The following is a 209,188-nucleotide window of genomic DNA, read 5'->3' on the forward strand; positions in this document are numbered from 1 at the left end:
TTTCTTTCTTTTGCTTTGTTCTCTCTCTTCTTTTTTCCTGCGCTTCTTCTAACAGCCAAGTTACCTCTACGGCAGTATCATTAGCACATACGCAAGCAAGCACTTTTTGGTCGGCATATCTTTGACGCACCTCTGATTGTGTGTCACTTGTTTACTTGCTTGCCGTCTCCAACTTTTTGTTTACATACTTCCCACATCTCCTTAAAGGCTAGGCTCACTCATCTCACTCACCGTGCGTCACCTCACCCTGCGTCACCTAAACCTCACCTCGTTCCGTCTCATCTCAACAACCACACGATTCCGGAACCTCACACTTGGATGATTGGCGTGTTGAGGCATGACTAATTAGCCGGCCCGGCCGTTTGTTGTTTCATCTGATTACCCGAACTCGTTTTGTGAGACCTCAAGATTGGCCCCCTTCGTCACCAAGGCCAGAAGAAGGAGAGAAGCAGAGGAGGAACACCAGGAAGAGGAGGAGAAGGAAGACCAACGAGGAGAGACCTGCTTGTCATAGGATCCCAGGACGAACCCCCCATCGGTCATCGGATCACAACAAGTGTCTCGGTCGCACTCTGTCCCCGCCCCCGTCCGGCAGGCTGGTCCTCCTTTTCCCACGGGGCCCCGTCGCCTTGCTTTCCATCTTTCTGCGACCTCCCACCAACTGTTCCGAACCAACCCATCCATAATGGCTACCGTCTCGCAGTCCACCACGTCTCTCAGTAGCAGTGGCAAGTCAAGCCATCACAACCGCCCGGGAGACGAATCTAGGGGCGCTGGTAGCATGGCAGAACCAAACGATGTCGAAAAGCTCTCTCCCACTCCGCCGCCTACGGGCCCACCGCAGCCAACCGAGAATGATCTGTACAAGCCAAAGAGCCTAATGTTCTGGTTGACCCTGTTGTGCAACTTTATGGCGCTGTTTCTCGTCGCTCTTGACAGGACAATTATCGCGACCGCCGTTCCGCGCATCTCGGACGAGTTCAATGCTTTGGGCGATATTGGATGGTATGGCTCCGCTTACATGTTGACCACGTCATGTGCTCAACTTGTCTATGGGCGTGTCTACAAGTTTTATGATATGAAATGGTCAGTGTCTTCGTCCGGCTCTGCTTGAACAATAAAGCGGAGATAGGTACTAACAACTCTTCATCTATAGGGTCTTTCTAGTCAGCGTTGTCGTCTTCGAAATTGGCTCTGCCATCTGCGGTGCGGCACCGAGCTCAACCGTCTTTATTGTCGGCCGTGCCATTGCTGGCATGGCTTCTGCCGGTATCTTCTCAGGCTGCATGTTGATCATGATCCCTATGATCCCCTTACACCGCAGGCCTGCCTTCCAAGGTCTCTTCGGCATGGTGTTCGGTATCGCGTCGGTTATGGGCCCCTTGATCGGCGGAGGCTTCACGAGCGGTGCCACTTGGCGTTGGTGTTTTTACATCAACTTGCCCATCGGTGCTGTTAGCTTTATCTTCATGGTCTTTTTCTGGAACCCACCGAAAGCGAAGCGCGAACCTGCTAGCCTTGGCGCACATATCAAAAGACTGGACCCCATCGGCATGATCTTCTTCCTTCCTGGAACCGTGTGTCTTTTGCTTGCTTTACAGTGGGCTGGTTCGACTTATGCGTGGAATTCGTGGCGCATCATTCTCCTCTTCGCGCTCTTTGGGGCATGTACCGCGGCTTTCATTGTTGTCCAGATTTTGAAACCCAAGACGGCTATGGTGCCGCCAAAGGTCATAACACAGAGGAGCGTGGCTTTTGGTACCTCCTTTACCTTCTTCTTGGCAGGGTCTATGCTTATGATGGTGTATTACGTACCAATATGGTGTAAGCTTTCATCCAACATCAGCCCCCTTTTATCCGAGTTGTAGCTGACCAATCATGTCATTATAAGTCCAAACCGTCAAGCAGGTCGATCCCATCAAGTCGGGTATCTACACACTCCCGCTCGTTCTCAGCCTGGTCGTTTCGAGTATCATTGCCGGTATCATTACCCAGAAGATCGGATACTATGTACCATCTATGCTCGTTGCTCCCTCACTCATGTCAGTCGGCGAGGGTCTCATGAGCACACTTAACCCAGGCAGTCCGTCTTCGCACTGGGTCGCCTTCCAATTCCTGACAGGGTTCGGTCTCGGTTTTGGAATGCAGACTTCAGGTTTGGCCATCCAGACAGTTTTGCCGAAAGAAGATGTCAGCACAGGCATTGCCATTAACTTCTTTGTTCAACAATTGGGCGGTGCTGTTTTCACATCGGTTGGCCAGACCATCCTCAGTAACCTTCTCGTCAAGAAACTGTCCGGAATCCCTGGTATCGGAGGCCATGTCATCGTCAACGAAGGCGCCACACAACTCACCAACGAAGTACCGCCGGAATACAAAGACCGCGTACTCGACGCATATAACTATGCCTGTCAGCGCATTTTCCTAGCGGCCATGGGCCTAGCATTCGCCTCACTCCTCTGCGCATGCGGAATGGAATGGAAGAGCGTCAAGAAGGGAAGACAAGGACCACCACCGTCGCAACCTCCCGCAACTGGACCTCAAGGACCCAACGAAGGTCTTCTCCGTCCGTCGTCATCTTTCCTTCCAAACGGTCCCTCAGAAGGATCAACAACAAATGGACTGATCATGGCCAAGAAGGAAGCGCCAGCGGAAGGTCTCCCGCGACAACATCTCAGAAGCCGAAACTCGAGGAGAGAGTCACTCGCATCTGAGGGTAGGGCCTCGGGAGTGTTGACAAAGCCACCGCCGGCATATATGACCCCTGGGTCTCCGGGCTCAGCTAAGGGCAGTCCTAGATCCAGTGATCAAAGGGTGGAGCAAGAGATGCGGTCGAGTTACCACTCGGCGCCGAGGAATACGGCGAGTCAGGAGATGAAGGAGCTTCCTAGTCCTGCTGCTTGATTTTTCTTGAAAATAGTTAACGTAAGTTGGAAGTCCGGGGAAATGAGGTCTTGGTGTTGGACAAGATGATGTAGTTCAGGAAAACAACTTTGTATTCAATTCGGGATCGGACGGAGTCAATGGCGTTTCTCACATACCTTATGATGGAATTCGGTAACGGTTAAGGATAGAAGGCGAGTATGACGAATTGGAGTACCTATTTGGACACCTGTATTATCAATAACGAACACCACTATGTTACTGGGTTGGTTGATGAATGGGGACGGGTTCAAACAGGGTTTGGTACGAAAGCGATGTCAGGATACTGTAGGTAGATAGGAGGAAGTAGAGAACTGGAGTGTAATGGAAAAAGGAAAAAAAAAAAGACAAAACTACCCCAAAAGTGTTGATAGGAACTCGTGTTCGTTCACTGACATCTCTCATGCCGCGCCGATGCTACATATTACTAGTGTACTGAGGCGGCTTGGTCGGTACGATTCGGTCAATTTCTCGGGCGCACTTGGAGTACAGTTCAGCCCTGGTTTGTTTGTTAGCGCGGTTCTTGCGATAGGGGTCTGCAAAAATACACAGAAAAACAATAGAACAACTATATTGAAGACGGAAAATTGGATAGAGTATATGAAGTACTCAAAATGTATCTAGTTGGTACCAGTTTCTTGCATGAAATTTGGTGGAATGGTGGTTGAGTTGCGAAGAGTGCGTAGTGAAGTCCCGCGCTAACGAGCTTTTAAGGGGTGAACTGTATATCACCTCGACAGCTCGACTTTGGCTACTTGAGGAGGAGGAGGCGAGTAAAGAAGCCGATGGGACACTTCCGTTCCGTTCCTCGGCCTTGGGGAGAATTTGGGGTAGTAACTAATCAACCGCCACATATGTACATGCTGAGGAGAGCTTCAAAATACTGGGCTCACCTGACGTCCGGTTATAGACAGGGGAGGGGTTCAAGAGGCACGAGACGGTAGGTGGTATATGGATATTCCAGCTTCCAGCTGGAAATATTAGAATATTGTGATATTAGGCGCCAACCTCCTAGTAATACCAGTAATACTAATAGTACCAGCCCAGCCCAGCCCAGCCCAACCGCCGCTACCTATCCTAAAATAGTAACTATATATCGATATAGGGGTTTACTACCCTTCAATCGAAAGGTAGAAACGAACCCTTATCGATTGGAGTAGGAATAGCTTTATTAGGAAGGTGGATGCGCTCATATGCGAATACAAGCCACGTACAAGGGGGTCGATACCTGCCAAGCTCGACGTACAGCCAGATTCACGGACAAAACTTGGATTATACCAGCATCTCACACCAGTTGGTAAATACAGGGATTATTTATATGGCGCCATCAAACTACATCACTCGAACTAAATACGCCCTTACAGTATCAACCCCTGAAAGTGCAAACAATTAGGGTCGCTAGATTTCTTTATACTTTGTGGGTGTTTGCACTTAGGGGATCTGGTGCACAGACCATAAAGCACCTTCTGGTCATTAAAAAGCGCCCAGCTGCACCAAAAAAGGGGGCCTTCAGAACCCCAGTAACCGGGTATAAGTGTTCTCTCCCACCAAAATCAGACCCCTGTAAGTGCAAATCCTAGCCAAAGTCTTTGCACTTTGCAGTTTGCAGGTTTTATATGGGAAAACAATTCCGGCCGCCCAATTCTTTTGCATTTTGGGGGGTATTTGCACTTTGGGAGGTATTTGCACTTTGGGGGGTATTTGCACTTTGGGGGGTATTTGCACTTTGGGGGGGTTGCACTTTCAGGGGTTAATACTGTACTCAGTCGTAAGAGATTTACTGAACCTAGCAGTTTTGGTGAGAAAGAAGCATATGCACGGCGGGATTAGCTGCATATGAGGAATCAGTCCAATGGGATTCCTTCATCTTCCTAGCTAGCGCCTTTGGTAAATCTCTTACGAACGAGTATTAGCGGTACTATGTAGGCCACCGTTCGGGTTTTTGAAGTTCTTAGATCCCTAGTGTGGACCCCCCCATAGATTTTGCACAGTCTATTGTTGGAGAGAGGGGGAATAGGGTAACATTGAGAAGAGATATTGGTCTTTTCCCCGCGGTAAGTCTGTGGTTCTAGACTTGCCTTATTCGTTAATGGCAGCATATGCGGCTGGAGAAGAAAATCCGGGGGTGGTACGGTCTGGGGAATGAGGAGATCAGAGCTTTGATGGAGATGTCTACTTTGGATAGTATGTCGTTGAAGACCGTGATCTGTTCGTCAATCTTAACCATCGGCAGGGGTTTCCGATCATGGCATGGAGTCAAGGCAAAAAGTATATATGTATCGCGTTCACCTTGTCCTACACGGTGACCCCTTCTGCCCTCCTGACGATCTTCACCAGTCCCTCCTCCTCAAACTCACTGGCTCCGGGTTTATCTTCGAGTTCCCAAGATGGTTCATCTCACGCAAGTTGTCTTTGTTGGACTGGCGTGGCCGACTAGCGTCACTGCTGCTGCCACGGGCGACAAGAAACCATGGCCTCAGGGTGTCTCGTTGAAGTCCTTCATTGGCACTGGTAAGAACCCTTTCTTCTGAACGTCTTCAACATAGGTAGGATCACACTGACATCCGACTCCTCCCCAAAAGAACAAAAGATCGCATTACTTAGCCCTCTGCTTTTTGGCTTTTTTGGTAGCCCGCTCTTTTTTGTACTTTCTACCCTTTGCCAGCCTTGCCTCACGATCCTCCGGACTTTCATTCTCCCTCCGCTCCCGCTGCCACTTTCTCACCTTTGCCAGCCTTGCCTCACGATCCTCCGGACTTTCATTCTCCAGCCGCTTCCCCTGCTGCGCTTTCCTCCTCTGACGTCTGATCTTTTCAACGTCACCTGGCGATAGGCCCGAATAAAACCACTCTGGCCTCCTAGTACCCTCATTCCAAGCTTCGTGGGAGCACAAGCCCCCGTAGGGGACAGAGTCGCCCCATTTACCATTGGTGAATGCCGGATGGATGGTTTTGCGATCTTGGTATGCATATAGCTTGTATGTCAAGGCCGTCTCGAGGACCAGGAACAATGACCGCGCAGATAGAACTAGCAGCGAGTCTGACGGCACTGGTGCCGATACCAGTATCTTTTTATGTGTGATTCTGTATCCTTCCTGGTAGGCGATCTCTGTGAATTGCGACAACTTTTTGCGGTTGTCGTAATCTGCGAACCTCTGATGTGTGCCCTTGGTCTTGTCCGTCCCGGTGCCGATGTAAACGAGGGGCGTATCGTCTGCTTCTTCAAGGATCAGGAGGTAAGAGGAGAAAGCAGGTTGGTCCTGACGGGAAAATTCAAGCAAATCCATGAGGGTATCAAGGCTGGGCGAATAAGGGCTTGTATGATGTCTTGAAGCCCATTGGAGAACCTTAACCCCGTGGCTTCGACCGTTTCCCATAGCGATAGCTTGGTTGGGATGTATTGTCCGATCTCATTTTTTTTGCCAGCAAATGCGACGTTGTATGCATCATATGCCTCGTTTATCAGGGTTGCCTCGAACTCCAAGGTGGCCTCGAAGATCGCTTGTTCGTCCTCCTCGTCATCTTCCCCTTCCTCCTCCTTCGAATCTCCCTCCTGGTCACCGCTGCCTTCGTCGCTTGAAGTTGGTTGGTCGTACTCGTTGTTGAACGGGGTCGTGGCTGCTATAGCAGCTGCCCTTGATCTGGTGGTCACCATGGCGATTGATGCGTAGGACACTACAACCATCGAGAGAAGAGGAACAAAATCAGAGAGAACAAGGAGGGTAAGGAAAATATCCAGTAGCGGCAGCAGCAGAGTTTTCCATCCTTCCTAAGGAAGGAACACTCGACAGCATGTCATACCCGAGGAAGGAGCACTTTGTCTTGAACGGTTTTCAATTAGCTCCTTCCTCCGCTCCTGCTAAAGGCTGGAAAGCTCCTTCAGCTCGTCGATTATGTAACGGCGAGCAGACATATTGAGGTTCGTGGATTCTTTTCTGGTTTTGAAAAGAAGGCTGGGCCGCGGTGTTGGTTAAACGACGAGTAGGCAAAGTAGCCTCACAACCAAATGTTGATGTTTGTTTGGGTGGCTCGGGATGACGGATCGATCCAAGCTCAGCGATGGGCTGCGCCGATCTGAGAATGAAGGCATGGGGTTGCTCATATCGTCAATGAGACTTTGCTAAGGGGTGAGTAATCAGGCTTTCGTTCGCTCAGCTGCTGGTGATTGTGATGGCGCCAAACCAGCCTCGGGTTCTTCAAAACCATCTACCCGCTTGCGAAAGCGGGCACCTCCTTCTTCACCACGCAATCCCAATACCGCTCTCTGGTGTCCGGCTCCGCCCTCGCCTCCTCTCTCGGCAACCTCTCCTGCGACGCCCGTGCTTCCCAAGCCCCGCAGATCCTCTGCTTCCTCAACTCGGCCGCCTTCTTCGACTCCAAAAAGGGGCAACTCCTCGGCAACATCAACATCCCCGGCTTTTCTCGTAGTGGAATAGACGCCAACACCCTCCTCGGCCCTTTGGCCTCCTTCGACGTCAACGCGGCATGCGACTCACCAACCTTGCAACCGTGTCATCCAAAGGTTTTGAGCACCTTCCAGGTGCTGGTCGACACCTTCCGCAATGCGAGCCTCTACCCCATCAACGCCGGAATCTCGAAAAACAAGGGCGTGGCGCTGGGGAGGTATCCCGAGGATGTGTATTACGCTGGAAACCCGTGGTATCTGATCACTTTGGGCGCGGCGGAGTTGCTGTACGATGCGGTGGCGCAGTGGGAGAGGCCGGGGTTTGTGGCTGTTGATAGCACCTCGCTGCCGTTTTTCAAGACTATCTACCCGCTTGCTCGCGCCGGGACGACCTATCGCGCTTGGCCGGGGGTTTTGAACGGGTTATCACCCTTTTCTACCATTCTGGCGGCCGTAACCGACTACGCTGATAGTTTCGTCTCGGTCGTGCAGCGTTATACACCCGAGTCCGGCTCGCTAGCAGAGCAATTCCTCAAAACTCCCCCCTTCTCGCCAACATCCGCCGACAATCTAACCTGGTCCTTCGCCTCTTTCCTGTCAATGACCCACCGCCGTAATCGCCAATTCCCAACATCCTGGGTCCCTTCCACCCTTTCTGTTGTTCCTTCCATCTGCGAGGCAACTTCTTACAAAGGCAGCTACGCCCCCGCCACATCCGCCGGCGCCCCCAACCTCACAGTCACTTGCCAATCCACCATCCTGTTCCAAGTCAACGCCAGCACTTATTACGGGGAAAACATTTACTTGACCGGCAACTCTTCCGACCTCGGAAACTGGGACTTGGGGCAGGCGATTCCGATGCAGAGTAGTAACTATACCAGTGAGAGACCGTTGTGGTTTGCCAAGGTGCCGTTGACGGCGGGGGAAAGTGTTGGGTATGCGTTTGTTAGGGAGCAGGATTGTGGGCAGGGGTGGATTTGGGAGACCGAGAGTGTGACTGAAAAGAATAGGACGGTGGAAGTGCCGGGGTGTGTGGAGGGTGAGGAGGAGACGGTTAGGGGAGTGACGGATGATGCTTTTAGGGGGAAGGGGGGAAGTTCGGGGGGTTGTTAGTAAGATTTGATGAGGAGGATAATGGAGGTGAGGTGGAGGGATGGAAGGGGGTAAAGTCTTGAAATGTTTTTGAGTTCATTTGACGGTCTTGAAAATATGAAGTGTTTTATACAAACTGTTGGATCCAAAAAAAATCGTTCTCGGTATCTAGAGTAGTGTGTGTAATGTGCATGCCCCATTTTTCATCGTCGGGTAAAACTTACAGCAACATCACCATCCCCCCCCCGTCTTATATCTTGGTAGTATACAATTCTCTTTCCCTTCCCCCATGCCCTCTCTCAGTCTCGTCGTCTTAATGATTTATGCCGCCGCCGCCGCCGCCGCCCATCGCAAAAAAACACCGCCCATGCAAAACAAATGTCCGCCCCGCGGTGTGGCCGCCCAATCTCCTTCTTTTGAGGTAGCCGATGTATAAAGACGTCCGTCTGATTATTGAGTGTGCGTTTCAAGGAAAACAGATAGATAACCCAACTGGCAATGATTACCACTGCAGTCCGTTATCATCCTCCTCCACCCACCAACGCCGATATGGGATGATGCAATTTTCCTTCTTTCGAGTTTTTTTCGGAACGGGAGGCACGTTTACTCCTTCTTGGTATCGTCCTTCTTTTTCTCGCCATCTTCCTTCTTAGTCTCCGTCGACGCCCCTTCCGGCCCATCCTTCTGCTGATGGGCAGGATGGTTGGTCAGGTTATGCCACAGTGACTTGAGGAAGCCTTCATTCTTGTGGTCCTCAGGATCGGTGGAAGAAGAAGTCTCAGACCTGTTAGGCGTGCGTCGAAAAGTTAGCTGGATGTTATGGTAAACAAAAGAACCGTAAGACTCTCTTATCCAAGAATAGTAATCCAAAAGGGGCCGGGGTGTCTCACGTCGACGACGACTTGTGGAGGTTCATGACGCGCTTGGCCGTCTTGTCGCCCATCTCGTCCGCCAGCATCTCGACTATCGTGCGCTGGTTGGGGCTCAGGTACTTGGGCATATTGACGCGGAACTCGACACGCAGGTCACCCCTGGCTCCACGGCGGCCCTTGAGCTTGGGCATACCCTTGCCCGCCATCGTCATCTTGTCGCCTGTGTTGGTGCCGGTGGCGACACGGACCTTGGCGTCGCCCTCGAGAGTGGGGATCGTGACCTCGCCGCCGAGGATGGCCGTGGTGAGCGGTATCGTCGCCGTGTAGAGGATGTCGGATCCGTGGCGCTGGAACTTGGGGTCGGGCGCAACCCGGACATGGACAAACAGGTCGCCCTTGGTGCCCTGGGCGTTGGGGTTCGATTGTCTGCCTAATGGGGGCGCGTCGCCCTCGCCGCTGATCCGTAGCTTCATGCCGTCCTCGATACCGCCGGGGATGTCGACCACCAATGTCTTGCGCTCTCTCACCACACCGTCGCCCGAGCAGGTCGGGCACTCGGATCCCTTGGGCGTCACCATGCCGCTGCCGCTGCAGGCGTTGCAGACGGTGCCCATCTGGAAGCCGCCCATCACTGTGACGACCTTTTGACCGGTACCGCCGCAAGACTTGCAGGTCGACCTCTGAGTGCCCTTCTTCAAACCGCTGCCGGCACATGTGCCGCATTCCGTCAGTGGCAGGATTGTGATGGTCTTTTTTGTTCCCTTGGCCGCCTCCATGAACGACACCTGCACCTGCACCTCGATATCGTCACCCTCGAAAATCTCCTGCTGGAACGGACTCCGACCTCCGCCCCCAAAGGGACCACGGCCACCACCGGTAAATGCTGAGAAGAGGTCATCAAGGTTGATGTTTGCGCCGAATCCGCCGCGTCCGCCGAAGCCGCCGAAGGGGTGCGCGCCGCCAAACGGATCACCGCCGGGGCCGGGGTGGCCGGCTGAAGGGTCGTAGCCAGCAGCGCCGAACTGGTCGAACTGCTTCCTCTTCTCGGGATCGGATAGGATTTCGTAGGCGGACTGGATCTCGGCGAACTTGTCCTTGGCGTCGGCATCCTTGTTCGTATCGGGGTGGTACTTCTTGGCTAGGCCGTAGTAGGCCTTCTTGATGTCGGATTGCGAGGCGCTCTTGTCAACACCCAGTATCCCGTAGGGGTCGCGAGGTGTAGCAAGCAGTCGGTTGGTGGTGTGGAAGGTCTATGATCAAGCAAGGAGCTGGTCAGCATGTGGCTGAAACGCACGGAGCCAAAAGTGAACAAGACGTCATCAGGACCTACCCTTGGCTTCGAAACAGGACTTGTCGGAGAAGTGGGTGTCGTTGAGCGGCTGGCGCGAGGCCTAGAAACTACAGTAAAGCCAGCAGCGGAAGCCCTCCTTCCGGCGCAGTTTCTAAACCTCTGGCGACGACATATTTGCGCGGGGGAGAAGTGGCGAGCCGGGAGGGCTGCCTTGGGAAGAACGGATGAGTTCATCTCGATCTAGATATGGATGGGTATACGTAGTGAAGAGAGGAGAGGGTTCGGGTTTCGTCGGTAGATAGTGCGGGCCAGTAGCTATAGGAATTACCACGACATCTAAACTCAGACAAACAAAGGAGTGTGAGTGTACAGAAACTCGAGCGGTATGGCGGGGGACAGCCTGAACCGAACACCGTGTTTTTCGATGGAGAGGAGAGAAAGTTCGCAAAGGGTTACGAAAGAAGGTCGTCGTGACAAGACGGAAGCACTTGGGACAACCATGCAGTCAACTTTTTGGCTGCCGGCCGATTCGCCGAATCACAGATGCCATTGGGCCGTTGGGGGAGATGGGGGGTTCGGTCTTGGCATTCAGAGCACTTAAGCTGCTCAAAAGTGGGGAATCCGGGAACCTCGCTGGTCTCCAAAGTCTAGAAATCACCACCGCCTTCTTTCTGCCCCACCACGTCTTCCAAACCGCGAATCGCCATTTGCGCTGCGGCAAAACACTAATAAGAAAGGCCGAACTAGACTCAATGCACCATGCTGCTGATGGCCCGGGATCCCACCGGACTATGAGGTCCAGGGGGGAGACGGGATGGGTTTGTCTGTCCGTGGTGGTAACCACAATCATCAATTCCTATATAAATTCCCATATGTGCCATGCCATTGTGCGTTGTGTACCTGCCGTGGAAAAATTCCCCAAATAACCATCATGAGTCCATTGCGCCAAGTCGGTTCCAGTCGATCGAAGCAGAAAAATTCAAGGATATCCGAATAGCGCCCATACAGTTCCCAGTCCACACCAAAGCAGGCATCGTCAATAACCACAAGAAAAAGAAACTGGATCGTGAGGACTCTTTCACAGCACCGTCAACCGATAGCTGTGGTGGAAGAAGGGTGGTTCCGTAACCCCCTGAGTCAGCTTCCCGCACCATGCCGTCACCTCTCATTCCTCCGGAGGCAAGGTGATGTATTCCCTCGGCTTGATAACCTTCTTCTTGGGTACCCCATGGGAGGTGCGAATCTTGTGCAAAAAATCGACAATGATGTCGTTCTCCTGGACGCCAAGACCGTTGAAGTGCTTGCGCACCGTGCTGGTCAACTGGTCCTTGCCTTGCCTCCGATATTCCTTGCGTCGCGCAATCGTGGGCGAGTATAGACCAACGCTGCCGGGTTGGGTGAGGACCCATTGGTGGACAGGATTCGCGTATGCGGTCGGTGTCTGGAGACGGTAGGCTCGTCGGTAGGCATGGAGGACGTCTCTTTCGAAGGCGGGCCATTGGAGCTGTGAAGAGTCAAGAGAAAAGTTAGCTTGGGCACATTCAATGGGCGGAAGCCAATTACGATAAGGAAAATGGGATTGCGACTAGGACTGGGTTGGGGAATGAGAAGCCAACGTACACCTGGGTTGCTTGCCTCCGACTGTGTTGTCGTCGCCGTCGTCGCAGGATGCGAAGTAGGACCGGCCGCAAGAACGGCGGCGGCGTTGGTCACTTCACGCAGGCTCGAGCCCGTCGAACTTCCGCCTCGCCGCATCTTGGTGCCTCCGGTATGGCCATTCTTCTTTCCCCCTCCTCCTCCCTCGTGGGGAGTGTCTGACTTGTCGTCGTGGTTTTGGTTCTTCCTTGGTGGTGCCATGGCGAACAGTTCCTAGTGTAGGTAGATTTCGGACGAGAAGCGAAGCGGAAGAGTGGAATTGGTTGGAGGAGCGTTTGTTGTCGCGTAGATTCAGATCAGACGGTGGTTATGGTGTCGAGCAGAGGAGAGCTTCAGGTTGAGTATGGTGTGTATTCGTGGCTTTTGGATCACATCGTAAGGTCCAAAGTGGTGGGCTCTGAGGCAGTCGTGTTGCGGTGACCCAAAGTGGCATTGGAGTGTGTCGGGTGAGAGGGGAAGGAGAAAGACGGGCTGGGATGGGCAATCGTGGGAAGAGATTGCAATAACGACCGGCCGGCACACGCCCAGGGCAGTCAGGGCAGTCAGGGCAGTCAGGGCAACGCGCAGCGATTGACATTCGTCCAGGCTGCAGTGCCGCAAGCTGCAGTGTGTCCTGCAAAAAGGGCCATCCACTGTGAGCAGGATCCCTGAAGGACAAAAGCTCTGACGACACTGGACCCAGCCTTTCTCTCTCTCTCCTTGGACTTAACGGTATCCGACGATAGCGTGTGGCTGGGCGCGTTATCGGCCTATCTGAGTGGTCGATATCGCTCCTTTGGTGCCACACCTAGGTTTCCCCTCGAAACCTCAATGGAGATTTGATCTGAACTATTGTGGGCCCAGCTTTCCCACATGCCGTTAAAGTGCAACGCCTGCCGCGAACGCGAACGCGCGAGACAGCCACGGTCAAGCTTCAGAAGTGGAACCCTGAGATTCAGATGAAAGACGCACATGCTGCTTTCACTTTTGCATTGCGTCCGGCAGAAAGAGATTCCCGCAGCGGAAATAAAAACTTTAAAACTTTAAAATGCGGTTGGGAATTTCATGTGAAGGTACAGCAATCAACCATTGAAAATGTTGAAACAATGCGGTTGTTGGCATACCTTTTTACTTGAGCATGACCTTACTCATATATTACTTGGAGAGCGGCATCACCACGACCCCTTGACTGAATCTGGTGACTCTCGGAGGTCCAACCGCCCAACCGACCGAGTTGGATATGTCAACGCACCATCTCAGTTCCCAAAGCGACAAGCCCGGAGGTATAAGTAGTTGTCCATGGTTCATCCCAGGTCCACAGCTCACTGCCATGGTCAGGAGAGTCAGGGTAGCTCGTGGGACCTGGCGAGCTTGACAGGGCTGAGAGCTGATAACATGTGGAACTTCCAGAACGTCTAGCCAAAGCTCACAGAGCCCGATCTAGGCTCATGGCATCACCTGACAGTTGACGTATTCGACAAATACCATAACCATCGGTTTGGGAGACGTTGCTAAAGCGAAGCAGTCACCGTGGTAAAGTTGGGTTCGGCATAAGCACACTCCATTCCCTTTTCTGATGAGACAATTTCGAACCGCTCAGCTCCTCGTCCCCTTTCCGTCGACATGCATGATGGCTGTACATGGGAGACGAAAGTGGCGCTTCTGAGATGGTGTTGCGCCGCGACATTTCTGGAGGCATATCTCTGGCCCTTGGGGTTCAATGGGTGTGTCCCCTTCGATCTCCCTAGATGGGACCTTCCTTCTGTTGAAGAAGGTCGTGAGGCTTCTCCGTACTCGAACTTGTTTTACAACCTTCTGGAACGGGTTGCCCGACTGAAGGTGTAGCCATTTTCTGGTTCGTGTTACCAGCACATGACAATGACGCAGTCTGCAGTAGTTGAATCGAAGTTGACTCTCAACGCCAATTTTATCCAAAAGTGTATATCTCGCGGCGTCGTTCCGCGGCGGTAGTGTCTTTACGACCTTCCCGGATTGGGTGTCGGAGTGAGTCCGCTACCTCCAGATCACATTTCAGGATAGTGCTCAAGTCACTCTCCAATTTCCAGACCACGGAGGTGGTATTGCTGGACGCCTCCAAAATCTTGCCTCGTTGTCCACACCCATCCTTTGGATAGACTTTGAATTTGGCCAAAAAGTGGCGTCGACAGATGCCTCCACGGGGGTTGCACCATGACCATGTCCTCGGTCTTCCGAGACAGGTGCTGGTTGGTCAGTTGGGGAATGGTGGTTAGGATGGGCCACTTATACCTACCTACACCAGCAGGTTGGGTCAGGCCGGGCTCCGGGGTATAGACACTCGATCGAACAAAGCGTGGAGTGGATGGGCGAGATGGGCAATCGTGGGGATATCCATGGCATCCCACGTTCCCGTCTCATCATTCATTAGTGTAAGGGTTCTCGAACTGTTCGCCTAAACCTGAGGAACAGGTTTGGGGTTCACCCGTTCGGGTTGGGGGTCGCTCCGCGGGATTGGGTCTTGGGGTTGTCTGGTCGCCGCGGGTATATGTTATAGAGTGTCGAAAGTGGTGGCGCGTAGGAACAATGTGATGATTCCCGGGTTGATTCGATACCAAGGCACCGTCCGTCACGGGCTGCGAACTATTGACTGGTTCTGTTCTGACGGGGGTTCTCCGTGATTCTTGGTACGCGCTGGCGGGTAGAAATGGAACTGACAGCGGCATGAATCCGGGACTGTCTGACAAGACCCTTGATTGTTCTGGGTCTTTAGCTCAGGACTCAATGAATTCCGGAACACAGTTCCTGGGACTTTGGACCGTTCATTCCTGGATCACTCATCACTGATGATGGTGAAGATGACTGAATGTTGCCACCTGCACACTACTGCTGCTGCAGAACGCGCCATTGAAGCAGCCAAGGATTGAGGAATTGGGCTCCAATCACAGTAAGGCGTTCACGACGCCGAGTAGCATCGAAAGGAAGGGCGTGGCAGGGTGTCATGCTGGGCGAGCTGGGGTCGACGGAGGCTCGGGAGGGTTGCGGGGCCGTAGTGTAGAGTATGTGCTGTTCCTGATGGGCGAAATTGTCGAGATAGTGAAGAGTCTAAGACATTGTTTTGTTGGTCAAAGGCCAACAGGCTCATCTTGAGAAAGAGGTAGACTCGGTGCTGGAGATGTGAAATTGATATGGATGGTGGAGTGGGTGGAAGAGGTTCACGGAAAGATCCAGACCAATCAAATAACAGGGAATTAGGCTCCTCACTGCGGCAGGGTACCCTCGAGTACCTTCCTGACATCTCTCTGATGCTCCTTTGCGGTCTTTCTCTCGGTAACTTTCACCAACTTGACATGATACACACTTTTCAGTGCTGCGTTGGGCGACTGTCATCACATCGGTTGACTATGCACTAGGCTTCAACTATATTGCAAGTTAAATCACGCAAAACCCTGGGTTTGTAGTGTTGGTAAGCAGGCAGCCGCTCATCACATTGTTTCCATCGTTTACTATGCTCCCCAAACGGCTATTCTAGATGCGCACCTTTGAAGAGCATGACCTGTGTCGTCTGTAGTTAAAACAGTCCGGCATCTTCGGTCTTATTATACTTGGAGGTAAGCCATCTCGGACCGGTCTCCTGTCGTCAGCATCAGTGGATATCATCGACGTCAAACTTTTTCCCGATCTCCTAACAGGAGCATATGCCCCTGAGACCCATAGGGATCGTCACGATATGGCTTTAAGCTTGCAGGTCCCTTCGCGTGGGGAGTGGATCGCTCAGGCCAGGCGAGGCCAGGCACCAGGGCACCTCAATTCCGCCGAAACGGGGAACCTGCAAGATGGATCATCTTTCATTCAATGCATCAAGAACATGAAGACGGCTATCGAAATTCTAACCCCAGATACTACAGTAGCGTGACGTTCACTCTGAAAGACAAGGTCAGCGGATACTGTAATCCTGTAATACGATACGATACGGGTAACCCGACCCCGGAAGGTTCGACCCCAATCGCACGCTAGGGTCGGACCAAGAACGGCCCTCTTAGCGTCGTGGCCCCGCGCGGCGTGCTACCCCGTCCAGGAGCCAGGCTAGAGGCAGGCGCTCTCACTGGCGCTGATGGTGTTCGGTTGAATCTCCATAAGTTCCCAGAGAGACCCCCACACGCGGCCGCTCCAACTCCTCTCCTCCCTCCCGCGCACTTCCCCAGACATTCTCTTGGGTCGACAGCCCACGTTCAACCCGCGCCGGCAGACAAAGACAAGCAGCCCCAGGTCTATGTTGGACAGGACACTTCCTGGTTGACAGCGGCAATATTCACACGGATTACACCTGTTCAGCCCTCGGCTTCCTACACCCAGACTGCTTAGCACAGCATCGTCAACAAGCCTTGTGCTACAGTCTACACCGTCAATCACGGTCACGGTCTACGGTACCTTTTACGCCAAACATCCGTGTCAGCCGTGTGTGTGTTCTCACAAAGTATGTTATATCTCCATCATCCAGCAATCTCTTGATAATATGCCCTATCTGTCCCAGCATTCTGGATCCCTCCGGCGTCGGCAGACTGCAGTCTCATCAACAAGTGTTCGAGAAGCCCTCATATTGGTCCCGTGGATATCATGGGTAACCCCGGGCACATACATGTCTCTCCTCCCATCTGGCTTGTCCGCCTGTCACCACTCACCAGTGCCAGCGCATTCTTCACGAGACACGAGCCACCTGACATCCCGAATTCTTTGCCTTTCTCCCTTTGGCACGTCATTGTGTTACAGCTTATAAGAGTCTACTTCGGATCAGAGAGCACTCAAGGGCATCAGACAATTATCCAGTGGCCGCGACTATCGGAGCAACTGCGTGATCCTTCATGCTGGTACTGGCACTTACAAGTGCTTTGACCAAGTTCAGTTTCTAACTCTGTCACTTCTCACTGCCGTTCTGGTGTCGTACAAGGTGGCTTTCCAACAATGTGCTTGTCTGGATCACCTCCCCCCGTTTCCCTCCCGTCCAATGTCTTTCCTGTCTTCCATCCTTTCCGCTCTCTTCAAGACACAACCTATCTATGGATACCCTTGACACTTTCTTCCATCTCTTCCAGCACTTATACCTACCCCTGTCCCCTTTCTGAAGCTATTCGCTATGCCCCAAAAGTACACGGACTTAGTGTACCCTCAACTACACGCACCCGACCCTACCTCCCTTCCAAACCCCTGCTCATCCCATTCCCCTTCCCTCCTCTGACCCTGTTCGTCTGCTGTTACCTTGAGCCACACCCAAGGGCTTGGTGCACCGACTGGCTTGCCTCGGTGAGGTGAGCTCCTGGCTGGGCTGCTTGCGTGCAGCTCTAGGTCTTACAGACGGGAGGTAGACCCATGCCACAGGCAGCAGCACCAACGAGGCAAAGGGACCTGGGCACTGGCAAAAGGCTAGGCCGGGCTGTTCTTGTTGGATGGACGAACAGTGTTCCCAAGGAGCCGTGTCCCGTTCGCTTGAACCACGCCTCCTGAAGTGATCCGGCCTCTAGAAATAATCCTCTGGCTGATGACTACCCCTCCCGTTTCGTCCACCCCGGTCGCTTGCTCGACTGGTTCCTTCCGGCGTTCAGGCGCCTTTTCCCAATGCGCCCAAGCTGGCGTCCATCGCCGTCCTCCACTTTCCCGTCGCGGGCGGTAGTTTCATGGGTCCGTTCCCATCGAGCTTGTTACTGATTATTCCCACTCAGTAGGTCCTCTAGGTCTCGGAGTATTTCTCCTCTATCCTAGTCTTGACAGGAACAAAGGACGGGAAACAACAATCGCCTTCTCCAAGCCATCCACCGCGCTACGAGCTTCACGATCCCCGCTCTTACTTCCCCAAAGCTTCTCTTGGTGCGGGGCTTGGCCAGTCCGGCGCCGACGATCCCTTCGTCCTCCACCACCGACCTCTGACCCGAAACCAAGCATACCAGTCATGATATCCTGAGCCTCGAATCAGCTTGTCTCGGCGAGGAAGAGATCTTGTCCCAACACCACCAAGCTCCCGTTGGCGCGCAGTGGCCAGTATCGGGCCTTCCACCTGTCTTCTCCCGTTCTGCTCCTGACTTCCGTTACACACTTCGGTTCTTTACCGGAACAAACACCATCACCGGGCGAGCTTGCTGTTCATCTGGATCTTGTACCACCGCCCTTCAAGACTGGCGACCCTGATTTGCTCTTGTTCGTGGCCCAGGCAGTTCAACCGCCGTTGCGCCACCCCTCGATCCTCTAGCCCCTCCTATCCCGGCGCGTGTCACCTTGACCGACACCAAGTGCGACGTGACCCTACCGAGGCCGGAGTCCCCGTTCGCAAACCGGTCCATCATGACTTCGGTGCTCCCATCACAGTCTACCGATATTAAACCCTCCCTTTCAGACTGTCGCCCAGACGGAGCCATGCCTCAGTTTCAGGAGCCGACGCCTCCGCACAATATCAAGCAGGAAGATGAGCATGAGCGCGGCCGTCGTCGTAGTCGATCTGATGATAAAGATGTCGAAGGGCTTGATCTAGAGGATATGGAAGACGGTGATGGAAATGGGAACGATGCCCACTCATCCAATGAGGAAGGGCCCGCAAGGAAACGACGCAGAAGCCGTAAAGGTCTGGACAAGAAGTTTGAGTGCCCTGAGAAAGGTTGCGGGAAAAGTTACTCCAGGGCAGAGCATCTGTACGTCGGCCCTTGTTTATACGCAAAACTTAACGCTAACTCTTGCTTTGATAGTTACCGACATCAGCTGAACCACAATCCGAAACAAGTATATAAGTGCGGAATTGGTGATTGTCAACGCACTTTCGTGAGGCTTGACCTTTGCAACCGTCATAAGGAGCGCCACACAGCTAAAGGATCAGCATTGAGCAGAAAAGACTCCTTGATGTCCCAAGCCTCTCCCACGACAGACGGCCGTCCTCCTTTTATGGCTCAGGGTTCCGCATCCCCAGAGATAAACCGTCCGGGTAATGGATACCCCAAAGGCAGGCCGCTTACCATGCAATTCAACTCACCCAAAGATGCTATGGGAAGCCCATATACGCCTATGGCCGCCAGCGCACCCACAAATGGTTACTCGAACGGCGTTGACTACATGCAGCATGATGCTCACTATCAGCACATGACAGGACAAAGACCCCTTCAACACTCGCCGCCTGGACCTCAGCGGCCATCGGTGCAGACGAATGTTGGCCCTTACGGGGTGTTGTCTCCTGTTTCTACGCAGCCGGGGTATCATAGTCATCCCGTGAACACACCTCAGTCTGCGGTTCCATATGTCACGCCGCAGAATTTTCCTCCTTTTAGTCTACCTCCATCAGACTTTGCTACGTCGTCTCCCGCAGCCGTTGCCCAACAGCAAGCTTATGCGCCCTTAACAACTGCAGAGTCTTTCGATCACCACCCGCAAGATACTGGGGAGGTTGTGCGGCTGGATCAGATGAGTATGCAGCAGACAATGCCAGTCTTCGGCACTGACAGCATCCTCAACAAGTCACCATATGTCGGAATGCCCGAAGATTTTATGGCCTACCTGTTCAACACACATGGTGAAGGATCACCCACCGTAGTTCCTGTTCAGGGGCTAAAGTAAGTATTATCTGAAAACACTCTTCGTGCACTTTGCTAACTTGAGGCTAGTTATGGAGAGTTCTCTACCAACCAGTATCCGTTCTACAATGACCCCAGTCAGATGGGCTACTTCCCACAAATGGCCCCTCAACAAATTATGTCCGTTGAGAACCTTTTGGACCAAAATCTCCCCGAATCAGTAATTTCCGATCTGAAGAGCGCCGAAATATTCGAACTTATCAAGGAAAGGTTCCACGAAAACGGCCATGCCCCGATTGAGAGGCAGCGCGACGAAATTCTCGAGGGCGACCGCAACGACGAGAACCACATGTTGAGTCGGAAGATGATGCAAGCCTATATCGTGTCTTACTGGCTTCACTTCAGCGACCAGATTCCCATTCTTCACAAACCTACCTTCTCTCCCGACAAAACACCAAATCTGCTCCTGATCGCTATGATGACCATTGGCGCCGCTTGTCTGGATAAGGCATACGGTCAGAAAGTTACCAAGGCGGGCGCCGAGCTGTCCAACTTTTTAGCCTGGCATCTAAGATGGGAGATGTTCCAGGACCCCAACTGCCGGCCGCCAGCCAAGCTTTGGGTGTTCCAGACGCTCCTGCTTCTCGAGCTATATGAGAAGATGTACTCGACAAGAGAACTGCACGAGAGAGCCCATATTCATCACGCAACGACTATCACGTTGATGCGTCGTGGTCGAGCTTTGATCGGCAAGTCAGCTTTGGACTCTCCCCCGAACCCAAGATATGACAAGACCAACGGTTCGAGACATTCGTCAACATCCGGTATGGCTCACACACCAGACGAGTGGTGGAACCATTGGATCACAAATGAAGCGACTCGACGTGCAGCATTTGCAGCCTTTGTCATTGACTCCATCCATGCTACCATGTTTGGCCACTCGACCGTCATGGTTGCCCATGAGATGCGTTTACCACTACCGTGCGACGACAAGCTCTGGAAGGCGAAAAGTAGCGCAGAAGTGGGAAAGATCGAGGCGGAGCTAATGTCGCAAGGCAAGCCGATAGGATTCCTCGACGGGCTCAAGCGAACATTGAACGGTCAGACAGTGCAAACCAACTCATTCGGCCGCACCATCCTCATGGCGGGTCTGCTTAGTGTTAGCTGGCACATGAACCAGAGAGACCTCCAGGTTAATTCCCTTGGGGCTACCACGGCTCTTGGAGGTCGCGACAAGTGGCGGACCACGCTTACCCGCGCGTTCGATTCCTGGAAGAAGGAATTCGACAGGGCTCTGGAGGAAAGGCGAGGCGACATGGCTGACCCTTATTTCTTCGGAGTCAGGGGTAATGAGACCGATGTGGTATTTGAAAGCCGTGTAGTCCTGCACCACTTGGCTCACATGGCCATGCACATCGACATTGTAGACTGTCAGATCTTTGCCCGAGCCAAGCGCCTTCTGGGCAGAGCAATCGGCGCGCAAGATCTCAGCAGCGCTACACGTCGCATGAAAGACCAGTGGGCTCCCTCAGCCAAAGCCCGCGACGCAACCTTTTACGCCCTGCAATTCTTGCAATCCGTCTTGCTCCCCACCGGCTCCGGCTCTCCCCAATCAAACGGCTACAGCAGCCATATGGATGAAGAATACTCGGCCCGCGACGACGTTCTCCTCAACCGGCCCTGGGTCCTGTACTTCGCCGCTCTTGTGGTGTGGTGCTACGGCTATGCTTTGGAGGGTGCCTGTCCCGGGCTGCCCATGCCGGCTACCCACCAGGATGCCGTCCGCCAGATGCGCGAGTACCTTATTAAGTACGGCAGTATCCAGTCACCGGAGGACCTCAAGTCGATGAGGGGCATCAACCAGACCACGGCGCTATTGGTCGTGTTGAAGGATACGTTCCGGGTGACGAGGTGGGAGTTGCTTCATGAGGGCGCGACACTGTTGAATAATTGCATACATTTGAATGCTGGCGCGAATGTGGCTTAATAGCAGTCTTCGGGGCTCTTACATGTCGAGTTTTGTGCGGTTGGCATTGCATTGGCGGAATCAGTGCGCAAATGTGTCGGCGAAGGAGCGATTTTGGCGGTGGAAGGCGATGATGATGTATTTCCCCTATACATGTTGATGAAGGCACGAGCTGAGATGATGACATGGCGGTACATGAAAAGGGACTGAGCAGTATACGAGGGGACGTTCGTTGCGTTTTTCTTGAAGGGTTGTTATTCTTTCACCACACATCCTTCACTTCATCTATACCCCAGCTATATGTTTTGTGGTTTCATTTCGCGGTCTTATTTCTCATTTTCTCTCAAATGGGTGGCTAGCGCTGCGTTTCCATCTGATTATATAATAAAGCACCTCCTCACTGCACTTGTCCTCGGCTTTTATTCCAAGTGTTATCTCCGATTTGCGGCACTGTTCTCATGACGAAAGCGTTTGCGTGGTACAATGACGGATATGATCATTCCATCCCCTCCGATTCCCGAGGGGCACATTGATAACCTATCCGGGAAGTCAGTTGGGGAAACCCCTCCTCAGTCTATCTTTCCGCAACCGCGACGAGACACCTTTTTTTGACCTGATGCGTTTCTATTTGCTGCATTCTATCGTCCCTTCGGTCATAACATTGCTCGGGCCGCGGTTGCATTGCGGTCTGCAGAACGCACCTACCTAAATGTATGCCTCGCGTGCATTTACGATCGATCGTCTGTTCCTACTTTCTCCAAGGCAACCCGTGGATTCTGCCAATCATCCAAGCAAGTGAAGCTCACCTGAGGAAGGTGGTAATTATCACCTCACAGTGATCGAAGCTCGAATTCTCATAAAAAGTTTAATATCAGAACATCATTCTTCTTCCTTCAAAACATTCGATCACCTTGCCAGAGACCTCGGTCGAGGGATTGCCAAACGACCCTCCTCCTCGCCTAACATCTCATCATTGTTGGTCCAGCATCACCAACGTATCTTCTCCTGCAAGCATCTTTACACTTATTATACCTCGCGGTTACTTATCTAATCTCACATTACATTACTCCTTCATTCTTTCCGTCTTCCGTTTCTTGCCGACCTCACTACCTCTAGAAATTCTTACCGGCCTACCTACTTGGCTCCTATACTCGCTCCTTTCTTGACCTCTCACAACTAGTACTTGAAGATACTACCCCTTTCCGACGTCGACTAAGATCAGTCACTTGAAGCGAAACAAGTAATCGCAAGTCAACATGGTGCTCCTCACTCAGCTTCCCTCGGAGATCATCAACAACATCTTTGGCTATGTAGCGCCCGACGATTTACCCAGTATCCGAAGCATCTGCCGACGGTTACGGGGACATGTCAAAGGAAATGCAGTTCTACATCGTGACATTTATTATCGGTACTTGGTATGTACTACCAATTTGCCGACTTCTTCATCCTCTCCTCAGACCTGATGCTGGCTGACACTACACAGGACGAACCACCAGAGGATGTGGACTGGGAGCAGAGCCTCAATGATCTGGTGAAGTTGCGCAGACTGTGTGGACGGGAGTATTCGGTAAGGTCTCACAACGACGATAGCATGCTGTGAAGGGTTTAATCATCAAGACATGCTTCTTTTCCATGATGATTTGCGTTGCCAGCTTGCTAACATCCCAAACAGAACTTGGAAATCTCATGTCCCAACATACACATGCCCAAAATGGCCTTCGTCCACCACGCCGTAACCAAACTACTCAAAGCCATTCCTCCATCCTCTTCCCTGTCAACCCGCGGCGGCGGCAGCGAGCACAGCACCCAACAGCCAGTCTCCTCCTCCTATCCCCCCTCGCGAAACGCCGCCATACTCTCGCACCTCTTCTCCAAAGAATCCGTCCGCAACGCCTTCCTCCAGGGCTCCCAGCTCTACGAGCGCGCCCACTGCTTCGACTACCTCCCCATCCCCATGCGCACCATCATCGACCTCGAGCGCTCGCGCTACATCCGCATCCCCGTCTACATCGAGTACCAGCAACAGTCCGCCAAGATGCACTGTCTCTTCGGCGTCGGCGTCCAGGCTCCTGCTACTTTAACACTGCCCAACAACCCTGCGCTTTCATCCTCGCTCAACCTGAACCCCTATCCTCCTCCCACGCCGGGTACCAACGTACACGCCACCCCGCCGAGCCCGCCGCTGCCTACCCGCGACGGCCAGATAAGGTCGGCCTTCTTTGGGAGAACCTCGCTTGTTCCTCGTCTTTACCCGTACGCGGTGTCGAAGGTGTACGACCTCCGCGAGTACACCATCAGAACAAAATGGGGACCGTTCCGCGCGGACGGGAGCGGGAAGGTGGATTGGGAGAAGATGGAAGCGATTTTGCTCGTGTTGAGGACGAATATCAAGCTGAAGGAGCTGGACAGGATCCCGATGGTGGGGAATGTCTGGAACACGCCGTTTGCGGGGTGTTGGGAGGGGAGTTTGTGTGAACTGCCGAGAACGGGGAGCAACTCGAGAGATGGGGACGGACAAGGAGGGCAAGGTCCGATGGGGGTGGGGAGTGGGTATGGCGGTTGGTTTCTGTGGGGGAATACGCATGAGGATTGGGATTCGGATATTGCAAATGATGGGGCTGTGGATGACATGGAGGAGGAGGACGGGGATAGTGAGGATGGGGATTTGGAAGAGGAGGAGGATGATAGGGATGTCCACTTGGAGATGGCGGATCCGTATGGGGTCTCGGGCGTTTGGTTGAGGGTGGTTTGTTTTCTGGGTGAGTCGTGCCTTCACTCTGGCTTATGTTGTGATCGAAGATATGATGATGGAACTTGCTAATGCATCATGCAAAAGATTACACCGACTTCTTTTCATTCAACTTCCCCGACGATAGCATGCCCTGTCCCGAGAGCATGCCGAGACCGCCCTTGGACGTGGGCGAGGCAACCAAGTTGCTCATGATGAAGATCAATGTCACCAGAATCATCTACCCCGAGCCAGGCACGGGACATCCTGAGATCAACGGAAAGATCTGGCCCATCGTACACTGGAAGGGTTATGCTCGGTCGTTCGACGGGTCTCCCGGAGAGGCGCGTCTCACTTGGGGCCTGAGAGGTGAGTTCATGACCCAGATAATTTGGACCACATAGATATCGTATGCTGACAGCGGCAGTCGCAGGGGTCGTTCAAATGACACCCGAGGGCGAGGTCCGGTGGACGACGTCTTCCCTGTATGACGGCGAGGAAAGATGGCGGAGCGAGGGGATCCAGATCGGGGGTATCAAGTCCGCTCGCGGGGTGATTGGGAACTGGTTTGACAAGTATGATATCATGTTCCCCCTTTCTCGGCTTTTCTGGATACTGACCACGTTTTTGGCAGGGATTACAATCCTCATGGGCCTTGCGGACCTACGGCGTTTTGGAAGATCTCGGACCTGGAGGCTGCGCGGCCGCGGGGCGGTCACGGCGGTCAGCAAGGGCCATAGCAGGACTTGCTACCTCTTTGTATGTCTTTCTTGGAACTGTGAAGCATGAGATGGATGGTCTAAGATGGCTAACCGTTAACATCAGTATGGCATCAAGTGAGCTTCGTGGGAACGGGATCATATTGAACACACACCTGCCTTGCCTTGCATTTCATCATTTCCCCTGCATATTTGTGTTTTGTGTCTGTAACTACTACCATATCTGCCTGCAAATACTACAACAACACTCTCATCTCATCCTCTCATCTCAAATCTTGCTAACCTCCGGATCAGTATTAACCTTGCCATGCTCACAAGTAGCCACCAACGCCCCATCAGTAGCCCTCCTCATCTTCCCGCTCAAGCTCGCCATCCTCTTACCGATAGCCACAACCTCGCACTCGATAAAGATCTCGGTCCCCACGGGAATGGGCCGCAAATACGTCGTGTTCAAGGTCCTGCTCACCCCCAAGTAATACCAGAACCCGGGCTTGGAGACAAGGGCTAAAGGCATGGTGGTGCAGTAGTCAAACAGTGTCGCGATGCACCCGCCGTGCAGGTTGCCTAGGCGGTTGCAGTGTTGCGGTTGGACCGTGTACCGGAAATAGGTCTTGGGGTGGGGGAGGGAGGGGTCGGAGGAGATTAACTTGAGGAAGGGGATGAGGGAGGTTGTCCAGTCCTGCTGATTATGTTAGAAGGTTTGTTTGGAATTTGGAACTTGGGATGTGTATGTGGTGATGTGGTGATGTGGTGATGTGGTGGTGGTGATAAGTCAAGATGGTGGTGGTGCTGAATGGCAAGTGAAGTGAAGTGAAGTTGGTAGGTGAATGACGCACATGATCGCCGCTATCACCGCTAGAAGCTTTCTCGAGTTCTCGTCGGTTCAGTTCGAGTATTCGTTGTTCGCCCGTGTATTTTAGTAGACTTGGGTCGACGGTACTGCTTGGTCCTGCACTTCTTGAGGGTTGTTGCTGTTGTCGTTGTTGTTGACTTTGCTGTTGTTGTTGATGTTGATGTTGATGTTGATGTTGATGTTGATGTTGTTGACCACCACCGCTCTTTGGCGGTGCCGCCGACCCCTTTCCTTGTTGTCCTCCTTGACCGACTGCCATCTTTTGTTGGTCTGGCGATAACGAAACAACGACGACTTCAGATGTCTTTACTGGGCGATGATAGGTACGGATTGTCATTTTTGGACGGGACGGGAAGGGAAGGAATAAATGTATGTATATTGAAATTGTGGCTTGCAGCTGAGTAGTGTTACTGCGCGGGCGGTTGTAGATTTCCGTTGTCGCCGCGGTGTTAGTACCCGACCACCGGGCAACGAACACCAAAACAGGGAAGTGTAATGTATGGATGGGTGTATGTACCGGTACAGTGGGATTGTGAGAGCGGGAAACAAAACACTGAATGACAAAGTGACAATTGAAAGCTGAAAGAAAGGTTGAAAACCAAAAGAGGGGATATGCCTGCCGTGACTGTCACAGGGGCTAACCGCCCAGCCGCCCAGCCGCCCAGGTATCCATTACAATTCTTGGGGTACATGAACAGCCTCGGCTACCTATCAAGGTCCACGATAAGATGGCGGGCAAGTAAGCATGCGCCTGAGTTCAGCTGAATTGACCCTGGAGGGAAGAGGGGGTCAAATAACAGGGCATTCAACAGCTTGCCGAAAGTCACGTTAAGCGACTAACGGGAACTTAGAAAATATACGCCTGTACATGTACTGTTAACGCAATAGCAGATTTCATCAACGGCCTTTTAGGAAAAAGTTCCGTTGTAGTTCCGTTGTAGAGGTCTTTGAGAGGAAAAAAAAAGAATTCTTCTCCAAGGTCCTTATCCAAGGTCCCATCTTCTCCAAAGTCCCATCTTCTCCAAAGTCCCATCTTCTCTAAGGTCCACAGTCACGATGTATCATCTTAGACAGCACTTTTAGGAAGAGAAGAATAGAAAGAAATAACATAGTCACGATTCGAATTGGAGGTCTACGAAATATCTACGGCTATTACTACTACTACGGTATATGAACATTCACGCGCGTACGTGTATACGCGAGTAGTAGGAAAGTAGGGCTTATATAGTGGCTTTGAAGGTTGAGGAGGAAGGAGCGAGGACGAAATTGGAAAGAGGGAGAGCGAACATTGAAAAGAACAACGACTAGAACGGGGAGCAGAACAGGACATTCCATTACAACGGGATAATCAAATAGAAACTTCTAACGAAACGAACTTGATTTTTCCGCTTCGTGGGAATTCGTAGCCGAAGTTAATGTACAATATCGTTCTAGAAAGGAGCCGCTGTTAACAGCCTAACGCTCTACGAGTGCCCCGTTATTTGACCCCCTTCTTCCTCCAGGGGAAATGTCCACTCACAGTGCTAGGAAGTGCCACTTTTGATGCGTTGCGACAGGCATCCACTCCTCCCCCCCCTTGTTCAACTTCCAGGAGGTCCAGGTCCCATCGCCCCGTTCCCGAACCGCGGCCCCGTCTTCAATTCATCCCGATTGCATCCCGTCCCCGTGAAACTTGACAACGACAACCAACAATTCATTGACGGATCATCCGACGACGACATCGCGCCGACGGCATACATCGAGAAAAGGCAAACTCCGTAATTGCGCAACGACACCGGAACCCGAATCTCGAACCCAACCTCCCCCTACAAACCGGCGGGGAGCCCATCCCATCCCATCCCATCACATCCCGCCCCCCAAGCATAATAACCAACCACAACCACAACCGCCACCACAATGGAATTCGTCACCGCCCTCCGCGGCACCTTCGACGACGGCAAGCCCTCCCTCTTCGAGCTTCTCTCCGAACAACAGCTCGCCTCTCTCCTCCCGCCTACGCTCCGCTACCTCCTAACCGTGCTCACGCACCGCTACCCGCGCCACCTCCTGCGCATCCTCAACTCGTTCGACGAGCTCTACGCCCTCGCCGGCCTGTTGGTGGAGCGACACTACCTCAAAACGCGCGGCGGCTCCTTCACCGAGCACTTCTACGGCCTGAAGCGCGAAAAGGCGCTTGCCGCCGAGATCCCTCGCGCCGCTTCTTCGGCGCCCAACGTGGTGCGTGACGCACTGAAACTAAGCGATGCGGACATCTGGAAGAACCTGGCGGTCATGGTCGGGATCCCTTACTTAAAAAGGAAGCTGGATGAGGCGTACGAAGTCGACGCGCCGCGCGCCATGCTGGGAGGCCAGTACACGCGGCCGCCGGCGAAAGGAGCCAAGATGAAGGAACGGTTCCTGTATTACTACCGGTGGTTTCTACGGAACGTGTACCCGAGCCTGAACGCGGCGTATTACTTTGCCATGTTGGCGTTTAACTTGGGGTATTTGTTTGATAACACAAAGTACCATAACCCGTTCCTGTGGCTGATCGGGACGAGGGTGCGGAGGATGAATGGAGCGGATTATCAGGCTATTGAGGCTTTGGAGAAGGCGGTTGCTAAGGGTGGTGCACCCAGGTCAGGGGGGTCGATGCTAAGCCCGAGGAATATGGGCCGACGACTAGTGGGTGGCTTGTCGCTGGTGCTGCCGACGAGTATTTTCGCGCTCAAGTTCCTCGAGTGGTGGTACGCGTCGGACTTTGCGAAGCAGCTGAGTCGCAAGGCGGCCGAGAGTCTGGACCTGCCGCCGCCGACGGTGACGGGCTTGGTGGAGGCGCAGGCGAGGAATAAGCCCAACAAGCCGAAGATCACGAGGACGTCGGAGGATGGGGTGGAGGAGAAGGCGGACGATGAGGCGGAGGAAGGTGGTGCAGAAAGCAGCGATAGCAAGGAGCCGACGCCGGAGACGGCGCCCATAGCGGCTTCGACCCTGTTGCCGATTTTCACGGTGCCACCGCCCAAGAGTTCCGATCTCTGCCCCATTTGCGAGGACGAGATCCAGACGCCGGCGGCGTGCCAGACGGGTGTGGTCTACTGCTTTTCGTGCATACACAAGTGGATGAGTGGGACGCATGCCAGGCAGGAGAAGTTCATGACCAAGGAAAGGGAGGGCAAGTGGGAGAGCGGAGAGGGGAGGTGTGCGGTTACAGGAAGGAAAGTGTTGGGAGGGACGGAGGGGTTGAGGAGGATCATGGTCTAGTTGATGAGCTGACTCGGCTCTGGGGAAAGTTTAATGGATAGCATCGGATCGGGCATGAATTGTAAAAGTGAACGTTAGACATATTTAATGGCATATATAATTTTGCAGTTGGGTAACAAGTCACACACAGACTAATATCCTAGATCAGTATGAAGCATCGGATCTCGATCGACCATTACAACAGTTTCCTTGTCGTGCAAAAAGGGGGGGAATTGGGGATTTGAGGAAATTTACATGGATCGATCACTCACAAACATGACGACGACCTGAAGGAAAAGAGAAAAAGAAAGACGACCGACACCACTTCAGTGAAACAACGATCCGAAACTCGCAAAAAGCAAAAGAAGATGCGGTTTGTGTGGATCGAACACACGACCTTCAGATTTATGAGTGAAGTGGACTTCAGTCTGACGCTCTCCCAACTGAGCTAAACCCGCTTATTGTTGGATAGACAGTGGAGAAGCTTCGCTTATAAGGTTGCATGCACTTCGAGAGTACGTACCATGCTTCTGAACTTTGCAATTTCCTATCTCCTTCAGTTCCTATCTTCTGCCTGTGTCTTTCTTTCGTGAAGACGATCTGAGGTAACTAGCTAGATTGTAGACAACTACGCATGCGCAGTGCTTCCTCGTGGTAAATTGCATGATCGTTAGGTAAACCTCCTGCGAGACGTCACGGTATTGGACTCCCACTGTACTGTGACCATAACATTGCCTAGCCAGATAATCCTACCGACGGCCGCCAGCAATTGTTCCCCTTATCTGCATACAGAAATCCCATACCTTGACCGTGTGTATGTATATATGATGGGATAGCCGCAAGGAGTATTAAGGGGTATAACCATGCATGGCATAAGTGTAAGAATAACAAAGCTCAGAAACCCATATATATAGAAAGAGAAGAGTGATATGGATGAGTAAAAGTGGAAGCAACTCATCAAGATGCGCAAGAGTATCCGTATAAACTCGCAAGATCTAGAATCCAGGACAGTCCGGCAACGTAGGATTGGAAGAGTCCGCCATTGACGTCAAATCCTGCGTTACCGGACTGTCCTGGATTCCGGATTCCGCGAGTTTACCGTACTGTAGCACATAATCCTCCCAAGTTTCCGTTGCCCTTCCTTCTCTAGATAAGCTGACTGCAAGACCACCACCCTGATTATCATCCTGTCTTGACCCGAGTAAGCGGGAGAAAAACAACCCAAGCAAAGCGGAGAAGAGAAGTCGACGTCCATAGCCCGTCTACATGTTATAATCTAGCCGAGCCTGTTGTAATATGTTCCCATCGCGCCTTATAGGTAACGCCATGCCATAGTATTGACCCAGCCCGGACGCAAAACTCCTCTTGCAAAACCCGCGCATGATCCGATCCGTCTATCCCGTCTTTGAAGTGGAAAAAAAAATGATAATAACGAAGCGACCACCCATCCATCCATCCCTCCATAAACCGCATCGAGGCAAGTCAAATAGATTCACTTGAAAAGACTCCTCAAATCCATCAACCTCTGCTTCGCCGCATCCGTGCGATCCATCACCTGTCCCTTATCCCTACCATCCATGCTCAAGCTCGCCAGCTTCTTCTTCTTCTCCTGCAGCCTGAGCATCTTCTCCTCAAAGCTGTTCGCCATGATATACCTGACCGTCCGTACGGGCCGCTTCTGACCGAGGCGGTGCACGCGGTCGACAGCCTGCGCCTCCGCCGCCGGGTTGAACTGCGGCTCCATCACGTACACGCTGCTGGCGGTGGTCAGGTTCAGGCCGAGACCGCCGGCCATGATGCTAACGAGAATAACCTGTACCGAAGGGTCCTCGCGGAACTTGTCCATAGCTGCGGTGCGGGCTGTGCGCGTCATCTTGCCGTCGAGGCGGGTGAAGGTGATGCCGGCGTCATTGAGGGCGAGTTCGATGAGATCGAGATGCGAAGTCCAACCGGAGAAGACGACGGATTTGTACGTCGGCTCGTGGGGCGCCGCCTCGCTCTTCTGCTTGTCGGCCAGTAGCTCGGCAACGAGTGCGCGAGTCTTGGTGTGTGGTCCTGAGTAAGCGGTGAGGTCTTTGTTTGCGTCTCCGTTCTCGACCTTGGCGGTTCTCGATTCATGTTCGGCCATAGCACGGGCACGGTGGAGTTCTATGCAACCAGGCCTGGTTATGCCCGAACATGTAGAGCACGCTTCGTTTTTGATGTGGTCGACGCATTTGTTGCAGTAGACGTGGTAACAGTTAGCCTTGACCATGTATCCGACGATATCCTCCTGACGCTCAGATTCGAGGTCGACCACCTCGTTGGAACCCAGCTTAGTGTTGCACCTAGCACAGTTGTCGCTGTTTCCTTCCTGCATCAGGTAGAGCATCTCGTAGGCCTTGCTTTCAGATAGGACAAGCTGGGCTTGATCATCGTCACTATCGAGATCAATAGCCGTGTCTGCCGTCATTCCCTGGAGCTCTTTGAGGTCATCTTCGTTCAGAAGATCTTTGCCGTGAGCACAAATAAGGCGAAGCTGCAAGATGGAACGCAAGATGTGGATCATTGTCTTGCCTCCAATAATGCGTTCCTGACCGATGGCTTGACCGGTCAAAGTCGCCACTCGCTCCTTTGCGGTTTGTGCAAACCAGTCATACACCCGTTTCTCCTCGGGCGTGAAGTCAAGCCTAATGATCTCGTCAGTTCGTGGCGGAAGGTTGATCTTGTCCTTCAAGCGACGCAACGTTATTGTGTCGATGAGAACGCGAAGCTTCGGCACGATTTCGGGATCGGCGTTCTTGAACGGAGCAATGATGTATTGCAAGAATTTGATCTTCTCATCAAAGGGCTTGACGCGCAGGAACGCTAGAAGCGAGGCCAGATCCTCGAGCTTGTTCTGGATCGGCGTACCAGTGACAGCCCAGCGGCGGCTTGCTTGAAGCCGGCAGATTGACTTGAACGCCAACGTGTTTTGCTCTCGGATCATATGTGCCTCATCTAGCACGATGCGGAACCAAGCCATCTCCTCCAAGGGGTATATGCCTGCCTTGTTTTTGGCGCGGGCGTTGAGTTCGCTTGAGATCGATCCGTAGGTCGTGATGACGAGGTCGTACTGGGCCAGTTTCTGCACATCCTTCACACGGTTAGGACCATGGTAAATGTGGTAAGACAAGGTGTCGGGTTTGATATGCTGCTTGATCTGCTCCTCCCAGTTCGTAACCGTGCTCAATGGGCAAACCAAGAGCGTTGCCTTTCCATTCAATCGCACCGGCGTTAGGCCCATAGCTTGAGGTTTGGGCACCTCAAAGTACCTAGCTGCATTGGGCTGCTTCTTCTCGGGCGGCTTCGGCGGTTGAACAGGAGCTTCAAGGCTCCAAGCCGCAGCCTGATCCATGGTCTTTGTAAGGAGTGACAAAATACTCAACGTCTTGCCGAGACCTAGTTGAAAGAGTCAGTTTCAAAATCGGGAAAATTCATATCTTGGATGAACTTACCCATCATATCCGCCAGAATACCTCCCAAGGCTGGCGGCGGACGCTCTCTCTGGCTTTGCATAGTGACGACGTTGTAATAAAAATCTACTCCGCGCGCATCCTTTCTGCGCTGCCAAGTGGACCGTGTGAGTTTATCACCATAATCCTGAATCTGGTCTTTCTCACGTTCAGTCATGAAGTAAAGGGCTTGCTTTTGGTGCTTAAGAAGCTCAGTGGTAATACGCGGGTCGGGCTCCATCTGCTCCAAGCTCTCGGATTTCGGGAGTGAGTCAAAGACACTCATCACTTCGCTGCGAATCTCCTCAACAGTACGGGCGGTTGCCGAATGGTGCAGAGAATAGGAATTTGTTCCACCCAAGCTGTTAGCTCGGACCGGAGGGGCCGGCCTATTCTCCTTCGCATGAGGGTTGAAGACCTTGATGCCAGGCTCGACGCGTGGCGGGCTGAGAAGGGCAAGATGATGTCTAGCCAAGTGGTTTCCGATCTGGATCGCAAGCTTGCGAGGGCCGTAAAGCATGAGCTCGAAAGGGACTGCCGCCGAGATTGCCTCGCCAGTTTTCTCGTTGGGGTTGCTCTTACGTCTTGGCGGGATCCTACAATCAGTACGTATTCCCATAGCAGATGTCAGGAGGTTTCCCAGACAATACGACGTCTTAGCGTCAAGATACCCAAAGATGACGCGAGTGCAATCGTAAGCAGGAATTCTATTCGTGTCGGTGTCATCCACTCGCTTCCTCAGTAGGATTTTGATCTGCGGCCAGTAACCCTCGCCAAGAAGAGAAACCATACCAGGCTTCGGAGCAGGGACCCGGTGGCAGTTGATAGTAGTTCCCTCGATCATACCGTAGCAAACTTCTTCATCTTTGGTCAGGTCGAGCTGCTGTCGGGGTTGAGCAGTTTCTGAGTCGCCATCCGTCAAGTCGACTGTCTCAGTTTGCCTCGTCATCATGGCCACTGGCGTCGAAGCACCTGATGTGCCATTCTGTCTGACCTCTTCCGCAAGCAATCCGCTGCTGGCCCCTCCAAACGTGTTTGTACGCAAATGGTCATTTTCGTTGTACGTCTTTCTGCGCTTCGGCTGGGGCACAGAGATGCGGTCTTGGACATTGTGGAGTCGTTCAACCTGAGGACCGAAGCCGTTTTGGAAAATGGGAAAGGTTGGCGTGTTGCGCACATGACCATGCAGGGTGGCGCCATAAGGCAGGCCGGAGAAGTCGATATTCAGCGGCTGGTCATTAGGACTTGTGAACTGAAAGGTCGGGCTTGAAGGCACACTCTGAATCTGATGTGCAAATGATGGTTGCTGAAATGAAGGGGATGCCCCAGACTGCGAGGTTAAGTCTGAGGTTGAGGAGGCAGCAGATGAAGCTTTGGGGTTCAGGAGCGCTTCCGGGTTCCACGACATGCTGTCGAGCTGCCGCGATACTGTAGCGAGCGATGTGTGTATTTTGCCTGATTGTTGTTGTCAGCACTGGATAACGTTGACAATCGCGTGAGGCAACCCAAAAGGTAAAGCCAGCGGAAAAGGAAGAAAAAAACAGCCTGGCAAATATTGAAAGATCCTTGTTTGCAAGAGGAAACGAGGGGGCCTGATTTGTGAGATGAAAAGTGAAAGTTGGAAAATAAAAGAGGCGGGGAGGAAGAGAGAAATCAACAGGTTCGCGGTTATCAAAGTACCCGCACCGCACCGCAGGGTAAGTAGCGCACTCGCAGCGGCGTTAACACCGGGGATCTAGATGGGTGAATGGGTCAAACTTACTGGCGGTTTAGTAGTGGTTCACCGTCGGTTCAGTCGTTTCAGACTTTCAGATGCCAAGACCGAGACGTCTATCTGAAAGTGGAATTTGATATTGCGTTGAGTTGTTCATGTAAGTTGTTGTCCAATATCCGGTGTTCAGGGTCCAGTGATTCCACTGAACGGGGCGAAAATATGCCGGCGACGTGCAGCCTGTGGTTAACCGTTCCCGCTGAGAGATGATGCAACGGCCACCGTCATCACAAGCACAAGAAGATCTTTTTCGCAGCGGCGTAACTCTAGCGGCGGCGGGAGGCTGAGGGACGATCCGGAATGTTGTGTTGTCTGAAGGTGGTGGTTGGTAGCAGTGGGGAGCTTGGAGAGGAGGCACAACAGGCGGATGAAGTTAATCTGGGTACCCGGTACCTCTATCTCTGCACCTCTGCGGCTGCCGCGCATGTATCAAACCGGTGTCGTGCAATCAAGTACCTGCCTGTGGCTTTTTGGTGGATGAAAGTAAGGCAGGATCAATCCCTTATGTGAGGGAGTGGCACGCGCAAAGTGAAGCTTTTCTGAAAGCACCGAAATATGTATCGTCAACAGTCCGCGCGCAGTGTGTCTGGGTCGTATTGATATAGCGATCGGATGCGAGATGCAGACAGGGTCTTGGTGAAGTCGGGTCTGTGCCAGCGGTCCAGGTCCAGTCAAGGTCCAGGCTGCTATTTTGAGTGGTGGAAGGCGGGTTCGTCTGCCGTTCGGTTCGGGTGTATGGAGGGGCAACTTCACCGCGCTTGTGAATTTGGCAAAGTGGAAGGAAACGAGAGGAGACTTGGAAAGGGAGTGCAGGTGTGAGTCGAAAAGGCAAGAATGAGAAATCTTGCCACTCCCAAATATGAGCAAAAACCGTTCAAAACAAGAAGGCCGGGGTATCTTAAAGAAACTTGCAACCAAGGCAAACGAAATATCAACAGACGAACTTTTGGAAAATTGTGGAAGCTGTATCTGACGGAAGCTTCCTTTATTCTGGACTTGTTATCGCGGCCCCCCGTTGGATGCGATAGGCGCGTGACCCTCACAGACTGGAGTAGATACGGCAGCACGTGCCACTAGACACTTTGTGCCCTGTAAGAACCGTATGCACTGCAAGTCACGGGGCATTTTAGCGCGACCTGTGCCTGGTGGTGGGCAACTCGTGGGGAGCAGCATTTACCGGTATTTACACTTCCGTCTCACCTGGGAGATTCGAGGCAGATGACTCTCATCCGTACCTTTAGCTTGAGATGACGAATTCGAGGCAAGGGGGCTCAAAGAGAAGCAGGTCAGGCAAAAAGAAAGTGCAGTACTAACTAACCTCTTCAAAATCAGTCATGACTGATTGCGGCGAATATCAAAGTTCACATGGTACTCAAGCGCAGACCAGCGTAGTTGATTCTTCCAATACCGTATATCACTTACACAACCCCTCGCAACTCAGCTGAGCTCAGCTCCAAGAAAGACTCCAACCCCACCATCCATGAGATAACCGGATAACATCATCAACTCAACTCCGATCCAAGACAACATGCCTTGTTTGAAGCAGACAACACTCTTTAGCTTGCCATGATTCCTCGCTTGGCGCGGGTATTTATGGAGGGTAATGTTCGTGTGAGATATCTCTGCGATCCCATTTTGGTATGATTATGGTGTGTCTCCCTGAAACAAATCGAGTACTACCCCAACATCGGACGTTAACTCGCACCGACACTCCTGAATCTTTTGAGATGAACCAGCCGTGCCACAGAACGCCGCGTATTATTTCCGCTTGCCTTGTGTTTCCCCAACTTGCGAATTTTGTTTTTCGGCAACCATACCCGAGAGGTAACATTGCGCGATTGGAGCCTTTGCAATTAGATTTCTTATTCCAGCTGAGGCCTCACCGCATTTTGAACCGCTTGGTTATCTAGTTGGTGGCCAAGGCAAAAGTCCTGAAAATGTTTACGTTATGGAATGCGCAGTCAAGGGTTCCTTGGCATTCGGGATTGCTGGCTAAGTTGTTTGATGACAGGTTGGATAGGATGAAAAACGTTGTGAACAATAACCCTCACCGATATGATTCATTGGGACGACAGGGACTTGTGGAACGTAATAGCCTGACCGGTGAGGTTCAGACTGCAAGACAAGAGATTATCAAATCGTCCCAAGACGCTCGGAGCTCCTGTCTGTGATGCAATACCTACGTCTCGAAGGAAAGAGTCGGCTAGATGTCAACTAGGTCGGGAAGTGTTTGGAAACTCGCCACACCATGGGGAGAGAAACCCTTTGGAATAGCATCACCGCAATGTTGCGATTTTCGCATGAGATGGATGACTTGGGTCGGCGGTGAGCGAGTGTTCGGTCAAGTAGCGAAAATGTTCTGTTCCTAATACCGTCTGGTTGGGACATGGTATTTTGCCATAACGTCTAGATGGACATGAACAGCCGTATGCGAATGCGCCTTTTCCGCCTAGCATCCCAGAGAGTGGACGCTTTTTCCTCAATGCGAGTCCGGTAGCCGCTGTTGCCAGCAGGTGTTGTTTTTCTCCAACACTAAATCGTAATATCATCCATCATACCTCCATCGCATGGTGTTTTTGCTCTATCCTTAGCCATCCGCCGCTCGCCTTTACTGGTTGTTGTACAGAGATGTAATATTAATACACTGAATCGAATTGGTATCGTGGGTTGTCAAGTTCCATGTATAAAGAGGGAGTCGAGTCGAACCGAGTTTCCGTAAAGCCGCATTGAGCCGGGAATGATTCTTCAATATCGTCCACCGCAGTCCATTCAGGCCTTGGTGCCCATAACCTCCTTGACGATCCTGGCAACAGTGGTCTTCTCGACATCCTTGCCATCGAGACGTCCGCCAGGACCCAGAAGCTTCTTCATAACCTCGCCCATCTTAGCATCAACACCCTCGGCCGCCAGCTCCGACTGAACCGCCAGGACCACATCCTTGAGCTCCGCCTCGTCAACAGACTGGACGCCGCTACCGGCAACGTATTCCTCGAGGACACGGATCTGCGACTCCTCCTTCTCGACAAGGTCACCACGGCCGGCGGCGCGGAACTGGTCAGCAGCCTCCTGGTAACCGCGGGCAGTCTTGCGGAGGAGGGCAACGAGCTGGGCGTCGGTCTCGATCGGCTGGGAGGTCTTGCTGGCGTTGAGGACAGCGGCAAGAACGGCGCGCAAAACGGCCAGGCGAGGGGCATCCTTGGCGCGCATGGCGGTCTTGAGGTCACCCTTCAGCTTAGCATAGAGAGGAGCGGGCGCCGGGGCTGCCTCGGAGGAGTAGGCCCTGATGGACTTGCTGGGGAGCTGCTGGGACCATCTTGTGGTGGTGACGGCGCTGCGGGTGAAGCGGCAGGTCTGGCGGGGAGTAGAGCGAGCGAGGAAGCTTCCGATGAAGCTGGCGGGGAGACGGGCGGCCATGATGGGTATGTGCGACTGAAGAGTGACGGGATACTCGTTCGAGGATGGCTGAAAGAGGGATGGGTCCGGCGGATGCAAGGAGGAGGGCAGTCGGTCGCCGAGGTGAAAGTGTCGAGGTTACAGCGGGGAGTTGAGCTGATAGCTTCCTGTAACAGACCTAATCGTCTAGTAAAATCCGAGATCTCAAATTCGATGATAGATGTGCTGTTGATTGGTTGCCCCAGAAATAAACTGGACCCTGTTGGGGGACGTAGTGATGGTCATTTTCTGAAAAAAATAACCAAATTCCCGAAATTATCGAAATTCAGAAAATATCGAAATTCCAAACCGAAAAATACGGCCCGTGCACCTCGCCACCAAACTGCCCTCACTCGAAGTGGTATCAACTGTCACAGGGCAAAGGTGCCTAGCTGTGACATGTGTTGTCTGCCTATATATCCATTGGGGAGTAGAGGTTAGGTTCCTATCTATTTCCCCAACTTTGCTCCCCAACGGGTAGTGCGTGTATTCGAGTTCTGTTTAGCGAACAGAACATCGATCCATCTTTTGGTGTTCTGGCGCAGGCATTGCACGCCTGCTCCGTGATATTAACTTCATCGACCTTATTGGCTACCCAAGATGAAGAGGTGTAATGATGTTTAACGAGTTATTTGGGAGACGAATCTTTGAAATCGTTTGAACTAAGGAGCCAAAAAACCTGGACCTGTTTAGCCGATGTTTGCACATCTCTTAAGCACTTACACCCTCACGTACGGAAAGCTTAGCGGAAATCATCATATCTTTTTCCTTACCTTTCCTTACTTTTCCGTTCCTTACCCTTGCCGTGAAATTCCCCCCCATTACTAGGGGGACGTACCCGGACTAGCCCGAAGCTGTTGATCGAGCTAACGACGATGCTACCGCCAAGGTGGGGGTCGCCCGGGTTAGGGTTGGCTTTTTGTAGGGTCTCTTCCTGAAGACGTAAATGTCAAGGGGGGATTATGATCGATGTAAGGCCTGTCGGTTTAACGGAAATCACCAAAATGGTGGTATCTTTTTTGTGAGAGACTGTGTTGCTGTCGGAAATGAGGCGGTCGATTGGATTGCCCTTGCTGTTGGTGTTGTGTTCTTACCTTGGTAGCCCGCAGCTGCATCCCGTCTTCGGACTTCCGATATGATGCACGGGCACTTCCTCACGGCAGAAACCTCCCGCAAGCAGATCCCGGACCGAACTTCTTCTCTGGCTGATGGGAAATTGCAAACCTGATATGGCGGTACACTTGGGAGAATCAAGGTTCCACCACATTGTAACCTTCAACATCCCGAGCGGCATCCCGAGTAACGCCGGAGACTTCAAAGCTAGGTATTCAGGGTCGGGTATTGCAAGGGTCGGAGCTCTTCCGGAGTGCCGGTCCCGCCAGTGGACTCCAATAGCCCCGTCACTTCACCTCTAGCGCTCGGCGATAACACACTCGTTTGACGTACCGGAATCGATTATTGCCCGGGCAGTCGAAGATTGTCATCCATATCCATGGGTGTCCCAGGTTATCGCAAGTCCCAGGCCGAGATGGCTTCCAGTCATGATGATGTATTGTCCGGAACCAGCCCAATGTGGATGTCGCTACTTCGACGTTAGATGCCGAGCGGGAGGCCTGTTGGTGATGATGACGCCAATGAAGGTGCAGGATGGGAGTACTAGTTTATGGAGCATTCGCTGCAGAACATTCATAAAGGGTACATTCTTGCCATGATTGAGTTCTCTCTGCACTGCAGCGGGGCTGGCACGGCTGGTATAATTTTTCGCTGTTTCGGACGTTAACCTCAACGAGCTTATCCCAACCGCTCGCTTTGTTGTAGTGACTCGTTCGGGCAAATCATCTCAGTTTCCGGGTCAAGTTCTTATGCTACCGACGGACGGAAAATATCTCGTTGAAACAATGGGACGAAGTGGAAGCCATCGATGGGAACTGGAGCGTAGACCGGCTGAATTGGTCTTTCCTCGTCGGCTCCCGTTGTTTGAAACCAGTTTGAAACCAAGGTAGCTCAATCTCACCACGTCCCGATCACTGGAATTGTTAACGCGCGTAATTTTCAGAATTCACGGAAGGAATCGATGATGAGTTCGACCTTTCAGCTACTTTGATTCGGTAATTGCCACAGGGTTTCTCCTTCCCTTAACCGATTCTGGCTATCTGAACTGGACAAGTCACCGGGGGAAGGAACGATGGGCAGACTTTTCGCCCGCTAGATGCTCTCTTGTCAAGGCAACAGCGCCCAAGCACTTCACCATTCCATCGGTCGACTCAGTTCCGCGCGTTGAGGTTTTCTTGGTTCTTTACTCCAATTCGCTTCCGATCCACTTCAACTTCCAACTCTTGCCTGCGACAGCGAGTGTCTCCCCATCCACGAACTCCACCGTCTTTGCCGCTGAGTTCTCGGGTATGATTTCCCCGAAATATATACGCCTAGGACTATTGATGAAATTTAGCGTGGGACGTGGGACGTTGGGGAAATAAAGGTGAGGGTTATGAGGTGCACCCTCGCACTTTCCCGGGCTCGCGGATTCAAATGTTCCGTTAGCATGAGTGCCGGGATGACATGGTGTAACTGGAAGGTGTGGTAGCATTGATTTTCGCGGAAGACCGCCCATCAACCTCTGGTCCGTATCATTCTCACCCATCTTTTCGGCACCGGGTCGCGTTTGTGCTTTTCCACTTAGTGTCAATTCCAGACGCGTTGGACATGGCCATGCTGCTGTTGTTCATCGCCATGCAAAACCCCTCGCCATGCAGAACCCCCGGAGGTGATCCTTTCATTTCGAAGCCCGGCTAAGCAGAAATAGAATGCAGGTGTCGGATCCTCTGACCAGGAGTTGATGACAGACTTCGGAGTGAGCAAGACAGGAGACTCAAGGTACCCATCTCGAGACAGGCTTCAATGCCGAGCCCGCTTCCTCGCATCGCCATGCTTCCTGTCCTTTGGCGGAACATAAGCGGTGTAGCTCGGCTGCCTGCTACCACCTGGTTTGCGACCTATACAGACATAGCTGCAGAGAAAGAGTCAGTCTCCCAATTTCGGCCATCATCAAATCCATCGGTTGTATTGGGGCGTCCACTTACACCGGAAAGTAAGCCTGATGCAATCGGTCAAGCTACAATCAGCACCTCTCCATTGACCCTTTGAACCCGAACTAGGGGAGGGGGGATCAGTTTACATACCTTGAAAGCTGGATTATCAGCTTCACTTCGAGCTTGCGCTACCAGGAGCTGAACGTCGGTTTGTGACATCCTTTGAGAGATCAGTAAGTCAAAGAGCCGTTGCCATCTCCATGACACTTGGGATATATGCTTACCCTAGAACCTGCGTGAAAGGATAGGCACAAAGAGAAGATAGCATTCGGTGGACGATGGGCCGGCTTGCTTCTCCGATGTTGTGGTCTCGCGGGTCTACAAAGTGCGTTAGACAGGGCGTTATACAACCACTGAGCAACTACCGGACTCACCATTCGACCACCCGCACAGGGGCAATGTCACAAGTCTTGTTTCCACTTCGACAAACCCAACCTCAGTCAACATTTGTTGCAATCGGAGAGGCGCTCTGGGGTCCTTATATGGCTGGACACTCTGCATGTAACTCTGAGACCACACCTGCAGAGCATGATCTTGAGCTTTGGGTCAGAACTGTTCAAAAAGCGCCTTGTTGGACGAGTCGACTCACTCGGTGTCAATGTCCCATTATCCGATTGGGCGTTGAAGTATATCTCAACCATTTGACACCAGCCTCCAGGGCGCAAAATCCTGAATACGTCGGTCAGGTAATTGATCCATCGATTGGCATGAATGCCGCCGGACATCAACCGACTGTGCACCAGGTCGAAGTGGTTCGAGGGGAATGTTGAGCTGTTGGCGTGTCAGTCTTATGGTTGTCGGACATCTCAGGCTCTCGGGCTGTCTCACGGACTGTTCAAGTCGTCGATCTGTAACTCCAGGTTGGCGGGCAAGTCCTCCGGCATTGGATACGGATATATATCGAGTCCGATCACCTATGTCTCCAAAGTCAGCAATGGGATAACGCGACCTATTGGCCCAAAAGAAGGCCTCCGGCTTTAACAGTCACCACATCTTTTCAGTCTGGGCTCAACGAACCTCGCATTCCGGATATTGCTCTGCAGCGTCAATGGCCCACGAAGCAGAGCCAGAGCCACAGTCTAGGATCCTCCGGGGGTGTGGGATAGGTGGGAAGATCAGTCTGTTCTCAAACATCAAGTTGAACAGCCCATGGATATACTGAAAGTACTCGATTTCGTCCTGAGCCAGTCATGGTTAGGTTGAAGCAATGGCAGGCGGGTGGACAACTCTCACATCGTCAACAGGGGAGAAATACACGCCATGTTCCACGGCATATCGTTGATATTCCCTGTTGTGGTGCAATATGACATCGCGGTATGTCTCGTCGACAGGAACTGTCTGGAAGTCACTATGTCTCGGTCAGTGACTAGAAGTGGGCTCTCAGTTGGGCAGAGGAGAGGTACCCTTCATCCATTGGACGGCAATTGGAGAAAAGGACGAATATGGTGAAAAATCACGGGGTGGAGGGGATCGGGGAGAAGGGAAGAAAGATCAACGAGAGAGGAGGGAGAAGGAAGAAGGAAGATGCGAATCACATGGCCAAGCTTATGCAGAGACGGTGTCGGATGAAACGGTCGCTAGCGAAATGGATTCGAAACCTTAGGGCTCAGCAAGATCGCTGCCTCTATCGCGCTTTGGTGGGCTCCCCAAGGTGGACAAATTCCTCTTCATGGACCCTCACCTTAGAGCGTTGCTCCGCGAACAGGCACCTGGAAAGCGCCTGTACAACCACTTCTTTGCACGTGCGGCAAACATACGGCACACTTTAAATTGGGCGAAGTTTGCTTTGTGGATCCTGACTCGGGCCAGTTCGCTCACATTGGCCGACCCGAGGCTTTTGCACCCCACGATGTTGCTGTCGATCGTGTACGTCTGCTGGTACATCGTTTCCATGGGTTGTGGGAGAACAGATCCTCTACGGGCCCGGCCGCTCGCTCACTTGGCAAAATACCTGGGAAGCGGGTAGGAGGTCCGTCTACACATCCTGGTAGCAGCGGTCCCGAATGCCATGTCTCATGACGGGCAGACAGGCTGCCGCAATCTATCGAGGCTCGGACCTAAATTTGGCGACCACCATCATGATTCCATGGGGTTGGAGCCACCGTCTTTTTCTACCCGAGCCCTTCATATGAAAAGCCCTCGTCTGGCCGTCAACCATCCCTGGTACATGATACGACCGTACAGTCCACCGCTAGCCTCGGCTGAAGGGTACTTGTTGTCGCCCTGATTGGAGAGAACACGCCCAGGTCGACGTGTTCTTGGTTAACCATGCACCTCGGAGACCAGGATGTCCTGATTCCAAAAGTAGCAGGTGTACTTTGTACAGCTCCTACAAGGGATGCAATGTGTTTCGTACCCTGGTCCAATGTACCTGCTCCTCATTGCGGGTATTGCAAGTTGGCGAGAGTCTACCTGACCTGGACACTGGCAGGATGGATCGGGCATCTCCCAGGAAGCACGGGAAAGCGATGGGGCTTCTGAAATATGGTGTTTGCAAGGCCCGCGATACTGCTCTGCCATATTTGATAAGCTCGTTCGCTTGCTGACCTGTCAGACCAGGCCTTGACAATCGGATACCCCTTCGACCTTTCTGTCCATGAACGGGTCCCCCTCATGGTGTACAGACAGCAGTCAACAAGTCGTTTCTGTCTCAGATGTGGCGCCTTGCTCTTCGCATGAGAGCAAAAGGATGATACGTGAACCAATCCCAAGGACACGGATTTGGGATTCCTAGAACGTAGGAACCCGCCGCCCCGCCGGAAAAGTTCCGCTCACTGTCACCTTTGTCACCAGACATTTTAGTGCTCCAAGAACGTGTCAGATTTCTTTAGACTTTCAAAGCGATAAAACGAAAGAAGCTTCATCCAAGATTGCCCAAGTCACTGCTAGACCCCGCTTCAAACATCAGCAATTCTTACTGTATGGTACAGGCCTCAGCATCCACTGAGGTTCTTAGCCGTCTCTCCACCGATGTTGAAAGACCAGGATCCTAGACGGTGACGGTATCCGGCAGGCAGGCCCATCAAGTCGAACAAGAAAGTTTTGAGAAAGCCAACATGATCCAGGCGCCAGTCATTGACTTACTTGGCGGACTGCTCCAGGCGAGGGACTCGCTTGTATACAGGCCGGAGAGCCTGTCATTGGGGGTCAGGACGGGGCAAATGCGCGTCTAGAAGACTCGCCACTTTGTGGAGGAGTTTATCCCTATGCTTGCTGTTTTCGTTGGGCGGAAAATCTGTAATGGGTTCGAAAGGTTGGCGAATTAGCTCGTACCTTCTGAGACAAAAATCACCACCGTGGTGACCACCGAGCCACGCAAGTGGAGCGTTAACGACAAGCTCACTTGGCTGACCGGCCTGATTAGCCCATGGAAATACAGCTCATGGTGCGATGATCTGTCGGGGTTAGCCTCTTGGCCACGAATCGAGCTTCATCTCCCGTGGTATGAGCAATCCATACTCCGGTGCTGCTGTCTTCATCCTAATTCGCAGAGGCAGGCCCTATCCAGTTTTCCTGCTTACGTTGCACAGCCCGAGAAAAACCGGTGATGGCCCCATGAGTCTGGGTGCAGAAGCCACATTCTCCATGCTTGGGATGTTGGGATGCCCTTCTGGGATGACAGAACCCAGAGATGCGGCTCATGACCCAGGGCTTTGGCATTTCATTCCGCCGTTCCACAGTACCCGAGACACGGACCGGGATGTTTCATGAGATTTACATAGGGGCGGGACCCCAGCGGACACCGCTTGACAGGACCCCACAGCAAAGGAGAACTCTGGGTTGTCACAGAAAGGGAACTGGACGAACATGGAAGAGTCGATGGAACCGCAGTTCTGTAAAGGATTTGGGACTTTTACAGAACTGTATCAGATTTACTTGGTGGTCGACTTCTGTCCACTCAAAATCCTGCGATAAAAGAATCGATCATCAGGGCAGTGCTTGGGGTTGTCCGCGCAGACGGCCCTGCACGTCAAGCACCGGCATTGGTCCCACAAATTACCAGCAGACAGGAAAGACCCCAAAGTAAACAAGCCCCTTGTCCCGAGCTGACGACCGATTGCCAGATCTGATTGGCTAACGAGGCGGAGGGGGCGGGGGAGCAGGGTTCCAGTTTACGTGCTCAACGGGATTGTCGTGATTGACCGGGGCTTTCCATGGTTCAACCACTTCCTCGGGACAGCAGCGCACACCATCGCGATGTCGGTGTCCACCCACTGCCTTCTCGCAGACTACTCTTCCTCCACTCTTCTGACATCCCACACGCATTTCCGGTCATTTGCCAACCATTTTGCGCATCCTCCCGGGCCATGGATATCATCACCACCAAGTTACATCCGAGACTTCACTTCCGGCTTTAACCTGCATCATTTCATTTAGCGGTCAATTATCAACCGGCGGAGAGTCGGCTGAAGCTACCCTATTAGAGCCAGCATCTTTACACATCGCGTTCCTCTGCCTGGGCTAGCATTGATGACTGCCGAATATCCCTCGATGTCTCGATAACGGAGAAAGCTCCGACCCTCAACTCGTCCATACCCTGTCCCTGACGTCTGAGAATTCAGATGGAGAACGCTTAAGAAACGCTGCGAGCGCCAATCACCCTCCAAAATTCTCTTTTCAAAATGCCAGATCATCCTGTGCGATCTGCCAACTCATCAACCGGCGCCTCTCCTCCATTGCTGTCCGGTTTTGAGAAGTCTGCTATCGACACCAATTGCTCTGGTACGACTAATCATGGCATAAGAGCCATATCTACGATATCGGTGAATCTTTTTGGTTCGGCTCGGTATCGTCGGGTCGTGTGCCAGGTCTGGGATCATAACCCTTCGGAGAAGGGAAAATGCCATGGAGACTCAACAAATTGGTCGTCTTTTACCGAGGGGTTGGTAGCGATTCCCGCTGAAAGCAGCCACAACCTTGCGAGACGAAAAGACGGTGGACAGGTCATAAAGTACACACAGTGTACTTAGCTGCCAAGCAGGTACATCAGTGTGCAACTCGAATACCTTCTGAAGGAAGCTCTGGGTTGAGCCCAGCATGGTACAGCCTGCGACCATATCTTTGTGTGGATTTATTATGAGGACGGTCATTAAGAGGTGCAGCTTGATAACCGAGTTTTCTTGCTCTGAGTTTTGGACAAGCAGTCGAGATAGTCAGCCACCACTTGCACCGCCTAAAATACCTGCCCTTTTTGGTATTTAAATCGTTGTCTGGTTCGCTGGGTTGTCGGTTTTTTATGGCGAACCAAGTTCAGCAAACACACAGTTACGCTTCGACACATCACTCATGGGAACGGTGCCTTTCCCTGAATCGTCTTGCGATTAATTTCTTCTGGTAATCCGGCCACTCGTGGCCTAGGACCATATGCTTCTTCTCGTTCATTGCTTTGTTCTCGTCGTCTTTTGGAAACATGCATGGAGTGTTGCGTGGACCCGTGCCAAAAACTTTTCTCATCATGCTGCCACGCGATCTGCCATCTCATCCCAACATCTCGATTTTGTCACCTTCCGAACTGTTTGCCTGTTGATGTACAAATGTGCTTCGCTCTCTACAGGCTGGTGAGGGTGAGAATCGGTTGACCCACCCCTTCATGATCACATGGCAACCCCTACACCACTACTCGTCTGGGCTAGAAACGCCAAGAATCGCGGCTCCTCAGTCCCATGGCTTCTTGGATACTTGGTACGTTTCTCCTTACCATCGATATCTCGACACAGTCCTTATATAAAGCGTGTATCAAGGCCCTGGTACCTTCAAAGTGAAGCAAAGATGCGGCATTGAGTGGTTCCGCACCCCGTATAGATTTGCTTTAGTACGAGTACCTTTTGTTCTTAACTGTCGTTACACCCGTCCACTCAGGTTTCTCATCCCACTTCCCCTTTACTCACTGTCTGTGCGAGCATTGGGATGACCACATCAGAAACATCACCTGGACTAGTTCGAAGTTGCTTCCGAAATGGCACTCAGCTACCCCTTGGCGATCTCTACCCCCACTGGCAGTAGGCCATGTTATACATACGTTGTGTGCGCGATGATGCAGCGAGGTGGATTTTTTCGAAGAAAACGGAGAGACAGGCTCGTTCAGAGCACGATGAAAAAGCCAACGACGGTCCTTACAAGATTCGCTAACCTTGTTGGAAACCGAGCGTTTTGTGTTTCGACTTCAATCATGCTGCATGCTGTCTTACAGCGGTCTGTGTTTGTAGTGTCCTGCACAGCTAACTTACCTTTCACATTCGGTAACCCCAATGCTACGCCATACACCTCTGTACAGTAGAGATGGCACTAAACTGCAACTGCATTAGCAACTGACGTGGATCAGTCTAGGGGAATTTTCAGTGCCAATGCGGAGGGTAAAGGTCCGCTGCCGGCCCCACGGATATTAGCCTGGGACGATCTGCCGGAGATGAAACCAAATGAAACATGAAGCTCACCTTCACCACCACGACTGCCGTTCGATAGCTGGCAAATACCGAGGCTTTGGACAACCGGCGAGGGATTCTGTGGGGATGCTCCATGTCTTGCGGAATTGTATCCGCGCGGGCCCAAGTCATGCACTTTGTGTAGACGGTAAAGACTGCAGTGACTACCAATCCTCTGATTTCCGCTCCTCTAATTCATCCAAAGGAGGAATATAGCGCCTCAGGAAGTGGAGGGACATAAGACCACAAGAAAGGAGGTAGGAGCATAATGGCAGATGGGCTTCCTGGAAGAGAGGAAAACTAAGTGTAGGTGACGGGGGGCAGGGTACCCGGTCCCCTTAGATGTATTCTTCAAGTACCCATTGCTTCTTTTCTGCTGAGTTCAGTTGGCTCCGGGTTACCAAAAAGAGGAAGTAATCTCTTCACAACTTATCCGAGGAACAGGATCCCTACACGCCAACGAGGCGTCACAAGCATGCATCACAGTCCGCCGGGTGTGATAGCATGGTAGCAAGGCACTTGACCACATAACTTTCCTTTCTCGATATATAGGTGATTCTTGATGCGGCATGTACAATCCAGACCTGGTTTGTTTGTTAGTCTGGTACAAAAAAGCCAAAGCTTTATTGGATATAAGAAAGCGTTCGGCTTTCTATCGGGTAAACGCCGTAAAACTGATATCTTCCAGTCTTAAAGGCTTTGAGGGAGACGAAGAGAGATATAATAGGACACCCATAAGAGGCTTCTGTAGTGTCCTAAGCCCTTGCCATTGTCCTATGTCGCTTCAAACGGAGGACAGTTCCTCTCTTCAAAGGCCAATGAGAGCTCCAAAACCCCCCCATTCAACCCATGGTCGAAGAACCAAACTAACAAACAAACCAGTATTGAATTGTAGGGTACTTATTAAGTACTGGGCCTCGCTACAGAAGACACTGAGGTTGTCCGCTCACTCGACAAATTTCCATGCGCCCGACGCGGTGGGCTAATGACTGGTTCAGGTGAAGAAGTACTTCCTCAGATCTCCTATTAGAGACGCTAGTAGAGCGATGAAAATTCCCATACTTAAGCTCGGCGCTCACTAACAGATCTCTGTTGAGGTACTTACATCATCAGAGTCTGAACCTGAGTTCTTCTGTTTGCAACGAATGCAAGAGCTGCCCAGAGAGAACTGAACTTGGAAAGTGCAACCATCGATACTAACGGAACTTACGTGATGGTGACTGCCCAAAGAAGTGCTGCTTCCGAGTGAAGACTTCGAATTTGACTTGCAGTGCCAGTAAACTGAACGACAGGCGCTTACTTCTCGTCATAACAGTGAGGAACGCTACTTCTCCTACTTACCACACCCATCCACCTGCCCTTTACCTCCTGTCTCGCTTGCTTAGAGGTAGGTGCCAGCTAGCGAGTAGTAGCGCCAACTACACTTCTTGATTTCCGAATACTGACATTTTGCGCAGTGTTGGTTGTTATTAGTTGCACTTATCTGCCTGCCATGGCTGCTGTGCTAAATTTCGAAGTTGTTTGACATGCCGTGGCCGCATGTTGGAAACTGAAGCCCATTTCCTTTAGTGGCCTCTTGCTTTGCTTCTCTGTAAGACGTCTCCAGATACTCGAAGGTCATGATCTGCTAAGCAGGCGAGGCAGGCCTAAAAGCTCGCTTACTTAGTGAGACCTGTCAAACCTTCTTATTTCTTCTTAGTTTCCGTCTTGGTGGTTGGAACTTTTCTTTTTTCCTCTGTGACATCCTTCCTTTTCCCTGCCTGGAGGTGATATTCTTCATTGCAACTTTCTGTTTGTTCTCTACCTTCCTTCTTTATGCGCTTCGAGGTTTCCTCTTGTGCAGTGCAAATGATTCATCTCCACACATTTGGGTGGTTATATGGCAAAAGCAACGGGATCACAGCTAGTCCGGCGGCTCTGGTCTTAGCACATACCCTACAATTCAATACTGGTTTGTTTGTTAGTTTGGTTCTTTGATCATGGGTTGAACAGGGGAGTTTTGGAGCTCTCATTGACCTTTGAAGAGAGGAACTGTCCCCGGCCCTTCAAACACTGGCTTGCCTGCTCTTTACACTTCTTCACTGCAGTCCCGTCCCTCTTTGGTCTACGTACGTGACAAATGATATCTTTTGGGAGCTGAGTCTACTAATCGATGATTCTTCAATGTTCTGCTTGCTTTGGAGTACTTACTTTACTAAAATGCTTCACGTTCGGTCTGCGGTGAGGGTACCATCCTTTCTGAGGCCGAGCGGGATAGAAGTATCCACCCGTCGAACACTTAACAGTGAAGTTGCGAAAGTGAAGTGCTGCACTGCTTGTGATCTTCGAACTTGTATCTTCAACTAAACTCCACATGGGACCCCCCTTTCCCTCGCGCAGTCGCATCGGATCCTCCTTTTCTTCTATGTTAGTTTGTTCCTGCAGTGCCCTCCTCTAAGTATTTTCTTCAATTCTTGCACATTCTGCGGCGGTTGGAAAAGTGAATAAATAGCTGCGTTTTCAAAACAACGGTCTCCGTCCTTATTATATGACGGCCGGAGTCTCATGTTCCATGTTCGGTTTATTTGACAGTAGGTTAATTCGCCGTTACCTGTACGTGTAAATCGCTACTACTACTTAGTACCACATCCGTCAATGAAGCAAGTCGAACGGTTTTTGCGACCATATTGCTTCAAGCGACAGCGTTGGACACTTGGTTTCATTGCAGTTTCAAATCCAGTTCTTCTGAAGGCATATCCTCCAAGTTCACGCGAAGCTTCAAGGTTCAGATTCTCTAGGTTGATCATCTTATCTCTCCTCGAGTAATCATCACGGAGGCAGAATCTCAAACCCATCTCAATACCAAAAAAAGCATACATAGAAAGAGCTATGTAAATGATATGCTGCAATTAATTTCATTTATCCCACTGATGCCTGCTCTGGTGCCAGGTCATTCACATTTCCCTTTACGCCATTTATTGCCTTCCTTGCCTGTCCGTTTTACTAACCCTCAATCCATGACTGAGATGACCACCTAACATTTCATCTCTCTATGAGGGATTCCGTCACCCAGATATCCATGTTAATCGACGCAATGCATCCATCCTTCCATGTCATTGAAACCCGTCCCAGAAGCAATACAGACCCCAAGAATGAAACCAGACCACGGAAATCAGAGCCAATCCGCCTCCATGTCGTCATGTTGTTGGCTCGCCTCGGGCAACGGATTCTTTCTAGGTCTGCCGCGTTTCTTCGGCGGCCCCTGCGGCCCCTTGGAATTGCTTCTTGGTGGCCTTCCTCTCCTCTTCGGGGCGGGTGATCCGTTGGGACCTGTGGCGCTTGCTTTCCTCTTCCTTCCCCTCCCGGGACCGGCGGCTGGGCCTGCCTCATCATAGTCATCCTCTTCACCCCCGCTCGGCGGCGTCAAGGGGTCCATCATGTCCTCATCCTCGTCCTCATCCTGAACGAGGAACTCCTTGTCAACATTCATGAGCTCTACAAATGCTTTGCACGTCTGCATCATGCGCTCGCGGGAAATGAGACCGGTCATAATAGTTCCGATCTCCTCCCAAACCTTGTCGCCGGCGACGCCCTGGATTTTGACCGGTGGACGAGAGAGGTCTTTGCCCTGGATCTTGGCTTTCTGCTCGCGGCGGTTGGTGCCCATGTTGTAAAGACGGCGGAGGTAGGTGCGGACTTCCCAAAGGGCGAGGAGGATCATGGACCCTGCTGTCAACTGGCGGAGGCGCTGAATGTCAATATCGGGCAGTGCTGGTTGGACAGGCTGAACAGGCGCCATCGGTTGTTCATGGGGCTGCTCTCCAGGTGTGGGCGCCAGTGCTGGTGTCGGCTCAGGCTCAGGCGCGGGCCCGTCAATAGCGTCCATTCGGACCTGGAAAACCTCCGATTCAATGATTTGAGCTATGGTTGATCCGGTTGATGTGACTAACTTCTCCATCGTGTAAACGGTAGACTGAAGCTCGCCCACCGTCATATACTCGAAAAAGGCCATGTTCTCGATGATGAAACGGGCATACTGAACGTGAGGAGGGATTTCCTCGCCTGTCAGTTCGAGTTTCGACACATCAAAGTCCACCTGAGTGCAGAGCTTCTCCAGGAACTTTTGACGATTCTTCGACTTGCTGATCTTGAGCACCTCCATCATGAGATGAAGCTTAGGGGTGAATGGATTGACTGTCGCGCCACGCGGATCTTTGACAATATCGCGCTGATACGCGAAAGCCGACTGTATCGCCTTGACGTATTCGCGTTCAACAACAGTTTCATGCTTTCCATGAAGTGACTTGTGCTCCAGAAAGGCGAGCTCAGAGATACGGGGATTAGACGAAGTCTCTAGAGTAATGAAGGTCACGCCCGTTTCCTTGGGATGGACCAGACCTTGACGGTTAATGCTGGCAAGGACCTCAACTGCCAAGAAAGCATGCTCGTCCTGAGTCGCGGTGGCAATACGGATGATCTCCTTGAGGAACCGGTGAGTCGTCGCACTGGCCACATCATCGTGGTTTGTGCCTCCGATCACAGTCAGCTCGCGTTTCTTCTTGCCTTTGCCATCGCCAGCCGCAGTTTCCGGGGCCTGTTCGGATCTCTTCTCCTCCGTAAAGAGGAATTCCTTGAAAGAACGCAAGACCATCGATTCCAGCACCGGATTCTGGTCGTCAAAGACTTGCTGGAATGTTGTATAGACGTTGGCTGCCACGTAGTTCCTTGGGGAAGACTGGCACACCAGGCCGACCGAGTCGAGTGCCGCTTTCCTCACATCCAAAGGTTGGATAGGGGACGCAAATGGTACCACGATGTCAACCATAAGCTTTGATATGGCGGACCCTGTCATCCTAGGGCCGATTTTGCTCTGCTTGAAAAGCTGGAAATGGCTATCAAGATTGCAATGTTTGCCGATCATACCCACGATCAGCGAGTAGCGTTCGAACTGCTTTCTCGGCATCCCCTCCAGGGGCTTGTTCGGATTACTGACGCGCATATGGTTCATGGCCACCAAACTGGAGCACACGAGTCTCGCGAGATTGTCCGAGTTGTCTAAACGTTCGCTAATGATCCAGAGGCATGCCACGATATCATCAAGCAAGACTCTCGTGACCTTCGGAACAGCAGGCAAGAGTTTGTTACGAACATCCGTAAGGAATTCGTTATGCACGCTTGAGACCTCTGGGAGAACTAGTTTGTAGATGACAACGACTGCCCTCGACACAACTAGGTCTTCGCTGCTGTTCATGCTGTCGATATGAGGCTTGAGAAGTCGAAGCTGCTCAAACGTGAAAAGGCTAGGATCAGCTTTCGCAAAAATCTGAAGGACTGTCAGGGCATCGCGACCCGAAGGAACAGACGAATCTCCCGACTCAGGGTTGTCCACCAGTTCGAACATGCTTGCAACCAGCTTTCTGCAGACTTCCAACGACACCGCCGCAGATTTGAAATCCGGTGCCAAGAGAGTCTGCAAGACTTTGTCCAAGACGTTGGTCACGTTTCCTTGCTTTACGGTCTGAACCATCAAAGCAACATGGTCCGAGAGGGAGATCTGAGATGATGCAGAGTTCTCGCCCTCCTGGAAGGGAATAAACCATATCTCTTCGATAACCTGGCGAGCCAGGTCCCTTACGCTCTCTTCCGGGTCCTGCACACGGTGAAGCAGACCGTTTGCAATGGCGCTGCGGATCGCCTTGCTTTTGTTTCGAAGATAGATATCCTTAGCGAGTTTCATAGCCCGCTTCCTGACTCCTGGTCCGGCATCAATGAAGCGATCAACCACAGTTCCGATCATCTTAGTCTCCAACTCTGGTCTCATACTGATACACTTGCCGATAAGGCCGAGTGCCGAATCTCGAACTTGGGTCGACGAGTCGTTTGAGCAGCGCAGAATGAGCTGGACCACCACAGAATCGCCATCGAGAATAGACGGGTCCGTCTCCAGGACCTGATTGATACTCTTCAAACTCTTGCTCCTGACTGTCGGCTGGTCGCTAGCCATCGAACCGAGCAAGATGTTGAGAATTGCGCTGAAGGATTCGCATAACTGCGACCGCAACAGTGTGATGGAATAGGAAAGTTTGGCCTGGTTAGGTGACACTTTCTTGAAAGAGTACTCGTTGGAGAGCCATCGACGGTCTTGGATCATCTGTCGCAGTCTGTAGGCCAGTCTTCCAAACTCCTGATCGCGCTCGCGGTCGTCATCGTCGCAAGAATCATACCCAGCACAAACTTTTGTGCCCCAATCTGAAATTATGAAGCTGATGGCGCTTGCGAGATGCGGGTCCTCGGTGAAACGGCTCTCGAGCCATTCCAGGGTCGCCCGGTATGGACCAACCCAAGCAACCATCGTTTCCGAGCGTGATCGCAGTTCCAGTGCTGAGGCGGCAAGATCCGACAGGAAAAGTCCCAGTTCATCCGCATCCCTGGCGTCCAAAGCATTCGCCGTCTTCCTGACATGACTGCGAAGCTTGGAGATCGCAGCGCCCATGGTGCCCATCAGTTCAAGCGCCATATTCTTGGCGGTGACGCTTGTCTTATCACCCTCCACCAGCTTAACCATCATGAAGTTTAGCAGACGAAGCAGAAGTTCTGCTGCCGGCCAATCTGGGTTGTCCATGCAGGTTGTAAAGTCCTCCACGAAAAGATCGAGAAGGTTGCGGTACGGAGTATCGCCGGATTTTGTGGACGTCAGCGCACGGTTCACAATGAAGTTGACGACATAAGAAGCATTTCGCTTAGCCGTGTCCATCAAGGGCGTTGCAAGAGCGGTAAGCTCCTGGATTGCAGTTGAATGCTGGATTGCGCCGTGGTCCTCATCACGAATAACAAACGACAGCTGCTTCCCACCGGTAACTGCGCCTGCCAGCTCATCCTCTTCCTCGTCGCCATCTGAGCGAAGAGCTTTGCCTCCGTGTGTCTTTGTCTCATCAACTTGTCCTGCGCTGGTTTGGACCAATCGCATGATCAGTGCAGAAACTGGCTGTATGCTGTTTCCATCAACCAGCTTAAACGTCCTGGCACGCTTTCCCAGTGGCAGTTTTTCTAGTGAGGTCAGAATCTCGTCAAAGATGCCTTGTCGTTGGGCAGGATTCAAATGGAAGATCTGCGATAGCATATCCATAGCCACCAGACGGAAGCCATCGAACTTCTGAGTATCGAGAACCGACTCCCTTTCCGTATGAGCGGTTTCGAGGAAAATCAGTTGTGAAGCCGTGAACTCCAGGGTGTTGGTGACCGTATCCGACGTGTCAATCTTGGCCAAAAGTACTGACATCTGCGAGAACAGCTTTTGGCTATCGTTGAAGAGTGATGCGATCCTCTTCTTGTGGGAAGATAGTAACTTGAAGAGCTCTGCGGTGTTATCGGAACTCCTCAACTCAGCGACCGGAATCACGATACCGTCCATTACCCTTTTGAACAAATTGAGTGACTGGTCGATTGTATCCTCCGAGTATAGCTGCTTATCCTCACGCCCTCCGCACATCATACGTAACGCTGTCCTGGCAGCTTTGAGAGCTGTTTCCAACGCAGGAAGCTGCTGGATCCACGAATCAACATCCGCGGGGACCCATGACTCCTCAACCTTGATCTCCAAAGAGTCGGCTTGCTTCAAGGCATTTTCGCAGAAACGGAGTAAGCGAAGAAGATCTTGGAGTGGAACTTTGTGAAAACAGTTCAATTGGATGACCTTTGCCAGCAGCGTTTGGGCCTTGGTCTGGCACACTGGAGATAGCGTGCTTTCTCCGTCAACGGTTAGCAGCACCCATTCGTTCGATGTACGATTATGAACAGCATGATTTTCTGCCTCGAAAACTTGTTGTAAAAAAACCTTCAACTCATGAAGGGCAGCGTTGCTTCGCTGCTGGAAACCCAAACTCTCCCCATATAGCTCCTCGTCTAGGTCTTCTCGTTTCCGTTTCCGCTCCGAAAGGTTGACCGGCTCGTCAGGCTCATCGGGAATAGCCATATACTCACTCTTGTTAAAAATAGGCGCATGAGGCAGCTCGATAGCAATAGCGACAGCTGGTTGTTGGGAGTTGGAGGGAGCCTGAGAGGTCGACTTTGTCGGACTACCTCTAACAACAAGAGCCGGCGACGGAAGAGCAGCAACCTCTTCACTAGGCCGTTTTGGAGCCACGGGTGGAGCTAACTCGGGAGGCGCCGAGAGTGTAGGCTGCTGTGGTGCTGGTTGGGGAGGTGCCGGCTGTATGAGTACCGGCTGTATGGGTGCAAACTGAGGCGGAGGCTGAGAAATGGGTGGCCGGGTTGAGACTGGCGGCTCACTTGACGCAATGCCCTGGCTCGAGCTGGCTTGAAGAGCCGCCTGGGCCCTTTCGAGTTCGGCCCTGGTTGGTAACACTATTTCAAACCGGGCCCGGTTCTGCGAATGCGCTTGACGGTTCTTCGGGGCGTTGGTAGGAGTCTGTCTCTCAGCCCTATGTTCGACTTTCGGTGGGGGAACCGGTGACTCTTGTTTGATGGGGACGGGCGTAGTCCGCTCGACTTTCGGTTGTTGGCCGTTTGCGGATGTCATGCCGGGAGTATCTGGCGTTGGGTACCTGAACGGTATTGACGTTTGCTCGTAAAACATCTTTGAGAATGGAGAGAGGGTAGATGCCAACGAGGCTATTGGGGCAACAGCAGAAGAACTACCACTGGTTGGTGCTTTCGGACCCGTCTTAAACTTGCTGTAGAGGTGGTCAGTCCCGACTCTTCCTCACTTCCTCGTCAAAACGTACAATTCTGTGATATTCGCCCTCTCTATCAAGTGTTGGACCTGACTGAGAGTTTGCTGAACGCGTTTGCTCGGACCTGTGTTGCGAACTTCTTGATTGAGGCCATCAAATTCCTGAGTGCTGAGGAGGTCGAGTACGCTGGGGGCGGGCGACGCAGCTCCGATCGAAGGTGTAGGTAAGATGCCTAGAGGTGAATACATAGATGGTTAGAACTAGAGCATAAAAGTAAAAGATATTGGAGCGAAGAGGAGAGGGGTGTGTATGACGATATTGGGGAAGGGCAGCAAACATGAAGTGTCGCAGAGTTGGGATGGTTTGATCTTACTTGGGTCAAAAGGTACGATCGAGGTGAAAGGCGTATATGGCAGAGCTTCGTAGAGTGCGAAAGGTCTCATGAATCCACCAGCTTGTTGCGGCGACGAGGACGCCGGCGCGCCTTGTGAGCCATGGTAGTCTTGGGCGTTGGGATCCATATTGTGGTGGTGTCTATTGTTGCTTTTGCTGCTTGATCACTTTGACAGCAGCATTAGCGCATGGTGATTTTGATGGGTGTATCCGGCGCAAGTGTCGTCCCAGCCGGAGGGTATCGGCAGCAGCGGCAGCAGCAGACGCAGCAGCACGTAAGGACTCGAGGCCCAAAGTTCAGACGAGAGCGGAAGTTGTTGCCATGCGAACCGACGCTTTCGGCGGAATCGTGTAGTCGCGGAGGGCCTTTGTCTCGGGGATTGGCCTGGGCGCGTCGGACTTGGGAGACGAGATGGATGGTTCAAGGAAAGGAAATCAAGTTGCAGGCACAGGTATGTCCATGTCGCATCGATGTGTTGCAACCACGACCTGGGAGACTGCCTGATGGAGATAGAAATAATAAAGATACGTGTAATCGATGTTGAACAAGTTCAAGGAAGGTGAAGTTCAGGTACCCAATCTCAAGGAAAGTCCAATGGACCCAAATGTTTCCCCAGATCCGCAAAGCAGGCGCAATCCAATGGAACCAACCAACAAACGCCAGGGGCAACACGGGAAACAGCCCTGTGAGCTTGGTAGGTACGGCGCGCGGTAACGCTAATTCGAGTCCCCGAACCCCGGTCGGTAGCACCTGCCATGCCGTGCCGTGGCCGCCCCGTGCTTGCCCAGCTTGCCCTGGATTTGCGTGTTGGCGCGCTCGTGCTTGCCGCGTCCGGCTTGCAATTCAGCGCCCAGATGGTCCCACCTGCCGTGATCAGCGTGGGTGATTGTGACGGTTGTGCCTTCCGTCGTCACTCGTCATCACCCGTGCTAGCCTGCCCCGGCTTTCATTGTCGTTGCGTTTCCGCTGCCAAGCTTTGCCTGCCAGGAAGCAGACCAGGAGGGTCCCAAATTTTCCAGCGCCCTATCAATTGCTAATCGATCGTCTGCAGGCCCGTTGTAAATCTTGAAGTCCCGAATTGTTTACTGCGAAAACAACAGAAACCCCAACCGACGACATTGAATCAGACAACCACCATCCCGGCACACAAGACAAGCGACAAAGAGCAACAATGGCTGCCATCGGATCCCTCATTTTCTGCACAGACTGCGGCAACCTGTTGCCCGTCTCCAAGGGCAGCGAGAAGAACATTCTTCACTGCGAGTGCTGCGGTGCGGAAAACAGAGGTGCGCATACGATTTCACCTCGTTTACCCGGTGGTCGTTGTCGTTTGGAAGCGTTCAAGAAGCTTTCATCCAGAAAAAAGTTTGTAGGTCAAACAGCTGACCATTCGTCTTGTTTCAGATCGTCCCTCCAGAACCGTCGTGACCAAGTCGAAGCCGTCCGATTTCCCCTCGCTTTTGCGCCAGAAGCTCGATATCGTCCAGACCGTCGTAAGACACGAGCTCAACACCGAGAGAATCGACTCCAACACGGAATGCCCCAAGTGCGGCAAGCGCGGTATCCGTTACTCCGAAGTTCAGCAGAGAAGTGCAGACGAAGGCTCAACAATTCTTTACAACTGCGACTGCGGAGAGAGGTATGCGACACCGGACGGTTATCGCTGTGGGTTGCTTTGTCCTTGTGCTAACTCGAGGTACACAGATGGTCGGTCAACAACTGAGTGCAAAGACTTTCATCGAATCACGAAATTGGGATGCTATTTGGGTCGCATCGTTTTGGATCAAACGATATTTGGGACAGCTAGCACCAGCATTGGCAAGCCGAGACTTAGTAATGATGGCTTTGCCTTGTTACAACTACAACAACGATACCCCTTCTTTTTGTCAGGACCGACGACCAGTCGCATTGGTATTATCCTGAGAGAGAAACAGAAACTTTTTGAAATACCCATCCATCCATGATTCGCCCCGAAAAGAAACAAGCAACCAACGAAACAACAAGAGAAACTCCATCTTTACGACGCCTTGCTAGCAACCTCGGGTATCAACGCGTACTCAGCCTGGCCGCTCTGCTCAAACTCGGCCATATCCAGCGCAACAATAACACTCTCGCGAACGACCTTCTCCTTGTCGTGGAGGAACTTCAGCAACGTCTCCTCGACACCCTCCTCATCACCAAGACTGCCAAGAGCCTCGGCCGCCTCGTGGCGGACCATGCTGACCTCGTCGAGGTTGCCGAGGGCCTCGGTCAGGGCAGGGATGGAAGCGGGATGCGAAAGCTGTCCGAACACAAAGGCGATCTCGTGGCGGAACAGGGCGGACTTATCCTTGAGACCCTTGGCAAGGGCCAGGACGGCGGGAACGGCAGTGGGCAGGTCGGGAGGAGAGGCCAGGTCGCGGAGGGCGAACATGGCGCGGTATCTCTTGAAGAGGGGGAGCGATGTGTCTAGTAGTTTCTTCTCGAGCGTCTCGACCGTTTGCTTCTCGTCGTCTTCGGGCATGGGAGGGGCGGGATCAACGGAGGCAAAGTCACTAGAAAGGTAGTTTCTGCGGTTAGCATAGGCCGCGCGCAATCTTACGCCAATGGAGAGTGCCAGAAAAAAGATGATCAATGACTGTGATGGGATGAAGTGTAGGTGTTGATGAAGGGGTGTGCATCGTGGTCGCAATTAATTGTATGTACCTTTGGCGCAGCTTCTCCTGCCTCCTCTGCTCCGAGTTCTCCCACTCTATCCTGTCAATAGCGATCTCGCACGTCTCCTTGACGGAAACGTCCTCTCCCTCGCGGTTGAGGTACTTCTGGAGCACGCTCAAGCTCTCGGCGTTGCCCAGCGCGCCCAGCGCCTCGGCGGCCTCGTGTCTGCACATGGCGTCCTCCTGCAGGTCCTCGAGCACCTGCGTGAGGTGGGGGATGGCCGCATCGTTGCCAGTCTGTCCGAGGCAGTAGGCCAGCTCGTGCTTGAGGAGGGCCGAGGGGGAAGAAAAGGCGGCGGCGATGGCCTCGATGGCCGAAAGCGACTCGTCCGTGCCCTTGTTCTGCACGGCAAGGTGCTTGAGCGAGAAGAGGGCGCGGAACCGGATGGGCAGTGGGGTCGTCTCGGAGCAGAGGCTCTCGCGCAGGCTGGCGATAGTGGCAGACATTGTGGGTGGGTTGGTGGAATTTGTCAAACTTGCTCGGAATTGGTTTTGGGGATTATACAATGGGAGGGAGGTATTGCGAATCAATCGCAACTTGAACCAAGAGTGAATGAGCAAGGGGCGTGGATCAAGAGGTCAGTGGAATGGATGTGAATTAGGAAACAGGACGGGAGCACTTTGGAGGACGACGACGGCGGCGATGTGTGGACTCGTGTAAGATCTGATAAGAAAACAGCCATCTTGAAATCACCTGCTGCGAGGGGCACCAGGCGCCTACGACGGGCGGGAATTGCCATGCCCCCAGACACTTTGGCGGGGTGGTAAAATTTTTAGAGGGGCATTTGCTGGGCGCGATAACGATAAGAGCCTTTTTGGTGGAGCCTCTTGGCCAGCAGGGTTCCATCGCAGCCAGGGGCACATTGGTTTGCTTGGCAAGGGTACATCTGAAAGACCATTCATCACAGTGACAGCAACCTATAGGATGGGAAATTGGGTATAACAGATGCATATATCAACCGTGATATCGAGTGTGACCTTCAACTGACACATAGCAAGCCTGACACTGTGGTCACGCAGAAGCAGTCATAGGAAGAAGTGAAGATGGTGTTGCGGTTGGTCTCGCTCAAGCATGTTTTGGGTACAGTAATTACCCCTGTTCGTGCATGTAATCCGGGCCAGCACTTGACATGTATTTAGAGGGCTCATACATTTACAGTCCCGTGCCAAGACTTCCGGGCTCCCCTAGCAGGGACATTTTGGGGGAGTTTTAAGCTATTAACCTACCTATAAAGGCCCAAAAAGGGTAACCATTAAATGCATATAGACCAATTTCGCGGCCCGCCAGACATGCATTTAAGCTTTTATGCAGTTACCCATACTAAATAATTGCGGACGGCCATCTGTAAGCATTTAGAGGGTTTTATGCACTTTCAGGTACATGCACGAGCAGGGGTAATTACTGTACACATCACCCCTGGAAAGTTCGTTAGCGCGGGACTTCACTACGCACTCTTCGCAACTCAACCACCATTCTACCACATTTCATACAAGAAATTAGTATCAACTAAATACGTTTTGGAAGCTTTATACACTTTATCCAAGTTTCCGTTTTAAATATAGTTATTCCGTTATTTTTCTATAAAGTTTTACAGACCCCTGTCACAAGAACCACGCTAACAAACTTTTAAGGGTTGATATGTATTGGTCGTATCGTTTGCTCCAGGTGGAGAGGTCTGGCCATTATCTCCTTACATCTCAGCACTCGGCGTCCAAAAGCGCGAATGGGTTGTTAGAGCGCGGCCTTGCTTCAGGTTCTTGCGAGTTCTTCCGCTTGTTCGACTTTTGTTGTTTCTTGGGTTGCATGATGGCCTCCAGCTGTGGCACCATATCGTCCTGGTCGGCACATATCTTCGTCAAGCAGGATAGTCCCTTTTTGTCGATAATCAGTTGCACCATCTCTGGGAAGTTGAATATGGTCGGGAAATCCGGGAGAGAAGGGAGCTTGGATAAGCAATCTTGCAGTTCCTTCAGGGCGGGCGATAGTCCCTTGCCTTGAGAAGCCGCGTGCTGCATTATTTGCTCTAGCATTCTGAGCGAGTAGTAGGTCGCCTGGCACTGGGCAAGGAAGTGGACACACTCCCAAGACGTTATGTCGAGCTTCTCGTCGACTGCTTGCTGGAGCAACTTCAGGCTGAGTGGTTGGACCTTCCCTTGGCTGGTTGTCATGACAACGTCCTGATAGACTGAGAGGGTCATCCAAACTGCCTTGGAGTTTCTCACGTCTTTAATGATCGATGACAAGACATCCTCAAGCACAGCTGCGTCCATATCAACCTCGGAGATAGGCGGTACCTTGATAGGTGTCCCCGCTGATGGCTGATCAAGCCTCCTGAATTCGGCAACCGTCGGTATTGGTGATCCAGTGACTGTCTGTAGGATAGCGTATGCCAGCTGCCTGATGTCTTTGCTTGATTCCCACGCACTAGTTCGAGTCGGAGAGTCCAAGAGGAAAGGGAGGTACATGGCCGGTTTCTTATCCCGACACCGAAGAACAAGTTCTGATATCCGGGGGTCCAACACGACGGATGCTTCGACCGGGATCTGAGACCCCGTTTCAGGAGAGAGATACTGCTCAGTAAACTCCTTGTGCGCGCCGGGATACGCCGCGACTGAGTACTTGCTCTTGGCTTTCGAGACTGCTTGCTCAAGAGTGATGTGTGGGTCCATCACGAGCTCGAATGCCAGACACGAAAGGCCATCCTCAGGCTGGAGTGAGAGACGCTCACAAATGTCGGCACTTTTGAATTGCAAGCCCATAAGCTCTGTGCCGGCCGGGTTGGATTCAATATCCGAGAAGAAGACAACGCTGCCGTTGGGTCCAAGGTTGTGTACGAGCAGGTCCGAATCAGATGTCAGAACTGTTCCGCCATGTTCCCGGACATACTGGGCGCAGAACACGTCGGCCTCTCCGGGCACAACCTTCGTTTGTGAGGCGTAATACTCGGACTGTCTCAGAGTGTCGACGATGGACGGAACGAAGAACGCCGGTGGCGGTGGGCTCACTCCGCTGTGACTTGGTTGAGCCTCGGGGAACAAGGCGACTTTCCTGTTGGAATTCCAGCCAGGACGGCCCTGCGTCACTCCATTTACGTATTTTCGGTGAAATCCCTGCAAGTCCTTGGAGGTTCTCATGAGCCTCTTGGTCCGCTCATCCGTCTTGGACGTAGGAAGATAACCATCGAAAAATATCCTCGAACTTTGAAAGCCATGGCGAACATTAGTATGCTGGAGGGAGGGTCTGGGTCATGGAGAACGAATTACATGGTGAGGCCGCACACTCTGATCCTGTCGAGCCATTCGAGGGTAGTCCGACTTAGCAGCTCATAGGTTGGTTGCTCAAAGGGACTGTTCTTGATGGTTTTTATTCGGCAGAGATTCAAGATGTGATATGCAAGTGCAGGCCCGTCGATGACCAGATTGCTTGGCTGGATTGCGCCTCGCTGCGCATAAGGCTCCAGGTGTTTCCTGAGGTGTGGAATGCCCATATTCGTTTGACGATTTTGATATCCTCGTTTGCCGCTTGGCTTTTTGTGGGCGCGGTCCCCGCCGTGTGATGAGTTCAGGTCCTTCTCGAATGGCCGCGAGTCTTCCGTAGGCGGCGGTGCTGGGTGGGAATTTGTCCTGTGAACGGGATGGGGTATTGGGATGTCAAGGGTCTCTTGCCAAACGACTGTTTGAAGTGTAGTTGAAACGTCCAAACATCAGAATCATGACTGGCTTCATTTGAAGTATTGGTGTGTTTTGATGTGAAGTTAAACAGTGCGAATTGGAATTTGGTGTTCTCTTTCGTTGATCGTGACGGAGAGTCCATGGTGTTGGCATCCTTTCTCGAGAACGTATTTACCTCTAGTTGAGTTTGTTGTTTTGAACCTGGGGGTCAGGGCCGTGGCTTCACGATGTCATTGTCCCGTCTACAAGCATTGGCTTGGACCTGCCGGAAGTACCTCTACGATGGAAACGACGACGCTCTTCATGTACCTCGATGCCGCCTTCATCAATGGAACGCGGTAGGCATCGTTGCCGCCTTGAGTCACTGCCCTTTCACAGCCATTTTCCCAAGAGAATCTGCTTCAGGTAAGATCATATATGGCCATTGATAATTTTAAAAGTTTACTATGATTTTACGAAATGTTATACTCTTCAAACGCTGTAGGTAAGTTACAGTAGTTGTTATCATGACTTCACATGAAGATGGATAGCATCGCCTTTCCTGCACACTGTATGCTTATCTTCCAGGTTGTCAGGGCTGTCAGGGCGACCCTGCAGCTGCGGCAACTGCACATAAAAATGGCAGGCCCCGAAACGACATCGGCGGCGAGATCCTTCCTTTCAACCATTTGACCCACTTTTACGTGAATCGCTGCGGGGCACGAGGACAAGATTGAAAAAAAACTAAATTTCCTCCCCTCAAATCCCGCTCCCGAACTTCTCTTCCCCGAACTCACCAACACTCTTTTTTTCACAATGCGCGGCACCCTCATCTTTTCGGGCAGCTCGTGCCCGGCCCTCACCGGCAAAGTATGCGAAAACCTGGGTATGACGCCAGCTGATGCTGAGCTCACCCAGTTCTCCAACGGAGAGACGAGCGTCCGGATCCTCACCAGCGTCCGCGAGAAGGATGTCTTCGTCGTTCAGTCCGGCAGCCCCAAGATCAACGACACCATCATGGAGCTGCTCATCATGATTTCTGCTTGCAAGGGAGGCTCTGCCAGCAAGATCACTGGTATGTCTGCCGCTCAACAGCAATCCATCCAGTGTGAAGGCTGACCAGGCCCTCTCTAGCCGTCCTGCCATACTTCCCCTACAGTCGCCAGTCCAAGAAGAAGTCGCACCGCGGTGCCATCACTGCGAGAATGCTTGCCAATCTTCTCGGCGTTGCTGGTGTTAAGCACATCATCACGGTCGATTTGCACGCTTCTCAGATGCAGGGCTTCTTCAAGTGCCCTGTCGACAACCTCCACGCCGAGCCTCTCATTGCCCGCTGGATCAGGCAGAACGTCCCCGACTGGAAAGAGGCCGTCGTCGTGTCCAAGAACGCCGGTGGTACCAAGCGCGTTACGTCGCTTGCCGACGCTCTCAAGTTGAACTTCGGCATGGTCACCACCGACAAGAAGAGAGGCCATGGCAACATGACTAGCAGCATGATTCTCAACCCCATTGACGCTGTCTTGGACCCCATCGGCGAGCAGGTCAGCGAGGCAGTTGAGCCTGAGGAGACCTCAGCCAGCAACATCACCCAGCCTATCGCAGGTACTGCAAGCCCCGCGCGCCGTCCCAATGGATCGTCTTTGCACAGCGCCAAGTCTCTGCCATCTCGCCTGCGTTCTTCGACCTCGGCTTTGGACGGTGTCGACGAGGAAGGCGAGGACGGCCTCGAGTACAATGACCAGCGTGCTCATGAGGTCACCCAGGCTCGTCTTGTCCACGGCCACATCGTTCCTGATGACTTCGAGTCGCCAGACATCTCTGCAGCCACCAGTGTCGCTGGAGACGACCCGATGACCATGTCGCACGCTTCGTCGTTCTTCGCTCCTCAGCACCACGCTGCCCTCGGTGGCTCGGGTGATGCAGCTGAAAGTTCGGATGAGGATGAGGTGATCCTGAAGGACCCCAAGGTGGAGCACATGGTCACCCTTGTCGGAGACGTCAAGAACCGCACCGTCTTCATTGTTGACGACATGATCGACAAGCCTGGTTCTTGGATCGCTGCTGCCGAGACGGTTGTCAAACGCGGTTTGGCCAAGAAGGTCTATTGCATTGCCACCCATGCCGTCTTTGGCGCTGACTGCCTTGAGCAGTTGCAGGATTGCGACTGCATTGATCACATCCTCGTGACAAACAGCTACCCCATCCCAGAGGAAAAGGCTCGCAACGCCAGCAAGCTGCACGTACTTGACTTGTCCTATCTCCTTGCGGAAGCAATTCGTCGGAACCACTATGGCGAGTCGATCTCGCCTTTGTTCCAGCACATAGTGGAGTAATATCGCACGGTTCTGTTTTTTGGTTTTTCATGACGCATCACAGAGGCTTCATAGGGCATTTACTTGCACCTTCTTTACGAAAGCACATCATCATCAGGTATGTTGGGAGACTCGGATTACAAGCGTGGCGTTGGTGATTTCAGACTGTCGTTTTGACATTCGGAGCGGAGAAAAGCGTCCTTAGACCTTTTGGAACGAGCAGTCAGATATCCAATTGACATTATACGCTCGGTTGTGTGGTTCGCCGCGCAGCTTGTTCTTTCCCTCTCTCCCTCTTTTCTTTTTGTTTGCTTATTCCACCTCCTCGCCTTGCTTGACGTCAGTCAGCAAACGAGTCATTCCCTCCTTCCCTTGCCCTCAAACAAAATCCAGCGATGCTTTCACTCGAGAAAGCCGGAGTCGATTTCCATCCCAGGAACGGTTCTGAACGGAGCGTTGGTAGATCGAATTTCCATTATAGAAGGCTCGTTGTCCCGACTCTTTATGAGTTGACTTCCGCAAGGTTGGTGGGCAATGATGCAAGAGAACCCTTGGGAACATTTCATGTAAACGTACTTGCCTCAGCAAGTGAAGTAAGTGTGATGGTACTTCCCATCACGCTCAGTGGTCCGCGTAAAAGCTTCCGTGGGCGGTTATTTGACCGCGAAGCCTGGCGCTGATGTTGTTTCACACATCGTAGGACATTATCGTCTGAGAACTCGATATCGAGCTTTCGAACTAGCAAAAAATACAAAACATATTTCAACTCATCGTTCATTCATTGAAGCTTCTGCAAGTGACTTCTCGCACATGTCAAATGCACAGATTCGCGTCTCGATATACGATTTGATAGCGGGCTGCAACCGTTGTTTGTCTTCTTCACATCCCTTCAACATTAACTTTTCCATCCATGCAGTAGGTAGTTCCCCTCAATGAATCCAAACAAACAACCTCAAATCCACCCCTCCTTCCCACTAGTCCTCTGAAACAACCTCCTCAAACTCCCACTACTTCGACGTTTCCGACTTCCATAACCCTGATTCCCCTTCCGCGTCGGCATCGTCTTACTCGAATACTGCCCCACCACCGGCGGTGACGCCGCCGCCTGTGCCTCAAGTGCCTCCGCCGGCGTAGCACTGATCTTGATCACGACCGGTGACGACGGCGCGGTGGGCACTTTGTTTGAGTCACTTTGACCAAGCGGTGGCGGTGGTGTCAAAGGTCGTCCAGGTCGCTGGGCAGCTGATGCCGGCGGCGGCGGTGCCGGTCGGGGAGGGAGGGTTGAGATGGATGGGTAAGAGCCTTTGGGGTGGAGGGGGATGGGAGGGGAAGGGGAGGGGCGAGGCGGGGAGACGGCTTCGCTGGTGTCCTTGTTTTCAGGGCTGGTTGAGTGGTGGCCGTGGCCGTGGACCGGAAAGTTGAGGCAGGACCAGGAGAGGGTGCGGAGGGAGGTGAGGGAGCTCCTTTTGCTGCCCGTGCTTTGTCCGTGTCCGTGTCCGGTAGTGGTGGGATTCCTGGGATTGGGACGACGGGGAGTGGGAGCGGGAGCGGAAGCGGGGACGTTGCTGGGGCTGGTTTCGAGACTGAAACTGCTGGTGGCGGCCGCGGCGCTGCTTACGATTCCCATGCCACTAGAGGTACCACTCCCACTCCCACTCCCGCCGGCACTACTACTTTTCGTCTGGTATTCGTTCTGTTGCCCCTGCTGTTGTTGCTGCTGCTGCTGCTGTTGCTGCTGCTGCTGCTGTTGCTGCTGCTGCTGCTGCTGCTGTTGCTGCTGCTGCTGCTGTTGCTGCCGCTGCTGCTGTTGCTCCACCACTCGCTTCCCACTCGCAACAGTCCCAGTAGGAAAGGTCATCCTTGTAGGCGTAACCATAATGATCGGTATCTCGGGGTTCTTCGGTCCCCCTCTTAGGGCTGGATGGATCCCTCCCTCGCTTATCACTCGCCTAGCCGCTCCTTCTTTAATGATTGCCTTTGTGTTCATGTTCCTCATAGCCGTTGGTGGCGGTCCGGTTGTTGTCGTTGTTGTTGTCGTTGTTGTCCCTCTCGTGGCCGCCACGGTCGTTGTTCTTGGAGTTGAAGTTGGAGTTGCCATTGCAGATGAAGAAGCCCGCAAGTCATTCCTCTCAAAGAGTTCCTGTTGGAGTGTATACTGCGCATGATGTTGACGTTGTTCTTTCGTCGGTTTTGGTCTGCGTCTGTGTCTGTCTCCGTGTCTCTGCCGGCTGTGGTTGCGGTGGCGGGTTCGAGAGTGACTCCGGCTTTGGCTTCGGGATTTTGATTGCCCACGGGATGAAGAAGACGTCCTAGATCCGGAGTGGGAGAGAAGGGATGGTCGTCGGTCTTCCGTAGGTGGATGCGCAGCGAGGGAAGGATTTGTAAGTAGTTCTGAGGCGCTCAGGTCTTCGGAGGTATCGTGGTGGTAGGTCCCTCCTCCGTAGTAACTCTCGGAAGAAAGTTCCTCGGCGTAGTATTCGTCTTCGTCTTCGTCATCTTCAGAATCGTCGAAGTCATTGGAATTGGAATAATTGCGCTCTTCATCCCCGTTGACAACAACATACCACTTAATCTCCTCTCCACGCTGGAGTTCATCTCTGAGCTGCTCGATCCAGGTCTGTTCTTTCTCCTGCTTCGCGTTTTGTTCTTCAAGGTGCTCAAGAGCATCATGATACTCCTCATCCCCTCTACCTCCACTCCCGCCACTTCCGCCACTATCGCGATTAGCCTTATTATCACGTCCCCCCTTCTTTTCCCCTCTTCTCTTCTCCACCCCCTTCCGCGCCCCGCCTACCACTACCTCCTCCTCCTCCTCCTCCCTCTTCTGCCTCTGCCTCTGCTGCACCCGCTCTTCATACCGCCTCACTTCCGCCAGGATATCCACCGCCCCGTCGACGCGGACTACGTGATCGGCTACGTAGGCGTAAGGCCGCGAGACTTCGTCGAGGTTGTTTGGGTCGTACTCCTCGAGGACTTTGACTGCTGACCAGCGTTGGGCGCTCAGCTCGTCTTTTTTGCAATTGGGACTGTGAGACCCACTCCTGCTTCCCGTTTTCTTGCTCTTTCGTCCTCCTGAAGAAGAAATTCCCAAGGTGCTGGCAGTTCTTGATGCTGGAGCGGATGTGGTGGTAGTAGTAGGAGTAGCTGCGGCGGCAGTTTGGCGCGTCTTGGACGAGGTTCGTGAGCCTTGCAACGGAAGTTTCAGACTTGGACTGCGGCTGGTGGTACGACTTGTTGAATCGTTGCCGACATGGATGGCGGTGATCGCTGAGCTGGCATCTTCTCCCTTCCTTTTGACACCGCCCCCAAGTATACCAAGACTCTCCAACCTTTCCGGCCACTGATTCCTCCCCTCATCCCTTTTCTCCCCACCATTCCCTCCTATCCCTTCCCCATTCTCCTCATCACTTGCCCCGTCCTCATCCTCCTCACTCTCCTCACTATCCCAACTCCCACTTCCATACGGAGAGCAATAAGGCAAAAACTCAAACAAATTGTAAAAACTCTGCAGGAGACAGCGCGAGCTGGTGGGTCGGATCAGCCACTCGGGCGAGACGTCGTCGAGGTCTTGCACGACGGTGTAGACGCGGATGGAGCGGCGCTGCCAGCGGAAGCCGTGGCAGAGGTAGGTTGGCATTTTGGTTGTTGGTTGCTTTTGTGTGTGCTTTTGGTTGTGGTTGGTTTGGTTTTGAGGTCCGGTGTGGTTGGTGGTTGCTGTTGAATTGCTGGTTGGTGAAGTGAGTGTAAGGCGTGCGAAGTTGGCCTGGTGAGAGGAATGCGAATTGTGATGCGGATAGCTGGTAGGTTTCCGTTAAGCCAGATGGATGCTGTGGAATGGGTTGTAAGGAGTGTGTACGGCAGTGGTGCTCGGGGGTTGATGTCGTGATACCGGGTGGGGGGTGTTGAACGTCGAGTGTTGACTCTCCTATTCTATCGACGGGATTCCCGAAGCTTTCCTCCCTTGCTCTAGGTTCGCATGTGAAAGTTGAGTGTTTCTCGGCGTGGACCGTCAATGAACGTGGAGGGGTAAGCAAACAACGAAAACAAAACACGTCTCGATAATCGTCGGCTCAAGCTTGCCTCTTTCTCAACTCCAAGTCCTCATGAGCCTATGAGAAGACTACTTTTCAATAAAGGTCTTGTCAAAGTCCTCGGGAACACATGGAAAAGTCCCGTCGGGTCGGGAGGGACGTGTTAAAGGTAAGAGTCTTTGTGATCAGTCCCAAAAGACAGGCATGGTTGCAAAGAACCCATGTGGAAGAAGTGACGAAGGAAAGGAAGCAATTAAACCTCCACAAAGTTACTGCACAAATGGCAGTTGATTGGGTTACATCGTCATCATCCCCCCCTAGGAAGCCCCCTAGTGTAGGAAATAGCGACTAGCACGTGCTAGCCCCCGGGCCTTGATTAACAGTGCCGGGTTTTGCAGATCGTATAGTGTTAATAGTACGAATCACAGGCCTTCTGAATCTCGTTGACGATTTTTTCTGATGATGTTGGGTAAGGTTGCGAAATGAGGGTATCCGGGGTTCGGCTCAGCTTGTTGACCGCTTTTTGAGGAGGTTGAATTACTTCATGTCACCGCGGATGGATGGTGTTCATGTGAAGATGTCCTCACTTTTTGTGATTGCCCGTCGTCGAGGTTGTTGTCCTGGATTGGTGCTAGGCGAGCTCTAGGATCGGGATATGGGGAAGTTTGTCATCACCATTCAGTGATATGAAGCGATCCTGATTTTCTATCAATCATCGCCAATCTCGAAAAAGAGATTTATGATACGATATCATCCACGTGTTGATCTTGTGCACTGTTGGTTCGGTCCCTCCATGTTCGACATCAAGACGGGAGATTACTCTACGCAGGGGATCCCTACCATCAAAACCCATTGTGAGCGTAGGGCGGATGATCCCCTTGCCCCTGCGGGCTCCAGCTTGACCGTTCGATGTCTTACCATAGTACACTATTTCCTTGGTCCCGCTCGGCAGGTCAAGAGCCCGAGCCTTATTTGCGGACCACGACGACTTGAGAAGATGACGGCGGCTAGAAATATTACCCTTCTGAAGAGCCGCGTGAGTGGGGGAAGTGTTGTTCCACCCGGAGATTCCGGTATCCTAAAAGTCTATACCTACGTTTGTGGCATTGAGTAGCTGTCCTTTGAAGGTGCTGTCAAAAATGAGCTCTCCATGGGAAGAAACATGTATCTGGTTGGACTTCCGTGTGGCGTACACTTCGAGGGTGCCTATCATGAACTTCAAGCGAAGCGGTTGTCGCAAACGAGGTTTGGTCACCAAATATTCCTAGAATGGTTGATGATTACACCATCAGCTTGAGAAGCTTACCATTGCACTGGGAGATCAAGTCGATACAGTCTCCAATCGGCATTGCTAGAGGGACAAACTGGATTTGCCTTTCAGAAGCTTGTGTTCCCATGAAAGAGTATTTATGCTCGTGCAACCCTCCTCGCCTAACAGCTGAAACTGGATTGGAGCGGGCTACTTTTATAGCCCAGCTGTGGCACATGAACCTCACCCCTGGTTTCCTAGACGGTTCTGGACGGCACCCTCTTCAGCCCAGGCTCGCTTTCTGCCCCAATCGCGCATAACCATCATCAGCGGATCAGTGGATCTCGGGCGCAATTCTCGTGTCTCCTTTACTTCAGCCTTCCCTGAAGAGTGTGTCCTTTTGCTGGAATTTTGGTTCTTTTCTCAACACCCTCAAAGCTCTGTAAGAGATCCGAATGAGGTCGTGGCCTCGTTCCGGCTACACCGTCATGGCGTCGGTAAGATCACCGGGTACTCAGCTCCAAGTATGTGACTGTTTTATCGCTGACCGTTCATGTCACCAAGCAGCGATACGACGACGGGCTCGAACCGGCCCCTCAAAACTTTCCCGAAGTTGCTCCCCCACATACTCATGATTATTATGCCCAGCAACACCATCAGTATCCGGAGGCTTATCACGACTCACCGCCAATACCGAAACCTGCACCATCGCCATACTCGCCTCCTCCGCCCTCGTCAGGTTATGGCGGCGCAACCACGATAGCGGGCTCGACGGTTGGATCGCACGCACATGTGGGAGATGCTCACACAACACCAACAAGTGACGGGAAAGGGAGAATGATATGCGGTTGCAGTCTGTTGACCTTTGTTCTGTCGTGTATCATTGCGCTGTTATCCGCTGCGGTGATCGGATTGGCGGCCGGAACGGGGATCGAAGCGAGTAGGGCGAACGATGCTGTCACTAAGTTGGCAGCCTATACCTCGGCGAACCCGGTGATGTCAGCGACCTCATCGACGACCGCGACCGCGACCGCGACATCGACGGGTGGTATCGGCAGTGCCACTTCATTATCAGGGGTCGAAATCGATAGCGGCTGTGGCAGTCGGAAAGACAAGGTGAATGGGACGATTTACACGTCGCTTAAACGTATGTCATCTCTTCCGTGCCACTTGGTTCTGACAATGTAGCTAATATGAGTGAACGGTTAGCACTGGGCCAGCTCAGGTACAGGATCTACTGCTCCAGTGACTATAAGCGGGACACGACCAAGAAGAGCGACTTGGCTGCCATCTTCACGGCCGACTTTGAGGGATGTATGGATGCCTGCGCGTCGTGGACCAAGTACGTGGTCCCGAAAACTGACAGCAAAGACCCGAACTGGAACTGCGAGGCCGTTTCATTCATTCCGGCTTGGACGAACAGATCGACTGCCGAGGCGGGCGGCGCCTCTGGAAATTGTTACCTGAAAGCTGGTCCAGTATCGATAGACAAGCTTCGGAACAACACCATCAATGTTGACGTTCATGCTGCCCTTTGGCAGAACGGTTGATGGGAAGACACGCGTTTGGGGGAGGAAGCGAATAGGCAACCTGTCGAAATTCGGGCGATGGATTGTGTGCAACTGTGGTTATGTTGGATGGCTTCTTTGGTGTGGTAAAGGAGCGTGGCGTTCAAGCCAGTACTGGTATGGAATAAAATCGGATTATCGCCATGGCGTTTTCTCAAGTTGCGGGCAAAATGTGACTGGTAAGCGGGGTGACTTCCTTCCACTTTTCAATCAGATTTGAGATTGGCTTCAGTCGAGGTTGGTGATTGCCTAAAAATTCGTGAGATGGTCTGCAACAGAAAGAGGCAGGGGCACATCGCTCGATACAATATGATCGGCGCTCTGCCGATTCCGGTGGTTGAGAGTTCCTGGCAGCTCTATCACTGTTAGCAACTGTTACCTAGAGTATGATGATATGGCCAAATATGTAACAGAGTTTATCAGAGAGGATTCGAGACTTGTTCGGCGGACAACCCATTAGTTTATGGTATGGATGAAAAACCGTAAGACGGTTATACATAAAATGATCTTTTCTACCTCCCCTGAAGTACACACTCCGCGCCATTCACGCAAGAGTAGTCTCCTCTTTTATCTTGGATGTTGGTGAAGTTGTCGTGAAAAAAGAGTGAAAGGGTCCGATTGCGGGGAAGGGCTGGGCTGACTGCAGGAGCTTGGCAGTGTGGGTCCTTGTCAAGTTGTGGTGCAGCATGTCAATCGAAAGGCGCGCTCCCCACCTTTTCGGATGACTGGATTCCTCTTTGAGCAACAACACCATGTTCTCGGCCCGTCAATGCCCTTTCAGACCATCCAGTGGTTGTGTGACCAACCGTCACCGTCCTGGATGGGAAAGGCAGGTTGGCAGCTTGGAATCGGGTGCGAGGCTACGATACCCCTGATAACATGTCCTGGATAAGTCGAGTCAATTGAGTTTTTCTCTTCATCTTCTCTCCTTTTTTACTCATCATTCTCCCTTTCAGCGTGTGTTTCGTCGAGATATTCTCTTCCACTTGTCTTGTGTTGGAAGATATCAGATATTGGGCATATGGTTTATATGTGGCCAAGTTGACTTCTCACAACATCTTTATATCCCGTCAAGAAAAAAAGTCCGAGCCCGTGGCCTGTACCACATCGTTATCATCTGCTCTCTTCGACGCCCTTTGAACTACAACACATCCTCCTCCTCCCAACCAGCATCAGCCAGCTATTCGACTTCCCCAGAGACAGACCATACTAGTGCTCGTCAGCTGCGCCCTTTGAGGTCTTTGACACCTGCGCCATGCCGACTATCTACGAAATGGAAGCATTCATCAACTGGGACGGCGTCGATCCAGCGGCCATGCCAGGTGCTCGCCATCCCAACGACCTGGATCTGGCCCTGGAGAATGTCGACGATGATGACTTTGCCAGCTGGGCCCTGCAGCACTACGAACACAGCAACTCACTTGGCATTGGAGAAACAGCAACTGCCAATCCCGGCTTGATCCTGCATTCTGGGGATCCCATCGTGGCCTTTGAAGATTCGTTTGAGATGCCATCCTCCCCTTGCAATCACTGCCAGGCCAATGGATATCAGTGCAAGCGCATCCGTGAGGGTAGCTACAATGGATATTGCACAGGCTGTGTTGCCCTGAACCGTGTCTGTAGCTTCGGACTGGTTGATCAGCCTACACTTCCTCGGAACCCAGGGTCGACCACCTCTATCGAAGAGCAAGAAACTGCTGCTCCTGTTGCACCCGCTACCAAGGTCAATGGCCGGTTCTCGCGGGAGTCCATCAAGATCCTCAAGAACTGGCTCTCCACCCACCACAAACACCCATACCCCAACGATGAAGAGAAGGAAATGCTACAAAAGCAGACAGGCCTGAACAAGACTCAGATTACTGGCTGGCTTGCCAATGCCCGTCGCAGAAGAGGCAAGGCTATGGGAGCCCCTCGATCCATCTCACCCGGTGTGCGGAGCTTGTCCAACAATGTCGATATACCACAGAGACGCCCCCAACTAGAGCTCATGAACCCGCTCCAACGTTGGCAAGTCTCTCCCCCAGAACACGAACCCGCCTCGGTGACTGCCATTGCCCGTGCCGTTACTGCCTCCGCAACTACCCTTTCATCCGGTAGTCCACACAGCAACAACTTCAACTTCACCGACGATGGCTCCAACAGATCTTTGTGTGCCGCCTCCTCGGCTAGCAGTTTCAACACGTCCATCTCCAGTTCCGCATACTCTTACGGAACTCATGACTCCCTTGGCTCTTATGGGTCGTCTATGAACCGTGGCCGGAGGCGGAGAAGGAGGAAGGCAGCACCAGTGCCGTCAGAGAAAAGGAACTCTCTCTCCGCGCCTCTCAAGACTTTCCAGTGTACGTTCTGTACAGAGACCTTCAGAACCAAGCACGACTGGCAAAGACATGAAAAGTCCCTACACCTGTCTCTCGAGAGATGGGTATGCGCCCTTGAAGGCCCTCGAGCATCCAACCCTGAGAATGGCCAAGTGTCTTGTGTCTTCTGCGGAGAGGCGAACCCGGATGAAGGTCATATCGAGAATCACAACTACTCTATCTGCCAGGAGAAAACCAAAGAAGAGCGAACTTTCTACCGCAAGGACCATCTCCGTCAGCACCTGAAGCTGGTTCACGGCGTCAAGTTTGTGGACTGGTCCATGGAGCAGTGGAAAGCAACTACGCCCGAGATCTGGTCCCGATGTGGTTTCTGTGGCATCGTCATGGACACTTGGAGCATTCGTGTCGACCACTTGGCGGAGCACTTCAAAGCTGGTCAGACAATGGCCGATTGGAAGGGTGACTGGGGTTTTGACACTCCAATTCTTGAGGTGGTCGAGAACGCCATCCCGCCATGTATGATGTTCCTTCCCCTTCGACATATGTAAAATAACCTGCTGACATGATCCCATCAGACCTGATCCACGACGACAGAAACTCGCCATGCCCATACACAGCGACCCAAGCACCTCCTGAAACAGCTCGCAACGCCTACGAGCTGATCAAGAGCGAACTGATGTATTATCTCACCAATGAGCGCGACATCAGGGGCAGGGTGCCTACGGATGAAGAAATTCACGTCGAGGCATGCAGAATCATCTATGCAGCCGAGGTCCAGTCGAATCAGAGCATATCCGCCATCCCATCCTGGCTACGAGACTTGCTTCTTTCTTCCGAACCGTTGGCCCTGCAGGCCAGGATGGCACCTATCAGGTCGGCAAACGAGAGCCGTCAAGCAGTTCTGCGTATCAACGGCAAGGGCAACATCTTTGAGGATGACCCGATGGAGCACGAACTCCACGAGTATGTCAGGGCTCGTCGGTTACTCGGCTTAACCGCCATGGATAGCGAGTTACAGTATGAAGCCTGCAACATTATTGGTCGCATGGAAGAGTCGTCTAGCCATCCTTCTGAAGGTATCGCCAACTTCCTGCTGCGTCTCATTCACGGATCTACAAGCTGGCTCGCCGAATTCCGGCAACGAGCTGTCTTGCCACGATCTGAAGATGTTGGGGATGAGGCAAGGCGCTCCACAGATCCCTCCAAGGTTGATTCGACCATCTACAACTACAGTCGACTGGAGAGGGAACTCGCCGAGTTCTTGCACATGCAACGCTCGATGGGCGTAGAGCCCGCAGACGTAGACCTGCAAAACAAAGCTCGTATCATTATCTACGAATGCGACGACAGCTGGAACCAGACAGCTGCGGACAACAGTGAATGGCTCGCAGCGTTCAAGCAGCGACATGTGTCTCCAGAAGCCAGTGCAGTGGCTTTGGCCACATACGAACCGTTGACCATCTCATCAGTGTCCCGGTACCGCTTCACCCCGTCGATGGACATGGCAACATGGATGGGCAGCAGCTGCTTTGGCGGTCCCCAGAATACCTCCCTGGGAAGCATAGGTGCTCCAGCCTTTGATACCGCAGCAGGCGTAGATGGACACATAGGCAAAACCAACAACGCCGTCAAGATCGGACCGTACTTCTTCAACGACGCCAACTGCTACCGCAGGCTGGCTCGCGAGTTGGGCGCATACGTGGCATCGGTTATGTCACCAAACTCCCCAGACTGTCATATCCCCAATGATAAGGAACTCCAACTCCAAGCGCGTTGGATCTTGTATCAAGAGTGAGTCCCCCTTACCTTCCCATCTTCCCGTCTCTTTTGCACCTGTCTGGCCCATCACCCCTCACGTTCTCTCCGTCCCCAGCTAATCTTTTCTCTCCCCACCATCCAGTGACGACCCCTGGAACCAAACCGCCGCCGACAACGCGGAGTGGCTTCGCCGCTTCAAGCGCGATGTCGGCATCCTCACCGACTCTTCCCTGCCGGGCTTGCCCGAATGCACCCAATGGAGCGCCACCCAAGGCGGTTCCGGGTTCGAGCCGCCTTACTTGTTCCCCAACCCCAACGCCCAAGTCACAACAGTGGAAATGGACATCCCTATCAAGATGAAAGAAGCCAAGCGCACGTTTGTGGCGGAGAGAGAGACGGCTAATAAGTATGTGAGGGGATTCAGGACCAGGTGGCAGAGGCCTGCGGTGGTGTTCTGCTCGAGAGAGTTGGAGAAGGGGTTGGTGGAGTTTGTTACGAGTTGTGTGATGGGTACTAGTGATGGTAGCGGAGGAGGCGGCGGAGGAGCAAGGGGGATGTTCCCGAGTGATGAAGCCATTCGCGCCAAGGCGAGGGAGATCCAGAAGATGAGTACCACGTCGGCGGATGATGTGGTGCTACTGGAGAAGTTCAAGAACATGATGAGGGAGAGGTTAGGGCTGGTGTCAGCATTTACGTCTTTGGGGTCTACGCCGGGCTTCTCGGAGGTGGGGGGTAGTATGGGACTGATGCAGTCTTCGTCGGTTGACACTTCGGCGGTGCCGTCGCCGGTAACGGCTGCTGGATTTACCACTCGAACTACTACCAGTCCTGATATGGGCATGAGTATGGATTTCAGCATGGATTTGGGCCTGAATTTGGGCGATATGAGCAGCTCCATGAGCAACATTGGTGCCATGGGCATGGCGAACCTGACGGACTGGTCATCCACAGGTTTGAGTATGGGAATGGGAACGAGTATGGCTGGTTCTTGTACCGGAATGGGCATGACCCTCGACATGACGAACACGAACATGAGTACGAGCATGCCCACCACGCATATGGGTCTGCTAGGAGCAGCAGGCGGGGCAGCATCAGCAGGAGGAGGAGGAGGACAAGATGACCACAACATGATTATGATGTTTACGGAAAACGAGATGGACGATCTTCTACAGGAGTCAAGCTTTGGGTTTTCTTCCAATGATGACGATTTGGCAGTTATGGGAGGAATCGGCCAACTATAATCTGGTTTAGGAACAATAATGGAGGAGGATGAGGAGTTTGACTGGTGGTGATTTTGTACTTTAGGCGTTAGGGAGAAGGGAGAAAAGTTCACTCTTGATATCGTCAATGAAGCGAATACAGTCCGTTCGTCATGGCATTTGTCTTTTCCAATGAACAGTGACATGTCATCTTCACCACCTCATATCTGCCTCATTCAAAGTCGGATCGAATCATCCAAAACCAACATTTTTCGTTCCCCTTCAAGATATCCACAAACAAACAAACAAACAAACCTACACACAGAGTGAGCCAAACAGTCAAGTAAACAAAACGAATGACTCACACCTCCCAACGAGTATGAAGGCATTACACAAGAGACGAGGACTACTCCTATGATGTACCTAGGTATAGACGGGAGTGAGTGACTGTCCTTTTTTCCTTTCCTATATTTACTTATTGACGGTCATCCACATTCCACCCGGTAAAGTGAGATAAAACAGGGTGTAAGAAGACCATGAAGATGCATCTAACCTACCTGGATCTACAAGCATTTGATGAACTGTTGGATTGTTGTTGGACTAACTATTGGAAAAACCAGCAAACGGAGTACGTACTTCGGAACTTCTCAAGATAGATATAGCCTGTACTTCGTGTTCTCCGTGCTCTCCTTCGTTTCCCCCAAACCAGGTGACCATTCCTGTTTACCAGGATGCTCTCCTCTGACTTCTGACTGACTGACGACACAAATGACGAGTTAACAAAAGTTGTGTACATATGTAGCTAGCTACGTCTTGGTCTATAAAGGTAGGTACAGAGGTAAGAAAATAAGATACTGTAAGTACAACTCTGTGTACGGTCAGCGTGTCAAACACGTATATATGTATGTATGCCCGGGAGTCAAGTCAGGTTTAGATGTGCATGAGATAAGTTGTGTTGGAAACATGGAACAGCCTAGGTAGATCTAGATCCCGTACATGTAAAACGTTGAGAAGACCGCGCGAATGAAGACGTTAATAAGGGCGTCGGTGTTCGTTCCGTCCAGCAGTACGTAGTACAGTAAACTCGTGAGCTCCAACTCCAAGTGTCACTTTCTGCGATATGTAGTAACATGTTACCACGCAGTAGATTCAACCTACCGTACGTTTACAGCAGACTCTAGGCACCACAACAAGCACATACGACCACAGATGGTCAGAAAACTCGGGATCCCGTCCGCTCTCCCATACATAGATAAGCTAAGCTACCAATCGCCTCGCCACACTAGTAGTTGGGTCGGTGACGACCAACGAATCCCTGGTGTTGTATGTTTTTTGCAACTTTTTTCTCCTCAGCCATCAAGCAAGCAACATCCTAACGGGAGCCTTTTTCGTGTGGCAGAAAAGAGCCTTTGGGTTAGGGTTAGGGTTAGAAAGAGCTTCTTCCCTTACTGCACTACTGAACACGGCCTAAAATACAAGGACGTAGAATAAGTGTTAAACAGACATCATAAAAATGATGGTGAAAAGAGCGATGAAAAAGGCGTTGACAATATAACGATGAAAAGACGTTGGGGAAAGGTGTATATGCGTATATTTTTTTTCGAGCAAGATGTTGAGTAGGGCAGATCCTGGAGAGTAAGTAGCGATGTTGAGTGTTGGGATAGGTACTACTCTACCTCGGTTGAAGACTGACGACATGACTGAAGACTGATGCTTGGATGATTGACGACTGAAAGTTTCAACAAGAAATCTTTTCACGTTTCATGATGCTTGTAAAGACTGAACGTCCCGCCGTATAACTGGATTACCTTGATAACATCCACGTGGTGTGGACCAAGTCATTTCTCCTCCATAACTTCATCACCGCGGATTCCATAAAGAGGCTGATGATGGATAAAGCGGTTGGAGAGAATCACAACGTTAGCTGCCCCGCTCATGGAAAGGGGCGTAATCGAACTCCCGAGTTGGAGTCCCACCACGGTAAGCGATCGTGTGGATTCTCGGGTTCAGCGGAGATGCATCATGAAAAGGAGCATTTCGTTATCAGAGCACTTGAAATCAGCATCAGAATGAACCAGCATTTTTATATGGTTTGAATATTTTCGAATGTCTAGCATAACGATTGTATGATGCTATTGCCATAATAGCCAGCCCACACAAAGTCGCAATCTAATCTGTTGGTATCTCCGTCACCTGTTAACCCTAAAGTATCCGCCTTTTCAACCCATACCATGTTGTCATCATACGCGTCCAAAAAGCGTGCTATTTTCCATGCAGACCAAAATCCCAAATCTCCCCAAAACGCCGAGGACCGAAGTCGGGAAGTGTATGTACAGCGAAAGGAACGTAGGTGCAGATGTATATCGCAATTCCGTCTTGCTTCTCTCTCACTGTACAAACCTGTGGTCATTGCGCGCTATCTACGGCTAGAACCACAGCTTCCCATGCAAATTTTCATCCCCTTTGAAGTCTTCCATGAACAGAAGACTTCGTAAAGCCTCATCATTCTAACTCCACTCATGCCGCATCAGCCGTGGTAACGGGCGGAGTGACACGAGTAGGCTGAAGGCCAGCTCTAACGATCTTCTTGCCGGAAGAGTCGGTAACAGTGGCGATGTCCTTGTTCTCAGCCTGAGCACGCTTCCAGATCTCAACCTCGCAGCCGCCGCGGATGACACCGACGCGCATGGTGGAGAGAAGGTTGTGGGCAGCGTTGGAGTGGTTGTAGACACCACCGTTGAAGATGGCGGTAGCGTCCTTGCCAATAGCGGAGTTGATGAGGGCCTTGCCACCGGGGTGGTCCTGGATGAACTTGGTGACATCGTGGATGACACCAGCGACAGCGATCCAGGCCTTGCCGTTCTTGGACTCCTGGACGAAGTCGTCCCAGCTGACAACGGGGAGGTTCTCGAGGGGAATACCCCAGTCAAGGGTGGCACGCTTCTGGTCGAGCTTCTTCTGCTGCTGCTGGAGACGGCCCTTCTCAATCTCGTTGTGGGGGAACTTCTTGAGGTCGTAGGCAAGACCGAGCTGCTTCCACGCCCAGATGCACCACTTCGTGGGGTCATACTGCCACCACTCAATAGCGTTGCGGAAATCGCTGGGGAACTCGTGGTGGAAGTTGTGGTAACCCTCACCAAGGGTGACGAGGGCAGTGATGACGTGATCTCTCGGTGAGTTGCGGTCGTCGAAGGGCTGGTCGCCGAGCCAGTGGGCAAGAGAGTTGACGCAGAAGGTAGCCTGCTGGATGAAGAAGATACGGAGGATACCGCCGTAGATGAAGCCACCAGCATAGTCACCCCAGCCGAGACCGCAAATAAGGGTAGGGACGATGAGAGCCATGATGAGGACGCACTTGATGTAGTGCTTGTGCTGCCAAACGACGACGGGATCCTCGTTGAGATCGGTGATGTCGGTACGGCCGATTCTCTTGGGGTTCTGCTTCATGACCATCCAGCCGATGTGGGAGTAGAGGAGACCCTTGCGGACCGAGTAGGGATCCTTGTCGGTATCGGTGTATCTGTGGTGAGCACGGTGATCCCTGGACCACCAGCGGGCGGAACCCTCAACGGCGGCAGCACCACCAGCGGCGAGCCAGATCTTGAGAGGGAGGGTGGCCTTGTAAGAGGTGTGAGCCCAAAGTCTGTGGTAACCGGCAGCTAGAGGAGAGTGAGTTAGTCATTGACCCGTTTCTGATATTCTTGGACGCGGAGGATGCTTACTGATACCGAGACCGGCGAAGTAGTAGTAGACGATGGAGAAGATGATGGTCTTGGTCTGAGGGGGAACCCAGTAGGCGGAGATGAGACCGGCGAGGGGCACGAAGATGATGAAGGTGGTGTTCAGCCAGTTGACGTGCTTGTCTGTGAGGGAGATATTGTCAGCGTCTTGTTTGTTGTTTTCCTCAAGAGAAGGACATGTACTTACACCAGTTGCCCCAGGTGATGGGTATCTCGGTAATGTGAGGCTTCTTGAGGTCGTACTTCTTGCCTCTGAGAGGGACGAAGTCGGTGGTGCCATCGGGGATGTTCACAGCCTGGACCTCAGGCGGGATATCCGTGGCGGAAGTCGACGCCATGGTGTCGATGTTGTTGTCGAGGGATGAAGTCGACGACAAACTGAATGGGTTGTGGTGTTGAAAAGGTGTGGCCCGCTCTGTCGTTGCTGAGAACAACGAGTTGGGAAGAGTCGGGAGGGAGATGACCTAGGTCAAGTGGGCTGGAGGAAAGGGAAGGGAAAAAGTAGGAGTCGGGGCAGAGGTTATAAAGTAGCAAAAGAAAGCAGGTGGGAAGCTTGGCCCAAGGGTTCTCAGATCAAAGTCAAGCTTTGCCCGTGAAGTGGGTTCTCGGTTGGGAGGAGAGGACCCTTTGGTACTTGCAGATTGGAGTCCACCCACTCACTCCTGCTTGCTTCAGTGCTGCACACGTACTTTGTAGTGCGTGAATGCCCGCTAACCTGATTTTTACACCAACAAAGCGGATACAACAGGGCAGTGTCTATATTTATTAAGGTTCTGGGTATCCCCCAAAGGGAAGGTTCGGCGAACTGCTGTGATAACTCCCGTCAGGGCCTTCAAACTTTTTCGCCTCCCGTTCGCCCTAGGGCCGCAAATCACAAGCAAATTTCGAGACACCAAACCTTAGACTGGCCAGACCCCGGCGAAGGCAGTGGAAACTGGTTGGGGTTTTCAGGGTATCGATTTCACAAGGCATGTGCTTCTCACCAAGCAAGTGCTTTTGGGGCTTTGTTTTGGGGCTGTTTTGGCCCATGTTGGCGCTCTGTTGGCGCTCAGCCGGGCGAGCCATGCGTTGATCGCTCGTTTGTGTCGTCCTGAATTTGCCGTTGATAAGTTTTGTTGAGCAGAATGTTGGGGACATGTTCCCGTTGGTGCATTCAGGTCCAATCCAGGGCAGGTGGGGCCGTATAAGTCGGGAACAAACTGCGATTGGCTGGATATACTCGTTTGGGAAAGTATGGTCCGCGTACCTTGTACATTGTGGCGGCATGCCGCTCTACCCTGCTCGCTGCCTGTTTGTCACCCACTGTCTACCGTCCCACACTTGTTTGACTGGTACATGTGACATTGATAGCAATCAACCTGTGACTTCACACAACCCTTTCCCTCTTTCGCACAAAAGGTGTGGCAAGGTGAGGTCCATCTTTCGACTGGCTTTCTCCAGATGCTTCAGATCATCGACTTCAACGAAACTTGGGAATCGAACGACGAACCCGGCCTGTCCCGACTGACTCGACTTTGAGAATCTCAAAACTTGACAATGGAACATGCGGACAGCTGACGTGCGCCTCGGCTGTCTCGGAGGCCCAACGCACTGCACACTCTCGCTTCAACAACTTGACAGGCTGCTGCGACTCGATACGAAACCCCAAGGACAACAAGGAAGTCGGGGAAGAGCGCTTCAGGAATGCCGCCATGATAAGGCAAGATAGCAACTGAAGCAGGAGCTTCCAGGTTCCTTCCACCGACACTGGAGAACTTGGTATCAAAGGGACCACGACCTGATTCGAAACCGCGGGTGTGAACTGCGCCTTCCCCGGATTTGCAACTAATCTTGCAGCTGAGGTTATGGAGCCCGCAATCATCAGTTCGCGCCTTCATCCGCCATGTCCCTCTTTCCTTGGTTCATCATCCTGGTGGCTGTCGACGCGCCATCAATTCGACATGACGGTTCATCCCATCATGAATTCACGCTTTGACACCACCCCCACGTAGCACCAACCAGGGGCAGCATCACAAAGCTTGCCCGAGCTCCGATTTCCCAACATTCCTTCCCGCACGCCCAGACGCTACCTCTGTATCCCGGTAGCCAATCAGCTTATTCGCATTCTGGCCGGCCAAGATTTCAACGCCTGCCACCGCCTGCTTAGCTAAGGTTTCAACGATGGCCATAGTCTCTGCGTAAGCCAAGAAGAGGAGGCTTCCAGAAAGACCGAGATGCCAATCGTGCATGTGACGCCACACCCGTTCTGCAATTTATCAAATCAAAAACTCGATCTTGGTCCGCCTTCTTCTGGTCCCTGTGGGGGGGCGACATGCCGTGGGGAGTTGCGTCGGAGATGGAGCCGCGACGGAGCCGGAGGCGGAGATAAGCATCGGGAGCATCACCGTTCAAGTCCTGGTGGGGTTCGGGCGTCAACCCCAAACCCGATCCGGCCTGCGAGCATCTCCTCCTCTACGGTTCAGGTCCGTCGGCCCTACCCGCCATCAAGGGGCCATCCAAAGCATGAAATGTCGTTTAGCTTCGCGGGAACGTTGTGCCAAGAGAGTTAAAAGTGATCAGGCCATCCAGACCAAGCGGCTGAGAGCTCAGGCCATGTTTTCCGTTTCGTTGGGAACGGTCGCTTAATCGTACGTTGGCTTTCTCTCCTCCATCAGTCTTCTGTTTAGTATCCGGGCCAGAGGAGGAAAGGCTGAGGTGTGTCAAATATCTACAAAACTAGACCAAATCGGTACGCAAATCTCTCCATCCACCCAGTTCTCGTTCTCTGGACAGCCGCCCAACCCTCGGTCGTATCGCCTCGAGATAGTTCCAAGTACGCGTGATGATGGGGCCTTCGTGTCTTATCCTCAGGTTACAGCTCTTAGCTCAGTCGAGGCTGAGAAACCTATGTGAGAGATTGAGAGTCAACGACGATCCATACATCGAACAAGACAGGGAATTAATGTCAACTCACCAAAACAAAGTCTTCAACCAGAGAATGCTGTACGAAGAGACGAACGACGGCGACCACTTCACTCTCAGATGCTACAGGTAACCAGGCAGGCTGTTCTGAGGGTGCATACAGATAGATCAGTCTGAAGCTCTCGTCACATACATGTCAGGCTTCATCGGGATGGTAGGTAGGCAACGAAACAGCCCATGACGTCGACAGATGAAAGACACTGGACTGGATCCGTGATGGGCGACCGACTTCTAATCATCACTCCTCCCTCCGTATGTGACTCTATACTTATGGTGACCGAGGATTGATTGCCTGTCCATGACTTGTCATTCGCTCGCTCGATCGTTTCAAAAGACTCTTCGGCACTCCCTCCCGTCTTGAAGTCTCCTAACGAAAGGTTGTCGTTCAGAGAGAGAGCAACAAAACAAAAAAAAAACCCCTGTTCTCTTTAAGCAACCATGACTCCATGAGTGGCCTTTAACTAATCACTCAAAAATCAGAGCACGTCGCGTCGGGACGCAAGTCTAGCTTGATACCACTCATCGGCGGCCATCTTAACTATCCCTGCGACAGACACACAGGGAAGGGACTCTAGCTAGCTATGAATGTGGTCCCAAAGCAGCCAGCCAGCGCACAAATTGTGGTATTGTTGAGCTGATAGTTTCCGGTAGGTAGATTAGGTAGATGAGCAAGAACTCCATCCTCGACTGTCCAGCCCATGCAAGTCTCTTAAGGGCTGGCTGGGGAGATGCGTATTTGCGATATACCTACAAGATTTTGCTAGCTTTTCATCAAGCGAGTAGTCTAGTCGAGCTAATCTGAATCGTCTTATTACATACCTACCTACCTTCCAGTCACACACACGAGAAACAGTCAGTTGATCACATTCTTACAACGAGTGAACATGCAGTCGTGTGTAGTGGATTGATTCATTCAACTAACTGTCATTCATCATGCGTTCGTTCTACCCAAGTCCGATAACTGGTAGACAGCTAGCTATAACATTCATTGCCCGGGCATCCCACACGTGTATATATAAACAAACAAACACCCCAACAAGCAACATAATGAGTGTATGGGGCTATACAAAAACAAAAACAAAAACAGAAAAAGCAGAATGCCACCCCAGGCCAGAGACAGACAGGTACCTATCGAACGAACCAAGAGAATATGAAAATAAAATATCCGTCATAAATATCCCATGCAAATATGCCCTTCCCATCACGTTATTCCTCGTGACTAACGTGAGTACCAAGTTTGTACCTTTATATCACTGCATTCATGCTTGCTTTCTTGCTTTCTCGCTTGCGTTCTCGCTTTGTGAGGTTAAGTTATGGGAGACCACCACTTGGTCTTTAGCTTGGGTGCGTGTGTTGTGTATGTGTATGTGTGTGTGGTGTGGGCATTGATTGGAGGCCTCCCATAACTGGCAACACTTCCGCTGACTTGTTCGAGCCTCAGAGCTCTTGCTGCGAAGAAAAAAAACAAAATTGTCGTGCCGCGAAGAGCGCATATAAGCAGATAGAAAGAATCAATTCTGTTTGTCGTCCATATCGTTTTCGTGTGGTTTTGTTAGGTTGTTGTTGTTGTTGTTGTTGTTGTTGTTTGGCAGCTGCTGCCATCTATTCGTTCGTCCATTCATTCGTTTACAGCCTCGCTAATTGTCGTCGCCGTTCGTAATCGCAGCCGTGATCAGGTTCTCGTCGTCTCGTAATTATGCATGTTGATGTTGACGTTGTTGAGGGGCGAACAAATCCATGTCGATTTCATCCTCGTCATCATCATCATCATCAAAATGCTTCTTCCCCTTCTTCTCCCTGGAGCTGGAACCCCTCGTAGAAATAGGCAAATCATAAGCACAACCCGAGGCACCACCCCCAATCCCCTTCAAAACATCCGGCACCTTTGCACCACCATACCGCTCATATTCCCTCTCCCGATCCCTTTCCAATTGTGTGTTGTTGTGCGTATTATTCCGATCTCCACCACGATCCTGATGTGCGCGGTGATCATCATCTTGATGACCATGCCCATGCCCATGCTGCCCATGATACCTTCCAGCCATCATAGCCTCCGCCACCTCCATCCTAAACTGCTGCTCCAGCCTGTCTCTATCTCGAGCATCGTTGATGGCTGCGTAGGCTAGATCTGGCCCGGGCTTCAGGTTGGTGGGCTCGGTGAAGTACTTGCCCGAGTCGGCGCGGGAGAGGGGTTTGTTTTTGTTGTTGTCTTCCTCTTCTGCGTCCGAGTCTTGGGGTTCGTAGTGGTGGTTAGTACGGCTGGGGCGGGTTTGGTGGTGGGATTGGGTCGTGTTGAATTGGTTTTCCGCTGGTCTGCTGCTGCTGGGGCCTTCCGAGTCGTATTGTTCGCGGAGTGTGAGTTCGTGCGGTTTGGCGGCTGTGGGGGCGCTGGAAGGTGCGGTTTCGGGTCGCCACTTGAGGGCTTCCCGGAGGAGCGAGTCTTTGAGCGGTGTTGAGGCGGTGTCAGTGTCGCCGGAGGGGGCGGTGGAGATGAAGGAGGTGGAGGAGATCCTTGGGTCGTGTTGTTGGAGAGCCTTTTTGGATCCTTCTGTGTCGTGCTGTCGCCCAGACTCGCCAAAAGACGGAACGGTCAAGTTGCTTGGCTCCTGGTAAGTACTGCTGTTTCCCCAAGGACGCAGGTGATGTCGGAATCTCGCCGGGTCATCGTACCCGCCATCACTCGGGAGAGGAGAAGGTGGTGATCTACCCCGTGGCGGGTACCAGTGTTGGTCTTCCGACGGTGCAGGAGAAATCGCAGATTGACGACCTCTTCCGATACCGCTTGCTCCAGGAGCATTACTGCTGAAATAATCCCACCCACGATCCGACGGCGACTCAACCGTCTTGATAATCTTCGGTACCCCGTTCGTCGGCTCCGTGCCAACCAGATACTCCTGGCGTGAGTAGCCATCATCAACCGACACCGACTCCGGGTTATGATAGCTATACTGACTGTGCTCCACAGGCTCCGGCTCCGGGAACATATCCAGCAGATCAAGCGCCTGTCTCCTCTTGCGGGGGTTGGGGTCCAGACAGATATTCACAATCTCGACGTACCAATCCGGGACATCCGTAACCTCGGGCCCAATCCTCAACGGCCGGCCATGAGCCTCAGGCTCATCCTCTTGCGTTGCAAGAGCCCACAGGACCATGCCCAGCTGGTACAGATCCGACTTGACGCCGATGTACATGGATATCCGCTGACTGCTTTCAATCAACGGCGTCGCCTCAGGCGGCTCCCACCCCACTGGACAACCGCGGCGGTTGATGTCGATAATCTTGGCGTTCCACTCATTGTTGATGACGATGTTTGACAGCGTGAAATCGCCCTGAACGAACCCCGCTTCGTGAATATCCGCCAGACCACCAACGATCTGGCGCGCCCAGCGCTCGCGCGTCGACCAGGGAAGGCCGCCCTGGAGTTGGTAGTCGTAGATGATATCTATCAGGGCACCGTGCTCGGCAAAACTGATCAACAGACCCTTGACGTGCTCGCCCGATTCGTCGACGATGACGCCATAGAACTCGATGACATTTTCGGCGGCGCGTAAGCGGTTGAGCGCGTTGATCTCGTAGAGGAATTCATCGACGGTGTCGGGGCCGGGAATTTCTTTCTTGATCAGAGTCTCGCCGTTGACGCGGACTTTGTAGACGAAGCCGGAGAGGTGGGAGTCGAATTCGACTTCGGATTCTTTGATGCGGCGGCAGCGCATGTGTTGGATCATGCGCACGGTTGGGTAGCTGATGATTTCCTGGGGAGGGGGGTTGGTGTTAGTATGGTGAGTTGGTGCTTACCGAGGGTAGCAGGACTCACATTGACGTCTTCCACCACGTGGACATGTAACCTCTTTTCCGTGGTTTGGAGCTTCAAATTTGTAACGGTAGGGTAGAACTGGATGTCACCCAGGCTGTCTCGAATCGCCTCGTATATCCTCGAACTCTTGTCGCGCTGGAACTTGATATCGACTAGCTCCTCCTCCAATGAACCCTCCTGGGCATCACGGTAGTCCAACGATATCGTCACTCTACGCCATAGCGAGTCATTCTGTCGGTATGTCACAAAGAACTTCTCCCTCTTGGACTTGTCGCGGAAGTGCATCGACAGATTGAGGATCCATATTTTCTCCAGCTCGTCGTGTATCATGTTGTGGTACTGGGAGGATGTTATCGAGTGCGCATCGCAATCCGAGACGGCAGCATCCGACCCATGAACATGAGCAAGACCAGGAGCTCGCAACAGACGGTTGTGGTCGAGGTAGTTCTTGTCGAGTTCTTGCTCTAGCTCATGTCCGTTTAGGCCACGGATACTGCTGTTCACTGTCGCATGTTCTTGAGGGATCGCTGGCAACGAAGGAACAGAAGAGTCGGCCTGGGAGATATAGGAAGAGCGGCCGAAGTGGTGATGATGATGGAAGTTTGGCGCGCTACTCCTGGGAAGCGAGGCGGCGGCTCCTACACCCAATCCAACCAGCGATGTCGATGCACTGTTTGTCGCGTGCATGCGTCTATCGACTGAAGCAACTCTGCGCTCGGCAGGGGTGGGTTGTACAGGTTGGAGATGATCGCGCTGTTCGGATTGCTGTCTCTTGAATGTCTGAGCTCGAGGCAGGCCGGGAACCACCTTTCGAATGTTTCGGCGAATGGTGCCTTGTTTGTTTGAGCCTCCGTCATCGTGCTGCTGCTGCTGTGTTTGTGAACCCGGACTCGTGGTAATGTTTCCCTCTCCTCCCTGTCCTCCTCCTGTTCCCGATCCCGGTTCCGTTGCTGTTCCTGCTGATCCCAATCCTAATCCCGGCCCGGCATCATGGGCACCTTGACCATCACCACTGCCGTCCTTATGATCCCGCCAGAGATGCATTTTTTGCCACCAGTTATTGTGGTGTGGGGGCCAATCGCCATCTGCAGGTAAAACCGATGCTGGATTCCGTAAAGCTAGGGGAAGCTGCGGTTGCACTTGAGCCATAAAGACCTTTGGAGGTTAAGAGGTTTGAAAGTTTACCCAGGGGGCTGTAAGGGAGGACTAAACAGAATTATATGGTCAGCACCGTGAGTCAAGAGAAAGTGAAGAGACTTGGAAAACGTCAGGCATATTGTGCAACCCCGAAATTACTTGGTGGCGAGAAAACAGCTTCTGGACTGGCGCATAACCAGCCTCAATCTCCTCCAACCTCCTAACGGCCTATCGGCTAGACCTTCTCAGGCCAGTCCTATAGACCATCGGGATAGGCAAGAAAAGGAGTTGTATCACCACTTGGCTCAGGGGCAATAATGACTTGGAAGATGCAAGCAAGCAAGATGGCGCAACCTTACATCAAAGACAAGCAATCATGCAGACTGCCGGCGCAAAGACCATTAGGCGCCGTATATCCAGCAGCAATGGCAGCGCTTGGTGAAGTGGTCGATGTTCAAAGACGCCATACAAAGAAACCCAGTTGAAACCAGCAGATGCGTTATGTTTTTGCTTTCTCAGTTGTCGAGGGGAAAGTCTTGTGGTTGGTGATAATTCCCCGCCTCTCCTCCCCAGTCAAGTTGATTAGTCCAGGGCTGTGTCGAAGGTGTTGCGGGTCGGATAGCTACTTTGCTGTGTTTGTGGTTGTGAATCGGGACACGAGGATGCCTTGATGATAACGTGAGCTCGTGAGCTGTTGGAGGGGTTGTGTCTTTTACCGAGCTAACCGTGATGAATGTTGATAGACGCCGTGCTTCGTGCGCCTCTTTCACGTTCACACAATAAGATCGGGGATATTTGGCAAGGTATAAGGTATAAAAGGTGGGATATAAGATTTTGTGATCTGGGAAAGCATGGAGGTTCCAAGGATTTGGTCTGCGGGGGTGTTGGGTGATGTGGAGGATGGAGTGATGATACCTTTTGAAGCTCCGTCTACCTTTCAGCTGTCATCATGAGACCCTCCATCAGATCGTCCCAACCGCCGTGACTTGGTTTTAGTTGCAACCCTCAAGGTGCCTGGCCTGACTAGTGTATCGGATCTTGCCATTGGCCATATTGGGGTCTTTGGACAGCAATCCCTCGTGATTTGTAAAACGGCCGTACAACAAATAGACGCCAGTAAACAACCTACAGCCACCTGAGGCTGCCTGAGATGGATCCCTCCCTAGGCTTCTTTTACCCCTGGCCGGCTGTCTTGGCTCTCTGCCCCGGAGTGCCTGAGTGCCTGGTCCGGGGGCCCTTTTTTGAGGCCAACTTCAGGTCCCGCGTTCTCTACCGTCCCCAGGAACGTCAACTGCCCGCTCTGTTATGCACATTATGCACACTCGAAGGCGTACATGACATCCTTTGGTTCTCGTTTGTCTTCCACCCTTCTCCGGGTCTCGTGTCCTGAGGCCTTCTTCCTTTCGGGTCTCCTGCAGACCTGAAGCTCTGGAAAAAGGAAGGGTGGCAGTGGGATGACAGGCCAATTCGATTGAAGGAGGCTGTGTAGGGTGTCTCGAAAAGGTGTGAGCACGCACGGGGGCTGGGTGCATTTCCCAGTGGAGTTTAAGACCGTGACGTGTAACCAAGGGTAAAAGTATGGGCAGCCAGTGAGAGGTCGGCGCATGCCTGGAACACTCCCAATTAACACATGCATGCCATCCATCTCATGGACTCCATTCCAGGCATTGGGTGTTGGATGCCATGCCATGCGTGGGTCTTTGGGTTACGACCTTTCCTTTTCCCTCCAGGGCAGGGCAGAGACGTTGGCGGGTAGCTTTGCCAGACAGAGGGGAGATAGGTTTCAAGCTTGTCGTTCTCAGTGCCTGATTTACTGGCCGATCCTCGTATGCCATCAAGACCCAAAGTGGATGACATCTCGATCTGAGGAGAGAACTGACCTCATGTTGGATACAGCGCTTATCCAGACTTGAGAGTAAACAAAAAACAGACCCCGTGGCCCATGATCATCATCTGAGGGGTAGTTTAACCACTAACGCGCGAAGCGAGCCTGAAGAGAAAATGAGGGGTTCATCTTTTTGACAAGAGAATCCGAGAAAAGAAGATCACCCTCAGCTCCAGCTTCAAGAAAAAATGGGGAAGAAGCAAGGGTGTTGTTAGTGTGTGTGTGGATACAGTTCCCAGCCCTATAAAGGCACTGTTTCCCTTCTGGGCAACGGGTCGACAGGGGCTCTGGCGATCCGCTTCAGGCGCTTTTCTGGAGGAAGACACTTCAGAGACACTTCACTTCCTCCACTTGTTCCTGTGGCCGTCGATATTCTGATCCCGAGACTTGGGTTGACACGCCCACTCGAGATTGTCGAGATGAATCAGACCGCCGGGTAGAAGACGCATATTATCCTGATTCCTCATGGATCATTTTTACTTACGCCCCCAAGGCGGTCAAAGTTTCAGTCAGACAGACAGACCGACGCAGTTGCTTAGTTCTGTCCGAACGCTTCGGGGTTACCGGCATCAAGCAAGTCGTGAGCCTCAATACACCATGTACTCAGACGGCGACATCCGCGCCCACGCCCGGTCATCATCGTCATCATCGTCATCATCATTTTCGGCAACCAAATCCGTATCCGAACCATGCGCCCCCAAGATCGGGTTTGTTCGTCCGTGCCTGTGGGCCTCAAGAGCAGAGCAAGGGCAAGGGCAGGCTGCTGAGCCGCACAATAAGCTTGGGGTAGCTCCCCGAGAGTAGAGGTAGGTAGACGAGGCTCAAGTCTGCAACAGGAATTTGCCCAGCCGGACGGATACCGAACGCTCTCTTTGGTCTGGGGCTGACCAAGGGTATATCCCCCATCCCCCACACTCCATGTTTTGTTCTCGTGATAAGGCTCCGAAAGTGAAGAGTGAAGCCATCAGTAAACGTTGGGATACTGAGGACATCCGATCCTGGCCACGAATTCCGGCAGTTTGAGAATATTCGCTCACTCCCAGCCCAGAGCCGCCTTATCCTTTCTTCGTGAGACATGACAGGTCACATCTGGAGGCAGTCGAGGGGGATCTCGAACGGCAACCCAAGGCCTCAGGCAGATAGATAGCTGGGTCTGTGTTCTTGATATGAGTACATCACTGTCTGGCTTTCTCGTTTATTCTCAAAATCGAGTAAGGTGTCGCTGGGAAATATCCCTTTCCTACAACGTCGTGGTGATTGTCGACATAAAATCCAGGTAGGGATATCTCCGGTGTTTTCAGCCCTTTCTTTCTGCAGTTTCTAGATCCCATCATCTCAAGCATCCATAAAACCGCCTCCCCCGCTCCCGTCACGGCACGCCCGCTCAACGGGAGGGAGGGACTGAATGGATGGACTCGCCTCTCACCATCCATCCATCGGATAGAGTCCACATTGGCCAGTTTAATCCTCTGCGGGCACATTATGAAAGCGGGCGGGCGTCAAGGCCGAGCTGTCGAATAACATTCAACACAATCGTAGCCGCAAACCTCAACTCCCGCTCAGAGCCAGTGGCAACAAAATGCTCTTTCGGCTGCAGCCCCGTTTTTCCTCTCTCTCCTTTTGATCTGTATGGATGGGTATCGATCCCGGTGCTTTTGCTTTTTTTTTTTTTTACTTCTGCTTCTGCTTCTGCTTCTGATTCCTCTGGATAACGGGACGGGAAGTATGGCATGGTAACATACCTACCTACCCTACAGTCACTACCGGTACAACCAAGCCATTCATATGCCATGTATGCCATGCCATGGTCCATTCATGGGGCACATATGCAGTACAGTACATCATATTTGAACGACGAAAAGTACTACAACGGCGGCCGGCCGATTAGTCGACGATGATGATGACTGAAGTTGACAGGTATCTAGATACCACTGTGTAATGGAAGCGCCTGACTGCTGTCAGTGGATGGACAGATATACAGATGTCCAACTGCGCAACAACAACAATTCCAAACAACGACCAGTAAGAGCAACAGGAACATCTCCGTAACCTACTGGCATTGGTGGTAGATATATGTATTCGGGCATCAACAACACCCTTTGACCAGTGATGATATTGATGGGGGAGTATTGGTGATATGTGACGTCCATTTGTTGCTTCACGGACTTTGAACGATGCTTGTGATTATTGTGAGAAGCTACGCTGCTCGGTTGGAAGTATGAAATGAACGTCAGAGTTTAGGTAGGTATGGTTAAAGCAGTTTTCTTTGGGGGGTTTCTTCCGGAAGAAATCAAGCAGAAATGGTTTTTAGCAAATCGGACTTACCATGTCATCACCACCATCACCACCATCACCACCATCACCATCATCGTCAGCATCACTACTGTTACCGTCAACATCCTTGGCCTGCACGTCAGTCCGTCAGTCCGACAGTCTGTCACTTTTTCATCCCGCACCCATCAGCAGCAGCAGAAGCACCAGCAAGCAGCATCACCTCACTCACGCCCAGGATGCCCTACATACATACAGTTCGCTTAACCCATGCCTCGTTACTCGTACCGTCTTCCGTGTACGTAGTCAGTAGTATGTAGGAGCACATCGAGGCCGCCCACATGCGAACCAGATCCCGTTACCAAGCTTTGCATATTTTCGGGACCGAACGATCCGCAACAACCTCTTCGCTTTGCCGGCGCTGCATCTTTGGCTTGTATGTATGGCTAGATGGGATACTATATGTAGTTGGAAGGATATGTGACTCGTGCTGGAAGGGGATACATAACCGAGATATGTGAGAGAGTAGCAACAGCGGCAACGGTATTGTTGTAAGTGGATTGGGGGGTTGTTCAGCAATGTTCGATGAGCGCATCATCTGCCGGTTGTTGCTCGCTTGTGTCTGTGGACTTGTGGTTCCAAGATCTCTTTCTTGTCCTTGACTCCTTGAGCGACGTTGTGTCGTGGTCAAGAGTTGTCTGACGGGATGTGGGTAGACTGGTAGCATTAGGCATCCTGGGCATCGTTCTGTGCTTGCCTGAAGTTGGATCTCAAGCTTTCCAAGGACATCTGAAGGTAGGTAGGTAAATGTGGTAAACGTATCTGGTAGAAGTAATAAACGTACGCATACCAACCAGCAACCATGAAGACTTTTCCATACCACCAGTGGTAATATTATACAAGAAAGAAGTTGAAACACACCAGAACCAAGAACGCAACAATGCCGCCGCTGATATTCGAAAGGTCATGATAGAGTGAAGATGTATGTATGTATGTAAAACCCCCCTTGAAAGATGTGTGTGCAAAGTGTGTATGTTCCCAAAACCAAAAACGACGCTCTGCGTTTCCGTTTAACAAGACGGTTATTAGTTTCTCTATTAACCGCCGCCCGTCCGCACTCCATTCCTTTCCTTGAACGCCAACGATGATGCCATTCTCCACTATCTTTCGCTTGATATCCTCGGCTCCTATGCCAATCCCCATTCTCTTACATGCCGTACAGCTGTTTAATCGTCGTCATCGTTCTTCTTGGACTTCTCCTTCTCAGACTTGTCGTCCTCGATGATCCGGCTCTTGTTGGCCTTCTCCCGGTCGAGGTTGGGGAAGATCAGGTCGAAGACTTCAGAGTACCAGCGCACAGGCCGGCCCTCGATACCTTCCTTGACGTTCTAGAGAGGAAAACGTTAGCGATTTGTATAACATCTTATAAGGGTTGGACAGGATGTAATCTTACCTCAGGAAGCTCAAGCCAGTCAGACAGGTTGTCCTCAGGGAACAGGACCATCTTGCAGCCAGCTCTCCTAGCGGCCACAGTCTTCTCCCTCAACCCACCGATACGGAGCACCTTGCCAGTCAGAGTAAGCTCGCCGGTCATGGCGATCTGAGGATCAATAGGAGTATCGAGGGCAAGCGACAGCAGAGAGGTCGTCATGGTGATACCGGCCGAAGGACCATCCTTTTGCACAGCGCCCTCAGGAACGTGCACGTGAATCTTGGCCTTGTCGAAGAAGCGGTTGTTGGGGAAGTCCTTGGCCATGACCGCCTTGGCGTACGAGTAGGCGATAGCGGAAGACTCCTTCATGACCGTCTTAAGGTTACCGGTAATCTCGAGAGATGGCGAGCTCTTGGAGGTGAGCGCGCTCTGGAGGATAGACTCGACATACATGGCAGCGCCACCCATGGAGGTCCAGGCCAGACCCATGGTAACACCAGGGGGTGTCACATCATAGAGCCTGTCAGAAGTGAAGATCGCGGGTCCAACGTAGTCCTTGAGGTTGTCCTTGTTAATAACGACATGGACGTCCTCAGGAATCTTCATGGCGACCCGAGGCTTCTCCGTGGTCTCCTTCTCAGAAGCTTCGGTGGCGGCCTTCGGGCTGCTGGTCTCGCCGGACTCAGCCTCCTCGCTCTTCTTCTTCTCCGTCTCCTTCTGGGCAGCTTTACCCTCCTCGGTAAGAGCTTCAGATTCGGGCAGGGCCTGCTCACCGAGGTCCTGAACGATCTTCAGGGCAGACTTGCGGTAAACCTGCTCAATCTTCTTCTTGAGGTTACGGACACCTGACTCACGGCAGTAGGACTTGTTGAGCTCCTCAATCGCGTCTTTTGTTAGCTGCACATCAACACCCTTAAGACCAGCCATCTCCTGAGCCTGAGGAGCAAGGTACTTCTCGGCAATGGCCATCTTCTCATCGGCGACGTATCCGGAAAGTCTGATGACCTCCATACGGTCGAGAAGGGGCCGTGGGATGGTGTCAGTCAGGTTAGCCGTGCAGACGAAAAGCACCTTGGACAAATCAACAGGGACATCCAGGTAGTGGTCCAGGAAAGAGCCATTCTGCTCGGGGTCCAAGAGCTCGAGAAGCGCAGACGAGGGATCTCCCTGGTAGCCACGACCAATCTTGTCGATTTCGTCGATCAAGATCAAGGGGTTCTCGGTCTTGCACTTCTTGAGGGCCTGGATGACACGGCCGGGAAGGGCACCAACGTACGTCCTGCGGTGGCCCTTGATTTCGGCAACATCGGTAAGACCTCCAACACTGAAGCGATAGTACTGGCGGCCAAGTGCGCGAGCAATCGACTTGCCAATGGAAGTCTTACCGACACCCGGAGGACCGACGAAGCAGAGAATCTTGCCCTCGACGGTGCCGCGGAGCTTGCCGACGGCAATGAACTCGAGAATACGATCCTTGACATCCTTGAGACCATAGTGATCCTCATCCAGAACCTTCATAGCGTTCAGGATATCGAAGTTCTCGGCACTGCTCTGGCCCCAAGGAATGTTGGTGAGCCAGTCCAAGTAGTTGCGCGTAACATTGAACTCGGAAGCGGCAGGTTCAAGATGGGCGAGCTTGTTCAGCTCGTCATCAAACACCTTGCGCACGGCCTCGGGCATAGCCAGCTTGTCGGCGAGCTCTTTGAACTTTTCGACAAGCTTGTCTTTGCCGTCAGACTCGATACCGAGCTCGCGCCTGATACCCTTCATCTGCTCCATAAGCCAGTATTCACGCTGGCGTTTGGTGATCTTCTGCTCTACATCCTTGGTAATCTTGGACTGAAGCTGAGCGTTAACGTGCTCCTTCTTCAGGACAAGAAGAGCCTTGTGCATTCTTTCTTCCACGTTCAGGCTAGAAAGAACCTCTTGAAGCTCAGCAGGCTCACCGGCGCTGACAGCAGCGGCAAAATCAGCAAGCTTGGCTGGCTCAGCCATGACATTACCGGTCGATTGGCTCATGCTAAAGGTGGAAATCTGATCCCGGAAGAGACTGTTCATGCTAGCGACCTCCTTGAAGACGTTTACGATCTCGTTCGTAACGGCTCGTATAACCTGGCTCTTGGGGTCGTAGGGTTCTTCCGTCAAGTTCTCTACATTAACAAGACTAACAGGATACTTCTTGAGGAACGATGTCGGCTCGTAGGGCTTCTGGCTTGGTTCAGGCCTAGGTGTCACAGCGCTTTCCTCAAAGCTCGCCACCACGTCACCCTTTTGCTCGGACTCGTCGGTCACCTTGGGAATCGGCTCGGGTGCCGGCTCAGGGGCAGCACCCTCCTTCGCACCATCGATTGAAGCAGCCTCAGGCGAGCCAGGAGGAATAAGCTCCGACAGCTTGATTCTCCGGTGGGGGTAAAGGATCGCGGTAAGACTAGTACCCTCGCCGTTCTGGTTGTTCATGGGGAAAGCGCTGGTAATCTGCGCAAAAACACCGACGTCATAGACATCATCGCGGTTCCGGATAACATCGTCGTCGGCGTTCTCGTCCTTGAACAAGAAAGCTCCCACGTATGGCTGTCCGCGCTTGATCATTTCTGTAATAGCAGCAGCGACATTGGGGTCCTTGATAGTGATGGCCTTGTAGAAGCCGGGGAACAGCGGTCGCTTCGCTATAGGGATCGCCATGACCTGGGGGTAGATCTCTGGTACAACGGGCTTCGCCAATGCCTTATCACCGGGCTTGCGGCCTCGCTTGCCACCATCTCCGGAACCACCGTCTGCGCCCGAGCCCGAGCCGGCAGATGAACCGCCAGCAGCGCCAGCCTTTCCATCTTCTGGCGCCGCCGGGGCATCCGAGGTCGAGGACTTGGACTTGGCCTGTTTCGATTCGGCCTCCTTTACTTCGGCCTCCTTTGCTTCAGCCTCCTTTGCTTCGGCCTCGGCGTGCTCAACGTTTGCTTTGCGCTCCTCCTCTGATAGCGGCTCGATCGAGTTGTCGAAAAAGCCCTTGGCGTTCTTCTTCCCCAAAGCAGTGTAAGTCGAGAAACTCGAGAGGGTCGTCGGTCTTTCGTGTCGGGGCCGGGTCACGGCATGTTGCCCAGCCGCGGCGAGAGGGCGTATCGAAGAAGTGGTCAAGCTGGAAGACCTAATCGAATGCGCGAGCGAGGTCCTCGACGCGAGGATGCGCGGAATGCGCTGTCGGGACAGCATCTTGAATACAGGCAATGTCGAGCGGGCCTGGATAAGTAAAAGGATATCGTAGAGGTCGAGCTTCGTGAGGAGGAGTGTCGTCTTATTTGGGAGCGCGGACCCAAAATCGGACCAAAGGCGACGGTGGACGGGAGTTGCGGTCGGAGGGGCGGATGGATGTGGTTGAGAGTGGGATGGCGGGAGAGGTCGCGGCGCGGGGAGATGGAGATGCGGCGATGCGGCGGGATTTGGGAAAAAAAAGTTTACAGTTGTAAAATAGTATACAGTCAAAGATAAGAAGATGAAGGGGCTTTTCAGTGTGTGTAGAGGTAGCGAGGTAGGACGACGACTCCGAGGAACCCAAGGCCCATGACTCTCTGTCTCTGTCTCTGGCAGAATGTATGAATAATCAACTTGACGGGAAGGCGAACAGCGACCGGGAAGCTCCCTCGGTCTTCGGCCGGCGGTAGAAGATGGAGGAATTACATTACTGTCTTCTAGGTACCGTCCCGGTTGCGTCACGGTACAAAAGGTACGTACCTGCCCGCTAACAGCTCGTCCGCCTCCAGACCGGACAGGACGGGCTTCAGTTCCATCACTGTTGGTTTAGCGCCCGGTCGCCAAGCCGCTTGACCAGTTCTGGTCTAGATCGTCAACTCATAACCGTCAAGTCGCACCTGTAGCACTGCTGCCGGAGAGGTTACGGCGAGCATAGCAGCACCGATCCGGAGCGGGGCATCGGCAGGCACGTTCGCTGACAGCTCTCCGTAGGGGCAGCAGCCCGCATATCAGAACGCCCAAGTCGAAGGTAATGTCCTCTTTCAACTTTCACAACACTTATACCACAGGCTCCGACTATCAGCTATATAGAACACCAATTGATCAGACAATATCCTTTCGACTGGAGACCTGATCACAGGAGCATCCACTTCAACATCCTCTCACATACATCTCGACGACACCTCCAAGATGTCACTCAAGAACACTGCCAAAGCCAAGGCGAACAAGTCAGAGCCTGTCGCCGACAGTTGGGAAGACGAAGATGTCAGTTCGGAGTCCGAGCCCGAGGCCAAGACTGAAAAGAAGTCTGAGCGTGAGCGTGACTTTGACGCGGAGCCGGAATCGTGGGAGGACGACAACAACAGTGATGAAGAAAGAGCCCCATCTCCTCCATCTTCACGCAGCAGAAACCCAGAACCATCAGCTACCACTTCGATTCCACCATACCTCGACTACAGTGGGCCAGGCAGCGCCAGCAATGCTGCCTCCTCAGAGTACAAGAGGCCGGAGAAGACGGACGCAGTAGCCCGCCGCATGATCGCCGGTGCTCTTGGGCTGAAAGCACCCAAACTGACCGAGGAGCAAAAGGCCTACGACCGGGCCTTGCGCGAGAAGGAGCGCAAGAGAAAGGAGGAGGAGAGAGAGCGGAAGAAGAAGGCAGAGGAGGAGGCCTTAAAAGCCAAGCAGGCGATTTGGGAAGACTAAGAGCATTCCACCCAGCTCAGAGAAAGTCCAGCCGCCTACTCGGCAGGTCTTGAAATGACAAAAAGCCCAACAGCACTGGACTATAAACATTTCAAGACCTGCCGAGTATCCCAGCCGGGGCATGGAAATACATTTTACACAGCATATCTCTCACATCCTCAAATGTGTCATCAACATCAGGCGGAACCATCTTTTCTATCTATACTTTCCGAAGCTTCACCTTGCTCAGCACCGCTCGACTCCGGCAAGCCTCCTTCCACTTTGATCAACGGAAGATGCTTTCCTTTGTGCGTCAACACCAACTGCTCCCCGCCCTCCGGAGAATGTCGCTTCGCAACCCCCAACCCCTGCAGCCCCTCCTGCTCGGCGCGGTGATTCCACAAGAGCTGTTCAACCTTCCCCTCCCTCGAGCATCCGATGAACACCAAAGGCCACCGACTCCTCGCCAGCGCGTCTCGGACTCCCTTTGTGGCTATTTTCGAGGCCACCAAGACGCCAAATACTTCCGACCCTCTCCATCCAACTGGCGCTCCCACGAATGCGCCCTCCAACTCCCGGATCAGATGAGGACGAGTGCTTTGAATGGCCTTGCACTGCACGATGACTCGTAGCGGACGTTCGGCCGTCGGTACGGACCAGGTGCCGAGGAGATCGATTCCGAAATCGTGTTGCCCGCCTACCCGGTTGAGAGAGAAGCCGTACGCGGTTAAGAGGGAGGCTATTGTGTATTCGTAGTGTGTTCCAACAAAGATGGTGGTTTCTTGACCGAGACCGGTTCGCTTGGCATACTGGAGGAATGAGGCAAGGTTGTGGTGGTTGGAGGACTTGGAAAGTGGAATGTTGGGATCAGTACGTCCTCGATCATCTGAGGCGTTGGTGATGCTGCTGGGGGTAGTGGTGACCGGCGAAGGGTCTGCGGAGGACTCGGCGGTAGTATCTTTTGGACTTGGCGCATGGTCGGAGGAGAAGCGCCGGAGCGGTTGAGAGCCCGGGCTGCAGTATAATCGGCGCGCTCCGAGTGTGAGCCGGGAAAGTTGTGCAGCCATGGGCCTCATGGTGATTTTCAGCCTATGCGCTCAAGTATTTGATATCTGCTGTTTCTTTCTGTTGTAGATCTTCCATACAACCAATTGGCTGGATAATTGGCTCTTCAAGTTGATCGTATGATTTCCATGTCGATTTGACAAAGAGTCAGTGTTAATTTTGTGTTGTTTTCAACTTGCACCAAGTATGAAATGCCATGTCGAATTTGATAAAGTTGATGATGGATGCATGGTGGATCGGGCCGCAGCCAAACCTCTTTCGCTCATTGGATAAAGCTTTCATTTCTCAGTGGGTCGCATTGTGTCAATAGTGGATCCATCCCGTCTGGATCCTGCATGCACTATGATGCACATCCCCCGCGGTCGTCGCGGTCGTCGCGGTTCAAGCATTCATTCAGTTCCTGGCAGTGACAGCTCCCGTCTTCGGTCTTCACAGGCGGCCACCATCGCGTTGATCCTCTACCCGACTGCGCAAACCGAGCCTCTTCGCAGCTTCGAATCTACCAAATATCCAAACACCAACACCACCATAATGAGCGACCGTCTCTCCCAGCTCCAGGAGGCTGTTGACCAGGTGAGTCCTCCTCCCCAACCCGGCGACTCCCCTCAACGTTTCCCTTTTACTATCCAACCACCTGCTAACACCCCCACCCCCTCCAGCTAATGGAGCAATTCATAGCCACCTACTTCTACATCGACCGGCACCACGACCTCAAAACCTTCGGCCCAAAAGACACCATCGCGCCCTCCAAAACCGACCAGCCGCCCGAAGTCGACACCCTCCCGCCCGACGTGTTCCAAGCGGGGCAGCTCGAGCTCGCGCGCGATCTGATCACGCGAGAGCAGCAGATCGAGTACCTGATTTCTAGTCTGCCGGGCCTCGATAATAGCGAGCACGACCAGATGCAGAGCATCAAGGAGCTGGAGGAGGAGCTGACGGTTGCCGAAAAACAAAGGCAGGAGGCGGTCAAGGAGAAGGATGAGGTGTTGGTTAAGTTGGATCAGACTTTGAGGAGTATTAGGAGGTATTGATTGGGTGAAACAAACTGTTGAGGAATGGGTTTAAAGCATGCATGGGTACGGTGCTGGCAAACGGTTGGGACATTTGGTTTAAGCGACTAAGTACGGGATATGCTCTTCCTTAGGGGATTGGGAATAACGGCGTTTTTAGGGGAATTAGTACAAGAAGGAAAGAATACTTGGCTTTCGCGTCACAATACACATGCACCTTCGAAGGAAGGGGACAAAGAGAGTCCGAAGGGAAACAAAACTGAACGATTTCCAGCCACATATGCAAGATCCAACTCCCTGATCTATCATTGCTGAGCCGTACATACTCCTCCCCATCATACCACCAAACCCTCATTGCTCGTCCTTCTTGAAGAGCTCTGGGAATACCGTCCGCAACTCCTCCAGCGTGGTTATTTGGTACTTGGACGCTGGCGTCTTCGGTGGCTTCACGCCCTCTTCCACCAAGTGCGCCGTCGTCCACCCCAGCTCCTGCGCCTTCTTGCAATTTAAGTAGGAATCATCTATTCATGATGTTAGCTTAACGCTCTTATCACCAGCACTTCAGACAGTTGAAACACCAGAGAGGATATGTACTCACCAACAAAATAACAATCCTCCGACCTCTCCACCCCCGCCTCCCCCATCGCCTTCCTAAACATATCCTCATGCGGCTTACAAACCAGCGGCGTCTGGCTATAATCGCAGAACGTGATGCCCTCAAAGAACTCCTCAATCTCCAGCAACTTGACCACCCGTCTCGCGTGGTTGATGTACGCGTTCGTAAACAGCCACAGCTTGACCTTGCTCTTGTCGATATCCGCCAGCAGCTTCTTGAGCGAATCGCTGGGCTTGATGATGTTGTCCAGCGGCAGCGCGTCGTCCACCTTGGCGTTGTACTCAAGCGGGTCGATCTGGTGGTGTCGGACGAGCCCTTCGATGGCCAGGCCGTAGTTTTGGTAGTACTCCTTGTGCAGCCGGACGGCGTCCTCCTTGGGGAGGTTGAGGTGGCGTTGGAAGTATTGGTCGATTAGGTCGGCCATTAGGTCGTGGACTTTGGCGCCTGTTTTTTGGTGGGGGGTGTGTGAGTTTTTGCTATCACTGTGAATGGTGTATATGGCTGGTTTAGTTCAGATGGCTCGTATCACTCACTCTTGGGATAGAGGCAGTTGTCAATGTCACTGTGGACCGGGTTAGTTGTTATTCGGCTCTCACACAGACTCTTCAGATGGCTTATCACTTACAAGAAGAAGACGACGCGGTTGTCTGGTTGGCCATTGCCGTTGGTGGTGTTTGTTTCTTGGGCCGCCATCGTCTCTGTGGTTCTGGGCTCCAGTCTGGTCTTTGCGTTGTTCAAGATTCACTGCGAATTTGCTGGAGATGGGGATTTGTTTGTCCTCCTCAAGTTTTGTAGTTGTTGGACGGTTCAGGTGTTGGTGTTGCAATGTTGGCTCCCGTCTGGTTTATATGGTGTTGGTGTTGGTAAAGTGAAAGTGAAAGTGCCAACTCAACTGTTGTGGTTTGTCTCCTTGTGTAAGTGCGTGCCTGTCAAAAAGATGCCGTGGGTTTGTGTCCTTGAATCTTAAAAAGATGATTGTCTTCTCGGTTGGTAGGTTAGCTACAGATATGATTGTTCGGTTTCCTTCTTTCCCATCAAGTTCAACCAACTTTCTTCCTCTTTATATACTTCTTCTTATGACATCAAGCATGACTTCTATCCGGTTCCTCCGTCTCCTCCCAAGACGACTCGTTGGACATCCTTCAGTTGACTCAGGCCGATGTGCTCCTTCTATCCGACAGCCGGTGTCATGGTAGCTGCCAAGAACCACCAAGGTTCACTCAGGATGGCCCGTGCGCCATTGTCGCTAGCGGGCTTGGCGACTTGGGCCAGCGCCGATCAAAAGTGACGGGACGCCAAATTGTGCTCGGAGCTCCTTGTCTGCTTTTCCACTTCATCACCAACACTTTGCTCTTCTTCCACTTCGTCCAACTCTGCACTTCCATCTTCCGGTGGTCTGCAGACGAGATTCGTATTGTATTGTTCACCACCGCTGCTAATCAACACGGTATAGGGACTGGAATAGCGCATCGATTGGTTCTTCTTTTCTTCTTCTTTTCTCTTTCGACTGTACCATCTATATAAACACCTGCACCAAGATTGTTAGGATTACATATCGGTGGCATCCGGTCAATTGCTCGGTGTACTGAGCTGGGCTTCTTCTACGACCAAGAGAAAACAACAGATGGCGGGAGGACCGGCAGTGGCTGCAATGCCCGCAAGAGGAGGTCCGCTTGGAGGGACAGTGGGACGATCGGCTTCCGCGAATGCATCACTGATGGCAACGCTCAGACCTGAAGAGCGTCATGAACTCGAGCAGTACGAAAAGATCCTGCGCTTCCGCGATGAGGTGGTCAGCGGTACACATCCGCGCATTAAGCCAACACACGTTGGAAAACCGACCCCTGGCCCTGGCCCTGTCCCGCCAGCCAATGCCTCCGCCGCTTCAGCAGGCCAGGCGCCTGGAGGAGCAAAGCCGGCTGTGAATGGGAACCGCGCAATGACTGATAACTTCCAGGCTTACCAGGCAAACCTCAAGAAGCCGGCGGTGAATCTGGGTGGGCATGTGCCTGGCTTGGGGACCTTGTCCAACACTTCTAGCGAGCAGTCCAAGCCCAAAGTTGAAATCAACCCGATATTGCTGGAGAAATCGGATGATTTGATCAAGGCCGAGATTCAGCTGCAGAGACAGCGGATCGAGCGTTCTCTCCGCGAGGACGTCGAACAGCGGCGGGTGTCCCAGAAAGGCGCCCTGCAACCGTCCGAGCAGCCTGCTGACTTCGACATTGCCAATGTGTTGGCGAAAGCCTTGGTCTTGGTTCAAGCAAATGCTGCTCAAACTACTGATGACACTGTTGCTAACGCTTCAGCTTCGGGCGACTCATTCGATGACAACACCTTTTACTCGAGCCAGCACGGCACGCCCGACTCTCACCACCAGTTAGCTCGCGTTCCTACCGAGTCCGAAGACGAGCAGATGCGCGACGGATCACCGTACGAACCCGAGCTAGACCTCGAGCCCGTTGCCGTCCCAGCCGAGCAACCCAAGCCTGCTCTCCCGAGCGCGCCGGCAGCACCTACAAACCTCCCGATCGCAAATGCTCAACAGCAGCAAGTACACAGCGCCTCAAGCAGCGCCACCAGTGTCCCCCAACCGTTCAACGTAAACGTGCCGGGCACGTCGAGCGCAGCTACAAGTGTCAGCCGGGCTGCTCGCCAATTTCCTCCGTCCGAAGCTGTCAGTTCTCGTGATAGTGGCCCGGCAAGTCGCTCCGAAGAGTCGACCCATACAGGAAAGGAACGGGGTGGTGGCTCGCGAGACTTGTCGAGAGTTAACGAGCAGCTATTGAGACAGGCGTTAGGGCCTGAGGGGTCACCGGTTGTTCGTGCTCATAATCTTTCCCCTTTCGCACCACAGCCATCCCGTGTCTCGCCCTTGCCTACTGCTGCTCTTGAACAGCCGATTGCTCTATCGGAGACCGGTGGTCGTCGGGCCACTCCGGCTCCGGCCCAGGGGGTCGCTGCTCTCAGGAAGCAGCCCTCAGCTGTCTCTAGTCCGGAAAGCTCACCCCACGGAGGAGAAAGGCCTGGGGACAGGAAGAAGAACAAGAAAAAGAAGAGAAAGGCAGATCGACTTGCGGAGGCCGCTGCCGCATCGCCGTACATTAAGCCTGAACCGCGATCCCCCTCTCCCATGTCAGCTCCGCAGTACACGCGTCCTACTAAGCGTCAAAAACAGGGGCACCCACAACACCCACCGCCTGACTATGATGATGCAAGGTATGGACAGCCAGGTTCCGTAGAGGGTGCCTACCAAGAGCGCCTGCAGCCAAGAGTACAGAGGGAGGAGCGGGTTGTGGGATATGAGCGGGAAATCGACCCTCGTCCTCGTCTCGAGGGCGAGCCTCTGCTCGCTACCCCCAGGTATGAAAGGGTCTACTACGATGATCCCAGAGCACCACTCAGCGGTGGTCGGTTGCCCGGATCGCCAGGCGTGCATCCTTCCCCTTACGCCCCCCGCGAGGTGCGCGCTGCTCCGAGGAACGTGATCTACGATGTCCCTCCGGCAGATGATGGTTACTATCGCGATGTTCGTGCTGCTTCAAGGATGAGCATGCGCCCAGCAGCGTATCGTGAGCGCTCTTCACGATCACCAGTTGCGTACGAGCGTGTTGCACAGCCAATGGCCCCTCCTCCCAGGGTGCCCGCCACTCGCATCGTTGTTGATGCTTTCGGCCGGGAGTACATCGAGCCGCCTCGGCCCCAAAGTGTGGTTGCGGAAAGACCTGAGATCGTGTATGCTCGTCCGCCACCACCGCGCGCTGTTACCCGGAGACCAGAAGGCTACGATGACGAGGTAATGGTTTACGAACCCACTTCGCCAGGCTATGTTCCTCAGCGTCGTGTGATTGCTCAGCCAGAGTACGTTACCCCTGAACATAGAGTGTACAGGGAGCGTGCTTATTCCACTCACCCCATGGGCCCGCCGTCCGGCGACTATGTGCCGTCGAGACTCAGGGTCGAGGGCCGGCCTGTTGTCGAGATGCCTCAGGAGTACATCGCGAGACCGGGAAGCGTTCGTCCCCCGATGGAGCCCACACGCTACGAGAGTGTCGCGGCTTACGATCTGCGGGCGGTTGACGAGCGTCCCCGCGAATACTATGGCGGCAGAGCAGCTAGCGTCAGGCCAGTGGCAGAGGCAGTCCGCTACGAGGCGCCTCCTCCTCTTGGCTACGAGAGACGCATGGGAGCAGAACCGAGCCTGAGGGAGTATACCACGATTCGGTCAGCAAGCGTTAGGCCCCCTCTTGATGCGGCCAGGTATGAGATTAGAGGCGACTACGGAGCAAGGCTAGGAAGCGTGCAGCCGGAGATGGCCGGCCGTGAATATCAGGGCCGTCCGGAGATGAGGAGAGAGGTCATGCAGCCGCCTCCGCCGCCGGTGGGAGGTCGCGCTTATAGTGTGTTTCCACCTGAGCAGCCTCCTACACAGGTGATGCGTGGAGATGGTGGTGCGTATGGGGATGAGAGGTACTACGCGCGGCCGCCGCCTGTTCAGCAGGAGGATGATGAGGTTGTTTACTTGGACCGGCCTCCCATGCGGGATGCTTATCGGCAATATATGATGAGGAAGGAACCAAAAGGGGCGGACTAGAACCTGGACGTTTTGGCCTTGTCCAGCGACTTCAAGACAGGGACGGACTTGAAGGGAGATGTTCAGTTTCTGGTTTTTTGGAAAACATGTGATAGACCAGACGTTCTATCCTTAACGTTACTGATGGACATCTTTTATCGCCATGGTTACACTCATGGAGGAAAGCGAGTTCAGAGCATTGACTGGCAGGATAGCATGTACGAGGAGACGGTATATATAGCGGATGAGGAAAGCATGTCATATTACCAGTGTCCAAAAAAGGCCAACGTGGCAGTCTGCTGACTACGGGCTGCAGAGTATGAGTATATAGATGTCACGAAAGTTAAATCAAGCGAAGGAAGCCGGGCGAAGTCTCAGAAATAAACAGGCGTAAAGTCCCTTTGCCCACAGGAAGTGAAGGTACCTAAACAGGTCGATCCATCGTGAATCTTGCACGGAGTTACAGCATAAAAGTGCTGCAACCTCAATGCAAGCTTCCAGTTTCTTTATGCCTCTCGAGTCTCGAGATTCCTTGGTCGTCAGCGTCGGCAATGTCCGTCTGTCCGAGTTCACGCTCCAGCTTCCCCAGCAACAACGTCATCACTCACTCACCTCGGAGACTCCAACGACTCCACTGTAGACAACATCCCATCATCCTATCCGGTTCTTACGGGCATACGGGCATAAGTACCTACTATTGCACATCCACATACATGGAGTTTAGTCCGCTGCAGTGTACTTGCTGGATGGAACTTGTAAGCCTCATTTCCACTCAGCTAGCAGGAGTGGCAGGCAGACAAGGCAAGGCAAGGCAGTGTACGTAGGTTCTGTGGAGTTTGTACGGACTTGTCTGAAGCACTGACTGCATGGGCAAGTTATTTTGGGGGACTTGCATAGCATAAGTAATGAATGCGTGAAGTGGCAGTAGTCCTGGCAGTGAAACGGGTACATGGTATGAAGATCTTGGGGTCGGCTGGAGGTCGACAGACGGGATCTCCGCGAGGCATCGACGAGGGCTGGCTACTTAAAGGTTGGCAGTTTGACGGGACAGTAGACTATTGTAGACAAGATGTGTGGTGTGAGATTCTGTAGATCGATCAGGAACAGGGACGATGATCTTCCGTCTAAAGGGTAGTGTAAGTCATTCAGATAAGGAGGCAAGAGGGGTTGAAGGTTGTGCTTTCTAGGATAAAAAAATATAGCTCTCTCGAGATATTCCTTCCTGTCTTGTTTTACAACTACAATCGAACACTTATTCAGCAGCTTTTCAGCCCTCCACGGCGAAAATGCAAGATGAGTGAAGATTGAAGTTAAAAAGGGTCCAAATTTCAAACATTTGAACTTGACTCTCCATGCCCGAAAGATGTCAGGCAGTTTTCAGGGTGTCTTTTCAGGCAAGGCAAGGCTACGTAGCCAGAGCTACTGCAGCTCATACAGGTAAAGCAGAAATGGTTGACGATCCATCCATCTTTGGGGTAAGCTTGGGGGACCGCTGCAGGTGTTTGGTGATTGCAAGTCGTTGTGTTGAATAGATATGGATGAGGTGGTCAGCATTGGATAGGAAGTTTTATCTTGGATCAGGCCTGGTTGGTAGGTCAGATGGCCGAACGACGGGAGTTGAACACTTGCACACACCCACACTTTACAACACGTATCCACTTTCGAGGATACGTTGAGGGAAAGGAAAAGCCAGTGAGAAGTTGAGAACTGAAGGAGGGCCAGGTTGAAGTTTCAAATGTATGATGTACAGATGCAAGTATCTCGAGACTATTTTAGTGAGATGTACGTTGTTGGGCTTGACTGGCCTGGATATGGAATGGAGCTGTCCATTCCGCTGGATGTCTTACACCTGATGCTGGAAATTCATCCTAGCTTCAAGCTAGAAGATGTCTCTTGAAGATACCAGAACTGTGTGGTAACTGTGGTCGACAAAAATCTTCATGCCCATGCCTGACTGACTGACCATTTTTGATGCTGACAGTGATACGACCATGGGATTAGAGATGGGTGATGTGTGAAAGCACACACTGCAACGGCACTGCACCGCCCACTCAGGTGCTGCTGCCCACTTTTGCCCGCTGGTTGAGCCAGTCACGATGGAGCAAACCTTGGAAGCGCACAAACCAGGCTAAACTGCCAAGAACGACTCTCCCAAGTCTCCATTCAATCTGAGCTGTCCAATGGCTCATGCGGCACCGGGGGATCCACAACGCTGGGCGTCTCCCGGTGTCTCCACTCCCTCCACAACCTACCGTGAAATGGTCCGTGCTCCCGCGGGTCAGTCGCTCAGCTTCGTGTCCATCTCCCACGCTCCCCCCAGACTCTCTTGACTGTGTGCCATTGAGCAGCCAGGCCACTCTCGAGCCACTTTGAGCACCCCGACCACCGACTGGATTCCGCATCCTACAGCACTACCTTACCACCTCCAAGCAGTTCCTCCTCCTCCTCCGCGTCCGTTCCTCCACCTTTTCCCCTCCCCCAACTCCGAACACCACTGCTTCTGCATACATCAACCGAAGGAAAAGAGCATCCCATTTGCTTCTTTTCCGCTCTCTTTTCCTTTTACCGATTGTCAAGTTCTTTGAGATACCCCCTTTTTTTTCTCGTTTTATTTCTGCGATTCCCGGCACGAGCCTTGCCGCCCTCTCCGAAGCGCCCCCCCAGTCGTGTCCAGTCATCATCACAAGCAGCAGCAGCACCAGCAGCAGAGCAGGAGGAAAACAACAACAACACAGCATACATCATACGCCTTTGCCCCGTTACGCTGCCCCTCGTTGTGGTCTCCCTTCCCACCCCCGCCATTATCTCCGAACGCACCAGCACCACCACGACATCCGACGAAAGGCAGTGTGCAATAGGGCCAGGTACCTTTGCCTACATATACAACACAACAGACACCGGCACCGCGCTTCGGTCTCTCTCTTTTTACAGTACACACGGCAAGCAGTGGCCTCATTTCCGGGCATACTGCTGACTTGGCCTCCCTGCCGCCCTTGTCATTCAGCCTGCTTCTCAGCCGTGCACCTCCAGTCGCTCGACCACGATGAATAAACTAGCAAACATGCGTCACTGGCCCGAGAGGATGAGCCCTAACTTTGGCATGTCCCGGTCATCAATGGGCATGCCTCAAATAATGCACCAGCCCAAGATCGCTCCCCAGGGTCCTCCACCAATCTCGAATCCCCAGCCTCCCGATGCCATGATTCACTACACGTTTAACGTCCACTTCGCCTCCGATCTCGCCGGCCCCGACACCGAGGACATCCTCCACTCGACCACGGATGCCGTTCTGAGATGGACACATCCCGAGGATGCCCCCGATGACGTTCCTGTGTGGCAGCTTCCCGTGCACACCCAGAATGTCGAGAACCTGCGCCGCCGTTGCGAGGACTTCACCAATAACCCCATGCCCATCGAGGCCCACGTCAACGCGACCACTCCCAAGAATGGCCGCAACCAGGTCGTCACCGTGACTCTGTCAGGCACTGCCGATTGTGTTTACAAGACTCGGGAAACCATCTTGAACGAGACGCCCTCTCTGATGGTGGGTTATCCACGTGTCCCATATGTCTCTTTGTGACCCATTTCGCTAAATTTGTATGTCCAACAGCGCTGCACCCACGTTGATGTTGACGGCCACTTGGTTGCCGATCTCACAGAGGGTCGCCTGAAACCGTCCGTAACCGCCTTCCTGGATGAGGTCTCCAAGTTCTGTGGTGTTGATATCTTTCTTCTGGGCCCCAAGCTCACTCCCCTTGAGGACGGACTGAATGGAGGCTTGTCCATGCGCAGAGACCAGCGTTGGAGGGTGGCCATCTACGGTGACACCATCTCTGCTGAGCACGCCAAGTCCCGGGTGCTCATAAAGATCGACCAACTTGTAGGCACTTCCAGAAACTGTCTCGTGACATCGAATGCTTGCTAACAATATGGCAGCTTGGGAGAATCGTTGATGCTGTCCAGATCGATCTGAGCGTGCAACCGCTGCTGTGTGGCCGAAACCGGAAGAACATCAAGCACATCGAGTCTGCCACCAACACTGCTATCTACTTCCCTCCGTGCTTCTCCCACGCCTATGGATACTGCCCGCCTGGTGCCCTGCGCCGTAACCCTGACGAGGTTTTTATCACTGGCGAGACCCCCGAGGCCATTTCGCAGGCCAAAACTCGGATCCATCAAATCCTGACCACTATCAGACTCTTTGTCAAGGATGTTACGATCGCTATGCCCAAGATTGACAGCATTCTGCTGGGTCGGATGGACAAGGTGCGCAAGATTATGGAGACCAACAGTGTCTTCATCATGCTCCCTCCACTTGCCTCCAGACAAGGCACGATTCGTTTTCAGGGCCCCGAGAACCTCCATGTCGAGCGAGCCATCCGCGAGCTCATGTCATTGGTAAGCTTTTGCTCACTTTAAACGTATTTCTGGATTAGCATCGAAACTAACCCCTTTTTCTAGGCTGGCCAATTTTACCATGCATCCTGGTGGATCAACCAGCCGGATCCTCGCCTGCTTCCCAGCGCTCAGGAGATCCGGGCCTTGCTCAGCGATGTTTGCGCCAACTCCGATGCCGATATCGCCTTCGATAAGGTCGCCTTTACGCTTACCGGCTCTGATGAGGCCGTCAAGGAGGCTCTCCAGGTCCTGTCGGACATCAAGTTCGTGACCACAGTCCAGCATCAGATTCGTGTCAAGATTGAACTCGCCAATGAGCACAAGGAATTTGTGAGCGGCAAGAAGAACGGCAAAATTAACAAGATCATGAGCCATTGCAACGTCCAGATCGTGTTCGACAACTTCGGCGAGTACAACTTCAACATTGACGTCCTGGCACACAACTACACCTCGATGAAGGAGGGTTTGACTTTGGTGGAGCAAGAGATGCCCGCGTCCATTTCTTTCCACGTCCCGGACCAGTACCATAAGCGTATTATTGGTATCGGTGGCCAGCACATCCAGCGCATCATGAAGAAGCACTCCGTGTTTGTCAAGTTCTCGAATGCCATGGATCGTGGTAAGTCTGCTTCATTTTTGTTAAAGTTTGATGAATTCTGCTAACGCTCAATCCAGGAGGAATGGGCCGCGATGATGATGACAGCCGTGTTGACAATGTGATTTGCCGGACTCCGGCCCGCAACGCCCAGAATCTCGAGCTCGTAAAGACCGAGATTCTAGAGATGGTCGACCGTGAGGTACGTGTCTACAACTCTTTATGGCATACCAATTCAGTAACTGACTCCCAAACAGGACTCCGAGATCACTACCCAAACCGTCAATGTTGATCGTCTGTATCACCGTCAGCTTTTGGCCCGCCTGCCCGAAATCGAAGTGCTGGAAAAGAAGTACAACTGCAAGATCAGTTTCCCCAGCACTGAACAGGCTAGTGATGAGGTGACTGTTCAGGGACCTCAGTGGCAGGTCCCCATGTGCGCTGACGAGTTCTTGGTAAGTTTAAATCCCCTAGTCATCTCGGAAAACCCATCGAATTGTGACTAACGGTACTGTTATAGGGCATGGTTCCGGATAAGCATGAGGTGGTTCTGGAGCACTCTGAACCTTTGGTCAAGTTCCTCCAGTCCCCTGAATTCCTTCAGGATATTGTTCCGAAGCTGAAGTCTCAGCATGAGGTCCAAGTCTCTGTGCACGAGAACACCGAGGACCGCGCAGCCGATGCCGCTCCCACGGTCACTTTGCTGTGGGCCTTTACCCGCAACAATGCTGGCGGCCTGCGCGACGCTATGGACTTCCTCCATAGCCAATTTGCTACGGCCGGTATTGAACCGGTTGTCATCAAGGGTGCCATCCCCCGCCCCAGATCTGATACGTTCGAAGAGGCGCTTCAGTATTTCGACTCCAAGATTCTTCAGCATGTGGCTGCCCCTGTTGCTACGGATGCGCCTGCGACGCCTACGTTCGGCGAAGACCTTGTCCGTGAGCGCAGCAACATTTTTGACCGCCTCCGCAAGCCCGGAAGCATGTCTCTTTCCTTCTTGGACCGCAGAAAGAACAGCTCTCACTCTGCGACCAACTCGTTCTTCAAGGGTTCCGCCAATGTCTCCAAGACTTCGTTGATTTCGATCGAATCATCCCGGAGCTTCAACGCTGATCGTAACCCCTGGAACGACAGCGGTGTTAACCTCCCGGATGACGACAACAACCCTTGGGGCACTTCGCGTGTTTTCGAACCCAATGGCCTTATTCACAAGCTGGCCATCCCGATGGCTGGAGATTCTACTCCACGCCACGGCACCCGCCATTCTGGCGATAGCGGGCGCCCTTCTACGTCTCATTCTACCAATTCAGGATACCCCGGCCCTCTTTCTGGGCCATTTCGTTAAGTTCATTCCGCTATCGAGATTTTAGACTTACGGATCGTTTCGTCACTTGCGAGGAAAAAAAGAAATACCCCTACGGCTGGATATACCCAACGGCGTACAATACCCCGGTAGTTGCTCTTCTGCATTTGGTCGGCTGCGTTCTTGTCATTTTTCCTCTTGTCTCTTGTTGCATTTCTTTTCCGATCCTGGCTCTCGGGGGCAATGAAGGATGGGGGTTTTCACTGGCTTCGTTTGCCTTTTGCGAAACGAGATGATGGCGCGCTGTTTTTACCGGGGTGGGTAAAATCACGAGACCGTCTCGCCTTTGCGGGAGCCCGGGCCTCCACAAATTGATGGGGAAAATGGGATTTGCAAAAAAAGTAATCTCTTGCATCTTATTTCACGTCAGATGAGAGAGGACTAAAAAGGCCATCATGTGGGATGATGGTTTTGTGACAGGATGGCGGCCGCGCATACGGGAAAGATACCACCTATAAAGATACCACTTTGAGTTTTTGCACGCGCGATAAGTTTGTTCCGACTTTTTTTTTGTTGTTCCTGTTTTAGTATTACTATATCCTTGCGTCTCTGGGTTTATCTATCTATCTGTCCGTGTCCTTTCTGTTTTATCTCTATCGTATATCAAATACCACCTAGCGTTTTGGCTTTTCAAGCTGGCGGTCGAGGAGCGACCTGAATGATCTCTCACGTTCGCGTTTTGACACAGACTAAATATTGGGTTTCACTCTTAGTTGTGCTATGGATGTCATGAGTCCGACAGAGCGAAAGTTGGTAGGAGGGCTTATGAGGGTAAGAGAAGGAATCGGTGCGAAGTTTTGATGTCGTTGGGTGGATGAAAGAAGACATCTTGGTAAACGTTTTGGTTGGGATGAGATGTGAAGAAAGAGTAGGCGGCAAAGAAGGGAAAACGGAAAACAAAAGGAAATCCTTTGATACCCAGCGGAAAGAAATATATCAGCGTTGCAATATGAACGATCCAGATTTTACATCTATGTCCAAACTATACTCATGTGTGAAGATGTGGTTGTGTTATTTTCTGTCCCCCAGCCATCATCAGGGGCAGAGATGGAAGGGAGCTCAGGGAAGCCAAACAGTAATATACGGAGTCTCTCGATCAGATTAGAAAAGGGGTCAACGATAAGATCAACCGGCAAACAAAACAAACAACACGCTGCCCTGCCCTGCCCTGTCAGGCAAAATTCTAGATCTTCCATCCTTCCATCCCCCTGACTGTCTGCCCTATGGCGATGAATCCCCGGCCATCCCCGTCAATCTTGGATTGTCAATGGCTCCAGTCGGGGAGTCGGCGGTACCTTGACCTGTGGGGAGCTGTTAAGGCACCCGATGTGGTCGCGGGGCACAGGCGCTAAAACGCGTCAAGGCACCCAATGAATGGCGGGGGCGTCCCCTGACGCGGCGGGAATCATCACTGGCGAATTGACTCAGATATCGGCCTGTAGGGTGGTGGGGAGGCCGTCAAGTTAGCACTGGGAATGCCCGTGAAGCGAGCCGCAACACTTTTTCCTCCACCCACAGACAACCTGGAACCAACCGTCCTGACGGCAACTCCATTTCTTATCGTTTATCGACAACCGCGTTCCCCTTCCACCGTGATCGAACGATACTGCAGACACCTTGACGGAAAACCGCAACTCTGGCCGAAACAAGCACCAACACCACCGCCGGTCTCTCGGTCATCCGTCGTCCTCGCTCGTTTTGAGCTCGTCCGAAGTCCGAGAGCCTTCAGTGGCCTGCTCCGTTGCTCCCCTGCCGTATCACGTCACCGATGTCTACCATTGCTGATGGGGATTGCCGCTACCGATTTCTCAACCCTTAGCATATCCACCAGTGCATGCCACTGCTCTGGCAACTTATAATATTCATACCATTGATTATTCTCTCTATCATCGCCCAGTATGGATCGCCAAAGACGGCGTGAGTTGCAGTCCTCCCGGTCCTCGCTTTGTTTACCTTGTCTGTTGGCTCTTCGGCCTGGGGCTAACACTTTGTAGGTGAGCTGCGGGCGCTGAACTCGAGGGCTTGGAACGGCGAGAAAGGTACGAAACGATCCTCTCCAATACGAAATCCTGTTTCGCCCGATATCCAGTCGACCAATGCTCACACTCTTCACCTTCCAGATCTCTTTCCTGTTAGCAAGTCCCTCGACTCTACTCTAAAGAAAAACACTGCTTTTATCAAGCGTCTCCGAACCACCATCTCCGCCGCCACCCAGAGCACCTTCCTCCAGGAGATCCGCACCGTCAGCCTCTCCAAGTACCTTTCCGAAATCATCTCAGCATGCTACGAGGGCCTCTGCAAGCTCAAGTCTCCCGGGGACATCGAAGCCGGCGTCGAGATCGTCAGCGCATTGCACCAGCGATTCGGACCCGCCGACTTTACCGAACACTTGGGATGGCTTCTGGGCAAGGGCATGGCCACTCCCGATAAGAGTTTCCTCAAGACGCTTACCCCCGAGGCGAGAGAGAAGGAAGAAAAAGACCGCTTGGTTCGGCAGCGCGTTCTTCTCCGAGTCGTGACCGAGCTCTGGCTTGTCGATGTCCTGCGAACCCTTGACGATATTGCTCGCCCCGACGACGCTACGAGACCGACCACGGGAACCAGAGCCGAGCCGAAGCCCCGTTCGCCGGGCAAGGGAGGCGGTGCTGAGCCCTTTCCGCTCGAAGTTCTGAAGGACCTCTTGAATCACGATCGAGACCACGCCAACCTCCCCCTGCTCGTTATTTTCGTCAAGGCTTTCAGTTGGGATGTCTTGGGTATCAAGGCTGCGGGACAAGATGGCCGTAAAACCGTGGAAGAGGATGGCGCTACCAAGGGCGCCGAGGAAACTGAAAATGACGGATCCGAAGACAAGGAAGAAGGTGCTGTTACGGATCAGGATGGCCCCTTTGCGTCCCCTGAGTTGCAGGAGCGCTTCAAGAATATCCTCAAGCGCTACTTCGAGGACGTCAAGGGCCACCTTGTTCGGGACCAAAAGGCCATCTTCAACCAGTCGCGCAAGAATGCGGAGGCCTATGTGAAGTCGGGAGAGGTCTTCGAGGATCGCCAGTCAAACTTCGAGAAGCAGGTTAAGGCACAGGAACGTCTCGTGGCCAACGCGCAGGTTATTGCCGACATCATTGGCGCCGAGATGCCCGAGTTGAAGGATACTGATGAGGGCAACTCTGCGAACGGCACGATTGGCCTGGTCAAGGCTGGTGAATACCTCCGTGGACAGGGCGAAGGGCCTGGAATATGGGAGGACGAAGAAGAGCGTCGCTTCTACGAAAACTTGGTCGATCTGAAGGGCAAGGTCCCTGGAATTCTGCTTGAAGAGGTCAAGAAGAAGAAGGCAGACGATGAACAGGTTGGCAGAAAGATTGACCCTGCTGAAGCGGCGGAAGCTGCCAAGGCCGCCGAGGCTGCTGCCGATGACCAGTCCATTGCCATTGCCAACAAGACAATTGGCGCCCAGGTTGACGCCTTGCTTGTGCGTCTGCCTGAGCTCATCAGCAAGGACGCCATTGACCAGATGGCTATTGACTTCTGCTTCCTCAATTCGAAGGCGTCCCGAAACCGTCTCATCAAGGCTTTGACCGATGTTCCCAAGGGGCGTACCGATCTCCTCCCGAACTGGGCTAGGCTTGTTGCCACGCTTGGTCAATACATGCCTGATATTCCCAAGGGTCTTGTTGACTACCTTGACAATGAGTTCCGTAGTCTTCAGCGGCGCAAGGAGAAAGAGTTCCTTGGGCAGGTCAGACTGAGCAACATCCGCTACCTGGCCGAGTTGACCAAGTTTGGCATCGTTCCGGAGCACGTTGTGTTCCACTGTCTCAAGGTCAGCTTGGATGACTTTTCGCGGATGAACATTGAGATCATTTGCAATCTGCTTGAGAACTGCGGCCGGTACCTGCTTCGCAATCCTGAGACTTCTCCGCGCATGGCTTCTTTCTTGGAGACGCTGCAGCGCAAGAAGTCCGTCCAGCACATTGGGCAGGCCGAGAGAATGCTCATTGAGAACGCTGTCTACTATGTTGATCCGCCGCAGCGCCCTGCCATCGAGGTGAAGGAGAGAACGCCTATGGAGCTCTTCATCCGCAAGTTGATCTATGGCGATCTCACCAAGAGAAACTACAGCAAGATCTTGAGACATATCCGCAGGCTGCACTGGGAAGAGAAGGAGGTCGTCGCGATCCTGCACAAGGTCTTCTCCAAGCCCGGAAAAGTCAAGTATGGTAACATCCATCTCTTGGCCATCCTGTTGAGCGCTCTCTACAAGTATCATGGCGAGTTTGTCGTTGGAGTCATCGATCAAGTGACCGAGTCTATCTGCCTCGGCCTTGAGTTGAACGACTTCAAGTTCAACCAGCGCCGCATCGCCGAGGTTAAGTACCTTGGAGAGCTCTATAACTACAGAATGCTGGAGCATCCCGTCATCTTCGACACCATGTACAAGATGATGACTTTTGGTCACGGCGGCCCGCCCGTTCCAGGCCGCATCAACCCCTTTGATTTGCCCGATGACTTCTTCCGCATTCGCCTCATCTCCACCATCCTCGAGACCTGCGGCATGTTCTTCAACAAGGGTGCTGCTGGCAAGAAGCTGGATTTCTTCCTTTCCTTCTTCCAGTACTACATCTACACGAAGAACCCGCTGCCCATGGACGTCGAGTTCCTCGTCCAGGATATCTTCTCCCTCACCCGGCCGCAGTGGAAGCTCGCCTCGAACCTCGAGGAGGCGTCCAAGGTGTTCCAGCTGGCCATGGCCCAGGACCAGAAGACATCTGGAGCTGAGAGGGTCGTCGAGCCGGAGGACAACGATAGTGACGTGTCCGACGACGAAGACGGCATGGTCCCAGATGAGGACGAGGACGACGAGTCGGACGATGATGATGGTGGCGAGGCTGAGGATAACGAGCAGCAGGATAACACTTCGAGGTACAACAGCGAATCTGAAGAGGAGGAGATTGTCGTTACCAGACAGAAGGAGGAGGTTGATCCCGAGGAGGAGGCCGAGTTTGAGCGCGAGTTCGCCAAGATGATGGCTGAGAGCCTTGACTCGAGGAAGTTCGAGCGCAAGCAGCAGTTTGATCTGCCTTTGCCCATTAAGCTCAAGCCTCGCGAGAGTACGGCTGTGGGCGAGTCCTCTGCCGCTAACGAGGCCGGACCCTCCTCTGACGCTCCTCCCTCCGGGGAGAAGATGGCCTTCTCTCTTTTGACGAAGAAGGGTAATCGCCAGCAGGTATGTGGCAGTAACACAACCCTTACATCATTGTTTATCATACTAACTTGTGTTTTAGACCCGCACCGTTGAGCTGCCTTCGGACTCGCACTTTGCTATTGCTATGAAGAAGAAGCAACAGGCGGAGAAGGAAGAGCAGCAGCGCATCAAGAACCTTGTCCTGAACTATGATCTCCGGGAAAACGATGAGTATGAGGGTCATGAGAAACTCAATGCCCATCACCATAACCGCTCCGATCCTAGGTTGAATAAGGAGCGGGGTGGACAAAGGGTGCGGAAGTTACAGCTTAGTGATGTTGATTGGTAAGACATTCGTGATCGAAATCGTAGTTCAAGCGACAAGAAAAGCTAATGGAAGTTGTAGGACTTGATCACGGACTTTGAGCGAGAATACGTACTATTCTTCCAACTACACCATCGTGGACAAAGAACGCGTCGCGTTCGCCATAGTTCGACGATTCTCTTGCAAGCAACAAGCTCACACAGCAACAGCAAGCAAACAAACCACGTGTAGCTTTTTCAAGCAGTTCACAACAGATCAGTCAGCCAGCATTCGCTGGACTCCACTCCTCATTCCCTTGGAGAGCAAACAAGCACAAGCACAGGCGTAAGCCAGCAGCACCATGCCCGGCTGACCCCGAGCGAGTTATACAAGCTACCGTATACTCGATGACAAGGGGCTAGGTAGGCAATGGTCGTTGGCGGTTAGCATGGGGGTGAGTAGGTGTTGGGAGGTGGAAGGGGAAGTGGAAGGGGTGATGGGAAAGAAGGGTGACGCGGACAACCAACCCCTTTAAGCGAGCGGTACCGGCTATTTACACTAGCGATGGAACTGTTATTCAGACTGGCACTGGATCCGGGTTATAATATGCTTCCAGCTTTTCTGGGATGCATATTGGCATCGCGCATGGGATTGGCAGGGTAGTAGGGGTCGGTTTTTTGCTGCTCACATCGAACGGTCAGTCCAACCGAATCGCTCGACGCCCATGAGGAAGTACAAAAGACCACCTACCTTCTTTCGAGTAAATCTTGATTGCTTCACTTGGGCAAGGGGTAAGTTAGTTTGGAGAACGAAGGGGAGTGAAAAGAGATGCGGTAGAGGAAGAAAATAATAAGGGGGATGTTTGACGTTGATAAGAAAAAGCGAAAATTCTAAAGAAAATACGACATAGATTTTTGATCTTCCCTGGTATCTAATCTGTCTTGAATGCCTGCCTGGTGAGAAGCCCTCAGGCCACGCTTTCCATAAAGTTCGTAGGTAGGTAAGGTAACCAAGGTTAGCGACCAGGATGGAGTTACAGTTCAAAGTTAAAGTTGAAAGTTACTCAAAAGTTTGGTACGGGTATTTCCCTTTCCCTGCTACACTACCTCACTGCCTCAGTACCAAAGGGGGTGGTAAACAAGCTTTTGCCTAGGCTCCCGTCAGTCCCTTTCCAAACTCGGGGCGTCTCGAGTCTTTTTCTTCTAGAATGTCGTCGACCTTGTGGGTTTCGAGAACTTCACCATTCACTTCTTCATGCTCTGACGATTCGTTATGCTTGTGTATCAATCGGATACACACAACAGTCGACGCCGCCCCCGCGACGAACGGTTACGGTCACACAACTGAACCATCGGGCATCATGTTTGTGCACTACACGACACTACACTACACAACTTCTCATGTCCGCCCGTGGTCGCGGGCGTGGTCGGTCGTGGTCGTGGTCGTGGATACGAGCATATGCTGTCTGTCGTGTTTCCTACGCTAGTGTTCATTGTCGAGTTTGATTCGATTTATGTGCTGCTTTCTGGGATTTTGGTGTTTCCGGGATTCGGAGCCTGGTTAGGTAAGTTGTTCCTGCAGATTGAGTTCATGAGGAAAGTCGAAGGGAGAGCCTATGGTTGGGGAAGTGTACCTTCCATTCTTGGAGCATGGGGATGCGGCGCGGGACGCGGGAAGGCACGATCTTGTTTATGGAGAAGAAGGTGAAAAATCTAGGTACTCAGGTGAAGAAATTGCTACACGGCCGGCGGGGGAAATGAAATTACCGTTGGATATCGACGAATCCATGAGCTGATATTGTTCACACCGGGAACTTAATCCAACCGTTAGGTATGTCTAGACGCCTTTACCTATTGGAATACTTTTCTCAAAGCACAATTTCCATCCCCATTCGGTTTCCCCAGAAGAATTTGTGTCCCGCCTCGTGGCCTCGAATGTGTGGGTTTGGCCTGTTATGTCGCCATCGACATGGACACGGGAAGCGGGTGGTGACGCCGGCTAAAAAGCCTCTTTTCATTTGTCTCGATATTGAACGTCCCGTTGCCGTCGGGCCAGAACCGCACTTTTTCTCTCTGTTTTTCACTTTCTCACTCTTTTCACCCAGTTCAACTCGTCAGCTTCCATTTATTCAGCTTTCGGTTCCGTGTTGCCCCCTTTGCTGGGCCGGCAGTCGGAAGATGAGGAGATGGGAAGATGGGAGACAAACGATGTCGCGATTCTCACAGTCGTCTGTCTCCATCTTCCTCTTACTCCGTTTCCCGAAGCCAGATGCGCAGACGCTGAATGCATTTTTCTTTTCCCTGGTTCGTCGCCTTTTAACCCCTTGCCAGGCCATGCACGATATCTAATTTTCTAACCCTTGCCCACTTAACTAGGTCAAGTCTCCGGAAGTACACACTATGTCGAGAGGAGTACAACATGAATTCGGTGCAGGTGTAGATGCAGGTTGTTAATTTAGGCGGGACTGAGAAGAACCATTCAGTCATTTAGCGTGGTTGACGAAGCACATAACCCATGGCGTGCCCATATGTTTCTTCTCGTTGAAACCTTCTCCTTGCTTTTGTCTTTTTTTCTCTCTCGGATAGTGTGCGCAATCCTTTCCCAGCCGGCAACCAGCCCCCCACGAAAGAGAGACATTCCCCTTCCTACCCGGCCGCTGGATCTACAGACGTCGTGTCTAAAGCGTGCGTCGTATCGTATCGTCTTGTCTCGCCCTGCAACCACCCGCCGAGACAAGCGGGCCTTGACGACTCAGGCGGAGTCAGGCAGACTGTGAAAGTCTGTGAAAGAGAGTGACGGATTTCTAAGAAAAGGAAGGTCTCTCTCTCGTTTGCTGCATCTTTCCGTTCGTCTCCGCCTTTGGGACGGACACCGCTTGTTGGGAATCCGTTATTTCCAGCGACGACGCCATTTCCAGCTTCCATGCCGGTCAGAAACAGGAGAAGAGGAGTATAGAAGGCGAAACACCCCCGGGCTTCTCTGCAGGCTGTCTGTCACGGTTCACCACTTTCTTCGTTTTTGGATTTTGAGCTGGCCGACGATATATACAACTGGACACTGGACGATATATTCGTCTGCTCTTGGCTGCTGTTTGCAGCCTTACAGAGTTTGGAGTGCGATTTTGAGGAGGAAAAAGAAAGAAAGAGAAAGCAAAGAGATATGACGATCAACTATTTGGGGGAGGACGAATGGCCGGTGGAAGAGGTAACGAATCACTGTCTTGTGTTGCAGTAGGAAGAGGGAGGGAACTTTTGGATATTTTGGCTAACCTACGCGCTTCTTTCCAGATTGTCTATACGGCCATCGTGGGCCTGGTCATGCTCGCGGCATGTCTCGAGTGGTTTCTCTGGATTGCCGCGTTCATGTACTGTCTCTGGAAAGTATTTGTGAAGGCAGAGCACTGGACGGTTAGAGTGTTGTCGGTGATAATAGGGATTGCGTTCATGTTGCTGAGGTATGTATGTGTTCAAGCCCTTACGGCCATCAATGTCTGAATGGCTAACTTGCCCCCTCCCTCCAGATGTATCTTCCTACCCATCATGATCGTCACCCTCCCACTTCCCAGCCAAGTCGTCAAAGTCTGGCCAACAGCCATGGTCAGCTTCCTACAATGGTTCGCCTTCTACAGCTTCGCCGGCCTGCTCACCATCCCCTGGCTCTTCTGCGTCTACCAAATCGTCACCCACCAGCTCGGCCGGACCAAACGCATCAAGCAAGTCCTCGACGAAGTGTCCGCGCCCAAAGTCGTCATCGTCATGCCCTGCTACAAAGAAGACCCCGAAGTGCTCGTGACGGCCATCGACTCGGTCGTCGACTGCGACTACCCACCCTCGTGCATCCACGTCTTCCTCTCCTTCGACGGCGACCAAGAAGACGAGCTATACCTCAACACGATCGAGAAACTGGGCGTCCCCTTAACCTTGGAATCCTACCCCAAATCGATCGACGTCGCCTACAAGAACGCGCGCATCACCGTCTCCCGTTTTCCGCACGGCGGGAAAAGGCACTGCCAAAAGATGACCTTCAAGCTGATCGACCGCGTGTACCGCGAGTACCTGAAGCGCAACGACAACCTGTTCATTTTGTTTATCGACTCGGACTGCATCCTCGACAAGGTGTGCCTGCAGAATTTCGTCTACGACATGGAGCTCAGCCCGGGCAACCGGCGCGACATGCTGGCCATGACGGGGGTGATCACCTCGACCACGCAGAAACACAGCTTGATCACCCTGCTGCAGGACATGGAGTACATCCACGGGCAGCTGTTCGAGCGCACCGTCGAGTCCGGGTGCGGCGCCGTCACTTGCTTGCCGGGCGCCCTGACCATGCTCCGGTTTTCTGCCTTCAGGAGAATGGCAAAGTACTACTTCGCCGACAAGGCCGAGAACTGCGAAGATCTGTTCGACTACGCCAAATCGCACTTGGGCGAGGACCGCTGGCTGACGCACCTGTTCATGATCGGAGCCAAGAAGCGGCACCAGATCCAGATGTGCACGTCCGCCTTCTGCAAGACCGAAGCCGTCCAGACGATGGGATCGCTGATCAAACAGCGGCGCCGGTGGTTCCTGGGCTTCATCACCAACGAAGTCTGCATGCTGACGGACTGGCGGCTGTGGAAGCGGTACCCGATCCTGATCCTGGTGCGCTTCATGCAAAACACCATCCGCACCACGGCTTTGCTCTTCTTCATCATGGTCCTTGCCCTGATCACCACGACCAAGAAGATCGACGACCTCCCCGTCGGCTTCATTGCCATTTCGTTGGGACTCAACTGGCTGATGATGATCTACTTCGGCGCCAAGCTCCGCCGCTTCAAGATCTGGCTCTACCCCATGATGTTCGTCCTCAACCCCTTTTTCAACTGGTACTACATGATCTACGGCATCTTCACCGCCGGCCAGCGCACATGGGGCGGCCCGCGCGCCGACGCCGCAGCAGCCGACTCGACCACCACCGCGCAGGAAGCCATCGAGATCGCCGAGAAAACGGGTGACGACCTCAACATCGTGCCCGAATCCTTCATCCCCGCTGCCCAAGAGCGCAAGGGCATCTTCGCCGGCTCGGCGGAAGACAAGGGCTTCACCACCGGCACTAGCACCGGCGGCCTCGGCCGCTCCAAGAGCATCCTCCAACCGCCTGACAAACTGGTCGGCAAGTTCGCTGCGCCCGAGCGCTCTGCGAATGGGTTGTATCAGCACTTTGACGATTCAATGGCTTCCGTCAGCTTGTTTGCCCACGCTGGCGGATCCTCGTTGATGCTTCCCACCGTAGCCGGCTCCGCTACCACTAGCAAGCGACACCACCAGCAGTATCAACATCAGTATCAACACCAACATCAGCTCCAATACCGTGACTCCTTCGATAGTACCTTCTCCGCTCACACCACCGGGGGAAACAGCATGTCAGTGTACATGCCCCGTCGCGTAGAGAGTATCATGGGCGAAGAAGACCGGAGGAAGTACGAGCTTGCGCAGGCTAGCTCTGGACACCTGGTCGGCAACCCTACCCGTGTCCTGGGGCAACAACAACAACCGCCTCCTGGTCAGGTTTATGAGTTTTCGGAGTCTGAACTAAGAAGAGCTGGGTTTTATACCGACTCCGCGCCGGAGTATGGACGACCGGCACTCCCCTCGCCGTCACCACCGCATCGCAGGCTGGCGAGCAGTGACAGCTTTGACTCCGTTGGGCGGCCTGCTGCTTCTCCTACCCCCTATCAGGATTATGGGTACGGGCAAGAAGGATACGGACAAAGGCAACAAGGAGGAGGGTCGTTGTCTGTGCCTATGCCACCTACTCCGAGCGGAACAGGCCATCAGCAACAGCGAACGGGTAGGAGTCCCCTGGGCAGAGCGAGTTGGGTGAGGACGTCGACTATGGATCAGGTGGAGAGTGAGATTGAGGCGTCACATGGCGGGACAGGTGGGTTTTCTGATGCTCCTGGCCATGGAAGGAGAGGGGGGTAGAGTTCGAGGGGGTCAAATCAGAGGTAGTTTTGGTGAGGTTTGGGGGTGCTGAGAAGGTAAAATGATGAGATGGTGAAGGCAGTAATGAGGAAACTGGGGGAGGGAGAAGAGAGAAGTGGTGGAGCTGGGTACTACCCCTTTTCTGGGCTGTGTCTGGATATGGAGATATCAACAATGGGATGGTTACTGGGACAACGGATGACACTTGTACTTGCGTATCATGAATTGACGAGGATGTTTTTGGATCGTTGGTATATGTATTCTAGACGGGTGTCAGTGAAGACATGTGAATAGTAAAGGTGTATCCAGAATTCGTGAGTATTACACAGATTCAGATCTCAGCAAAAACACAAAATGAACTCGTGAACTGATTTGAAAGTTTCTGGAGTATTGGTAAGCCCAATCTTGATGTATCAGCACAGAACTTGTGTGAAGAATTGCAGATGATAACCTGAGCCTAGACTAGAACCCGCTTGTCCTACACGATAGAAACACGGTGTGAATAAATCAGTTGGATATTGAGGAAGCGTCTGGCAGGAAGAAGAAAGACGTGGTTGAGGCTCGACATGCAACTCCCATCTTGTGCTTGGCAAGTAGGTATCGAGAAGCACTTGGGGGTTGTAGCTTCATGACAGGAGTCGGTGATGTAAGTGCGGTGATGTAAGTGCGGTGAGCTATGCTCTCAAATCTTCCAGAGGCCGTTTGCTTCCCTTCGAAACATCACGGACTCAGTTGCCAACTCGGTCGGCCAAAAGTGCTGATGCGAGTATCCTCGTAAACAGCAGTCACGAATCTCCGTCCTGTATTGCCAAGCCGATGCAAAAGAGATCTGGAACTCCCACGAAACTTCGTGAGCACGGGATGAAGCCCACACCAAACTGGTTGAAGACTTGCAAAAATGTGAATCTTCATATGATGCATAAAAGTGTTCGTATAACCGGCCCACCAGAAGGGGACCAGAAGATGTATGAACCTCGAGTCACCAACTTTGTGACTTTGTGACTGGTCATAGGTAGGAGCCCAACTCAATTCCATTTCAAAGGCTGGGACAGCCAAGAAACCCAAGAATTGCGCCTGGGTTAGGATTGGGCAAGTGTTATGTACAAAGTACCACAGCTACTCCAGCAGTGTCCAGCAGCGTGTGTCAGTGTACCTGCTTGGAGGCTACCTATGTATGTGTCAACATGTCAAGAAGTCGGACTTGGGACATCTTGGCCTTATGAATGCCTTTTGGGATCGTTCATTCAATTGGCGAGTGGAAGCTGTTCCGGGGATGGCCCCGCTGGTTGACGTGGGAGGCGAATTTGTTCCGCGAAAAGTGAGGCTATCATGAAGTGTTGAGGCTTTGGGATGGGCCAAACAGTGGGCGGCGAAAGGGCGGTAGAGGCGGGAGGATTGGGGATCACTAGTTGTTAGTCAATTGCCGCTTGACAGAAATCGTGAAAGATAGGCGATAGAACAAGACAATCGTTGAAGAAGATGTCCTGAAGATCATCGTTGTCGTCCACTCGTCCGTAGCCGTAAAAGTGCAAGTGCCTGCCTAGCAATCCGTGACTGCCTGGACCAAGACAGTTCTGGTCCAAAGGCAACCACACGTTTGATAGGCGGTGAGATGGGGCACAAGACGTGAAAACCCAGACTTTGAAGAGGAGTGGGGTGATAGACACCCTCCCTGGGGTGAACAGAGTGATAAGATGAAATGGGAAAGCTTCCCTTCCTATCGCCGCCATCCCATTGACCCCTCCGTGTGTCATCCAGTCACTGCCTGCTGCTGCTTGTCCGGAGTGACGTGCCTTCCTGTAACATCATCAGCGCCTGCCATAGAAAAGAAGTGTCACCGGCAAGGGCAACCTATCTTCTATACCAGCAATGTCCTACACTACTACGCAGTTGAATTCGAGATGACAGCTCGACACTCGATCTCTTTCTTCAACCTAATACAAGCCCGAGTCAATCAGGTCGGGATGATGACACCGCCAATGAGCGAACCAATCGAGAAGCTTCTCTCAGCTTCTGGGATGGCTTGGCCCGGACACGACCCCCCCAGGGGCGGGGTTAGAGGGGCACCTTTCCTCTTGGCAAGATTGGGGTCCTCAAGGTCCCTGTAGCCCGACGGATACTTCTTGCCTGCTCCCAGAGTCCAGTGGTCGGGCAACATTTTTCGCTGATTTTTCCAGTTTGCTTGGTCTGAAAGTCGGGTCCACCTGTCCCGCTGCTGAGAGGGAATCCACTTTTGCGATAAACTTCACACTGCCATTCAGTCTCACTTCTGTGACTTCAACGTTGAACATCTCCATATCTTGTCTGTCAACGTCTCCTTGTTGTCCCTAAACCTCCATATACCCCCAACGCAGACCTTCTTTGTTGTGGTGAGCAAACCAACGACCCCTCCATATCTCCAACATTATTTCGACATTTACACACATACAACCTTCGACTACCCCTCCCCTCCACCTTACTCGATACACCACCACCACACGAGATACCCCGAGAAAGACCAGTTTTATTTACACATAGTCTTTGCTTTAGCAGTTCTTCATATCCAACCGCCACCATGTCTGTCGTCGGTATGTTGCCATTCTTCCTCTCTCCCTAACCAAACTGTCGCCGGTCCCGGTCCAGGACAAGAGAGCATGCGCTAACAGTGGGCATTGCAGGTGTCGATTTCGGCGCTCTTAATACCGTCATTGCCGTTGCCAGAAACCGCGGTGTCGATGTCGTACGTACCCTTCTCGATCTAGACCTCCCTCTGGCCATCGTCCCCAGCTCATCGCATAGACTCTGTCTCGAAGGGAAGGGGAGGATGCTTTGCGCTGGGGCGATAGCGCCTTCACACACGCAGTGGATGACCAAGTACTGACGAACCTCTCTCTGTCTGGCAGATTACAAACGAAGTCTCCAACCGGGCTACTCCTTCGCTCGTTGGATTTGGCCCCAAGAGCCGGTATCTCGGTGAGCCCGCCAAGACCCAGGAGATCTCCAACCTGAAGAACACCGTCGGCTGCCTCAAGCGCCTCGCCGGCCGTTCTCTCAACGACCCCGATGTCGCCATTGAGCAGCAGTTCATCTCGGCCCCCTTGGTCGACATCAATGGCGAGGTCGGTGCCGAGGTTACCTACCTCGGCGAGAAGCGCCAGTTCACCTCCACAGAGCTCATCGCCATGTTCTTGAGCAAGATCAAGCAGACCACCCAGGCTGAGGTCAAGGTCGCCGTCCAGGAGCTCGTCATGAGCGTCCCCGCCTGGTTCACCGACAAGCAGCGCAGGAGTATCTTGGATGCCGCCGAGATCGCCGGCCTCCGTCCCCTCCGCCTCATTAACGACACCACCGCTGCCGCTCTCGGCTGGGGTATCACAAAACTCGACCTTCCCGGCCCCGAGGAGAAGCCCAGGAGAGTCGCCTTCGTCGATGTCGGCTACTCCAACTACACCTGCTCCATTGTCGAGTTCAAGAAGGGTGAGCTTTCCGTCAAGGCCACCGCCTGCGATCGTCACTTCGGTGGCCGCAACTTCGACAAGGCCCTCCTCGACCATCTTCACAAGGAGTTCCTTGGCAAGTACAAGATCGACATCTTCACCAACCCCAAGGCCGTCTGCCGTGTCCTTGCCGCTGCTGAGAAGCTCAAGAAGATCCTTTCTGCCAACCAGCAGGCTCCTCTCAACATCGAGTCCCTTATGAACGACATCGATGTTCGCGCCATGATCACCCGCCAGGAGTTCGAGGCCATGGTTGAGCCCCTCCTCGCCAAGGTCCACGGTCCCCTCGAGCAGGCTCTCGCCGACGCCAAGCTCACCAAGGACGATATTGACATCATCGAGGTCGTCGGTGGTGGCTCCCGTGTCCCCTCCGTTAAGGAGCGCATCCAGGACTTCTTCGGCAAGCAGCTTTCTTTCACCATGAACGCGGATGAGGCCATCGCCCGTGGCTGCGCTTTCAGCTGCGCTATCCTCTCCCCTGTCTTCAAGGTCCGTGACTTCCAGGTCCAGGATATCATCAACTACCCCATCGAGTTCACCTGGGAGAAGGATGCCGATATTCCCGATGAGGACACCAGCCTTGTTGTCTTCAATAAGGGCAACGTCCTCCCCTCCACCAAGATCCTTACCTTCTACCGCAAGCAGCCTTTCGACCTCGAGGCCAGGTACACTAACCCCGATGAGCTCCCCGGCAAGATCTCTCCTTTCATTGGCCGCTTCTCGGTCAAGGGTGTTCATGCCACCGAGGGTGCTGAGGACTTCATGATCTGCAAGCTCAAGGCTCGCGTCAACATTCACGGTATCCTTAACGTCGAGAGCGCCTACTACGTTGAGGACCAGGAGGTCGAGGAGGAGATCAAGGATGAGAACGGTGATGTGAGTAATATTCTTATTAGTGAAGACGGGATGTCATCGGACAGTCCTACGAAGCGCCGTAAACTTTTCGATGGCTCAACGCAGTCTCTCGATGGTGGAACGCACGAAAATTTGGATGAGGAAAAGCTAACCCACGAAAAGGTTGTCATGGACGGCGACAAGCCCAAGACCCGCAAGGTCAAGAAGCAGGTCCGCAAGGGCGAGCTTCCTATCGTCAGCGCCACCCCGTCCCTCGACGCCTCCGCCAAGAACGCTGCCTTTGAGAAGGAGCAGGCCATGATCATGGAGGACAAGCTCGTTGCCGATACCGAGGAGAAGAAGAACGAGCTCGAGACCTACATCTACGACCTCCGCAACAAGCTCGACGACCAGTACGCCGACCTCGCCTCCGAGGAGGAGAAGGAGAAGATCCGGGCCAAGCTTATGGAGATTGAGGTATGTTTACGACTATTCCCGAGAGAAAGTGATCAGCTGATACTGACTAAATCAACAGGACTGGCTCTACGATGAGGGTGACGATGCCACCAAGGCCGTCTACGTCGCCAAGATCGAAGAGATCCGCGCCCTTGCCGGCCCCGTCGTCCAGCGCCACTTCGACAAGGTTGAGGCTGAGAGGCAAGCCCTCCTCGAGAAGCTCGAGGCCGAGAAGGCCGCCAAGAAGGCTGAGGAGGAGGCTCGCAAGGCCAAGGAGGCTGCCGAGAAGGCCGCCCAAGGTGCTAAGGACGAGGAGATGACCGATGCCGATGCTCAGAAGCCTGTCGTCGAGGAGGCTTAGAAAGTCGTAGACTCGAAGCAGAAGCACGAGGAAAAGGCCGAGAAGAAGTCGGAGTCGGACTCAGAGTCGGGGGCACCGAACCCCGCGGAGTCGGCGGATACCGAGAAGTCGAACAAGATGGATGTGGATGTGGTGGATTTGACGGCGGATACCGAGGAGTCGAACAAGATGGATGTGGATGTGGCGGATTTGACTTAAGATATGACATGCTATGCCCTACTCCAAAGAGAGAGAGAGAGAGGCAAGGCTTGTTAATGATGAATTGAAAGAAGAGAAGAGACCAGCATACCCAACCACACATACCCACTCATACTTTCACACACATTCACATTCATGTTCACGCTTACGTTTTGTTGATGTCATGACCGATTCAATTTGGAACTTCAAAGACTTTGTACGGTGTTGATATAGCTTTTGTATTTTTTTCTCTTTTTATGACGGTTTCAAATTCACACACTCTCACGGGTAAGAAGGGGGGGAAAAGACGGAAATAAAAGTTTCTTTTGATACAGCTTTCATAGAAGAAGGAAAAGAATTTCAAAGAGAGAGATGTTTCATGACCACTGACTGCACTCCAGACCAGAATTTTCGCCGCATGTGTTACGGTTCTCCGTACAAGCTCTCGCTATTCCCGTTTTCGAACATGACAGAGGACGAACGAAATAATAGACAAGACACCACAGACTTTATAGCCTCCATTTGGTTATATAGATTCCGGGGCTACCCGTAACATATCGTATCGTATCGTTCGTCGCCTCATAATTTTGGTGTTGATGATAACTGTGATGCTGAGCGTCCGTCTTCTTTCAAGAGTCTAGGGGGAGGTGAAGAGGGAGGTGAAGAGGGAGGTGAAGAGAGAGGTGAAGAGAGAAGTAGAATCATCTTCGAATCACACAAGCATCAACTTGTCTTCTTCGAATAGCTATGTAGCAAGCAAAGATGGCATGTCATGTATTTATGCCGCGTTGAGACAGACCCATGACATAAATAAGACGTTGAGTCGGATTAGGGAGAGAGGATAGATAGTATATAGACATTGTGAACATTCTAGACTAGAGCTAGGTAACCCTGAATGGCTTGTAGCTTTAAGACAAGAATATCATGAGTTGCCACTCAACCATGTAAAATCCAGTTCGGTTCCATCAGACCAAACAGGCCAGGCTTCCATCAAACCTACCGGATCCATCATACCCGAACGACGACAGGATCAATAAATACCAGTACTACTACTTACTAACCCAAATCGAAAATCCTTTTATAGTACCTAGTAAGTAAGAAAGTTCATAAACGTACATACACACACACATACTATATTTCCCAAACCACCAACCAGCAAATGCAGTTTTTGTGTTTCCTTTCCTTTCCTTGCCTGTTCCTCCCCGTGGCGGCAACATTCTCATTCTCATTCTCATTTTATCCATGCCATTGATGATAGATGGGGACTGCTCATAACAGTCCATCCATCCATCTTTCTTCCTCCCTCCTATACCATCCATCACCCTTACTTACTGCTTCCCACCCGCCCGCCTATCCTGACCTCGCATAACCGCTCGTCCGGACAGTGTGGACAGAAGAAAGAAAAGCCCGCTTAAGCAATATCAAACATGGGCTTCAACTTGATAATCAACTGCCACTCGTCGTTGGTCACGTCCTTGCGGTAGAACTCCTTGAGGCAGTTGATCGAGGCACGCGAGATCTTGGAGTAGAGCATGTCCTTCTCCTCGAGGTGGCGGCCGTACGTGGGCTGGTTGCCGCCCATTTCGATCTTGATGGCGACCGAGGGCTGGCCCTTCTTACAGACGGGGATCTGCTTGTGGTCGCGCTCGATGGAGGTGCTGTTGTTTTATGTTATGTTAGTGAGTGTACCTGGAAATAGTGGGATAAAGGAGAGAGAGATGGGAAAAGAAAGGGAGAAACATACACTCTACCGAGATCGACGACCTCCTTAGCACCGGTAACAGGGTTCTGCCTCACGGCGGAAATGGGCGTGTTAATCTTCAGCTGACCCTCGACGACATCGACACCGATAACGATGGGACCAGACTTGTTGAAGACGGCAACGGGGGCGAGCACGCAAGGGAAGACAGCGAGGAGCTTGGACTCCTCCTTCTTCTTCTCGAGCAGCTCATCCATGTGCTTGGTGAACGAGTCGAACAAGTGGTAGATAATGTCGGCAGTGAAGATCTTGACGCCCTGCTGATCGGCATACTCCTGCGCTTCCTTGTCGACCTTGACGTCGAAGCAAAGCATGACCGCATAATCGGGCGCCTTCTCCAACATGATACCGCACTGCATAACGTCGCGCTTGTAGACGGGGCCGATACCGACGTTGGCGACGGGAATCTTGCAGTCCTTGAGGAAGTCGAGCAAGGCCTCGAGCGAACCAAGAGTCGAGGCCTGGACGGAGACACCGCGGCCGGACTTCTCGACACGGCTGAAGAGCGAGGCAAGATCGGCCTCGACCTCGTCCTCGAGATCGTCCTCGTCGTCGTCGGGGCCGACGACAAGGAGACGGGAACCGGCAATGGCACCCTCGAGGCCGGGGGCAGAGATCTTGACACCCAAAGCGGCCTTGACCTCCTTGTTGTGAACGTACTGCGACTTGAGACGCAGTTCCCTGAGCGGCGCGGGCGTGAGCAGGGCTCTGATATTTGTTTTGATGACGCCTTCTGTGCCGCACAGTATAATGCGGTCGCCTTCCCTGAGGATACCGTTGGTGAGAATGACATCGATGGTCATACCGAAACCCTCGATGGCCTTGACTTCGAGGACAGTAGCCTGAACCTCGGAGAGGTACATGAGAGAACCAACCATGCGCTCCTGGGTGAGTTGGATGATGAGCTTCAACATGTCGGGGATACCCTCACCGGTGTGGGCAGAGGTGGGGACCAAGGAGACGTATTTGGCCATGGACTTGTTCTGGTAGAAAAGCTCCGAGTTGAAACCCTGCTCGGCGAAAGCGAGCTTGGTCTGCTCGAGACGGTTCTTGAACTCGTTCTGGACAGCCTTGTTCTGGAGGGCCAACGACTCCTGGAAGCCGTTGTTCTCGATCTTCTTCCAGCCGTAAAGACGATCGATCTTGTTGAGCGCGACGATGAAGGGCGTCTTCCTCTCACGGAGAAGTCTCATGGACTCGAGAGTCTGAGGCTCGAGACCGTGCATGATATCGACAACCAAGATGGCGATGTTGCAGAGCGAGGAACCACGCGAACGCAAGTTGGAGAAAGACTCGTGACCGGGGGTATCGATGATAAGGAGACCGGGAACCTTGAACTCGAACTTGCCGTCGCGGTTGACGACCTGGGTCTTCTGCTTGATGGCCTCAACGGGGAAGTAAGTGGCACCAATCTGCTGAGTGATACCACCGGCTTCACCTTCCTGGACATTGGTCTGACGAATCTTGTCGAGCAGCTTCGTCTTACCAGTATCGACGTGACCAAGAATACAGCAAATGGGCGAGCGAAGGTTGTCCGCAGACCTGGCAGCCAGAGCGGCCTGGTGAGCCTTCTCGCGACGCTCAGCAGCCTCCTTTCTCCTCCTGGCCTCCTCCTGTTGCCTGGCAGTAGCCTCCTCGTCTTCGGAAGATTCATCTTCGGACTCCTCCTCAGAGTCCTCCTCAGACTCGGACTCGGACTCGTCCTTCTTGGCCTGAGCCTTGCCGTTGGCCGTGGCAGGCTTGGCAGCCTCCTTCTTGGTCTCCTCCTCCTCGTCGGAGTCGGCGTCCCAGCTGTCCTTGACATCCTCCTTGTCAGAGGCAACGGCGGCCTCCCAGTCCTCATCGACGCTATCCTCAGCGGCGGCCTTAGCGGCAGCAGCCTTGGCAGCAGCCTCCTTCTCAGCCTTCTCGCGGTCGATACGGGCCTTCTCCTCTTGCTCCTTGGCAAGGGCTTCAGCGGCGAGTCTTGCACGCTCAGCGGCCTCGGCGAGAGCCTTCTCCTCGTCTCTCTGTAACAAGCAAACTTGGTTAGCGCTGTCCATAGCAAGTGCACCAGGGAACTGTGGCAGAACTCACCTTCTTGTTAGCAGCCCTCTTCTTCTTGTCGTCGTAGACAGGCTTCTTCTTGGCCTCTTCACCCTCAAGCGCGTTGACCTTGATACCGGCCGCCAACATCTGCTGGAGCTTCCTCTCGTTGCGGGCCTTCTCCTCCCTCTGGGCCTTGGTCATGAACTTGCCCTCCTTCTTGAGCTGCTCGATCCTCTGCTTCTCCTTCTCCTTCTTGCGGGCCCTCTCCTCCTCCTTGCGCTTTTCGGCCTCGGCGGCGAGGCGCTCCTCCTCCTCTATCCTGGCCTTCTCCTCGGCGAGGAGCCTAGCCTCCTCCTCTTGGCGACGGCGCAGCTCCTCCTGCTGCTTCTGGAGGGCGAGCAGGTGGGCGGGGAGCTTCTTCTTCTTGCCACCGGCGGCTTCGGGAGCGGGAGCGGGGGTCGAGACGGGGCTGGGGGTTTCGTCCTTCTTCTTCTCCTCCTTCGCGGGCTCGGCCTTGGCGGCGTCGGCGGGTGTGGTACCCTTCTTCTTAGCAGCAGCCTGTGTAGTGTGAAGAAGTTGGTCAGTCTTCCGTTTAAAAGAGAAGTGGTGATGAACTACTCACCTGCTCCTTCTTGCGCTGCTTCTCGCGCTCCTTCTTGAGCTTCTCCTTCTCGGCCTTGGTCAACACCCTAGGGCCATCCTCATCGGCATCCTCGTCCTTCTTGGCGGCGGCGGCGGGGGCAGCCTTCTGCTGCTGCTGCTGCTGCTGCTGCTTGCCCTTGCCGCCCTTGCCCTTCTTCTCGGGGAGGGCGAACTCGTCGTCGAGGTTAGCCTCCTCGGCGACCTTGGCCGACAGATCAGGGACGGGCTCCTCAGCGGGCTTCTCGGCGCCGGGAGCATCCTCGCCCAGCTCGGCCTCCCAGTCGTCGTCGAGACCCTTCTTCTTGCGCTTCTCCTTGGCCTTGCGCATTCTCGCCATCAGACCGCCACCACCGGAAGCGGCCTCGTCGTCTTGGGCGGGAGAGGCAGCAGCATCGGCGGCGTCGTTGTTGACGGGGGCGATGGACTCGCCCAGCTCGGCCTCCCAGTCATCGTTGGCCTTCTTGTTTCCCTTCTTCTTGGGCGCCATGTTGGGCTGTATACCTCGAGGCGGATGTCGGTAGGATGGGGGGAGGATCCTGATGGCTCCTTCTCTTCCTTGTGACGAAGTCGGAGTACGGGTGAAGACCTCGTTACTCGTTAGGTGGTTCTGGTGGTGGGTTCGTGGGGCCGCAGACTGGGGCTACTGGGCCGTTATATGCGATATGGCTGGCTGCTAAAGAGGCAGGCGGCGTACTTTTTTGGTGCTGTAGGCCCTGTCGATGGGATAGGGCTTGTCACTTTTCGGTGCTGCAGTGTGGATCTTTCTGGGCCCGTTCTTTACACAGTATCGAGTCCCGCTCTGGTTTGTTGCTAGAGGTCAGGTATCTCGGTACCTGTGCTGTCTGCCTTTCTTTCAATCCGTCTCAAGTGTTTGATATTGTCTCCTTTTACGGTAAAAAACGGCAACCATGTCCCGTTTTCTGATTCGATAACCAAGTCTCGATCGAGAAAAAAATCTAGACAAGGATCGCCACTGGAAGCTTTTTTTGCCAGAGCCGGGTCGCTTTGACCGGGCCTTGACTGAGGCAAATTGTTAGCGCAGAATGCGGGGCAACTGTTGCTTGGGGACACTGGGCGAAACCATAAGTGGGACTTAGTGGGTTAATTGTTAATTTCGATATCTACTTACAGCTACTTCGGTGCATTTTGCACGCTATCTCATCCAAGGGGGCCAGGCTTCTTGTTCGACTCGGGGGCCGTGAGACAAACATCATCCCAACACCCTCAACTTGTCATGGGTATTTCTATATTGGTTCAGTGAGTTATTCTGGGAACGGCATCTAAGAATATCATATTCATTCGTCTGCTATGCTGTAACAACACCGACATTATCCTTCAGGGGGGCTTTTAGGCAGGTACTGGATCATATGTATGTTGGTCACCAGCTGTCTTGCCCTTCCTCCTTTTTACCTCCCCCCCTCATCAGAATCCCAAGCAGTTAGTAGACTTGCCTAAGATAATACACCAACACGTTATACGCCAGTTCATAATAATGGTCCGCAGTGCCCTCGCCCATCCACTCGGCAGTGTGTATTCCCCTGTCCAACTTATCCAACAGGGTCTTGAACCGTGCCAACAGCTCCTCCGTGTTTATCAGCTCTTGCAAGACTTCCGCATCCAAGAGTGTTTTTAAAAGGTCACCATCCACATGCATCGACTCAGTGTACCCCAGGTTCGGCTCCGCGTGTAGAAGCTTTTCTTCGTCTCTCCTCCCTCTGCGGTTATACAAGTTGACGATGAATCGCAACAAACGCAACGCGTGCTGGTCAAGCACCGTGAAGTGAACCATGGTGCCGTCCATCGATATTCCCAAGATCTCGGCATCGTCCGGTGTGCTGATGAGCCGGCCGTACTTGGGTGCGTTCCAGGCTCCTTGCTCCCATGTTGGCCGTGTCCTGCCGCGCCGGAACTTCCTGATGCTGACTGGAAGTATCCCCTGGAAGAGCACCTTAAACTCAGTCCAGTTATGAGGTCCTGGTGCTCTAGACCATTGCCAGAGACCGGCCACACCACGGTCTTTATCTGCAACCAGGAATATGTTGCTTCCAATTTTCATCGACGAGGTTGGTACAACTGTGCGAGGATCGTGGAACTCGACTGTTACAGAGTTCTCACTAGCGTCGTCAAGCGCCGGGTCGATCATTTGGAGTGAATCGCCCCATGTCAAGGCTAGAAGCTTGGTTTCGGAGATTTGAAGCTCCAGAGCCAACGAGTGCAAGTCAAACACTTTGCGTGGCTTCAGCTTCTTCTCGACAGGGTCAAGTACATCCCAGTGAAGTGTATGGTCGACGCAATAGATCACGCTTTCCTCGTGACCTATCACTGAGTAGACCGGTCCTTCGCAGTTTCTCTTGAACCGTGTCCAGTACCTTATCGAAGGTGGGCGGTCCCCTTCAGATGGCTCCTTTTCCGTCGATACGATAATGAGCTGGCCCTGCTTGGTACCAACAAGAAGGTAGCGCCACGTCCCGCCACTCTTCTTATACTCCCATTCAGCCAGACCATGGATTCTGTCGTCAGGCTTACCCAGCCCAACAATATACTGAACAGGAGTTCCTGCTTTGTGGACCGGTCTTCCGATGTCCTCTCCGGTGTCAGGATCCATGAACATCAGCGTGGACTTGTTTCCTTCCTCATTAACACCGACCACCAGGCAACGCAGGTTGGGTGAGAAGAACGTCTTGACTGGTGTCTTTCCAATCCTGATATATCGATGAGCTGGACCAGGCTCCTGGTGTAGCTCGGCGATGATTACGCTCGGCCCCGCTAGCATGAGGATCGGGGTGAATCCTTCACTCGCGCATGGAATATCGATTGCCACGCCGTACTCTACAAGTGGTAGAGGAGCACCCAGATTGCCTGCGTTGACAGGCACGACACGGTGTTTTGCCAAGTGATAAACAGAACCATTAGGCCCGTGCTCATCGAGTTGTACTTCAATCAAGACTTGATCGCAGGAGACCAGTACCCTCGGTCTCGCGGTCTGAGAATGCCGGGCCGCAGTTACGTTCACCGCGGTCAGTCCGAGTTGCTGGTAGTAGGCCATTGTAGTACCCTTCCACTCTTTCGAAATGTGAATGAGCTCTCCACCTCTGGTTCCTAGAAGTATCGCGCTATTAACAGAAGCGATGCTTCCAATTGCTTTGAGAGGCACGCTATCCCGATATCCGGTATCTCCAGCCGATGTCATAAGTCCTATGAACACGTCAGTATATTGGAATCAGCAGCAGAACGCAGCATGGGATAAGCTGCCCTAAGTGTGCTGGGTCAACCTACGTTCCGTGATATCAATTTCCTCAATATTTTGTGTTTCTGTCTCAGACGTCGGGGTACGGATGAGCAAATATGGACGTCCGTCCTTCCAAAGACCGACAATGATCCCAAGGTCCTTGCTGTGGTGTAGCGAAGTCACGTCCCCAGGTACGTCGAACTGGATTTGAGAAACAACTGCAGTCCCATAGAATTTGAAACTGTAAATTCTGAACTGCGGTCCAACATGTGTTGAGACAGTGATCCAGTCGTCCGTAATGTAAGCGTCAGACACTGATACCTGCGGCTGATCCGGTAGAAGCTTGTCAAAAGACAATCGGTTCCTGTAATATTGTTAGAATAACTCATACCCGTGGGCTCGGGAGCTTCATACCATTCGTCTGCACTATACCGGGCCTCGTTCTTGAAGAGTGTGATTGAGGCGGTGGTTACTTGAACAGTAACCTCATTCACCTGAGCCACTGCCAAAGTGGGCGAAGACAAGTCGTAGAGGACCTGGTCGGGTTCCGGATCTATCAAGTCTGAAAAATCATCTGGCAGTTCCCGAACCTGCGACTGAGTAGGGGTAGTCCACAACAAATCGTAACGCCCATGTGTTTTGGAGAAATTAAGAAGCCAGGCTTGTTTCAGCCCATCTCCAATTTCGAGCTCCAATCCAATGTCTGCTTTTAGTCCATGCCGGTATTCAGTGATGCAGCCTGTCAGTCCATGACCAGAGGCCGCAAATATCCTGTCAGGTGCTCTGAGCTGCCGGTCATCCGACGGTGCAATGCTCGTTCCAAAGGAGTCAGGAGCCTTATCTCCTGAAGAGAGAGAATCAGTCGTCGCGAAATCTAGGGTGGGGGCACCACTAGGTAAGGTGCCTATCTGCAATGGATGGTCTCGTGGGGGGATCTAAAATAACGTCAGTCAAAGACACCAAAGGCGAGGCTAAGTCTACAAACCTTCCAAACGCTCCCCGTGCCGTTATCGCTGCCCAGCACGAGAACATCTGCGTACTGATCAAACAAGTAGGCGAATGCCGACGAAATATTGCACTTGAAGGCGTCGATGAAGGTCGAGCGCTCCAACGCATGATCTTCATCAACTTCGATGTAGACAACAATGCCGTCCTCTCTGGCAAGGTATAAGCAGTCTTTGCCTTTGAGATAACGTGGCAACCTATACGGCCTATCCCAGGCTGTCCACAACGGTTTTCCAGTACCGTAGTAATTTGGGCTCTTCGGAGGTGCCTCAAGCTCCAAAGTATCAAATCTGGGCGGCCCGTGCAAGCATTCCGTGCACACAGCAACCTGTTCTGGAGAAATGGCGATGAAAGCTGATCCGACGGTTAAGGGAATGAGAAGTTGGGGCATTTGATTTTCGACTGGCAATCGATGGCCACGCTTCTCTTCGGCGAAGACAGTGGCGAGGTCGTCTCCCAACGTCCATTCGTAAATAACCATTCTTGATTTGCCGTTGTTGACGACAATAAGCAGAAGAATGATGTGATCCTTGTCTTCTGGACGTGGGTAGAGAAACGTGAGGCTTTGTATCACGCCTTGAACACTCCGCAAACGCCAGCTCTTGACTATCTCCACGGTGTTTTCGTCTTGAGGTTGAGTGAAATTGGCGAGAGACTCGAGCTCACCTACGGCAAAGAGACCGTGGTAGCTACTTAAGGCCATGTAACGCGAGCTTGGATCTACAGCCATGTGAGCCCCAAGATTACCGTTCAGAAACTGTGGAGGCCGTCGAAACAAGAATTGGGTAGAGCTGTAAAACTCGGGTCGACCGTCGGCCCCTGGGCCAATCCAAAGGAAAACAACATCGGCATTGTCCATGGCCAGCGCAAGCAACTGGGGCGGCAGCTGAGATGTCGAACCAAATGGGGTTGCCGAGTGTACGTCCTGGTCCTCCACCTTCACTGGGGTCTCAATGTCCATAGCAGGGTTGAGGTCGTCGACGCCATCTGGAATATCGAAAGGGCCAACTACACAAGCGTTGCGAATATTGTGTGGGAATCTGCGGAAGAGGATGTCTCGGAACTGGCCGTTGCTTTGAAATTCACGGATTTGGACAGAACGATGCTAGAGGTAAGGTCAGCTCCGTCAAAAGAAGTCTAGAACAAAGTTTCGACTTACGCCTATAAAGGCAACATCATTGTGATGAGGCGATCTGAGCCTTACGGGTAGCACAGACTTCACCATCTGGCTGTCCGCCATGGTCCTTGTGAGTAGTCCGCATATTGGAGTTTCGGTCTGCTCTGCTCTCTTAGGACCTTGAGCAGACTTTGCCTTGAGTAAAGTCTGAATGTCGACCGTCTCGGTGACCCATTCGCCATTGCGGAGGACATTGGTCCGGAAGGTAGCCATATTGGTGGAAATAGGCGGATCGGCGTTTTGGTAGGATGTGCTCCGTCACGGGTCGGCCGGCTCGGAAAGGTGCAGTATTCAGCCTGGTCTTCAGGTTAGTTTCTGGTTGAAACGCATTGGATGTTCCTGGGCCAAAGGGCCTCTCAGGTAACGAGATGCTTGATCTGAGGGTGATCCAATGAAGACATGAATGTCCAAGAAAGAAGGTGGGTTCAAAAGAAAAAGAGTAGCGGAGTGTTGAGTAGGCACCTTGAGCAAAAAAAATGGAAGACAGCTGTCTCTCTGCAGAGAACAAGCTGGCGCGAGTCTCAGTGATGGAAGAGATATCAGATGTACTCACCTTGGGCTGTAGGTTGTACCACCATACCAAGTGTAGTAAACAGGTGGGAGCAAGTAAACGTTGCCAATGTACTGCCGCAGTGCAAAAGAGCGGCAGTAACCAGAGAAACAAACAACTGGTGTGCAGCAGAGAGAGAAAAGACAGCGAAGTCCCGATTCAGCACCATCAACAACTGACCGGCTGAAGTGTTGATAGTTTCATGTTGAAAGATGGAAGGTTGAAGGTGGGGTGAAAAGAAGCTGTGTTGTTACCTCTAGTGTTTGTACTCTATCTGAGGCAGAAGTAATGGAAGTTCCAGGCGGCTAGATAGTGCAGGGTAACTGCAAGCAGGTGCCTTCCTTCACATCAATATAAACAACAATCAAGACTTGGATGTGACAATGTTGTGATCCCAATTTCAAATGTACCGTACATGAGAGGTAATGGACGAGAATTGTTGCATAAAACCCAAGAAGAAACAAATATTCAAGACAAGACAATACCAAGGGTCCAAGACAGTCCCCATGTTCCACGCCCGCCCCGTTGGGTTGCTACAGCAGCCGCGAGATGTACCAGCAGCCACAAGTACCTCTACCTACGAGAGCCATTCCCTCTCAAACATGGAATGGGGATCCATTGCATGTTTCACGCATAAACACATTATCTTATGTATTTGTTCATCGAGACGCCAGGAAGAAAAGACCTGAGATGTACATCCATACGGTAGGGCAGGCGCAGGCCGCAGGGCAGCAGTCCAGTTAAGGTTTGTCGGCAACCGGAACCTTGGATCTCGGGTTCTCCTCTTTCGGCGCCGGGGTCGCAGCATGTACCTGGTCCACTATCCGGGACACGACTCGCCCTATGACATAGGCGCACGTTGCCCATGCTGCAGTGGAGAGCTCCTCTAACGCTAACAATTAGCATGGATGCCCTAAAGTTCCATACAACCTCACCCAAAGTCAACAACATCACATGTCCAAACTTGGAAGCCCAACTCTCCACAGATACATCACCATTTGAAAGTCCGAACAGTCTAGAGATATATAAACATAACCGAGCGAGCGAAATACTCACAACGACGTCACTCATTCAACGTTGACAGAATCACGCTGTCTCGCTATCAGCAGTTGCGTAGGTAAGCTTCCTACAGCTTCTTCCAGGGGCAGAACATTAACCGATCTACAGATCCGAAAACTTGAGCTTTGAAGCTTCTGGATTGCCGTCAAGAGCTCAAACAGTAATCGAGACTCATCATCATTCACCAGTTAGAACTAAAACCACCGTTATAGTCAATAACCAGTCCCGGTCCAGTTGAGGAGACTCCGGCAGATGTCACAAATGGACAGCTCAAGTGAAAGCGGTGATTCTCTTCAAGAGAAGATCATCGACCCTTTCCACGCAGAGAAGGAGGAGGCTATTCTCAAGGCGTGTAAACAAAGGGACCTCGCCAAGCTACGAGCGCTCGCAGAATCTCAGGGGGGATTCCTGAACGATGAGATTCGTCAACAAGCCTGTAAGTGATACATACCAACCCCCTTCCTTTCTCACACACCATCGACCAAAAGACTTACTTACTCTCTTCCCCCTCCCAACCAGGGCCCGTCCTACTAGGCCTCCCCCCAAAATGCTCTTACGAAGACGACTCTTCCTCCTGGCAGGACCTCCCCCCTCACAAAGACGAAGACCAAGTCCAACTAGACGTCGACCGCGCCTTCACCTACTACCCCGACCACGAAACCGAATCAGCCCGCACCCTCCAAAAATCCCACCTCTCCTCCCTCATCCTCTCCGTCCTGCGCCGCCACCCCTACCTCCACTACTTCCAAGGCTACCACGACATCTGCCAAGTCCTCCTCTTGGTCCTTCCCCCCTCCCTCCGCTCCCCCGCCCTCGCCCGCCTCTCGGCCTTGCGCATCCGCGACTTCATGCTTCCCAACTTACAAGCCGCCATCGCGCAACTCCGGCTTATCCCCGACATCTTACGGGTTTCCGACCCCAAACTTTGGCGGCATTTATCCGGTATTACCGAACCGTTTTTTGCCTTGTCAGGGACGCTGACCATGTATGCCCACGACATCACCACGCTGGGAGAAATCACGCGGTTGTTCGACGTCCTTTTGGCGAGGGAACCCGTGTTTAGCGTGTACATGTTCGCCGCGATTGTGAGGTCGAGGAGGGAGGAGCTGTTTGATACACCTGAAGACGAGCCGGAGATGTTACATTCCATTCTCTCGAAACTGCCGAAGCCGCTGGATTTGGAGGGGCTGATTGGGGATACGGTGGCGTTGTTTGAGGCGTACCCGCCGGAGAAGTTGCCGAGTTGGAGGTGGGGGATTTCGGGGTGTAGTGTGCTTAAGACGGCCAGAGACGAGACAGGAAAGGGGAAGGGGGAAGTGGCGAGTAGGCAGACGATGGAGGATGGGAAGAGGTTTTTTGAACGGCAGGTTAGGGAGTTGATGTGGATGGAGAGGAGGCAGAAGGCGAGGAAGTGGATGTGGAAGAATAGGAGGCCGGTTAGGACGTTGGGGCTGGCGGTGTTGGTGGGTATTATTGCTATATTGTTGAGGAGGGTGCCGGGGGGCCCGATGGCTTGGGTGATGGCGGTTGTGAATCGGTGGTGGTTGAGTTAGATGTGGTGGGTGAATAGAGCAAAAATGGAATGGTGTCAACAAAGATCGTGAAAGAAGATTCCCAAGAGCGGATATACGTGTGCAGTAATGGCCATCGAACAGCGAGAGTTCACATGAGACCTGATACCCAATAACTGGAGACGCAAATCAATTTAAAAGAATTAGAATTTTGATACAATTCATCATGTCTGTATATACAAGGTGGGAACCCTTCCGACCAGATATTTTCTCTAACTATTACCCCACATGTCATAAACCTTCTAGCTATTCTCCTGTACGCTTGCCTTAAGTGACTCAAAATGGTCCTGTTGTTCCGTCGCAAGCTTGCCGCTCACATCGCTAATGATGGTCAAAATCAAGCTGTAATTATTATAAAGGAACCTGTCCCGTTTCCTCGAATCCGCTCCCAGTTGCGCCTGGCTATGCTTGGCCAGGAACGCCTCCACCTCGATACGCAGTCTGTGTAGACTACTGACGATCGGCTCATCATCCCCTGCTTCGGCACTGAGGGCAAGCACACCGTGAAGGAATTGCCCGAATCGCTGGGTGACGACGTGCGGAGCCGCTGAGGCTGTCTTTGCCTGTGAAGCGGATCCGGCCTTGTTGGGGAGCGCAGAAGTCAGCGTCTTGACTGATTCGCAGTGGGCATCCATGACGCTCTGCAGGCGTGGCCACAACACCATGGCGGTGCCGTTGATGTAACCATCCACAACGGGAACTCGGCGCCGTTGGAGTTCAAAGGCGAAATGCTGGTTCAGACGCACGCATAGCAGCAGACCGAGTCCGTCATAGGTGTCGGACACAAGCTGCTTGGTGAGGGCTTGCCCAAGGGCAAAGGTCTGATCGAATATGTAGGTGAAGTGACGCGAGATGAGCGAAAGTGATAGTGCCGGGCTGAAGAAGGCCACGAGGAATGTGTACTCTGCCGTAGCGTTGTCGACAAGGGCGAGGTTGAAGTTGCGGAACGGAACCTCAAGATAATGTGTGGTCTGGTCCTCGTCGGCCAGGTAAGACGACATTGCTATTTGGTCCTTAGACTTGAGCAGTTCATTCCTTCGGCCGATGCTAAAGGCGTCATGGGGCGCGCCTCCAAGTTTGGATCCAGACAGGACAGTCGTTCTTCGAGAGGTGTCCTCGTGTCCCATCGCGTCGTTCTTATCGATAATGTGAAGCTTCAGCTTGTCCAAAGATTGTTTGTAGCGGGTAAACTGGTTCAAGTAATACCACCGCATGGTGTTCATGTAGGCCTGACATATCTCGCCGGCGAGTGTAGGTTGATGTTTTTGGAGGAACGCAAACAGATCTTTGAACCGGAGGAAGTTCTGCTGTTGAATGATCTGGGCATTGATGTGAGGCGACCGCAATGCTTTGATTTGCGCAACCAGAAAGTCCCGTATTCGTCCGATAGCCTTCAGAAAAATGCATTAGAACATAACAGCCAGACCCGAACAACAATCCTTACCTTGAGGATGAGCTTTTCCAGCAATGGGCCAACATCAGCAAGCGCTTTGCTCTGGGGTTGTTGCGCATTCTTCTTATGAGCCGTAGCTCTCTTGTCCACCTCGGCCAGGACCTTCACCCATGTTTCGTCGATATGACCTTCGGCAATCGTTGTTATTACGAGAGGAGAGACGCTCAGCTCTTCCACCAAGGGTCCCAGACCCTTCTCTACAGCCTTTCGGTTTTCTAGTCTCACGTTAAGAGCTTCTGATCGCGCCTGGAGGCTTTCAATATCGGCAGACACAGCAGCTAGGTCATTGCGAAAGTTGGTGAGGTTGGATTCAACGGAGCTCAGGATGTCATCGCACGCGCGGATCGACCGATGTAGGTCCTCGAATTTGGCCTTGTCTCGCTCATCTGGAAAGCACTTTATAAGCATGGCTGGAGGGCAGGGCAATAGGAACAATAAGATGGCACCATACAATCTTGAACACTTTGGGGTTTATAGTTGTCCACTTGGCGCGAACTGACGTCAGAGCCGGCGAGCTCGGTCAGGGTCAAGCCGCCAAAGTCAACGTCGAAGTCCAGGTCATCTTCGGTGATGCCGCTCGCTGGTTTCGCCTCCGGTTGTTGTGTGGTATTGGTACTGGGAAACTGGCCTAGAATCCTAGCCAGGACCTCTTCGGGATCTGGCGCATCGTCCACGGTAGAAGACTGCCTCAAGGAGGAGCCATTGGTTTTCTTTGCCGAGGCGAGGAGGGAAGACGACGAGTCATTCGAGACCAAAGATAATGCAGAAGACCCTCTCGTATTAAGTCCGGGCCTCTGGGGGGCAAGATATGGACCGCGCGAGCTGGTACGTTGTGGCAGCGGCGAGACGGAACGGTTGTTCGGCGGAGGAGCTGCGCTTCCTGGATGCTGGCCGGGACGTCGATCAAGCCACATAGCGAATCAAGCACCGCCAGAGACGAGGCGCGAGGAGCATGCTGGTGCAGCAGAAAATCGATATGGGACAGGATCACGCTGGCGGACTCGAAATGTTGTCGTCGGCGTCGTCGTCTTCTGTCATATGCCGATAAATGTTGGACTTGGGCGAGGACCGTCTTGCCGCTCTCCGTCGCAGTTTCGTTGTCTCCAGGAGACCCTTGGAATCGTCGAATGCGCGCCAGCTTGGCTTGGCAAGTGGATGATGGGAGCTAGCAATTGGCGGCAGCGAACAGCTGGGTCCAGGGCGCCCGACACAAGGCTGGCCAGGCTAGCCCTCTGTCCTCTACCAGATGGTGAGGGTTACACTTTTATGCATGGATTCTGATTGGTGAATTCCCTCCGCCACCACTCACGTCGTGCGGGTCCCGTGCGAGACATTAGAGCTTTCCCGCATACGGCCTAGCCTGGCCACTTAGCCAGACAGAAGGCGGGGCGGGAACTGACCTCTCCAGTTCCGCAACACCACAAGAGGAGATCGATCACGATCGCGTGTACATGCCATTTGTACTTACCGTGTTTGCTCAGAAGGGACGGCTACCCTCAAGTAGAGGCTAAGATTGTTCAACAGTACCTAGTAGAGGCATAATGCGAAGGCAATTGATGCTGTATTGTCGAGCTATTCATGTAACCAACAGCGGGGTCGAGTTGCCGGCCAGTCAGAACTCAGAAGAGCCGAGGAAAAGAGAGGTCTCTGGTGCAGTGCAGACTGCAGACATGAGTCCGTCGTAACAGACAAGTGAGGAGACGACCAAAGAAGGGTGGGCGGGAGCGAAGGGGACTGGAGGGTTAGAGGTGAGTACCGCTTGAAAATGTGGCACGTGGGGAGGGTTAAGTGAGGGTTAATGCAACAAGCCCAGACCGGTTGGAGGGTCAATTTGTTAGCAACCTGAAACTCAAGAGGCAAAAATCTGTTGGAGTGCAAGTTGTGCGCCAAAGTGTGAGAGTTGTGGGTGCTTCCCACCAGGTGGCAGGGAGGAGGGGCCTTTCCTGACTGGACCGCTGGCGGGGATGCTGCATTTTTTCGTCCCTCTCGACTCCCGTGCTCAAAATCGCTTTTTTTTTCCTTTTTCAACTCCCTCCATATTTTTCCTCCCCCGTGCCGCCTCCAGCGTCTTGATCCATCATCTTCTGTCTCTCCTTGCCCTTTCGACGGTTTATCCTTTGTCAATCCTTTCAAGATGTCTGCCCCCAACGACGACGCTGTAAGTCCATCTTCCACCTGCTGTCGCGCCCTTTCATAATCATCGTCACACTCCATCATGGTGGTCGCTTGCGGGCGGCTGTCTGCGTAGGCAGAGTCGTCACCCCGCATCGTTCATCGCGCACCCCCTCTCGCTCCTCCCGTGGTGTGGTCCTTCGACGGGAATGGCCTCTTATTCGCCCAACGCACCGAATCCGAATCGCATCATCTTCACCTGATCACCCGTCGCAATAGCCGCGTCCATCATCAGCGAAGCATTGGATGCTAACCGCAATGACCCCATATATAGCAGCATGAGCACACCTTCGACTCCGTCGACGCTGGTGCGTCCGCCACCTACCCCATGCAGTGCTCTGCTCTGCGTAAGGGTGGCCACGTCGTGATCAAGAACCGTCCTTGCAAGATCGTCGACATGTCGACCTCCAAGACCGGCAAGCACGGTCACGCCAAGGTTCACTTGGTTGCCATCGATATCTTCACTGGCAAGAAGCTCGAGGATCTCTGCCCCTCCACCCACAACATGGACGTTCCCAACGTCAAGCGCACTGACTACCAGTTCGTACGTATTATCCGGACGCTCCCCCGATCGCTGGGTCAGGAATTTGGAAGCTAACTTTGCAATAGTCCTACATCGATGAGGACTTCCTTGTCCTTATCGACTCCAACGGTGAGGAGAAGCGTGACGTCAAGATGCCCGAGGGTGAGCTTGCCAAGCGCATTGAGAAGCTCGAGGAGGAGGGCAAGGACTTCTGTAAGTTTCCCGACACTTGCGCTTTTCAGCTTGCGCGATACTAATACTGCTATACAGTCGTCGGTGTCCAGACCGCCATGGGTGAGGAGGCTGCCATCGATGTCAAGGAGGCTGCCAACAAGGACTAAAGGAAGTCTAATTGAGGAGTTGGAGGGACACCGGACGTTTGGCATTTAACGATGGCTTCATGGGACGGTTCTGTTGGTTTTTGCCTGGCTAAGAGATATCCGTCTTTTTTGCGCTATATCTAAGTGTTTTATGGGTCACACATGAATGGTTTCACGTCTTCCCGTTTTGTTGGACCCGGTAGCTGCTGGAATAGGGCGCGACTTCTTCAGGAAATCGCAAGAAGCTAACGTCTGCCAAACATCTTGCGCGTCTCATGGTCTTTTCTCGGTGCGAGTCATTGAATCGGGTTGTTTGCGAATCGCAAAAGAGCCGTGCTGTTTGTTAGCACAACGTTCGCTGGATTGAGATGTTGGTCCAGCTCGGCTTCCCCGTTTCGAGCTGTTGGGTACCTCTCTGGTCTCGTTTAGTCTCCGATAGGACGAGCGAAGTTCATCCCGTGTGGGGATATGATACCGAGACATGACTGGCGGCGCAACTGACGTTGACATGTACATATCGGCTTTCACGATTCAAGCATGTGCTAGTCCATGTGAATGTGTGGGTCATTCGATACTTAGGATATTATAAAAGCATCAATGAAGGTAGTCTCTATGTATACCAATCATGCCTCCACTAGCGATCTAGAGGTCAATGTGTCCGGTGGGTCAGCCAGGCCTTCTCACTTTAATTTCACTTCATACTGCAGACGGCGAAACATCAGACTGAAGAGCAGCTTCTTGTCTGTCAAGTGATTCGCAGGAGCAAAGCGGCGTTGCGTGTTTTTGGCGAGTTTCGCGACTTTCGTCAGAAGGAAGGTCAAAGGCAAACCGGTTTCGCGCTGTTCTGCCCAGGTTTGAAATTTTCATTATCTGTCGGCGAGTCGCATGTCCGCCAACATGCTTTCAACACAAGTGTAACTATCGCCATTTCATCCTCTTTTCAGTTGAATTATACCCATTTTTTATTTTTTTTACTTTACCCAAGAGACGTTGCAACTCTCAATCATCTGACCTTCCCCTCGTGAACCCGTGCGCCCGTTTTCATTATTCACTCACCCCGCTCGACCTGCGTCATCAGTGACGGGACATAGGAACAACGTTACAGTCTTAACAAGCAAGCACGCAGGCAGGCAAGCACTATTGAGTATGGATGAACAGAGGCTCAGAAAGTTTCCCAACGGGCAGAGATGTACCGAATGCCGTGCGCGAAAGTACTACTCTGAGAATGGACGAAGATATTGTCAGCGCGGTCATGAAGTTGAGGTACGTTTAACCACGCTCAAAACCTTGTTTGCTTGCAAGGAAGGCCACCAACCCAATTGAATCCAATTCAAGATCCATGCGCTGATCACATATATCAGGGGTACATCCAATTTGACGTCGACGAAGACGACAACTACGGCAAAACCGGCAAAGTAGTGCGCAAAGAAAAAGAGGTCCGCGAAACCGAGCGCAAGCATCTCTCGGGCAACGACGCCAAAGAACTCTACCTTGACTGTCTCCAGATCATTTTGCGCAAACAAATAGGCTGGCTGATCCGCGAAAAAGGCTTCTCCGACGAACTCGAGTCTATCTGCCGCGACCTCTGGGACCTACGAATCCGCAAGTTCATCGGCCTCAAAAGCGTTTCTAGGGCATCACTCCAGGAAAAGGGAAAGGGCGCTGATCACGATGGAACGGGGTCGCAACATGGCGGTGCCTTGTCGCAATCCGGTTCGGACAGCGAGATGGTCATGTACAGCTCGCAGGCGGAGACGACGGATACGTCGGCTGATGAGAGTGTGAAGAGTCAGAGGAAGAGGTCCAGTAGAGTGAAGGATTGGGAAAGCGAGCTGTGGGATTTGCCGGGGCCGATGGAGGTGCTGGCGCTGATTTATATGGGGTGTTTGCTGAAGCAGGAGCCGGTGAGGGTGGGGGATATTTATTGGTGGGCGAAGAATAACCAGTTGCCGTTTCTTGGTGCGGTAAGTTCATGTGTGTTTTGGGCTCACAAGAAGTTCTCTTACTGACCTCCTGCTAGATCGAGCTGGTACCCAACGAGCTCAAAGAACGCTTGCCGGGTTGGGCCCAACGAACACTGTTAACACGATGGGCAAAGTTCGACGGAAGCGAGCTGCACAAGTCGTTGTTGACCTTGACCCTAGGTTTTAAGAAGAACTATGGCATGGTATCACCACCACTTCCAGCACCGTCATTACTAGTCTTGTATCTCAAAGACCTGGCTCTTCCACGTACGTTCTACTACCCTTTTACCTCAAACAAGTGCCATTATCTAACCTTAGACACAGCCGAGGTCCACCTCCACGCCCGACAAATCTGTCTCATGCTCAACCTCTCCTGGACCTTCCCAACCCGCCAAAACATCAAAGACGACACGTCCTCCCTCACCGGCAAGACCTCTCGCTACACCCTCCTCGACATCCCAGACGTGCTACTGGTCGCCTCTCTCGTGCTAGCAACCAAGTACATGTACCCCATGGACGGCGTCAAGCGGTACCCACGAGACAACAATGACCCATTAACTTTGAAGATGGACTGGGATGCTTGGGAGGCCGAGTTTGCGGATCCGCCTGAAAAGCCGCTCAGGAGACTGGACTTTGCGGCCATGGATGCGGAGAAAGTGTGGACGTTGAGTAAGGAGCAGATGGTGGAGTATCTGGATTGGTATCAGGAGACGCAGTTGAAGGGGTGGAGTGCCGCTGGTATGTAACCCCTTTCCCCCGGAACTGAATGAAGTGTGCAAGGTTGGCTGACAAGATGCAGACGAAACCGAAATTGATCGGCTCTTCCCCCTCGAGAACGTATTACGACTACCAGAGCCCGGCAGTAAAGACATGACGGACGAGGAGCTCATTGCTCGGATGCACCGAGTGCAAAAGTCCATGACGCTGGTTGAACCGAGGCCCGAAATTGACAATGGAAAGAACATTAAGAGGCTGGGATCGCTTCACCAGCGGTTTAGGTCCGTTGAGCAACTTGGCGAGTCTGGTCCTGCGAGACGGTTCCATGAGAAAGCTGCGGAGATCTCTGGTCTGTCACTGAAGGCTTTGGTGAAGGCGGTTTACAGTCTGGAAGAGCTGTTGTATGGTTGGGAGAAGAGGGAGAAGAGAAGGATGAGATTGGGGGAGGTATGATCTGCCTAAACACTTGCCTAGGCAGATGCTCGAGATCGGAAGAGTACGGGGTTGAGCCTGGGACATGGATACTTATATCGAGCATCACAAGGACACAAATCCCGGTTATATGTTGAGGATGACCATCCGGCTGGGTGAAGTTGTTGAAGATGAAGGTACAGTGCAGATATGAAGCTGGTGAACACTGTGCTATGTGCACGTACCACTTTGCCCAGAAAGCCCTAGCGGCCGTTTCCATAACCCCCACCATGGCTTGCCGTTCCCCGACATCATCCCATCACTCCCTCACCACCGACCTCGCCTAGGAATAATCGGTCAAGAGTAAGTTGCGATGCGCTGCTTTCCAGACCAATCCTTCAACCTGACGAGATGCTAACCTGAAGTGAATCGCAGTGCAAATGTGAGTTTTTCGAGCTTCCGACAGACTCACAAGCCCATTGAAGCAATCAAGCGGAGTCAGTCACTAACAAACGGACGTACCCCTGGTGCAGCTTCGTGAAGACCCTTACGGGCAAGACCATCACCCTCGAGGTCGAGTCCTCGGACACCATCGACAATGTCAAGCAGAAGATTCAGGACAAGGAAGGCATCCCGCCCGACCAGCAGCGCCTGATTTTCGCTGGCAAGCAGCTCGAGGATGGCCGCACCCTCTCCGACTACAACATCCAGAAGGTCAGTGGACTTGTGGTGGCCCCACACTGGGCTTATGACGTACTTGGTATAGGGGTTGGAGATGGGAGGACAACTGGTTGTGGTCAACGTCCAGTGTCGCGATGGTGATGGGAACAGAAATGGTATTTAGTTGCTTGGTGTCATGCTCGATTTGCTAACAAGGCTTTCTGCTATAGGAGTCCACCCTCCACTTGGTCCTCCGTCTGCGCGGTGGTATCATCGAGCCCTCGCTCAAGGCGCTTGCCTCCAAGTTCAACTGCGACAAGATGATCTGCCGCAAGTGCTATGTACGTTTACACTAGAGTTTCTGGTCTTTTCAGCATGTCGAATCAAGGGCTAACTTGATTCTAGGCTCGTCTGCCTCCCCGCGCTACCAACTGCCGTAAGCGCAAGTGCGGACACACCAACCAGCTCCGCCCCAAGAAGAAGCTCAAATAGACGATTCCCTCTTACGTACCGGCATCAGGATTTGGCGCATTTGGGTTTCGGGGGCAACGGGCATGGTTACGGCAACGGCATAAGGATAACAGGACAGGGAAACACGGGACCTGGGAATGGCTACAGCATAGACCATCTAGTCGAACACTCCTAGGTAGTTCGTGAACGAACTCGGATATTGCCCGTAGAGGCGTACAATAAGGCATGGAAGCTCCCCTAGAAAAGTTTAAGTGAACTCGCAGCAGAACCCCGTCTCGAATCGCGAATGTCGCTCGTAGCAGTTCAACAACCTTGATGGCCTCCCGGGACCCACGTGACATTTTGCGGGGAGTTAGTGCAGGGACGGGAAGCCGTAGGGGGGTGCACTGCTGCAGTTTCAGGACCCCAACAGGGGGCGTGCACGCAATCGTACAGCGGTACGTACCCTTTACGCGGCTCCCGTTGAAACAGCTGTCCACCAGCTCCGGAGGGACCAGCTTCTGAAATTCAGTTGGAGCTCATCCATCAATAACACTTTCTGACACCCGACTAACACCAAACACAAACGAACCACGACGACACCGTTTGACTTTGAGGCGATTCCGACCACTCCGAAACAACTATCGACGTGTTCCCAACCTCCAACCAACTTACCACTGAAGCATTCGTCATCCCTATACCTACGCATTCGACCAGCAGACGAAACAACCGACAAGATGTCCAGATCCGGCTACGATGCAGTCGTAGACGTCGACGACGAGGTTCGCCCTCCCCCATCCCATCCACTCCTACTCATTTATACCCAAACTAACAACTCCTTCTCCTCCCCACCCAGGGCGACCTAGGCCACACCGACCTCCAAGAAGATCTCGAGTTCCACCAATCCAACTTCTCCGAATCCTCCCCCCTCGGGCGCAAGGGAACCAAGTCCACCCAACACACCACCACCTCCACCTCCTCCTCCGGCGGCGGCCTCGGCCTGCTCCCCGCGCCCGTAACCGCCACTTCGAACTCCAACTCGGGCTCCAGCAAGCGCTTCCTCTGGACGCTGTCCTTCTACGCGCAGTTCTTTGACGTCGACACGTCCAGCGTGCTGCAGCGGTGCTGGGCGGCGCTGTACCCGCGGGCGAACTTCTTGGACGTGCTGGAGGGAAATCCGGATCTGTACGGCCCGTTTTGGATCGCGACGACGGTGGTGTTTATTTTGTTTTTGGGCGGGACGATTAGTGATTATTTGGCGCAGACGGGGCATGAGCCTTTTGCTTATGATTTTCGGTTGTTGAGCGGTAAGTCTATTTGGTCACTCCCTGTGGTTCATTTTCTTTAAGGAGGTGGATGGGTTGCTAACTATGAGGAAACAACAGGTGCCGCTGGTCTCATCTACGGCTACACCTTCGTCCTGCCAGTCGCTTTGTACCTCGCCCTGCGGTACTTTGGCTCGGAATCCGCCAACTTGCTCGAGTGCTGGGCTTTGTACGGTTATTCCAACCTCATCTGGATCCCGGTGGCGCTGATTAGCTGGTCGCCGATTACTATCCTTAACTGGGTGTTTGTGGGCGTTGGGTTCGGTGTGTCGGTTGCTTTCCTGCTCAGGAACCTGTATCCTGTGCTCAGCGCTACCGATCGCCAGACGAGCAAGGTGTTGTTGTTCGTTGTGGTGGCGCTGCACTTTGGCTTGGCCCTAGCCATCAAGGTGCTCTTCTTTGCGCATGGAAGCCCGGCGTTGAAGGATGGTCCGAAGGGAGCTGCCCCTGGTGGTGGGGATGCGAAGCCTGCTGATCCGGCTACGATGATGATGTTCTAGGGGAAGGGGGGAAGCACATAAGGGAGACTGGCTTAATAGGTAGGGGTAAGTCTGGAACTGTGATTTTGTATCTGATATATGATGTTTTACTACTATCATCATCACCGAAAGCTTTTGGGAAGGCGTTTGCCGTGATTGGTATCTTGGAAGTCATATTTTAAAGTTCAATCAGATTATAAAACCATGAAAGTTTTGATAAATTCGTGCTGGCGATTTGTCTCGCCCATCTGCTTCTTTCTTCAGCAACAGATTTCCATCAGCCACGTGTATATCGGACCTCTAAACAATTTTATCTATTGCTTTTCCCTTTCGCTCTCTGCGCAGGCTCGACACCAGTCCATAACGCCTGTCGTTCTAGATCAAATACCCTCTCCCAGTCTCTTTTATCCTGACAGCTCCCCTACCCACCCTTGGATCCCTACATCCTTCAACACCTTTCACTGCACCGCTCCATGTCATCATGCTCTCCCTAATGTTCGATTTTCCCTCCCTTTGCCGCCCAATCCAACCAACTCCCGGGATACTCACTCACCTTCTCCCACCCCGCCTCCCTCGCCAATCCAGCCGCGCCTCTGCTGCGCACGCCAGCCTTGCAGTAAAAGACCACCTCGCTGTCCTTGGAGGGGCGCGGGAAACCGTGGCGGTCCTCGAATTCGTCTTCGGAAATAAAGAAGGAATCGGGCGAGGTGGTGACGGGGATGTTGATGGCGCCCGGGATACGGCCGGTTTGGATGAGTTCGCCTGGTTCGCGGACGTCTGTGGGGTAGGTACATGTTAGTACATATGGTTGGGGATGATGGCTTGGGAAAGTGGGAGGAGGAGGAGGAGGGAAGAGAACATACCAACGATAATAACGCTCCTCTTGGGATCTTCAATCAACTTTTGCATCTGTTTTGTATCCCCGTCAGCTTCCGTTTTCCTTAGGTTGTTCTTATTTTCCACCCTCGTCTTCCTGCTTTCCACTTTCTTCTTCCATTTTCCACCTCGCTTCACAGACTCTCTGGTCCTCATTCAGGTTGTCCGTTTCCAATCCCAAACCCTTCTGCTTCTTCTTCCAGAAGCCATACTCCAGAGTATGAAGTAAACAAAAAAAACCTACGTCCTCAAACCCCAAAATCTTATTTTCTCCCTTTCCCTGCGCCTCCTGCGAATAAGCCCTCGCCCTCGACCTCTCGACAGCTTCCTTGGCTCTCGCTGTCCATGTTGTAACTGCCACTGGTCCGGTAGCCTGAGCGTTAACCTTGGGCCGTACGGGAGCAGCAGTCGAGAAAGCTCTTTGCGTCGGGACTTGTTGTTGCGCTTGGGCGGTAGCAGCCTTGCGCAGGGTCGCGCTGGTGACGGTAGTTACAGGGGAAGTAGAGCCGAAGGAGACGGGTTGCGCGGCGGCGGCGGCGCCGCTGAGGCGTGCGATGGAACGTCTTGCTAGGGCGGACATGGTGATGTTCGTCGTTGCTGTTGTTTGTCTGTTATGTACTTTTGTTTGGTCCGTAACGTAGAGAAAGATGCTGTGGCGAGAATTGTCGGAGTTTGGAATGCAAAGTCCGAAAGGTATAAGTCACCTCCAGGTCGCCTCGAAATTCAAAAGTTCAAATGTCAGTGCATCGAAATCGGACAGTTTGCCGGCAGCAGTGCGGGTATGGCGATGCGCCAGCGCCCGAGGTGCGGAGGCGGGCCGCCCGGGCGAGCCGGGGTAGGTACATCAATTCGGCCCCACTATCTTAACGTCACCTTATCCCCAATGGTGGAGTCGAAACATCGAACCCGTATAGGTAACATGTTCCTTATCACTTCTTCCAGTCCTCCAACTGGTGATCAAGCAAAGAAAACTGTCAGATGCCAAATGCCGAATGCAGCTACCCCGGCTCAGCCCTGGGTCCTTGTCCAACCAGCCGGGTACGGTGACGAGTGGGCGTACGTAAAGGAATCTCATGACTCGTTCGAAGCGTGACTGTGCCTCCCGTCGGCATCCGTTCAGGATCCCGTGCTTGGGCTGGATGAGGCTCAACTCAAGTACATATATTACCACGTCGATCCCTTCCCTTTCACTCGGTGCCTCAAGTTATTTCATATGGTATTATATTAACTACATCTTTGTTGTTGGTATCAAGCCACGCCCGGTCGCTTTCTATTTTCTAGGAGCCCCTTCGACATTTGTCAGTCAGGGCCAGCGACGCCCCAGAAAACCATCATTATCCATCATTAGGTTCCATGTCATCCTTCCCTTTTCACGCCGGCCTCCCATTCCAACAACCCTTTGGCGCCTCATGAAATCTTCGTCATCCAGAATGCAAAGCTCTTTCCGGCGGGGGGGTATAATGTACAGCCGAGGGGGCAATCGGAGGATGACTGGACTTTGGTTCGTCATGTGTCTGTTTCGTCAAGTTCTTCCGTGGCCCCTTAAAGTTGACCAAAACCCGCGATATTATGCTTTTTTGTTCCGCCGATCTCCCAGATCAGAGGAAGATCTCTTTTTATATCGACATCCGCACCCAACACCCTCTCCGTTTACCACTTGCGCTCCTCGAAAGTGAGGGGGCAGTCATCCTAAACAACGTTAGCAAAGGGACCTATACACAAACAGCAGATTCAATTGGAACTCACCTTGGGGAAGATGGTGGCAAACACCTTGATCTCCTCTGAGAGAGGAGTGGGGTGGTGCTTCCAGTCGAGGAGAAGAGAAGCCTTGCCGACGAACAGGGCGAGGTTAAGCTGAGCATACTGCTGACCGAGGCAGTAGTGAGGACCGACACCGAAAACGAGATAGTTCTTGGCACCCTTGGCCTCGGCATCACCGGAGAAGTAACGCTCGGGGTCAAAGTAGTCGGGGTTGGGGTAGACTTCGGGGTCGCGGAGAGCCATGTAGGTGGTGGGGACAACCATGGAGCCCTTGGGGATGGTGTAATCCTCAGTGATGGGGAAAGCCTTCTTGACCAGGTAGGGGACCATGAGCACAGGAGGGCGGTAACGGAGGAGCTCACGAACAACGGCACGGGTGTAGGTCATCGACTCGAGCTGCTCCATGTTGAGAGGGGCGTGGATATCACCGTTGCGGACCTTGAGGTTCTCCTCACGAACACGGTCGAGGACATCAGGGCGCTGAGCCATGGTCTGGAAGAGCCAAGTAGCGGCGGAGCTGGTGGCATCCTGGGAAGCGAAGAGGAAGGTGAAGATGGTCTGGGAGATCTCATAGTCGGTGAAGTCGCGGAGCAGGTGAGTAGGCTTCTCAAGACCCTCGGTGTTACCGCTGGCAACGGCCTCGCGCCACTTCTTGGAGTCAATCATCTGCTTGATCCAGGCATCCATGATGCAGGTAGCCTCGCCTCCAGCAGCCATGCGGACCTTGCTCTTCGCAGCGCACTTGGCAAACTCGGCGAGGACCATATCAGCCGCCTTCTTGCCATACCACGTCTTGGTGTAGGGAATAATGATGGGGAAGTTGACAAGCTCGAGAGCGGCGGTAATCAGGTAGTAGTCGTCGGCAATCTTCTTGACAGCCTCATCGGAAATGTAATGGCCGACGAAGGAACGGCAAGAGACAGCAGTGATAACCTCACGGAAGTGGGGCATCCAGGGGACGGGCTTTCCACCGGCGTTCTTGGTGATCTCGAGGAAGGACTTGAAGTAGCGGTTGTACACCTCCTCCTGTCCGGGAAGGTAGATCTCGAGAGCCCTGCGAGTGAAGAGGCCGTTGAGACCCTTGCGGAACTCGACGTGGGCGGGGCCATCGAGGAAGACCCAGTTATCGGCGCCGAGGAGCTTGTGGGCGACATCGACGACGCAGGGCTTGACATAACCGGGGCTGTTGAAGACCTTACGGGCCATATCTTTAGTCGAGGCAATGACGACAAACCTGCGATTTGTCGCGTTAGTTTTCCGGCTAGGATTTCTCGGCGCGATTCAGACGTGGGCTCGACTTACTTGTGGAAGACGGAAACGCAGCTGAGAGGACCGCTCAACCACTTGGCATAATATTCCTCGAACTTGGGGTCGAGGGACTCCAAGAAAGGTCCGATGAAGGGGATCTTCCATGATGGGCCAGCGATTGTGCCCTTGTTGAGGACATACTTGACTGCGCGCGCAAGACTCGTCAGTATCTATCGTTCGACATTTGCGCCCAGCGGGACAACATACTCTGATCCCAAGCAACAAGAACAGCAAGAAGAGTAAAGACAATGGTCCAGCCGCTCGCTTTGGAGATGGTATCGATAACGTATTCGAGCTGGGGAGGGACAGCGACGGTGCCGAGCTTGGCGCTGGCCAGAGGCGAGGTGAAGCTAGTTGCGTTGGAAGCCATGTTGCGCGTTGCGGTTACCGGTAGACGAGGAAGCCTGTAGGGTTTCGGACGGGGGCCCAAGAGTTCACCTACACCGATACGGCCTCTAAGAAGCTCGGTGTGAAGCGAGATATGGGGGGAGGGAGTGTGGAGGCGGAGGTGAGGATGGGAAAGCAGAAGAAAAATCGAAAAGGGCGGTTTCCCCAGGGAGGTGGTACCAGGAAGGTGCAATATCTAATATAACGTAACAAAGACACCGGGCGAAAAAGGGGACCCGGGCAGCGGATAACAACGAATGCCCGTCCAACAGGGCGATAGGCGGGTGATAGCAAGGATTGTGAAGTGACCCCTGTGGACGAGCTACCGGAAAAGAGATTTTGGCGTTATGGCGCCGGCGAGCTCGACATTGGCTTGGCGAACTGGGGGCCAATTGACCAGTAGCATGCCATTTACCCCAGCAGCAGCTCCCAGCTTCGAGCCTTCGACCAGCTTGGGCCATTTTGACGAGCGGGTGGGTGGGGCAAAGAAGAGATTAGACAGGCACGAACAGGTCCCGATCAGTGCCATTTGCTAGCAAAACCACACCAGGAACCACCTGAACCACCCCATTCCCACGGAACAGAGAGCCGCTCCCTGTTCCTCCACATTGTGTGACTTTTTTAGTCGGATCTACAGCTTTGCTTTCGGCCTCGGGAATGGCTCTGTGAGACTTTGTCGCAAAGAGGAAGCTCGCCAACAGCCGTCTGTTGTTAGCTCCCAATATCGAATTGTGTTAGGCGAGCAAAACATAGGCCTTTGTCATTTCACCTCAACACAGCAAACATTTCTTTGACGACGATGATGCATGAGTAGCGTACGATGTCCGGATGCAATGGTGATTGCTAATATCTGGGGGTTTTATACTGATCATTGTTTTGAGACTGTGTAGTAGGTAGATCTCGAGTATACCCATCACCAGTCTACCACAGGTTGATAGTGCCATCACCTCTATCAAATGGGCACATCTGTGCAGTGCCCTATCAGGCCTAGCCCAGCTGCCCAGCTTGTCCAGTGTTCGCTCTCGCACTATCCCCGGTTGAGGCCCGTGCTCCCGTCGTATTCGTATTCGCCCGTCTCTGTAATGGTTTATCAAATTGTTGGGCTTGGGACTTGGACAAAGCGGCAGTTTGTAACTCTGTGTGATCTTTGACTGAGAAACCAACGCTGGTGATTCAGTCCAGATCTTTCATATGCCATGGCGCCCTACTGATCTGCTTGTCATTCTGAGCCGAAGGGCCGGTTCGAATTTCGGACGACAAGCTGTTGTTGACCTGCATATCAGTCCCATATCAGGGGTCGACTCATCCACAACGGAAGCTGAAGTGATCTCCAGGCACTAGCTCCAGCGTCAGTGATTCACCGAAACCATCCATCATACATCGGGGTCTTCCACCGAGCTTTCGGTCTCTCACGGAGATTAGAGGATCGCCATTCACACAAAGATGGCGTCGACATTGGCAATATCGGTCGAACCACTCATCGCGTCGCGTCGCGAAGTGCCGTCTTGGTGCCGCAGCCCGCTCTGCCCCTGGCGCTCACTGGGCTGCTTCTTCTGGAAGGCTTCTAGCGAGGTCCACTGCTGTCAGGGGTCGTCGTCGAGAGGTGTAAAACGTCGCTCTGTAGATCTCGAAGTCCTTCCTGGACATTTCAGTCAGAAGAGAGCGGTCTATGACCAACACCCTCTCACCATCGTCATGGGATGAAAGACATCTCATGGTCCTATGGTGATGAGCCATGGTTTCGTTGTCGAGAACGTTTGGCAATGAGCGAAGTCGACTTAAGAGCGGAGTGGGGTCAAAGGCCTTCGAAGAGCATCATGAGGTAAAGACTGGATGGACAACATCAAACAAATTCAATTCCAGGAATAATGGGGGAGCCCGTTCTTTTCGGCCAGCTCGATCGAGTCTGACTTACATGTAGGTCGTTGTCCGTTGACTCATCCGTCTTCCAGACCGACTGATACACCAACGCATAAGTCCGAGTCCAACCATCACCACCTCCATCTGGAATGGTACCCAATCGCATCACCGCCGCAAGCTTATTTCCCCAAGAAAAAAGAGAAAGGCTTCTTGTGTGACTCTTCTGGCTGAATTTTTTTCTAAAACCTCTATGCAAGGTTCACGCAGGACGGCCCACGAACGAACCGTTCGAACGCGCGTTACACTCGACGATGGCGCAAGCTACAATAGTCACTTACAGAAAGCCACGAACGAAGTTGGAAAAGGTTTCTCGACCGCCTACGTACGCTATGATGCCAAAAGTGACAAATTCAAACTGACAGCGGATAACCCGAAAAGAAAGTTTTCTTTCGGTGTGTGTGTCACAACAGGAACAAAACCCATTGGCTTATGACTTCCCAAAGATTCGAGCGGTGTCCCAGCTGGGAATAGTCTCTTCCCTCTTATGGACGCCGGGATTCGTAACCTTCAAGCAGCTTATTCTCAGAATCATCACTCATCCCTTTCCCGCCCAATGTCAGCCCTGACTTTGCCTATGAAAAACAAGGCTGAACTACGTACACCACCATCACCATCACCGGTTTATGCGTGGACCTTCACCCCGGGCTTTGTGACCAACGGATCAATTAAGGTTTTCAAAGTTAGGGTAACGAAGCTTCTCGACCCCGTCACCCCAACCTCCGGTTTATGTCCCCGCTGCTTATCATGTGGCTGCGTACGTCAAACCAAAGAACAAAAAACTCCCGTTCCAACATCCCAAAAGCGAAAAGACGGGAGAAAGCGGTATGACGACGGCAGTGCTTTTTCCAATGCCTCTCAATGCTCAGTCACAAAACTGAAAACCCATAGAAAATCTGTCAGCCTACGTACCACCAACCTTAACTTAACTGACAACCCCCGAATCTTAAAACGAACGTAACCCGTCAACGTAGCCTTTACCTGCCGCTGTCAGCACTAAAATAAGCGCACTAAGCCGTTCGGCAACGGACTACCGAGTCTCTCGCTCACGAGTCTTTTGAAGCTGTCACTGCTGTTGTACACGCGGCTATATTGTCAAGGCTTCAACGTTTGTGTATCACACCGAGAGCTTTCACAAAGTCTTTTCACATGATGGCACAGCCACAACTACCTAGTTAGCCTTACTTTCATCTACGTTGACACTGATGGCTTGGCAAGCTTCAAGTTTCAGTCTTACACCGACGACGTTACAAGTCTTCTTTGCTTCTTTTCCCTTCAATATGCATTGACATTGACAAATAGTTAATAAAAAAAAGTTTCCAGCCTGATCAGGATGACTCATAATGAGATGGCTTTGTGGTTTGATTGCTTTTCAGTAATCAGTTGGGCTGAGCTGACCAGGGTTCCACGTGGTTTATGCAGCATTGGAGCCTGGGGTTTATTCTTGTTGTCGTCGTCGTTGTGTAGGCTCCGGATTTATCTCAGTACACCTATCACACATCCCTCGATGTAAGTGCTTACCAGGTGGGTGTACGTACTCACCTACGTGTACATACCTTCTCCCCACATACCTTGATACTTTGATGGCGGTTGGGAGAGAAGGCCGGGGGTGGCTTTGCTTTGTTCGAAGTCGGCCTTACCCTCAGTCCTCACCGTAAGTATTGTTGTGGTTGGTGATCATCCAATGTCAGATGGGTAAGGGGAGATGGGGGGAAGAGAGTAGAGAGTTGTCCAAGATATATAAGAGGAGTTGCTGGCCTCGTCTTTCGGGATGTTGTTGTTTTTGGTTCATCATCAACAGCTTCAGACTTCATTCAGACTTCACACTTCAAAGTACTACCTTATACCTTCCACAAAAACACAAAAACACAACTGAGCAACTACTACTACTTCCTCCAACCAACTGGAAGCTTCACTTACACACTTGAGTACTAAACACCAACTCAACACCATCACATCCCCATCAAGACCTCTTCGTCAAACCACCACCAACCAACAACAGCAAAAAACCCATCAAAATGTCCGCCTCAACAAACTTCAACTTCCCCTCCCACCCCACCTCCCGCTCTCACGCCATGCAAATCGTCGAAGGCACCCGCGCCCTGCAACAATCTCCTGCTCTCGCCTCTTCCACTTCCAAGTCCTCTTCTGCCAAGAACAACTACGCGGAATCCACCACCTCAACCTCCAGCTTCTCCAGCCGAACCAGTCTCCTCAAGGACAAGTTCCGCTCCTCGTTTGGTTCCTCTTCTTCTTCTTCGCCGTCGTCTTCGGACAGCAGCAACAGCAACACCAAGTCCTCCGTGAGTAGCAACAGCAAGCCCAGCAAGCCCATGACTAGCACCAGCCAGCAAGGGCTATTTCTACTCGGTTCGCAAATCAGGATGGGGCACTAATTGTTTTTCGGTTTTGTGGTTGGCAGTATTAAGACGAGACGATGCGATCGAGATGATTCTAGGTGGTTAAGATGAGCGGTTTGGCCTGAAATTTGTTCGGGTCAGACAGACCGTGAAACAGCATAGCGAGCATGGATAGAAGAAGGATTCCCTCCCTCGTGCCGACCCTCATGCTGGGGTACGGGGGATGGTGGTATAGGCATGGTCATGGTCAGGAAAAGAAGGGAATTGGTTAAGAGGAGGCGTTTCTTATGTCTTATTTGGTACGGGTACGGGCTAGCGGGTATTTTTGCTTTTTGACTGCGTTTCTTGGGAAGGACCATGGTTTGAATGATGGTCGAACCACCTGGGAACTGGATGGATGGAATGCATACCTATTATACCCGGGATAGAAAGAGGAGGATAGCGTACCAAGGGGGCCTGCTTTGAGCTTCAAATCTATTTCTTGCTACTCGTCAACGAAAATAAATAAAAAGGGGTATATCATCTTCATCCCAGTACTTTTCCATCATAATTCGTTATCCCGTAAATTCAATCTTCCCGGACCACCCCTTAGAAAGTCTCATCCATCAAATCCGGATTCATCTTCACCACACTCGGACTAAACTCCGACTCCTCCGGCATCTCCCCGGCCGTCAACAGCAAATTCTCCACAATCTTCTTACTCGCCTCCCTCGCCGGCGTCTGCAACAGCTTCGACGGCGGCAACGCAAACTGGATCGTCTTCGGTGGGCTCATCCCTCCGAAAGGATCCTGCTCGCTATCACTCTCCCAATCGATCTCCTCCAAGTATCTCTTCTTTGCTTCCACCGTCCCCTTGGGAATGGGCGTCTTGCCGGCGTTCGTGGCGTTGGCGGCATTGGCGCTGAAGACATCTTTTGTCTTGCGTCCAGCCATCGGTGTCTGGACGCTTAGTCCCGGTGTTCGAGGCGCCGTGCGGGCAGCGTAGGCGGCGGCGGCAGCGCGGGTGTTACCCCGGTAGGCGGAGCGGATGGGGGACATGAATGCCGCGGAACGGAGTTGGGGGACTTCCATCTCGGGAGAGGACATGAAGGAGTCTTGCCATAGTGGTCTGTCCTCCTTCGCCTTGCCCTTGCCCTTGGGGTCTAGAAGGGGTTTCTTCTCGGTGACTTTCCACTTGATCGGGGATACGCCGCTCGCCTGGTGGCCTTTGTGTGGTGTTGCCCCAACGCGGTAGTTCCTGTCTGGCATTCGGTGGAGGATGGGGTCCTTGTTGGCTGTTCCGCCGCGCTGTTGTTGTTGTTGCTCGCCGAAGGGAGTGTTTTGGGCTCGGTGGGGCGTCATGGACATGTCGGGTAGACGGGCTGTGTGTTGTCGGAAGATGAGCTCGCTGTCGTCGTCTTCCATGGCGTCGCCGCCGGAACCGGAACCGAAACCGGGTGTTTTGTTTGCTTCGGCGGCAGCCTTGAGCTCGCGGCGCCTGAGTTGCTCGTATGGAGAGTCGAGATTGGCGAACTGAGGACGTGAAGGTATCGATTTGGTCGCTGGTGGGCGAGGAGTGCTTCCGCTGAGGTCATCGCCAGTATCAGTCAAGACGGAATCGTTTGTTGTGCGCTGCCGGCCCTGGTCTTGTCCTCGGGCATTGAATGTAGACGATTCATCTTCGATGGTTATGTCGTGGCTGCGACCGGCGCTCTGGGGGTGAGGTGTTCGGGCTGGGGTGGTTTGATCGTGGGCGGATGTTGATTCTTCGTTGCTGTTCAAGACTGTGGTTTCGTTGCCATTGGCAAGCTCTTCGTATCCCGAAAGCGAAACATTGGCCGATGCCTCGAAGAATTGTTTCCAGAACTAAGAACACAACGGTTGTTAGTTGGAGGTTGTGCGAGGCGCTGAAGAGATGTCGAACCTTGGTTGATTCCCAGACTGATTTTGAATGCTCGCCGTATTGCTCGACTAGTGGTAAGATGTTGGTGGTGACAATGCGATGCGCTCTGCTAAAGTTGGAATCGATTTCTGTGACGGAAGGTCAGCAATGGCTTGTTTGTCGGACTTGTGGTTCTGCATGACCGGACCTTGTAGCGTCAAAGTAATGGACTGCTCGAGCTTTTCCAGCTCCTCCGTAAGAGTTAGCGGCCTCGTATTGGATGTTCCGGGGACTGACATGATCTCGGAGGGCAAATGGGCTGGTCGGTTCTGTTGTTGTTTTGTTTTGTTTGTGAAGAGCCGGTAGAAGTCCGTAAAGGGCAGCGGGCTTGGCTTGTAAGTTCCGGCGCGTCATGGGCCGTAGAGTCGCGTTGCGGGGCATTGATTGCCGGCTGTGGTGGGGCCGCTATTACAGGGGTCCGGGGGTGTAAGTTGTACATCACGGGTGAAACCAATTTCATGTATGGTTCGTATTGTACTATGGTTCTTGTTTCTAATTCAACCATTTGACAAACTTGTGTCTTTCCGGGGTATCTAATCATGCTGAACATGTATCAATAAGCCATAGCCATCCATCCCTGTAGCGTGTTGCTCCTGTGGTTCCGTCCAGAAAACACCAGTACGCCCCAAATGCAGTGAGAAAGAGATAACATCCCCTCCGTTCTAGAATGCCAGTCAACCAGCTAACTCTGACCGGCGCCACGTCGACTGGAAGCACCCCGTGTGGAAGCACCCCGTGTGGAAGCACTCCGTGTGGAAACACCCCGTGTGGAAACACCCCGTGTGGAAACACCCCGTGTGGAAACACCCCGTGTGCGAGGCCCCTTCTAGCGGCGACTAGGTCTTGCTGATCGACCACGGACAACGGGTTTGGCTTTGGGAGCAGGACGAGCTCTTGTTCCCCTTCCTGTCTTTGCTGTGGACGCTTCGGCCTCCTCTTCGTCTGATGCTTCCTCCTCATCGCCGGATTCCTCTTCTTCGTCCTCCTCTTCCTCCTCGCTTTCATCTCCATCTGGGGACTCCTCCTTCGTCTTGCGAGCCTTGCTAGCTGCCCGCTTCGCACTCCGGGCTCCTCTGGCCGACTTCCGCACCGGACTAGGGGCAGAAGTCTCGTTATCCGTATCCTCCACAGTACTACTGCGAGTCTTGGTACCAGCTTCGGTGCGCCTGCGCTTCTTACGTTCGTCGCTTGTCTCGTTCGGGTCCCATTGCGGTGGGCTGCTGGGCGGGTCGCCCGGGGGAGCAAGCGCCGCTTGTAGCATCAAATCTCCGTAGTCGTCGCGAGGTAGAGAGAAGTCTTTGTAACGCCGGGGCTTGCCCCATTCTTCGGGAGGGTCAAGGCTGTTCTCTCGCTCGTCGATCGCATCCAGGTCGTAAAACGTCCCAAGTTTAGCCCAGATTCCCGGTATGCGTGTGTGAGGATTCTTGAACGGGTCGAAGCCGTGGTTGCGGAGATGCTCGCTAATGGATATGATGCGAAAATGCTTGTGCATACCTGGAGGGAAGTTGGGTGTTAGCTGGGTACTGTAAATCTACTTGGGTTGTGACCTCCCCGCAGGTTTCCATCTAATCACACCCTTGAACAGCGAGGCGACCTGATCATCTGTCCAAGGGTCGTTCGGGTCGAACTTGGGTTTCGGAGGTTGGGCAGCGGGCGGTGCAGGTACGGGTGTTGTTCCAGCGGCTGGAGTGTCAATGTCCATGGCATCGTCATCTCGTGGTGTGGCCGTTGACGGCGTGGCGGCGGCCGTGCTGCTGCGGCCGCCCTTTTTCTTTGGGGGCATCGTCGCAGATGGTAGATCTGAGTAGCGATATACAAATATGCTATGCTGTGCCCAAAATTTGACAGGTCGTGGATGTTGTGGTGGTTGATGTTCGGTAGAAAGTTGAGAAGTGGAAGCTGAAGCTCAGATGCTCACTGCCATCAATGGTTATCAAAATTACGGCAGGCAGCTTGGTAGGAAGATACTTGCTCTAGAAGTACCAAAGTGCCCTGCGCCTGCAGCGGCGAGACATGACCTGGATGTTACTAGAGCCTGGTGTTGTTGCAGGGGTTAAAGACATGCTGTCTCAGTGTTTACTTCAGCGGGGTTAGGCCTGGATTTGTCCACTCCCGTCCCGTCAACTCGATGCCGCTTGCTCGACACGCGACCGGCAGCGCGACACGACAGACGACAAGGGACGATACATCGTCTTTCAAAAAGAAACGTGAAGCACAGGTGAAGAGAACCTGTCGATTCTGTGACTGAGCTGCTGAAGAAGTGGAACTAGCTAGTGGTTCTTCAGGTTGTCACTCGTCTTTAGTGCCTCGAATGGCTGCGCATCAAGGTTCTCACTCATTGACTGTTTGGTGAATCCTTAACCCGTCAATTGCTGCATTAACAACCTCTTTCACCTCCAATGCTCACGACAAGCATCAGGCAAAATGGCTGAGGAAAGGGAGACTTCTGCGGACCTCTTTGCAATTCCCAATTTTTGGCGGTCATCGAGGTTTTTGGACCAAGACAAAGCAGCAAACCCTCTCTTTTCACCCAACTTGGAAATATCAGGTATGTTAATGTGACTGCATGTACGCTGGTGCAGACAATCATGTTAACCGTAAACCAGGTTCCTCCTTCCAGTTTCTTCCATTCGGAAACCAAGACAAACCTCTGAATTCTCTCAAACGCCCGCTACAAGAAGAGGGCCAGACCAGCTTCTTCAGACTACCTCCCGTTTTGCGAGAGGCCGCTCTCAGCGATGAACCCCAGCTGTCTGACGATCTCTTCTCCGATGGCATTGGCAGTGCTGGAAACGGGAAGAAGGGCGAATCCCCGGCTGATCTAGATGACGAGGAGGATTACTGGCTCACACTGGACGACGCCGAACCCAAAACACCCGAGTACAAGTCCTGGGAGGCATTCAATCCAACAGCGCACCACGGTCCATCTGATGTTGTCTTTATCAGCGAGGCCGGACCTGTTGCTTTTGACGCGCTCATAACCGAGATCCCGGACGATGGCACAGAGCCTGTCCCGGATATCCTCGACAATGCCTTGTACTACGCCTGTCTGTTAGGGCTGGCACAGGGGAGAAGCTCTGTCCTCTTCTCGTGGGACTCTGAAAAGGGCTCGTTTGTCAAGACGGCACCCCACCTTAAGATCTCGGGTGTCTCTGTTCAGTTGATACAGGGAATGGATCAGCTTTGCCTTGACTGTGGAAATGCCGTCAAGGCCCTTGGAATCTTCTCCGAGTCGGCTTATTTCGAATCACCCACGCCAACAAGCGTGGCCCTAGCAAAAGTGGTAGATCAACTGGTCTTGGCTGTCCAAACCGAGGTTGCTGCCCGCAGTAAGGCTGTCAGGTCCATACTTCAGCTACAATCTGTTGTCATGCCGGCACACGCCATCCTAACGTACTTCCACACGCTCAGCAACAAGCTGGCACAAGAGAAAACGGAAGAGGGAATGCTCTCGTGCCTCTTCCGGGAAGCTCAGGCCGTTGAGTACCAAGGTGGCCTACTCCCTGAGGTCACCTGCGAGGTGCTACGGCTTGCCTCAAAGCCATGGATCGAATTCGTCGAAGAATGGATCGGTCTAAAGAACGAAGAAGGCGCCCCAATATCCAAGACGGGTTCAGGGAAGTCCTTTGTCAAAGTGGCCGACAAGATGTGGATAGACGACCACGGCTTTGAGCTCGAGGAACCCGACTTCTTTCTAGATGAGGACAGGATGCCTTCATTTGTGCCTCAAGACATTGCCCGCTCCATCTTCGACACTGGTCGTAATCTGCGCTTCCTCAAAGAGCACCATCCAGACCATTTTCTCTCAAAACGAAATGTCGTCGCACTTACCAAGCCACCCAAACTCGAGTGGCAATTCTCCTGGGATGCCATCACGTTGTTGGAGATGAGAGTGAACGAGTACAAAGCTGCAGTGACTCGCTTGGTGCAAAACGCAGCATCAGGAGATCAGTTCTCGACACGTCCATCCACTACACACGAACCAAACGAGTACAAACTCACCTACTTCGGAAAGAGTGAGGAGGAAGTCGCTGCTGCTGTCCTCGCCTCAATCAACCAGCTAGCTCAACCTCTCGACAACCACGAGTCCGACGATGAGCTCACCACCATGCTTCACAACCGCTTGTATTCAACGTCAGATCAACCCACCAACAAAGAGGAGGGCTTCAATCCACACTGGTCCCTCGTTCCATTGCTCTCTTTCGGCTCCCTCGTCGACACCCAGTCAAAGCTAGTCAACGATGAATGCATGAAACTGCTCCTCGGCCCTCACAAGCTCCGAGTGCACACCAATCTCATGAGGCAATACTTCCTCCTAGGCAACGGGATGCTCTGCAGTCGTCTCTCCCACGCCCTCTTCGATCCTGACCTTGAGTCCGCCGAGCGCAAAGCCGGCGTTGCCTTCAGCGGTGGTGTCATGGGTCTCCGACTAGGCGGCCGAGATACCTGGCCACCAGCCAGCTCCGAACTCCGTCTGGCGCTCATGGGTGTTCTCTCCGATTGCTACGAGCCGCCCGCTGGCGAGGACAGCGACGGACAAGAGGAGGAGGCGACAGGAACGGGCAAGTCCATGCTTTCCCGCACCTACAGCTCCGATCTACCCGGTGACCTAAGCTTCGCCGTGCGCGATCTTACTTCGGAGGAGATTAACAAGTGCATGGACCCTGACGGCTTAGAAGCGCTAGACTTTCTACGTCTATCGTACAAGGCTCCGTCAGGACTGCAGTATATCATGACGCCCCTTGTCCTTTTAAAGTACGACCGCATCAACAAGCACTTGCTCCGCATTCTACGTATGCTATACGTAGTCAACCACCTCTCCCGCGACGTCCAACTGCTTGCCCGCCGCACTCGCCTCAGCAACGCCACCATCCGCTTTTGCACGGAGGCGAACCACTTCGTTAGCAAAATGGCGGCTTATTTCTTCGACTCCGGGATCACCACGATCTGGAACCAGTTCGAGGAGTGGTTAGACTCGATAGAAGCTGAGTTCCTCGGAACCCGAGCCGGCAGCGACGGTCACGGCGCCGACGACAGCGCCAGCGTCGAACAAACAGGGTCAGGCACCTCCCACCCCTCATCCAACTCCAAAAACAAAAAATCCTGCTGCTCCCCCGACCTAGTCAGCGACAAACAATCCCACTGTCTAGACGAAATCATGTCAGCCCTCTTCTTACGAAAACGACAAACGCCCGTCCTTAAACTTCTAGAAGAGATCTTCACCGTCATACTGCGCTTCGCCAGACTAATGCGTTCTCACAATACCAACAACAAAAAACCAGCCACCACCACCACCACCACTAGCAGCACCAGCAAGAAAGGCAAAAGCAAAGAACAGGCCACCAGCAAAGACGGAGAGTACGCCGCCGACTCACCAGAAAGTCTTTACGCCATGTTCAGGAAGAACGTAGAGGTTTTCTTGACGGTGTGTAAGGGGTTGGGTGAGAAGGCCGCTGCTGCTGCTAGTAAGAATAAGGGATATGGACATGGACATGGAAATGGGAACGTATTGGGGAAAAGGGTAGGGGAGAGTCTGGCGGAGATGATTCCTTTGGCGTTGGACATGATGGGGTATTATGAGGGAGAAAAAAGGAGGTACCAGGGCTAAACTTTTCATGGAACAAGTACATACAAGGATGGGATGGGTTATTAGGGCAAGAAAGGACATGTAACAATCGGTATGGCTGCGTGGCAGTTGTTGTTGTTTGATGGTGTTGAGTTATCAATTGGTTAAATTATGAAAGGGTAGAGCGGCATGGCATGGCGTGGTTATGTTTACACTCACTCGTAGGATAGATAGCAGCAGGACTGATACCCATTTGCTTAGTTAGCCAGCTTGTGTCATGTGCTTTCTTTCTCTTTGTTGAATCTGGATGCGGGGTCGACTCCGACCACTTCGACTGCGCAACCAAGGCAACCTCTCTGAGAACACCGAGAGTTATTGAAAGCCTGTCCGCCCCCGACTACCTGAACGGAGGCCAACCCCACGACAGTGTCTCTCCCACATCCAACAACCACATTTTCATTATTATATCAGGCCCGGCTCATAAGCAATGATGCCCAAGACAGTCAGTCCTCCATACCTCTATCCCAAAGAGACTTCAAACCACCGCAAAGCAGGTACATGCAGAGATGTTACTGAATAGCAGACACTCGTTAAGTCCTACATGGGGACTTGAGGGCTCAAGTGTCGATACAGTACCTACTGGGATCATCTTGAGGTTGTGAGCAAGTTCAATAGATCCTATGTAAGCAGGTAGACAGACACACACACAGACACATCACCTCTTCCCAAAAAAAGAACATGACCCTTGAAGTGCTGCGGTCCGGGGCTGAAATATGAGTTGTGTAGAGATCGCTTTTACTCCCGCTAGGGGTAGGCACATCCTCGGTTATTTCGCTCCTTCCTTCCTTCCTTTTGGCTGAGTTTCTAGGTACTCTGGTGATCAGTTTCTGGTCACTCCTTCCTTGACCGTGGTTTATTAACCCAAGCCACCTCATTTCTTTTCAATCTTCCTGCCGCAAGTGAATGGTTACCTACCTACCTTTTGATTGCTCAAACCTTCTTTTCTTTAGCTTTTGGGGATTCTGGTGGATAAAAGAACCAAGTGAAAAAGAAGTGAATGACGAGAGCAGATGAAAAGGTGAGTTTATTCCGTCTGATCTGAGGCTGATCTGTCTAGATCTATCCGTGGAGCTCCGTCGGTTCGGTTCAGTTAAGCTTAAATCAACTACTACAACCCCGCCAGAAGGTGGAGGGGGTGTTGGATATTTGAACGACATGGGATGAATGAATGGGAAGTGGAAGTGGACGCCTAAGTTGAAGTTGAAGTCGAAGTGAAGTACATACATCATGAAGAGGTGATGTGATGCGTCTCAACTAACGATTGACAACGATGGAGTTACTGACTGCGGACCAGATGTTAACTGGGTTTGTGTCTGTGTTACCTTGTCATTACTCCTTTGGTCATCTATCGCTTATATTATATGATATGTGAGAAGATGGCGAGCTTAATGGATGAACAACCCCCTACCATGGATACCTATATTCTTTACGAGCTCTGTGGTGTACGAATGGGGGGCTCTTAACTTTTACGGCAGATACTCTTTCGCATCAGGTGTTTTGAGGTCATGACGGATCATACAGTGAGGGATACCGTCCTCAGAACCAAACTATGGACCTTGGGAAAGGTTCAAGGCGGGAGAAGGTATTCACATTCATGTTCTCATCCCCGACTTTTCAAGATATTCTCCTTCTCACAACTTCGCATACCTCATCCTGTTCTTCTTGCTTTCCGCAACCCGGCACTTCACCAGCTTATTACCAGCACTTCACTACAGGGGCATATCCTTATTCACGTTGATCATGTATGGCGACCGGAGACAACCTGGTTCTCGGGAATCTTCACCCTTTCTCATTTATGCCTCCGATGGATCTGACGATACTTACAAGGAGGGCAATAGGAGAACACGGTCTTGGCTATCTTTCTTCCTGGGCAGACGTAGACGTCATGCTCTTGCTGAAGGATGCTATCCCCTTTCATCTGATTGTTTCCCCCTGTTTTTCAACTGACTTGATCCAAAGAAACTGACAGAGGCCTCTTTCGTCGAACCGACGATGAAGGAACCTGACAGAGCGACAGTGCCTTCCTTCCATCCGGTAGCTATGGCAGATTGCTAAAGACCATACTAGGAAGTTCTCCGTGATGTAACTTCCCTGATTCGGCCCCTTGACAAATCTCACGATACCTATTGTAACTACTTCCTGGACATTCAAATATGGTTTCTTTGACATTCATCTTCATTCTTCGCCACCCCGCTTCCCTTTTCCTTTTTTCGTTTGCATTTGTTTACATCTCGATCTTGATGTTCAAGCTCAAGTTCAGGTTCTAGTTCAAATCCAAGGTCAAGTTCAAGTCCAAACTCGTGCTCACGTTCATGTGAATTGTTCCTGTAAGATACTACTTCATTCACCACCCATCTATATCAGGAACTTTTATCATACCTCCATCACTTCAATCATTTCTATTCCAGATACCCTGAGCGAGGAAAACGGCAACTTCCTTGATCGTTCCTTGATTGACAAAGTGTGTTTGTTGTTGGCGGACCCATGGCTCCGGAACAAATTCCGACTTGCCCTCTTCTTTACAAAGCTACCTGAAGGTGACAACATTGCTTTTTGTTGTTTACTTGGCACATGTCAATGTGTCAATGTCACTGTCCCTTCAGAGTTGGTTGGCTGGCTGCAAGCGTTCCCACCTAACCGTTACGACGAGTATACCTAATCTGCGCGGAGCGAACTCCGCGCAAAGTCGGCGCGGACCCTGTCCAGCTAGGTAGCTACCCTCCTACTCAGCTCTCATCATCACTTCTGACTTCCTGGTAGTAGTAAGTCACCTTCCGGTACACACACTTGCGATTGAAGCTTGAAGAATCGCCATTTCCACCGTTAGATCTACAACAACCAACACAAACTGCCTGGTTCGCTTACAAAAGCCTTACTACACCATCTCGACGGTCGACCAGCTTGATCGACTAGGTACCTAGTATTCCTGCTAGTCAAGCCAAGGAGCCAAGGTAGTGTAGTGTCTACCACCCCTTAGAAAGAATCAAAGACCGACCCCCTTGGGCCCCCTTAAGTCGCTGTTGATCACTCCATCTACATAGTACACAGTAGTTAGTGACCATCGCTAATCTGGGCAATCTGGCTGGCGAAAACGGTGTGAAATCTCTGATGCCGATTTCTTTACCCTTTTTCTTTTTCTTTGCCCTTTTCTTTTTTTGCCATGACATCACGCATCACGAGCCAGTTAGATCGATTTAACAAAGTTTGGTAGCGAGGTAGGGTATGTACATATGGTCGGGAAGCAAGTGGGATGGATGCAGGGTCCTCTTCGTCCCTCAATGTCTCAAAGATCCTTAGTTCGATGCGAAATCGAAGCAATGGGAGATTTTCCCCTCCTAGCCGCCACAACATGGCAAAGGAATTGTGCGATTCCACGACAGACAGCTCGTAGGTAGGTAGGTAGGTAGGTAGGTACCTATTGTCCCTTGTGAGTGAGTGATCCTATCGGAAGATTCCGTCTGTCTTTTGTAGAATGTAAGCTTTTGTGCGAGCTCAGCTCTGCTATAGGTTGAAGGCTCTCGAGAGTAAGTGAGGTGGTAGTCACTACTCCTCACTGTGGTAGTGTAGTATACATAGGTAGGTATTGTGCCACGCAGTTGGCAGGTCAAACAGTTCAAAGTCGCAGTCAACTCAGGTCAGGCACCTAGGTGTGCATAGTATGGTTGTAATGTGCGGTTCATCACTCTGCCATTCTGCCTAGGTATGGTATGGTATGGTATGCTATGCAAATCGACGGAGGTTTTCTCCTCTGTCTTTAATTGACCAGAAGACATTAAAGTATGGTATGGTATGCTATGCAAATCGGCGGAGGTTTTCTCCTCTTGTCTTTAATTGACCAGAAGACATTAAGGTTGAGAACTACCTAGAAAAGCAAAGAGCCACTTTCCTTGTACCACGTCAACAAGGCTCAGAGCTTGACGGCAAGTAACAGCAACAGTGATGAGAGTGGCATGGCAGACAGACAGGCAGGCATTGAAGCATGTGTAGTCTCAGTAAGCCATACCAAAGAAGGTAGTCTAATCTTTTTGACGGCGGCTGTCTCGCCTGTCTTGTCTGTCTCGCCTCGTTCGCCTCGTTTTTTGTGCGAGTTGGGCTTGGTGAACTCGGGTTTACCATTGCGTTGCCATTGCCGTTCCCTTGCCGTTGCCTTGCTGTTCGAGAGCCAAGCATCCAAGAACGAGATTTAGTTCTGACAATATGCGCTGTACTGATGCCGTGTAGACGCCCCTCTAGAATGGGATTCGCTGTGAGAGAAATCCCAGTCGTTCATTTGACCGGAAATACCTAAACTGCCTGGCGGCTTTTTACCTCGGTGTCGAAATGGTCGAATGTCGATCAAGGGGTTGAAACAATTAGGTGAGATATACTACACCTAACTGACCTGGCATGCATATAGAGTCTATGGTAGGCTCTCAAGTTTTCAAGTCATGTCTTTTGAAACGCGCCAACCAGAGAGACATGAGTAATAGGAAAGAGAACAGCTAATGACTTCGGACTTGAGTCGGACGATCTCTTTGTGAAGTGAACAGATTTCCGTTCGTTCGTCTTTGGCATATTGCCTATTGGTATTGTCAAAGACTTTTTTCTCGGTCTCTCTCCAAGCGTTGTTACCATGCAACGTAGCAACGTCGTAGTATGTAGAAACCTTATCTCACTCCCGTAATCTGATCATAAAATACCATCTGGTATGACTTTGACCAGCAACAACGGCGCCAACAAGCATCACTGCCCAGTCGACCAGGTCCAGTTGACCAAGCAGTTTCCGGGCCGTGTTCTCACACCTGAATGCCGGCCCGTCAAGTCGTGTCAGTCACATGCTTGTTATCTTCTCTTGAAACCTCAAAACATTAATTGTCCCCGACCATAGGCGATGTCGTGAGTGAAATGGTGATTTGGTGATTTCGCGGAATTCAAAGACCCCCTCGCCGCCAAGACAAATTTCCGGAACATTTCGAACGATTCATTTTACATGGCTGGCCCATGCTCTATGTCCATGTTTACTGATCTGAGCGAGTCCTTGACATGAGAAAGGTATCAATGCATTGCCATGATTCTTTTCTCTTGTGCCATGCATTCAGACAGCAAGCATCATTTCTTGCTCAAAATTCATGCCACACTTTCTTGCATGTCTTGTCTGCTACCGACAACGACTCATGGAAGCCCAGGAGTCAGGCCAGAGTCCAGGAGCATCAAAGTCCTTTCGTTTCTTTCCAGCCTGAATGGTTGGGGAGAATGGTTGTCGTCAACCCAGGATCAAGGGTCCTTCAAAAGCACACACCAAGCAACACACCAAGCAACACACCAAGCAACGCCAACAGGCCCTAGCACAGGGCCCTTTTCGAGGCCTGATACTAGCCAATCTGGCAGTCTAGTGAGCCAGGCTACCACAATCACTGGCTGGCCGTCAAGGTTCGCATTTTGGCACAGCTTGCCTTTCGTTTCTCTGTCTGTCGTCTCTTTGAGTTTGTAGCGAGCAAAGAGCGAGGGAATAAAAAAGACACTATGGTCATGTGGTGCCATTTCACCTTCCCCCTTTGGCCCCTATCTGGCCGAGTTCCATGGTTCTGGGGTCTTGGGATTTGATGCGGTGAATGATAGACGCCCATGTCAATTATGTCAAAAGAAACGCAGAATGCTTGGCTCCTTTGGCTTTTGTCTTCTTGCATTGTCCCAGTGTCTTTAAACAATTTTCTGTAGAGAGACATCCGTAACGATGGTACCTAGTCGTCGTTGCAGATAGTGGAGTTTTATACGATACCTAACCTCTAGTGTGCAGTCAGTGATCTGATCTCTAGGTTGTTGTTGGAGTGGTTGGAAATCCACAGCCCACCAGCGTTCGGCAAACTCGACCGTTGTTCAGCCCATCCATCCAGCGGTTCGCTCGTGGGCTCGTGGGTGTCATTAAACTCATGGGTCCAGTGGAGTTCCCGAGATCTCTGGTGCACTATCCATCGGGGCGGGCAGCCTTCCATCTCATCTTCCGAGCAACTCTATCCATCCATCTGGCATCTGGCATCTGCCATCCCATCATCCCCTCCCGTTTGGACGTGATGTGGGTGTCTTGTGCGTGCCCGCAAAAGTCGATTCGCAAAAAAATTGTGGGAATGCGGGCGCTTTTCGAGTGGGTTTGGGCCTGGTGGAGGAAGGAAACGCGTGAACGGTGGGCGGTGGGCGGTGGGCGGTGGACACGAAAGCGGGTTGTCTGTGGGTGGACGGGATCGATGGAAAACTCTCTCCATTTTTTTTTCGTGGACCCTCCCGTCTGCTTGGGCTCTGCACATGTGCGATCCTCGGCGGTGGGGGTGGGCAGAAGAAGAAGTCCCAGTTTTCCCCGGTGCGCCCACCGCCCCTCCCGCGCCGAACGCTCCAAAAAAAAAAAAGTTCCCCTCCATCATCACTCGCTCCCGCGCGAACCACTTTTTAAGCCCCTTCTTTATTCTTGCTGCTCCAGCGGCCGAGCTGCTAGATCATGTAGTGTCCCACGTAGCCGTATGGATGGATGGTGCGGTGCCTGACCTCACTTGAAGCTACCCCTCTATTTACCACCTTGGTACATGTATAAGGCGCGGGCGGCCACCACCAAACACCACGTCACCAAGGGACTGGGAACTTTTGGGTCCCTTTGTCTTGGAGAGCAAAAAGAGGGGAAGATGGGGGGGGGGTCTCCAAATTCCACCTGGAACGTCAACTCGCTCGATGAGGACGAATGAAGCGTTGGCGTGCTTTCTCTTCGGCGACCAAAAGCATTTGATAAACAGCCAACATCCAACCAAACTCAAAATCATGTGACCTGTGCTGTTCTCTGGTTCTCTTCTCTTGCCTGACCAAACCGTTTTTGGTTAGGGCTTCTTCGGCACCTACCTAGGGGACCTCAACAAAAACTTCCCTGATTTGATTACCAAGATTACCGCGATACGATTACAATACCGCTGGCCCCCTGGTCATCACAGCCGCGAGATAAAAGCAAAGAGATTTTTGAAGTTGGTTCGAGTTGGGGGCCAGGCAGTTGCATGGTTACACCAAAAGACTTCAAGAGAGACTGACAAGTGTCAGAGGGAGAATGGCCATTGGTCGAAAAATCGACATGCAGCACGCAAGCCAAGCGAACCAAGGCAAAGGAGAAAAAATCTCAGACATTCTCACAGCAACGAAGAACAGCGCTAGCCACGTTGTTGAGCACAACGGAGCGAGGAGGCCGGCCTGCAGCAGACCGCCAAGCGGGAGTCAAGAAGACATCGGCAAACCGGACCAGTCGGGGCCTCCGTGAGCCGACCTCTTCTCCCGGCCTAGTGGAGCATTCCTGGCAAGGACCAGGCCGCGAAAGGCCGATGCCGCGGCGTGGATGCCACGACTCGGGAGAAATCACCGAAATCACGCAAAGGTTACCGCTTTTTCCCATTCCCGTCGGATTTATCCCCACGTTGTACAGCCAATCACATCTGGTGAAGGACTTGCATGCTGACGACTCAACGGGGTATGCAGCCAGCAAACCACATAATTGGCCAAAATAGTGTGGGGATAAATCCGAGTTGAATGAAAAAAAGCGGTAGATGGCTAGACTAGAGATGGCTAGACTAGAATTGATGCGTGGCTAGACTAAACCCACTTTTCTAGGTGTGCAGCCAATCAATTCAATCTCTGGCTCCCAACCGCGCCCGCCAACTTCACATCGCCAAGTGCATTCGCGAGCCTCTTTCGTACTTCAATTGAGGTCATCGCCATCTCCGTCGCTATCGTTGTCATTACCGCTGCCACTGCCGCTGTCAATGGGATCGTTGTTGCGTCGTTTGCGACTTCCCTGTGATCCGCCGCGACGCTTTCGCTTCTTGGTCTGTTACTCTTCAGATAAATCGTAGACTTGCTCTCCCTTGTCCAGTTTATCGAGAAGCGCATCCCACTTGTCCAATTCTTCGTTAAGATAGTAGCAAACGGCGACACTAATTCCAAAAACTCTGAGAACCTCAATAGTACCTTAATTAATTAACTAGATTGGAGACTCTGAATGACTTCAAAATAACGCGGATTTGGTGATGCGCCTTGTAAGTTTTCGCACGGCTGACACAGATATGGTTGCGCGGCCAGAAAAGTGGGGTTAGTCAAAGCGAGCAACCAAGTCGATGATGGTCGTAACGGTTTGTTCCGGCTGCCGTTGCCCCTTGCCAGTGGGCAGTTGCCGTCGGCAATGGCTTCTTAGAACCTTTGACGTTGCACCCGTGTGGGATACGCTCTGATGGAGCACAAAAGCTTGAACTTCTGATAGACTCAAGATGATGCGAATCAGGAGAGCTTCAGATTGTCTCAGGCCTCGTAGGCTGTGAACTCATGAGTTGTGTGGACAGCCAACGAGGCGGTTGTCCTTCACTTCACCGTTCTTCGTTGCCAGCAACAACGCCGAGTAAATGCCGTAATAGGTCGCCTACAGCAGGCTTATCACTGCTGCATCGGCGTAATCGGCACTCTTTGGTTCACTCTGTAGCGCTGGCTGAAAAGGGGGGCTCGGTATGCATTCTTGCGCAGGTCATTGATGATCTCGAGTATCGGGCAGAAACTCTTACTGGCCTGGGTCAACATCACGAACACTCAGCAACCGGCCAACCTGGGATTTGGTCAGATTGTCAGGCCATTTGTTGCAGCCCGGAGCACGGTCATGACCACCAAGGTGTTGCTTCCCTTTCCCTTTGACGGACCTGCGCAAATTGCATTCAACACCAGCTTTTTGGGTTTGGAAGGGTCCCTATGTCTCTGGCCAGGCTTGCCAGTGCGTAACGAAGTCGAAATTTCGAAATTTTAACTGCGGTTGCAAAGTTGCGGCCGTGAAATCCTCGCGTGAGTTCCCTCAGACCGAGGTTGGACAATGCATCTGTGTTAGCGTTGCAGGATCCCGGCGGCGATCATCAGCCATGATTTAAAACGCCGAGACGGATTTCCATTTCAGGAATCACCGCCGAGGTCGCAGCTCGCAGATGGTTCGCTCGCTCATTCACTTCTACCGCGAGATGTAGAATCAGTTTTTGGCGTAGTCGCCCGTCATTTGGTGAACAAATGAATCGACCGCCAAGGGGTGCCGGGGATGAGTGTATTTTCACCTTGATTTTGCAGCGATGAGACGGCAGCGCAGGGGGTTACGAAGAAGGGCCGAGGGCTTGCTTCGAGAAGGTGTCGTTACGGTACCGTACTGTGTACTGTATGTACTCGCACGCTTGGGTGTCGCGGCAACGGGGATGAACACTCCGGGTTTTCTGAATTCTGTCGGCCTGTGCAACATGTCCAAAGAGGTTGGACCACGGTGCAGACGCTCCCCAAGATCATCGGTGTAATGATGAGCGAAGCCAACCCAGGTGTCGGAACATTTCATTTGATGAGAAGGGTGGGAGAAAAGCCAGGGACCGCCTCACCATGGCATTCCGGAGAACGGTCCTCAGTTGCCGGTGGAAGACACCGACTGCTCTAGGACGAAACCGCCTTGGTTATGTGATGTTATTAAGCCTAGGAAGCGGTTGAGTAAAAGGGTTGGCTAACCCTGCTGCAAAATGAAGATCATGGGCGAGTTAGCTTGGCCTGTGAAATTGGCATGGCCATCGGTGTGTCGGCGAAGATGGTGGATGGCTCGATGGTCAATTATTAGGGGTCTTTGGTCCCAGATCCAGGTGCGTGTTTCAAGAGAATGGCCTTGTTTATATGAGATGGGCGTCGTCGTCTACGGGTCAGCGGAGCTATAAAACGACGCCCTGTAGGTACAGGTATGGCATACACATTTACCACTGCAATGTTGGGTTGTTGTCAAGAGCGGATTCCCATCCATGGCATGGCCCGTCATTCCGGAGACGAAGACGGGAAACACTGGAGCACCTCGAGCCGCCGCTGGATTGGTTTGGACCGGGGCCAGTTTGGGGGCATCTTGGCCCGCTTGGCCGTTCCATCAGGGAAACCTGGGTGTGGGGGGCAGTTGATGTGGTGGTTGAATATCAGAGACAGAAACAAAGACCACGCGGTTGCGGAATTGCGGTTGGCTTGTAAGTAAGCCATCATCGACTTCGGTTCACAAGGAAGAAAAGAGTGTGCCGCCAACTCGGGATTTCGTAAGCTCGGGCAAAGCTCGGACAGAATGGTGTATGCAAAGATCACGCAACTTGCTCGTCACACTCCGACCTCGTCCCTTCCGCTTCCGAGGAAGTTGTTTTATGGTGGAAAGAGGCACTGCAGCAGGTATCACGGGATATTGTGCCGGCAGCCAGCCGTTCTTGCCTGTTTGTGATGCCCTGCGATGATGGGTGATGAAATTGTTCGGTTGTGCATCGACCATTTTCTTGTCAAACTGGCAGGAACAATGCCAATTCATGGAAGCGACCTCCATGACTTCCAATTGGACCATGTTCGACGCGATGCCCTTTAGAGAAAACTGTCATGATGAATTTTCTGCAGAAGTCGGCAACAGCCACTCATCGTGTCGCTTCCGCGGTACCTGGAAAATGAGAATTATAAGGAAGGCAGCGGTCCGATGTGGGAGATGCTAACACAGGAAAGCGCCATCCGTCGTCGTCAATGCCAGCTCTCGTTTTTTTGGGGGTCGAATCGTCCTGGTTACATTCCATCGCTCGTTTCCAGGTGGTTGGAGTGAGAGAGTAACGAGGGTTCATTATGACACAGTGTTGCATCCAAGAACGCCACCAGCCTACCTTCGAGACAGGGGACTGGCAGTACATCCCGGTACTTTCTGATGGAAAAGGTGTGGGAGGTCGTTGGAGGTGATGTGAACGGAGCGAACGCCGAACACGCCAGCCTGCCGCCTTTGTACGTCTCTGGACAGTTTCTCACTCGATGAAAAATGCCAAAGACGACACATCTCACGCAGTAATGTGACCACACAAGAATCCGGTTTAGGATGCACTATTCTCCCGTCGTGGGAGGCTCACGGTCGCCAGTGGTAAGCATCCAAATTCGGACACCCCCCCAACGTAGCAGGTGATTGATAAGGTAGCCGTGCATCCAGATATCTATCGCCAAGCGACCAAGATGGAGGTTGGGTCCTTCGCGGGGCAGGTGGGCAGGTGGGGAACTTGGTCTTTCAACGACACCTCAAGCTCGACACCTTCGGGTAGCTTCCGTTCGTCGAGGTCGTCGTCGACGAGCTCTGCATTTTGCCTTTGCGAATGCAAGGCGCGTACCGAAGAAACTTTAGTCGCATGTGATGGACTGACGCTACCGCAGAGACAGTTCACGACCTGTGGCCCAAGCACTGTAGCAGTGCAGTCATGAGCCTGACTCGTCTCCTAGCGACGTGGCATGCTCTTTGTAACGGCGGTCGCAAATGCCGCGGCAGGCAGGACATGGCTGCGACATTGGCGCACAAAAGCCTGAAGCGAGAAAAGCGATATTCGCAAGGCAATTGAGTGTTGTCGACAATTCTGCACTTTGGCGATGGATGTTGCCCATTGCTTTTGATATCGATACTCCAACATCCAGCTCCAGCAATCGGTTTTAACCTCTGTGGGGGTTTCACCCGGCTTCTAGAAGTGGAAGATCCAATGCCCCAAGATGCCCCTCATATCTCCAATTTTTTATATGTTGCACAGAACCCGCAGGAGTGGGTTCACGATCAGGACCCTCCCAGAGCCTCACCTCAATTCTCGGATCTGCCCTGCTGCCCAGCTCTCCACAGGCACACACACCGTTTCGACGCACTGGGAGGGGGCAACGACGCCACTGGTGAGACTCGAGACACCAGTCCGAACACCAGCAGCGGCTCGCATCGCATTCATCCAGATCCCTCCAACGAAAAATGATGCTGGCCAGCACGCGACAGTGCTGAGGGTCCTCGAGGGGTCCTTGGGGTATTGGGGCATCATTGGGCCCTCCAACGGTGCCTCCACGGCAACGCGGTTACGCGGATACGCGTGCGGGTTGCGGTTGCGGCTAACGCGCCGCCGCATTGTGACAGTGTCGCAGCAACCAGAGATCTGACTGATGAGATCTTGCAGCAATGCAAGAAAGCCTAAAACCCAACAAGCCAAACCTACCTACGCAGCAGTAGTATTGGACATATTGATGCACTATCGTCGACGGTGAGGTGGTGAGCGATAGGGTAAACAATGTTCGGAACTTCCTCGGCGCCCAAGGTAACAATCAACCGCTACCTATCAAGCCCCTATTTCTGTGCTCTCTGTCGGTTACGAAGTGGAAATGTTAAGTTCGGTGCAAGCAGGCATCCGACGACTGTTGTAGACTTCTCGAAATCTCGTGGTAATTTTGGTTGAAATTACCCGAAATCACCCTGGCGTCGGTCATCACCACCCTCCCATGTCTGGGTCGTCGTCATTCATCGTCGACCATGGAACGGTACGGGCGGTACATCCATCACAGTGCTAGCCTGTTCAAGCCAAAACCCCCTCACCGTTCGGCATCAACTGCTAACGCAGCCATTCACAGATCAAGACAGGCCATCAGAAGACAGGGATCAAGAAAAAGACAAGGACAGGGCCCTCTCTTCAGGCTCGTTTCGTTCGACTCTTGACTCGTTGATGCTGCACATCATCCCACCAATCTGCCAGAAAATCTTCGACCCATCCGACAGATGCAGTCTCATCTCTCAACTTGCAACAGCATCGAGTTTGTGTTACAGCGTTCCCGTCGCCGAAGACGTTGCTCTTTTGTGCAATTTGAGCTCTCGTCATGGTTGTCCAAAGCCACAGTTTCGTGGGTGACACAGCAAGAGATTTCTGGGCCAGAGCTGGGGCTGATGATAATATCTCCAGAGTATCGGGCTGACCGGGGACTAGGATTCACTGAAAACTTCCGGAGATGCCAAAATGCAGCAGCGGCATTTTAGTCGCTAGCATCACCCGAGTATACAGTCGGTGTAGCGTACTGAAAGGTTGCCGTACACAGATTTGTTCGTAAAGGTAGGCCCTCCCTCTGGGCTTACAGTGCCCGAGTCGCGAACTACGCGTACATAACAGAGATCTCGGGGCACTTCTGGTGTACCTCGCACAAACGGTGCCTCGAGCAGAGGAACTGGCGAGTGTGGGAGAACCGGACCCTCACCGCAACTTCTGCACTCTCTATTGGTTCCCCTTGTTCAGACTTGATGAACAAGAACGCGAATGATGAGAGGTATCAAACAGTCAAGTCAACAAAGACAACTACCATTGCCACTCTATCAGCGAGCTACCAAAGTCTCTTCACCACAGCAACCTGATACTGACGATGAACAGGCGAACAGGGCATCATTGCCTTCGGGGACTTCTGGGCTCTGTCTAAGCGCAGCAGGCTAATCAGCGACATGCCCGAGAATCAGCGTCTACCTACCAAATGCCGGCCTGGCTTCTTCGCAGGAGACCTGGTCCCTGCTGGCCCAAGACGTGATGTTGACTAACGTAGACGTACGGCGAGTACGGCCAAGTAGACCCGTTGGCCAGCAAATCAAGTTGTTCCTGCTTGTCGCTGTCTTCGCCGTCGTCGATATCTCTTCGAGGAATGGATGTCCATTGCGTCGGGGATCATGCTGCAAAATCCCATCCCAACATGGATTTGCTTTCGGGAGAGGCGCAAGCGCTACTGCGGATGGTAATGCGCGGTTTTCCTTCATTCTCTTCTGTTCTGCTGTTTCGGCGAGTTGGTTGCTTCTAGTTCTATTATAATTTTTACACCCCTCTCCAGCGCCGCATTGTTGTTCTTTGGTGTTATTACGGTAACGGACCATCAACCTGCCCGCATTACCGCTGCCAACCTTCCTCCAGTGTTGTGAGCCAACCCAGGACAGTCTGATATGTCTCTATGCGCTCCTGTTTGGAAGCCCACGGATCGGCGCGGACATGGCACTAGTCCACTACTTTTCTGCTCCCTACGAGCGGGACGCTTGGTAGACGGTTTTCGGACTCCAACTGCGCTTGTAAAACTATGATCTGGTTAACTTGTTGCGGCTGGCTAGTTAACACGATAGACAGCCTAGAAACTCTTAAGAACTTAGATGATAGAGTGTCTATGGAAACATTCAGATACGAACGGCGAAAAACTGATTGAAGACCGGGACATCTTCAGTCTCTTCCAACATCGTATGTCGTTAGTCAGCTACGGGCTGAGCTCGTCATGGAAGCACATGGACACTTTCTCGCAACTGGAAACCCAACTTGCCAGAGTAGAGCGCCACGGTATGTGTAGATCTCGGACACTCTGGCAGGCTCAACATGCCCGACCTCCCATAACCACCATTTCAGCGAATCCTTCTCAACTGATTGGAACGTTGTCGTTGATCTTCTGCACTGCTGCTTCTTCGCCCGAGAACAATCACAGCGCTTACTTTTGGGTGTGGCAGTGATAGTGCATCGCTTGAACACAAAAGCGCTACCGGCTATGACAGTCCGGATTTACCACTTCCTATGGCGGACAGAAATAACTCGCGTTTGTAGACGAGACAGTACGAACTCGAATCGAAACAATGGGCGCCACAAGATTTCGATCTGTTCGCATAACAAATACACCTCCCGCTTCCAGACCAAGATAGAACACTGTGAAGCCATTACTAAGAAAAGCCTTGATGGCTTTGCGTAAGCCTCGACCGCAATCGAAGGGGAGAAATTGCAACTTGCCGCCACAACTGACAATCCGTCTTCGTCTAGCAAGGCCTTCGTCAAAGAATGAGGGGCGTAATAAATACAGGTCGTAACTTCGTCCAGGATGTAACTTTCGTAACTTTACGATGGCCCAAGGGGTCCGATCGTTTCGGAAGTACCGTAGGGTACAATGCGACGCAAAAGCAGCGCTAAAATAGCTTGGGTACAGAGATGTACCTTGCGAAAGAGAAACTCGCGCAATCTAACCACATTCTTACACTGTGCATCCATGAGGTCACTTTGTCAGATTCTTTCCGTTCGAGGTTCACCGTCACGGTTAACTCGGTGATCTCGAATGATGATGAAAAGGAAAGGGTATAGGGAATTGAAGGGTGAGAAGTTAAACCCCAATTTGCCAGCAAACAGATAGCATCGTTTGTCGGTCGTTGCTAGACTCTGGTGAACTGAGCTATCAGAATGGCGCGACTGGAATCGAATAAAACTGAAAACACCGCGATTCCAACCGCGTCTCTAGTTGTCCAGAGGCTGACTATCAATCGCCAAACCTCGACTTCCCGTTGCCATAGGAGTAGTAACACAAGGAGGTCGAGGACTCAATACATCGTGCCCAGAGTCCTTAGGATACCAAGACGATGGTGGCAGCTTTTAAACCGCCTTGGACACCTCTTCTCCCTTCCAGGTTTGTACGCCCAAGTCGTTATATGATAGACCGGATGAAAACAGTCTGGTGGTGGATGACATTGCATGCTGTTGTACGTTGAATCCGACCCGGCAATTCCCGCTTCTGCTCTCTAGGATAGAACCCTCAAACACACCGGTGCAAGTCACAATACACTATCAAAACACCATCTCCCAATTCACACCGCGATTGTTGTCGAACGATAGTGTGAAGTGACTGGCAACCTCAACTCTCTCTCTGTCTCTGTCGTCTCTCTGGTCCGGGCGTGCCCGAAACGAAGGAACCCCTGCTCTCCGTGCTCGCTCTCCGACAGTTGCCTTCAATGTCCGCTTTGTGTTCGTTTCAACCACCTGGTTTTCCCCTTCACGTTTCTGCGCTCTGTGACATTCGAACTCTGTCCGTCGAAGTAGAACGAGCATCAGCAGCACCGGGCTGTTCGAGCACCTCCCGCACCAAGAGCAAGTGGCGTAAAGATAGACAAATAGCAATGATGAAGCAGCAACAGCGGCAGCAGCAAGTTCACAAAATTTTATACATCGGAGACGTGTGGACATTTACAAGTCACCATCTGGATGCCCGGACCTGTTATTTCCTTTTATTTCCTGTCTCAATCAGTCCAATCTGGAGGAGGGTCTGTGAAAATATCCTCGCTGGAATCCTGAACCCCCTAAAAAGGGTACGTACCTCAATTGCGCTACGTGATTGGAGCTGGCGGGCTACGCAAGGGTGCAAGACCCACCCTATCCACTCATCCGATTCCCCCCTTCGCAGCTTCACCAGCGCACAGGCAGGGCCTAGCACATTTTTCGTACCTTGTACCTCTCACAGTGAATACAAAAAGGGTGACCGGCAGCGGCACCTACAAAAAGCGAAGGCTCCACTTCTGTCCTCCGCCCATTTTTTCTCTCCACCTACCAATCTTTTTTCCTTTTGAGCCTCAACCCAAAGTTCAGGCTTAGGGCATTCTCCACCTCTACGTGTGTATACTCCTCCAACAAGCTCGTCGCCGGCATCAACCACGATACTGGATCGCAGCTTCATCTCCCACCGCCACACACGAAATCTCCCCCAGCGGCCTGTCGCACCACCAAAAACAACGTTGTAGCGTCGTCGCATAACTGTCCATAGACGGTACTGTCAGACTTTTACCGACAACGGGCTCGAGTGCATTCGTCGGGCAAACAAGCGCAACGCAGGTCTTTTCCTTGCCTTGCTACCCAATTCCGAGCCATTGGTCTTCAGGAGTCTCTCCAGCCAACGCGCCTTCCGTTGAAGATCAAGACCGAGACAAAGAGTCGCCAGAAGAACCCTATTCGCGCACCCAGTTGCCGGATGGTTTTTTCTGTGCTCGCTGCTTCAGGGTAATTTTCGAGACGGATTATGGAAGGTTTGCCGCACTACTCGACGAATGTCATAAACACGTCGGCAGCTTCATACAATCCTTCGCCTTCAGCCATTTCTCCGCACCAGCTCCAGCAACAACAATCCACCGCGACTGCCCCCCCGCAGACACTGCCTCCTCTCCAGCCCAGCAACACGGTCATGCAGCAACCTCCTTCCTACGGCAGCTACCCTCACACCCCGAGAACTGCAACCCCCAACACGCCTGCTTCTACTAGCAACATGGCCAGCTACCCTCCCCCTCCCCCCAACGGCGCGGGCCGCGGCGCTGGCTATCCCATGATGGGCAGCAACCCGTATCCCCAGCAGTCCTACGCGACATCTTCGGCCATGATGCCCCAGTCCACCACCGCCGCCTCGCATCCCCAGCCCATTGCCCCGGCCCCGTCCCCGGCTAACGGCCGTGTACCCCCGGTGCTCCGCCCGATGCCGGCTGGTGGAGTCATGCAGCCCGGCATGAACTCTCCCTACGGCCAGAGCCCACTCATCGCCGCTCAAGCGTCAATGCTTCCCGAGGGCGATCAGCCCACCCACGTGGTTGGCTCCCAGGGACGCCGAGGCATTCTTCCTAGCGCGCCTGGAAAGCCCGCCGCTCCGGCTGCCGGCAGCGCGTCTGCTAAGAACCAGATTCCCCAGAAGGATGCCGATGGCAAGTTCCCTTGCCCGCACTGCACAAAAACCTACCTCCATGCCAAGCACCTCAAGAGGCATCTACTCCGCCGTAAGTTCCATCTCCCAAAGCTTTCCTCCAAGTCATAGTATTCTGACAGTTGAGCAGACACCGGCGACCGCCCCTACATGTGTGTCTTGTGCCGTGATACCTTCTCGAGAAGTGATATTTTGAAGCGTCATTTCATCAAGTGCTCCGTTCGTCGCGGTAACCCCACTGGCGCCAGCCATTTGTCGCACCCCCAGGCCCATGTCAAGAAGAATGCGCAGGCCCAACAAAAGGCTATGGGTGAGGGTGGCGATGTGAACCACATGAATGGTATGGGCAACATGACCGCTGACGGCATGGTCCACCCTTTTGGTCTCATCCCCACCTCCGATAGCATGAACAACATGGGCAACAACCAGGATCAACTGTCGAGATCTAGCAGCATCAATAGGATTGACGACGCGAATCGCGACAGGAGAAGCATGACTGGTTCCGTTATGGGCGGTACCACTCGCGGAGGCAGCTTCGATCAGACCTACAACGGTCAGGAGGTTAACAACAACATGACCGCCAACATCAACCCCCAGCTTGCCAACTACAGCATGCCCCAGCAGCAGAATGGCATGCAAATGTTCGGTGGATCGGGCGGTACCGATTGGTCCCAGATGTTCCAGAACGGTGCGCAGCCTCATACCCATTTCAAATTTCGTCCTACATAATATGTGTTCTGATCTAATGGTGTGGTTCAGGTCCCGAACGCAGTCAAACCCGTGCTTAGGAAACGCCGGTTAAGAGCGAAGAAGCCGAGCGGTTGGAGTATCTGACGACAATCGATTCGAACCGCCCCTCGTCCCCCCCCCTGTCGGAGTGAGCTGGCTAGCCGATAGCCTCATCAACAAAATTACCAAAACCAACAAAAATCATTTATTTACCTGGCCAGATCCCTCCGGCACCGCCATGGAATCCGAGCAACTAGCATTATAAAGCATTGTCTTCGGGTCCGATAATATCCGCGAGCGTTGCTCGCATTACAAACCAGTTCCCATGAATCCTCACGTTTTGCGTATTGGATGTCATACGTTAGCGTTGTTACGGCATGTGCTGATTAGCCATGTGCTATTCACTGTCGCCCTACAAGCTAATACTCGTCAGGTCTCGAGATCGGTGGTGGTTTGGAGCCCTGATGGGTAAGGTCTCCGAGGCGTTGCCTGGACTCTTTTCGAACGTCTCGTTGAGTCGCGGAAAGTTGCGAGCATAGCCTTGCGGACCTAAGCGTGTTGTGATTGGGAGGACCAGACTGGAAACTGAGAGGCGCTGCGATATATTATACCTGTTCGGTATATGTACAAGCCTCTGGCATGAAGAGAAGACCAAAAAAATGAAGTGAATACCAAACATCCCAGGACCGCCTCTTGTGTACTCATCAAATCCATGGACTCGATTGTGTGGCCAAAATATCATTACCTGCTTCTCTGGATGAACTGGATCGATCAGCCCAACGACTTCGCATCATGTTTGACGTCCCCGATCCCTTGGTTCCTGGCGCTGTTCCGGCATTGACTTTCAGTTCGATGTTCCGGATCCCAGTTGCCCTTGATCTCAGATACGCAACTGAAAACATCATGGGGCTCTCTTGGCTTTAACAGGGCTGTCACCACGATTGTCAACTAAATGAGATTCGGACCACTCACCTCAAGGTCACTACCCAACGCCTCTGAATGTTCGCCTGCCGGAGAAGATATTGGACGAGCAGCGGAAGGGAGTCAGCAAGCGTTCCAAAACACGAAGGTCATTGAGCACAACACAGATTCTTGGTTGATTGACTGGTCGGTGCCGCCTTTTAGGTCACTGTCCCGACTTGTTTGGCCTGACTTGGGCAACATGGAAACCAATCAGACTACGGCATCATCTCGGGCCAACACCAAGCGCTCCTCATGGTTTCCAAACAAGGCCTCAGCGATCGACCGATGCAAAAAGCCAGTTGATCGATACATCGCGTTCAAGATTATGGTGGCGGCCACGACCAATGGAGGACCTGGGTACGGCAGGTATGCCTTTTCAAGAGAGGATTTAGCGATTGGTCAGCAACATCACCCGAGGCATTCCGCGGAAGTTCGGGTTCATTCAGGTTCATTCACTGGGTACGATGCAACTCTTCGGACAAACGACAAGTTACGAGGGAGGCGAGTTGAGCCGTCAGATATCACCCACCGCTTCGCTTCGATTATGCGGTCGGTTCGGTTATAAAGAAAAAAAAGAGAGATGGGGGATGGCAACTAACGTTCATGCACCAAATTACGTTCCAACATCCAACAGCAAGCAGTTTTGCATCAATGGCGTCATCATTTTTAGGGCTGTTTTTCATGTTTACATTCGTTTTCACATTGTTTGCGCGTTTTCTCTTTCGTCACAGACGGCCTCTCATAGGAAATATGAGTGGCAAGAGTGACTGTTGCATCAATCATGAGCACCGGGCTCGGGGGGGTTTTGGGGTCGGATCGGGTCGGTCGATTGTGTTGTGTTGTGTTGCGTTGTGTGTTTGTGAAACGAACTGATAGATTTCTGTTTTCTGTTACATTTTTGACCGCTTTGCATTTTAGAAGAGAAGAGAAGAGAAAACTCTCCCACCACCCACAATGGCAGGCAAATGGCAAGTATAGACAGGCACAGGCACAGGACAGGGACAAAAGACAAAGAAGAATGGGGAAAAGAAAAACGGAACAACAGGAGGTCAAAGCAAGGAGAACAGGATTCATTCCCCCAGGGGAAGAAAAAAGCACGGAACAACAGCAGCAGCACGGCATTTGAAAGGGTACGGTTCACAGGTTCACAAACATACACCTCCTTCCTACGTCTCTATCAACATGGTTTTGGCGTCGTTCCATTTTTTTTCCAACATCATACTCATCTTGCAATAACCTCTGTTAAGTACACGATGAACAGATGGTTTTTTTTATTGCATGATGACGGTCTTCGGTCTTCGGTCTTCGGTCTTCGGTCTTCGGTCTTCATGGTCCCCCGGTGTCTTTGGGGCTGGTTTAAGGGAAGAGTTAAACAAAAAAAGGGAATGGGGGAAATGGGAGGAAAAGGGGGAAAGGCAGCGAGCGGGGCATAGGAGAGGAAATGGAAAGGAAGGGAGGGAGTCTGTAAGGGAAAAGGAGTTTTGAGTGGAAGGGCGGATGGGATACGGGTAGATTTGAGTGTGTACCATCACAGGTTGTTCGGTGAATGGAATGGCCGGTGGAAGTTGTCTGTCTATAGATACTGTAGAGTTATCTAGATGCTTAAGTGGTCAAGGTTGAGAATGGATGTGAAGTGTTGACACGAAGCGAACTTGCAAGAAGCGTTGAGCAGTGAATGCAATGTATGTACCAAGAACCTCCTGCCCAAGGGCGTGCACGTTCAGCATCGCAACAAGAAGTATACATAACGAACTTTTGATGCTGAATGACTCTACTAATGCCCATTCTTGAATTTTTCAGACTTCGGTCGGGGGTGGGAGATGGAACGCCAGACACTTGAGCCTGGGTTATTGTCGGTAGTTCCTCAAGGTTCCCCGAGGACAGTTCACTCTCTTTGCGCGGATATGTTGGTGCAGGCAGACTGATTGCACTGGATCGATCCGGGTCGGGCCATGGTGGAAGACGGGCGGTTGACGGTTGATCAGCCTACCGGGGAACTGGTGAAGCCTGCTGTTGCTGTTGTTCTTGTTGTTTATGTTGGGAATCCTGGACAATTTTCTTGGAGGGACGAGAGGGTAGGACTGTTGGGGCGTCTTCTGGGTTTCGGGCACAAAACGAAGCTTTTGTGTGACGCGCCTCTGAAGCAGGGGAGAAGTCACAGTCGTCAAAACTGAGTGAGGAGGGCTTGCTGTATTCCAAGGTAACAGATAGAACGCCGCACCCGAAGTGAAAGAAACGAGGGCTCACAAGGAGAGAATGGTTCGCTGCTAAACATAACTCGTTTGAAGGTCAGTAAAGTTGTTGGGTCTCCAGGCCCCGGGTGTGGACTGTCTCCAGGACATAAGGAAACTTGGCAGACAGATAAGTCAATGAGAATGGGTAGTTGTAATTCCACCTCGTTTGTTGTTTGTCCCACGTGGATATGTCATACGTGTCGAGTACAGACATGTATGTACACGGTATAGAAAAGCAGTCACTGCTATTAAGATGGCTTGGTTCTATCTCTTCCTGACTGGTGACAGGTGCTGTTGTTCTGTTTCTGTTGTTGCTGTTCCTGCTTCTGCTGCTGTTTGTGGTGCTGTTGTTATCCGGAAGGACCTCAGCTCAGCTGGCTCCTGGTTCTTGTTCCGTCGATCCATATTCCCTGCGGGTGGAAGATGATGTGTCCTGTTACCCATCCATCCATTCACCCTCCCCAAGATCTTCCCCATTCGTGACACGACTGGCCCGTTTGATCTCCATCCTCTTACTTTCTCTCGGCCTTCTACTCTCGAAGTCCAAACCTCAGTAGATAAGTGCCCATCATTCTGTTCCGGTGGTGTGTTAACCAGTCCGCCCTCCCCTCACATCCTCCTCATCACCCCGACTTCGGCCTCACTTCTCGGCCCCAACGACTTTCTCAATCTCCTTTTCGACTTCAATGATCCGAGGCTTGAACCTCTCCAGCGCCTTGCGATCCTCTTCAGTGGGAGTGTAGCCGAGCTTTTCTTCGGCCTTGTCAGACAGCTTGAGGCCGATGAGACCCCAGAGGGTGAATGCGATGCCGACGCCGAGACGGGCGCGGGGGGAGAGGTTGCGGTAGGTTCTGGGCTTTGTTAGGATTTAAGATACTGAAGACTTTCGTAGAGAGATGATGACAGTTGGTTGGATAGCACGTATGAGGAACTTGGGAGGTGCGATAGGTTGGTGGTGCTTTGGACAGCACATGTGAGTGGTGTAAGTGATGGACAGGGAGCCGACGGGCAAGGAGTTTCTGTGACGGGGATGGAAATTCGAGAGGCACTCACTGGAAAACCATGATGTCTACCAAAAGAATGACAAATTCAGCTGCTCAACGAGTAAATGAGAGAGACCTGACGGAATTGTGAGACTTGAGAGTCAACGGCCTCGGGATGAAGAGAGGACGTTGACCTTGTATCGTTCGATGAAAGTTGTTATTGGTAGGAATAGCGTCAAGTTAACTTTAAGTATATAGCACATTGATTTGTGATTGGTTGGAAAAGTAATTGGACGTAAGTTATACTAAAGTTTAGCCTTGTTTGTACTAGCGTAGATAGTTAGTAGCTGCCACAGTGCTTGCCGCCAATTCATCCGGCAATTCTCTGTCCGGACCGATCGAATGGGACCAATGAGGATCCGTTGGCGGCACGAACGGGACCAAGCTCGGACCCACCTAAATTTTGCGGTGCCAGACGGGAAGGCCGTGGAGTGAGTTGCTGCCGTCCCGGAGCCGCACCGCAGTCCGCACCGCGCCTACGATTGACCACCCACTGCGACTCGGACGACGGTGCATACGGAGCAGCGGGCATCGGGTTGGGACATACTTTCACCAACCACCACCACCACCACCACCACCACACAACACCACAACCGTCTGCCATGGCCTCACCAGCCGCCCTCCGGCCCTCCATGGGCGCCATTATGCAGACCTGCCGCTCGGCCGCAACAGCACCCAAGGTCGCCGTCGCCGTCCCGGTCAGGACGCTTTCCACCTCTGCCGCCCTCCTCAAGCGCCACAAATACCCGACCGCCCGCGTGACCCGCGACAACTCCAAGAAGCGTGGCGAGTCTGCGCTGCGCAAGTCCGGCACCCGCTGGAAGCTCTCCGTCTCCGACGAACCCCTCCCCGAGCCTGTCCCGCGCGAGGAGCTGCCCCCGATCCAAGTCGACGAGAACCACGGCCTCTGGGACTTCTTCTACGACCGCGAGACCGTCGCCATGGCGCCCATCGAGCACGCCAAGCACGGCCGCGCCTGGACCGTTTCCGAGCTGCGCAAGAAGTCGTGGGACGACCTGCACCGGCTGTGGTGGGTTTGCGTCAAGGAGCGCAACCGCATTGCGACGGCGAACTGGGAGCGCAAGAAGAGCGAGTTGGGTTTCGGTCTTGCTGAGGCCAACGAGCGTGATCGCAATGTAGGTGGATGACTGGAAGGAAGGCCCGTTTAATGGTTTACAGCAGAGAGCTGACAATGTTTCTCTTTACTTTCTAGGTCAAGCAAACGATGCGCGGCATCAAGCATGTGCTCACCGAGCGGTTCTATGCTTACGAGGATGCGGTGAAGTTGGCCGAGCAGGACCCGGAGATCGACCTGTCCAACCCCGAGAACCCCTACAAGCCTAGCACATTCCTGGAGGCGGAAGAGACGGCGGAGGGCGCCGAGGCCAGCGAGGCGCAAACTAGCACAGAAATCGACCCAACAACGATACCATCATCGAAGCCCCAAGCCGAAGCTCCTAGAGTATGAGCGAGGAAGCGGGTCGGAGAAGGAGACCATGAACTAGACGGGCCGGTCGTGAAGCTGCCCTCGCGGTAAGAGGACGAGGGGAAACACGATACCCGTTTCCAAAAACAAACCACCACATATTGCAACCTGTATCGATAGTGTAACGAGCATCATATGTGTTCACTGTACAACAGCCAAATTCAACCGGACAGGCCACGTCTAAACGAGGGAAGGACATGGCCTGGAAGATTTTCATAAAGAAGCCAACGAAAAAGCCCCATGGGGTGCATGGGAATGGGTGTCCAATGGATTAGGTGGTCCCTGGTGATAGTGATGGGCTGAACAGCCGAGATCTGGGGTGCGTGAATCTCTGTACACCAACATCTCGCTTAGGATATGTCTAGATTTCCATCGTAGCTGGGGAGATCATCATCGGCGCCAACCTGAACAGGCGAGACCATAGAGAGGTCAGGAGGAAGGGCATGGCGGGATAGACGAAACAAGCTCGTGTCAATGTCCAATTTTCGAGACAAATGTCGAGTGGTATATCAGATATATATATAGGTATTGGCGATTCAATTATCATTGCGGGACCAGATGAAGCAATCAGATGAACGGTCTTCATGTCTTGTCAAATCATAGCGAGACAGAGTCCCACCAGGGGGACATCAGGGGGACATTACCGACTGTCTCTTTGGCTCCGGTCTAGCTCAAAGAAGCTCAAAGCGGGGTCCCGATCCCGCCCCTCATTCTAAGACTCCCCCACTTACCACGACGGTGACGATCCAGGAGCCATTCCGCTACCACTGGCTGGCAGCAAGCATGGGCTAGGAGAGACCGCCTAGGGAGCCCCAGGAGACGACCATCATGCATTGGACATGAGGTTGCCAATAGACGGGACCCATGCCTGACAGCTACCTGCACCTGCACACCGTACTTGCACCAGGTGGGAGCTGCTGTCGCAGGCGGTGCAGGCGGTGCCAGCGATGCAGCGTGCAGTGGCAGCCCAGTGCGGCCCCAGTCCGTCAACGTCGTCCCTTGTGCCTACGTGACCGACGCCGCCTCCTGTCAGTTGTCCAGTCCACGACGAGGTTCCAGTCCCCGTCCCGCCCGTCATCCATCATCTCTCTGGCTACCCCCATTTAGTACCAAGTGATCCGCCTTCGACTTCGTTCTTCCCGTCCCATTCTTCTTGTTCTGCTTCTTCCATTCTCCGTGTGTTTACCCTGCTTGCTATATACCAACCTACCTACTCTCACCAACCCCACCACCCCCCTCTAATCCAAACAAGCTTCCTACCTGTAGCTTGTTGCTTGTAGCTTGCAGACCGCAAGACCGACTCACCTTAACAACAACAACAACTAATACCATCAACACCACAACCATGGCCGACGAGATCGCCAAGGAGTACGATGTCATTGTGCTGGGCACTGGCTTGACCGAGTGTATCCTCTCGGGTGTTCTCAGTGTCAAGGGAAAGAAAGTCCTCCATATCGACCGCAACGACCACTACGGCGGGTTCGTACTTCCCCCCTTCAACCCCCTATCGAACGAACCATGATGAACACAAGCTAACATGATTCTTTGCGCAGTGAGGCGGCGTCCGTTAACCTCGAGACGCTCTTCAAGAAGTATGGCAACTATGCCGCGGGTACCGAGCCTTGGAAGCAATACGGTCGCCCCAACGACTGGAACATCGACCTTGTTCCCAAGTTCCTCATGTCCTCTGGCGAGCTCACCAACATTCTCGTCTCTACCGATGTCACCCGTTACCTCGAGTTCAAGCAGGTTGCCGGCAGCTACGTACAGCAGGGTGCTGCTTCCAAGGCCACCATCGCCAAGGTCCCCTCAGATGCCGCCGAGGCTTTGCGCTCGCCCCTCATGGGCATCTTCGAGAAGCGCCGCATGAAGAGCTTCATCGAGTGGGTTGGCGAGTTCGACCCCAAGGACCCGGCCACGCACAAGGGTGAGTTCCGCCAACAATACACTTGCTGTCTGTCATATTGTTCACGGGCGCTAACTATGGGCGCTTCCAGGTCTCAACATGTCCACCTGCACCATGAAGGAGGTCTTTGACAAGTTCAGCCTCGAGACCGGCACCAAGGACTTCGTCGGCCACGCCATGGCCCTCTACCTCAACGACAACTACCTCGATACCCCTGGCGCCGCCCCTGAGACCATCGAGCGCATCCGCCTCTACGGCCAGTCCGTCGCCCGCTACGGCAAGTCGCCATACATCTACCCTCTCTACGGCCTCGGCGAGCTTCCCCAGGGTTTCGCCCGTCTCTCCGCCATCTACGGCGGTACCTACATGCTCAACACCAGCGTTGACGAGCTCGTCTACGAGAACGGCAAGGCCGTCGGCATCAAGGCCACCATGGCCGGTGTCGAGCCCGAGATGAAGTTCGAGACCCGCGCCAAGATGATCCTCGGCGACCCCAGCTACTTCCCCGACAAGGTCAAGGTTGTCGGCCACGTCCTCCGCGCCATCTGCATTCTCAAGCACCCGCTTGCTAGCACCAACGATGCCGATTCGTGCCAGTTGATCATTCCCCAGTCGCAGGTTGGCCGCAAGAACGGTAAGTTTTGCGCCACAGCATGATAATATAAGCGTACGGAACAGACCACTAACAAAGGTTGTCCAGATATCTACATCGCTTGCGTCTCCTCCGCGCACAACGTCTGCCCCAAGGGCTACTGGATCGCCATCGTCTCGACCATTGCCGAGACTACTGCGAACCACCACCTCGAGCTCGCCCCTGGTATCGAGCGCCTCGGCAAGATCGAGGAGCAGTTCATGGTACGTCTACTCTTATGAATCATATACCACGCTTTCACAATGCTAACAATTTCCGCACAGGGTCCCCCCATTCCCCTCTACGAGCCCCTCGAGGACGGCCGCAACGACAACATCTTCATCTCCAAGAGCTACGACGCCACCAGCCACTTTGAGACCTCGACAGAGGACGTCAAGGACATTTACCGCCGGTGCGCGGGTGAGGAGCTTGTTGTTGAAGGTCTGAGGGAGGGTATCCAGATGTCGCAGGAGTAAATATGACACGACACAGGGATAATGGATTAGGGTACAACATAACAACATTTAATTGATGGTCTCATTTTGAACAAGTACTACATAGTACATACTGGCTTGCTCTGCTTAGCGAGGTTTACGGGCAGCCAGCTACTAGCCACTCACCCCAAACGTATGGATACCTATTTTCTTGTCTTGTAGATTTGGACGGGACGAGGGAAGAGAGAGAGAGGGTAGTAAATCACATAATCTCACAAGTAATCAAATGAAATGGAGGTGGTGCCGCCCCTGGTGTGCACAGTGAATGTTGACACCGTGGAGATATGGGATGTGGAATTGGAGTGTGGATAACCTTCAAGTTAGCCCCTGAGTGACGAAGCTTTGTCAACTTGTGAACAGTGTGTCCAAATGAGATCACATAAAAGGCTGTATGTACCAACGAGAGAACGGATCAGAAACTTGCATGGATTTGTCAACATCAGTCCCTTTATAAGATTACACGAGTTGAGCTTAGATGAGTTGTTACTATCTGACTTGGGTATTGCCAACAAATACAAAAAGCAACAAGACAAGACGCAAGACATAAACTTGCCCGATGAGTACAATACGTAGTAGTATGTTATTGTTGACATCCTTTTTTTGTTTCCCATTTTGCCCAAGAACGCCTCGAGATGGTAGTAGTAGTCTACGTTATAAACATGATAAAAAGACCGATGACGCAGATATATGGAATCATTTGCCCAAGAAACAGTAGCAGAGAAGGAGAACACAACCGCCAAAAGATGAGACGAGACACCCCCCACGCCATGACCAAAACATGGATCCAATTAACGACGCTGTGTCTTGCCAACAGTACGCTTGCCAGAGAACTGTAGTAGTGAAAATGTTGGTTAGCATATATGTGATGATGACAAAGAGATGGGGGATAATGGGGAAAGAAAGACGTACCAAATGCTTGGGCATGGTTTGACCAATATGCCTGTCGGCCTCGCCGGCCCTGGCCATCCTGTTCATCTTGCGCTGGCCGAGCTTGGCCACCCTCTCGGCCTTGGAACGGGCCGTCTCCCCGTCCATACCCACACCGCCAGTAACACCGTCGTCGCGCCTGTTCGTCGCGCCCTGGCCACGCTGGGCCGGACGGCTCTGAGAGCGAAGACGCTCGGCGGCGCTCTTGGGAGTATCCACCTCCATGGCGTCGGGGTCCTCGGTGGCGTTGCGGCTGCGGGCCAGCGAGCGGCCGCGAGTGGGCTCGCGCACCTGGGCGCGGCCGCGCAGGTTGATCTCCTCGGTGTCGACGCCGAGCTGGTCGATGTGGTCCTCGAGCTGGGCGAACGACTTCTTCTGCATTTTCCTGGGGATTATGGCGCGGTTCTTGAGCGACTTCTTCATCTTGGCCTCGTTGCGGATCAGCTTGTGCTTCTCGCGGATGTACTCGGCCTTTTGCAGGATCTCCTCCTCCGACTCGTCGCCGAGGTCCGAGTCCGACTTGTAGAAGCCCTCCTTCTCGAGACGCTCCTCCTCCTCTTCGAGAGCGGCCAGCTTGGCCTCGATATCGGGATCGATGAAATCGTAGACGTTCTTGCCGTCGACAATCTGTTCAAAGCGCGACATGTTAGTAAACAGGTTTTTGGGGGAGTCGGAATGCGAAAGTTACTGACCTCGGGAATCTTGTCGTACTTCCACTCGGGGTTGGCCAAGATCCACTTCTCCCTGAGATCGACGTTGAAGACACCAGCACCACCGTTCTGCTCCTCGATATCCCTGGCCAAAAGCCTCCTCTCGGGGTCGGCCTTGTCATACTTCTTGAGGCCCTTGACACCCTCGGGAATGAAGGTCTCGCGGAGAACACCATCGGCGGGCTGGGCGACGTGGATACGGGACATGACCTCGGTGAGACGGGAGCCCATGGTACCGTTGCTGCTGGTACCGGCCTTGTACTTCTGGTTGACGCGCTCAACGAGGAGAGCCTCGCAAACGGCGTTCTTGACTTCTTGGACACCGTCCTGGGTAGCGCAAGAGGCGCGCAAAAGCTGAATGTTGCCGGACTTGGTAAGGTCCATAAGATCGGCCTGGGATTCGGGGTCGAGCTCCTCAACGGTCTTGATATCCATCTTGTTCAGGACAACGTAGACCATCTTGTTCTCGAAAAGGGGCTTGATGGACCTGAACAAGTTGCACTGGGCCTTGAGCGAGTAACCGCACTGCTCAGAGATATCGATGAAGAACATGACGGCGGCTCTGAGATGGGCGAGGGCCGTAACGGACTGCATTTCAATGGTGTTCATCTCCTCGAGAGGGTGGTCGAGAATACCGGGGGTATCGATGACCTGGTAACGGAGGTACTTGTAGTCGAGATGGCCGACGAACAAGCTCTTGGTGGTGAAAGCATAGGGCTCGACCGGGGTATCAGCGCGGGTGACGGAGCGCACGAACGAAGACTTGCCGACGTTGGGGAAGCCGGCAACGAGGAGAGTGCGGGTGGTAGGGTTGATATCGGGCAATCTGGCCAAATGCTGGCGGACCTGGTCGAGGTAGGCGAGAGGGTCTTTCAGACGCTTGATGAGGGTGGCCATACGACCGAGGGCGGCTCTCTTCAACTGCTTGCACTGGTACAAACTTTGCGAGTACTTGAGGAGACGGACGTAATCACGAGAGATGGTCTCGATCAAGTGCTTGGCGGTCGAGACCTGACCGAGGGCAACCTTGAAATGGTCGGCATCTATCCATCATCTTGTCAGCCATCATTCCCGACAAGACCGGGCGGTTCGCAATCCGTCGTTGAAACCACCGGTCGAAGAGGAGCGCGCGGTTCCTACCGTAGAGAATGTTCATCAAATCGCGGTGGAAAGGATGCTGGTCGGTGAGCATGGGGAAGCTCGAGACGATGGCGCCGAACTTTTCGCTGCATGTTTCCTGTGTAAACTTGACCTTACGGGTGTAGAAGGCTCTAATTCTGCTGACTGTTCGGTGTCGCGTGTTAATGGTCTGTTCGAGTTCTCATATAAGATATCGGGATCGAGACGACATACTCTTGAAACCGGCACGAACTGTTCGAAGTAGAGGTTAGCGATGATGCCATGCTTCACGAGTTTTTCCAGATTGTACATACTCTGAGTCGGCAAGCGACGCTGTGTCCTCCTGTTGAACAGTTAATATCCTTCACAATCGAACTCGAAGATTTCGCATCGTCGTGGTCGGGGGCTGTCGATGTCGACTTACGAGAGGATGATGTCGATGAATTCCTGTGCCCTGTAGAAGCGAGTTAGCGATGCCAAACAACAACAGCACAATCCAACAACCAAGATGTCCTTACGTAGGCACAGGGGCAATGTCCTTCCACGTCATTTTGGGTATAGATGTCAAGCACTTGCTAGTGAGAAATCTCGGACTGGAAGTGCAAGACAATGAGGACGGTCTGAAGGATAGGGACCGGCTGCGGGGGCGGTGTTGGAGGGCGACGGGAGGCGCTGTGCTGCCAATGGAAAGTCTACTTCGAAATATTTTTCCAGCGGCTGCTCCAAGCGATAAGATAAGCAGAGTGCCAAAGTGGATTGAAGTGTGCGCTGCCAAGACAAGTTGCCAAGGGGTAGGATTCGGCTAGGATTTGGGATTTTCTAACCCCACATTTTCCCAGGAACCCCACCGCGCCCACCGGCCGATGACCGGGCTTCGCGGGCCTGGCTTCGCGGGCCTGGCTCCTTGGAACTGGCCCACTCGTAACCCACCATCTGATTGACTCAATTGAAAGACTTCCGAACTGAACCCTTCTGCCCCTCCATTCTTCTCAATTCTCTCCAGGTTCCTCCAGCTATTGTCCAGACGTCAAGGTTCTTCTTCTGGGATCTATCCATCTTCTTCGTCAAGCTTCAATTCCAATCCTACAGATACCCTCCTCCTACCAGCACAATGGCCGCTCTCTCGCCTTACAAGGCTGACTTCCTCAAGGCCTCCATCGACGGCGGCGTCCTCAAGTTCGGCAGCTTCGAGCTCAAGTCCAAGCGCATCTCCCCCTACTTCTTCAACGCCGGCGACTTCTACCGTGCCGACCTTCTCCAGGCCATCTCTACTGCCTACGCCAAGTGCATCATCGAGGCTCACAAGAGCGGCCAATTGGACTTTGACATCGTCTTCGGCCCCGCCTACAAGGGCATTCCCCTCGCTACCGCTGCCACCGACAAGCTTGCCCAGCTTGACCCCGAGACCTACGGCAAGATCTGCTACTCTTTCGACCGCAAGGAGGCCAAGGACCATGGCGAGGGAGGCAACATTGTTGGCGCCCCTCTGAAGGGCAAGAGAATCCTCATCGTTGACGATGTCATCACTGCTGGCACTGCTAAGCGTGAGGCTATCGCCAAGATCGAGAAGGAGGGCGGCATTGTTGCTGGAATTGTCGTTGCTCTTGATCGCATGGAGAAGCTCCCCGCCGCCGACGGTGACGATAGCAAGCCCGGCCCCAGTGCCATGGGTGAGCTCCGCAAGGAGTACGGCATTCCCATCTTTGCCATCCTTACTCTGGACGACATCATCGAGGGCATGAGGGGTCTTGCTTCCCCTGGGGACGTCAAGAAGACGGAGGAGTATCGCGCCAAGTACAAGGCTACCGACTAAAAGCTGGAGTTGAATTCTAATAAAAGTAACATGTATATCACAGGTACGTTTCCCCAAACCCTTTGACCATAGCCACAACAGCAAACCTGTGGCTGACACTCCAGAAGAAGAAGAAAATGGGGTTGTCTGGTTCTATTTGCGCATCCAATGAAGCTACCCGCCGACTTTGGGATCCTATAGAAGATCTGATCTGGATTCAACAAGTTTTGGGCCCCGCCACAAATTGTTGGTTTCAGGAATTTTGCCGTTCTGGAATACCATATGATACCCACTAGGACGGGGTTTTGCCGACTTTCACTTCATACTTCGCTAAGTCGATGACCTGCAGAACTGGTGAATTTCAAGAACGTCGACGAAAATCCGAGGATGTCTAGGAAGTGTAACTCACCATGTCATGCCATCCACCTCCTCCGAACTGGGCGGGGCTCTTGCCGATACACTTGAACCCAAGCCGCTCATAGTAGGAAACAAGGTACTGTATCTCTGGTTAACTTTCGTCCTCAAGGTAAGCCAAAGGAACAGCAACTGGTTCTCACATCTTGACATATCAGCGCCACGCGATCAGCCACTCCCGCGTCCTTCATCTGTTGCAGGTAGGCCTTGGCAATCATCTGGCCAATTCCACATCCATGAAGCTTTGGAGCCACGGCCAAGGAGTGCATCGCAACGGTACGCCCACTCTCTTGATGTCCTACGTCTGCCGACCGACCGCGACGAATGCGCCAGTCTTTTGGATAATCCATATCCTTGTCTGTGATGGTGTCTCCGGCGCAGCGCGTAGACACGATATGTGCCACCAGTACGCTCTTTGCGCCATTGGGACGATCTGTTTCCACAGGCTTGGCAGCATCCAAGGTTTCGATTGTCCAATTCTTGGCTTTGTCTGGCACCACTGTGCAAAGGACACCCAGGCTCAGCTCAGGACAGGTTGAGAGTCGGTAAAGGAACTGCGGTTGCTGTTAGTCAAGGTCCGGTTCGGCGCAAACCGCCCACATTGGGATAAGGTGAACTCGCCTTCTCAGGTGTAGCTCTGTGTTCTGGGTCCGGAAAGGCGGCATTCTCCAGGGCAATACACGATTCGTAGTCAGACGTGCTGAGGGGTCTGATGTTGGGGTGAAAGGTGAAGGGGAATGCTCGCTGCAACCGAGCTTGGGGGCTCTCCCTAGCTTCCCGCCTCTCCTTGCTGATGGTTTTCTGCAACTTGACGAAATCGCTATCAGCGTCCGAGGACTCGTCAATGGCGTTGTCTGAAATCCGATGAAACATTTGCGGGCGGTTGGGGCTGGACCCCTCGATGGACGATGGAGGTTCTCGCTCTATGGCCGCCATGATTCTCGTGACTCAAGATTCGATGTTTGAGGTGGTTGGTTACCAGGGTCGGTGATACGAAATAACCTGAGGAGGGGCTCAACCAAGCAAAATTCAAGTCCTAATAGACAAGAAAGCTAAGTATCGTTTGCCCAAGAAAAGCGATAACCCCAAGCTACTCACCAGTCACAATCGAAAGCAAAGGTTCTGGAAAAAGGAATGCGGGGGACGACGGGATGCATCGATGTTTGTCCTTTTGCATTCGGTTTTAAACTTCTATGACCAGGTGACCGACGAGTGCAAGCAACTTGAAAAGGGAATGGACTCCAACTTGCCCCAAGTCCCCAAATGTGGAGGTACATAAACATCCAGAAGTCCCAAGGAAAGATGGTTCGTCAGGTATTTATACACGACGATCCAAGCTCCCAATCTTGGGGCGAACGGCCAATGACTATCAATCCCTTTGCGCGTGACCTTTTCCTTTGACAGGTACACGCCTGGGAACACATGAGGGGTTCGCTTTTTCCCGGGTTGCCCTGGATTGACGAATGTCAGATCGGTGACCATCGCGTTACTCGAGCTCCTCGACGTAGGTCTATGAAATGCATCTCCAGATTTTGGGAAATGGAACCCCTTAAACATTGTTCACATGGCTATGCTGCCCCTGATTTTATACAGCACATGGACAGAGAAAAATGCAAGCATAATTTTACCAATTCCCAACTCGATGGCACTCCTGTACCTACTGAGCTACTTACTGGTGATGTCTTCCACTAAATGTGAGTCAATGCGATGCTGGAAGAAGCTTGAAGCTTGAAGGTTGAAGGTTGAATTCACGGGCCATCCGTAAAGGTTCCCAATCCCCTCCCTTATCGCCAGCAACCTGCCCCGCATCCGAGCCTCTTATCGGGAAATTCCCGTCTGTGCACTTAAAAGTTGGAGTGCAGTTTAGCTTTCTGACCCTGCCTGCTCGCCACGCCGCCGATGCCATCCATTGTGTTGCGATTTGATTTTACTTACACAAGACCTGACGATGATGGTTTTGACGATCGATGATGAGGTAGAAGCATTGGCTTTGCTTTGGTTTTATTGATGTACGTTTGACTTGCCGGTGACGTCAATCCACTGTAAGGCACTATAAGCGGATCCTTCATTGATGTAAGAAGTGGGTCCTTTGAAGTTCAATTGATCAGTGACAAGAAGGGAGGCCCTTGATTCCTGAATAGCTTCATATTCGACAGTCTTGAGAGCTTGAATAAGAGCTCGACGGAAATGAGGTGGGTGGCAAGCTTCGGGTTACGGCGTCAAAGCTCTTAGCTCTTTGCTGCTTCGAGTCATGGCGTCGGGACTCAGGTGCAGTGTTCACAGGGAGGTTTGGGAGCTTCCGTTGTGAATATTTGGTGGGGGTGAGATGAACATTTCATTCGAAGCTTGAACGGCAGTTTGTTTTTGCCAGGAGGGTATTTGTGAAAGGATCAGCGGACCATGCAAACCAGAAAGGAAGATTGGTTCTTTAGCTAAAACATGAGGCTCTAGAGACAGCCCGGTTATTGCCGTGCTCAGCAGGCAGTTGTGCTCAGCAATTAGACTACAGGTTAATATCACATCACCAATATCACAAGGGAGACATGATATTCATTATGTTTGATGTTTGCTGTTTGCTGCCATGATACGTTGTGCCGAGCACACTTCCACCTTGTACGCAAAAGTCCTGATACTATCACGACGCCCAACACCCCGCAATCACTACTAAGGATGGGGGAAGTTTTTTGTCCATTTTAAGATACCTGCCTGTTCTCAAACGGAACGTCCAGCCCCATGCGTGATACCCTCGGCGTAATCAAGGATGTAGTCCATTCTCCGGGGCCTCACCGGTTATAGTACACAACCTTTCTCAAAAGGCGCCAACCTGCAGGATGCCAGGCTGTTGACAAGCCCTGACGAGCTAAAGCTTAGCATTTCGGGCCCCCGGAACGCCGTCAGATACCGAAGTGGATGAAAGGGCAGGTCGCGCTGGACACGGGTGGAAAGCCTTGTATGCGAGTCATCGGGGCAGGTTGTCGGGACAATTATGTAGATGTATGGGAGATCAGAGGGGAGCAGCCGGTGGACTTTTCTTGAAGAAAGTTGACAATGGTATAGACACTGGCTTCAACTACCGCCAGCAATAACCTGGAAGCTGCTTCACGAATAATGAACGCAACTTGGTAAAATAGCAATCAAATCCGTGAACTACAAGTACAACATGCTAGTCACCTGGCAACTTTTCAGATGAACAAAGTCAAAGTGTACGTACAAGGCTCCAAAGGCTTGGAATGTCGTATACCATATTTGCTTATTCCAACCAATTCGCCTCAAAGAGAAGCAAGCCTCTATGGACTTCCGACAGCTTCCATTGCGCAATTCCTGAAAAGGCCAGGCACACGCAGCGTGACAGTTCCAAATTTGATCACAGGCAGAAATCGCTGAGGTGTCGTAGGCTCGTACATAGCACTTACAAGACCATGTCCACTGTCCGTTTACCTCCGGGGTAGTTAAGAGCCACTTTCATGTGGGAACTTCCGAATTGAGCCTCATGCCTTTTCGGCAGATTCGCGAGCATCCACTGGAGCGAGCGGAGAGGCTGGATGATGGAAGGAGACAAGTCATGTCAAGTTGTTCCAAAAAGAGAAAAGAGGACAGTTGGCTCCCAAGTCAAGCGGAGCGGAGATGCTTTGAAGTTGCCGAGGAAACAAATAGGGAGCAAGACGTTGTCATCTCAACCCGATTTGTTTACATGATCATGATGCTTTCATCGGGCCAACGTAGGCGTAGACCCACTGACGGGGAGCTTCATGTCATTGATGGAGCTGCTAATGGGACAGTCCGTTTGCAGTTACAAAGCACTTTAACGGACCCGAGCGTGTCAATTGCAACCGAGAGTCCAGGACCCTTGCATGCGGGCCCGGTCCAGAAAGCGGACGGCTCGCCTCGGATCCACTGGATCGCCCGGGTGCCTGCCCCAGAGCCCCTCAATAACTGTCACCTGCCCGGCCGCCTCCCTTCACTTCTGGAATCTTGAACTACAATTACTCAGCCTTGCTCTTCTTCCGTTTGTAAACATCTTTAGAAAACCCGCTTCTTCCGTCCTCGTTTACCCTTCCTCTTCCTCCTCATCTAGAGACTCTTTGGTGCCTCTACTCTTCTAGGTTTGGCCGGTGACGCCATCTCCCTTCAACATCTACTTACCGCGCTCTTGCTATTCCGCTAGAACAAACGACGTCACCATGTAAGTTGACAAGAGACAACAAACTGAAGTCACCCCCACAGCCGCTAACTTGAGTCTCTGACAGGCAAATAACCATCGCCATCCAGGACACGACGGGAGAGGAGCAAGACTTTCTCTCCCTTCAAGTCTTCCCCGACATGACACTCGAGACCCTGCGCAACTCGATCCAGGCAGAAACCAGCCACCACCCCAGCACACAACACCTGTACCATAACGGCAACCTGATCACCGACAACACCAAGACCCTGGCCCAGCTAAACGTGACCGACGGCGACATGCTGGCCCTCCACGTCCGCGAGACGCAACGGACCACGGCGGTTCCCGAGCCACAGCAAGGAAGGCCAGCGGCGCCTCCCCAACAAGATCCCGAGTTTTTGCGTCTGCAGTTTCTGGCGAATCCGGCCCTGAGGGCCGAGGTGGAGAGGACAGCCCCCGACTTGGCGGCCGCTATCAACGACCCTCAACGGTGGGCGCAGCTCTTCCGGGAAAGGTACGACAGGGAACAGAGGGAGAGGGCGGAGCGTCACCGGATAATTCAGCAGTTGAACGAGGATCCGTTCAACCCGGAGGCGCAGGCGAGGATTGAGGAGATCATTCGCCAGGAGCGGGTTACGGAGAACCTGCAGACTGCTATGGAGCACAATCCTGAGGGTAAGCAATAGGCAGAGTCGGAGGGTTTCTGTTGTGGTCGAAAAGTTGCCGCTGACTTGGTTTGTGTTTGCAGTATTTGGTACCGTACACATGCTGTATCTGGATGTTGAGGTGAATGGAGCCAAAGTCAAGGCCCTCGTCGATTCCGGAGCACAAGCCACAATCATGAGTCCCGACATCGCCGAGGCGTGTGGTATCATGCGCCTGGTCGACAAGCGGTACGGTGGTATCGCCAAGGGCGTCGGATTTGCCAAGATCATCGGTCGTGTGCACACGGCCCCTATCAAGATCGGCACGCTCTTCCTGCCATGCAGTTTTACCGTCATGGAGGGAAAGAACGTCGATATGCTTCTCGGCTTGGACATGCTGAAGCGTTACCAGGCTTGCATTGACCTCGCCAAGAACGCCCTCGTCATCCAGGGCGAGGAGATTCCCTTCTTGGGTGAGGCGGACATCCCGAAGGCGACGGAGGAGGCGCTCCAGGATGAGCCTACGATTGAGGGCCCCGGCGGTACAACCATCGGCCAGCGTACCGGTGCGGTTTCGGGACCTGGTACTGCACAGCAACGTCAGGGCCAGGTTGGTCCGTCTACTGCACAGCCGGGTCCCTCCGCTCCTGCTCCCGCTCCCGCCCCCGCACCTCGAGCGCCTCAGGCCCAAGCCTCGCAAGCCCGTCCGCAAGCGCCTCCAGCCCGGTCTTTTCCCCGTGAGCATATTGAGCAGCTTGTAGCACTCGGAGCTGATGAGCAGCAGGCGATTCGGGCTTTGGAGGCGACAGACGGGAATGTTGAGTATGCGGCCAGCCTAATCTTTGAGGGATTCCAATGAAATGATGAAGTTGGGAGTGTTGGCATGAACATAGAGAGCATGTATCTGCTTTTATGGGTCGAATTAAGGCGGCGCAAATCCGTGACATATGGTCGTCATGAGATGAATGGAACGTAAAGAGACGGTATCAAGATCTATGATGAGGACAATCAAGCGAAAGATATCAACTTTTGAAGTGTTCTTAGACCGTGTTTCCACTGCTTTACCTGTTTGTTTTGGACCTCCTGTCTGGGGCGGGCTGTAGATGATACGACAGGACTCGTAGCAAAAGAGAAGGACCAGATATTGACAGGTTTGTAGTACACAACCCTCATAGGACATACCAAGCCTACATATTAATGCCAGGGTGTTTCGTGCGTAAAGAGAAAATAGTTCTTGAACCTTTCATTAACTGATCGTACTAAACCATACACCATGCTCGTCTACCTAATCTTGTACACACAGGGCTTCAGAAGAGCGTTCTCGTTGAACGACGCCTCCTCATCGGCATCAATGAACTTGGGCGTCTTGATAGGCCGTCCCTTGGCATCCGTCTGCGTCGTCTTGAGCGCCTCCTTCTTCAGGTCCGCGCACTTGCCCTTGATGGCCGGCACCGCCTTGACAAAGTGCATCTTGACAAACATCTTGTTGTCCATGTCCACCGCCTTCTGGCCGTACTCCCTCTGCAGGAGGAATCCTCTCTTCCTCAGCGCCTCCACAAAAGCAGAGACATCCGTCTCCTGCTTGCGGAGCTCAACACCATCCACATGAACAGCCAACTGCTGCTCCTCCTCGGCCTCTTCCTCCTCCTTCATCTTGGCCTTGTCCTTCTTGCCCACCGGCCCACCACCAGCGGCAGAAACAGCGCCCGCCTTCCTGCGGTTGCCCACACTGTGGCTGACCACGCTTCCCGGACCGCCCCTTTTTCCTCCTCTGGTCGGGTCAACAAACCGCGACTTGATCTCGGCCACCCACAGCTCGCCCTTCCACCTCAACACCCTATACGCCTCCTCGACAAAATCAATCCAGTTCGTCCCCATCAGCGCCAAACAAAAGATCACCACGTCCACCGACCCCTCCTTCACCGGCAAATTCGCAACATCCGCCCGCGTAATCAACTCGGGCTTGCCGCCATCCTGCAAATCATAGCTCTTGACTTCAATCCCCAACTTTCTCTTGAGGGGCACCAGCGCCTCAGCAAGCTTGGCATCTCCACACCCCAAATCGGCAATCGTGCACAGTCCATCTCGGTCCCGCGGGAGCGGGTACTTGGTGCCCTCGGACGTGCCGTCGGCGGGGCGGAAGCGAGGCGCGTTGCGCAGCTTGCCCCGGACTTTGATGTCGGCGATGTACCCGTTGACGGGGTTTTCGGGCCACACGTCGACTTGCCGACGGAACCCTTCGTGGTACTCGGTGAACATCTCGGGCGAGTCGGAGAAGAGCGAGAAGGCTTCGCGCGAGGGGCGCGTGTAGAGGGTCTCGTTGAGGTGGCGGAAGCGGGCGCTGATGAGCTTTTCGCGCATGGCGGCTTGGAGGGGGGTGAGTTTGGGTGCGGCGGCGGGCGCTGGGGTAGGGGCTGGGGCAGCGGCGGGCTTGGATTCGGTGGTGGTGGTGGTGGTGGTGGCATCTGACTTCTTGTCGGCCTTGTTCTTCTTCTTCTTGTCCTTCTTCTCGGAGGTGGTGGCTGGCTGGGGAGCGGTCTCGGAAGCAGGAGTCTCTTCCTGGTTCTCAGTATCCGTCTTCTGCTTCTTAGCCTTGTGGGCTTCCCTCTTCGCATCTTCTTTGGCCTTCTTGGCCTTGGCGTCGCCGCCCTCGATCACCTTCTCCCACAGGTCGGCGACGTTCTCGAGGTTCACATCCGTGTTGTTGGACCGGCCGGCTCTCTTGCGTTTCTTGGGCTTGGGCTTGGGAGCGGAAGCCCCTTCTTCGCCGGCGGCGACGGTACGGGGCGTCGGGGTCGCCAGGACGGAGCCATGCTCGGTCTCGACTTTGAGCTTGTCGGTGGAGACTTTGAGGCCTTTGACGGCGAACATGATGGCTGCTTGTGGGAAAAGAGCCCTACTCGAAAGATTGAGATAATATGCGAAAATGAATTCGCAGTGATGATAGAGGGTTGGTGTTCCAAACTCGAAGATGGAAGGTTGGTTGTGATAGACTACGAGAATACGAAAAAAATTTAGGTGGGGCCCATTGGCTTGGGAAGTAACGTCAATTGCAGAACCCCTGCAAATTCCCCAAGCAACTGCCCCCGCATGGTGCTGTCTTCCATGGACATCCCACTTCCCTTCCCAGCGGCCGTACTCTGTGCACATTGGATTGGTGAGACGGGTGAGCCGCAATGCAAGTTTCATCAGTTGCTTCCGTAACATTATCCGGAGATTTTCTTTCCAGTCGATGAAGTACAGCAATAACACTGATAAGGCCCTGACAGTCGGGAGCCACCCAGGTTTGCGGTGCACACCTGACGAACGGCAGGAGATGTAACCATAGGATGAGCCCGAAAGTTCTACGGACGTATACAAGATCTCCTTGTCTTTACAACTCTTTACTTGAGTCTTCAAAGATTCTCGGGGTATAAGACCGCAGACAACAGCCGATTCGAAGAGATCTCTGAACCCCAACCACC

General features: G+C 52.6%; 58 protein-coding genes and 1 non-coding gene across 59 annotated transcripts; 29 read left to right on the forward strand and 30 right to left on the reverse strand.

The window, feature by feature from the left end:
• Window positions 1–685: 685 nt before the first annotated feature.
• Window positions 686–3,325, forward strand: B0H65DRAFT_592285 (major facilitator superfamily domain-containing protein; the record flags this gene model as incomplete). Its single annotated transcript, XM_062831122.1, has 3 exons — window positions 686–1,005; window positions 1,157–1,824; window positions 1,892–3,325. 3 exons carry the CDS (start codon window positions 686–688, stop codon window positions 2,902–2,904), a joined length of 2,001 nt encoding a protein of 666 aa, XP_062677789.1. The 3' UTR covers window positions 2,905–3,325.
• A 2,193-nt stretch (window positions 3,326–5,518) lies between these two features.
• Window positions 5,519–6,576, reverse strand: B0H65DRAFT_552807 (uncharacterized protein; the record flags this gene model as incomplete). Its single annotated transcript, XM_062829919.1, has 2 exons — window positions 5,519–6,181; window positions 6,358–6,576. 2 exons carry the CDS (start codon window positions 6,574–6,576, stop codon window positions 5,519–5,521), a joined length of 882 nt encoding a protein of 293 aa, XP_062677790.1.
• A 379-nt stretch (window positions 6,577–6,955) lies between these two features.
• B0H65DRAFT_582179 (Six-hairpin glycosidase-like protein) lies at window positions 6,956–8,643 on the forward strand (the record flags this gene model as incomplete). The annotated part of the gene is made up of 2 exons (XM_062830843.1): window positions 6,956–7,014; window positions 7,107–8,643. 2 exons carry the CDS (start codon window positions 6,956–6,958, stop codon window positions 8,437–8,439), a joined length of 1,392 nt encoding a protein of 463 aa, XP_062677791.1. The 3' UTR covers window positions 8,440–8,643.
• Window positions 8,644–8,725: 82 nt separating this feature from the next.
• B0H65DRAFT_319274 (uncharacterized protein) lies at window positions 8,726–10,924 on the reverse strand. The gene is made up of 4 exons (XM_062823392.1): window positions 10,621–10,924; window positions 9,309–10,540; window positions 8,821–9,202; window positions 8,726–8,755 (listed from the first exon to the last, which is right to left on the reverse strand). The coding sequence occupies exons 1-3, from the start codon at window positions 10,813–10,815 to the stop codon at window positions 9,022–9,024; spliced, it is 1,608 nt and encodes a 535-aa protein (XP_062677792.1). The 5' UTR covers window positions 10,816–10,924; the 3' UTR covers window positions 8,726–8,755; window positions 8,821–9,021.
• Window positions 10,925–11,746: 822 nt separating this feature from the next.
• Window positions 11,747–12,900, reverse strand: B0H65DRAFT_582193 (uncharacterized protein; the record flags this gene model as incomplete). Its single annotated transcript, XM_062830844.1, has 2 exons — window positions 12,202–12,900; window positions 11,747–12,085 (listed from the first exon to the last, which is right to left on the reverse strand). Exons 1-2 carry the CDS (start codon window positions 12,436–12,438, stop codon window positions 11,747–11,749), a joined length of 576 nt encoding a protein of 191 aa, XP_062677793.1. The 5' UTR covers window positions 12,439–12,900.
• A 5,432-nt stretch (window positions 12,901–18,332) lies between these two features.
• B0H65DRAFT_319424 (fungal-specific transcription factor domain-containing protein) lies at window positions 18,333–21,808 on the forward strand. Its single transcript, XM_062823393.1, has 3 exons — window positions 18,333–18,869; window positions 18,924–19,778; window positions 19,830–21,808. The coding sequence occupies exons 1-3, from the start codon at window positions 18,526–18,528 to the stop codon at window positions 21,724–21,726; spliced, it is 3,096 nt and encodes a 1,031-aa protein (XP_062677794.1). The 5' UTR covers window positions 18,333–18,525; the 3' UTR covers window positions 21,727–21,808.
• Window positions 21,809–22,961: 1,153 nt separating this feature from the next.
• On the forward strand, window positions 22,962–25,173 carry B0H65DRAFT_434123 (uncharacterized protein; the record flags this gene model as incomplete). The annotated part of the gene is made up of 6 exons (XM_062825111.1): window positions 22,962–23,120; window positions 23,189–23,272; window positions 23,378–24,464; window positions 24,542–24,802; window positions 24,867–25,008; window positions 25,068–25,173. The coding sequence occupies 6 exons, from the start codon at window positions 22,962–22,964 to the stop codon at window positions 25,171–25,173; spliced, it is 1,839 nt and encodes a 612-aa protein (XP_062677795.1).
• Window positions 25,174–25,413: 240 nt separating this feature from the next.
• On the reverse strand, window positions 25,414–26,698 carry B0H65DRAFT_478635 (HotDog domain-containing protein). The gene is made up of 2 exons (XM_062827492.1): window positions 25,989–26,698; window positions 25,414–25,831 (listed from the first exon to the last, which is right to left on the reverse strand). The coding sequence occupies exons 1-2, from the start codon at window positions 26,340–26,342 to the stop codon at window positions 25,421–25,423; spliced, it is 765 nt and encodes a 254-aa protein (XP_062677796.1). The 5' UTR covers window positions 26,343–26,698; the 3' UTR covers window positions 25,414–25,420.
• Window positions 26,699–27,406: 708 nt separating this feature from the next.
• Window positions 27,407–29,598, forward strand: B0H65DRAFT_478638 (Pex12 amino terminal region-domain-containing protein). Its single transcript, XM_062827493.1, has one exon. It carries the CDS (start codon window positions 27,902–27,904, stop codon window positions 29,243–29,245), a length of 1,344 nt encoding a protein of 447 aa, XP_062677797.1. The 5' UTR covers window positions 27,407–27,901; the 3' UTR covers window positions 29,246–29,598.
• B0H65DRAFT_t440 lies at window positions 29,594–29,682 on the reverse strand. The gene has a single exon. It is a non-coding gene; the product is annotated as a tRNA-Phe (tRNA).
• A 915-nt stretch (window positions 29,683–30,597) lies between these two features.
• B0H65DRAFT_319673 (DNA repair and recombination protein RAD5C) lies at window positions 30,598–34,533 on the reverse strand. Its single transcript, XM_062823394.1, has 3 exons — window positions 34,460–34,533; window positions 32,701–34,152; window positions 30,598–32,644 (listed from the first exon to the last, which is right to left on the reverse strand). The coding sequence occupies exons 2-3, from the start codon at window positions 34,103–34,105 to the stop codon at window positions 30,717–30,719; spliced, it is 3,333 nt and encodes a 1,110-aa protein (XP_062677798.1). The 5' UTR covers window positions 34,106–34,152; window positions 34,460–34,533; the 3' UTR covers window positions 30,598–30,716.
• A 2,594-nt stretch (window positions 34,534–37,127) lies between these two features.
• Window positions 37,128–38,366, reverse strand: B0H65DRAFT_319697 (Yqey-like protein-domain-containing protein). Its single transcript, XM_062823395.1, has one exon. It carries the CDS (start codon window positions 37,880–37,882, stop codon window positions 37,238–37,240), a length of 645 nt encoding a protein of 214 aa, XP_062677799.1. The 5' UTR covers window positions 37,883–38,366; the 3' UTR covers window positions 37,128–37,237.
• A 2,429-nt stretch (window positions 38,367–40,795) lies between these two features.
• On the reverse strand, window positions 40,796–42,403 carry B0H65DRAFT_552817 (S-adenosyl-L-methionine-dependent methyltransferase; the record flags this gene model as incomplete). The annotated part of the gene is made up of 10 exons (XM_062829920.1): window positions 40,796–40,907; window positions 40,981–40,994; window positions 41,080–41,149; window positions 41,214–41,307; window positions 41,364–41,522; window positions 41,579–41,760; window positions 41,818–41,903; window positions 42,007–42,168; window positions 42,223–42,337; window positions 42,393–42,403. 10 exons carry the CDS (start codon window positions 42,401–42,403, stop codon window positions 40,796–40,798), a joined length of 1,005 nt encoding a protein of 334 aa, XP_062677800.1.
• Window positions 42,404–50,415: 8,012 nt separating this feature from the next.
• On the reverse strand, window positions 50,416–56,750 carry B0H65DRAFT_319852 (uncharacterized protein). The gene is made up of 3 exons (XM_062823396.1): window positions 56,457–56,750; window positions 56,135–56,315; window positions 50,416–56,083 (listed from the first exon to the last, which is right to left on the reverse strand). Exons 1-3 carry the CDS (start codon window positions 56,602–56,604, stop codon window positions 50,563–50,565), a joined length of 5,850 nt encoding a protein of 1,949 aa, XP_062677801.1. The 5' UTR covers window positions 56,605–56,750; the 3' UTR covers window positions 50,416–50,562.
• Window positions 56,751–57,648: 898 nt separating this feature from the next.
• Window positions 57,649–58,200, forward strand: B0H65DRAFT_552819 (uncharacterized protein; the record flags this gene model as incomplete). Its single annotated transcript, XM_062829921.1, has 3 exons — window positions 57,649–57,763; window positions 57,882–58,116; window positions 58,182–58,200. The coding sequence occupies 3 exons, from the start codon at window positions 57,649–57,651 to the stop codon at window positions 58,198–58,200; spliced, it is 369 nt and encodes a 122-aa protein (XP_062677802.1).
• A 119-nt stretch (window positions 58,201–58,319) lies between these two features.
• Window positions 58,320–59,620, reverse strand: B0H65DRAFT_582199 (Deoxyhypusine hydroxylase; the record flags this gene model as incomplete). The annotated part of the gene is made up of 2 exons (XM_062830845.1): window positions 58,320–59,011; window positions 59,163–59,620. 2 exons carry the CDS (start codon window positions 59,618–59,620, stop codon window positions 58,495–58,497), a joined length of 975 nt encoding a protein of 324 aa, XP_062677803.1. The 3' UTR covers window positions 58,320–58,494.
• A 1,180-nt stretch (window positions 59,621–60,800) lies between these two features.
• Window positions 60,801–62,742, reverse strand: B0H65DRAFT_319879 (XPG domain containing-domain-containing protein). The gene is made up of 2 exons (XM_062823397.1): window positions 62,438–62,742; window positions 60,801–62,372 (listed from the first exon to the last, which is right to left on the reverse strand). The coding sequence occupies exons 1-2, from the start codon at window positions 62,659–62,661 to the stop codon at window positions 60,872–60,874; spliced, it is 1,725 nt and encodes a 574-aa protein (XP_062677804.1). The 5' UTR covers window positions 62,662–62,742; the 3' UTR covers window positions 60,801–60,871.
• A 769-nt stretch (window positions 62,743–63,511) lies between these two features.
• B0H65DRAFT_319886 (ribose-phosphate pyrophosphokinase) lies at window positions 63,512–65,344 on the forward strand. Its single transcript, XM_062823398.1, has 2 exons — window positions 63,512–63,899; window positions 63,959–65,344. Exons 1-2 carry the CDS (start codon window positions 63,641–63,643, stop codon window positions 65,155–65,157), a joined length of 1,458 nt encoding a protein of 485 aa, XP_062677805.1. The 5' UTR covers window positions 63,512–63,640; the 3' UTR covers window positions 65,158–65,344.
• Window positions 65,345–65,917: 573 nt separating this feature from the next.
• On the reverse strand, window positions 65,918–68,773 carry B0H65DRAFT_582207 (uncharacterized protein; the record flags this gene model as incomplete). Its single annotated transcript, XM_062830846.1, has 2 exons — window positions 65,918–67,882; window positions 67,934–68,773. 2 exons carry the CDS (start codon window positions 68,771–68,773, stop codon window positions 66,089–66,091), a joined length of 2,634 nt encoding a protein of 877 aa, XP_062677806.1. The 3' UTR covers window positions 65,918–66,088.
• Window positions 68,774–70,763: 1,990 nt separating this feature from the next.
• On the forward strand, window positions 70,764–72,165 carry B0H65DRAFT_319946 (uncharacterized protein). Its single transcript, XM_062823399.1, has 3 exons — window positions 70,764–70,913; window positions 70,981–71,563; window positions 71,626–72,165. The coding sequence occupies exons 1-3, from the start codon at window positions 70,872–70,874 to the stop codon at window positions 71,964–71,966; spliced, it is 966 nt and encodes a 321-aa protein (XP_062677807.1). The 5' UTR covers window positions 70,764–70,871; the 3' UTR covers window positions 71,967–72,165.
• An 893-nt stretch (window positions 72,166–73,058) lies between these two features.
• On the forward strand, window positions 73,059–77,582 carry B0H65DRAFT_319979 (uncharacterized protein). The gene is made up of 3 exons (XM_062823400.1): window positions 73,059–74,818; window positions 74,878–76,093; window positions 76,203–77,582. Exons 1-3 carry the CDS (start codon window positions 73,240–73,242, stop codon window positions 77,299–77,301), a joined length of 3,894 nt encoding a protein of 1,297 aa, XP_062677808.1. The 5' UTR covers window positions 73,059–73,239; the 3' UTR covers window positions 77,302–77,582.
• Window positions 77,583–79,776: 2,194 nt separating this feature from the next.
• Window positions 79,777–81,337, reverse strand: B0H65DRAFT_434421 (acyl-CoA desaturase 1; the record flags this gene model as incomplete). Its single annotated transcript, XM_062825129.1, has 3 exons — window positions 79,777–80,918; window positions 80,982–81,122; window positions 81,187–81,337. The coding sequence occupies 3 exons, from the start codon at window positions 81,335–81,337 to the stop codon at window positions 79,777–79,779; spliced, it is 1,434 nt and encodes a 477-aa protein (XP_062677809.1).
• A 1,185-nt stretch (window positions 81,338–82,522) lies between these two features.
• B0H65DRAFT_446228 (uncharacterized protein) lies at window positions 82,523–83,227 on the reverse strand (the record flags this gene model as incomplete). Its single annotated transcript, XM_062825789.1, has 2 exons — window positions 82,523–82,828; window positions 83,069–83,227. 2 exons carry the CDS (start codon window positions 83,225–83,227, stop codon window positions 82,523–82,525), a joined length of 465 nt encoding a protein of 154 aa, XP_062677810.1.
• Window positions 83,228–85,654: 2,427 nt separating this feature from the next.
• B0H65DRAFT_435398 (uncharacterized protein) lies at window positions 85,655–88,818 on the reverse strand (the record flags this gene model as incomplete). The annotated part of the gene is made up of 2 exons (XM_062825190.1): window positions 85,655–87,712; window positions 87,775–88,818. The coding sequence occupies 2 exons, from the start codon at window positions 88,816–88,818 to the stop codon at window positions 85,655–85,657; spliced, it is 3,102 nt and encodes a 1,033-aa protein (XP_062677811.1).
• A 5,038-nt stretch (window positions 88,819–93,856) lies between these two features.
• Window positions 93,857–98,194, reverse strand: B0H65DRAFT_478683 (Lon protease-like protein, mitochondrial). Its single transcript, XM_062827494.1, has 2 exons — window positions 94,521–98,194; window positions 93,857–94,455 (listed from the first exon to the last, which is right to left on the reverse strand). The coding sequence occupies exons 1-2, from the start codon at window positions 97,704–97,706 to the stop codon at window positions 94,294–94,296; spliced, it is 3,348 nt and encodes a 1,115-aa protein (XP_062677812.1). The 5' UTR covers window positions 97,707–98,194; the 3' UTR covers window positions 93,857–94,293.
• On the forward strand, window positions 98,161–99,258 carry B0H65DRAFT_320296 (uncharacterized protein). Its single transcript, XM_062823402.1, has one exon. It carries the CDS (start codon window positions 98,655–98,657, stop codon window positions 99,168–99,170), a length of 516 nt encoding a protein of 171 aa, XP_062677813.1. The 5' UTR covers window positions 98,161–98,654; the 3' UTR covers window positions 99,171–99,258.
• On the reverse strand, window positions 99,259–100,428 carry B0H65DRAFT_320295 (uncharacterized protein). The gene has a single exon (XM_062823401.1). It carries the CDS (start codon window positions 100,223–100,225, stop codon window positions 99,347–99,349), a length of 879 nt encoding a protein of 292 aa, XP_062677814.1. The 5' UTR covers window positions 100,226–100,428; the 3' UTR covers window positions 99,259–99,346.
• Window positions 100,429–100,578: 150 nt separating this feature from the next.
• On the forward strand, window positions 100,579–101,317 carry B0H65DRAFT_320384 (mediator complex, subunit Med21). Its single transcript, XM_062823403.1, has 2 exons — window positions 100,579–100,787; window positions 100,874–101,317. The coding sequence occupies exons 1-2, from the start codon at window positions 100,746–100,748 to the stop codon at window positions 101,243–101,245; spliced, it is 414 nt and encodes a 137-aa protein (XP_062677815.1). The 5' UTR covers window positions 100,579–100,745; the 3' UTR covers window positions 101,246–101,317.
• B0H65DRAFT_582237 (Haloacid dehalogenase-like hydrolase-domain-containing protein) lies at window positions 101,318–102,533 on the reverse strand (the record flags this gene model as incomplete). Its single annotated transcript, XM_062830847.1, has 4 exons — window positions 101,318–101,745; window positions 101,823–102,284; window positions 102,374–102,402; window positions 102,466–102,533. The coding sequence occupies 4 exons, from the start codon at window positions 102,531–102,533 to the stop codon at window positions 101,576–101,578; spliced, it is 729 nt and encodes a 242-aa protein (XP_062677816.1). The 3' UTR covers window positions 101,318–101,575.
• An 839-nt stretch (window positions 102,534–103,372) lies between these two features.
• On the forward strand, window positions 103,373–106,450 carry B0H65DRAFT_320409 (uncharacterized protein). The gene has a single exon (XM_062823404.1). The coding sequence runs from the start codon at window positions 103,465–103,467 to the stop codon at window positions 106,432–106,434; it is 2,970 nt and encodes a 989-aa protein (XP_062677817.1). The 5' UTR covers window positions 103,373–103,464; the 3' UTR covers window positions 106,435–106,450.
• Window positions 106,451–109,304: 2,854 nt separating this feature from the next.
• Window positions 109,305–112,789, forward strand: B0H65DRAFT_320456 (uncharacterized protein). The gene is made up of 7 exons (XM_062823405.1): window positions 109,305–109,957; window positions 110,024–110,293; window positions 110,350–110,811; window positions 110,875–111,430; window positions 111,487–111,608; window positions 111,664–111,861; window positions 111,927–112,789. The coding sequence occupies exons 1-7, from the start codon at window positions 109,457–109,459 to the stop codon at window positions 112,752–112,754; spliced, it is 2,937 nt and encodes a 978-aa protein (XP_062677818.1). The 5' UTR covers window positions 109,305–109,456; the 3' UTR covers window positions 112,755–112,789.
• A 1,881-nt stretch (window positions 112,790–114,670) lies between these two features.
• Window positions 114,671–118,303, forward strand: B0H65DRAFT_434682 (armadillo-type protein; the record flags this gene model as incomplete). The annotated part of the gene is made up of 4 exons (XM_062825146.1): window positions 114,671–114,689; window positions 114,767–114,811; window positions 114,893–117,996; window positions 118,055–118,303. 4 exons carry the CDS (start codon window positions 114,671–114,673, stop codon window positions 118,301–118,303), a joined length of 3,417 nt encoding a protein of 1,138 aa, XP_062677819.1.
• A 2,823-nt stretch (window positions 118,304–121,126) lies between these two features.
• On the forward strand, window positions 121,127–124,221 carry B0H65DRAFT_582265 (chitin synthase-domain-containing protein; the record flags this gene model as incomplete). The annotated part of the gene is made up of 3 exons (XM_062830848.1): window positions 121,127–121,462; window positions 121,546–121,712; window positions 121,779–124,221. Exons 1-3 carry the CDS (start codon window positions 121,418–121,420, stop codon window positions 124,219–124,221), a joined length of 2,655 nt encoding a protein of 884 aa, XP_062677820.1. The 5' UTR covers window positions 121,127–121,417.
• Window positions 124,222–126,567: 2,346 nt separating this feature from the next.
• Window positions 126,568–129,348, forward strand: B0H65DRAFT_533176 (heat shock protein 70 family; the record flags this gene model as incomplete). The annotated part of the gene is made up of 5 exons (XM_062828976.1): window positions 126,568–126,590; window positions 126,754–126,788; window positions 126,879–126,940; window positions 127,104–129,008; window positions 129,067–129,348. The coding sequence occupies exons 2-5, from the start codon at window positions 126,776–126,778 to the stop codon at window positions 129,346–129,348; spliced, it is 2,262 nt and encodes a 753-aa protein (XP_062677821.1). The 5' UTR covers window positions 126,568–126,590; window positions 126,754–126,775.
• Window positions 129,349–130,936: 1,588 nt separating this feature from the next.
• B0H65DRAFT_435341 (uncharacterized protein) lies at window positions 130,937–134,441 on the reverse strand (the record flags this gene model as incomplete). The annotated part of the gene is made up of 4 exons (XM_062825189.1): window positions 130,937–131,183; window positions 131,270–133,293; window positions 133,361–133,870; window positions 133,935–134,441. The coding sequence occupies 4 exons, from the start codon at window positions 134,439–134,441 to the stop codon at window positions 130,937–130,939; spliced, it is 3,288 nt and encodes a 1,095-aa protein (XP_062677822.1).
• A 695-nt stretch (window positions 134,442–135,136) lies between these two features.
• Window positions 135,137–139,864, reverse strand: B0H65DRAFT_320863 (mono-functional DNA-alkylating methyl methanesulfonate N-term-domain-containing protein). The gene is made up of 5 exons (XM_062823407.1): window positions 139,348–139,864; window positions 138,169–139,293; window positions 137,598–138,118; window positions 137,231–137,547; window positions 135,137–137,149 (listed from the first exon to the last, which is right to left on the reverse strand). Exons 1-5 carry the CDS (start codon window positions 139,576–139,578, stop codon window positions 135,393–135,395), a joined length of 3,951 nt encoding a protein of 1,316 aa, XP_062677823.1. The 5' UTR covers window positions 139,579–139,864; the 3' UTR covers window positions 135,137–135,392.
• Window positions 139,865–141,131: 1,267 nt separating this feature from the next.
• Window positions 141,132–142,644, forward strand: B0H65DRAFT_320843 (rab-GTPase-TBC domain-containing protein). The gene is made up of 2 exons (XM_062823406.1): window positions 141,132–141,410; window positions 141,494–142,644. Exons 1-2 carry the CDS (start codon window positions 141,227–141,229, stop codon window positions 142,525–142,527), a joined length of 1,218 nt encoding a protein of 405 aa, XP_062677824.1. The 5' UTR covers window positions 141,132–141,226; the 3' UTR covers window positions 142,528–142,644.
• A 143-nt stretch (window positions 142,645–142,787) lies between these two features.
• Window positions 142,788–144,912, reverse strand: B0H65DRAFT_435737 (Sac2 family-domain-containing protein; the record flags this gene model as incomplete). Its single annotated transcript, XM_062825210.1, has 3 exons — window positions 142,788–143,936; window positions 143,990–144,384; window positions 144,450–144,912. The coding sequence occupies 3 exons, from the start codon at window positions 144,910–144,912 to the stop codon at window positions 142,788–142,790; spliced, it is 2,007 nt and encodes a 668-aa protein (XP_062677825.1).
• Window positions 144,913–145,822: 910 nt separating this feature from the next.
• On the forward strand, window positions 145,823–147,304 carry B0H65DRAFT_478723 (translation protein SH3-like domain-containing protein). Its single transcript, XM_062827495.1, has 4 exons — window positions 145,823–146,156; window positions 146,445–146,714; window positions 146,780–146,906; window positions 146,964–147,304. The coding sequence occupies exons 1-4, from the start codon at window positions 146,133–146,135 to the stop codon at window positions 147,032–147,034; spliced, it is 492 nt and encodes a 163-aa protein (XP_062677826.1). The 5' UTR covers window positions 145,823–146,132; the 3' UTR covers window positions 147,035–147,304.
• An 855-nt stretch (window positions 147,305–148,159) lies between these two features.
• On the forward strand, window positions 148,160–150,147 carry B0H65DRAFT_434955 (uncharacterized protein; the record flags this gene model as incomplete). Its single annotated transcript, XM_062825169.1, has 5 exons — window positions 148,160–148,276; window positions 148,375–148,977; window positions 149,034–149,244; window positions 149,302–149,715; window positions 149,771–150,147. 5 exons carry the CDS (start codon window positions 148,160–148,162, stop codon window positions 150,145–150,147), a joined length of 1,722 nt encoding a protein of 573 aa, XP_062677827.1.
• Window positions 150,148–150,307: 160 nt separating this feature from the next.
• On the forward strand, window positions 150,308–151,263 carry B0H65DRAFT_320885 (uncharacterized protein). The gene is made up of 5 exons (XM_062823408.1): window positions 150,308–150,468; window positions 150,541–150,547; window positions 150,639–150,819; window positions 150,996–151,106; window positions 151,171–151,263. Coding segments are annotated over exons 1-5 (387 nt in total). The 5' UTR covers window positions 150,308–150,467; the 3' UTR covers window positions 151,258–151,263.
• Window positions 151,264–151,681: 418 nt separating this feature from the next.
• B0H65DRAFT_478737 (uncharacterized protein) lies at window positions 151,682–153,241 on the forward strand. Its single transcript, XM_062827496.1, has 3 exons — window positions 151,682–151,997; window positions 152,072–152,522; window positions 152,601–153,241. The coding sequence occupies exons 1-3, from the start codon at window positions 151,953–151,955 to the stop codon at window positions 153,038–153,040; spliced, it is 936 nt and encodes a 311-aa protein (XP_062677829.1). The 5' UTR covers window positions 151,682–151,952; the 3' UTR covers window positions 153,041–153,241.
• An 84-nt stretch (window positions 153,242–153,325) lies between these two features.
• Window positions 153,326–154,721, reverse strand: B0H65DRAFT_321049 (Rhodanese-like domain-containing protein). Its single transcript, XM_062823409.1, has 3 exons — window positions 154,140–154,721; window positions 153,883–153,928; window positions 153,326–153,796 (listed from the first exon to the last, which is right to left on the reverse strand). Exons 1-3 carry the CDS (start codon window positions 154,473–154,475, stop codon window positions 153,510–153,512), a joined length of 669 nt encoding a protein of 222 aa, XP_062677830.1. The 5' UTR covers window positions 154,476–154,721; the 3' UTR covers window positions 153,326–153,509.
• A 337-nt stretch (window positions 154,722–155,058) lies between these two features.
• On the reverse strand, window positions 155,059–157,503 carry B0H65DRAFT_321119 (cytochrome P450 61). Its single transcript, XM_062823410.1, has 5 exons — window positions 157,172–157,503; window positions 156,959–157,109; window positions 155,642–156,890; window positions 155,467–155,584; window positions 155,059–155,396 (listed from the first exon to the last, which is right to left on the reverse strand). Exons 1-4 carry the CDS (start codon window positions 157,332–157,334, stop codon window positions 155,546–155,548), a joined length of 1,602 nt encoding a protein of 533 aa, XP_062677831.1. The 5' UTR covers window positions 157,335–157,503; the 3' UTR covers window positions 155,059–155,396; window positions 155,467–155,545.
• A 1,291-nt stretch (window positions 157,504–158,794) lies between these two features.
• B0H65DRAFT_321251 (uncharacterized protein) lies at window positions 158,795–160,171 on the forward strand. The gene is made up of 4 exons (XM_062823411.1): window positions 158,795–159,268; window positions 159,329–159,576; window positions 159,650–160,093; window positions 160,160–160,171. Exons 1-3 carry the CDS (start codon window positions 159,087–159,089, stop codon window positions 159,835–159,837), a joined length of 618 nt encoding a protein of 205 aa, XP_062677832.1. The 5' UTR covers window positions 158,795–159,086; the 3' UTR covers window positions 159,838–160,093; window positions 160,160–160,171.
• A 1,115-nt stretch (window positions 160,172–161,286) lies between these two features.
• Window positions 161,287–161,664, forward strand: B0H65DRAFT_552847 (uncharacterized protein; the record flags this gene model as incomplete). Its single annotated transcript, XM_062829922.1, has 1 exon — window positions 161,287–161,664. One exon carries the CDS (start codon window positions 161,287–161,289, stop codon window positions 161,662–161,664), a length of 378 nt encoding a protein of 125 aa, XP_062677833.1.
• A 493-nt stretch (window positions 161,665–162,157) lies between these two features.
• Window positions 162,158–163,993, reverse strand: B0H65DRAFT_478753 (DASH complex subunit Ask1-domain-containing protein). Its single transcript, XM_062827497.1, has 3 exons — window positions 163,698–163,993; window positions 163,532–163,638; window positions 162,158–163,473 (listed from the first exon to the last, which is right to left on the reverse strand). Exons 1-3 carry the CDS (start codon window positions 163,786–163,788, stop codon window positions 162,217–162,219), a joined length of 1,455 nt encoding a protein of 484 aa, XP_062677834.1. The 5' UTR covers window positions 163,789–163,993; the 3' UTR covers window positions 162,158–162,216.
• A 10-nt stretch (window positions 163,994–164,003) lies between these two features.
• On the reverse strand, window positions 164,004–165,437 carry B0H65DRAFT_478756 (chromatin modification-related protein EAF7-domain-containing protein). Its single transcript, XM_062827498.1, has 2 exons — window positions 165,102–165,437; window positions 164,004–165,044 (listed from the first exon to the last, which is right to left on the reverse strand). Exons 1-2 carry the CDS (start codon window positions 165,330–165,332, stop codon window positions 164,376–164,378), a joined length of 900 nt encoding a protein of 299 aa, XP_062677835.1. The 5' UTR covers window positions 165,333–165,437; the 3' UTR covers window positions 164,004–164,375.
• Window positions 165,438–165,648: 211 nt separating this feature from the next.
• B0H65DRAFT_478759 (Spc98 family-domain-containing protein) lies at window positions 165,649–169,379 on the forward strand. Its single transcript, XM_062827499.1, has 2 exons — window positions 165,649–166,097; window positions 166,156–169,379. Exons 1-2 carry the CDS (start codon window positions 165,974–165,976, stop codon window positions 169,155–169,157), a joined length of 3,126 nt encoding a protein of 1,041 aa, XP_062677836.1. The 5' UTR covers window positions 165,649–165,973; the 3' UTR covers window positions 169,158–169,379.
• Window positions 169,380–174,911: 5,532 nt separating this feature from the next.
• B0H65DRAFT_478766 (uncharacterized protein) lies at window positions 174,912–175,751 on the forward strand. The gene is made up of 2 exons (XM_062827500.1): window positions 174,912–174,933; window positions 175,006–175,751. The coding sequence occupies exon 2, from the start codon at window positions 175,085–175,087 to the stop codon at window positions 175,688–175,690; it is 606 nt and encodes a 201-aa protein (XP_062677837.1). The 5' UTR covers window positions 174,912–174,933; window positions 175,006–175,084; the 3' UTR covers window positions 175,691–175,751.
• Window positions 175,752–176,304: 553 nt separating this feature from the next.
• B0H65DRAFT_446253 (uncharacterized protein) lies at window positions 176,305–178,530 on the reverse strand (the record flags this gene model as incomplete). Its single annotated transcript, XM_062825790.1, has 3 exons — window positions 176,305–176,749; window positions 177,014–177,127; window positions 178,262–178,530. 3 exons carry the CDS (start codon window positions 178,528–178,530, stop codon window positions 176,305–176,307), a joined length of 828 nt encoding a protein of 275 aa, XP_062677838.1.
• Window positions 178,531–185,672: 7,142 nt separating this feature from the next.
• Window positions 185,673–187,438, forward strand: B0H65DRAFT_321517 (uncharacterized protein). The gene is made up of 3 exons (XM_062823413.1): window positions 185,673–186,546; window positions 186,604–187,161; window positions 187,233–187,438. Exons 1-3 carry the CDS (start codon window positions 185,805–185,807, stop codon window positions 187,259–187,261), a joined length of 1,329 nt encoding a protein of 442 aa, XP_062677839.1. The 5' UTR covers window positions 185,673–185,804; the 3' UTR covers window positions 187,262–187,438.
• A 3,438-nt stretch (window positions 187,439–190,876) lies between these two features.
• B0H65DRAFT_321508 (uncharacterized protein) lies at window positions 190,877–191,575 on the reverse strand. The gene is made up of 3 exons (XM_062823412.1): window positions 191,453–191,575; window positions 191,033–191,250; window positions 190,877–190,920 (listed from the first exon to the last, which is right to left on the reverse strand). Exons 1-2 carry the CDS (start codon window positions 191,461–191,463, stop codon window positions 191,040–191,042), a joined length of 222 nt encoding a protein of 73 aa, XP_062677840.1. The 5' UTR covers window positions 191,464–191,575; the 3' UTR covers window positions 190,877–190,920; window positions 191,033–191,039.
• A 469-nt stretch (window positions 191,576–192,044) lies between these two features.
• On the forward strand, window positions 192,045–192,910 carry B0H65DRAFT_512233 (mitochondrial 39-S ribosomal protein L47 (MRP-L47)-domain-containing protein; the record flags this gene model as incomplete). Its single annotated transcript, XM_062828555.1, has 2 exons — window positions 192,045–192,578; window positions 192,656–192,910. 2 exons carry the CDS (start codon window positions 192,045–192,047, stop codon window positions 192,908–192,910), a joined length of 789 nt encoding a protein of 262 aa, XP_062677841.1.
• A 1,230-nt stretch (window positions 192,911–194,140) lies between these two features.
• On the forward strand, window positions 194,141–196,110 carry B0H65DRAFT_321579 (rab GDP-dissociation inhibitor). The gene is made up of 5 exons (XM_062823414.1): window positions 194,141–194,407; window positions 194,482–194,855; window positions 194,926–195,468; window positions 195,535–195,689; window positions 195,750–196,110. Exons 1-5 carry the CDS (start codon window positions 194,274–194,276, stop codon window positions 195,939–195,941), a joined length of 1,398 nt encoding a protein of 465 aa, XP_062677842.1. The 5' UTR covers window positions 194,141–194,273; the 3' UTR covers window positions 195,942–196,110.
• A 315-nt stretch (window positions 196,111–196,425) lies between these two features.
• On the reverse strand, window positions 196,426–199,481 carry B0H65DRAFT_478798 (nucleolar GTP-binding protein 1). Its single transcript, XM_062827501.1, has 8 exons — window positions 199,234–199,481; window positions 199,140–199,169; window positions 199,030–199,058; window positions 198,950–198,967; window positions 198,737–198,880; window positions 197,579–198,639; window positions 196,869–197,513; window positions 196,426–196,789 (listed from the first exon to the last, which is right to left on the reverse strand). Exons 1-8 carry the CDS (start codon window positions 199,263–199,265, stop codon window positions 196,748–196,750), a joined length of 2,001 nt encoding a protein of 666 aa, XP_062677843.1. The 5' UTR covers window positions 199,266–199,481; the 3' UTR covers window positions 196,426–196,747.
• Window positions 199,482–199,741: 260 nt separating this feature from the next.
• B0H65DRAFT_321694 (phosphoribosyltransferase-like protein) lies at window positions 199,742–200,760 on the forward strand. The gene is made up of 2 exons (XM_062823415.1): window positions 199,742–200,571; window positions 200,642–200,760. Exon 1 carries the CDS (start codon window positions 199,827–199,829, stop codon window positions 200,526–200,528), a length of 702 nt encoding a protein of 233 aa, XP_062677844.1. The 5' UTR covers window positions 199,742–199,826; the 3' UTR covers window positions 200,529–200,571; window positions 200,642–200,760.
• Window positions 200,573–202,190, reverse strand: B0H65DRAFT_478808 (uncharacterized protein). The gene is made up of 4 exons (XM_062827502.1): window positions 201,543–202,190; window positions 201,065–201,475; window positions 200,917–201,003; window positions 200,573–200,850 (listed from the first exon to the last, which is right to left on the reverse strand). Exons 1-4 carry the CDS (start codon window positions 201,855–201,857, stop codon window positions 200,800–200,802), a joined length of 864 nt encoding a protein of 287 aa, XP_062677845.1. The 5' UTR covers window positions 201,858–202,190; the 3' UTR covers window positions 200,573–200,799.
• Window positions 202,191–206,932: 4,742 nt separating this feature from the next.
• B0H65DRAFT_478816 (methyltransferase-domain-containing protein) lies at window positions 206,933–208,186 on the reverse strand (the record flags this gene model as incomplete). Its single annotated transcript, XM_062827503.1, has 1 exon — window positions 206,933–208,186. A coding segment is annotated over exon 1 (1,076 nt), but the record flags the coding sequence as incomplete, so codon positions are not given.
• Between the last annotated feature and the right edge of the window lie 1,002 nt (window positions 208,187–209,188).

The sequence above is a fragment of the Neurospora tetraspora genome, assembly GCF_033439725.1.
Source record: "Neurospora tetraspora strain CBS 560.94 chromosome Unknown B0H65scaffold_8, whole genome shotgun sequence".
Lineage (NCBI taxonomy): Eukaryota > Fungi > Ascomycota > Sordariomycetes > Sordariales > Sordariaceae > Neurospora > Neurospora tetraspora.

Coding starts and splice junctions, on each gene's coding strand:
- B0H65DRAFT_319274 (XM_062823392.1), bottom strand. CDS start 10,815: ATGAACTCATCCGTTCTTCCCAAGGCAGCCCTCCCGGCTCGCCACTTC. Junction 10,541..10,620: donor GTCCTGTTTCGAAGCCAAGG/GTAGGTCCTGAT, acceptor GCTTGATCATAG/ACCTTCCACACCACCAACCG. Junction 9,203..9,308: donor CTCCACAAGTCGTCGTCGAC/GTGAGACACCCC, acceptor CACGCCTAACAG/GTCTGAGACTTCTTCTTCCA.
- B0H65DRAFT_319424 (XM_062823393.1), top strand. CDS start 18,526: ATGACTTCGGTGCTCCCATCACAGTCTACCGATATTAAACCCTCCCTT. Junction 18,870..18,923: donor TACTCCAGGGCAGAGCATCT/GTACGTCGGCCC, acceptor TTGCTTTGATAG/TTACCGACATCAGCTGAACC. Junction 19,779..19,829: donor GTTCCTGTTCAGGGGCTAAA/GTAAGTATTATC, acceptor ACTTGAGGCTAG/TTATGGAGAGTTCTCTACCA.
- B0H65DRAFT_478635 (XM_062827492.1), bottom strand. CDS start 26,342: ATGACAATCCGTACCTATCATCGCCCAGTAAAGACATCTGAAGTCGTC. Junction 25,832..25,988: donor GCGGTGATAGCGGCGATCAT/GTGCGTCATTCA, acceptor CATAATCAGCAG/GACTGGACAACCTCCCTCAT.
- B0H65DRAFT_478638 (XM_062827493.1), top strand. CDS start 27,902: ATGGAATTCGTCACCGCCCTCCGCGGCACCTTCGACGACGGCAAGCCC.
- B0H65DRAFT_319673 (XM_062823394.1), bottom strand. CDS start 34,105: ATGTCGTGGAACCCGGAAGCGCTCCTGAACCCCAAAGCTTCATCTGCT. Junction 32,645..32,700: donor TATTCTGGCGGATATGATGG/GTAAGTTCATCC, acceptor TCTTTCAACTAG/GTCTCGGCAAGACGTTGAGT.
- B0H65DRAFT_319697 (XM_062823395.1), bottom strand. CDS start 37,882: ATGGCCGCCCGTCTCCCCGCCAGCTTCATCGGAAGCTTCCTCGCTCGC.
- B0H65DRAFT_319852 (XM_062823396.1), bottom strand. CDS start 56,604: ATGGATCCCAACGCCCAAGACTACCATGGCTCACAAGGCGCGCCGGCG. Junction 56,316..56,456: donor GATCGTACCTTTTGACCCAA/GTAAGATCAAAC, acceptor ATTCACCTCTAG/GCATCTTACCTACACCTTCG. Junction 56,084..56,134: donor AGGGCGAATATCACAGAATT/GTACGTTTTGAC, acceptor CCACCTCTACAG/CAAGTTTAAGACGGGTCCGA.
- B0H65DRAFT_319879 (XM_062823397.1), bottom strand. CDS start 62,661: ATGGGCATTCCACACCTCAGGAAACACCTGGAGCCTTATGCGCAGCGA. Junction 62,373..62,437: donor AGAGTGTGCGGCCTCACCAT/GTAATTCGTTCT, acceptor TGGCTTTCAAAG/TTCGAGGATATTTTTCGATG.
- B0H65DRAFT_319886 (XM_062823398.1), top strand. CDS start 63,641: ATGCGCGGCACCCTCATCTTTTCGGGCAGCTCGTGCCCGGCCCTCACC. Junction 63,900..63,958: donor CTCTGCCAGCAAGATCACTG/GTATGTCTGCCG, acceptor GGCCCTCTCTAG/CCGTCCTGCCATACTTCCCC.
- B0H65DRAFT_319946 (XM_062823399.1), top strand. CDS start 70,872: ATGAGGTCGTGGCCTCGTTCCGGCTACACCGTCATGGCGTCG. Junction 70,914..70,980: donor GCTACACCGTCATGGCGTCG/GTAAGATCACCG, acceptor CATGTCACCAAG/CAGCGATACGACGACGGGCT. Junction 71,564..71,625: donor GATTTACACGTCGCTTAAAC/GTATGTCATCTC, acceptor GTGAACGGTTAG/CACTGGGCCAGCTCAGGTAC.
- B0H65DRAFT_319979 (XM_062823400.1), top strand. CDS start 73,240: ATGCCGACTATCTACGAAATGGAAGCATTCATCAACTGGGACGGCGTC. Junction 74,819..74,877: donor CGAGAACGCCATCCCGCCAT/GTATGATGTTCC, acceptor TGATCCCATCAG/ACCTGATCCACGACGACAGA. Junction 76,094..76,202: donor CGTTGGATCTTGTATCAAGA/GTGAGTCCCCCT, acceptor CCCACCATCCAG/TGACGACCCCTGGAACCAAA.
- B0H65DRAFT_478683 (XM_062827494.1), bottom strand. CDS start 97,706: ATGCTGTCCCGACAGCGCATTCCGCGCATCCTCGCGTCGAGGACCTCG. Junction 94,456..94,520: donor ACTGGCTTGAGCTTCCTGAG/GTAAGATTACAT, acceptor TTTCCTCTCTAG/AACGTCAAGGAAGGTATCGA.
- B0H65DRAFT_320296 (XM_062823402.1), top strand. CDS start 98,655: ATGTCACTCAAGAACACTGCCAAAGCCAAGGCGAACAAGTCAGAGCCT.
- B0H65DRAFT_320295 (XM_062823401.1), bottom strand. CDS start 100,225: ATGAGGCCCATGGCTGCACAACTTTCCCGGCTCACACTCGGAGCGCGC.
- B0H65DRAFT_320384 (XM_062823403.1), top strand. CDS start 100,746: ATGAGCGACCGTCTCTCCCAGCTCCAGGAGGCTGTTGACCAG. Junction 100,788..100,873: donor TCCAGGAGGCTGTTGACCAG/GTGAGTCCTCCT, acceptor CACCCCCTCCAG/CTAATGGAGCAATTCATAGC.
- B0H65DRAFT_320409 (XM_062823404.1), top strand. CDS start 103,465: ATGGCGGGAGGACCGGCAGTGGCTGCAATGCCCGCAAGAGGAGGTCCG.
- B0H65DRAFT_320456 (XM_062823405.1), top strand. CDS start 109,457: ATGAATAAACTAGCAAACATGCGTCACTGGCCCGAGAGGATGAGCCCT. Junction 110,294..110,349: donor TCATAAAGATCGACCAACTT/GTAGGCACTTCC, acceptor ACAATATGGCAG/CTTGGGAGAATCGTTGATGC. Junction 111,431..111,486: donor CTCGAATGCCATGGATCGTG/GTAAGTCTGCTT, acceptor CGCTCAATCCAG/GAGGAATGGGCCGCGATGAT.
- B0H65DRAFT_320863 (XM_062823407.1), bottom strand. CDS start 139,578: ATGGCTACCTTCCGGACCAATGTCCTCCGCAATGGCGAATGGGTCACC. Junction 139,294..139,347: donor ATGATGTTGCCTTTATAGGC/GTAAGTCGAAAC, acceptor CCTTACCTCTAG/CATCGTTCTGTCCAAATCCG. Junction 137,548..137,597: donor CGGTATAGTGCAGACGAATG/GTATGAAGCTCC, acceptor ACAATATTACAG/GAACCGATTGTCTTTTGACA.
- B0H65DRAFT_320843 (XM_062823406.1), top strand. CDS start 141,227: ATGTCACAAATGGACAGCTCAAGTGAAAGCGGTGATTCTCTTCAAGAG. Junction 141,411..141,493: donor TGAGATTCGTCAACAAGCCT/GTAAGTGATACA, acceptor CCTCCCAACCAG/GGCCCGTCCTACTAGGCCTC.
- B0H65DRAFT_478723 (XM_062827495.1), top strand. CDS start 146,133: ATGTCTGCCCCCAACGACGACGCT. Junction 146,157..146,444: donor CTGCCCCCAACGACGACGCT/GTAAGTCCATCT, acceptor CCCCATATATAG/CAGCATGAGCACACCTTCGA. Junction 146,715..146,779: donor AGCGCACTGACTACCAGTTC/GTACGTATTATC, acceptor ACTTTGCAATAG/TCCTACATCGATGAGGACTT.
- B0H65DRAFT_320885 (XM_062823408.1), top strand. Junction 150,820..150,995: donor CCGACTACAACATCCAGAAG/GTCAGTGGACTT, acceptor TTTCTGCTATAG/GAGTCCACCCTCCACTTGGT. Junction 151,107..151,170: donor TGATCTGCCGCAAGTGCTAT/GTACGTTTACAC, acceptor ACTTGATTCTAG/GCTCGTCTGCCTCCCCGCGC.
- B0H65DRAFT_478737 (XM_062827496.1), top strand. CDS start 151,953: ATGTCCAGATCCGGCTACGATGCAGTCGTAGACGTCGACGACGAG. Junction 151,998..152,071: donor TCGTAGACGTCGACGACGAG/GTTCGCCCTCCC, acceptor CTCCCCACCCAG/GGCGACCTAGGCCACACCGA. Junction 152,523..152,600: donor TGATTTTCGGTTGTTGAGCG/GTAAGTCTATTT, acceptor AGGAAACAACAG/GTGCCGCTGGTCTCATCTAC.
- B0H65DRAFT_321049 (XM_062823409.1), bottom strand. CDS start 154,475: ATGTCCGCCCTAGCAAGACGTTCCATCGCACGCCTCAGCGGCGCCGCC. Junction 153,929..154,139: donor AGATTTTGGGGTTTGAGGAC/GTAGGTTTTTTT, acceptor GATACAAAACAG/ATGCAAAAGTTGATTGAAGA. Junction 153,797..153,882: donor GAGGAGCGTTATTATCGTTG/GTATGTTCTCTT, acceptor CCTACCCCACAG/ACGTCCGCGAACCAGGCGAA.
- B0H65DRAFT_321119 (XM_062823410.1), bottom strand. CDS start 157,334: ATGGCTTCCAACGCAACTAGCTTCACCTCGCCTCTGGCCAGCGCCAAG. Junction 157,110..157,171: donor TCTTGTTGCTTGGGATCAGA/GTATGTTGTCCC, acceptor TTGCGCGCGCAG/TCAAGTATGTCCTCAACAAG. Junction 155,585..155,641: donor TTGCCACCATCTTCCCCAAG/GTGAGTTCCAAT, acceptor AACGTTGTTTAG/GATGACTGCCCCCTCACTTT.
- B0H65DRAFT_321251 (XM_062823411.1), top strand. CDS start 159,087: ATGGTTTCGTTGTCGAGAACGTTTGGCAATGAGCGAAGTCGACTTAAG. Junction 159,269..159,328: donor CGATCGAGTCTGACTTACAT/GTAGGTCGTTGT, acceptor CCAACGCATAAG/TCCGAGTCCAACCATCACCA. Junction 159,577..159,649: donor CACGAACGAAGTTGGAAAAG/GTTTCTCGACCG, acceptor TAACCCGAAAAG/AAAGTTTTCTTTCGGTGTGT.
- B0H65DRAFT_478753 (XM_062827497.1), bottom strand. CDS start 163,788: ATGTCAGTCCCCGGAACATCCAATACGAGGCCGCTAACTCTTACGGAG. Junction 163,639..163,697: donor CATTACTTTGACGCTACAAG/GTCCGGTCATGC, acceptor CTTCCGTCACAG/AAATCGATTCCAACTTTAGC. Junction 163,474..163,531: donor CAGTCTGGGAATCAACCAAG/GTTCGACATCTC, acceptor TTGTGTTCTTAG/TTCTGGAAACAATTCTTCGA.
- B0H65DRAFT_478756 (XM_062827498.1), bottom strand. CDS start 165,332: ATGCCCCCAAAGAAAAAGGGCGGCCGCAGCAGCACGGCCGCCGCCACG. Junction 165,045..165,101: donor TGATTAGATGGAAACCTGCG/GGGAGGTCACAA, acceptor AACTTCCCTCCA/GGTATGCACAAGCATTTTCG.
- B0H65DRAFT_478759 (XM_062827499.1), top strand. CDS start 165,974: ATGGCTGAGGAAAGGGAGACTTCTGCGGACCTCTTTGCAATTCCCAAT. Junction 166,098..166,155: donor ACCCAACTTGGAAATATCAG/GTATGTTAATGT, acceptor ACCGTAAACCAG/GTTCCTCCTTCCAGTTTCTT.
- B0H65DRAFT_478766 (XM_062827500.1), top strand. CDS start 175,085: ATGGGTCCAGTGGAGTTCCCGAGATCTCTGGTGCACTATCCATCGGGG.
- B0H65DRAFT_321517 (XM_062823413.1), top strand. CDS start 185,805: ATGGAAGGTTTGCCGCACTACTCGACGAATGTCATAAACACGTCGGCA. Junction 186,547..186,603: donor CAAGAGGCATCTACTCCGCC/GTAAGTTCCATC, acceptor ACAGTTGAGCAG/ACACCGGCGACCGCCCCTAC. Junction 187,162..187,232: donor GTCCCAGATGTTCCAGAACG/GTGCGCAGCCTC, acceptor GGTGTGGTTCAG/GTCCCGAACGCAGTCAAACC.
- B0H65DRAFT_321579 (XM_062823414.1), top strand. CDS start 194,274: ATGGCCGACGAGATCGCCAAGGAGTACGATGTCATTGTGCTGGGCACT. Junction 194,856..194,925: donor GGACCCGGCCACGCACAAGG/GTGAGTTCCGCC, acceptor GGGCGCTTCCAG/GTCTCAACATGTCCACCTGC. Junction 195,469..195,534: donor GCAGGTTGGCCGCAAGAACG/GTAAGTTTTGCG, acceptor AAGGTTGTCCAG/ATATCTACATCGCTTGCGTC.
- B0H65DRAFT_478798 (XM_062827501.1), bottom strand. CDS start 199,265: ATGACGTGGAAGGACATTGCCCCTGTGCCTAC. Junction 197,514..197,578: donor AGTACGACAAGATTCCCGAG/GTCAGTAACTTT, acceptor CGCTTTGAACAG/ATTGTCGACGGCAAGAACGT. Junction 196,790..196,868: donor AAACCATGCCCAAGCATTTG/GTACGTCTTTCT, acceptor TCACTACTACAG/TTCTCTGGCAAGCGTACTGT.
- B0H65DRAFT_321694 (XM_062823415.1), top strand. CDS start 199,827: ATGGCCGCTCTCTCGCCTTACAAGGCTGACTTCCTCAAGGCCTCCATC.
- B0H65DRAFT_478808 (XM_062827502.1), bottom strand. CDS start 201,857: ATGGCGGCCATAGAGCGAGAACCTCCATCGTCCATCGAGGGGTCCAGC. Junction 201,004..201,064: donor TGGCGCTGATATGTCAAGAT/GTGAGAACCAGT, acceptor CCAGAGATACAG/TACCTTGTTTCCTACTATGA. Junction 200,851..200,916: donor GAGGTGGATGGCATGACATG/GTGAGTTACACT, acceptor CCAGTTCTGCAG/GTCATCGACTTAGCGAAGTA.